Consider the following 243,793-nt stretch of genomic DNA (forward strand, 5'->3'; position numbering starts at 1 on the left):
GGTGTAGGCCAGCGACTACAGCTCCGATTAGACCCCTAGCCTGGGAACCTCCGTATGCCACCGGAGTGACCCTAGAAAAGGCAAAAAAAAAAAAAAAAAAAAGCTTGAGGAGTTCCCTTGTGGTGCAGCAAGTTAAAGATCCGGCATTTTCAATGCGCTGGATCGGATTGCTGCAGTGGCATGGGTTCGATCCCTGGCCCAGGAACTTCCACATGCCATGAGTGCAGCCAAAAAGAGAGAGAGAGAAATAAATAGATAGATAACAAATCAGCAGTGTGAGTGCTGGCATGCAGTGGAATTGAACATCTTCGGAAGGTACTTTCAGGGCCTCTGGCTTGGGCCAGTGCAGGAGGGGAGCAGAGGTGGAGCAACAAGAGCCAGATACCTTAACCTCTCGTAGTCTCTTCCTTTCACAGGGCATAAGGGAGTCCCCGGAAGCTGAATTTTCCTCTTCTATGGTTCTTATTATTTCATTAACTTATTTGATTAGAGGGTGGCTTCCCCCTCAAAACAGAGCTACACATCCAAACTACCTGTGACTTTCTTTACAGACAGTTCAAGAGCAATAGCACTCATTGAGCACTATTTCTGGTAAACCTCATGTAAAAAGTCTACCCAGGAGTTCCCAGTGCGGCACAAAAGCAACAGGATCAGCAGCATCTTGGGAGCTCTGGGACTCAAGTTCAACCCCCAGCCCGGCACAGTGGGTTAAAGATCCGGCCTTGCCACAGCTGCAGCTTAGGTTGCATCTGCAGCTCAGATCTGATCCCTAGCCTGGAAAGTCCATGTGCCGCAGGGCGGCCAAAAAAAAGTATAATCATTGCTTAATAAGCTGGTAAAATGTGGCCCCACAGAGGGCTGAGAGAATGTTAATCTGGAGCTCTGAAAAGTACAAAAAAAGAAAAAAAAAAAAAAAAAAAGTCTACCCATTCCCCCAGCAACTGAATTCAAGGTTCAGATATTGTGTTTGGCAAAAAGCAAGGGAAAATTTTTCTAGAGATGACCTTTCCCTTGACTTTTAGCCTGTTCTAAATTGGGCTTTTGAGACAAATGTGACCATTCTTTCAAAAACATGGAACAGATTGAACTTGGTAGACATTTCTATCTGGACCTTAGACGTAGGTGTGTATCTCGTGATCAAAGTCCTAACTTCACAGAGGTCTTACTTAGCAATGTCAATTCAATTCACTTGTGTTTTCTCAGCACTGTTCAGTCCTCTTCTCTTCCCTGCCTGCAGAATGCCAGGCTAACTCCTGTTCATTGGAGGGTCTTGGCTTTCTGGCCATTTCCTCCAGGATTTCCTTGACCTCCCCAGGTAAAGGGAGGGTACCTCTGCTTGAGTTCTCTTGTTCTCCATCACATCTCTATAATCCTGTTTTGTCACTGCTTCTCTGTCTGTCTCCCATACTAGACTCTTAAATCCTCTGAAAACGGGGCCTAGGCTGTGGGACTTCAAGGCTTCTCTGAGGAGATAAAACTCAAAAAGCTTCCGTCTAAGATAAGAATTGCAAGACCCTTATCAGCCCACCTGTCTCACTGTAATTGTTACAATGTTTCTAAGGATCCCCCACCCCAGCAACTTGGCCTGCTCCTCCCTGCCCCCTACTAGGAAAGATATGTGGCCCACTCCTTACCCCACCCTGATAGGGGCAACATATGGCCCCCAACCAACCAGCAAGTGTATCCAAAGACTCCATCCTTCCCCAACCAACCAGTAAGTGCATCAGAAGTCCCCATTCTTCCCCAAACAAGCAACAGGTCAACAGGTGTATGGTAAGACCACTCCTTGCATTCCTTTGTCTTTGGGCTATAAAAGCAGACACTGACTAGGCACCCAGAGTCAGCTCTCCCTGATCATCAGGAGATTGGCCCACTGTGTTAACAATGTCTCTTGCCTCAATAAACTTGTCTTTTCCACACCTTGATTTAAATCCGGAAAATTCGGAGCTCCTGTTGTGGTACAGGGGAAATGAATCCAACTAGAAATCATGAGTTTGAGGGTTCAATCCCTGGCCTCACTCAGTGGGTTAAGGATCTGGTGTTGCTGTGAGCTGTGGTGTAGTGTAGGTCGCAGATGCAGCTCGGATCTGGTGTTGCTAGGGCTGGCCGATTCAACCCCTTGTCTAGGAACCTGCATATGCCACGGGGCAGCCCCAAAAAGCAAAAAAATAAATAAATAAATAAATAAATCTGGAAAATTCTTTTTCCACCCACATGCGAGACCACAACAGAGGCTATTATTATACTCATTTTGAATCCTCAGTGCCTAACTAGTGCTTCAGACCAAGTAGATGCTAGTCAGGAATTCAGGACACAGAGATGGGAGGAACACACACACACAGGTGTAGATTTGAAAGAGCGCCTGGAAGCATGAGTGTGTTTTGGCTAAAGCTTGAATGGGACCAAGCTTAAGTTAAGTAAGTATGTACATATGTATGAGGTGGTTATGAGTATTGCGGATGTTAGTTTAAGGAGTGGTCATCAGAAGTTGAAATAATTACAAATGATGACATTTCTGGTGCAGTGTATATCAGATAAGTGCTTTGTGTATGTTTTTACCAACAACATGGAGTCACAGATGTAGCCTATTTTACTTTTGGAAAATACCATTTAATTGGCAAAACCAGTTTACATGGCCAAATCAGGTAGTTAAATAGACACTTTCTATGAGAGGATGTTTAGCTTTATTTCATTTATTTATTTATTTATTTATTTATTTTTGTTTGGTTGTTGTTGTTGTTGTTGTTGTTGTTGTTGCTGCTATTTCTTGGGCCGCTCCCGCGGCATATGGAGATTCCCAGGCTAGGGGTTGAATCAGAGCTGTAGCCACCGGCCTACGCCAGAGCCACAGCAACGCGGGATCCGAGCCGCATCTGCAACCTACACCACAGCTCACGGCAACGCCGGATCATTAACCCACTGAGCAAGGGCAGGGACCGAACCCGCCACCTCATGGTTCCTAGTCGGATTCGTTAACCACTGCGCCACGACGGGAACTCCATTTATTTATTTATTTATTTATTTATTTATTTATTATTATTATTTTTTTAATGGACGTACCCCCAGCATATAGAAGTTCCTGGGCCAGGGATTGAATCTGAGCCATGGCCTCAACCTATGCCTCAGCTGTGGCAATACCAGATTCTTAACCCACTGCACCACAGCAGGAACTCCTTTAACTCCATTTTAAAATTAAAACCACGGAATTTCCATTGTGACTCAGTGGGTTATGAACCCAACTACTATTCATGAGGATGCAGGTTCGACCCCGGGTCTCACTCAGTGGGTTAAGGATCCAGTGATGCCGAGAGCTGTGGTGTAGGTCACAGACATGGCTTGGATCCAGAGTTGCTGTGGCTGTGGTGTAGGCCAGCAGCTGCAGCTCTGATTGACCCCTAGCCTGGGGACTTCCATATGCTGCACCTTCAGCCCTAAAAAAGCAAATAAAAATTAAGTTAAATTAAAACCACTATATTACTTCAAGTTCTCCCGCCACCTCACTAGTGACTTCTCTTTTTTTGTTTGTTTCTTTGTTTTTTGGGTTAGGGCCGCTTCCCACAGCATATGGAGTTTCCCAGGCTAGGGGTCTAATCAGAGCTGTAGGCACCGGCCTACGCCACAGCCACAGCAACACAAGATCCGAGCCGAATCTGCGACCTCCACCACAGCTCACGGCAATGATGGATCCTTAACCCACTGAAGAAGGCCAGGGATCAAACCCGCAACCTCATGGTTCCTAGTCAGATTCCTTACCACTGCACCATGACAGGAACTCCTCACTAGTGACTTCTAATTCTAAGACAGCCACTGTCCAAGGCACAGACGTTTACCAGGAATTTGTTCAGGGGATGAAATAAGGTGCTGCCCCGTCAGTGTTTCTTCCCTGGCTCTCAAGATAGTCTCCTTAGGCATAAAGCATTCTCAGATCATCCCTTTGTTGGGAAATAGTGCAGTTCAGGATGGCCAAGGAGTGCTTTTGTGTTATGAAGGGTCAGAGCAATTGGGAAGGGAGGCTGAAAAGAGATACCGCCTCAATTTCAGCCATTCTCAAGGCAGATCACTTTCAAGAGAGGGCACATTTGGTAGTTCGGAATCTAGAAACTGAGCCCCTTGATACTGTCTGTGCTATGTACTCTCAAGGTATGCAGATCTCAGTTTGAAGACTATTGCTTTAAAAAAAAACCCTGAGGAGTTCCCTTCGTGGCGCAGTGGTTAACGAATCCGACTAGGAACCATGAGGTGGCGGGTTCGATCCCTGCCCTTGCTCAGTGGGTTAAGGATCTGGCGTTGCCGTGAGCTGTGGTGTAGGTCACAGACGCGGCTCGGATCCCACGTTGCCGTGGCTCTGGCGTAAGCTGGCGGCTACAGCTCCAATTCGACCCCTAGCCTGGGAACCTCCATATGCCGCGGGAGCGGCCCAAGAAATAGCAAAAAAGACCAAAAAAAAAAAAAAAAAAAAAAAAAAAACCCTGAATTTTCTGATGAGGAAACATGAGGTTGCAGTTTCAATCCCTGGCCTCCATCACTGGGTTAGGGATCTGGTGTTGCCATGAGCTGTGGTATAGGTTGTAGATGCAGCTTAAACTGGCCTTGCTGTGGCTGTAGCTCTGATTCCAACCCCTCACCTGGGAACTTCCATATGCCACTAGATGCCGCCCTAAAAAGCCACCACAACAATGAAAAACATGGATTTCATCCTATAGAACAGTGGTCTTCTGAGTGAAGTATGTAAGAGGTACAGAAAGGAAATATTACAAATTCTATTTATATGTTTTAAATGTCATCCTCTTAAACTTTCTGTATTAGGAAATGTTTTTAATATATATGAAAATGTAAGTACAGGAGTTCCCTGGTGGCTCAGGTGGGTTAAGGATCTAGTGTTATCAGTACACTGACTTTGGATACAGCTGTGCCACAGATTCAATCCCTGGCCCAGGAAGAGCAAAAAAAAAAAAGTATATGAGTAATTAAAAAATAAATTATGTATGTATGTCTGTGTATGTATTAGAGGTTATGCAAACAGTAAGCATTAGTTTACTGATAATGCAATTTTTAAAAATCTGAGGGAAATTCCCTTCGTGGCTCAGTGGTTAACGAACTAGACTAGTATCTCTGAGGATGAGGGTTCGATCCCTGGCTTTGCTTGGTGGGTCAGGGATCTGGCATCGCCGTGAGCTGTGGTGTAGTTCGAAGATGCAGTTCAGATCGCCCATTGCTGTGGCTCACAGCCATAGCTCTGATTCAACCCCTATCCCAGGAACTTCCACATACCATGGGTATGGCCCTAAAAAGAAAAAGAAAAGAAAAGAAAGAGAAATTAAAACATTCCCAGATAAACAAATTTGAGTTTGTTGTTAGTAGACCTGCTCTACAAGATAATGCAAAGGGAGTCCTTCAGGTTGAAGGGAAAAGACATCAGATGGCAATTCAAATTCACAGGAGGAAGTGAAGAGCCCTGGAAATCTGGTGTTCCCTTGTGGTGCAGCAGGTTAAGGATCCACTGTTGTCACTATGGCAGCTTGGGTCACTATGTAGTGTGGGTTCAATCCCTGGCCCAGGAATTTTTATATATATATATACATATATATATAATTTATTTTTATATATAAATATATACACATATAGAGAGTTATGTAGTGTTTACTCACATAACTTCTCTAAATAAGATATGAATTATAGAAAACAATAATTATAACACTATTAATGGGGTATAACATATACATATGAGATATATATATAACAATAATTGACAATATATTATTATGTAATATAACAAATAATATTCTTTTTTTTTTTTTTTTTTTGCTTTTTTTTTAGGGCCATACCCACAGCATATGGAAATTCCCAGGCTAGGGTCAAATCAGAGCTACAGCTGCCAGCCTACACTATAGCCACAGCAACAGAGGATCCAAGCCGCATCTTTTTTTTTTTTTTTTTTTTTTTTTTTTTTGTCTTTTTGCTATTTCTTTGGGCCGCTACCGCGGCATATGGAGGTTCCCAGGCTAGGGGTTGAATCGGAGCTGTAGCCACTGGCCTACTACGCCAGAGCCACGGCAACGTGGGATCCGAGCCGCGTCTGCAACCTACACCACAGCTCACGGCAACGCCGGATCCTTAACCCACTGAGCAAGGCTAGGGACGGAACCCGCAACTTCATGGTTCCTAGTCGGATTCATTAACCACTGCGCCATGCCGGGAACTCCCCAAGCCGCATCTTTGAACAACACCACAGCACGTAACAATGCTGGATCCCCAACCAGAGAGCGAGGCCAGGGATTGAACTCAAATCCTGATGGATACTAGTCAGATTCATTTCTGCTGTGCCACAACAAGAATGCCCTGTAACAAAAAATATTAATTATTAATGTGAGGATATATTCGCACAAAGGAAGGGGTGAAAGAGTTATATTGGAGCACAATATAAAGAGTTATAGCACAAAGGAAGGGGTGAAAGAGTTATATTGGAGCAAATTTTTTTATATTTTACTGAAATTAAGTTAGTAGTTATTTTCAATAGGTAGTAATGAATTAAGACATATATTATAATCCCTAGAGCAACCATTAAGAAAATAATTTTAGGAGTTCCCATTGTGTCTCAGCAGGTTAAGAATCCAAATAGTATCCATGAGGATGCAGGTTCGATCCCTGGCCTCCCTCAGTGGGTTAAAGGATCCAGCATTGCTGTGAGCTGTGGTGCAGCTCACAAATATGGCTTGAATCTGGTGCTGCAGCTGTGGTATAGGCCAGCTCTGATTCAACCCCTAGCACAGGAACTTCCACATGCTGCAGATGAAGGCATAAAATAATAATAATTATTAGGAGTTCCTGCTGTGGTGTACCCTTGCTACAGCAGTAACCAGAGCAGTTACAGCATTGACAACACCAGATCCTTACCCCACTGAGCTACCAAGGAACTTCTCAATATTTTTAAAAGAATTCAATTTGTATGAACTATGTTCTCTGACTACAGTGTAGTTAAAATAGGAACCAACCACAGGGAGTTCCCATTGTGGCTCAATTTGAGACCTTTCTTCTTTTCTGACATAGAAGTCTCCCTCAAAGTACTTCTTAGCTGCCATCTATAAATTTTGATATGTTGTATTTTCATTTTCATTTAGTTCAAAATATTTTAAAATTTCCCTGGTGATATCTTCTTTGACCCATAGATTGTGTAGAGGTCTGTTTCATTTCCAAATACTTTGGGATTTTCCAGATTTCTTTCTGTTGTAGGTCTCTTTTCTTTTTTTTTTTTTAGGGCCATATCTGTGACATATGGAAGTTCCCAGGCTAGGGGTTGAATCAGAGCTATAGCTGATGGTCTACTTCCATAGCCACAGCAACCCCAGATCCAAGCCACATTTGTGATCTACACTGAGGCTCGTGCCTTTGCCTGATCCTTAACCCTCTGTGTGAGGCCAGGGATTGAACCTACATCCTCATAGATACTAGTCAGGTTCTTAACCCACTGAGCCAAAACGGAAACTCGAAAACTTATATAGGAAACTTGTAGCGGAGTTCCCATCGTGGCGCAGTGGTTAACGAATCTGATTAGGAACCATGAGGTTGCGGGTTCGGTCCCTGCCCTTGCTCAGTGGGTTAATGATCCGGCGTTGCCGTGAGCTGTGGTGTAGGTTGCAGATGCGGCTCGGATCCCGCGTTGCTGTGGCTCTGGCGTAGGCTGGTGGCTACAGCTCCGATTCAGCCCCTAGCCTGGGAATCTCCATATGCCGCGGGAGCGGCCCAACAACAACAACAAAAGACAAAAAGACACACACACACACAAAAAAAAGAAAAAAAGAAAACCTGTAGCAATGCAAAAAGTTCTTGTCTGAGAGAAATACAAATGATTTCTTTTCTATGGAAAAGATAACCTCACAGGTTATGACTTTTTTTTTCCTCATAGGACATTAAACAGTTTTGTTTCTACCTAGCAATATTATTTTGGGGTTTTTTTTGTTTGTTGGTTGGTTGGTTTTTTGTTGTTGTTTTTTTTTTTTTTTTTTTTTTTTTTTTGGCTACACTTGCAGCACCTGGAAGTTCCTGGTCCAGGGGTTGAACCTGACTCTAACCACTGCAGTGAAAACACCGGATCCTTAACCTGCTGCGCCAAAAGGGAACTCCATTGTTCTAATGTTCTAGTATATGTTTATTTTTTTTTTGTCTTTTTGCTTTTTCTAAAGCTACACCCACAGCATATGGAGGTTCCCAGGCTAGGGGTCTAATTGGAGCTGTAGCCGCCAGCCTACACCAGAGCCACAGCAACATGGGATCTGAGCCGCGTCTGTGACCCAAACCACAGCTCACCACAACGCTGGATCCTTAACCCTTTGAGCAAGGCCAGGGATTGAACCCACAACCTCATGGTTCCTAGTCGAATTTGTTAACCACTGAGCCACGACAGGAACTCCTGTTCTAATATTTTTAAAGTACCTTTCCTGAGGAAATATATCAACTCCTGTTCCTCAAATGTTCTTTGTACCAGCTTTGTACCAGTTCTTTTTACTGGTTCCTTAGTCAATAAATCTTGAACATATATTTATTCTATATTTATATGTCATGGTTTTAACTTTTTTTTTTTTTGCCTTTTTAGGGCCACACCTGCAGCATATGGAGGTTCCCAGGCTAGGGGTGGAATCAGAACTACAGCTGCCGGCCTATGCCACAGCCACAGCAATGTCAGATCCAAACTGCATCTGTGACCTACACCACAGCTCATGGCAATGCTGGATCCTTAACCTACTGAGCAAGGCCAGAGATCGAACCTGCATCCTCATGGATACTAGTTGGGTTTGCTAACCCTTGAGCCATGATGGGAACTTCAATTTTGACTGTGTCTGTGGCATGCAGAAGTTCCAGAGACAGGGATTGAACCTGTGCCACAGCCGTACAACACCAGGTCCTTAACACACTCAGCCACCAGGGAACTCCAATTTTAACTTTTTGAAAATTATTTTTTAGCAAGGAAGGCATAGTAGTGGGAGCTTTTGAATAATCTCTTCTGATTGCTTCTGTTTTCTCAGTGAATAAAGATGCAAAATATGAGTGAGAATGGGAGGAAATTTGGAAGATTTGAGGGTTATGAAGAGGATATTAAAAAGCATTTAGGAGAGTGGGAAAGTGAAAAGATTAAGGAAACTCTGTAATCAATTCTGGGCAGTGGAAGGCCACTGAAGATTAGTGATCATAAACTTTAAATAGATCTGTCAGCATGTCACAGCCATGCCTGCAGGTAAGGGGTATGTAGGGTTAGATTTAATCAAGTTTGAGGTTTTGCTAAGTGAGCACAACCAAAAAATGGAACTAGGGAGTTGCAGATATAAGCAAAAGCATAATTAAAGTGATGGACTGTGGAAGGAGAGACATAAGGACATAAGGAAGTAAGGACAGTGAAAGGGTAGAATCCACCACTTGTCAGTGTCATTAAGCAGAAGAGTTGTTGGGATCGGTTTTCTCTTGCTGGAAAGGTGGAGGTGGTGATAGGATAATGGGATGCATAAAATTGAAAAATTGAAGCTTTTGATGGGGCCAGTGGGTGAGAATACTTAGAGCTATGAAGTAAATGGGAGGATGGAAAGGAAAACCACAAGTGTGAATAAAAGGGAAGAGATGTAGGGTGGTAACTCAAGTGGGAAATGACACTATGGTGGTTTAGGCATAATTCGTGTAAACAAAGAGAATTAAGGGTCAAGAGAAGGGGTTAATTAATAAAGCAAATTCTCAGAGGCTGTGAGCAGGAATAAAGAGAGTTAAGGGTCAAGAAAAGGGGTTAATTAATAAAGTTCTCAGAGAGCTCCCTGGTGGCTCAGTGGGTCCCTTATCCAGTTGTCATTGTTCTGGCTCCCTGCTGTGGCTTGGTTTCAATCCCTGGCCCAGGAACTTTTGCTGTGCAGGTGCAGCCCTGCCAAAAAGAAAAGAAAGAGAGAAAGAAAGAGAAAGAGCTCTCAGAGGCTGTGAGCAGGAATAAAAACTAGGGCACAAGTGGATAGGATTAGTATTAATAAAATTGGAGGGGACTCTAATGAGATAAGAGGGAGGATAATATCAGGAACAAGAAAGAGACAGAGACATTTTGTTGAGGATAGGAGGAAGTTCAAGGTTAAATCCTTTAATCCTATCACTAAATTAGGAATCTAGGTTATCTGCTAGGAGTGAACAGCTAAATGTAGATTAGGAGCTTGAAGAATATAGAAGCGATTGGGAGCAGCTGTTATTCCTTGAGAAAGGAGTAAGAGAAGATGGGTCAAAGAATCATACAGCAGGAGTTCCCATTGTGGCACAGCGGAAACAAATCTGACCAGGAACCATGAGGTTGCAGGTTCCATCCCTGGCCTCTCTCAATGGGTTAAGGATCTGCCATTGCCATGCGCTGTGGTGTAGGTCGCAGACATGGCTCGGATCCTGCGTTGCTATGGCTGCGGTGCAGGCCAGCAGCTGTAGCTTTGATTTGACCCCTAGCCTGGGAACCTCCATATGCCATGGGTGCGGCCCTAAAAAAATTCGGATTGTGAGAAACTCAAGTCTTTGAGGAAGATGGTAGATATTAGCTTAACCTCCTCTGTCTCTCTATAAATGTGGAAAGCACAATGAGCTACTTTTTTAGGGGTTAATTTATGTAATTTACATAGGTTCCAAGATTGATCACATAGGAATTTTGCTCATGTTTGCTGTGATAAGCACCACAACAATGGTGCTTTAAATCCTTTTTGAGCCCCAGATCCTCTTACTAGATCTACTTGTGTTTGTTTGTTTGTTTGTTTTTCTTAAGGACTGCACCCATGGCATATAGTTCCAGGCTAGGGGCCTAATCACAGCTACAACTGCTGGCCTATGCCACACCCACAGCAATGCCAGATCCCAGCCACATCTGCGACCCACACTGCACCTTGCGGCAATGCTGGATCCTTAACCCACTGAGTGAGGCCAGGGATCAAACCCACATCCTCATGGATACTAGTTGGGTTCTTAACGCACTGAGCCACAATGGGAACTCCAACAAGTCTAATTATGTCATGACATTTCTTAGAACCATTTCAATCTCTTTCGGAGAAAAAGCAAGTTCCCTATGGTGCCCTCTTAGGACCCTCACAGTCTGGACCCCTCTCTCTCTCTGACTTTATCTTCTATCGCTTTCTTCTTCATTCACACTCCAGCCATTCCCTCTGCTTGGAATGTTCTGCCCGCAGACACCCACAAGGCTCAGTTCTTCCTTCAAATCAGAGACCTTCTTAGCCATGTTAGGTAAAACTACTCTCATTACTCTCTAGCCTTCTCACTTGGCTTTATTTTTCTTCCTACATCGTGTTTCTTACCTAAATGCAGTATGAATTCCTCAAGAGGCTTTATCTTGTCCTTGGTTCCTAAGCCAGTGCCTAGTACACGCTAGGGACCAGATAAATATTTTGTTGAATAAAACCAAGATTAGTATAATTTTGCGTTTCTAGAAAATCTTTACATATTCAGGGCACTACATAAAATGACTAAGTTATATAAGGAACTTTAGAGGCCATACTCTATTTTACAAGTGATGAAACTAAGATCCACTCAGTCAGTTGTGCCTGAACTAGAATCCAGATCTCCCAAACAGCAATTCAGGGATCTATTTACAAAGCTGTTTTAGAGCAGGCATTATCCTCACACTGCAGATGGGGAAACTCAGAAGCAATGCAGTGAGAAACTTGTCAAAAGTCCTGTTATCTAATCACACTAGAAACCAGAGTTGCCCGTTCCTGGTGGTTCTGTGGCTGTGAGAGTTGTGTGGCTCTTGTTACTAAGGAGTCAATAAAGTGGTTACTTCGATAATATTTTGTTACTCTAATCATTGCTTCCCCTACCCACCAGCGTCTTTTCCTTTCTGTTTTATTCTGTCCTTGTCTCTAGAGGTCAGAATGATTCTGTTGCTTGCTAAGTAAGTAACCACTACTTTCTCTAATACCTGGGCTTTGTCCTCTTCGACTTCCATAGCAATGTGCTTAGAGTTAGGCCGTGTCTTCGTTCAGGCTGCTATAACAAAATCCCATGAACAAGGTGGCTTATTTACAACAGAAATTTCTCACAGCTCTGGAGGCTGGAAGTCCAAGTTCGGGGTGCCAGTATGGTCAAGTTCCAGTGAGGACCCTCTTCTGGGTTGCAGGCTGCCATTTGACTGCTGTATCCTCAAATGGCAGGAGAACTCTGGGGTCCCTTTTATGAGGGCACTAATTCCATTTATGGGAGCTCTATCTCACGACCTAATATATCCCCCCAAAGCTCCACTTCCAGATACCATCACAGTGAACTTTAGGATTTCAACGTATGAATTTGGGAGGATACGTTCAGTCCATTGCAGGCTCCCTGGGCCCTGACCAGAGGCCATGAAACTCCTCAATTCCTTCAAACATACCAGCATCAAGGAAACAGGTTTTATATGTTGTTTGGTGGTCTACATTCCAGGGTTTTTACTTTTGTTTTTTTACCCTTCGAAACAACTTTGGTTTGCTATCAGTCTTTCTAGGCACAATAAAGGGGAAGAGCAGTCTGGATGTAAAATTTGTTTCTTTGTTTGAACGCAAACAATTTCCTCCTTCTCTTTTTCCCACAGTATGTGAACCAGGCTCTGTCCCTTGGGTTCCATACAAATAAACGGAGCTGCTGAGGGAAAAGGTTAAGCAAGCTGATTTTTGTAGTTACAGACTGTTCCACGTAATCTATTTACAAGGTCAGCAGGGACCACAGCTTACCAAAACAAAGAAGTATGTAATTTTAAATGAGGAACTCTTGATCGATCACAAACAAGCAAAGACCTCCCAAGGTTTCTAAATGGTTTATATTCCTGGCTGTATTGGATCAAAATATGCTGGAGGGTAAGAAAAAAAGAACAACAGACTAGAGGATCAAAATATTAAAGCGCTATGAAAACAGATTTCTCTGAGTACAGCCCCTATATTCAGAGCTTGTTCCTTCACTGTGTCTTATAACTGAAAGGGATCATTCCAGGTTTGGATGATTTGGGTAAATAAACATGTAATTAAATTTGTAGTTGTGTGTTTTCATATTTAGAAAAGTGGTTTTCATGTTTTTGGAGAGAAGATAGTGGTTCAAAAATAAAAGCCAGATTATGAACCTGACTAGTGTCCATGAGGATTCAAGTTCGATCCCTGGCCTTGCTCAATGGGTTAAGGATCTGGTGTTGCCGTGAGCTGTGGTACAGATCAAAAACAAAGCTCAGATCCTGTGTTGCTGTGGCTGTGGCATAGGCCAGCGGCTACAGCTCTGATTCGACCCCTATCTTGGGAACTTCTGTATGCTTCGGGTGTGGCCCAAAAGAGACAAAAATAAAATAGGAGTTCCCACCATGATTTGGTGGAAACAAATCTGACTAGCATCCATGAGGATGCAGGTTGGATCCCTGGCCTTGCTCAGTGAGTTAAGGATCCAGTGTTGCCATGAGATATGGTGTAGCTGCAGATGTGGCTCAGATCTGACATTGCTGTGGCTGTAGCATAGGCCAATGGCTACAGCTCTGATTCAACCCCTAGCTGGGAACCTCCATACGCCACAGGTGCAGCCCTGAAAAGACTAAATAAATAAATAAACTAAAAAAATAAAGGAGTTCCCGTCATGGTGCAGTAGTTAGCGAACTTGACTGGGAACCATGAGGTTGCAAGTTCGATCCTTGGCCTCACTCAGTAGGTTAAGGATCCAGCATTGCTGTGAGCTGTGGTGTAGGTCACAGACAGGCTTGGATCCTGCGTTGCTGTGGCTGTGGTGTAGGCCGGCCACTACAGTTCTGATTAGACCCCTAGCCTGGGAACCTCCATATGACTCGGGTGTGGCCCTAGAAAAGACAATAAATAAATTAATTAATTAATTAAATGTCCTAATTGTGTATAATTCATGCAGTCATATTCCCTAGTATTGAGCTATTATTGGGCTAAGTAGGTAGGACAAAACAAATACTTAGTGTAGTTGAAAATGGCTGGTTCTGTGTCCTGGGGAAAGAAGGAGGGGCAGGTAAAGAGATACCAAGAAAAGTGGGGTTCCCGTCATGGCACAGCAGAAATGAATCCGACTAAGAACCGTGAGGTTTTGGGTTCCATCCCTGGCCTTGCTTAGTGGGTTAAGGATCCAGCATTGCTGTGGCTGTGGTGTAGGCTGGCAGCAACAGCACCGATTAGACCCCTATCCTGGGAACCTCCGTGTGCCACAGATGTGGCCCTCAAAAGACAAAAAAAAAAAAAAAAAAAAAAAAAGAGAGAGAGAGAGAGATAACAAGAACAGTGAAATGCAAAGATTATCTTGAGATTCATGGTCTCTAACTATACCTCCCTCCCCCCAATCTCAGCTGCTGGCAAGAAACTATAGTCACAGGGAAAGAAGAATCTCAGGGACCCTTCCACTTTGGGCTGGATGAGTGCTTTTTGGGTACATGAGTAAATAAAATTATTAAATAAACATTGCTATAAATAGAAAAGATTTCTGGACTCCAGGATATGGCCACCATGGAGTTCCCGTCGTGGTGCAGTGGTTAACGAATCCGACTGGGAACCATGAGGTTGCAGGTTCGGTCCCTGCCCTTGCTCAGTGGGTTGACGATCTGGTGTTGCCGTGAGCTGTGGTGTAGGTTGCAGACGCGGCTCGGATCCCACGTTGCTGTGGCTCTGGTATAGGCCGGACGCTACAGCTCCAATTCAACCCCTAGCCTGGGAACCTCCATATGCCGCAGGAGCGGCCCTAGAAATGGCAAAAAGATAAAAAAAAAAAAGAAAGAAAAGAAAAAAGAAAAGAAAAAAAAGAAAAGGATATGGCCACCTTACTAGAATAATACTGTGGATGATGAATGTGAGTGGTTCTTTTTTTAACTTTCTGCAAGAGACATTTACATGTTTATCCTAAGGGAGGGTAATCAAAGAAATGGTTATTCATTACAGGAAATTTTAGAAAGAGTTTAGGATAAGAAAGATTGGCTGTGGAACACTGAGTGGTAATTCAGGGGAAACACAACCTACTTCATTGCTTCATTTGGCCAATATGAGGAAATGATTCCAAAATATTGTATTTTTGGAGTTCCTATCATGGCTCAGTGGTTAATGAATCCAACTAGGAACCATGAGTTTGTGGGTTCGATCCCTGGCCTTGCTCAGTGGGTTAAAGATCCGGCATTGCAGTGAGCTGTGGTGCAGATTGCAGATGCAGCTCGGATCCTGCGTTGCTGTGGCTCTGGCATAGGCTGGCGGCTACAGCTCTGATTCGACCCCTAGCCTGGGAACTTCTGTATGCCACGAGAGCAGCCCAAGAAATGGCAAAAAGTCCAAAAAAAAAATTGTATTTTTAGGGACTATAAGGCAGATTAGAACAAGCCAAGTGACATCTCAGTGGAAATAAAATGTGAAACTTCAGAGATGAAAGGTGATCTTCCCTGGTAATCTCCCAGAATGGAACTCACGTTTCACATAAAGTCCTCATGACAGAGAAGTTGTTCAAACCACTGCTCTGGGAGTTCCCATTGTAGTTCCGTGGGTTAAGAACCTGACTAGTATCCCTGAGGATGCAGGTTCAGTCCCTTTTCTCAATCAGTGAGTTAAGGATCCAGCATTGCTGCAAGTTTCAGCATAGGTTGCAGATTCGGCTCAGACCTAGCATTGCTGTGGCTGTGATGTAGGCCACAGCTGCAGCTTGCATCCAACCCCTAGCCTGGGAACTTCCATATGCCACAGGTACAACCCTAAAAAAAAAAAAAAAAAAAAAGACAAATCTGCTCTAATCATGGTGGAGAGAAGAGAACATTTTCAAAGAGTGTATAAGTTGGAGTTCCTGTTGTGGCACAGTGGAAATGAATCTGATTATTATCTATGAGGATGCAGGTTCGACCCCTGACCTCGCTCAGTGGGTTGGGGATCTGGCATTACTGTGGGCTGTGGTGTAGGTCGAAGACGCTCAGATCCCACATTGCCATTGCTGTGGCGAAGGCTGGTGGCTATAGCCCTGATTCAACCCCTAACCTGGGAACTTCCATATGCCACAGATATAGCCCTAAAAAAAAAAAAAAAAAAAAAAGAGTTGGTGTTTAGTGGCCCCAGGACTGGTTCTGGTGGTCCTCCTCTCCTGTTTTAATTTGTTGAGTGTTCTGCAGAACTCAAAGATATTATGTACATTCCTTGAGAAGGAACCAGTACCCTGCCCAAAGGCTGCACTGTGGTTTCTTATCGGTTCCTCCCTTGTCTCTGCATCCCATTCCTTCCCTGATTAGCAACTGTTTCACCCTGGAACTGAGGGAAGGTCATGGAGGCTGAAGCTTATTCCCTAAAATCAAGAAATGAGGGACACAGAAGGGCTTGTGCCCTGGAGACCCACAGGGCCCTGCTCAATTTCAAACACAACATATGCCCTGGGACACATGGAGTTCCCTGGCCAGGGATCAGATATGAGCTGCAGAGAGCTGCAGACCTCTGTGGCAATACTGGATTCTTTAACCCACTGTGCCAGGCAGGCATCTAAACAGCACTGCAGAGAAGCCATAGCGGAAACTCCAGGATCTTAAAAAAAAAAAGGGTAGTCAGGTTATGTCGGTCGATACTATGTTTTGAAACCAACATTGGCTCCCCTTGTCAGGGTAAAAGCAATAGGACTTTGCAATGATTTACATGAAGCTATAAGATCTAACTCCTATTTTCTCTCCAACCCTCACCTCCTACTTTTCATCTTTTCCAGCCAAGCTGGCCTCCCTGCTCTTCCTCCTAGAAACACTAAAGTCTCACAGTTGTCTAAGGGCCTTTGCTCCAGCTGCTTGGTGTTCTGGGACCACTCTTCACTCAGGTAGCCGCTTTAGCCCTTGGGACCTTCAGATCTGTTCATATCTCACTTATCACACTTATCATTAAGCTAACCTTGACCATCTGGCTTATATTGCAGCCTCCCCCCCACTCCCCCCACCGCCTGCCATTTCTCCCCTCCCAGCACTCTCATTCCACTTTATTTTGCTGTTTTCCTATAGCACTCCTCCCCTTTGTTTTGTTTGTTTGTTTTTGTTTTTGTTTTCTTTTTAATTTTTGCCATTCCTTGGGCCCCTCCCACTGCACACGAAGGTTCCCAGGCTTGGGGTCCAATTGGAGCTGTAGCTGCCGGCCTACACCAGAGCCACAGCAATCTGGGATCCAAGCTGCATCTGCCACCTACACCACAGGTCACGGCAACGCCAGATCCTTAACCCACTGAACAAGACCAGGGATCGAACCCGCAACCTCATGGTTCTAGTCGGATTTGTTAACCACTGAGCCACAACAGGAACTCCCCCCTTCTAGCTAATTGTATGGTTTATGTTCATTATTTGTCTTTCTTCCCTATCCCCCTCTAGAACATCCATTCCATGAGGCAAAGATCTGTTAGGTTTGTTCACATACTTATTTCCAAGCACCTAGAAACTGTGCTAAATATGTACGTGTGTAATGAGTAAAAAAGACTAAGTAATTGAGGCTATTTAGTAATTAAAACTAAAATATTTAGCAACAGACTAAGATGCTAGTTATTCCAAATTTCAAAATATCCTGCCACCCAATCAATGCACAATAAGCATTTGACGAATGAAGGAACTATGTACCATAATTTGAAAAGGATCTCTGCACATATTTCCACAGCATCCACTTTGTGTGTATGAGTTGAAGAGTATCTTGTATTCTGCCCGTTTTGGCTTTTTCTGCTTCAGGAAAAAGCCCTGTAACTTATATTCTTCTTCTATTCAGTCACTTTTGTCCTCAGTATTCCCATAAACTCTTATCACCCAGAGATGGCTGAGGAAGTTAAAAGCAAGGATTGCATGACCAAGCTGCAGAGAAAGAAAAACAAATGAAATAAAGAATGCTTCTGGGAGTTCCCGTCATGGCTCAGTGATTAATGAATCCGACTAGGAACTATGAGGTTGCGGGTTCGATCCCTGGCCTAAGGATCCAGCATTGCTGTGGTGTAGGCTGGAGGCTACAGCTCAAATTCGACCCATAGCCTGGGACCCTCCACATGCTGCAAATGTGGCCCTAAAAGCTAAAAAAAAAAAAAAAAAATGCTTCTGAGGAATAAACTAGTGCAGGGATGGCCAGAGTGAAACTGAGCGGGAAACTGCAGGGCCCTCCACCTTCACAGACCCCTCATCAGCCCCTGTTTCTTGTTTGTAGCGGGGAAAAAAGCCTCCCAGGCCTTCCCTGAGTTCCAAAGAGCAGGTTCAAGCAGTTAAAGATCAGGACAAGAGTCACAGGACACCTAGTTACTCCTGAAGGGATAAAGATAACACTCTGATGCATATCTCTGAGTTGTTCTACAGAAACTGAGACCCACACCCCAGGTGGAGGATGGTGACTCCAGGCCCACCACAAGCACAAAGACCCCAGACTGGCTGGAACTGGAAGGCTGAGATTCTGGCCTTAAATTAACTGGGGAGTTCTGGTCTTTTGAGAACCAGCCACCTATTCTTGCTTGACTCTTGGAATAAAACTTTTTCTGCTCCAAACCCCCATGTTCTGATTTGATTTGGCCTCAATGTGCCTCAGACACAGGAACTTGGGTTCCATAGCAAGAGTGCCATATTTAGGATGAGGCAATACAAGGTAGTGAGGAATTAAGGACAGCTTCACCACCCCCGCCATGTGACCTTCAACTAGCCCTTCTGAGCCCAAGTTTCTTCATCTGTAAAATAGGGATAACTATGTTTGTCAAAGGGGTGAAATTGATTAATATAATCTTAAAACCAAACAACTCTGCATAGTAAGCAAGCAAAAAATGAAAGATACTATAATGAACTGAAAAATCCGCTTTTGCACCAACTGGAAGGAGATTGTGCCAGGAACCTAAAGGTTCATTTAAAACGAGGCAGGAAAAAAACGCAACAAAAAAAAAGGTGAGACTAAGACTTCAGGCCGGTTCGTGGTAATTAAGACGTGGGATGGGGAATCAGTTCTTCTCTCTTGGAAGACCTTCAAGCTGCGAGTGTAGTTTAGGGTCCAAGTACGCGGGACACCAGAGGGAGCTGTGCTGGGGCCCGGGGGCGAAGCAGGCAGCCGGAGGGACTACGCTCCTGGGGCTCCGGCGGGGTTCCCTTTACCTGGCTCCTTTCCTCCCTTAGGCCTTGCCCACCTGACGCCCCCGCACCCACTCGAGACTGTGCAGCCGCTTCGCCTCCGTTCTTCCCGTCGCCACGTCCATCCTCCTCCCCACCCCACCGGCCCATTCGCCGGCCCCAGAATGTCCTCTTCTCTTCCTGGTTCTTCAAGCTTCTTCCGAAAAGTTTGGTTTGAACTTTTGAACCCACCAATCAGCGTCGGGCGCCCCTCCTCGCTCCGCCCGCAGGGTAAAACCTGGCGTCGGGCCAGGGCCCTAGGGGCTCGGAGGCGGGGCAGCAGAGAAGGGGGCGGGGTCCTGTGCCCGCCCTCCCGACACGTGGCCTGGGTTGGGGTATATAGGATCTCTCGACTCCGCTGCTGCTCTCAATACTTCTCCCCCAGACTCCTTGGTAGTCTGTCAGTGGGAGGTCTTCGTAGCAGTCCCTTTGCTTCCTCCAGCCTCGCGGAACCCTACAGGTTTCAGTCATGGTGAGTAAGGGGTTCCCTGGCGGTGGCATGGGGATGGAGTGCGGAGTCCGAAGGGGCGTCAGGAACCCAGTGCATGTCGCCCAAGTCCCGGATGCCTCCAGGCACACTGGCTTCTGGTGGCCAGGCTGGGAGAGCCGACTTCATCCGGCAGGCCTTTCTGGCTCGAAGCCGCAGCCTGGTGGAAGTGAAAAGTCCATTTGGAGCTAGAAAGGGCATCCACCGCCCTACTCCCCCAGGGCGCGTTACCGTGTCATACTGGCCCTCAAGGACTTGTGGAAACTAAAAATCCCTCCCATTTCCCCAAATGACCTCACCTTTCCCATTGCCTTACCCACCAGACTCCTGAAACATCTCGTGTGCTTCCGCAGGGCAGGTGCAAACATTTCCAGGACCCCACCCCACCCCCCCCAGCGCCCTGCGACTCGGTGCTGAGTCATCTGTGGCCAAGAGGCGAGATTCCAATTGCACCATCCTCACCTGTGGCCGGGCTCTGGGGAGAGTTTCCTTTCACACCAACCTTCACCTGTGGCCGGGGGGTGGGGGGGTGGCGAGCGCTTCCCAGTTGCACCAGTCCACCTGAATGGTGTAAGGCAGGCTCCTCCTTTGAAGGGAATTTCTGTCAGGTTGTTTAATCGTGCATTTCTAGCAGAGTGTTTGTAGTGAAACTTTCTACTTACAGGTTTTAGAAAACAAGCCCATAAAAGGATGTTTTTCTTATAAAATCGGAGTAAACTAGTACTGACAATGTATTTTTAGTTTTAAAGAAACATGAAATTATGTACAACTTGAGTATCTTCTATATAGCATCCAGAGGTATTGAAAACAAGTATCTCAGGGAACATATGTTGGAGGTCTACCTAAAGTAGGGCATATTTAAACAAGTATTTGTGTATCAAATGTTTCAAAATAATATCTTTTTTGCAAAAAGGACTATCAAAATTATCAAAAGTATTGTCAGACTGTAACAATTTCTTTGCCTGCGTTTCACAGGAGCAAGATCAAAAAGATACTGATAAAAGTTTGATTCACAAAGTAGTGGGGCTGTTTCAAGGGCAGAACAGCAGCAGTAGGTAGCATCAGACCTATTTAGGCAAACTGATTAGATTAACAGAGTTTTACAAGAGGCAGGGGCTGCTTTCCCAGTTAAGACTAGACTCGTGCTTCCCCCACCAGTGTCACTTCATCTCCCAAGGGGCCAGGAGAGAACGGAAGGCAAGTAGTGGCCACAGTCAAAATTAGAGGACAATGAAAGAAAGTTTTCGAATTCAAAAGGCTTCAGTAGAAGTGCTTCCTTAGAATGAGAGGATCTCCTTGAGGCCCCATGCTGTCACAGACAGCTTTCTGGTTCTCTCCTGCTTTCTAGGGCTGTGGGATGTCCAAAGTCCAGATAAAGTTAAACATGATGTAGTGGTGAGTAGTCATGGGTTCATTGTAACAACTCCCCTTTCTCCCACCGCCCTAGAGCTGGGCAAGTAGATGCAGGTCAGAGTGAGCTGGCTGATGAGGTCAGTCACCCATGATTGTTTTATGGGGAGTATAGGTGAGAAGGGACCATGAGTCAAAGGTTGTGAGTGATTAGAGGTCTTATCTTGGGTTATGAAACTAGGCCTTTAAACTAGTTTCCTAAGCAGCTTTTAAAAACTTGAAACCCTCTTATTCAGGGAAAATGTAATGGAAGATGGTTGGCATCCATATTTGAAAGTTCTTTTCAAAGTAGCTAATCTAACTTATGGTGAAAAAAAATCTGTAGCTGAAAATTCTGCCTCTGTACACCTGTACCAATTAAGTCTCAGAGACAGGTTTTTTTGTTTTTTGGGGGGTTTTTTTTTGGTCTTTTCTAGAGCTGAACCTGCAGCAATATGGAGGTTCCCAGGCTAGGAGTCTAATCAGAGCTATAGCCCAGGCCTATGCCAGAGCCACAGCAACCTGGGGTGGGATCCGAGCCTCATCTTCAACCTACACCACAGTTCATGGCAATGCCAGATCCTTAACCTACTGAGCGAGGCCAGGGATCGAATCCAAAATCTCCTCGTTCCTAGTCGGGTTCATTAACACTGCACCACAACGGGAACTCCCAAGGATTTTGAGGAAACGAAAGAACAGCTTTATTGCTTTGCCAGGCAGAGGAGGACCCAGCAGGCTAATGCCTCAAAACTATGTCCTGTCCTGAGAGGGGATAGTAAGGGGTTTTATAGGTTTAGTTCAGAAGACAGGGTTATATATATAGATTGAGGTATCTGTATTATTATTATTATTGTTATTATTATATTTTTGTCTTTTTGCCTTTTCTAGGGCCGCTCCCGTGGCATATGGAGGTTCCCAGGCTAGGGGTCGAATCAGAGCTGTAGGCACCAGCCTACACCAGAGCCACGCCAACGCGGGATCCGAGCCATGCCTGCGACCTACACCACAGCTCACAGAACACCGGATCCTTAACCTGCTGAGCAAGGCCAGGGATCGAACCCGCAAATTCATGGTTCCTAGTCGGATTCGTTAACCACTAAGCTACAACAGGAACTCCTCTGTATTATTTTTTTTTATCCATAGATCATTTCAGAGTTGTCAAGGCTGGTGTCAGTGGGTCTGGTGATGGTTTCTGGTTGTCTTCAGTGTTATTATTCCTTGAACTTCCCCAGAATGAAGATTATTTATGGGGAAGGAGTGTTAGGGAGTGTTTCAATTACGAAAGAAAACACTAGACAGAACACTGTAAACCAACTATAATGGAAAAAAATAAAAGTCATTTAAAATAAAAAAGAAACAATAAAAAACACAGGAGTTCCTTTGTGGCTCAGCGGTTGACGAACCCAACTAGGATCCATAAGGATGCAGGTTCATCTCTGGCCTTGCTCAGTGGGTTAAGGATCCGGCATTGCTGTAAACTACGGTGTAGGCCAGCAGCTGCATCTCCAATTAGACCCCTAGCCTGGGAACCTCCATATGCCTTGGGTGCTGCCCTAAAAAGCAGAAGAAACAAGCAAACAAAAAGAACAAAACCCACAAAAGAAAGCACTAGGGACAATATAACTTTAACTAAAAAGTAACCTTTAGTAAAAGAAAGCGATTAAGTAAGGAAGATATGATTTGTGAAAAGCCAGACCCTAGGTGTAATATACCTCTAACTAGAAAGTAAATATTAGTAATAATTTCGTGGGCCAAGGCAAGTCATAGCATAATGGAAACTGTCTTAACTAGTTTTTAGCTATAACTCTTTCCTAATCATTAACACTTGAATCAGCCTTTTGAGACTGAAGGAGGCCTGGGAGGCTAAAGGAAAGGCATTTTACTTCACAAAGATTTAGGGTCTGGTACATGGTTTCAAATTCTTTTTTTTGTCTTTTAAGTCTGTGAGTCTAAGAGTTCCCTTGTGGTCAGTGGGTTAAAGATTCGATGTTGTCACTGCAGTGGCTCTGGTTACTGCAGTGGTGCAGGTTTGATCCCTGTTGGTGCAGCCAAAAAAAAAAAAAATTCTTTGGGTATAGATTTTGTGTTCTGCCTTATTTTACTAAGCAGGAATGAGTTTAGTAACTTTTTTTTTTTTTTTTCTTTTTAAGGGCCATTCCTGGGGCATATGGAGGTTCCCAGGCTAGGGCTCAAATTGGAGCTACAGCTGCTGGCTTACCCCACAGCCACAGCAACGCGGGATCGAAGCTGCATCTGCGATCTACACCACAGCTCACAGCCATGCTGGATCCTTAACCAGCTGTGCAAGGCCATGAATCTGCAACCTCATGGTTCCTAGTTGGATTTGTTTCCACTGGACCACTACGGGAACTCCAAGCTTAAATCAGACCTTTTTCCCCACATTGCCAGAAATATATGTATGTTTCACTAGGAAACAGCTAATTTCTGAAACTATTAGTAAAGTCTTCTAGCTTTTATTACCTTGTTTCCCTGTCCCACTCACCCCACCCTTTACCCCCAAGATGTGTGGATAGTGCAAGAAAATGTTTTTCCTTAAGATTAAATTCTGGGAATTCCCATCATGCCTCTAGATGCAAATGAACCTGATGAGTATCTGTGAGGATACAGGTTTGATCCCTGGCCTTGCTCAGTGGGTTCAGGATCCAGCATTGCTATGAGCTGTGGTGTAGGCCGATTGTAGCTCCAATTCCACCCCTAGCCTGGGAACTTCCATACGCCGTGGGTGTGGCCCTTTAAAAAAAAAAGACAAACCAAACCAACAACAAAAAAAAACAGCTAACTGCTGTTTATTTGGTGTTTTCTCCATGAGTCATATGGCTGTAGCTTGCTGGTTTAAGCTGGTTTTAAAGGGAGAGGTAGAAGCTCTTATCTTTAAAGAGTAGGATTAAAGAGGAACCAGAAGAGTTCTAGTTAAACAATACCACTGAGTGAATCAGAGCTGGAAGGAGGAATTTTGCATTCCTATAAAGACTCAGCAGGCTTATTTCCCAGGAGTTGGGGAAAATCTATTGCCATTGAACCCCTTCTGTCATTTCTGAAGGTGACCAAATTTGGAAGCTGGTAAACATAATACTTTATTTAAAGTGGGATGAGCGTTTTTTCTCTTAAACAGTGTGAAGGCACCTACCAGCTCTTCTTACCTGAACAAGAGCTCATGTGAGTATATCTAATGTGGATACAAAGGAGCTCTCTGGTCTTGCCTAGCAGTTCATTAATATATCAATGTTTTTCCCAAGCATTTCTCTGAATTAGACTATTGCTTGTGAAATAGACCCTGGGGCAGGAGTGGCCTCCAGAAAGGTGCTGATCTGTCCAGAAGGTTAATAACCATTTACATATGAATCATTCCTAAGTGCCCCATCTGGTGTTTTCGTATTCTGGTATTTCCTTTCTTCTTTCTCCCACAGCGTGAGTGCATCTCCATCCACGTTGGCCAAGCTGGTGTCCAGATCGGCAATGCCTGCTGGGAGCTCTACTGCCTGGAACACGGCATCCAGCCCGATGGCCAGATGCCGAGTGACAAGACCATTGGGGGAGGAGATGACTCCTTCAACACCTTCTTCAGTGAGACAGGCGCTGGCAAGCATGTGCCCAGGGCAGTGTTTGTAGACCTGGAACCCACAGTCATTGGTGAGTTGACCTCAGGCACCCGAGTGAGATCCCGGAGCAGGGGAGTCTAGGTCAGGAGGTGTGTCTTGGGGGCTCCACGGCAGCCCTGGGGTGGAGCAGGCTTGTGCAGGTTGTAAGTGAGGGGTGGCTGCTTTGTTTTCCTTTTCCAGATGAAGTTCGCACTGGCACCTACCGCCAGCTCTTCCACCCTGAGCAGCTCATCACAGGCAAGGAAGATGCTGCCAATAACTATGCCCGAGGTCACTACACCATTGGCAAGGAGATCATTGACCTCGTCTTGGACCGAATTCGGAAACTGGTAAACATTCTTTATTTATTTAAAGTGGGGTGAGAGTTTTCTTTTACAGTTTTGAGACACCAAATTACAAGTATTATTCTTTGCACACTAAAATGAGCTTTCTACTGCCCTCTAAATAACTGGACTCCTAAACCAGACAGTTCTGGGTTATATAGGACTACTATTTGGAGCAGGGGAAAATGCTTTTGCCTCCTTCTGTCTTACAAGGCAGATTTGGGCAATTGCTCATTCAGTGAGGGCAGTTTACCTGAAGGCAAGGTGAGTACCAGGAAGCCTTCACAGTTTTACTGACATTTAAGATCTTTAAACATCCTCCTTCGTATTAATCAGGCAGCTTCCCAGCTTCAAGCTCAGACATTCCTTTTTAGGTCATCTTAGTCACAGTGAGTAGGTGGCTGACTGACATAACTAATTGATCAAACTCAAGAACTGGACTGGTGCCTTAGGTTATTACAAAACATTCATAGCAAAAGAAGCCATTGTAATACTGACTAGAAATAGTTGACATTGGAAATTTCCAGCAACACTGAAGGTGGAGTCAAGGGACCTCCCTTATTACAGAAGCAAGTAGAAATCTTTGGAACTTTGAAAGTATTAAGATATAATCACAAAGGGCCGTACTCTCGCCTTTTTCTTGGCACTCAAGGCAGGGTGGACTGGCCCTGTGGAAGAAAAATCTTTAATTAAGAGTCTAGCAATCAGATGACTCTACTCCTTGTGGGCATGTGGGCAGCTTGTAAGTAATTAACCAAAAATCAAGAATGAAGGCCTGGGTCAAATAGCTTGTCCAGAAAATCACATTATGCTAAGCCCAGCAACAACTGGTCTGTTCTAAAAAGCATAGCCTTACATCATTCATGGCTTCATACTTCTGCAGATGTTTATCGTAGTCTTCCCAGCAAAATCGGGCTAATGGGTTCCTATGTTTGCAAATCAAGGTTCGGCAACTTAGAAATCAGGACCTGCCTTTAGGGACAAATAAACCTATTAAAAACCACTGAGGATTCTGGAGTGACATTCATTAACTACCAGAACGATTACATTTGTCCTTGGTGGTAACTGTGTCCACAGGAGGCTTAATGGATGAAATTGGTAGACGAGGGTCTGCCCCTTGCATTGATCTTATTCAGAGTGCGGACCCACAGGAGAAGAACTAAGGGCACAGGGGAGGATGTGCACAAATCTCTGAGCACCTTGAGAAGTGAAGATTGTCAACAGAATATTTTGTTTAGGTCAAAGTCATCCTTTCATGGAACAGCAGTTTGCTAGCCAGAAGAACTCAGTTAAGAGTGGAAAGCCTGCTGACGTAGGACAGGGAATTCTGACAGTAAATCACCTTTCCTGGAATAGATAGGCTTTCTGGTAACTAGTGCTTAATTGTGCCAAGCACTGTTGCAAATTCTCGTTATAATTCTCATTGAATAAATGAGAAAACCAAGGCTGAGAAATAATTGTGGTCAAAAGTCACACAGCAAGGAACTGGCAGAGCTGGATCCAGAGCCAACCTTTCTCCAGCACCAGGGCCTTAGAACTTGGCTGTTCTGTTCCAGCTCAGAAGGCAGCTGCCAGAATCTTTGTAAGACATCTATTGTACAAGGCAGGTGGTCCCAAGCCTGCCATTGGTAGCTCTCCAACTGAGAAGAGTTGCCTTTGTTCTGTGGTCACGGCAGGGGCACCAGAGGTTGCCCTCCCAGTCACCAAAACTTGGGCCCTGCCTCCATTCCAGAACTCATATGATTCCTGTGCCTGGAGAAATGAAAATAGTTCATTTTTAAAAGCCTTTTAACAGATTTCCCACTTCCATCCCTCAAGAGGTGATTGTGAATATTTTCTCTGAATCACTTAGTGCTTAGAAGCCCTTTATGGGAGTTCCCATCGTGGCGCAGTGGTTAACGAATCCGACTAGGAACCATGAGGTTGCGGGTTCGGTCCCTGCCCTTGCAGTGGGTTAACGATCTGGCGTTGCCGTGAGCTGTGGTGTAGGTTGCAGACGCGGCTCGGATCCCGCGTTGCTGTGGCTCTGGTGTAGGCCGGTGGCTACAGCTCCGATTCAACCCCTAGCCTGGGAACCTCCATATGCTGCGGGAGCGGCCCAAGAAATAGCAACAACAACAAAAGACAAAAAGACAAAAGACCAAAAAAAAAAAAAAAAAAAAAATTATAAATTAAAAAAAAAAAAAAAAAAAGAAGCCCTTTATGCTTTCCTAGCAAATACTGTTCAGAAGATTTTTTTAAGATCTCAATCAGTGTAGTTATGAATTCAAAGGTCATTGCAGCTTTCACCAAGGCTAAAATTAAAACTTTTCTCTTGCAGGCTGACCAGTGCACAGGTCTTCAGGGCTTCTTGGTTTTCCACAGCTTTGGCGGGGGAACGGGTTCTGGGTTCACCTCCCTGCTGATGGAACGTCTCTCTGTCGATTATGGCAAGAAGTCCAAGCTGGAGTTCTCCATTTACCCAGCCCCCCAGGTTTCCACAGCTGTAGTTGAGCCCTACAACTCCATCCTCACCACCCACACCACCCTGGAGCACTCTGATTGTGCCTTCATGGTAGACAATGAGGCCATCTACGACATCTGTCGTAGAAACCTTGATATTGAACGCCCAACCTACACTAATCTGAACCGCCTCATGAGCCAAATTGTGTCCTCCATCACTGCTTCCCTGAGGTTTGATGGGGCCCTGAATGTTGATCTGACAGAATTCCAGACCAACCTGGTGCCCTACCCCCGCATCCATTTCCCTCTGGCCACATACGCCCCCGTCATCTCTGCTGAGAAAGCCTACCATGAACAGCTTACTGTAGCAGAGATCACTAATGCTTGCTTTGAGCCAGCCAACCAGATGGTGAAATGTGACCCTCGCCATGGTAAATACATGGCCTGCTGCCTGTTGTACCGTGGTGACGTGGTTCCCAAAGACGTCAATGCCGCCATCGCCACCATCAAGACCAAGCGCAGCATCCAGTTTGTGGACTGGTGCCCCACTGGCTTCAAGGTTGGCATTAATTACCAGCCCCCCACTGTGGTCCCTGGTGGAGACCTGGCCAAAGTACAGCGGGCAGTGTGCATGCTGAGCAACACCACAGCCATCGCTGAGGCCTGGGCTCGCCTGGACCACAAGTTTGACCTGATGTATGCCAAGCGTGCCTTTGTTCACTGGTACGTGGGTGAGGGCATGGAGGAAGGAGAGTTTTCTGAGGCCCGTGAGGACATGGCTGCCCTTGAGAAGGATTACGAGGAGGTTGGGGCAGACAGTGCTGAGGGAGAAGATGAGGGTGAAGAGTATTAACCCGTCTGCTGCAGTTTTGCACTCTTGTGACTGTCTTATTTGTGTTCTGTGGAGCTACCCATTGTGTCCCTATCTTGTCAATAAAACTGTTATCACAGTAAACACTTGGCCCACTTAGTCAAGGCCAGTTTGGGATGGTGGAGGATGGCAGTCTCCACCCAATCATTTGATAAGTTTAAGTGGCTTGTGTGCTGTGCTAAGTGGTTTGTCTATTTCACTTAGACCTCAGATCATAAGAGAGGCAACAGGCTCAGGCTGGCCAGTGCTTTTCACATTTCACTGTGGATATGAATCTCCTGTAGATATTAAAATGCAGGTCTGGATCTGCTAGTAAACAGTGCAGCTGAAATTCAAGTCACTAGCCAGACTAGCAGAACATTTGTAGTCATTTATTAAATACTAAATACTAAGTTTTATGGGAAGGGCTTGGAATTGGGCTGATTTATTTCATACTTAGTCAAAACCTGCAATGGCAAATAAGTTTGTGCTCTTAAGTTACTGCTTGGCGAAAGTGGAGCAGGCTGAGACACGATTACAGTAGTGTCAGTTATGGTATTAGTCCTTGACCCGTGTAAGTCATGGGGGATATCTGAAGTAGGGAAATGAGGAAAATTGAAGGAATGTGTGTATAAGAAAGATTGAGAGGAGAATTCCCTAATTTGGACCATCTTCCAGTCATCTGTTGAAAGTATGGTTCTTGAGGGCCAAAGGCAACTGAGAAAAAGTGGAGGAAGAATGCCCACAAATGCATGCGCAGCTAGAGAGCTTGTGATCGCTGTCAGGTATCAGTGGTGTGACTTAGAAGGCCAAACAGCATTGGAAAAGATGATCAGAGGGCCAGACCATGCAGAAGGGAGGGGCCAGTTGTGCTTGGGTGCCGCCTTTGAGGGAAGGCCAAACAAGTGGCAGGAGATGAGCGAGGGTGCAGAGCTGCAGACCTGTTCACCTTTTGCTCCATGGCTGAGCTTATTCTGATGGTGCTCAGTTACCATTTCTTTTCCCCACTGGTGTTTTCACCCCTCACCCATGGCTCACCTCCACTCCCTTACTCTCATAGAGTATATTAAAAGCATGCAGTCCTGGGGGAGTTCTCATTGTGGCTCAGCAGGTTAAGAACCCAACTAGTATTCATGAGGATGCAGGTTCCATCCCTGGCCTTGCTCCGTGGGTTAAGGATCTGGCATTGCTGTGGCTGCGGTGTAGGCCAGCAGCGGCACCTCCAATTTGACCCCATAACTTGGGATCTTCCATATGCCGTAGGTGCAGCCCTTAAAAAAAGCACATTCTATTTGTTTTTTGTTTTTTTTTGTCTTTTGTTGTTGTTGCTATTTCTTGGGCCGCTCCCACGGCATATGGATGTTCCCAGGCTAGGGGTTGAATCGGAGCTGTAGCCACCGGCCTACGCCAGAGCCACAGCAACGCAGGATCCAAGCCACGTCTGCAACCTACACCACAGCTCACGGCAACGCCAGATCCTTAACCCACTGAGCAAGGGCAGGGACCAAACCCGCAACCTCATGGTTCCTAGTCGGATTCGTTAACCACTGCGCCACGACGGGAACTCCAGCACATTCTATTTGTGCTTGGATGGGTCTTGCAGCATTCATCATGAGAGCAACCATGTTCTTATGCCCTGCAGGGCAAGGCCCAGCCCAGCCCAATCCTTGACTACAAACAGCTGTTGGTACTCAAAATGATGGGCCACATTCCTTCTGCAGCCTGAGCATGGGAGTTCTGGGGTGAAAATGTACCTTGGAGAGGCTGGCCAACCCAGCTGTACTCAAAAGACCTTCCCGGAGTTCCCGCTGTGGCTCAGTGGTTAATGAATCCAACTAGGAACCGTGAGGTTGTGGGTTTGATCCTTGGCATTGCTCAGTGGGTTAAGAATTTGGTGTTGCCATGAGCTGTGGTATAGGTTGCAGATACGGCTCGGATCCCACATTGCTGGTGTAGGCTGGCGGCTACAGCTCCGACTGGACCCCTAGCCTGGGAACCTCCATATGCTGTGGGAGCGCCCCTTGAAAAGGCAAAAAGACAAAAAGAGACCTTCCCATCTTGGAGTGTCTGCTGATTGCCACAGTGTAAGTACCGGAGGGAGTAGGACATTTGGGTGTGAAAAAGAGCAGGTCTAGCTTCAGCTGAGCGTGGTACCCCGAGATACCTGAAATGCCCATTCTCTGAGCCACGGTAGTCCTAGCCAGGTGCCTTGAAAATAGGATCAGGGCTTGATTATAACTCCTCAGCCTTCAGAACAGCCTGGTGGAACTTGGAAAGCCTGAAGCCTCTGGGCCAGTCACCCCTGGCCAGGAGCAGTTCCCTCCAATTAACTCAGTAAGACTTACAGGTGCATTATCCTCTATGTGTGCCAAGATACAAAGAGGGTTGGAAACCTTTAAGCAGCCGGTGTGGGAGTGAAAGAAAGTGAGAGAAGAGTTTAGCTAAGAAAAAATGTTCCAGTACAAGAGAGCCTGGGGAATTGAAAGAGCAAAGTGCCAGAGGCTGGGGAGGGATCTGTCCTGGCAGGGATGATCTCCCCCTCCTGTGCTGTCCAGAGAGTGAATAGAAGTTAGCCTGCAGCAAGAACAAATATACCCCAAGGTCTAGGTCACTGCTTTGTGGCTGACAATCATCTGATCTGCCCTTGAGCGCAAATGGAAAGTCTGGACTCAGAACTGCAGCCATTGCTGATGCTGCTGAGGCTTGATGGGGATAAATGGAGAAAGCCTAACAGGGTGCAGCTGCAAGGTCGGCTGGGGCCCCAGATTCTGGCCGTGCAGCTTATAGGCTGCCCTCACCTGACCTGACTGGTGGAGCAATCTGTTTCCAGCCCATGGAGGCTGCCGGCCTGGGGAGAGTCCAATGGGCATCCAGCAGAGGAGCTTCCCAGCAGAGGAGCAGCTCCAGCTGGGGTGAGGAGGAGAGAATGGCTACCCCATCTACCTGTCATTCTAAGTGTTTGGAAAACAGCTGACCGATGCCTCTGCTCCAATGAGAAACAGCCCATTGTCACGCCAGAGGTGGCCAGGGGTTGAGCTTAGAAAGAACCTGTCTTCAGGCCTCTGACTTCTGGAAGGTGAGTGGCAGCCCTGCCTGGGGTGGTGGGAGGGACACTTTCACGTCTCAGGTGTTTCATGATCTTCACAACACCTGTGAGGTGACATCATCATAACCATTTCCACAGCCAAGGAAATCGAAGCTTGGAGAGATTAAGCCTCCAGCTTAAGACCACAGCACGAGTGGAACTGAACTGAAATTTGACCCCAGAACTCTGACTCCACTGTGCTGTGCCTGGTGGAGCAGCCCCAGGGGATGTCAGCACTGTGCTTGGTGGCCTTTCTAGTTCTCAGAATGACCACAGAGGCCAGCCCTTGTGTGGAGCACTGGGTGGGGCCACCATCGGAGAAAGAGCTATTGTCAGATGGCCTCCCAGGACCAGGGAGCAGCACATGGATCCAGAGGGGAGAAGTCCCCCCCCACCTCCTCCAGGCGGGAGCTTCCCTACTGAGAGGACTTTTGTGTTCAGGCCTCCTTCTGAACTCAGTGAATCAGTTCTGTCAGTGGTGTCTGTCCTTGGAATGTAGCTGCCACCATCTGCCCGGGCTCCTGCTGATAGGACACCTGCCACCAGGCAGACAGGACAGCTCTCACCAGGAGCACTGCTCCCCTAAGCACTGGGGCCAGGATGGTCAGCTCCTGTCAGCCAAGGCCACAAGGTGGCTGGAGCCCACTGCCAGAGTTATCTGTCCAGGAGGCACAGAGCAGCAGGAGGTGAAGGGAAAATAAACCCAGTGTGTAGGTGGGGAAGGTTCCCTCCCATCTTCAGCCCTGTGGAGAAAGTCCCCTTTGCTGACATCTCATTAGTCTGTCACTGCCCCATTCATTCCAAGAGCCTGGTGTCCCTGAGTTTGTCAGCTTTGAGCAGGTTCTGGGAAAACAGTTGTTTCCTCCTCTAACGTTTCCCCTGATTCTGCAGCAGGAGACAGCTATACAGCGGATGAGCCTTAGGAAACTAGAGACATGTCTTCTTTAGTCATAATTCAGAAAGTGCTTTTAAACACTGGTCTCACCACCAGAAGACTACTTTTTCACTTTCTTTTAAAAATAAGAGTAAGGAGTTCCCATCATGGCTCAGTGGTTAGCAAACCCAACTAGTAACCATGAGGACTTGGGTTCGATCCCTGGCCTCACTCAGTGGGTTAAGGCTCCACCTTGCTGTGGGCTATGGTATAGGTCACAGATGAGGCTTGGATCACACACTGCTGTGGCTGTGGCATGGGCTGACAGCTGCAGCTCTGATTCCACCCCTAGCCCAGGCACTTCCATATGCCTCAGGTGCGGCCCTAAAAAGACAGACAGACAGACAGACAGAGAAAGAAAGAAAGAAAGAAAACAGAACAGAACATAGGGAGTTCCCGTCGTGGCTCAGTGGTTCACGAATCCGACTAGGAACCATGAGGACTTGCGTTCAACCCCTGGCCTTGCTCAGTGGGTTAAGGATCTGGCGTTGCCCTAAGCTGTGGTGTAGGTTGCAGACGTGGCTCGGATCCTGAGTTGCTGTGGCTGTGGCATAGGCCGGCGGCTACAGCTCCAATTTGACCCCCAGCCTGGGAATCCCCATATGCCGCAGGAAGCGGCCCAAGATATGGCAAAAAGAAAACAAAACAAAATGAAAAAAACAGAGAAAGAATTACTTCCTTTGTTTCTTTCCCCTTTTTTGGCCACTCCCATAGTATATGGTAGTTCCCAGGCCAGGAATTGAACCCATGCCACTACTGCAGTGACAACCCAGATCCTTAACCAACTGAGCCACAAGGGAACTCCAAGATTTTCTCTTTTAAACTTTTATTTATTTATTTATTTATTTTTTGTCTTTTTAGGGCTACACCTACAGCACATGTAGGTTCCCAGCCTAGGGGTTGAATCAGAGCTGTACCTGCCAGCCTACACCAGAGCCACAGCAATCTGGGATCCAAGCCGCATCTGCAACCTACACCACAGCTCACAGCAACGCTGGATCCTAACCCACTGAGTGAGGCCAGGAATTGAACCAGTGTCCTCATGGATACTAGTAGGATTCATTAACCACTGAGCCACAATGGGAACTCTTCTCTTTTGAACATTTGACATTATTTTATGAGCACGTGATACTTGAAGTTGCTGCAGTTGTCATATGACCAGAAGGGGACAGATATGAGGACAAAAGCTAACACTCCGAGAACAGAACACTCCAACTTACAGAACAGAAAGATGCAAAGAACCTGGGACCTTGATAGGATGTTGAGCCCCTCTGTTTATTAGACCTGAAACTTCTCAGCCTATGCATTTTTCATCATGTGAGATCATAATTCTTTTCTTGTTTTTGAGTTATGTCTTCCATGGTTTCCTGCCAGAAGTGTTCTAATACAAAAGCTTTATGCAATGGTTCATAGAAACTTTTAGTGAAATAATAATGAAAATATTAACACCTTTTTAAAATTGCATGATCCCCTTCCCAGTGCAAACGCTGCCCTAGGAGAGTAAAGATTCTGTGTTTCCCTTTCTCTGGTTCTTGGCCTTCCTCTGCCTGTGGTGCCTGGTCAACCAAACTCATCTGCTGCTTCCTTTCAGTCTCTTTCAGAAGCCTTGGCTGAATTTAAACCATAAATTGAAAACACAGAACATCCGTAGACCCGAAAAATATACCTTCTTCCCTTTTACATGTAACCGTGAGTGGAGACATAGTCTGACCTATGGGTCAAAAGATACAGATACCTTCAGATAGAGAACAGCAAAGAGGCCCACTTGGCAAGAACTCCTGCCAGAGAGCTCAGCCAGAAGGAGCCCGACCCCAGGGCAGTCCCAAGGCTTCCAGAGCCTAAGGAGCTTTGCAGGGCCCTGTAGACAAGAGGGGGGTGACAGAGGACTCACTCTTGGGATAAGAACCAGACCAGGTTCTGGGCTCCAGGGTATGAATAGGGGGTCACTTGACTAGTTGTGCCCTCATGTAGGGGTCCTTGCGGGAGAAAAGTGCTTTCTCTCTCTCTTTTTTGCTTTTTAAGGCCACACCACAGCAGCAACTTGGGATCTGAGCCGAATCTTCCGACCTACACCACAGCTCACGGCAATGCCAGATCCTTAACCCACTGAGTGAGGCCAGGGATTGACTGCATCCTCATGGTTCCTAGTCAGATTTGTTTCACGTATCACAATGGGAACTCAAAAAAAAAAAAAAGCTCTTTTTCTCCTTCTCTGGTCCATTTCATTTCTTCTGCTCTTCCCGCCCCTGCCTCCTCTCTCTACCCAGCCTCCTATTCTCCCTCCACCTCCATTTCTCCCTTCCCCCCTCTCAGTGTCTCCCCTTCCCCATCTTCATTTCCTCCATCACCTCCTGTCCTTCCGGCCAGGTGCCAGCACAGCAGTGTGCTGCAGAGGATGAGACAACGTCTAACAGATGCTGGCAGTTGGCCCTGGAGGACTGGGAGATCCACAGACTCTGAAACCTCAAGCCCAGCCAGAAACCAGCCATCAGAGGAGTGCCTGTGTGGGCTGCAGGCAGAGGGCAGGCAGGTCAGTTTGTAGGGCATCAGACTCTTTGAACTTGTCTGTTCAGCTGCCACCTGGTCCTTCCCTGCAGGAGGTGGGGAAACATGGATGGCACAGTATCATGATTGCAGAGAAGAGTCTCCTGGTAGCTGGCCGGAGGGGCAGGAGCCCTGTCCTGTCTCGTCTCGGACACGTGGGAGGGGTTGACCAGGGCTGCTCCTGCAGGTACCATGAGCAGGGCCCTATGTCTTCACAGCCCACAGGCTTGCAAGTACTGCCTCCTATCTCAGCATTTTCATCAGGAAAATTTGAGGTCAGCCAGAGGAGGTGGGAGAGGGTGGGGGGTGGTGCCTGGTTGATCCCAGAGTTTCTTACGTGGTCCAACCTTCTGGGGTTCCATGCTGAGGGGCTCACAGAAATTGTGTGGATGGAGGGAGTCTACCACGTGGGTGAGCATAAAGTCTGCACCTTTTCTTGGATAAATTCAGTAAAAAGAAGTGTGGAGGTGGGGTAAGAATCACAGCCCTCCTTGGAGTCTGACCATTGTTCTACCTGAAAAAGGCCCTTTCAGCTGGGGATGAGATCAGAGGTATGTTCCTTCTCCGGCACCATCCCCAGATAGGTGGGCCCTGCTTCCCCCACCCCTCCCCCTCTCTGAACAGGGACTGCTGCTCAGCCCCACCCAGAGAATCATGGGGCATCACCCTGTGAAGGGAGAGCTTAAAGCTCCTGGGGGCAGTGTCCTGAGACCCACTATGATCTTTATTTTTTATTTTTTTCTTTTCTTTTTTTTTCTTCTTAGGGCCATACCACAGTGTGTGGAAGTTCCTGGGCTAGGGGTCGAATCAGAGCTGCAGCTGCTGGCCTATACCACAGCCACAGCAGTGCCAGATCTGAGCCGCATCTGCAACCTATGCCCAAGCTTGCAGCAACACTGGATCCTTAACCCACTGAGTAAGGCCAGGGATGGAACCTGCATCCTCAGGCAGGTTCTTAACCCACTGAGCCACAGTGGGAACTCCCCATGATCTCTAATAGATACTTCCTTTTCATTACCTGAGTCCCCTCCTCAACAGCCGATATGCCTGGAAAGAACATCAGAGGAGTTCCCGTCGTGGCTCAATGGTTAGCGAATCCGACTAGGAACCATGAGGTTGCGGGTTTGCTCCCTGCCCTTGCTCAGTGGGTTAACAATCCGGTGTTGCCGTGAGCTGTGGTGTAGGTTGCAGACGCGGCTCGGATCCAGCATTGCTGTGGCTCTGGCGTAGGCCGGTGGCTGCAGCTCCAATTCAACCCCTAGCCTGGGACTCTCCATATGCCTCGGGAGTGGCCCAAGAAATAAAAAAAAAAAAAAAAAAAAAAAAAAAAGAACATCAGAGATCATTTCACCCACCCCTTTGCTTTACCAGTGAGGAAAGCAAGGCCCCGTGACTGGCCCAAACCTCAGACCAAACTCTTGGTTTGTAGTTAGGTGCTCTTTCCTTACCACATCTCCTGTGTAACCCCCCTCTCCTGGCTTGCCCACCCTCCTCCATACACCAGCCCCACCTACTTGATATTCCCATAGCTCCCTGCAAGGCTCTTTGGCCCTAGTCAAGCTGTTCTCACTAAGGCTCCATTGCACCCCCTGGAGTTCAGCCACCCAAACTCCAGCCATCCCTCAAGGCCTTAGAACCAACCCAGTACAGAATGCTCCTAGGAACTGCAGCCTTGGACCAGAGGCGGGACTTGATCAAGACTATAGGGCTCTGGAGTTCCCGTCGTGGCTCAGTGGTTAACGAATCCAACAAGGAACCATGAGGTTGTGGGTTCGGTCCCTGACCTTGCTCAGTGGGTTAAGGATCCAGCGTTGCTGCGAGCTGCGGTGTAGGTCGCAGATAGGCTCGGATCCCGAGTTGCTGTGGCTGTGGTGTAGGCTGGCGGCTACAACTCCGATTAGACCCCTAGCCTGGGAACCTCCATATGCTGCAGGAGCAGCCCCAGAAAAGGCAAAAAGGCAAAAATAAAAATAAATAAAATAAAGAAAAAATAAAAGAGGAGTTCCTGTCATGCTTAAGGGTAACGAACCTGACTAGTATCCATGAGGATGCAGGTTCTACCCCTGGCCCCACTCAGTGGGTCGGGGATCCAGCACTGCTGAGAGCTGTGGTATAGGTTGCAGCCACAGCTTGGATCCTGAATTGCTGTGGCTGTGGTGTAGGCCGGCAGCTGCAGCTCCAACTTGAGCCCTAACCTGGGAACTTTCATATGCCCTGGGTACAGGCTTAAAAAGCAAACAAAACATAACAACTAACTAAATAACATAAAAACAAAGAAGGTTGTAGACACTTCACCCCTAAATGCTGCTTCAGGCACCTCCTAAGAATAAGAACATTCTCTTACACAACCACCTTCCTGTCTTTACAACTGAAAACAAGAATAATCATTCCATAGCATGTAATAAACAAATTTTCCCAGTAGCCTTTTTCTTCTTCAAATCCAATTTAAGTTTGAACATTGAGTTTAGTTATTATAGCACTTAGTCTCGTGTCTAGAACAATCTCCCAGTGTAGTGGGTTGAATGGTAGCCCACAAAGGATATGTCCACATCCTGGAACCAGTGAATGTGACCTTATATGGTAAAAGGGTCTTTGCCAGATGTAGTTAAGGACCTTGAGATTGTCTTGGGTTACCTGGATCCCCAAGTCCAAGGACAAGTCTTTATAGGAAGGAAAGATAAGACATGGACAAAGACGGGAGTTCCCATTGTGGCTCAGCGGAAACGAGTTTGGCTAGTATCCATGAGGATGCGGTTTGGCCCCTGGCCCTGATCAGTGGGTTAAGGATCCAGTATTGAGTTGCCTGACCTATGGTGTAGGTCACAGATGCGGCTCGAATGGTAGCTTGGAACCCGCGTTTCTTTGGCTCTGGTGTAGGCGGGCAACTGAGTTCCAGTTCAACCCATAGCCTGGAACTTCCATGTGCTGAAGTTGTGGTCCTAAAAATAAAAAAATAAAAAGGGTGTCATAGTAAATAGTTTTGGAGCATTCCCCAAACTCTATTGTTCCTGAGCCTGGAGCCTCAATAAACGTGGATGGATTCAAACTGCAGACATGTCATTCTAGAATCTGGACAGAAGGTGGCAGCAACACACCTCTTTATTTTTCCAGATTCCACAATCCCGGGAAAGATTTTCTTCAGGTGCTTCTGGGTTCCCTTCAGTTTAACCAACAGTTATTTGACTTAGGATCTGTGCTAAACACCACAGACACAAAGGTGACTAAGAAATGGTCTCAGCCCTCAAATATATTGTCACAGAGCAGGAGAGCCAGACATAAACAGATGGCAGTTTGCTAGAGGTGCGACCTTGGGTAAGTTGCTTAACCCCTCCATGCCTCAGTTTCTTCAACTGTAAAATGGGAATAATACTTCAGGCATATGGTTATTGTGAGGATTCGAAGTGATAACACATGTAAAATGCTTCGCATAGCGCTTGACACATAGGAAATGTTAGCTATTATACGATGCAGTGAGAGAAATGATGAAATGGAAAAGATAGGCAGGGTGCTCACTAACTGGGAGGAGCGGTGCCCCAAAACAGAGATAGGGGAAAGGATTCCGCTCTGCTGGGCCCACCTGTCACTGGGGACCTCGCAGGCAGACCAGCCCACCTTGAGGGAGCTGGACTCCTTCTGGCTGGGACTCATCTTGGCTCCTGAAGACCCAGAACACAGAGCACCAGCAGGGCCTGATCAACCAGGATGTGTCTTCCAGGAGAGGGAACTGTCACTCACTCACGGTGCAGCCTCAGACATGCAACTTTGTCCCTCTGAGCCTCAGTTCTTACCTAAGTAATGGGAAAGGGGATCATGGGAACCAGGAGACGGTGCCAAGTTCCCAACTGGGACACTGGAGAGTCAGCAGTAAAGCCAGTCAATTTAGGGACAGCAGGGACGTGGAGCTAGGGATATCAGGAAGAAGGAGGAAGCGGCAGGAAGGCAAAGATTTTTTTATGTGTTTGTTTTGTTTGTTTGTTTGTTTGTTGGCTTTTAGAGCCAAATCCATGGCATATGGAAATTCTCAGGCTAGGGGTCAAATCCAATCTACAGCCATTGGCCTATACCACAGCCACAGCAACCCCAGATTCGAGCCACGTCTGTGACCTACACCACAGCTCACAGCAGTGCCAGATCCTTTAACCCACTGAGTGAGGCCAGGGATTAAACCCACATCCTCATGGATACTAGTCTGGTTTGTTTCCACTGAGCCACAACGGGAACTCCCAAAGTTATTATTTTTTTGGCTGCACCCCTGGCACATGGAAGTTCCCAGGCGAGGAGATGAACTTGCACCACAGCAGCAACCTGAGCTACTGCAGTGACAAGATCAGATCTTTAACCCACTGTGCCACAAGGGAACTCCAGGCAAAGAGATCTTGGGGAGGACATTGGACTTTCCCCAGTATTCGGAATCCTAGATCTTAAAGGGCAGGGAGATCCCAGCTGATGCTTAGGTACAAGTAATTAGGGTTATGTCATTGCTTCCTGTATGTCTGCTTCCTCTGTCACACGGGAGGGGAAGAAGGCAATCAACAGTGTTGTGCACCTACTTTGAGCCTCAAAACATGCTAATTGCTTTATGCACGATACCCCATTTAGATCTCATGACACCTCTGGGAGGAAGGTGTCACAGTCACTATTTTTTTTTTTATTTTGTCTTTTTAGGGCCGCACCCGAGGTGTTCGGAGGTTCCCAGGCTAGGGGTTAAATTGGAGCTGCAGCAGACGGCTGACACCATAGCCACAGCACAGCAACACCAGATCCAAGCCATGTCTGCGACCTACACCACAGCTCATGGCAATGCCACATCCTTAACCCACTGAAGGAGGCCAAGGATCAAACCTGTATCCTCATGGATACTACTCAGGTTCATTACTGCTGAGCCACAAGGGGAACTCCCATAGTCACTATTTTATAGATGAAGAAACTGAAGCTCAGAGAGGATAAGTAACATGTCCAGGGTCACGCAACTAGTAAGTGCCCAGTTTAGTGGCCTAATCTCTTCTCTCATGAACTTTCCCTTCATTCCACCTTAACCTCAGCTGCCCACTCCCTTTTAAATATGCTGGGAATCTGATCCATAAATACCCCAGCTCCAGAATCATGAATTCGTGCACCCTGCTCTCTGAAAACAGCTTCCTACCCTCTCAGTGCCTCTTTTGATTCCTTTGCACCGTGACTGTTCTTTGGCCTTGCCCAAAAGTCCAGCTATAAACCTCTTTACTCTCCCAACATCCCACCCTCTCTTGCCTACACACCCCTCCTCATCCAACTTTGAGTCCATGACCTGTCATTTAGCAGCTCTCTTGCCAGTAACCTAAACTTCATTGCTTAACCTGTATTGCAAACCTCTGAATGCATCCAACTGTCATTTCTCTCTGAGCCTTCACCAGAGCAGCCAAGGACAGCAGACGAGGAAAGGTAATAATAACACTGGTTCCTACTTATACAGCACATATTTTGGGCCAAGCACTAAGTGCTTCACATACTGGAACCCATTTACTCCTCCCGCACTATGAGGGTAGGTACTATTCTTATAATCCCCACTGATGGATAAAGAGGATGGGGTGAATAGAGGTGAAATCACTCAGCTAAACTCAACACATACAGCTAATTAAGTTGGGGCGCCATGATCGACCCCAGGTAGACTGGAGTCCATGTCTTTTTTTCTTTTTTTCTTTTTTGGCCACCCCGTGGCGTATGGAATTCCCAGGCCAAATCCTTTAACCCACTGCACTGCCCCAGGGATGGAACCTACATCTTAGAGCTGCAGAGACACCAACCATCCTGTCAGGCCACAGCAGGAATTCCTGGAGTTCAAGCCTTAATCAGTAGACTATCTACCTAGTGCACTGAGGAAGATGAAGCCACCCTCCCCTCCCTCCAACAGCCAGGAAGTACTGGGCTCCTGCCACCCCAGTCCAGCACTGCTCTTAGTGGGTCAACCTGAAGGAAGTCCAGATCCTCACTGCACTTAGGGGCTGACCATATCACTCTAGAGATTTTATTTTATTTTTTCTGTCTTTTGTCTTTTGAGGGCCACCGCCACGGCATATGGAGATTTGCAGGCTAGGGGTCTAATTGGAGCTGTAACCGCTGGCCTACTCCACAGCCACAGCAATGCCAGATGCAAGCCATGTCTGCAACCTACACCACAGCTCATGGCAACGCCAGATCCTTAATTCACTGAGTGAGGCCAGGGGTCGAACCTGCAATCTAATGGTTCCTAGTTGGATACGTTTCTGACGGAACTCCCCAACTCTAGAGAGTTCTAACAGTAGTAGTTGTTGTAGTAGCAGCAGTAATAAAATTAGCTGAAATTTCCAGTCTTTATGATATGAGTTCTAAATGCTTTACAAGTTTTATTTTATTTTATTTTATTTTATTTTTTATTGGCCTTACCCTTGGCACGAAGAAGTTCCCGGGCCAGAGATCAAACCTGTGGCATAGCAGTAACCACAGCCACAGTAGTGACAACACCAGATCCTTAATCCACTGAGCCACCAGGGAACTCCTACATGTTATTTATTTAATCCTCCCAGTTATGAGGTGGGAGCTACACTTATCCTCCCTTTGCTGGGGCCATGGGAGGACATAGCAATGAGCATAAATTGGTATAACAGCATGTTGGAATAGATGGGAAGCTTGGCAGCTGGATGCCAGAGCTCTGGCTCTTAACCTTGACACTTTCCTACCTTTCTTCTGGCTCTAAGACCTCCCAGGCCTTCTTCTTTCTGAGTAAGGGGGAGGAGTCTCCTCTGTGTTGTCAGCAGGCCTGGTTCCCAAACCCAGGCCAGGCTCCGGCTGGATTGGCTACACAGCCCCCAGAGTCCTGCCAAGGTGGCCCTGGTTCCCTCTACTCTGAGGCTTCTGGGTAGTAAGCTGGAAGGTGAAGCAGGGGAGGGGATGGGAACCCTACTGGTAAATCCCGGGCCAGCCCTAGGGGCCTCTACTCTGAAAGGCTTGGTCTATCAGGATCTCCCTGGAAAAATAAAGCCTGAGCTGGTCTTCCCCAAGCCTTACCTGCCCCTCTGTTTGAAGTGCCAGCTCCGACTTCCAGTTTGCTTCCTAAGGACAGCTGGCAGGGGCAGGGGCAGGGCAGGACCTAGGCTGCAGTAGGTGGGGCTGCAACGGCAGCTGGGGCTCAGAGCCCAGGGCTGCATCAGAAAGCACCAAGGCTTCCCTAGTCCCCCCTCACACCCATCAAGCCCCCCTCTCCCAACCCAGGCAGGACCCTACCCTCCCACTTCCAAGAGTTGGTAGGGACAGGCCTGTTTTATCCATCCCATCCCCTCTCTCCCATCCTCCCTCTTCCCATTCCCCTGGCAACCAAACCAGACTCATCAAGGAGAAGGACCTGGCAGCTGTGCAGGGAGAGACTAATAGCCCGGAAGGAAGGAGGGGCCCGGAGAGGAGACAGAGGCGAGGCAGTAGGGATGTGATCGAGAGGGCGTTGGCCCATCTCAGAGGACTCACAAAGAGGGGGAGGCTCCGCTGCCCTGCAATGCTGAGGAGATGGCTGGCCAGGGAGCTGCCCTCCCCACCCCCTCAGCCAGAGATCCAGGCGGGAGTCCCAAACCTGTTTCCTCAGATGCCCAGCTCTCATCCTCAGGACCAATCTGTGGCGGACCTGTCCTCACTGGAAAGCCCTGGAGTCCCCAGCAGTGGTGCAGCAGCAGCCCCCTAGCTCCCGACAACACAGCCCTCGGCACCGTGGCGCCGGCAGACCATCCACAACGGGCATTCCTGGGCAGGCTGGGCCTGCGTCTCTGGAAGCTGTTTGACATGCAAAGGCCAGACATCAGCCTCTCTGCTAACTCTGGGGTGGGGGAGGGTATAAAGGGCTGTGTGGTTGTGCATGTCTGTGTGTGCACACAGGTGTACGGTGCTATCACAATATGCATCTGATTGTGTGCACAGGCTTGTGGCTCTGTCCTGGGCCTTCTCTCTCCTCTTTTGGTCCCTGAACTGATAGGGATGGGCGCCTTCTCTTTCGCCTTCTCTTCCCATCTAGCCCCGCCCAGTGCTGGGTACCTGCAACTCCTCAGTACTGGAAACTGGTTCCTGCCAGTGTGTCCACATCTCAGCCTTGGCAGCAGCTGCCGCCCCTCAGCCCCCTCCCCTTCCTACCTCAGGAATCGCCGCTGTGGTTCCCGAAAGGCCCGTGACTGAGCAGCAGTTGACTGGGGGAAGGGAGAATCCAGTGAAGCCAGACAGCACACACTACCTCCCTGGGCTCAGCCTCTGGCAGGGCACAGACCCTCCCCAGTGAGACCCAGAGCTGCCCAGTCACCCTCAGCCCCTCTGATGAGCCCACCTTGTTGGGGCCTGGGGTAGATTTGGGATCTGTGTCTTTAAGGCTGAGACATCAGCAGGCAACCCCCTGGCCAAGTGTCCAAGGGAGGGGGAGGGGAAGAGGCCAGTCCATTAGCGGCAGAGCTGGCGCCAGGCAGCAACTCTTCACAGAGCCCCGGGGATTACAAGAGATCAGCCCCTCCTCACCCACCTCAGCTGCCTCTGCCCTCCTGTTTTCCCAAAACTCCTGGCTTGGTGACAGAGGGGGCAGCTGACAGCAGGTGAAACAGAGCCTAGCCTTCAGGGGAACATGTGGAAGCACAGCCTCTGTGGCCTGATCCAGGCCCATTCTCTCTCCACCTGGGCCACCTCCTCCCTACTCATGTCCAGAAGCCCGCCCCTTAACTTCCAGTCCTCCTATCCCCCAATTTTTACCAGCTTTTTCAGGCAGGGACCCCAGTTCGAGTCAGGCCCTCCCACCCTAGGCTCCAGCTCTGGATGCTTGCTGGAAGGTGCCGACCCCAACCCCCCACCTGCCTGTGGCCTATGGTGGCCATTCCTGCTCCCTCCGCAAGCAACAGGGGGAATCAAGTAGGCAAAGCGCCAGCAACCGGGAGGGAGGGCGCGGCGCTCCTGCTGCTCCGCAGGGGTGGGGCGTCCCCCTCCCCACATAGCCCCACTGTCAGGCCAGTGGGAGGAGCAGCCCATGCCCCCCCTGAGCCCGCAGGGCTATAAAGCTGCCTCGCTGCGGTCTGCGGCTCCCTCCTAGTGCCCGGACCAGCTCTGCCAGCGGTAACTGCCCATCCTCGGCCGCCATGAGCCACCCGTCGGGCCTCCGGTCCAGCGTCAGTTCCACCTCCTACCGCCGCACCTTCGGGCCACCGCCCTCACTGTCCCCTGGGGCTTTCTCCTACTCGTCCAGCTCCCGCTTCTCGAGCAGCCGCCTGCTGGGCTCGGCGTCCCCCGGCTCCTCCGTGCGCCTGGGCAGCTTCCGCGGTCCGCGGGCGGGCGCGGGCTCCCTCCTGCGCCTGCCCTCGGAGCGCCTCGACTTCTCCATGGCCGAGGCCCTCAACCAGGAGTTCCTGGCCACGCGCAGCAACGAGAAGCAGGAGCTGCAGGAGCTCAACGACCGCTTCGCCAACTTCATCGAGAAGGTGCGCTTCCTGGAGCAGCAGAACGCGGCCTTGCGCGGGGAGCTGAGCCAGGCCCGGGGCCAGGAGCCGGCGCGCGCGGACCAGCTGTGCCAGCAGGAGCTGCGCGAACTGCGGAGGGAGCTGGAGCTGCTGGGCCGTGAGCGCGACCGGGTGCAGGTGGAGCGCGACGGGCTGGCGGAGGACCTGGCGGCGCTCAAGCAGAGGTCAGGGGTCAGGGCCTGGGTTGGGCGGCGGCCGTCTAGGCGGCCGCAGGAGGGAGTGGCTCCCCTTGTCCACCTGGTCCACTTGGGCGTGTGCAGGCGGCATCGTCTCCCAGGGCTCCACCCCTCCGCCCCCTTCACTGCCCCCACCCCCGTCAACTTTGCTCAGTCTCTGGGGAGGTGAGGGAGGGGCAGTTACTATGTCTCCCTCGTGTATGAAGGGGCCCCATCTCAGCTCTCAGCAGGTTAAAGAGAAAATGGAGCAAGTCCATGAGGCAGCCTGAAGACCCCTCCCAGAGTCCTGGGTAGTGGCAGTCTCTAATCGGGATCCCGGGGGTCGAGGTCTAAAGGCTGGGCGGCGACCCCGCAGCTCAGCTCCTGCTCACTCTTCCCACCAGGCTGGAGGAGGAGACGCGCAAGCGGGAGGACGCGGAGCACAACCTCGTGCTCTTCCGCAAGGTGAGTTCGGTTTCCCCACCCTTGCCCCGGCCCCGTGTATCCAGGGAGGCGACCAAAGCCTCCAGAGGCAGACAGGGAGGGCCAGGCTCTTCCTCGGCCTAAGTAGCCCCTCCCTGCTCTCGAACCCCCACTGCCACCCCATGAAGGACGTGGACGACGCCACCCTGTCCCGCCTGGAGCTAGAGCGCAAGATTGAGTCTTTGATGGATGAGATTGAGTTCCTCAAGAAGCTGCACGAGGAGGTGGGTGGACCTGGGTGTGAGGGGAGGCTTCAGAGGTCGGGCTGGTCTCTTTGGAGCTGGAAGACAAGTCATGGAAGAGACTGGCGAGTGGAGAAGAGGAAGAGAAGTAAGATTCGCTGCGTAGATGCAGCTCCTCAACTCGGTCTACAGGTGGTTTGACTCACACCCCTGCGCCACCTGGTGGCGATCAGCGGATCTGCACCCCGTAACCTAGCCCCGGGGCTTAGTGCCTTCGGAGCGCAGGCCACGCAGTCTTAAGTGCGCAGCACTCCCTGGCGCCCCCTTCAGTTCATTCGACTATTTCTTTCTTTTTTTGTTTCTGTGGGCCAACTGCGCTGCCCGCGTGGGATGTGCGCGGTGAACTCGACGTCTTCCCTGGGCGGCAGGAGCTGAGAGACCTGCAGATGAGCGTGGAGAGCCAGCAGGTGCAGCAGTTTGAGGTGGAGGCGACCGTGAAGCCCGAACTGACGGCGGCGCTGAGGGACATCCGCGCCCAGTACGAGAGCATTGCGGCGAAGAACCTTCAGGAGGCAGAAGAGTGGTACAAGTCCAAGGTGCGAAAGGACTGGAGGATTTGGAAGGGCCTGGAAGGGTGGGGCACTGGGAGAAGGGCGCTTCTGCTCGGCTCACGGCCGGGTTGCCCCCCTCGCCGCAGTATGCGGACCTGTCTGATGCCGCCAACCGGAACCACGAGGCCTTGCGCCAGGCCAAGCAGGAGATGAACGAGTCCCGACGCCAGATCCAGAGCCTGACGTGCGAGGTAGACGGGCTTCGTGGCACGGTGAGTACCAGACTACGCGTCCTGGCCCTGGGGGTGGAGGATGAAGGCTGCTCCCCCATTGATTCCCCTCTCCCCCGCCCCCCCAGAACGAGGCACTGCTCAGACAGCTGCGGGAGCTGGAGGAGCAGTTTGCCCTGGAGGCAGGAGGGTACCAGGCGGGCGCCGCGAAACTGGAGGAGGAGCTGCGGCAGCTAAAGGAAGAGATGGCGAGACACCTGCGAGAGTACCAGGAGCTCCTCAACGTCAAGATGGCCCTGGACATCGAGATCGCCACCTACCGGAAGCTGCTGGAGGGCGAGGAGAGCCGGTGAGGGGCGGGACGGGTAGGGCGTGGCCAGGACTGGGAGGAGAAGGGGGGAGGCCAGGGCTGTGGCCGAGTAGCTGACCGCAGCATCACCCCCCAGGATCTCCGTGCCGGTCCATTCCTTTGCATCCTTAAGTATAAAGACGACTGGTGAGTCTTCCACCTCTGACTTCCAACCTGTCTGTTCCCTTGTCCATTTCCACCCTGACTGGACTCTTGCTGCGGTTCTGCTCAGGGATCCGTTCTCTCCTGGAACTTCTGAGTCCTGGTCTACACTCGCCCCCGCTCCTCAGGCCCTGCCCCGCCCCTCCCCACCCCTCACCTCTCACACGAAGTGAGGGCTTGAAACCCCACGCTTCCTCCCTTCCACCTCTCCTGCTTTTTCCAGTGCCTGAGGTGGAGCCTCCCCAGGAGATCCACAGCCGCAAGATGGTTCTGATCAAGACTATTGAGACCCGGGATGGGGAGGTGAGAGGGGTCACTTAAGCCCAGGACGCCATCATTTCCCATAGCATTTCTGAGCCCCAGCCTGACTGCTGCTGATATTAGCGCACTGAGAATTAGTGGTTCTTTGGGTGGGAGGGAGACAGGGAGATGAAAGTAGATGGACAGACTGGAGCCTCAACTGGTTATGCCAGGGAAGGGGGTCACCATGCCACAAAGGAGCTGGAAGGAGGGTGGTGCTGAATGGTTTGTGCCCCTTACCTGCCTCACCCCCAGCAGGTGGTGACAGAGTCCCAGAAGGAGCAGCGCAGTGAGCTAGACAAGTCTTCTACTCACAGCTACTGAACTCATTGGTCCAGAGCTCCCTGCCCCTGCTCTGGGCCTCTAAGCCCAAACCCTAACACCAGCCCTGAGTTAGTCTTCTCCCCTCTGCATGCATCTAGGGGATGGTGCCAGTCTCCCCTTCCCTGGCCAGGGCCACACCCTACCCAGCACCATAGCTGGGCCTTTCCCTGCCTCCCCCTGCCCACATAGACATGACCCATGTATTCCCATTTCCTGTCCTAGCAAGAGGCCGACTAAGCCCAGGATGAGTCTACTCCCGCCATGTCCCTATGATTAGTGGGTGGACCAGGGTCTGAGTTTCACTTTTAAAGCAAATAAAACTATCACAAGAACCCTCTCCAGTGGTGATCATTTTGTAATGTATAACAATATGGAATCATTGGGAGTTCCCATGGTGGCTCAGCGGGTTACAAACCCAGCTAGTATCCATGAAGATGTGGGTTTGATCCCTAGTCTTGCTCAGTGGGTTAAGGATCCAGCATTGCCATGAGCTGTGGTATCAGGCGTAGCTTGGATCCCACGTTGCTGTGGCTGTGGCTGGCAGCTCTAGCTCTGATTCGACCCCTAGTCTGGAAACTTCCATATGCCGTGGGTGTGGCTCTAAAAAGAAAAAGAAAAAAAGGAAAAAAAAAAAAAGAAAAGAAAAGAAAGAAAGAGGAGTTCCCCTCATGGCTCAGTGGTTAACAAATCTGACTAGGAACCATGAGGTTGCGGGTTCAATCCCTGGACTTGCTCAGTGGGTTAAGGATCTGGCGTTGCTGTGAGCTGTGGTGTAGGTCACAGACAGGCTTGGATCCTGCGTTGCTGTGGCTGTGGTGTAGGCCGTCAGCTACAGCTCTGATTGGACCCCTAGCCTGGGAACCTCCATATTGCCACTAGCATGGCCCTAGAAAAGACAAAAAAAGAAAGGAAGAAAAGAAAAAAGAAAGAAAGAAAAAGAAAGTCAAGAAATAGCTCATGTAACAAGCACCAGAGGTAGGTGGGCTCTGAGGTTGGTTGATTCAGCAGTTTAAAATCACTGAGGACCCAGGCTCTGTCCATGGTCCTGCTCTGCCTTCCTTCTTGGAGGGGTTGGTCCTCATGCTAGTTCCCTTCATGGTCTAAAGATGGGTGACAGTAGCTATTGGGTGATGCTTCTGTCTTCACATCCAGTAGAGGAAAAAGAAAACCCTCTTCCCAGGTGTAAGCTGTAAGTCCTTTCCTTTAGGCTCTCTAGCAAATGTCACTGGTATGTCCACTCCTGGAGCAACAAGAGCGACCAGGGGAAAGCTACTTAGATTTGGGCCAAGTGTCTGGTTGTCTGGTATGGAATGGATGTTGGGGATCAGCCATAAGATCCATTGCAAATGCTCCTCCAGCTTCCTGCCACTGTCACCCTCCACGTGGGAACATGTACGCACATTCTTTACACCCTTGCTCTCCTCTCTCCCTTTCGTTCAGTGGCTTTTATGACCTCAGGGGAGAAATACCACTGCAGAAAAGCAGACAAGAGCTTTGATGTTTGAAATTTTATTTTTTTAAATTTATTTATTTATATATTTTTTGTCTTTTTGCCATTTCTTGGGCTGCTCCCATGGCATATGGAGGTTCCCAGGCTAGGGGTCTAATCAGAGCTATAGCCACCGGCCTACGCCAGAGCCACAGCAATGCGTGATCCGAGCCGCGTCTGCAACCTACACCACAGCTCACGGCAACGCCGGAACCTTGACCCACTGAGCAAGGGCAGGGATCGAACCCGCAACCTCATGGTTCCTAGTCGGATTCGTTAACCACTGCCGCCACGACGGGAACTCCTGATGTTTGAAATTTTAGGTTTTCAAGTGAGCAAAATTTCCAGTTTGGAAGCTTTCACCACAGAGTCTATGGCCCATGATTTGTACTGAATAGAAGGAAGAGTTTGAGATGAGGAGAAGGGCCTGGGGCCTCTCAGATGTTCCACATGAAGAAAAATATGAAGCCACTCAAGAATGGTATATAAAGTGAGAAAAGAGAAGTGCCTTGGGGAGGCTCCTAGAGGAGCAGAGGAAGAGAACCTTGAGAATTAACCATCTGAGATTGGGAGGCTTCAAGAAGCCGTGACAAGAGAGAGCTTTCAGGAGGCAGTGGTTAGTCATGTCAGAGGATGCCAGGAGCCTAGGTTGCCAGGAGCCCAGGTTAGACAAGAAGCTGGAAAACGTGGGGTGTATCAGCAAGGAAGATGTTAGACCTCAGTGAGGGCAGCTTCAGGGCAGCGTAGGGTCAGAGACAAAACATGATCCACTGAAGACTGAACGAGAGATAAGGAAGTGGAGAGCAGACTCCTCTCAAGAGATTTTTGTTTCTCTTTTAGGCCCGCACCTGCGGCATATGGAGGTTCCCAGGCTAGGGGTCCAATTGGAGCTGCAGCTGCCGGCCTACACCGCAGCTCATGGCAACGCCAAATCCTTAACCCACTGAGCGAGGCCAGGGATCGAGCCCACGACCTCATGGTTCCTAGTGGGATTCGTTTCCGCAGCGCCACGACGGGAACTCCTGAAATGTTTGCTAAAAGAAAGAACAAGAACCCAGAAAGACTTGGATTTGAAAAGTGAAATTTTGAAGAAAGGAGAAACTAGATCAATAGTTTTCAAGCTGCAGGTCATGAAACATTGTAACATAAATTATTGGATAAAAACAAACATTTTATTTTATTTTTATTATTTATTTATTTTTTTTGCTTTTTAGGGCCACACCTGTGGCATATGGAAGTTCCCAGGCTAGGAGTCAAATGGAAGCTGCAGCTGCTGGCCTACACCACAGGCACAGCAATGCCGAATCCTTAACCCACTGAATGAGGTCAGGAATTGAACTCACATTCTCAAGGATATTAGTCAGGTTCGTAACCACTGAGCTACAATGGGAAGTCCAAGACAAACATTTTAAAATAAAAAGAATAGAAAAATTTAGGGTTCAGTGAAACTTCTTCTCAATGTATTTATAACTGTGGCTTCTGGGTTGTCAAGAGAAATGCATTTTTTTTTCTTGGATTGCTGGGGAAAGAACTGAAAAAGACCAGACTTGAATGAGTTTAAATGCTGGAGGAAATTAGAAAGAATTAATTTGTCATAGGTGGGCCCAGCCACCTATTGAAATGACACAACCTCAGACTTGTCTGTGATTGAAGAGTTTTAGGAAAACTCAAAATCCAATACTAATCAAGGGATCTAATGTTAACCTCGAGAAGATAGGGCTGGGATTTAATTGTAATTAAGTAAGCTTATGCCACATTGATTTTATTGTACTCTGCTTGTTGGAGGAAGCGAGGTAGTTTTGGTGTCATCTATAAGGTCACCTCAAAAGCAAAGATGTGGCCACATTTGCTTGCTTCCTAGAGGGAACTGTACTGCGGTGTGCACGTGTATCCTGGACCCTAGGGAGGTGTCCACGGTTGTAGTGGAAAAATTCCTCGGGGGCACCTCCGTGGGTGAAAAGCAGTTCAGTTTATCTGACTTGTGAAGAATAGAGACAGGCAAGGGGATTCATTGTGAGGTTTCACATGGAACTAAGAGGGACAAGCACTGCAGCTGCCTGGAGTGGAGTGGGAGTCACTTCACAGGAACCCAGAAACACTTGGGTGGCATAGGCTCTGCAGCCCCATCAAGCCTGACAGGTGACACGAAGCCCCCTTGGCGGCAGATGCACAAGGCTACTGCTTCCATTGCTTCTGTCACTACAGGCAAATGACCTCCCTTTCTACCCTGGCTCCTGCTGACTCATAGTTTCATCCTCTTTGTGGCTTCTGTTGTCCTGTGGCTTCCCTGGCCTGATAGCAATTGCATGCTGCCTCCTGGGGCTTTCCTCGTTCTGTTCTCACTTCCTGTCACAGAAGATGCCCACTTTACCAGCCTTGACATGGTCATCGACGACCTCTAGGACCCAGGAGGATACCCAAAGGCTAATGGGCTTCTCGCATCCCTTCCCACAATTAACAAATGTTGTTCAAGCATAGTAAATGTTGGCTGTATTTACTTGTTATAGAATCCCAGAGTTCAAGCAAGTATTTTTTAAACGAATGAAAGTGTATGACAGGAACAACTTTTATTTAACAGATGGCATAGTGGTTAAGAATCTGCATTTAAATCTTGGATCGAGTCCCTACTGTGGTGCAGCAGGTTCAGCGGCATCTTAGGAGTGCTGGGGTGCAGGTTCGATCCCCAGCCAGCACAGTGGGTTAAGGATCTGGCGTTGCCATAGCTGCAGCTTGGTTTGCAACTGCGGCTTGAATTTGATCCCTGGCCCAAGAATTCCATGTGCCATGGGGCGGCCAAAAAAGAAAAAAAAAAATGAATAAATCTCGGATCTTCTGCTTATTAGTTGCATGACTTTGAAAAAGATACTTCAGAGTTCCTGTTGTGGCACACCAGAAATGAATCTGACCAGGATCCATGAGGACGCAGGTTTGATCCCTGGCCTCGCTCAGTGGGTTGAGGATCCAGTGTTGCCGTGAGCTGTGGTGTAGGCCACAGACATGGCTCGGATCCCGAGTTGCGGTGGCTCTGGCGTAGGCGGGTGGTACAGCTCCGATTGGACCCCTAGCCTGGGAACCTCCTTATGCCACGTGTTCGGTCCTAAAAAGACAGAAAAAAAAAGGAAAAGAAAAGAAAGAAAAGGAAAGAAAAAATACTTGACCTCTCCTTCCCTGTTTCCTTGTCTGTAAAGTAGAGACAACACTACTAGCAACTTCCTCAGATTGTTGTGAAGATTAAATGAGACGATTCGTGCAGTTGAGTGGCCTTGGTGATCCTGTCAGCAGGAGAATGAGGTGACATGGCTGGGAATCTGGCCTCCTGCACTGCATCCCTCAGCAGGGGAGCGTGACCTGCCAGACATTGTTCACCAAGGCTCACAGTCCTAGTTATTCTTCAACAGCGGAAGTCCAAGTTTTGTTTGTCTGTTTTCTGTTTCATGAGGACAGCTTGTGGGAGCTCCCGTTGTGGCTCAGTGGTAACCAACCTGACTAGTAACCATGAGGACGTGTTGATCCCTGGCCTCGCTCAGTGTGTTAAGGATCCGGTGTTGCTATGAGCTGCGGTGTTGGTCCCAGGCTCAGATCTGGCGTTGATATGGCTGTGGGGTAGGCCCGCAGCTATAGCTCCGATTTGGCCCCTAGCCTGGGGGGATATTTTTCTCCATCTTTAGACTTGAGAAATGAGAAAACAAGTTATTATTCTTAAAATGCAGTGGTGAGGCAGGAATAGGATAAGGGTTATAGAGATTACCACTCAAAATAAGGAGAAAATGGAAAGAAAAAAGAAGTTTCTGAAGCAATTTCAAAATCCAGCTGGGAAAAGCAGTAGGTTTCAAGGCCTAGGAATATCCCTCTGTGGTTTCTTTTTTTTTTTTTTTTTTTTTGTCTTTTGTCTTTTGTTGTTGTTGCTATTTCTTGGGCCGCTCCCGCGGCATATGGAGGTTCCCAGGCTAGGGGTCTAATCGGAGCTGTAGCCACCGGCCTACGCCAGAGCCACAGCAACTCGGGATCCGAGCCGCGTCTGCAACCTACACCACAGCTCATGGCAACGCCGGATCGTTAGCCCACTGAGCAAGGGCAGGGACCGAACCCACCACCTCATGGTTCCTAGTCGGATTTGTTAACCACTGCGCCACGACGGGAACTCCCCCTCTGTGGTTTCTGATTCCACTTTCTGACCTCACAGCCCTGCCCCTGGAGTCATCCTTTCTTTTCCACGTGTTTTCAACTCTTTGTTTCCTGGCAGTACAATTTTGGATGACTGACAGCTGTCTTTCATCTTGCCCTCTCTCCGTCCCTTTCACTGCAAGCCAGCAGTTTATCTGCCTGTGTGACATCCTCAAGAACTGGGTGATTTTCCTGTGTTTGTCACTGGTTTCGACAAGAGTTGCCTCCACAAGTCTTTTTGGATAATCTCATTTCTTTTTTTTTCTTTTCTTTTCTTTTTATGGCCACACCTGCAGCATATGGAAGTTCCCAGGCCAGGGGTTGAATGAAAGCTGCAGTTGCAGGCCTATGCCAGCAAAGCCACGGCAACACCAGATCTGAGCCACATGTGTGACCTACACCACAGCTCATGGCAACGCCAGATCCTTAATCCACTGAGTGAGGCCAGGGATTGAACACGCATCTTCACAGACCATCTTAGGTCCTTCAGCCAACGAGCCACAAAGAGAACTCCAGTAATTCCGTTCTATGCGTGGTTGCTGCTTAGACACCTGAAGAGATCTGTGAGTCGCATGGCCAATCCCTCCAAGTGGTCCTTTGAGTGAATGAACTCTCTGACCTTGATCCTTCCTAGGCACTTGTCCAGGTACATCCTTGGATATCTCTTCAGAGCACACTTTCCTGACAGTGGATGGCCTAATTCCAGCACCTTTTGCAATATGCACAGGCTGAGAATGTCCCCAGAAGCAAGTTTGGATTCCTTTTTTTTTTTTTGTCTTTTTGCCTTTTTCTAGGGCCACTCCCGAGGCATATGGAGGTTCCCAGGCTAGGGGTCTAATCGGAGCTGTAGCTGCTGGTCTACGCCAGAGCCACAGCAACGCAGGATCCGAGCCTCGTCTCTTACCTACACCACAGCTCATGGCAATGCAGGATCCTTAACCCACTGAGCAAGACCAGGGATCAAACCCGCAACTTCATGGTTCCTAGTCAGATCTGTTACCCACTGAGCCACGACAGGAACTCTGAGAAATGCAATTTAAAATAAACATTAGAGGTGTAAACATTAGATAGTTGTATAATATGAAGTGTGGGAGAGGACAGAGGAATAAGAACTTTCAAGCAATATTGTTAAGAGAATAGCTACAGGCTTTCTGAAAAAATAATCTGAAAGTACTTAGTGAAATTAAGTTTGCAAAAACTTCATGACCCAGAAATTCCATTTCTGGATATATGTCCCAGATAAAATCTTTTTTTTTTTTTTTTTGGCTTTTTTGGGCTGCACCTGAGGCATGTGGAGTTTCCCAAGCTAGGGGTCCAGTTGGAGCTACAGCTGCTGGCCTACATGAGATCTAAGCAGCGTCTGCGACCTACACCACAGCTCACTGCAATGCTGGATCCTTAACCCACTGAGTGAGGCCAGGGATCGAAGCTGCATCCTTGTAGATACTAGTCAGGTTCATTAACCACTGAGCCACGAAGGGAATTCCCCCAGAGAAATTCTTGTATGGGTTTGCAGGGGGCAACATAAGAAGATAATTTTCTAGCAACATTTGTAGAAGTGGGGAATGGATATCCATGGATACCTGCCATGCCATTCTAGGCAGTTGTTAAAAGCAATGAACTAGATTATTTATAGCAGTAAGGAAGAGGATTTCCTGTTGTGGCTCAGTGGTTAAGAACCCAACTAGTACCCATGAGTATGCAGGTTTGATCCCTGGCCTCACTCAGTGGGTTAAGGATCCAGCTTTGCTTCAAGCTGTGGCGTAGGTGACAGATGTGGCTCAGATCTGATGTTGCTGTGGCTGTGGCTGTGGTGTAGGCTGGAAGCTACAGTTCTGATTTAACTGCTAGCCCAGAAGCTTCCATAGGATTTAGATTCAATCCCAGTGCCACAGGTGAGGCCCTACAAAGATTAAAAAAAAAAAAAAAAAAAAAAAAAAAAGCAATAAGGAAGGATCCTAGAAACAGAATTCACTAAAAAAAGCAAAAATAGAGAAAAAGAATGTATATATAGATATGACTGAGTCACTTCACTGTACAGCAGAAATTGACAGAACATTTAAATCAACTATACTTTAATTTAAAAAAATTAAGGATTTCTCATTGTGGCTCAATGGGTTAAGGACCGAACTAGCATCCATGAGGATTCAGGTTCAATCCCTAGCCTTGCTCAGTGGGTTAGGGATCCAGCGTTACCACAATCTGCTGCAAACTGCAGCATGGGTCACAGGTGCAGATCGGACTTGGTGTTACTGTGGCTGTAATGTAGGCTGGCAGCTGCAGCTCTGATTTGACCCCTAGCCTGGGAACTTCCATATGCTGTGGATGCGGCCCTAAAATGAAAAAAAAAATTAAATAAAAAAATAGTCATTAAACAAAAAAAAGTAAAAATAAAATATAGCAATGCCACTTACGTAAATTAAAAACACATACACTAAACAACCTGTAGTAGGTTGAAAAATGGCCCTCAAAGATGTCCACATCTGAATCCCCTGAATCTGTGAACGTTACCTTATATGGCAAAAGAGACTTTGCTGATGTGGTTAAGGACCTTGAGATGGGGAGATTTCCCTGGACTAGATGGGTAGGCCCAACGCAACCACAAGGGTCTTCATAAGAGAGGCAGGAGAGCACACCATTTAGCAGATGTGAGAACAGAAGCAAGAGGTTAGAGTGATGGCAGGAGGGGCCACAAGCTAAGGAATGTGGGCAGCCTCTAGAAGCTGGAAAAGGCAGGTAGACAGATTCTCCCCTGAAGTCTCCGGAAGGAATGGAGCCAGGCCAAACATTGATTTTTATTTATTCATTTTTTGTCTCTCTCTCTCTCTCTCTTTTTTAGGGGCACACCCAAGCATATGGAAGTTCCCAGGCTAGGGGTCGAATCAGAGCTGCAGCTGCTGGCCTATGCCACAGCCCAAGCCCTGTCTGCCATCTACACCACAGCTCACAGCAACACCAGATCCTTAACCCATTGAGTGGGGCCAGGGATCGAATCTGCATCCTCATGGGTACTAGTAGGGTTTGCTACTGCTGAGCCAGCACGAGAAATCCCAAACCTGGATTTTTAGACTTCTAACCCCCAGACGTGTAAGAGAATAAATTTGTATTTTTTTTACACCACTAAACTTGTGGCAGTTTGTTGTAGCAGCAAAAGCAAACAAATATACAATGATACATATTTTATAAGCACACATGCATAGTTGAGAACTTAAATCAATCACATTAGAGTGGTGTGTATGGGGAGAGAGAAGAGGGAATGAAGGGAGGTGACAGAATAAAACAAGAGAGGTGACTGGCCCCTCCCCATATTCAAGGTCCAGCAAAGACAAACAGAATCAGGTGACTCCCACTGCTGTGTAGAAAACAGCCCGGACATTGGAGTTCCCTGGTGGTCTAGTGGTTAGGACTTGGCACTTTCACCGCTGCCACTCAGGTTCAATCCTTGGTCTGGGACCTGAGATCCCACATCAAGCCACTGCACACAGAGGCCAAAAAACCCCAAAAAAGCCAACAGGTTGGACCCTATGACAGGTGTGGCAGATATTTGGAACATTGGTTCTTTTAAAGAATTTTATGAGGTTCCAAGCCACCCAAACCTGTTCACTTTCCAAAGAGCTAGCCATCATTCATTCAGTACCATTGTGTCCCAGCCTGTCTGCATTTGTTAGTGGCAATATTCCGTATGTGTAACAAAATTTTTACACCTGAACCACTGAAAAAAAAGACTTTTATGATATAAAATCAGTCCTCCTTGTATCTTGATTCTATGAAGGTGGTGCCCTGAGGAGAAGGTATAAATACTTTGATCACTCTTGGTAAATCCCTCAATTTCTCTTATGAATTCATGTGACTCTGAGATCTACTCTGGGTATCCTGACAAACTCAAGTTTCCAGGTTTGTGAACTTGGATCTGGACTGTGCTGACCATCTTAAATTCACATAAAGCCACTGTGCAGCCAAACTCCAGGCGCTTCCCCTTGCTTCAAACTTCAGCCTTATTCCTCTCTGTATCCCAATGTCTGTCAAAAGGCCTTATATACAGTAGGTGTACAGTGTTTGTTAGCAGCTCCTCCTGCTGATGTATTAGTTAGGATCTGGCACATTCACAGTAACTGTTTGGGGAATGAGCCGACCTTCCCCTTCCCTCAAGTCAGACTATCTTTCTAGTTTTATTTCCTACCATCCTACCTTCCATCTACCCCTAAGGACTTACCCTAAGGACTTACTATTCTCTAAACACTCGGTAAGGGAGTTCCCATCATGGCTCAGTGGTTAGCGAACCCTACTAGCATCATGAGGATGCGAGTTTGATCCCTGGCTTTGCTCAGTAGGTTAAGGATCCAGCGTTGCTGTGAGCTGTGGTGTAGGTGGCAGCCACCGCTCGGATCCCGCGTCGCTGTGGCTACGGCGTAGGCCAGTGGCTACAGCTCCAATTGAACCCCTAGCCTGGGAACCTCCATATGCCGCGAGTGCAGCCCTAAAAAGACCAAAATAAATAAATAAATAAATAAATACTCTGTAATCTTTCTTGTTTCTTTACTTGCAAGTACTGTTCCAAGTGACTAGAAAAGACTTCTCTTTATTTTATTTTATATTTTTTGGTCGCCCAGGGCATGTGGGGTTCCCAAGTCAGGGATCAGACCTGAGCCACAGTTGTGGCCTAGCTGTGGAAATGCCAGATCCTTTAACCCACTGTACCAGGCAGGGACTGGACTTGTGTCCTTGGTGCTGCAGAGATGAGTGCCAATCCCTTTGAGCTGCAGGGGAAACTCTGCCTTTTCTTTTAAAGAGGAAGTTCAAACATTACGTCTTCTCAGAGGTCTTCCTTATCCCTCTATGTATTCATCTGATCAATTATTCATTCATCCATTGACTCATTCAACAAATATTGAGCACCTTTAATCCAGGCACAACGCAAGGCATTGAAAATATATTGTAAGCCAAAAATAAAAGGTCACCACCTTCATGGAGGTCTAGCAGGAGATACCAAGTTTAATGCACACAGTATATTATGTTCACATTGATACAATTACAACTGAGATACATGCTCTGAAGAAACATTGTTCCTTGAGAACATGCAACTAAGGAATCTTTTTTTCAGAGGGTGGGCTGTGAGTAGAAGGGTTCAAGGAAGGCCTCTATAACAAAGTAACAGTGAACATCATTTTGGAAGCATGAATAGGCAAAGTGGAAGCAAAAATAGTATTCTAGACAGAGACTAGAAGGCACATGAGAAAGTTGAGGAATTGGGAGAGGCAATGGAGTAGGAAGGCAGAGAACCAGGGGGAATGTGGTGGAAGATGGGGAGCTTGAGTGGTAACATGACCAGATTGGCATTTTGGACAGCGTCCTCTAGCTGCTATAAGGTGAAAAGGATTAAGGTGGGGAGCAAGAGAGAATGGAGGGGTTTGCAATCCTCTAGGTGAGATTGAGGGGAGGTAATGGAGAGGAAGAAAGTAAATGAACTCCAAAGATAATTAAAAAGTAAAATTAATAAGAGTGAAGGAGAGACTGGAAGGGGAGGGGAAGAATTCAAGAATAACTTCTAGGCTCCCCGCTTGTGTGACGGGAACCACTGGTCAGAGTAAGAATCTACCAGAGTCCGGTGCACTCCTTCCCCATTTCTTATCTTCCATTGGAGGTTAACCCCTTCCATTCTAACCAGGGTGTTCTAGGTTCCCTCATTTTCACACCCCTACCTGCCAATAACAGGCAGGTGACACAGGGCTCCTCAGTCCCCAAGGCTTGTAGTGTTGAGTGAGTTCCATTGACACTGTTTTGAGCCTCGGGTCGTATCTGTGAAATGGAGACCACATCTCACAATTCGTAAAACTTGAGTGAAAAAACGGTCGTTTCTAAGTTCCTGTGTGGCTCAGCGTTAAGGAACCCGTCTAGTATTCATGAGAACATGGTTAGACCCCTGGCCCCGCTCAGTGGGTTATAGATCCGTCCTTTCCACGAGCTGCGGTGTAGGTTGCAGAAGTGGTTCGGATCTGGAGTTGTTGTGCCTGTGGCGTAGTATGGCAGATGCAGCTGTAGCTCCATTCAACCTCCAGCCTGAGAACTTCCATACGCCGTGGGTGCGGCCCTAAACCGCTCCCCCAAAAAGAATGTTTAATTTTTATTAGTTTGCTCTCTAGCCCTCTACGCCCATTTGGAAGCAGCTCCTTGCCCAGGCACAACGTTCAGCCATTTCCCCAAAGCCCAACACGGAACCCTGATGAGAGTAGGATTAGGGGCCTCGGCCAGTCCCCAACATCACTAAATCGCCACATTCAGGAGGCCAGCCCTTCCCACAATGCCACGAGACTGGCCCTCGCTGCACCAGTCCCGAAATCTCGCGATAGTACAACGGCGCCCGTTATCTTCCAAACTCGGAGCTCCACGCCTTCCCCGGCCTCAGAACTGTCTCCTCCTTCCTCTTTCCCCGCCTTCGGTCCCGCGCTCCGCTCTCAGATTGGCTGGTTAAGTCGGGTCAGTTTTTTTTCCTGGCCAGAAAGCGGCTCGACAACTAGTCCTTCTTTTGGCCCCGCCTCTGAAGCTTGGCGATTGGACAACTAAGACATGCGTCAAATGCCTCCGCGGGAGCACGGAGAAGCCAATCAGGAGCTTGGCGTATTTTACAAATTGGGGAAGTACCTGCTGCAAAAGCAGAGAGAGTCCGGGGAAAAAGCCGAGAAAGTGGGGGCGACCCTGAAAGGTTCCGAACGAGGTGCGGTACCGGGATCTTGGAAGAGATAAAAGCTTCGGGGAAACATAGAGAGGAGAGGCAGCTTGGGGTCGTAGAGCGAAAGAATAGGCTCAGAGTGTCAGGGGGTGACACCCAGAAAAGCGCCCTTGCAGGAGCCAGGTTTTCTGGGCGCATGGATTTGGGCGGAGGTGGGAATATCAGGGATGTCAGGTACTAACTCCTGAACTGGCTGACCTTCGATCCCCGGTCCTGCTTTCTTCTCCATCTTAGCTGTAGCCGTCATGACCACCCTCCAAGCCACTAAGGATCCTCTCCTCCGGGGTGTATCTCCCACCCCTAGTAAGATTCCTGTTCGCTCCCAGAGACGCCCGCCTCTCCCCACAGTCAAACCCTACGCCCTGGGCCAGGAAAACCAAGATCCAAGGGTAAGGGGACCGGGGGCGGGTGGGGGGGGGGTTGGCGGGTGAAGGCAGCAGCTACAACGAGGCAGCACACACCAGCAATGCACCCCAAAGCTGAGATCCAGCTTTTTCTCTTCCCCTCCCCCAGAGATTGGTGCAGAAGGTCAGTATTCAGCGTCCCCTCGTTGACTCAGCAGGCCCCAGGCCAAAAGCCACTCGTCAAACAGATCCATCAGAGAAACTGGTAGGGAGCACTCAGCTCCGGAACCCTTTGAAGGAGCTCAGGCCTAGCCCTGGGGGACAAAATGTGGACCCTAGGCCCCCAACCCAGACAGGTACTTGTTGGAGGCTTGAAAACAGTCTCCTTGACTGGGTGGGAGAATGGGTTGAGCGCGGTGTGGTTTGCGGGCTTTGCACCCCCCGGGTCTCCCGCTTACTCTAATTCCTAGTCCTTCCTCCTGGAAAGCTCTCTGCTCTTGGATGTCCTTTCCTTCCTTCAGCAAACTCTCATCTCTTCTAAAGCCTTTTCCAGCTCTCCCAGTCACAATCAATCAATTCCTCTGTGGTTCTAATGCTTTGCTGTACGTCTTTTATTTTTATTTATTTATTTATTTTTGTCTTTTCGTCTTTTCTAGGGCGGCACCCGTGGCATATGGAGGTTCCCAGGCTAGGGGTCGAATCGGAGCTGTAGCCACCAGCCTACGCCAGAGCCACAGCAACATGGGATACAAGCCAGGTCTGCGACCTGCACCACAGCTCACAGCAACGCTGGATCCTTAACCCACTGAGCAAGGCCAGGGAGCAAATCCGCAACCTCATGGTTCCTAGTCGGATTCGTTAACCACTGCGCCACAACGGAACTCCTGTGCTTCTTTTATAACCTGTCCGTACTTTGGCTTGGGTCTGTTACCTCTCTAGTTTGATGATGGCTTGTTGAGGATGGGGGTTTGTCTTCGTCATCTCTAGGCACTGGTGCCTGGAATAGTGTCTAACACAGAGTAAAGTTCTGTGAATATTTGCTGAGCTGAGCTCAATTATATGTGAGCCTCTCGGCTCACTCTGGCATCCCCAGGTGGCCATGCGGGGCTCCCTGCCCCCTCAGCCTTCCCTCTTCCTGTTCCTCCTCACCTTTCTCTCTCCTCTTCCCTTGCAGAGGCTTCAGGGACTGTAGAGTTTGTGGCTGACCCTGCAGCCTTGGCCACCATCCTATCAGGTGAGGGGGTGAAGAGCTGTCGTCTGGGGCGTCAGCCCAGTCTGGCTCAGAGAGTACTGGTTCGAGGGAGCCAGGGAGGCACCATCCGGAGGGGCCAGGTAAGGAGCCAGGGGGCTAGGAGGCAATGAGGCTGGGGTAGGCTGAGGAAGGAAGGAAGGAATCCTAAGCCTGTGCTGATAGCCTCTTTGGGGGCCTAGGATGCACGGGCCTCTGCATATTTGGCCCCCAGAACTCCAATCCACCGGCTGGACCCAGCCAGGGCTTCCTGCTTCTCAAGGTTGGAGGGACCAGGACCTCGTGGCCGGACCTTGTGTCCCCAGAGACTAGAGGCTCTGGTGAGTGCCCTCGAAGGGCTGATACTTAGTGCTTCTGGGAACTCCTTCCAGGACAAAGCTGGACCTTGGGAGGGAAGGTACCTTGCAACAAGCCAGAGGCGGTGTGTGGAGGCAGATGGGGTTGGTGGTGAGGCCGAAGGTTTGGGGTCTGCCTCTGGCTCTGCCTTTTCTCTTGCTCTTATGGCTCAGATCCCTCCTTCAGGACCTCCCTCTCACCTCTCCACTCGTCCCCGCTTCCAGGAGCTAAGAAGAGAGACAGGTGGCGGCCTCAGGTGAGAAGGAGAGGGTCATTTGGAAAAGAATGATCTGATGTCTGATGGAGGGGGAGTCCCTCAGAGTGGGGCCTTCCCCCCAACCCAGGGAGAAGGGGAGACACCTGTGACCGCCCAAGATGAGCCCTTGGAATAAGTTTCAGGCCTCCTTAGGCAGGCCTCTGTATGACATGAGTTTCTTTGGGTTATGGACGGAGGAAGGGGACAGAAATCAGAGGTGCTGTCTCTCTTGTTTAGTGGCCAGAGCATAGGCTGTGGCACTAAATGGGACTTGGGTTTGATTCCTGACTCCTAGCGCTTACAGACTGTGCAAGCTTGCCTTTAATCTGTCCAGTGAGGCTCATGTCTGTACCATCACTTGAGGTTTCATGAGAATTACATGAGGTGATGTTTGTGAAGCATTTAGCACAGTGCCCAGCTCCTAGTTGGTACTCAGTGACGGCTAGCTGCTGTCCTTATTGTCAGCAGGACTTCGGTGAGCCAGGCCTCAGGATTGCTTGCGAAGACCCCTGTCCAGCCTGGTGAGTGCACCCGGCGATGGGAGAGAACAGGGGCGGGCAGGCTGCTCATAGGGAGCAAAATGAGAAAAAGCTCGGCAGGCCGGGAGGAAGGCCAGATCGGGAGTCAAGAAGAAGGGACGTTCTTGATAGGCCTGAGGTTGACCCAGCTGCTCTTGTGTCAGAGGAGGTGGCCCCTAGTTCTGCCCTCTCTCCGCCACTTCCTGCAAGATGTACCTCCCACTCATTGTTCTGTCCCGGCCCCTAAGAGCCATCACGACACCCCTAGCCCACTCAGGGTGTTCAGGTTAATGAGTGATTGCTGACACAGTGCTGGGCTCCAAGGGGATGCTCGGTGGGTCCCCACCCCTCATGGTGCAGCGGGGGCTGTCCAACTAGGATATCCTCTTTGGAGGGTGCAAAGCCTTGTTCTAGAATCCGATGTGTTCCAAAAACTCCAGCCAATTTCCTGTCCCCTCCTAGCTTCCTCTCTCCCTGAAGGAGAACACGAAATTGTCACTCACTCAGATGAAGGAGGAGGGGGCCCCCTTGGTCTGGCCCAGCGAGTACCATTAAAAGAAACCCGAGTACCATTAAAAGAAACCCGAGAGATACCCCATACCAAGGTGAGAGGGGGACCCCCTGGGGTGGGGGGAGGGGGCAGAGGAGATGCACGGGGAAATCCCCCAGCTGCGGGGCGCTGAGGATTGTGGGTGGAGCCAGGCAGTCCCCGCCTGGGCCTCAGCATGTGCGCTGGGTCCTGCTTTGCCCCAGATGGACCCCAGTCCTCTCCATAGTGGGACTGGCCTCTGTTGACCAGATGTCTGGGGGGCCTGGGAGTGAGAGGTCACAGCAGTCTGCAGTGTATTTATATCAGCCTCGGATCAGTGCTGAGAAGGAGACGGATCTGATACTTGACAGTCAGAAGCGTTCACTCCTTCACCCCACAAGGGTTTACAGACCAACTAATGCATTCCAAGCAATGTTTTAGGTTCTGAATATACAGCAGGAAATAAATTCACATTCTATGTCGGTTGGTGATAAGTTATCTGTTTATTTATTTGCTTTTTCAGGGCTGCACCCACTGCATATGGAGGTTCCCAGGCTAAGGGTCTAATCGAAGCTACAGCTGCCGGCCTATACCACAGCCCCAGCAACACCAGATCCGGGCCACATCTGTGACCTACACCAAGGCTCACAACACTGGATCCTTAACCCACTGATCGAGGCCAGGGATTGAAGCCGCAACCTCATGATTCCTAGTCGGATTCATTTCCACTGTGCCACGACGGGAACTCCCAAGTTATCTGTTTTTTTTTTTTTTTTTTTTTTTTTAAAGTAAGGCACTGAAGGGGATGGAGAAGGGGGAGGCGGTGGTTGGTCCTGCTATTTCAGATGACTGGTCGGTGCACGCTCCCTGAGGACGGGCGGCTAAGTCAAGAGCAGAGAGGTTTGAGGGCGTAAGCCTTGCAGATATCGGGGGGAGAATGTTCCAAGCCCCGGAGAACTGCAGGTGCAGAGAGGGAATGGGCCTGGTGCATTTAAGGATCAGCCAACTAGTGAGGCTGAAGCCTAGTAGGAAGGACAGGAAGTGAAGCCAGAGGATCCGGTCAGAGCAATCGGGATCAGGTGGGGTAAGGATTTAAAGGCCAATGTAAGACCTCGGCTTTTGCGTGGAATGAGTGGAAAGCCATGGGATTGAACAGGGGAGTGCTATGATTTGATTAGCTCTTAAAGAAGTCACACTGGCTGCTGGAGTGAGAACAAGACAGCAATGCCAAGCAGGAGGAATCATTCTTTCACCTTGTTCTCCACAGGACGGCCGTGACTCCTGCCCGATGCCCTCCCCTGGCCGAGTGGTGCCACCTGCCGTCGCCCGGCCATCACCCTTTGGACGGGCTCAGCGTGTACCCTCCCCCGGCCCCTCCGTTCCAGTTTGTATCCACAGCTCCTGGGGGCTGGGCAGGGGCCGAGCACTCTGGCTGGGATCCCTGCTCAGCCACCCCCATCTCTCCCCAGACCTCATATTCAGTGTTGCGACGTCTCGCCTTCCGCCCCAAAACCCAGTTCACACCCCTCCCATCGGCCTCCAGAGTTCAGCAGGTGAGAGAGGGCAGGGGAGGTGGCTGCCACAGGCCAGGGCTGGGGGAGGAAGGGACCCGGGGCGGGGCGGGGGGGGGGTGGGTGCAGGGAGAGTCACAGCCTCTTCTGTCACAGGCCCGCTGGTTGAGTGGCCTCTCCCCTCAGCCTTGCCCCGAAGAGCCTGCAGTGCCCTGGGTAAGTATCAGGAACCCCCCCGGGCTGGGATTCCTCTGTCCTGTCGGCTGAGGCCCAGCAATTTTGAGGCAGGCGGGCTCCATTCTCCCTGCTTCTCTGCCACCCTCCTGATCCACGTCAAGGGCCTCTCAGTCAAGGACCCGATCTCTTCCTCAGGAGGGTGGGACTCAAACGAGCCTTCTTCCTACCCCAGCCGGGCTTCCTCACGTGGCCCCTCTCCTCCCATGTGGCAGGAGCAGATTGCAGTCCGCTTATTTGACCAGGAGAGTTGTATGAGGTTGCAGGAGGGGCCCGGGAAGCCACCCCCCGTGTCAACTCCTTGTGGACCCCACCCCAGCAGAACCCCCAGCCTCCAGGAGATAAAGATGCAGGTGAGCCAGCGTGGGTAACGGCTTTGATGCCTGATGGGCAGTGACGGGACTGAGCGTCAGACAAAGGGGTTGTGTGGGAATGGGACAAGTGTGGGTGCGAGACTTGCACCCACATCTTGACATCACACTGGGGTGCTCTCTCCTTCCCACAGCGCATCAGTATCCTGCAACAGCTTTTGCGACAGGAGGTAGAGGGGCTGGCGGGGGGCCAGTGTGCCCCCCTTAATGGAGGCTCCTCTCTGGATATGGCTGAACTTCAGCCCCTGCTGGCTGAGATTTCTAGAACTCTGAATGCCCCAGAGAGTAATAATTCTGGGGCTTTTCAGCCTCCCAGACCGTTGCATCCCTCTGCGATGCCAGAGCCCTGCCTCCTAGAGGCGTGTGGGGAGGAACCAGAGCCCTGCCCGGAAGCAGAGCCAGGGCCCCCAGAGTCATGCCCTAGGAGGGAACCTGGGATATCAGAACCCTCCACCCAGGAACAGCTCGAGGTGTTAGAGCCCTGCCCTCCCGGAGCACCTAGACCCCTTCAGGCCTGCCCCCTGGGGCAGACAAGGCCCGCAGAGCCCTCCCCTAAGGTAGAGACGGAGAGGGCTCCCCAAAGTCCAGAGTCCAGCCTGCAGCCCTCCTGCGGTCAGCGGGCTCCAGCGACCACCAGCTTGACCTTCTCCTCCCAACGCCCGCTTTGTGCCAGCCCCCCTATCCACTCGCTCCAGTCTCTGAAGCCCCCAACAGGCCAAGCAGGTAAGGGGTTGGTTGGAAGTGGGTGTGAACAGAGGAGGCCCTTGTCTTTCCTGGGAGCAGGGCCTGCCCTGCACTGGGTGGACCCCTGTTTCTTGCCCCAGCCGGGCTCTCCCACGGAGGGAGGGGGGAGCTGCACCTTCAGCCCTGGGCTCCTGAGGGGGCCTGGCTCTTGGTGGGGCGGTGGGTAAGGGCATTGTTGGGTGGGAGTCTAGGACTCCAGAGTCCGCCCTGAACTCTCCATGGCCCTTGGCCCTCAGACCCCCACAATCTGGCCCCTCGAACCCTGGCCCTGAGGCAGCGCCTCAGAGCATGTCTGAGCGCCATCCACTGCTTTCATGAGGCCCGCCTGGACGACGAGTGTGCCTTCTACACCAGCCGAGCGCCACCCTCAGGCCTCACCCGGGTCTGCCCCAACCCTGTGGCCACGCTGCTTGAATGGCAGGATGCCCTGGTGAGCCTCCAGTCCCGCAGCCAGCTAGGCCTGCACAGCAGCCCGGGGGAAGTAGGAAGTGGGGCTGGGGGCCAACCTCGGCGCCTTTACAGAGGTCAGTGGGGAGGAGGTGGCTACAGTTCGAGGATGGCCGGGCTGTGACAAGGTCTTCTCTCTCCCCAGAGTTTTATTCCAGTCAGTTCTGCTGCCCCACAGGACTCTCCATCCTGAGGCATCCTCTTCCACCCACTCCTGTCCTACCTGCTCCTTTCTTTTAACCCTTATTTATTTTCTACACAACGTTTTAGGATCCTTTTGTCACTCAATAAAGTTTCTAAAGTGTCTTAAGTGTTTCTTCTCCAGTCCCAGGTAGGCCAGCTCCTGCTGTTATTCTCCAGTTGCCCACACGGTGGCAGTGTCCTCCAGCTTCCAGGCCAGCCCTGGGTTTTAGGAACCCCCAGGCTCCCTTACCTATAGGAGCTGTCTGAGCCATCCCGCTCCTGCCCTCCGCACCTTTCCAGCCAGCTCTGTGAGTGTGTTGGGGGCAGGAGTGAATGTGGGCCTTTGGGGACCTGCTTTTCTCCTTGCTCTCTGAGATCAAGGCCACTTCCAGGAGCCGTGAGCAAATCACGCATTGCCTAGAGCTCCCCAATCCCTCCCCCTGCATCAGCAGAAAGCAGAAGTGCCAGACCCACATCTTCAGAATCCTCCCTTGTTCGTGTCACTCTGCTTGGTGTCTCCCTACAGGTGTAAGGCCTCAAAGCTCTCCCGAAGCAGACACCCTTCCCTGTAGCAGAGTAGAAACCTTGGGCTACTCCCCTCTGCTTCTACCCCAGAGACAGGCCTTGCCAGGAATAGCCAAAGCCTTGCCTCTGGCAGGAAGGGCTAGCAGGGTAGGGGTCCTAGAGGGGAGCGACACAAGGGTCAGCCTCTTTTCCCCACTCTATGCACCAAGTTAAGAGCCGCACACAGTCTCCAACTTCACTTTATTGGAAGAGGCAACAGCAGCTGTAACCCCAGGGCCTAACCTGGATGGGGGGGGGGTGAAATGGGGACTGCACAGGGTGAGCTGTAAATGCTAGGAGAGAATTCACTGGTTCCTCTAGTTCACAGAAGGCTGCCAAGGCTAGAGCCCGAAGCCTAACAATGGAGATGAGGGGATGACAGAGAAGTCGTCATGACAAAGGACCAGCGCCTACCCCGTCCCAGTGTCTCCTGGCCTCCTGCTTAGTTGAGCTCCTTCTGTTTCTGTTTTCTCCCTCCCCCAAAGCCAGGACTTCCCTTCTGTTTTCTGCTTTCTGAGCCTATGCCCCGTAGCTAGTGAAACTTTTCTTGGCTCCTGGTAGAAAAGAGGGTCCCAACCTGCGCCCCTCTCCTGTCCCCGCTTTCACAGGCATGCATACGGATGCTGGTGGTCCCTCACCAAGCCTCTCTGCTCCTCCGCAGGCTTCCCCAGCTCCCCAGACACTTATTCCCCAGAGCGCCAGGGGTCTTGCCTGTTAAGGCCACCTCTGGGAGCGGGAGGGTCCGCCCACCACCAGGCTCTCAAAGGACGGGGTGGTGCCTTGGGTGGGGCAGCTGAAGGGGGGTGAGGAGGGGCGTGGAGGTGAACGAAGAGCAGGGGTGCAGGGGGATGGGGCCTGGCTCAGTCCGGGTAGATGATGAAGCCAGAGAAAGTGCTGTATTTGTTGGTGTTACCGCCGTGCACCTTCCCTCCATCCAACTTGATGAAGACTTCATCTCCCACATCCAGGTGCAGGATGACGCTGTTGCTGGCATAGTCATAGTTCTGGTCCGCGTCCTGAGCAATAGCGCTGGCCCGGACCTGGCAAGGCAGAACAGAACGACCCACTCATGCTCTGTGCAGAGCTGCGGTGACCAGGGGGTCGGCCACAAAGGTGCAGCTGGGCCTGTAAAGGCGATGGGAGGGTAGCAGGCTGCAGGGGCTGGGAAGGACAAGGTGCCTTGCCCACAGCGCCATTCACTAGCTGCTGGGGCCAGGACAAGGTTCATGCCTTCTCTGGTCCTCGATTTGAGCTGTAAGATGGGAGGTAGTAATGGAGCCTACTTCATAAGATTTTTAGGATTAAAGGAGTTACCACATGTGAAGCGTATTAGGACAGCGCTTTGCACAGGGGAAACGCTACATAGGTTTTGCTACTATTATTATCATTATTTTAAAAATAAAATGAGCCTGTAGGATAATTTCTAAGATTCGGAACCCACTCCGACCTCCTAAACTTGTGTTCCCTTCCCCCAGTGATAGAGCACAGGCGTGTCTGTGCGAACGCAACGGTGCTGGCCTTGGGAAGGGGCCAGGAGGTATTCGCGCCCCTTCTAGATTCCGCTTCTTAGCGTCTGCTGCTGCCCCGACGTGGGGGTCGCCTTCCGCCCCAACAGGTAGCCCCTCCTCCCTTCTGGCCTCGCTGCTGCTGGTCGCCTCCCGTCGCCAGCCCCTTCCCCAGCCCCCCTCTTCCTGTCCCGCGGGGGCTGGTTATTAACTCATCAATTATTCATCATTATTCTAATCACTATTTACCGTCCCCAGGGCCGCAGCGCCCGCAGCGCGGAATACAAAGTGGGAGCAGCGCGGCCCCCGCCCCTTCGGGAGCCGACTCACTCCAGATACGCACTCACCCCCCTCCGCCCCCCCGCCCCCCACAGACACCCTGCATAGACCACACACACCTACTCAGCGCCGCATGCAGGTAGATGCAGCTCTACTCTCTCACATCTCACCCCCGCACCCACAGACACACTCACATCACGCACACACACTCTCACTGTCTTACACACATGCACTCTCTCCCTTCCCCTGGGTTCCTGGGGCGGCCCTGCTGGGAGGAGACCCCAATACAGTGACTGTGGGTCTTGGAGAAGCGGGAGGGTGCTGCGGGGGTGGCAAGACACCGGTTGGGACAACTGGGATGAGCAGGCCTGATGTGCCACAGTCAGACCACCCCATCTGTGGGGCATTCAGAGGTCACAGTTCAACCCTAACCTTACACCCTGTGGCCCAGGCACCTTTCCCCACCTCCACTCCCTGGGGCTTCTCAATTCCTCTACTGTGTCCCAGATCTTGAGCTGAGTCTTTGGGGCTTTTCTCTCAAGCTAAAGCAGCAGCGACCCCGACTCTGGCCACAGAGGCAGGAACCAGGCCCGGGTCCAAAGCTTCTGCTTTATCTGTGTGTTTCCTCTTTCCTTCTCCCAAATTCGTTCCCACAAGCCACCTGGGTGGCCCCTGAGCTGCCACATTTCCCATCTCTGCCCACTGACTCAGTCTTAGCTGAGGGTAAGGCCCACTCTAGAATTAGCCGCAGGCCCTGGGACTAGCAACAGAGTTGCCCGAAAAATGAGCGCGTGTTTCCTTCCTTTTTTACCTTATCCTCGAAAATCCAAGCTTAATCTCCCCACAAGGGAACAGCTACCAACGGCCCACTGCCTGAAACCCGGATTCCACGCTAATTCGAAGGAGCCAGAACCCAAAGGCCAGGAGGGTTGTCCAAGACAGCAAGAAAAAGAGGCTAATTGGCAGGATGAGATACCAAAGAGGTTTGGTGCATAGCTGCCTAAGGTGGAAGCGTGAGGTAGCAACTGCAGATACAGTAAGCTCTGAGTTTGAATTCTGACACCATTCCTAAAGTCCCACGAGCCTCTGGGCAGGTCATTTTCCTTTCTTCCGCCCCTAATTCTTTTTTGACTAAAGGAAGTGGTTTCTAAGTTCTTGGCCACCTGGCTTTCTTGCTGGTAGTGACGCTGATTAGGGGAGAGGCCCGGTAGTGTAAGGAACGCGGGGAGATTTAGAAAGCCACCCAGTCTGGGGCTGGGGAGAGGCATCTCACCTGTCCATTCTTCATCAGGTCGGCCCACATGCTGGTGCCGTCACCGCCACGCATGAGCACATGGTAAGCGAAGAAGTAGACACCCGGCATGGGGCAGGTGAACTTGCCACTGGCCGCCTCATAAGCGTTGCCCACGTTGGTCACTACGTCGTCGAATCGCAGCACCTCATAACCCTCGTGGGGTCGCCGAAGGCCCGCATAGAAGGCTATTCGAGGCACATAGCCCGCAGGGGGCGCCACCCCGCCGGGGCCTGGGCCGGGAGGGCCCGGGGGACCCGGCCTGCCCGGCTCTCCTGGAGGTCCTCTGGGACCTGGTGGTCCCGGGGGCCCTCGCAGACCTGCCTTCCCGCGCCGGCCCATCTCCCCCTTGGCGCCCGGAGGGAAGGGGGGCACGGAGGCGGGCGCGCCGTCGGGTCCTGGACCTCGCTGCCCATGCGGGTCGCACACCATGCGGCAGCGACCCAGCATCTCGTAGTGCGCTGGCCCGCGGGAGCTGTGCACTAGCAGCGGAATGGCCACCAGCAGCAGCAGCACCATGGCCACCCCGACGGCCGCGCCCGCCACCCGCTTGCGGCGGCTCAGCCGCGACGCGGCCAGGGCCAGCAGATCCTCCTCACTCTTGGGCGCAATGGCGGCGGAGGCCCGGGGCTCTCCGCGGGCCCCGGAGGCGGTGGCCGGGCTCGGGCCTGGATCGGGAGCCCCCCGACGGCTGCGCCCGGCCCCCCCGCCCCGGCGGGCTCCCGCTTCAGCGGTGCTGTTTCCCAAACCTTCCGTCAAGGCGGAGGTTCCCCCGTGGGTTGGGCCAGGGGCAGCTCGCGACGGTTCAGAGTCCGTGGTCCTCTGTTACCCTCTCGGTCTAATGGTCCTGGGCGCCTGCAATCCGCGGCTCCTCGGACGGCTGGTTTCTTACAGATCTGGGATGCCTGCTCTCCGGACAGCTGCTTTCTCAAGGATGGCGGCGCCTAGGTTCTCGGCTACCCAGACGGATCGCTCCCGGCCGGAGCTCGGACTACTCTCGGCTCTCTGGACGTCCCGGGCTCTGCGGTGCGGGTGGCGCTCACCGGACGCGACCTCCTCGTAGGTTGGCGCTCTGGCTCTCGGCGAGCCCTGACCCACCTTTCTACCCCAGCCGCGGCCCCAGCCCCTGCTGGAGCCCTGGCCCCGCGTCTCTCTCCGGTTAGCACTCTCCCTCTCCGCGTCCCTAACCTTCCTCCCCTCCCTCCCGGGGCGGCAGTGCGGGTGGTGTGAGCCGCCGCGCGGCGGGAGCCGCTATAAGCGGCCGGGGGGCGGAGCGACCCCTGGCGTCCAGAGCGGGAAGCGCGGAGGCGGGGCAGGCAGCGGCCTCCACCCGCGTCCCCCCAGCCTCTCGGTTCCTGCCCGGCTCTAAGCCAATTTTGCTCGGATTCACTGCGCCCACCCTATCTTTACTTTCACCCTCTACCCTGAGTTTCTCAGAGCCCGGAGGAGGCCAGAAAACAGCAATGGGATAAAAAGGGGTTGAGACACACACATACACGCACACAGCAGAGGTGGAGGCCAGAGTGAAAAAGCGCCCTCCCTACCCCATCCCCAAAAGAAAAAAAAAAAAATCCCACAAACAAAAAAGGCTAGGAAAAAACCCAGAAATTTGCCACCGCACGCCCCTCACTGCCCATGACTGAATAACATATGGTAAAGGGTTCAACGGGTTGGTGTCGGTCTGAACTGGAAAAGGAACATCTCCAGGGACCCCTATGCTCGGGCCCCCAATGTTGGGGGGCGGGGGGCGCGGAGCAATCGAGAGAGCGAGGGAACAGAGAGAACGAGAAAATAGACCAGCCTCGGGGAGCGAGCAGGAAACTGACAGGAGAGCAGAGAAGGAGCTACAGAGAAATCAAAGAGACAGAAAGCCACATAGAGACACAGAGACAGAGACAAAGCTTGGAAAAGAGACTAACTGACAGCCCCAGAGGGGGAGAGGGAGAGACAGAGATGGAGAGAGAGAGACGGGAGACAAGACAGGTTGACAGATCGAGAGAGAAATGTAAATGGCGCGCTGCAGAGAGACACCCAGGTCCGTGTTCGGACTCCAATGTGACATATCAACTGTGGGGAAGACGTGGAGGCGGGGCGCTTCTGGGAGCCGAGTGGCAGGCTCTGGGCCTGTGCATTGTGACAGTGTGCTGGCAAGTGTGGACGTGTCCATGGGACCTGGCCTTGTGTGTCCCTGGGTGAGTGGGATTGTGGATTGTGTGTTGTCTTTGTGTGTGTTCGTGTGAGGGCTGTTTTACATTTGTCTTCCTCTTTAGTCCTTACATATGGGGCCCCACGAGTGTCATCTCTCCTAGCCCAGGACTGAAGAGTAGAGAGTTTACTGGGGAGAAAGAGTCAGAAAGCAGCCCTGGTCCCAGCCCTTGTCCAGCCCCAGGATCTCTGCCCCTTCCCCCTTCCTCAAAAGTCTGTAGTCAGATGGAAACCCAGAGAAGTTGGACCCCACATAGTAAATATTTGGGGGGGGGATTTAAAATTGGTTATGCAAAGGACTGTAACTAAAAGGCGGGATTCGGGGCTCGGCATCCTCCTGTGAGAGGTGACTGCCTCTGTCATTCCGGTGACCAGGAGGAACCTGAGCTTAGACACATCCTTCCTCAGGGTCTCACCCCTCTGGGGGACATTTCTTGCTCCCAGGCACCCTAGGACCAGGGGCTTGGAGAAAGGGTTCAAGAACTGGCAAAAGTGGGGTATTAGGAGACCTGGAGGTGGATAGCTGCAAAGGACTAGAATAAGCCAGTATGGTTAATATACAAGAGTGCATTTGTAAAACGGAGGGCACAGGGCACATCAGGGCATAATTATTGGGTGCAAGGTCATTTCCGCATCTCTTGTTTCCTGTACCCCTTCCCTGCACCTCCCGGCCCATAATGGTGCCGGAAGAAAGAGGTTGCTGAGGCTGGGCCTGTATGGAGGGAGGGCCCTACATGCTTGAAAGGGTTGGGAGAGAAAGGATTGGCAGTCAGTGGGGGAGGGGCCTCCTCCAACCATAAATACAAATTTTATTCAAGGTCTTTGTCGCCATTTGTCTTCCTCGGGGGGCTGAGGGCCATGTCGGCCCCGTGCATGTCTAATTCTGAATCTGCTCCCCCAGGCTGGATGATGGATGGATCAGAGAGGAGAGAGCAGGCCAGGGCTCACGCCGGCTTCCCCTGCCCGATCCTCAAGCCCCATCCACTCCAGGTCCTGCCACCCCTCTCCCTCCCACTCCTCCCGCCACCCCACTCACTAAAGACCCTCTCTGCTCAGCCCGGCTCCTCACCCCTCTCTCCTACTCACCAAGGCCCTCTTTTTGAGCCCTTCAGCTCAGCCCCCTTCAGGTCCCAGCCCTCTTCTCTCGGGAGCGTCCCTTCTCTCACGCCCAGCCCAGGCTGTGAGCTTTGGTGACCAGCAGGGCTGCAGGCGGCAGCGGGTGTGTGTGGTGGGGGAAGCAGGCTTGGCTTGCAGGGAGCCGAGGGGCCAGCTCCATGAATTTATTCATGTTCTGTTGCTCTTTCCCCATGCTCTGGAATGAAGCTGCCAGCTCACCAGGTCCTTATTGCTTCCCCTGCAGCTGTCACAGTCTGCCGAGGAGGGACCTGGGTAGGGTCAAGGCCAGCTAGTCCTCCAGGGGCCAGAAGCCAAGTGTCTGGGCTCAAGAGGAAATGCTGGGGCCCAGGCTGGGGTCTGGGACAATTTACCCAGAGCTCCTTGGAGAGCCAAACAGGGAGATCCCAGGGAGGTAGGGTGGTTGGGAATGGGAAGGAGGACATAGTGGTGCAGGAGGTAGAATGGGCAGTGGAGGTGTGGACAAGGCTGATGGGGAGGAGAGGAGGGGAGAGGAGAGGAACTTTGAGTCCCCCAGTCTCCCCTTTTTAAAAAAGCACAACCCAGTCTGAATCCTGCTTATCTTCCGCCCTTGACTCTGCGCTAACCCCAACTCTAATCCCAAAGTAAACACTCGACTCCTCTCCAATCCTAAAATGAATCCTAACTTCATAACCTTTTACTCTAAATGGAACCTATCCCCACCTATCCTGTCCTGGAACTGAGGGGTCTCCCAAGAATTTCCCCCCCAGCACTTACAACCAGGCCAGGTGTGTGTCAGTGTTCTAAGGTCCAGACTTTAGATTAGCATGTGATTAGCATATTATTTGCATGTCATGTGTGCCTTCTACTCTGAGGAAGTTTGCTTGTTAAAATTTTATGAAGCCTAGCGGAAAGGTCTTGGCTCCTTGAAGTTTTTCTCTTTTTGTTCCTTCTTCCACCCTCCTGACCCAGACCACTTCAAGAGAAGAAAGGGGGTGAGGAAGTGAGTGATAGAGGACTCATGGGAACAAAGATCCTGGCAGTGGGATCTGCCCCTGTTGCTTGCAGCATAACCTCCTCGAGCCTCAGTTTCTTCGTCCAAAAGAGGAAACAGCTGGCTGACGTTAACCTTAAGATCTAAGGAAACACCTTTCCCTCCCCGCCCCCTGCACTGTCTCCTTTCTCCCCTTTCAGGTCTCTCCACCTTAGGATTCTCATTCACCGCCCTGGCTTCCGCCCGCCCCCTCCACCCCTGCACACACTCTGGCTTTCAGCTCCCTCTTGTAAGACCTCACAGAACTGGAAGCAACCTAGGTTGCCTGGTACCAGACCCCTGGTATGAAGAGAAAGGAAAATTGCCCACCTGAAAGGACAGGGAATAACATGGAAAGGGAAATGCCAGTATTGAATGCTCACAGTGTTTTAGAGATTGTACCTGCAGGTTCGCATCGCATCCTCGCTGCACCCCTGAGAGGTCACTATATGGTCTGCATTTTACAGATGAGGGAACTGAGGTCCAGAAAGGAGAAATGGCTTGTCCTGTGTCACCAAGTAAGTGACAACCCTAAAACAAGTGTTCTGATATCCTGGGTTGTTTCTCACTGCCCTGGAGAAGAGAGAGAAATGCCACCCGAGGCAGTGGAAGGATGAGAGAGGGAGGACAGGGATGGGGAGAGAGATTTGAACGCGTCTCAGGGGAGCCCTGAGTGTGTGAGGCCAACAGGGCAGGGCCTGGGCTCCCCCATCCCTCACCCGCAGCGCTGAAACCCAACAGGTGCTCAGTTGTTAGCTAGTGGTGGTCGCTGAAGTCAGCTGCGGAAGAGAGCAGCTCAGTCAGAAGAGGAGAGGAAAGGGAAGAGAAGGGGGTGGGGGAGAGAAGGAAACGAAGCCAGCGGGGCGGGGTGTGGGGGGAGCGTCAAAAGGGGCTTGAAAGGCAGGAAAGCTGAGTTGTGAGGACGGCTCTCCTCCCACCACCGGTGGGAAAACAGTTGCGGCCCAAGAGCCCGCCTGCCCTTTGCCCTCTGTCGCAAAAAGGGTCGACAGGCCTCCTCGAGGGGCGAGAGGGCAAGGACGCCGCGGAGCCCAGGGCCTCCTCCCCTCATCCGCCGCACGGATCCCCTGGCACTGCGGCTCCGTGCCTTCTGAGGTTCAAAGGGCCGCCGCCAGAGCCGGCGAGGCTAACAGGCTCCAGGCTCCCCAGAGAAGGGGTAGAGACTGCTCCCAAGGAATCTGTCAGGCCAGATCGCGCCGACTTACTTCCGCAGCCCTTGACCCCTGGCCAGGTGTGGCTCCTCGCCCTGGCCTCTCTCTCCACCTCCTTTTGCCCTCCCCTCGTCCCCACCTTCCACCTGCTCCAGCCTCAGTTAGTGAAATGTGGCGAGCGACCGCACAGACAGCTGTCAGACCCCTCATTTCTCCGCCGGGATATTGGATCTCGCGCTGGGAGACCGACAGGTGAGCAGAGGAGGGGTGGCGCGGGGACCCGAGGGCGGGGCTCTGGCTGCCGTGAGCCAGGCGCTCAGGAGGCAGGGCCAAGCTGGAATCTTCGAAGGCTCATCTGATTGAACGAGGTCGGCCCTAGGATGCTTTCTGCCCAGGGCCCCAGGCCCTTTCCTCTTCTCCAAAGAGCCGGAGATTTCACAAACTCCACATCCTCTGCGCCCTGACCCAGGTCGACCTGGGACTCCTGGTCCCTCACCCCAGGAGAATCTGGCTCCCATGTGCGCTGCGCGTAGCGGCTCTGAGCCGGCGGCCGTGGCCCGGTGCTTCCTCCCGCCTCCTTCCATCCCTTCCTTCTTTCTCCCCCTCCTTCCCGCGCTCCCTCCCCGGCGGCCGCGGCCTTTATTAGGGATTCCGCGGCTGTCGGTCCCGCCATCCATCCTGTCCGCCGGCAATTAGGCGGCCAGACAAAGAGCAGCTTCGGATGGATGAGGGTCCCGGCGGATCGGAAATGTGAAGGGTCAGCGCTGCCGCCCGCGGCGCACCCCGCTCCCCCTCCGCATAATCACCGGCCGCCCGTCACTCAGCCGGCCGCGGGGGAGCTCGGGGCGGGGGCGGGGGAGGGCGGAGGTGGGACTGCAGCCTAGGCGCTTAGGGCAGGGCAAGCTGACCTGCACCAGGGGCGCCTCCTGCGGGAGAATGGAGGACTGCGGGAGGCCGGAGGCACCCGGAGGAGAGGGCGGGACATGGCTCCCGGCGATTCCTGAATGCGGACTTGGGGACGACTGCCTGGGGGCTTCCAGTGCGGAAGCGGGGACTCTAGCTGCAGGGGAGAGGAGGATGGTGGCCTACGCGCCCCCTGCTGGGAGGCTGCGGGAAGAAGCCCCAGGACCTCGGGTCTGCAGAAGAGCAACCGAGCCCCAGGACGAGCCCCCTTTGGGGTCTGTAGCCTGGTGCGCCTCCTTTTGGAATCAAATGATACTGCGCTTCTATTTCCGGATCTCCTAAGTGAAATCCAACCCAAGCACATCAAATCCAGAAAAGCTCCAAGACTAGGCGAGCCCAAAAGGAGTTCAAGGAGTCCAGGTTTTACTGCGGATTCTTTGGCGCTAGCTCCCATTTGACAAATCAACATCTCAATCTGACAATTAGTAGTGGAGGTGGGGGGAGAGGGGCTCTCGCCGCCTGGACCGCTTAGCCCTCCCGGCGGGCTGCAGAGAGGTGGGCGGTACTGGCAGTGATGAACGACTCCGGGGGGGCCCGGGGCCCGGAGCGCGCATTCATTACTCGACTGACAGGCGGGCGGCGGGCCGCCCGGGCCTCGAGTGGACGTGCCGGGAAAGAGGCAGGAGAGAGAATAAGGGAGGCATGTAACAACCCCACTGCCTGGTCAGCTCCCAGTTCTTCGCCTCAACCCTGGTACTTGACAAACTTGAGCTCAGCCTTTTAGCTGTCCAGGCTGGCCCTGGCTACAGAATTTGGGGAGCAGGGACGGGGACCTAAGCCCTCTGCCCAGGTTAGGTGATTGAAAGTCTAAGATGTCAAGAAATGGTATAGACAGGCCTGAAGACTAGGCCCTTCGCCCCGACCTGGGAGGAATTGTCTATACACACAGAGGTGGTGTGTGACAGGGATTGATGGATGTGGGTCTCGTGTAGGGATCAGTTACTGTGTGTGTCAATGTAAGGGATGTGTTGGCCTGACTTTGACAGTGGAGGTGTGTGCCGCGTGTATCTGAGGATGAGCTGCCACCTTTCCCTGCGTATCTGTGCAACCCCCCCTGCTGTCATCTGTCTCCAATTCTGTAGGAAACAGGAGTGTGCATGGTGACAGCTGAGGTGTGCGACTGGGGTGGGGGCGATAGATATTAACTGCAAGGATGCTGGTTTGGACAACCGCTCCCTTCCACCACCTCCATCTCAAACATCATCCCTTTCCCAAGCTTCCTGAAAGTAGCAGTTGCTTTTTCCAAAGTCCAGAGACCCAGTTGCTAGGTCCTGAGGAAGGATGTGTTTATTTACCAGAGTTTTCCATAGTTCACATATATACACACACATACACCCAGCCTCCCTTACATATAGTCTCTAATATAAGATGCAATCTCTAACCCATCTGGCTTCCTCCAGCTAGTGGTGGACAGAGAGGATGAGGGAGATTTCAGGAAGGGAAGGGGCCGACCATCAGACCTCCAAGAGAGACCACCACTTTGGGGCCTGGGCTAGTGGCTTCAAGGACTCTTACCTTTTGGATTTCAAGTTCAGTTTCTGGTTGACACCTTGGAAGGACAATGTGAATTATATTCTAAGTCCTCTCCTCTCTTTTCACCTGGCTTTGTCTCCACCCCCCTTCCCCACTCTCAAAATACACCAAAAGGTTGACCTTCCCAGTCCTGAATCTCCTGAGTCTACAGGGCAGAGAGTAGAGATGATTCTGGGTCTCTGGTCCCCTATTTTGTTCAATGTGTCTTTGAGCCACTTTCCCTTTGCCTTGCGCTTCTTTAAACATAGAGTATCTCTTGGAACCGCTATAGTTTTGTCGCCACACCCCTCCTTCTGTCTGTAGGTCTCCACATTTAGGAATCTCTTCCAAATTTGTCTGCCTACAATTAGGGGTCTCTTTGTTCCTCTGGGGCTTCTCCCTCTGGGAATACCTTGGTGCAACAGTGAGGCCCATTGGGATGGGGAGAGGGAGAAAGGCTTCCTTCCCGTCCCCATCCAGAGGCGACTGCGACCTAAGGATGGCCAGGTAATGTCAGGATCCGGCCACGGCCAGGTCGCTTCTCATTCAGGGCACAGGCACCTGGTCGATGCCCCACTGTCCGCCCCCCCCACCCCCAAGCAGTCCTCCTCCAAGCCCCCGCCCCCTCCGCCCCCTCCACCCCCTCCACCCGCCTGGAAAAGGCAAATTTGACATTTTTAAATCCCGAGCCTTACAGGGATCGATGCGGCCCGGGGGCCCCGCCCGGGGTCGATATTCCTGATTGGGAAGCGGCCGCTGCGCGGAGCCGGCGTGTAAATCACCCGGACTGGGGGAGGGGGCGCAGGAGCCAACTGCTTCCCCGGCGCGCGCAGCCAGGCGGGGTCCCCGCCCGGGCCCAACCCAAGGGCGAAGGAATGAGGAGACAGACAGGCCTTAGAGACCCGGAGAGAAGCCCGCCCATGGGCTCCCCCTCCCCCGCCCAGCTCTGCTAACTCTGCGGCCCGACTCCTGTCTCGCTTCAGCGGCCTCCACCCTCCGTTGCCCCTGGAGCCGCCGGGGAGGCCGGTGTCGGAGCCAGCCATGCGGCGGCTCCTCTCCGGCCGCTCCCGCGGGGCCTGGGCTTCGGCGGCGGCGGCTGTCACGAAGCCGACAGGCCGGGCCGGCCGGGAAGGGGAGGGTGGCGGGGGAAGAGATGGGGGTGGGGGGGGAGGCTGGCGCGGATCTGGCTCACAGTGGGCGCGCAACAGATGTTTGCGGAATTGAGGGACAGCAAGGTGGCGTGGGCACCGAGCGGCGAGCAGCCCCTGACCGAGGCGCGGGCGAGGCAGGGGGCGGCCCAGACCTGTCGGGGGTGGGAGTTGGGGGCCATCCAGCGGGGGTGAGGAGGCCCCCGGGGGGGCAATCTGGGGAGGCTGAGCTGGATAGACCCCTCTCTGTGCGACCAGGGTAGCAGAGAACAAAAGAGAATCGAGTGAGAAGGCAAGTTCTGGCTCCTTTTACAGCCGCTCCTGCCCTCCAAGCCTCTTAGTTCTCTCTTGGGGAAATCGAGGCAGCCGAGGCTGAGAACGGCCAGGAAGGTTAAAAGCGCTATCAGCAACGAGGCTGGGGCAGCAACCAGAATTCTCCCGTGGGTCTCTGGATTCACCTGCCCGCCCCCGGTCCGCTAGCGGGTAATAATACTCGACCACGACCCCCACGGCAGCTCAGACCCTCCCCTCCCGCTTCAGCTTGTCAGATCCCCCACTCCCCACCCGGCGCCAGTTTATAGAACAACAATTTGGGGAAAACAATCCGGGCCGAGTGACGGCCCCGTAATTGTGACAAAGTGAGTGCGGGCGGCTGGAGAGAGCGCTAGGGCGGGAGCGCGGCGGGGCGAGGCGCAGGCAGGGGCGCCTCCCGCTCGCCCCGCCGCCCTCGCGTTCACATTCCGGTCATCTCCCATCCCTCTCCTTGACTCTTCTCCAATTCTTCTTCTCCCGGCTCTTCGCGCCTCCCTTCTCTTGTTCCTCCATCGCTCTTCCCTTTCCTCTCGGTAACGGCTCTTCTCCCGCCCCTGCCCCGCCGCAGCCCCCTCCCCGGGGCGCCTTTTCCTCTCTCACTTCTCCCTCTCTCCTCCGCCCCCCACTTGTTTCTCCATCTTTTTCTCGTGCTCAATCGCCCTTGGGGCCCTGGCTCGCACCTCACAACGCGCTTCTCTACCACCCGTGTCCAGGCTTCCTGAGATCGAGCCCTTAGCCCCCTTCCCGGCCCCCACTCGCTGGGAGGCCGGAGCAGCCCAGCACCCAGGGGTTCCTCCCTCCCGGCTGCTAGTGGCTCGCGGCAGCCCCGGGGCCCAGGCGGCCTGCCCTCTTCCCTCCCCCTGCCGCCGCTGCCTCTCCAACCCCTCTCCCTGCGCCCAGAGCTAGTTTGTTTGTCCAGCGGCGGCTGCTGCCGCGCGAGCTGTTTGCCGAGCTTAGCGCGCCGCCGCGCACTGGCGGCCCAATTAAGTCTCATTCATTATTCAACGCCCCCTTCGGCCCCCGCCCCCCAGCTGGCGGCTCCGGCGTCGTTCCGGGGTCCCTCACAGCCCTGGCCCCTCAGTGAGCCCTAGGGGGCAATATGCGAAGCCGCATTCCCTCCCCAGGCCGGGATAAAGACTGAGGGGGCTGGGAATGTGGAGGGAACAGAAACTGTCGACTGCAGGGAGGCCTTCCAAACCCACTCTACCCCCAGGTCAAATCTGGGGGACCTGGGAGATCCCCGCGTTTCCCAGAGGAGGAAACAGGCCCAACAAATGGCAAGACTTGGCCAAGGTCACCTAGCAGGACTGGAGACCACGACACTGAAATGAAGGCACTTGCGTCCCCCTTCCATCTCAGCATCGAGGCAGGAGGACGCAGGCTGTTCTTGTGGGGAGACCGTCATTCCCACCCCTTTTTCTCCCGGAACTCCCTTTCGCCAAAGTCAGGGAAATACAGCGGATTTGGTGTTCCTGAGGGATGGGGAGGCTCCTCGGGTCTCAGGTTCAGATCTAAATGTAGCGCCCCCGAGGCAGGGCAGGGAGGCTAATTCCACCGGACAGTCGTCTCTACAGACAGCCTTAGAGGAATTGGAAGTGGAGCCATCCAAGGCACCGGGGCGATGGAGTAGGGAGAAGGGAGTGTAGCCTGAGGTGAGGGAGGAGTCACAGACCCATTGGTGGGAGTGAATGAGAGCGATCAAGCGCTGGTCTGTGCGTTTATAATGGCCCAACCGGGGCTTCCTTGCTGGGGCAGTTGGGCCAAGGTGAGCCTGGAGACCCGCCCGTCACGGTCAGCGCGCAAGCGGCAGCGCCACCTGGTGGTTGTGGTGTCGCGGTGCAGGTGCACTCGGCCTGGAGTGGGCGCTGTGCAAGCCAGGTTGAGCTTGGGGAGGCTGAATACGCAGCGGAAAACCTTAGAGGAGCCCTACCTTGAAAGGTGATCCCTACCCGGGCCGGGAGGGCCTTGGGGAGGGGCCTGGCCAGGACGGCCCGACTTCCGTGACACGGCAAACACAGAAAGACAAAGTCCATTTGGATGGAATCGGAGCGGAGAGAGAGGGGCCATTTTGACTCTGGGGTCAAAGGGAATGACCGATCTACTGGGGTCCGGGAGCGGAGGCACCCAGGTATGGCTGCTCACCCTGGGACCAGCAGGTGGTGGCTCGTGGGCGTGCCCCCATTCTGTGTAGAGGAGAGACACTGGCAGGCACACTTTGGCATCTGGTTTGATATTCTGGGGGTTCGTCTTGTCGCTGCGGCTTCCGAGAGACTCAGGTCTGTTCTGGAAGGAGGTGGACGAATTGTAGGGTGCCAGGGTCAAAATGTAGTTTTCCAGAGCTGGAGGGAATTCAGAACCTCTTGCAACTTTGGCTTGTGGGAAGATTTCCTCTTCTGGAGAGATGGGAGACTGGAGAGGGGCTAAAACCTCTGCCAACTGAAGGCAGCCCTCTCAAGAGTGGAGAAGCCTGCGGTGAAGGGTGTGTAGCAGGGGACTTTAAAAATGTGTAGGAACTGAAGATCAGTGGGTTAAAGGATCGGTCTGTGGTGTAGGTTGGCAGCTGTAGCCCTTTTTTTTTTTTGGTCTTTTTAGGGCCGCACCTGTGGCATATGGAGGTTCCATGGCAGCTGTAGCTCTGATTTGACCCCTAGCCTGGGAACTTGCATATGCTGAGGTGTGGCCCTAAAAATAAAATGTGTAGGAACTTTCGAAGGACATTGTATTCACTCCTATTCACTCCGCCCCCCAACCCATGTGTCTTTCCAGGAGGTCAGTGGTCTGAGGGGAGGTCTGAAAGTTAAACTTCTGCTTTTTTTGTCCATGTGCTGAGTTCTTGGTTACTCAGCTGAAAGCATTTAAAACATTCCTCCCCCTTAAATTTGGAGTCACTGTGGTTGTGAAAAGCAGAGATGAGGTTCTAGACGGAGGGTATGGGAGAACCACAATTTCAGGGACATTCAGGAAGATTAGTATTGGAAGGAAAAATGGTTACTCTGTTGGGACCTGGATATAATCTTATGACCGCTTTTTTCCATGACTTAAGGTCCAAGGATAACTTTGGGGCCATGACTGCCATGATTCTCACAGTGGATCCCGGATTTCTGCATTCCAAGCAATGGCAGGTGCCACTGGACTTGTTCTGAGAACTTTTTCCTAAAGGATGGCCAAGGGGCTCCTGATGACCTATGCCCTTTGGGCTGTAGGGGGCCCTGCTGGGCTCCACCACCTGTACCTGGGGCGGGACAGCCATGCACTGCTCTGGATGCTTACCCTGGGAGGGGGTGGGCTAGGCTGGCTCTGGGAATTCTGGAAGCTCCCAAGCTTTGTAGCGCAGGCCAACAGAGCCCAGGGGCAGAGGCAGAGCTCAGGAAGGGGGACACCCCCTCTGAGCCCCATTCGCTTTGCAGCTCAGATGATAGTGGGCATCTATTTTGGCCTTGTGGCTCTCATTAGCCTTTCCTTCATGGCCAGCTTCTATATTGTGGGCCTCCCACTGGCAGTTGGCTTAGGAGTCTTGCTGGTAGCTGCTGTTGGCAACCAGACCTCAGACTTTAAGCACACCCTAGGGGTGGCCTTTCTTATTTCCCCTATCTTCTATGGCCGCCCCATAGCCATCCTGCCCATCAGCTTGGCTGCCAGCATCACAGCCCAGAAGCATCGCCGCTACAAAACTTCAACTGGGTCAGAGACGCTCAGTGTGCGGCTCTACCGCCTGGGCTTGGCTTATCTGGCTTTCACAGGCCCGCTAGCATACAGCGCCCTCTGCAACACAGCCACCACCCTCAGCTATGTGGCAGAGACCCTTGGTTCCTTCTTGAGTTGGTTCAGTTTCTTCCCCCTCCTTGGCCACCTGATGGAGTCTGTCCTCCTTCTGCCTTACCGAGTCTGGAGTCTGCTGGTGGGAGATTATGGCTTCAGCAGCGGCTACTTCCAGGAGTGGGAGAAGCTATATGAGTTTGTTCAGAGTTTTCAGGATGAGAAGCGTCAGCTGGCATACCAGGTAAGCTTTTCTCCCCTCTCATTCCTGTCTGGGATGGCTCCGGGAGTTCAGCTAAGCCTCATTGGAGCTGGGGCCCCTTATATGGAAGTACTCTTTTCACATCTGCTGGCTCAGGGCCCAGAAGGGTGTCCTGGCTTCTTTGGGCTTCTGTGTGCCATGGATGAAGGTGCAGAGGCTCTGAAAGGGAGTGGGAAAAGATACATTTGTATTATTTACTTTTTATTGAGGTATGACATAAAGTACACTCATTTTATGTATATGCCTGTGTAACTACCACTCAGACAAAGGCATGGGATATTTCTAGTGCTACGAAGATTTCAGAGTTCCTGTCATGGCTCAGGGGAAACGAATCTGACTAGGAACCATGATGTTGCGGGTTCGATTCCCTGGCCTCACTCAGTGGGTTGAGGATCTGGCGTTGCCGTGAACTGTGGTGTAGGTTGCAGACATGGCTCGAATCCTGTATTGCTGTGGCTGTGGTGTAGGCCAGCAGCTGTAGTTCTGATTTGACCCCTAGCCTGGGAACCTCCATATGCTGCTGGTGTGGCCCTAAAAAAACACAAAAGACCAAAAAAAAAAAAAAAAAAAAAAAAAAAAAAAAAAAAAAAAGCTGAAATTCCAATCTGAGGCTCTGTGCCTTTCCCACCAGCAAGTGGAAGCCAATTCCAGCCTGATTTGGGAAGGAAGCAGGGAGAGGCCCAGGAGCCCTGACAACCTATGAGGTTCTGACTTGTTAGCTTCTGGTTCCCTAAGGTTTTGGGTCTTGCCGAGGGGGCAACAAATGAAGAAATACATCACAGATACCGGGAGCTGGTGAAGATCTGGCACCCTGACCACAATCGGCACCAGCCGGAGGAAGCTCAGCGGCACTTCCTGGAGATCCAGGCTGCCTATGAAGTCCTGAGTCAGCCCAGGAAGCCCAGGGGGTCCTGGAGGTGAGAAGAAATGTCCTGGCAAAACTGGGTAGCTTGTCTCAGCCTGGCTTTGCCCACGTGGGGCATCCCAATGGTATTAAAGAAACTGCTACTTGCCATGGAGGTGAGAAAACCTTAAGGGGTGAGAAAGCTTTTGTGGTGGAAGAATGTATTTATGTTTTAAATTTCTGAATTCTCGGCTACTATATTCCTGACCAATTTTTCTTAAAAGCCAGATGGTGAGGAAGTTTTCATGTGGCTCACTGAATTAAGGACCTGGTGTCACTGCAATGGCTCTGGTCGCTTGCTGTGGCATGGCTTCAATCCCTGACTAGGAAACTTCCTTGTGCTGCAGGTGCAGCCAAACAAAACAACCAGATAGTGAAGTGAAAGATGTATTATAAAACCAATAAAATATCTCTTAGAGACTATACCACCTTATTTCACCCCAGTACATTGGTGAATGATGAAGGACATTTATGCAACAATTTTTTTTTTTTTTTTTGGCTGCGCCTGGGGCATGTGGAATTTCCCAGGCCAGAGATGGAAACCTCACTACAAGAGTTCCCATTGTGGCACAGGGGAAACGAATTTGACTAGGAACCATGAGGTTGTGTGTTGGATCCCTGGCCTCACTCAGTGGGTTAAGGATGTGGCATGGCTATGAGCTGTGGTGTAAACCGGCAGCTGTAGCTCTGATTCAACCCCTAGCCTGGGAACCTCCATATGCTGCAGGTGCTGCCCTAAAAAGCAAAAAAAAAAAAAAAAAAAGATAAAGAAAACTTACTGCAGCTGACTCCTTAACCCACTGAGCCACCAGGGAACTCCATAATGTTTTTCACTGAGTTAGGTGACTGAAGAAAAATATAAGGGGTCTAATATTTCACAAGGTGTCTTGTGACAAGAAGATTTGATCTATTCTGTGGACTACCAAGGCGTAAGACTGGGGTTAAGTTTCAAAGTTGCAGAAAAATATTTTAATTCCACTTATAGGAGAACTTTCTAGGAGTTACACTTTTCCCAAGAAGGAACAAGCTGCCGAAGGGTAGGGGTAATTCTCCCATCACAGACTCTTCTGCCTGGAGGATGTGGAGAGCCCTCGAACCACACACAGGGGGGCGGGCTGGTTGAATTTTGTCAGGTCCTCCTGAAACTTGGCATTTAATTCCGAGTTACACACTCTGCTCCCTAGTTGCTAACCGTCCTGTGCGGGGGGTGGGGGTAGAAACACAGGCACACTGATATCAAAGTTCACTTTGTTTAGTGTTTTTTTGTTTGTTTGTTTTGCTTTTTACTTTTTAGAGCTGCATATGGAAGTTCCCAGGCTAGGGGTTGAATTGGAGCTGCAGCTGCCGGCCTACACCATGGCCACAGCAATGTGGCCAGATCTGAGCCATGTCTGTGACCACACCACAGCTCATGACAATGCCAAACACTTAACCCACTGGGCAGGGCCAGGGATGGAACATGCATATGCTCATGGATACCAGTCAGATTTGTTATTGATAAGCCCGAATGGGATCTCCTTTTTTTTTGTCTTTTTGCCATTTCTTGGGCCGCTCCCATGGCATATGGAGGTTCCCAGGCTGGGGGTCTAATCGGAGCTGTAGCCACTGGCCTACGCCAGAGCCACAGCAACTTGGGATCCGAGCCACGTCTGCAACCTACACCACAGCTCAGGGCAACGCCGGATCCTTAACCCACTGAGCAAGGGCAGGGACCGAATCCACAACCTCATGGTTCTTAGTTGGATTCGTTAACCACTGCACCACGACGGGAACTCCCCGAATGGGATCTCCTTGTTCAGTGTTTTGAACTATGTCCTAAGAGGTATAAATAAAATGCACTGGAAAATTGCAGAAGGGGAATTCTCATTGTGGCTCAGTGGGTTTAAAACCTGATATAGTCTCTGTGAGGATGCAGGTTTGATCCCTGGCCTCGGTCAGTAGGTTAAGGATCCAGGCAAGCTGTGGTGTAGGTCTCAGATACAGCTCGGATCCTGCATTGCTATGGCTATGGCATAGGCTGGCAGCTGTAGCTCCAATTCGATCCCTAACCTGAGAATATCCATATGCCATGGGTGTGACCATAAAAAGAAAGAAAAAAAAAATTGCAGGAGCAGGTGACGTTTTATGGGGACTTGGGAGAATTCATGATTTTATATCTCATGTGCTTTTTTTTTTTTTTTGTCTTTTTGCTATTTCTTGGGCCGCTCCTGCAGCATATGGAGGTTCCCAGGCTAGGGGTCGAATCGGAGCTGTAGCTGCCAGCCTATGCCAGAGCTACAACAACGCAGGATCCAAGTAGCGTCTGCAACCTACACCACAGCTCACGGCAACGCCGGATCTTTAACCCACTGCGCAAGGCCAGGAATTGAACCCGCAACCTCATGGTTCCTAGTCGGATTTGTTAACCACTGAGCCACGATGGGAACTCCTATCTCATGTGCTTTTATGCGGACTTTGGAAAACCCTAGGGAACCAACAGCTTGAGCATCTCAAGGGGGCCTTATTTAATTCCCAAGTGTGGAAGAAACAGCCCAGGATGCCTCAGTTTGCAGAGGAAGACTGGAGACCAGCAAGGTTAATATTATGTACCTTTCTCCAGCTTTCTTGCTCTTTTTTCTTTTCTTTTTTTTTTTTTTGGTATGTGCATATTTCACACTTTTCTTTTTTCTGGAAGTTAACTCTGAGTGGTATATGGTGTATTTTTCTTTTTCTTTTCTTTTTTTTTGTCTTTTTAGGGCCGCACCTGCAGCATTTGGAAGTTCCCAGGCTAGAGGTCAAATAAGAGTTGTAGCTTCCCGCCTACGACACAGCCACAGCAATGTGGGATCTTAGCCAAGTCTGTGACCTACACCACCGCTCACGGCAATGCTGGATCTTAACCCCCTGAGCGAGGCCAGCAATTGAACCCCTGTCCTCATGGATACTAGTCAGGTTCATTACTGCTGAGCCATGATGGGAACTCCTGTATTCTTTAAAAGTAATAGAATTATTTTGGCTAGTACTCCCTACTGATTAAAAAATAGTCCGATCAGGAGTTCCCATTGTGGCATAGCGGAAACAAATCTGACTAGGAATCATGAGGTTGTGGGTTCAATCCCTGGCCTCACTCAGTGGGTTAAGGATCTGGCGTGGCCGTGGGCTGTAGGGTAGGTGGCAGATGCGGCTCGGTTCCTGCATTGCTGTGGCTGTAGCATAGGCCAGCAGCTATAGCTCTGATTGTATACACTGATATACATTTCCTTTGAAAAACACAATTTGTCTAAGTAGCACATGGAATTTGAATGAGGCATTTTCATAGGCTATTAGTAACTTACTAACATGATATGTAGTACTATATCTATAAAATGTAAATATATGAAAAATAGTCCTGGGAATTCCCATCATGGTACAGCGGAAATGAATTTGTCTAGTATCCATGAGGATTCCGGCTCGATCCTTGGTCTCACTCAGTAGGTCAGTGATCCCGGCGTTGCCATGAGCTGTGGTGTAAGTCGCAGATGTGGCTCAGATCCTGTGTTGCTGTGGCTGTGGTGTAGGCCAGCAGCTGCAGTTCCAATTCGACCCTAGCCTGGGAATTTCCATATGCTGTGGGTGCTGCCCTAAAAGGCAAAAAAGAAAAAAAAAGAGTCTGTGAGAAAAAAGAGACAAAAGAGGCTTTACTTGATTTGGACAATTATTTTACAGTTCCCAAATTTTCTTATGAGTTTTTGTTATAAAAATATGGCATATTTTATTCAAATGAGAACTATTGGTGAGCAGTTTGTATTTTTCCAACATGAGCAATACTAGAATAGATATCTTTATTCTATTCTTTATTCTTATTCCGAGGCACATATTTTGTTTTCTTGAGGCTAGATTCCAATAAGTGGTAATGTAGGGTCAAAGAGAGTGTATGCTTTATTTATTTATTTATTTATTTTATTTATTTTTTCTTGTCTTTTTGCTATTCCTTGGGCCGCTCCCTCAGCATATGGAGGTTCCCAGGCTAGGGGTCGAATTGGAGCTGTAGCCTCCGGCCTACACCAGAGCCATAGCAACTCTGAGAGTGTATGCTTTAAATTTTGATTGATATTGTATCAGGTGACTTTTGGAAAAGATTGTAACAATCTACACTTCCACCAACAGTACAAGTAGCTTTTTCTTTGTCATGGGTATGGACTGCTACCACTCTTTTAAATTTTGGCCAAATTGGATTTCCCATCGTGGCTAGTGGTTAATGAATCCGACTAGGAACCGCGAGGTTGTGGGTTTGATCCCTGGCCTTGCTCAGTGGGTTAAAGATCTGGCGATGCCGTGAGCTGTGGTGTAGGTCACAGACGTGGCTCGAATCCCATGTTGCTTGGCTCTGGCGTAGGCCGGCAGCTACAGCTCCCATTAGACCCCTAAACTGGGAACCTCCATATGCCGCGGGAGTGGCCCTAGAAAAGGCAAAAAAAAAAAAATTTTTTTTTGGCAAGATGATCGGTGGGAAATAGTTTCTGATGACTTCAATTTGCATTTCCCTGACTCTTAGTGAAGTTTGGCATATTTTCAAATTTTATTGGGCACTTGCATTTCCTGTTCAGTGACCTGCCTGATCATATCATCTATGTATTTTTTTTTTTAATTGTGTTCCTATTTTTCTCTGTGGAGTCTATTTTCTTGATATCTTTGCTTGATTGAAACCTTAGTCCTTTATTACATGTGCTGTAGATATTTTCCGCCCAATATATGGTTGGTCTTTTGACTTTATTTTTGTATTTTTATTTATTTTTTGCTTTTTAGGGCCACACCTGAGGCATATGGAGGTTCCCAGGCTAGGGATCTAATTGGATCTGTAGCCACTGGCCTACGCCACAGCCAAGCAACTCGGGATCTGAGCGGCATCTGCCATCTACACCACAGCTCACGGCAACACTGGATCCTTAACCCACTGAGCAAGGCCAGGATTTAACCTGTCACCTCATGGTTCCTAGTCAGATTCATTTCCGCTGTGCCACGACAGGAACGCCAACGGTGTAACATTTAAATAATAGCATATACTTTTAAGAGATTGCTGCGATAAAGAAGCTAGCATATGCAGAGTGAGCAAATATAGCTAGAATTCCCTTTCCTCTTTTCAGCCTATATAAGGAACTATGGCTTGAGTGTCTAGTGAGTTACTGGTATAGAATGAAATTTCTACAGGTAAGGCTGAATTTTCCTAGAGTGTATTAGTGTATTTTGTATTTAAAAACAAATTCCTTGGCGTTCTCACTGTGATGCAATGGGATCAGCAGCGTCTCTGGAGCTCTGGGATGCAGGTTTGATCCCTGGCCCTGTGCACTGGGTTAAGGATCCGGCATTGCCACAGCTGCAGTGTAGGTTGCAGCTCTAGCTGGGATCTGATCCCTGGCTGGGGAACTCCATATGCCATGGGGTGGCCAAAAAGGGAAAAAATTCCTTTTGGTCTCCTATAAATCCCTGTATGAATGCTTTCATATAATGGTTAGAAAGAATGGAGTTCCCGTCGCGGCGCAGTGGTTAACGAATCCGACTAGGAACCATGAGGTTGTGGGTTCGGTCCCTGCCCTTGCTCAGTGGGTCAAGGTTCCGGCGTTGCCGTGAGCTGTGGTGTAGGTCGCAGACGCGGCTCGGATCCCGCGTTGCTGTGGCTCTGGCGTAGGCTGGCAGCTACAGCTCCGATTCGACCCCTAGCCGGGGAACCTCCATATGCCATGGGAGCGGCCCAAGAAATAGCAAAAAGACAAAAAAAAGAAAAAAAAAAAAAGAAAGAATAAGAATGATGGATTGTGTTGTGTGTTGTGATGATAGGGTTACAAGTGGTCCTCTCCCCTTCTTTTTTTAATGGCTGCACCCCTGGCATAAGGAAGTTTCTAGGCCAGGGATTAAATCCTAGCCGCAGCTGCAGCAATGCCAGACCTTTTAACCCACTGTGCTGGACAGGAAGCAGATCCTTGCCTCTGCAGTGACCAGAGCTGCTGCAATTGGATTCTTAAAGCACTGTGCCACAACCAGAATGCTGAGACGCTCTTGTTTTATAGTTAAGAAAATGCCAGGAGTTCCCTTTGTGGCACAGTGGAAACAAATCCGACTAATATCCATGAGGATGCAGGTTCAATTCCTGGCCTCGCTCAGTGGGTCAAGGATCCAGTGTTGCTGTGAGCTATGGTGTAGGTCGCAGATGCAGCTTGGATCCCACATTGCTGTGGCTGTGGCATAGGCTGGAAGCTGCAGCTCTGATTCAACCCCTAGCCTGGGAACTTCCATATGCCGTGGGTGCAGCAAGAAAGACAGACAGACAGACAGAAAGAGGAGATTCCAGCCTTTCTTAGCTGTTTATGGGGAACCAGGAAAGTGGGGTTGGGTTTGGTCATTTGTGGATGACTGTTTTAAAATGGGACAGAGCTCCTCTGGGCCAGTAGTGACAGCAGAATTCCTTCGAATGAGAACACCTCTGCAGGTAAGATGAACGTCATGGGAAGGAGATGGGGAACTGCTTGTAAGGTGGCCCTTTTCACCTGCAGATTCTTTTTGCCTTTTCTAAGACCGCTCCCGAGGCATATGGAGGTTTCCAGGCTGGGGGTCTAATCAGAGCTATAGCCATCAGCCTACGCCAGAGCCACAGCAACATGGGATCCGAGCCAGGTCTGCGACCTGCACCACAGCTCATGGCCAGGGGTCGAACCTGCCGTGGTTCCATGATGCGTTAACCACTGTGCCACGACGGGAACTCCTCTCACCTGCAGATTCTCCTTGTGGAACTCTATTGGCATCCTTGGCAGATTCATTTCGATTAGGGAAGCTGTCCCCTGACAGCTAGAGTCTCAGTCCTTCTATGCAGAAGAGTTTCAAGTTTATGAAGCATGGGTGGTCTGCCATCCAACTCTTACCCCACTGGTCACTTTAGTGTGGATTGGTGTTAAGATTCCCACAGGAGAGAGGTTTGCGGGTGTGGGCTGCAGCACTAGGTGAAAAATGAGAAAGTTAGAGAATGTTTACCTCTTAGCAGGAAAGACTATTTGATTAAACTATCTTTGGATTTTATCTTCCCTCTTGTCCTGGCCCGTGTGCAGGTACTGAAATCGAGTGTTTTTCAGGATTAAGCTACCTTCCTACCTTCTAGATGTCCTACCTCTGAGGACATCTAGATATTCATGTATCTAATGCTGTAGCCTAGCCATGTTTTTGAAAAAAAAGAAATGGAGGCGTTTCCATCATGGCTCAGTGGTTAATGAATCTGACTAGGAACCATGAGGTTGCGTGTTCGATCCCTGGCCTAGCTCAGTGGGTTAAGGATCCAGCGTTGCTTGTAAGCTGTTGGTGTAGGTCGAAGACACGGCTCAGATCCCATGCTGCTGTGGCTCTGGCATAGGCTGCTGGCTACAGTTCAGATTAGACCCCTAGCCTGGGGACCTCTATATGCCATGGGTACAGCCCTAGAAAAGACCAAAAGAAAAAAGAAAAAAGAAAAAAAGAAAAAAAGAAACGGAGCGAATCATGTGAATTTAGAATGTCTAGAAGGAAATTCTGCTTTGTCACCAGAGCTGTGACATTATAATCACTAAGACTTTTCTGGGACTGTGCTTCCCCAAGGACCTGATAGAGTGAAAATCAGCTGAAAGTAGAAATTCACTATAAAATAATTGTTTTTAAAAAAATGCAACCAAGGAGTTCCCGTCGTGGCGCAGTGGTTAACGAATCCGACTAGGAACCATGAGGTTGCGGGTTCGGTCCCTGCCCTTGCTCAGTGGGTTAACGATCTGGCGTTGCCGTGAGCTGTGGTGTAGGTTGCAGACGCGGCTCGGATCCCGCGTTGCTGTGGCTCTGGCGTAGGCCGGTGGCCACAGCTCCGATTCAACCCCTAACCTGGGAACCTCCATATGCCGCAGGAGCGGCCCAAGAAATAGCAACAACAACAACAAAAAGACAAAAAGACAAAAAAAAAAAAAAAAAAAAAAAAGTGGAAAAAAAAAATGCAACCAAGATATTAGCAAGTGAATGGTCTTCCTTATTCTCTACCTGAGTTGATGTAATGAAATCCAATGCTTTTATAGTCTTCTGCTCCTACAAATAAAAATGTAGAGACCTGGAGTTCCCCTCGTGCCTCAGCGGTAACAAACCCAGCTGGTATCCATGAGGATGCAGGCTCCATCCCCAGCCTTATCAGTGGGTTAAAGATCTGGTGTTGCTGTAAGCTGCCATGTAGGTCGCAGACGAGGCTTGGATCTGGCATTGGCTGTGGTGTAGTGTAGGCCAGCAGCAGCTCTGATTTGATGCCTTGCCTGGGAACTTGTATATGCCGAGGGTGTGGCCCTAAAAAGCAAAAAAAAAAAAAAAGCACAGACCCATTAAAGAGTTAGAAGGGAACTGAGAAGGCCCCTACCCCAAGTATGCATCTGGTGCAGCATCTTGAGAATAGTTTGCCTCACAGATGACCATACTGGCTTGCTTTCTTTCTTTCTTTTTTCTTTTCTTTTTTTTTTTTTTTTTTTGGTCTTTTTAGGGCCACACCCATAGCATATGGTAGTTTCCAGGCTAGGGGTCAAATCGGAGCTGCAGCTGCTGGCCTACACCACAGCCACAGCAACTAGGGATCCTAGCCGCATCTCACAGCAATATCAGACCCTTAACCCACTGAGCAAGGCCAGGGATCAAACCCATATCCTCATGGATACTAGTCAGGTTCGTTAAGTGCTGAGCCATGATGGGAACTCCTGAACATTCTTAATTGTTATTTTATTTATTTATTTTTTTTGGTCTTTTTGCCTTTTTCTAGGGCCGCTTCCCTTGGCATATGGAGGTTCCCCGGCTAGGGGTCGAATCGGAGCTGTAGCCACCGGCCTACGCCAGAGCCACAGCAACTCGGGATCCGAGCTGCGTCTGTGACCCACACCACAGCTCACGGCAAAGCCAGATCCTTAACCCACTGTGCAAGGCCAGGGATCAAACCCGAAACCTCGAGGTTCCTAGTCAGATTCATTAGCCACTGCGCCACGGTGGGAACTCCAATTGTTGTTCTTTTATTAGACTGAAATTTGCTTCCCTGAAATTTCTTTCTAGATCTGCCCTCTCTTGGTACAAAGAACAAAAACTGACCAAAAAAAAAAAAAAAAAAAAAAAAAAAACCTTTCTTGGGAAGAACCTGCCTTTTACCTCATATCCTTCCAAATCTTCCCTTTTCCAGATTAAACACCGCCTTGTTTAAGGAAGCGCTGTAGTTCAGTAGAGAGAAGACGGATGGAGAAGGAGATGGATTCTCCTTCTGCCACTGGCATGACCAGGATGAGCCACTTTACCATCGGGTCCCAGTTTTTTCCCTGTAAGGTGAAGAAGTTGGACTTTGTTAAGATCGCTTTTCTCACTGGATTCTGGGTTTTTAACTGTTCATCTGGGGCTTGTGTTAAATCGTTTGGTTTGTCATCTTCTCTGCCCTCTTGTGGACACTGTCTTGGGAAGAAAATAAAATATTTAATTGCTCAAAAACAATATAAGGGCCATTTCCCTCCATAAAATATTTCACCTGTATCAAACTCTTTTAGTTTATTCATCTTCCCTTCTCGTTCCCATCCATAGACGTATGTAATTGAATCATATCAGGGATACAATTTTATAGTTTTTCCCCCTCACTGAATCATAAGCCTTTATATATATATTACTATGAAGACTTCATACATATATATTTTTTATAGAAATATAATTCACATACCATAAATTTACCCTTTTAAAGTACACAGTTTAGGAGTTCGTGTTGTGGCTCAGCAGAAATGAACCTTACCAGCATCCATGAAGATGCAGATTTGATCCCTGGCCTCACTCAGTGGGTTAAGAATTCAGTGTTGCTATGAGCTGTGGTGTACGTAGCAGATGAGGCTTGGATCTGACGCTGCTGTGACTATGGTGTAGGCTGGCAGCTACAGCTCCAATTTGACCCCTAGCTTGGGAACCTCCATATGCTGCAAGTGCAGCCCTAAAAAGACAAAAATAAATAAATAAATAATATACAGTTTGGTAGTTTTTTTAGTGGTATATTGATGAGGTTGTAACCACAAACACTAATTCCAGAACATTTTTACCCTCCCCAAAAGAAACCCCATACCTATGAGCCATCACTCTCCATTCTCTCCTCCCCCAGCCCCTGGCAACTACTAATTTACTTTCTGTCTCTATGGATTTGCCTATTCTGGACATTTTAAACAAATGGAATCATATAATGTCTACTTTTGTATCTGACTTCTTTCACTTAGCATAATATTTTCAAGATTTGTCCATTTGTAGCATGCATTATTATTATGCATTTTAAGTTTTTTTTTTCAAATAGCATAACTATATTTTAATGCTATATAACATTCCCTTCTTGGGAGACATTTTATCTATCTATCTATAAAGAATGCTGCATTGATATTTTCATGCTTCTAATTCATCTATTTTCTTGAATTATTTCAGAATAAACTCCCTTGGGTGGGATTACTGGGTCAAAGGGTATGAACATTTTTATGACTCTTGTCAATATTGCTCTTAAATTGTGCTGCCCAGAACTAAATGCAATTCTCAGATGTGTTCAGACAGAACAGGGTACTGTGGAGCTATTAAGTTCTCAAGGTCTGGACAATATATCATCCTTTAAATCAAGTAGCCTACGAATTTATTAGCTTTTTTTGTTGTTGTTGCTCATTGAGCTTATAGCCAACTAAAGCCCTGATGTCTTTTTCTAGGGAATATGTGTTCAGGCTGTGTTAGCGTCTACTCTGGGACCTAGGAGGCTTCTGAGATCTCTCTGGTTGGAATTTAGTATTTCTTTTTTGCGCGGAAGTCTCGCCTGTGGCCTGTGGAAGTTCCTAGGGAGTGAACCAGTGCCACAGCAGTGACCTGAGCTGCAACAGTGACAATGCCTGATCTTTAACCTGCTGAGCCACATGCATGGAACTTAGTATTTCTTTTTCTTTTTTCTTTAATAGTAGGTGAGCCTAACAAGCTAACAGAAATCCGGGTTATTGCAGTCCCAGCTGAGAACTGAAGATGGCGCCTTAAGGCTGTCACAAGGGTAAAATATGGCCCTTGACTTTTTTTTTGTCTTTTTTATGGCCACACCCGGGGCTTATGGAAATTCCCAGGCTAGGGGTCAGATCACAGCTGCAGCTGCCGGCCTATGCCAAAGCCACAGCAACTCCGGATCTTTAACCCAATTATCGAGGCCAGAGATTGAACCCGAGTTGTTAATGTATACTTAGTTGGGTGCGTTACTGCTGAGCCACAAGGGGAACTCCTGTCCCTTCACTGTTTTTTTAGGATCTGGTAGTGGCACCTCCTTGGTGGGTTCATTTCAAGAGTTCAATCCCCTCCTTTTCTTGGGAAGGTGAGAGCAACTGTGAAGTTGTCTTTGGGTGTTATTGAGGGCAAACTGCAAATGAAGTTTTATGGACGTCCTTTGATCTCCTCAGAACCTCTGCAGCAATCTTGGAGTTCCCGTCGTGGTGCAGTGGTTAACAAATCTGATTAGGAACCATGAGGTTGCGGGTTCGATCCCTCCCCTTGCTCAGTGGGTTGACGATCCGGCGTTGCCCTGAGCTGTGGTGTAGATTGCAGACGCGGCTCGGATCCTGCGTTGCTGTGGCTCTGGCGTAGGCCGGTGGCTACAGCTCCGATTGGACCCCTAGCCTGGGAACCTCCATATGCCGCAGGAGTGGCCCAAGAAAAGGCAAAAAGACAAAAAAACCCAAAAAAACAAAAAACCTCTGCAGCAATCTTATCTCCTGTTAGAGCTTTGCTTAAACACAAATTTCATGCCATTGCCTTGGTTTTTGGAGTTCACATGGTGAGAAGCTGATTGTTTTGGTTTCTCTTCATGTTGCTGGCCATCTCTTTCTCTTAGTCACTGCTAGGCATTGAAACTTGTTCAAGTAACTGGTTTTGTTTGTTTTGCTAAGGATGGTTTTGAACAAAAAATGCAGAAAATTTACATAGAGTTCCAGCTAAATGAGGAATTATTTCATTTCTATAATTTGTGGCTTTCTTCATTTTCCTTTTCATTTTCTTCCCAACTCTCTTCTTTTTCCCCACCTCTCATCCATCTGCTTACTTGCAAACTATTACATCCTTCAGCAAGACTTTGGATTTTCTGGATTTAAACCTCATTGATAAGTTTATTATATAAAAAAAAAATTTTTTTTTTTTTGCCTTTGACAAAATCCAACATCCATTTCTGATAAAAACCCTTCAGAAAGTGGGCATAACGGGAACCTACCTCAACATGATAAAGGCCATATACGACAAACCCACAGCGAACATCATTCTCAATGGGGAAAAGCTGAAAGAATTACCGATGAGATCAGGAGCAAGACAAGGATGTCTGCTCTCACCATTATTCTTCATTGATAAATTTAATAGAGCAGTGCCCTGCATGGAAAAGTTGGAAGGGAATAATTTTTTTTTTTTTTTTTTTTTGCTTTTCTAGGGCTGCACCCATGGCATATGGAGGTTCCCAGGCTAGGGGTCTAATCAGAGCTGTAGCTGCCAGCCTACGCCAGAACCACCAGAATGCCAGATACGAGCTAAGTCTGTGACTTACACCACAGCTCACGGCAATGCCGGATCCTTAACCCACTGAGCAAGGCCAGGGATCGAACCCGCCACCTCATGATTCCTAGTCAGATTCGTTAATCACTGAGCCACAATGGGAACTCTGGAAGGGAATAATTTCAACCCATTCTGTGCCAGACCTTAATTTCATCTCTGGGTTAAGAAAGATTTGGGGGAACATTCTTTGCTGGACAGTGACTGAGTCAGCATGAGAACCTGGCTTTGCAAGCATCACTTACAGTGGTATTTTCCCTACCATCAATAGGTCAGGCACACTTCAGATGAACTATTATCAGAAAAGAAATGGGAAGGGTATAGGGGAAGTAGAAATGTCTTTTATTCATATATTTCCCAGTCATGGATCTAAAGGCCAGTGAGGCTCATGTTACTCCCCCACCTCCCCTTCCTACCCATAACTACCAGTTTGGACTTGGCTGTGCCCAAAGCATGCAGAAGTTCCCAGGCCAGGAATCAAACCAAGCCATAGCAGTTACCTGAGCCATAGCAGTGACAACACCTAGTCCTTAACTGCTAGGCCACCAGGGAATTCCATCTTGCTACTTTTGCTTTTTCATTCCTAGGGTTCACAACAGAGGGTGCAAATTTACTGCCTTTCTGTGTAATTTGGGTTGGAAAGCACTTGTTCATTTTATATCCCGTGACTGGGAACTTTGCCTCTTAGCAGTTAACTTTTCTTGTACAGCCAAGAGACTGATCATTTCAGGCCCATCTCCCTTCAAAATTGAATTATTTTTTTTTTTTTTCTTTTCGGCTGCACCCTCAGCATGTGGAAGTTCCCGAGCCAGGGACTGAACCTGAGCCTCGGCAGCAACCAGAACCACAGCAGTGACAATGCCAGATCCTTAACCTGCTGAGCTACAAGGGAACTCCTCTCTTTTTCTTTTTTTTTTTATTACTCAAATGAATTTATCAAGTCTGTAGTTGTATAATGCTCATAACAATCTGATTTCACAGGATTTCCATCCCACAGCCCAAGTACATCCCCCAACCCCCCCAAACTGTCTCTTCCAAGACCATAAGTTTTTCAATGTCTGTGAATCAGCATCTGTTCTGCAAAGAAGTTCATTCTGTCCTTTTTTCAGATTCCACATGTCAGTGAAAGCATTTGATGTTGGTGTCTCATTGTATGGCTGACTTCACTTAGCATGATAGTTTCTAGGTCCATCCATGTTGCTAAGAATGCCGGTATTTCATTATTTTTAATGGCTGAGTAATATTCCATTGTGTATATGTACCACATCTTCTTGATCCACTCCTCTGTCGATGGACATTTAGGTTGTTTCCATGTCTTGGCTACTATAAATAGTGCTGAAATGAACATCAGAGTACATGCGTCTTTGGGAATCATGGTTTTCTCTGGATAGATGCCCAGGAGTGGGATTGCTGGATCAAATGGTAGTTCTATGTTTAGTTTTCTGAGGAATCTCCATACTGCTTTCCACAGTGGTTGCACCAATTCACAATCCCACCAACTAGGGTTGGGTTCCTTTTTCTCCACACCCTCTCCAGCACTTCTTGTTTGTAGACTTTTGGATGATGGCCATTCTGGCTGGTGTAAGGTGGGATGTCAGAGTGGTTTTGATTTGCATTTCTCTAATAATGAGTGATGTTGAACATCTTTTCATGCGTTTCTTGGCCATCTGTATGTCTTCTTTGGAGAACTGTCTGTTTAGATCTTCTGCTCATTTTTTTTGATAGGCTTGTTTTTTTGGTATGGAGCTGCAGAAGGTGTTTATAAATTTTGGAGATTAATCCCTTGTCAGTCAATTCACTTGCAAAGATTTTCTCCCATTGTGTGGGTTGTCTTTTTGTGTTGTTTAGGGTTTCCTTTGCTGTGCCGAAACTTTGAAGTTTGAGTAGGTCCCATTTGTTTATTTTTACCATCATCATTGCTGTAAGAGGTGGATCTGAGAAGATGTTGCTGTCGTTTATGTCAGAGAGTGTTTGGCATATGTTTTCCTCTGAGAGTTTTATAGTGTCTGGTCTTATATCTAGGTCTTTAATCCATTTGGAGTTTATTTTTGTGTATAGTGTTAGGGAGTGTTCTAATTTCATTCTTTTCCATGTGGCTGTCCAGTTTTCCCAGTACCACTTATTGAACAAACTGTCCTTTTTCCATTGTATATCCTTGCCTCCTTTATCATAGATTAGTTGGCTGTAGGCGCATGGGTTTAATTCTGGGCTTTCTATCCTGTTCCACTGATCTATATTTCTGTCTTTGTGCCAGTACCATATGGTTTTGATGATTGTTGCTTTGTAGTATAGTCTGAAGTCAGGGAGCCTGATTCCTCCAGCTCCATTTTTCTTTTTCAGGATGTCTTTGGCTATTCTGGGTCTGTTGTGCTTCCAAACTTTAAAATATTTTGTTCGAGTTCTATGAAAAGTGTCCTTGGTAATTTGATAGGGATTGCTCCTCTCTTTTTCATCATGCTTTTTTTTTTTTTTTTTTTTTTTTTTGCTTTCTAGGGCCACACCTGTGGCACATGGAGATTCCCAGGCTAGGGGTCGAATTGGAGCCATAGCTGCTGGCCTGTGCCACAGCCACAGCATTGCAGGATCCGAGCCGCGTCTGTGACCTACACCACAGCTCATGGCAATGCCAGATTCTGAACCCACCGAGGGAGGCCAGGGATCAAACCTGCAACCTCATGGTTCCTAGTCAGATTCTGCTCTGCTGTGCCATGACGGGAACTCCTGTTTCTTGTTCTCATGTTCATTTCTTTGCTGATGTCACTCTTCTATAATATTTTTTCCTCTCTGCTCATTTAAACCTTTACACTTCTTTTATGATCCAGCTTAAGTTTTATCACTAAGTGACACCTTCACGGATTAACTCCATCTTCAGTACTCTTACCTCCTGGAATTCCTTCAGCATTCTTGTCTAGTCTGTACCACTCATTCATTTTTTTTTCTTTGTCTTTTTGCCATTTCTTGGGCAGTTCCTGCAACATATGGAGGTTCCCAGGTTGGGGGTCAAATCGGAGCTGCAGCCACCAGCCTATGCCAGAGCTGCAGCAATGCAGGATCCGAGCCGTGTCTGCGACCTACACCACAGCTCACGGCAACGCTGGATCCTAACCCACTGAGCAAGGGCAGGGTTCGAACCCGCAACCTCATGGTTCCTAGTCGGATTTGTTAACCACTGCGCCACGACGGGAACTCTGGTACCATTCATTCTATCAAGCATTTTCTTACATGTTGCAATATAGTCATTCTCTATGTGTTTGTTAAGTCTTATCTCCTTGACTGTATCAAAGCCCTCTGACAGTAGGACTATCTTCTGGTGCAGATAACGAGACATTGACTAAAAATGTTATATTGCTATTTAACAATTTAGAGCCCCACTTTCCTTATTTGTTAAATGAGGATAATGATGCTTGCATCACGGGGATGTTGGGACATTCAAATGAGATAATGTGTTGAGAGCACTTTATAAACCATAAAATATTTTACACAGGGTGGCGTTGTCACTTTTTAAAAAATGGTAACAGACTGTCTAAAGGAAAGAGCACACTGGGGAGTTCCCTTTGTGGCTCAGTGATTAATGAACTGACTAGCATCTATGAAGATGAGAGTTCAATCCCTGGCCTTGTTCATTGGGTTAAGGATCCAGTGTTTCCATGAGCTGTGGTGTAGGTCCCAGACGCAGCTCAGATCTGGCGTTGCTGTGGCTGTGGTGTAGGCCAGCAATTGTAGCTCCGATTCAATCCTTAGCTTGGGAACTTCCACATGCTGCAGGTTTGGCCCTAGAAAAACAGAAAAAAAGACAAAACAACAACAAAAACAAAAACAATTCAAACTTTGATAATTTAAAGCCTCCAGCTTAAACATCTGATACACAACTTCAGATATGCTACTCATGTCTCTGATCCTCTCTTTTGTTATCTGTGAAATGGGAAATGCCAACCTAGTCAACCACCTTTAATAGAAGTTTATAGAGTGGATATTCAAAGAAATATTATTCCATAGTTCCCACTGTGGCACAGTGGAAACAAATCTGACTAGGAACCATGAGATTGCGGGGTCGATCCCTGGCCTCGCCCAGTGGGTTAAGGATCTGGCATTGCCATGAGCTGTGGTGTGGGTTGCAGACGCAGCTCGGATCTGGCCATTGCTGTGGCTGTGGCGTAGGCCAGAAGCTACAGCTCCGATTCAACCCCTAGCCTGGGAACCTCCATATGCCGCAGGTGCAGCCCTAAAAGGACAAAAAGACCAAAAAAAAAAAAAATTAAAAAAATAAAAAGAAATATTAATCCTGCACAGAAGTCTCTTGGGAGAAAAAAGTTTCCTGGGTGGGTGGGGGAGCCGTATACTACATAGTGCATTGCCTTCAATATTAACAAAGCACATGACCCTATCAAATGCTCTGGGAAGTAAACCAATCTACCTTGATTTTACCCGGTATTTCACAAACTTATTTGGACCTAGGATAGTTTTTTCAGCTAACATCTATTCAGCATTCCATGAAACTAAATTTCTAGGACACAGTGTGGACTGTCAGGATGAGCATTCTTAGATATCAGAGGTAGTCCCAGCAAAGGGAAAAGTACACCCTTATGAGATGTTCTCAGTTGGTCTTCCTGCCTGTTATGGTTTATAGCTTCAGCTTTAGTCAACAGACTTTAACTGTGTCTTTTTTTCCCCCTAATAAAAGCATGGGATCTGACAGTCACTTCAGATATAAAATATCAACTCGAACGAAAACATGAGAAAAGTTCTGATCTCAGAGATCTATTTGAAAATATATTAAATTGAGTCATGTTATAGACTGAGAGTGTGGGGTTAATAGATGCAAACTATTGCATTTGGAGTGGATAAGCAATGAGATCCTGCCATATAGCACAGGGAACTATATCTCATCACTTGTGATGGAACACGATGGAGGATAAGGTGAAAAAAAGGATGTGTATATATATATGTATGTATAACTAGGTCACTTTGCTGTACAGCAGAAATTGACCGAACATTGTAAATCAAGTATAATAAATTTTTTTTTAAATAAGAAAAAAATAAATTGGGTCATGCTAATTTCCGCAGAATATATCTGCCAGGGTGACAATTACTCTGTGATTTATCTTTAGTTCTAATTTTGCCTCAGTCATTAGGTAAGATGGGATAAATCCAGTCTCTTAAGGCTGACCCAAGATATACGGATTAAAATTTTTTAAATGTTTATATCCATTCTTTTTTAGGTTCTTTCCCCATATAGGCTGTCACAGATTATTGAACTGATTTTTCCCAAGCTATATAGTAAGTCTTTGTTACCTATCAGTTTTGTATATAGTAGTGTGTATATTGCCAATCCCAACCTCCCAATCCATCCCTCCCTCCAGTATTTTCCCTTTGGTAACCATATGTTTGGTTTTGAAATCTTTGAGTCTCTTTCATGAATAAGTTTGTTTGCATCATCTTAAAAATTATGTTTCATATATTAGTGATCTCATATATTTGTCTGTCTGACTTCACTTAGTATGATAATATCTAGGTCCATCCATGTTGCTACAAATGTCACTATTTTGTTCTTTTTTGTGGCCAAGTAATATTCCATTGTATATATGTACCACATCTTCTTTATCCATTCTCTGTCAGTGGACATTTAGGTTGCTTCCATGCCTTGGCTATTGTAAATAATGCTGTAGTGAATATTGAGGTTCATGTATCCCTTTCGAATTATGGTTTTGAGTATATGCCCAGGAGTAGGATTGCTGGAGCATATAGTAATTCTATATTTCGTTTTTTCAGGAAGCTCCACACTGCTCTCCACAGTGGTTGCACAAACCTACATTCCCACTAGCAGTGTAGCAGGGTTCCCTTTTCTCCACATCCTCTTTAGCGTTTATTGTTTGTAGACTTTTTTTTTTGTCTTTTTGCCATTTCTTGGGCCGCTCCTGTGGCATATGGAGGTTCCCGGGCTAGGGGTCAAATCGGAGCTGTAGCTGCCAGCCTACGCCAGAGCCACAGCAACGCGGGATCCGAGCCGCGTCTGCGACCTACACCACAGCTCACGGCAAGGCCGGAACCTTGACCCACTGAGCAAGGGCAGGGATCGAACCCGCAACCTTATGGTTCCTAGTCGGATTCGTTAACCACTGCGCCACGACGGGAACTCCTGTTTGTAGACTTTTTGATGATAGCCTTTCTTTTTCTTTTTTTTTTTTTTGTCTTATTAGGGCTGCACCTGCGGCATATGGAGGTTCCCAGGCTAGGGTCTAATCAGAGCTGTAGCTGCTGGCCTACACCACAGCCACAGCAACACCAGATCCAAGCCGTGTCTGTGACCTACACCACAGCTCACAGCAACACTGGATCCTTAACCCACTGAGTGAGACCAGGGATTGAACCTGAAACCTCATGGTTCCTAGTCGGATTCGTTTCCACTGCACACAACGGGAACTCCCAATAGCCATTCTGACGGATGTGAGATGATATCTCATTGTAGTTTTGATTTGCATTTCTCTAATAATTAATGGTGTTGAGCTCTCTCCATGGGTTTTTTGTATGAACCAAGATATATGGATGTTATTTCTAAATAGTCTTCTGTTGTTGTCCTTAGCACTTACTGTAATCATTTCAGAAATTTGGTTGTTTTTGTGGCTTCTTCAGAGGAGGTTGCAGCATTGTATGTTGGATTTATCACAGTATTTCTTTTCCTCCAGTATAATTTACAGACATTTTAAACAATTTGCCACTATTTTAAAGCAGGAAATGATCACTTTGTTTTAATGTGAAGTATGGCACTTAAAATGGAAAATGTTTATGTAAAGAAAAATGATAAAATTAATCTTTATAACCCAGGTCCGAAACGTATTTTTGAAACATTTGTTCAATGTCCTTTTAGAGAGGTTGAGTGCTGCATGATAAATGGTCGGCCGTAAGTTGCAGTAGCCCTCTTGAAAATCTCACTCAACAAAACATTTGAAGTCTTGTGACCCAACCTCCTTGAAGAGCCATTATTTTTTGACTAAAATCCTTGTGAAGAGTCTACCTCTACCATAACCTGAGGGACTTAGCCAACAGTTCCTCTCAACCACACTCAGAGCTCTTGCTTAGAGGAGATATGATTCCATTTTCCTTTGATCTGCCAGTGATGTTTTGACAGCTCTCATAGATGGGGCTTAGGCATTTTCCTTAATCTACCTCCCTTCTCTTTGAATGAAAATATCCACATATTAAAACTCTTTCCCGGGGTTCCCTTTGTGGCGTGGCAGAAAAGAATCCGACTAGAATCCATGGGGATTCAGGTTCAATCGCTGGCCTCACTCAGTGGGTCAGGGATCCTGCGTTGCTGTGAGCTGTGGTGTAGGTTGCAGATGTGGCTCGGATCCCATAGTTGCTGTGGCTGTGGCGTAGGCCATCGGCTGCAGCTCTGAGTTGACTCCTAGCCTGGGAACTTCCATACGCCATGGGTGCGGCCCTAAAAAGCAAAAAAGTAAAACTCTCTCCCATTAGACCAAAGGCTGTCATTGGGAAGGCGTCATGTCTTCCCTAATAGACTGCAAGATCTCCAAAAGTAGGGATTTAATTTTCCTCCCAAAGAAGAAACTATATTGGTTTTGCAACAGCATCAGGCCCCATAATGGTGGTTTCCAAGTGACCTCTGGTAGGTGAAATCAGTCATTATGGAATAAGATCTTGGATCCTACTGGTTCAGGTCTCATTTTTCAGTATGAAGTTTCCTATTAACCAGGGTCATATCATCCCATTCATTCCTACACTTTATGGAAAGGAAGGGGAATTGTGGAAGAATTAGTCACTCATTCTCTTTGTTCCTACACCACTCTGCACTTTTCTGTTTCAGCACTTATCACATGATATAGTTAATTATTTAATAGCTTTATCCTCCATTACAACTGGATACCCTCCTTGAGGATAATGATCTAGTTTTATTCTGTTAAGTGACCCACATCTAGAACAATGCCCACTGCTCATTGGGTGATCAATTTATCTAATGAAAAGAGAACAGTTTTACTTCTATTTGAGTCTTTGAAAGATTCAGTAGTAAGCAGCACATGGTATACTGCCCTAACTAGTGGGATGACCTACCTAGTCCTTTTTCTTTAGATCTGTAAATGATATGGGTGGATTAGGTTAGGCATTATTTAACTAGGGGCCAGTGGGCTCCAGAGGATTTTTGATCCTTCACTCCTTGCAAAGTTAAAAACCAAAGGACCTGATGACTTGGCAGAGATTACACTATTCCATTACTTGTCCTGAAACTGTAATAACAAATCTGTGAAAACCAAAACTACACTGTTTCTGTGGTGCCTATATACGCTCATATACACTCTGGCTTGTCATTGGTGCCTGTCCAGAGCCCCTTTTGCTTTGGTCTCAAAAGTTAAGAACACGGGGACAGATTCTTAATCACATTTTCAAGGTTGATTGCCTAAATACCCGACCTTTAAGCCACTCCTAATCATCAACCCCTTTGGCAATGCGGTGAGTGCTTCACACGTGAACACTGTCTAGAAAGGTGCACAATTAGAAATGGTTCTGGCCTTGGGGTGCTTGGGAAACTAACCACGAAGACAGAAGAATATTTAACATAAAGATTCGACCGTCAGTGTAACTGACCACAGCCGCCTAAAGGGATGCAGACAACTCAGTAGACTAGAAATCCAACGAGGAAATGGACTTGGGCAGTTGTGTCCGGGGTCATGGCAGAGGTCCCTCAGTTTGCTCCCGAAGTTATCCTCTGCCCAGCTGGGGAGGTGCACTGCTCCCCACCAACTCCTTACCAGCCTGTATGGATTCCCAGGAGGCTGAGTGGCTACGGAATCAGGACATTTCCCGTAGTCAGTGGTTCTGAAATGGCCTTTTGGAGTAAATCTTGGGTCGGGACAGAGGCAAAAGTGAAAGTGGTGTTAAGCTGTTGGGGCAGAGTCGTGGCACGGGAAGCGGGAGAAGCCTGGGAGACCAAGTCCCCGCCTGGACCTAGAGAGAAAAGCCCCTCTCGAGGTTCCCTTCGAGGCGGCCGCCTTCGGCAACCTCCGGGGAGTTTCGGCTCTTTCCGGCAGTTCCAGCTCAGGCCCTCTACTACCAGCACGCGCTGTGCCCCCCACCCCACTCCGCCCGGCTCTTTCGGGGCACGGGCCATTCTGCACGAGGGCACGATCTCTTGCCCCACCCGTCCTCACGTCCATCTACTTTGTTCCCTACCTATTCCTCCTATCCCTTCCCTTCCTCGTTCTTCCCAATCCCCGGACATCCGAGCTCCCTCAACTCGGGTGCCCGGCCCGGCGGGCAGTGCGAAGCGCGAGGGACCGGTCCACGAGAGGAGCGGTAACCCGACGGACTGGAGGCGCCTCTCTCCGCGAGCTTCCCCGCGCGCAGCTCCTCGGCTGGCCGGCCGCCTCACGCCTCCCTCGCGCACCGGTTGGCTGCAACGGCCTCGAGCTCGGCGCGCCGAGTTCGCGCCGGCGCGAGCACGCGCCCTGTGCGCTGGCTGGCCGGCGCGCACGCGCCCGAGCGGGCTGCGGGGCGGGGCGAAGAGCTCGAGCCCCGGCGAGGTCGGTGTAGATCCGCTGGCACTTCGGCCCCCAGCCGCCGCTGCGATTCCCAGCCCGCCACCCGGCTGAGGAGGGTAGCGAGGAAAGGGGCGGAGGGGCGGGGCGGCGCCCGGCTCCGAGAGAGCTGGGGGAGGAGCGCGGCGGCGACGGAGGTGGCTCTAGAAGAGCCGGAGGAGGCGGCGGAGGAGCTCCTTTCCTCTTCTCAGACCCCGGAGCGTCCCGGACGCAGAGCCGGAACTGGGGGGACGCGGAGACTGCGGAGGCCCGGGGTAGGTGAGGCTGAGGGTGCTGGGCGGAGGGTTGGTGGGGGATGAAGAGGGGCACAGAGGTGTAAAGAGCGGGCTTGAGGGAGGGCACGGGGGAGGGGGCAGTAGTTGGGGGTTGGGGTACCGAGAGGAGGGGGATGTGAGTCCTTGGGACCTGGAGTGCCCAGATGGTGAAAGGTTTCTGGGGTCAGTGGGGCGGGCGGAAGACACCGGGTCCGAATTGGGGGGTTTCCAGAAGCATAGGCCGGGGAAACAATGGAGTGAGGGGGGGACTCTTGGTGTGAGCTTGTGTGGGGCACTGGATTTTAAGAGACGAGAGATCGAAAGGCATGAAAGAATGGATCGTTTGGTATGAGAAGTACAATGAATTGAGAATTCATCGGGGATGCGTAAGGTCAGCTGTGTGGCTATCGGAGGTTCTTAGGATTTGGAGGCAAAGTAGGATTTAAAAATAAGAGATAGAAGGGCATTCTTGGAATTGAGGAGGGGCGGGAAACGGAACGGAAAATAAAGCAAAGAGGGGCAGAGAAAGAAAATAAATGCGGTTTGGATTTGAATTAAAGCGGAAGGGTAAATCCAGTTAGAGAGTATAGGGTAGGTGGACTGGAGTGGCATTTTTCTCCTAATTCATCCAGGATGACTGGCTTCTTTTAGAAGATGGATCTTTCTCTGGCATGTCCCTCTGCCAAGGAGTACAAGACACTCTTAATAATATGGTTATCCTGTGTAGTCCATTTATTTCATTGATAAAACATGCTTGTAATATTTCTTTCCCCTCTGTATAATTTACCTGTGGTTAATGAAGCAAGAGAGGACAGACCACTAAAAATAGGAATTGTGCTTTGAGTTTAGTTATTGATAATGCAGAGTTTAGGATGTTTGGGAGAGAACCACAAGTTTGTTTTTATTTAGCCTTGATAAAATCTAAGTTACTTGTACTTTGTTAGAATTACAGTTTCTCGATGAGAAATGGTCACGTACCACCTGCCACTGGTTTTATGCTTGTGAGAGCATTTGGGTTCTGCCTCAAGAAATTCTTGATGCCGATTTCAAATTATCAGGCTACCTTGTACCTTCCAGTTTGAATTAAGGTGATTTGAAAATATTGTGGGGAAGTATTTCTGGGGTTATGATCTGTACATTTCCTTGATATGTGGATTTCCAGACCAGATTTTGAATGGTACTAGATATGACTCCTGATTTTGAAATTGTAGTTACCATTATGTGTTCATAAATAGTCCACATAAAGCTTTTTATTTGTTGGGCATTAAGTTTTGCTGACTCATCTAAGATTTCTGGGAATTTTTTGGTTTATATTTCTCAGCTAGGTCTTGCATAGTAGCATTAGACTATAAAGGTCCAAAAATATCTAAATTGTCACTTTTATGTTATAAAAACTGAATAAAGCGAAGAGTGCAGCTTCCTCATTAGTGATAATGAGGCTCTTGATTGACCTCTTAATGAGGCTAGGCAAGGTGGTAAGATTGTTTTGCATCATTATCTCATTTAATTTAATTCTCACAGTTATTTCCTATTTTATAAATTAAGAGATTAAATACTTTACTAGGTCACAGAGCTAGTAAATAAAGCTGAATTCGGACCCAGCTCCTTAAATCTTCCCTGCCTGGTTTTTCTTCCTGGTTTTTTCTCCTGATCTTGGTTGTAGCACGTATTGGTGGAAACTTGGGTCTCATATAGTGATTTAGACAAAGATTGGGTTGGTGGGATCTATCTGCAAAGTTTGTTGAAGGTTTATGGCTTCTGTGATTTAACAGATCTTCTGGGGTCTGGATAATAGGCAAAAACATCTTGCCAAGGGTTTGTCCTGTGAGCACACTTAATTTTCTGTTTAGTCTAGTATACTGCTGAAGTACTGTGCATACGTGGCAGTCTTCCTTGTAGAAGTCAAGACAGCCGGTTGTGAAGCCCAAACCAATTAACTCCGGGAAATAATCAAAAACTGCTGAGTGCTCAAGTGCCCTCCAAGCACCTGTTGAGTCTATAGTTGGTACTGGGCATTATCTCTAAATATAGACAGGATCCTCTTAGAAACCAGGAGTAAAACAACTAGAACTGAGAGAAACAGCTGGGGCCTGAGGGAGGAGCCAGAGGTTACCCACGAAACATCAGCATAGCTCCTGGAGGCTGATCCAGGAGCAGCAAAAGCTCCAGTGAGTGGCAGGAGGGGAGGGAATTTTTATTTGTTGAGCATTTAGGTAGTCTAGGGACTGGACTCAGTGTGTTTTATATATTTTACTTTTTTAGATCTTCAAACAACCCTTGTAAGGTAGCTGCGAGCATTATCCCCACGTTTCAGATGTTGCTCGGAAAGGTTAAGTAACTTAAAAATGGTAGTGAAAGAATTTTATATTTTCATTTTTATTATTATTATTTTGCTGCCTGCAGTTTCGATTTTAGAGCCACCATATTAAAACTGGGAACTTGCAGTCACTCTAGGATCCACTTTGTTAGAAATAAAACTGATTATTTCAGTCGTGTGCTTACATTGGAGACTGGGAGGTAAAGCTTATATTTTTCTGATTTAATTGTTGGGAAGGAGAGCCCATTCAATTAGCAAATGACTTCCTGTAGAATATAATTCACCTTTTTTTTTTTCTTGTCTTTTTAGGACTGCACCTGTGGCATATGGAGGTTCCCAGGCTAGGGGTCTAATTGGAGCTGTTGCTGGCCTGTGCCACAGCCACAGCAACGCCAGATCTGAGTTGTGTCTGCGACCTACACCACAGCTCATGGCAATGCCAGATCCTTAACCCACTGAGCAAGGCCAGGGTTCGAACCTGCAAACCTCATGGTTCCTAGTGGGATTTATTTCTGCTGTGGCAAGACAGGAACTCCTAATTCACCTTCTAATATAAATTCTCATTATATACCAATGATGGGATATTGATATATATCTGTAGGTCTGTAGGTACATGAAACTGGCATGTCCATCCCTCCTTTTCTGAGTTCTTGACTTGCTGGCAAGTCACCTGGGCTCTGGAGGATTATAGTGAAGCATGCCTCTTGCAGACTTTTAAAACTTCTCTTGATCTGTTTTTGGCACAAAAATTTGACCACCTTTTTTTTTTTTGCTGTGTCTGCAACATACAGAGGTTCCTGGGTCGGGGATCGAACACCTATGTCACAGCTTCGACCCAAGCCACAGCAGTGACAACACCAGATCCTTAACCCTGTGAGCTGCCATTCTAGCTTGGTTACTTAAAATGTACATAACATAAAATTTACCCTTGAAACCATTTAAAAAAAATTTCTTTTTGTCATTTTAGGGCCGCACCTGCAGCATATGGAGGTTCCCAGGCTAGGGATTGAATTGGAGCTGCAGCTGCTGACCTAGACCACAGCCACAGCAAGGCGGGATCCAAGCCTGCTTTTGCAGCCTACACCACAGCCCATGGCAACGCCAGAGCCTTAACCCACTGATCGAGGCCAGGGATGGAACTTGCATCCTCATGGATACTAGTCAGATTCGTTTCTGCTGAGCCATGATGGGAACTCCTAAACCATTTTTTTTAAGTATACAGTTAAGTGTCATTAAGTACATTCATAATACTGTGCAACCATCATCACCATCCAGCTGCAGAAATTTTTATCTTTCCATACTGAAACTCCATACCTATTAAAAAATAACTCCCCATTCCTCTCTTCCCCCAGCCACTTGCAACCACCATTCCACTTTCTGTCTCTAGGAATATAGTTGTTCTAGGTGCCTTGTATAAATGGAATCATGTAGTATGTCCATTTGTGTCTGGCTTATTTCACTTTGCACAGTGTCTTCAAGGTTTATCAGTATTGGAATTCCCATTGTGGCTCAGTGGTAACAAACCCAACTAGTATCCATGAGGATGCAGGTTTGATCCCTGGCCTCACTCCATGGGTTAAATATCTGGCATTGGAGTGAGCTGTGGTGTAAGTCACAGACGTCGCTCAGATCCTGTGTTGCTGTGGCTGTGGTTTAGGCCAGCAGCTGCAGCTCCGATTCAGCCCTTAGCCTGGGAACTTCCATATGCCACAAGTGTGGCCTTAAAAAGCAAAAAAAAAACAAAAAAAAAAGCGAAGATTGATCAGTGTTTTAGCATGTGTTAGAACTTCATTCCTTTTTAGGACTGAATAGTATTCCTTTGTATGCATGTACCACATTTTGTTTACCCATTCCTCTGTTGATGGATACAGGTTGTTTCGACCTTTTGGCTATTGTGAATAATGCTGCTGTGAACACTGGTGTACAAATACCTCTTCTAGTCCTTGTTTTCAGTTTTTGGGATATAAATCCAGAAGTGGAGTTTCTGGATCATATGGTAATCCTATGTTTAATTTTTTGTGAAAGCTTGGTTACTTTATGTATTTATTTTTTAGTCTTTTTCTAGGACTGCATCTGAGGCATATGGAGGTTCCCAGGCTTAGGGGTCTAATCAGAGCTACAGCTGCCGGCCTACACCAGAGCCACAGCAACGCCAGATCCGAGCTGCGTCTGCAACCTAGACCACAGCTCATGGCAACACTGGATCCTTAACCCACTGAGCAAGGCCAGGGATTGAACCCGAAACCTCATGGTTCCTAGTTGGGTTTGTTAACCACTGAGCCGCAACGGGAACTCCAAACTTGGTTACTTTAAATGGTGGTTTTATTGTGTAGTCATCTGAAGGTAGCACTTGGTCTTATCTTCTCGGGCTGCTGTTTCCTCTCTGTTTCTGTCCTCTGTTTGCAGGACATTTGCACTGGAAGTGATTCAAAAGGAAATGAATTATCCAGTTTTCATGGTTCTCTCTTAGCTTCTGTCTACTTATATATCAAGACATCTCTACATTAAAATACATTTCAGCTTAGCAATAAAAGTACTTTTTGAAAATCTTGCAGATTTTCAGTTGATGAAGAAAATGGGAGTTGCTGTTCAAAAGTATGAAATGTATCCAATGCGGAAGGAACCCTTTGTTATACAGGGATCTTTCCAGTCATACCGATAAATGTGGATGATCATGTTACCTGGATGTATATTTGGAAAATGTGTCAATAGTGTAGAGCCTCTTCAGTTCACTTTGCTGCCTTTGATTGAAAGGGTACTTTTTGCTTTTTAGGGCCACACCTGCGGCATTTGGAATTTCCCAGGCTAGGGGTCAAATTGGAGCTATAACTGCTAGCCTACACCACAGCCACAGTACCACCGGGATCTGGGCCAAGTCTGTGAGCTATACCACAGCTCATGGCAATGCCAGATCCCCAACCTGCTAAGCGAGGCCAGGGATCAAACCTGCATCCTCATGGATACTAGTTGGATTCGTTTCTGCTGAGCCACAACGGGAACCCCTATGTTACTTTTTTTCATTTAAAAATGTCGTGCCGGAGTTCCTGTTGTGGCGCAGTGGTTAATGAATCCGACTAGGAACCATGAGGTTGTGGGTTCGATCCCTGGCCTTGCTCAGTGGGTTAAGGATCTGGCGTTGCCATGAGCTGTGGTGTAGGTCGAAGATGCAGCTCGGATCCCGAGTTGCTGCGTGGCGTAGGCTGGCGGCTACCGCTCCAATTCGACCCCTAGCCTGGGAACCTCCATATGCCGCGGAAGTGGCCCCAGAAAAGGCAAAAGACAAAAAAAAAAAAAAAAAATGTCGTGCATGAGGAGTTCCCACTGTGGTGCAGTGGGTTAATGATCTGACTTGTCCTGTGGCATCACCAGTTCCATCCCCAGCCTGGCACAGTGGGTTAAGGATCCACCGTTGATCCATCTGCAGCCACCTGTGGCTTAGGTCACAGATGCAGCTCAGATTTGATCCCTGGCCTGGGAACTTCCATATGCAGTGCGTATGGCCAAAAAAGGAGAAAAAAGTTTTACATGTGTGAGCTGCTGGTTATTGCTTACCTTCTGTATCACATCTTTATTTCTTGAAAAAAGTTTGAGTGCCTGATGTATGCTTTAAATATTTCAAGAAGGTAGCTGTAGTACAGGAAGTATTGTTTGAGTCCATTCTTCTTCCTCTCTGTATACATTTGAGAGAAGGAGTTGCTACATAATACCATATATAATAGATTGAAATGGCTGCAGACTGACAGTGAGCTGTCTCTTAGGATGGGTCTAACTCCAATTTCCTTTTTTCTAAATGTCACAAGGGGGTTAATTATGACTACATTTTGCTTCTTGAGATTATTGGGTTACAGAGGGACTTCGGGCTCACATACCATTTTCTGGGAGCCTCTTACGAGACTTAGTGAGGTCATCCTTACCTTAGAGGTGGTCTCTTGGTCTGTAAATCATATTTCATTTAAAGTTCGTAAACACTTTATTTTTAAGTTGCTGGATATTAAAGATTGGCCAGAGGGCAGCATTTACTCCCCATGTTCAAACCCACCGTGGCAGCTGGTTGTGGTGGGTTCCTGAGTTATTCATCCATCTTCTACACCGATTCTGCAGCAGCCCTAGGCCTCTAAAACATTCTGCAGGGTCTGAGAATAGCCATCAGCTTAAAGGCAACTTCTGCGGTCATTGTCCTATGACTAATTTGTGGTTAGGAGTTACACAGGGATTCTTACTCGTTCATACCCTAAATGACAACCTTAGATTGTTGGTAAGGATTTTTATATTACTTAATTAGCAGAATGACATGATTACTAGTTGTGGAATGTGTGTTGTGTGTGTTCTTCTTTAGAGTTGGCTAAAGGGTGTTGACATTGAGAAGGAGGTTTGTGATGAGGCCTTTATATAATTATAGATGGGTCATGTTGGATAAGTGAAGATATCTTTTGTACTTGAAGATGCTGTCAGTGATATTACTTCCTCCTGACGTGTATAGAACTGAAAAGCCCAATTTGTAAAACCTACAGTCTTTCCTCTGTGCATGTGATCCGTCCCGTCAATGATTTGCTGCTGTTTTAAGGACCATCAGTAGTAGAGCAGTACTTCCTTTGAATTCTCTACTTGGTGTCTGATTATGTATCAGTGTGGTCCTCCCCCTTCTGGCTCTTCCTGGCTATCTTCTGCTGTTAGGTTGATTCAAAATGTGTCCTAGTGCGGTGGGAGTGACCCTTCTGCTTACTTTGGTTAATTTTTTGTATCTTTATAGTAAACTGCCGTCAGAGTCTGCCTGCATATCCTGCAAGAGCCTTCAGGACAAGGATCTCCTCATTAGACGCTCCCTCACATTTGAGAACAGTGAAACTTATTTATAACTAAGATGGAATGACAGAAAATTAAGGTGTTATAGGACCTGAATAGTAGGTGGTACAGAACCACCGCAGACTAAGTCAGCCAGTTAGCTTAGATGCAGACTTGATGTTTCGTTATATCTTGCTGATCAGTATACACTAGATTTCTTTTTTCCTTTTTTTGGCCGAGCCAGCAGCCTGAGGAAGTTCCCCGACCAGGGATCAAACCTGAACCATAGCTGTAACTAGAGCCACAGCAGGATTCAGGTTTGTTATCTGGCCTGGCTCGATGGTTAAAGATTGCTGTCGAAGACATGGCTTGGATTTGGTGTTGCTTTAGCTGTGGCGTAGGCCGGCAGCTGCAGCTCCAATTGGACCCCTAGCCTGGGGTAAGTATAAGATTAAGTAGAATTGTATTCTATTTTACATGATGATTACTTTGTTTTGTTTTTATGGCCGTATCTGCAGCATATGGAAGTTTCTGGCTAGGAGTTGAATCAGAGCTGCAGCTGCCGGCCTACACCACAGCCATAGCCACTCGGGATCCAAGCTACATCTGTGACCAACGTTGCAGCTTGAGGCAAAGCCAAATCCTTAACCCACTGATACAGGCTTGGAACCTGTATCTTTACAGAGACAATGTCAGGTCAATAACCTGCTGAGTCACAAGAGAAACTGGATTTCTTTCTTTCTTTTTTTTTTTCCCCCCCCCCGAAGGATTTTTTTTTTTTTTTTCTTTTTAGAGCCGCATTTGCGGCACATGGAAGTTCCCAGGCTAGGGGTTGAGCTACAGCTGCCGGCTTGTGCCACAGCCACAGCAATGCAGGAACCAAGCCTTGTCTGTGACCTACACCACAGCTCATGGCAACTCCAGATACTTAACCCACTGAGTGAGGCCAGGGATCGAACCTGCAACCTTGTGGTTCCTAGTCGGATTTGTTTTGGTTGTGCCACAACAGGAACTCCTTTTTTTTTTGAGGTGAAATTCACGTAATATAAAATTAACCCTTTTAGGAGTTCCTGTTGTGGCTCAACAGGTTAAGAACTCAACATAGTGTTTGTGAGGATAGGGGTTTGATCTCACTCAGTGGATTAAGTATCCTGCGTTTGCCCTAAACTGCCGGTAGGTTGCAGGTGTGGCAGCTACAGCTCCGATTAGACCCCTAACCTGGGATTTCATATGCCACAGGTGTGCCCCCCAAAAATTAACCCTTTTAAAATACACAGTTCAGTGGTATTTAGTACATTCACAATGTTGTACAATCGTCACTCTGTCTAGTTCCAGAACTGTTACCTCAATCCTAAAGGAGGCTGCCTGCCCATTAAGCAGTCTGTCTTCATTTTCCCTCTCCCTATCTCAGGCAACCTCCTCTTTACAAATTTATCTGTTCTGGGTATTTCAAGTAAATGGAATCGTTAATACGTGACCTTTTGTGTCTGCCTTCTTTCACTTAGCATAATGTTTTTAAGGTTCATCCATGTTGTAGCATGCATTAATACTTGATTCCTTTTTTATAGTCAAATACTATCCCAGTGTATGGATATATCATATCTTGTTTATCCACTTAATCTGTCCCATGGGCAGTGTTCTCATTTCTACCTTTTGGTTGTTGTGAATCATGCTGCTTTGAACATTCATGTACCAGTATTTGTTTGAATACCCGTTTTCAATTCTTTTGGGTCTACACCAGAGAATGGAATTGCTGGATTATGTAGTATTTCTAGGCATTTTGAGGAACTGCTATGCTGCTGTCCACAGTGGCTGTACCATTTTACATTTCCACCAGAAATGTGCAAGGGTTCCAATTTCTCCACATCTTTGCCAACACTTGTTATTTTCCTCCTTTTTTTTTTTTTTTGTGCTATTTCTTGGGCCGCTCCCTCGGCATATGGAGGTTCCCAGGCTAGGGGTCAAATCGGAGCTGTAGCCACTGGCCTACGCCAGAGCCACAGCAACGCTGGATCTGAGCTGCGGCTGCAATCTACACCACAGCTCACGGCAACGCCGGATCATTAACCCACTGAGCAAGGGCAGGGACCAAACACGCAACCTCATGGTTCCTAGTCGGATTCATTAACCACTGCGCCACGACGGGAACTCCTATTTTCCTCTTTTGATTGTAGCCATCTTAGAAGGTGTGAAGTGGTATTCTAATTTGATTTGCATTTCCTTATTAGTGGCTGGTGATGTTGAACATCTTTTCATGTACTTAATGGTCATTTGCATATCTTCTTTAGAGAAATGTCTGTTTAAGTCCTTTGCCCATTTTAAAATTAGATCATCTTTTTGTTGAGTTATGACCATTTATTTATTTATTTATGGACATGCCCAAGCCATGCAGAAGTTACTGGGCCAGGGATGAAATCTAAGTCACAGCAGTGACAATACTTGGTCCTTAACTGCTGGGTCACCCGGAAACTCCTCAGTGGTTAAAAAATACTTAGATCAGGAGTTCCTGTTGTGGCTCAGTGGTTTACGAATCTGACTAGGAACCATGAGCTTTCGGGTTCGATCCCTGGCCTTGCTCAGTGGGTTAAGGATCTGGCGTTGCCATGAGCTCTGCTGTAAGTTGCAGACTCGGCTCAGATCCTGAGTTGCTGTGGCTGTGGTGTAGGCCGGCGACTACAGCTCCGATTCGACCCCTAGCCTGGGAACCTCCATATGCCACAGGAGCGGCCCTAGAAAAGGCAAAAAGACAAAAAAAAAAACAAAACACAACAAAAAAACCCAACAACTTAGATCAGTGAGTATACATAGTATGCACTCAATTAATATTAGTTATAATTATTTTTACTATACGTGGCCTGAGTTGGAAGGAAACTTTGCATAGGTTTTTGAAAGAGGAGTGGAGAGGCAATAAAACTTATCATTTGTTGTCAATACAGATTCGACTAGGTTAGTGTTGATAATTTGCTTTCGATTGATGCCCCCCAAATCAAGAAGTTAGAAACACATTTTGCATGAAATCAGTTTATCTTTGGAAGAAATCAGTATCATCCATGTTTAGTTTATTCCTAAGAACCATAAAGCAGTAGTGCCATCTAGTTACGGCTGAGATTTAGATCATCTTTCTTCATTCTACCCTATTAGGAGACATTTGTTATAAATGGCACAATCAAAATTTTTTCAGAACTGGGTCAGGGAAGTCTACTTGTTATATTTAATGGCATGTAGGTGATGTTTTTATGATCATCATTGTTCCTATGCTTATTGGAATTTGGCTTTATGGGTTGGTCAAAAGAAGAAGATAGGTGAGGATAGGAGATGAAAAAATTTTTAATTTAGAATCCTACCCTTTAGTCAGGATTGTACCATCTTGAATTGGTGAATATATTCTGCGGGTTTATGGGCAAACATACTCATTTCACCGTGTCATGATTTGGAGTAGCTTTAGGCGGAACATACAGAATATGCTGTGTGCAAGGCTAAATTTGATTATTTTCTTGAAAAAGGCAGCAAAAGGGAGTATGTGCTTTCAGGAGCTGGTGATTATTCAAATCCCTCCTGAAGGCCCTCTCCTCCTCTACTTTCAAGCTTTATTCTTTTCACCTCACCTCTGAACCCTCCTACTTTAGTGGTGCCTTTGTGCGTTTCGTGCACTCTGTCTGGAGTGCCTTCTGAGTCCATCGGGAATTCTCCCCTTCCTGAAGGCTCTCAAACAGACCGCATGCTCTTCCTTGGGGCTTTTAAATCTATAGCATATTTTCATAGTAGTACTTTATCACAGTGTACTTTAAAAAATGCACGTTAAATTTTTTAAAATCAGTGAGAGCATGCAGTAAAGAAAATTGAAGAATTTGGTGAAAATAGTTTTCTCCTGTTCTCTTCCCCAAAGGCAGCCGCTGTAGTAATTTCTGGAAATATATCCTTCCAGGGTGATTCTTTGCTGATAGCAGAATTTTTACAGTTTACGAAATGCCTATTTTTTCCTTATTTTTTATTGCAAGGTAATTTATAAATAAATAAATTCAAGCATTATAGAAATTTATAGAATGAAAAGTGAAAGTTTCCCTTTCCCTTGTTCCTTAACTCTTATCCTTCCCAAGAATACCTCTCTTGCCCAGTAACATTCCTCTTCAGACGTAATCCTGTCATAACCCTACTGTGTACCCTTTCAGGTTGTCCCACTTTACATACTTACATAAAAATATTTCTGTATGGTTCTTATGATAGTTTATACATTGGTATGTAACTTCCTCTTAATAGGTTTTGGAGATTTAGTTTAGTTTTGTTTTGTTTGCTTTTTAGGGCGGTACCCGTGGCATATAGAAGTTCCCTTGCCAGGGATCAAATTGGAGCTACAGCTGCTGGCCTACGCCAAAGCCACAGCCATACAGGACCTATACCACAGCTCATGGCAATGCCGGATCCTTAACCACCGAGTGAGGCCGGGGATCGAACCTGCAACCTAATGGTTCCTAGTTGGATTCGGATTCGTTTCCACTGCACCACGATGGGAACTCCTGTTTTGGATTTTTTTCACATCAGTATGTATAGCTCCATTTTGCTCTTTTATTTTATTTTACTTTTTGGTTTTTTTTAGGGCCACACCTGCAGCATATGGAAGTTGCCAGGCTAGAGGTTGAATCGGAGCTGCAGCTGCCAGCCTACACCACAGCCACAGCAACTCGGGATCCTTAACCCACTGAGCCAGGCTAGGAATCAAACCTGCATCCTCATGGATATCCTTGGGTTCTTACCACTGAGCCACAGCAAGAGCTCCCATTTTGTTCTTTTAACCCCTGTGTGGTGTTTGTTCCATAATATGCATGTACCATTTTGCAATAAATGGAGGTATATCTTTACCTATATCAATATCCATATATCTATTTTATTTTATTTTATTTTATTTTGCTTTTTAGGGCCATACCCACAGCTTATGGAGATTCCCATGTTAGGGTCGAAACAGAGCTACAGCAGCTGGCCTATGCCACAGCCACAGCAACTCAGGATCCGAGTGTCATGTGCAGCCTACACCACAGCTCACAGCACGGGTCCTTAACCCACTAAGCAAGGCCAGAGATTGAACCTGCAACCTCATGGTTCCTAGTCAGATTTGTTTCTGCTGTGCCATAACGGGAACTCCTGTCTATCCGTTTTAGTTTCTAACAGTGCTTTAATTAATATTTTTCAATTTTAAAGACTTCTTTTTGGGAGTTCCTGTTGTGGCACAGTGGAAAAGGATCCATGAGGATGCAGGTTCAATCCCTGACCTCACTCAGTGAGTTAAAGATCCGGTGTTGCTGCGAGCTGTGGTGTAGGTAGCAGATGATGCTTGGATCCCAAGTTGCTGTGGCTGTGGTGTAGGCCGGCAGTTGTAGCTCTTGATTCAACCCCTAGCCTGGAGACTTCCATATGCCTCTGGTGTGGCCCTAAAAAGCAAAAAAACAAACAAACAAAAAAACCCAAACCTTCTTTTTGGACATATTTGAGTGTTTCCCTAGTTTGCCAGAAGTGAACTGATGGGTAAAAGGTGTATTAATTCTAAAAATGTTGATGAGTCTTGCTAAATTGATTTTTTCAAACCAACTGCTTATTTTGAAATAATTTTAGATGTGCAGAAGAGTAAAGACAGTACAGAGAGTTCCCATCTACCCTCTCATTATTGTCCCCCACTGTTAACGTCTTCTATAACTGTAGCGTATTTATCAAAACTCAGAAATTCACATTGGTACAATAGAATTAAACTACAGACTTCATTTGGATTTCCGGTTTTTCCATTAGGTCCTAAAAAGTTCTGGGATCCAGGTCAGGATTCCACATTGCAGCTAGCCATCATGTCTCTGGTATCCTCCAGTCTGTGACAGTTTCTCGGTTTTTGCCTTGCTTTTTTTACCCTCTCTTGAGACTTTGGAAGAGCATTGGTCAGGTGTAGGTTTGTCTGATGTTTTCTTGTGATCAGACAGAGCTTGTGGGGTTTTGGGGGCAAATACCGCAGAGGTGATGTGTCCTCATTGCATTCTGTCGGGGTAGATAATGTCAGCGTGTCTTAGTCGTGGTGTTATTACTGTGATTACTTGATAAAGTGATGTCTGCCAGCTTTCCTCACTGTAACATTTCTTTCTGCTCTTCTCTTTCTCTGCTCTAGAAAGGCAGTCACTACGTTCAGTCACTAAGGCAGTCAGTAAGTCCAGCCCACACTCACAGGGAGGAGAATTAAGTTCCACTGCTTGGAGAGAGGTCTCAGAATTTGGACACATGTTTTGTTTTTTGTTTTTGTCTTTTCAGGGCTGCACCTGTGGCATATGGAAGACCCCAGGCTAGGGGTTGAATTGGAGCTGCAGCTGCCTGCCTACGCCACACCCACCATAATGCCAAATCTGAGCTGCATCTGTGACCTACCCTGCAGCTTGTGGCAACACGGGATCCTTAATCCACTCAGCAGTACCAGGGAGCCAGCTCACATCTTCAGGGATACTAGTCAGGTCCCTAACCCAATGAGCTACGATGGGAACTCCTATATGTTTCTTTTCTTTTCTTTCTTTCTTTTGCTATTTCTTGGGCCGCTTCCACGGCATATGGAGGTTTCCAGGCTAGGGGTCTAATCGGAGCTATAGCTGCCAGCCTACGCCAGAGCCACAGCAACGCTGGATCCAAGCTGCGTCTGCAACCTACACCACAGCTCATGGCAATGCCGGATCGTTAACCCACTGAGCAAGGGCAGGGACTGAACCCGAAACCTCATGGGTCCTAGTCAGATTCGTTAACCACTGCACCACGACGGGAACTCCGTCTTTTTGTCTTTTCTAGGACCATACCTATGGCATATGGAGGTTCCCAAGCTAGAGGTCCAATCCGAGCTGTAGCCACCAGCCTATACCACAGCCACAGCAGCGTGGGATCCAAGCTGCATCTGTGACCTACACCACAGCTCACAGCAATGCCAGATCCTTAACCCAGTGAGTGAGGCCAGGGATTGAAGTTGCAACCTGATGCTAGTCAGGTTCGTTAACTGCTGAGCCACGACGGGAACTCCTATTTACTGACTCTATTTCTTTGTAAATTGTCTTTTTATATTCTTTGCCCATTTTTAATTGGCTTTTTTCTTTGTTTTATAGAATTTTTATACTCTGAATGTTAATCTTCTGTTAAATGTAATTTTTTTTTCCTTTTGGAAGAAAAATAAGCTTATAAGAGTAACATGCTTATTATAAAAATGTATAAAGTGAAAAGTGAAAGTCTCTTCCCCCTCTCTTCAGTCTCGTTCCCCACATGTAGTACTGTTCTCACCCACAGGCTAACAGTTTGGTATTTTTCCTTCCAGAACTTTTCTGTATAAGTGCAGAAACATATATGTATATGTTGTGGGTATGTGCAAGGGTGTGCGTGTGTGTGTCTGTGTGTGTGTGTGTGCGCGCGCGCGTGTGTGTGTACGCGTGTGTGTATTTTTAAAATTTTATGGCCGCGTTCATGGCATATGGAAGTTCCCCTGCTAGGAATCGAACCTGAACCTCTGCAGTTGGGTTTATAACCTACTCACCAGAGTGGGAAATCCAAGGTATTCTTTTTTCTGTAAATAATACCACTATCCAACCATTTGCTCATATCAAACAGTTCATTTCTTTAACAGAGTTTCCTTGAGAGCTCATTATCTTCTGATATGTATGAGTGAATTAAGCATAAAAATCCTTGCGCAGGAGTTCCCGCTGTGGCTAGGTGGAAATAAATCTGACTAGTCTCCATGAGGATGCAGGTTTGAACCCTGGCCTTGCTCAGTGGGTTAAGGATCTGGCGTTGCCATGAGCTGTGGTGTAGGTCGCAGACATGGTTTGGATTCCATGTGGCTGTGGCTGTGGCTGTGGCTGGCAGCTATGGCTCTGATTCAGTCCCTAGCTTGGGATCCTCCATGTGCCAAAGGTAAGGCCCTAAAAAGACCCTCCCCCCAAAAAAAAAAATCCTTGCCTGCATGCAGTTTATACTCTAGTAGGGGAAAGCAGACATTAAGCAAAGGAATAAGATATTTAGTATTTCAATTGGTGATAACTGGTATTGAAAAACATCAAAAACAAAAAACAGGAAAGGAGCCAGGGACAGTGTGTGATCATGTGACTGTGTGTGTGTGTGAGAGATAGAGAGAGAGAGAGGGGAACTGAAGTAAGGTTCTAACTGAGAAAATATTTTATCAAAGACTTAAACATTGTCATTGATTCCTTTCTCTTCCTCATATTCACATCAAATCCATCTCCAATTCTTGCTGATTTCATCTTCAGAATATATCTCAAACCCACCATTAAGTAGGGGCATTGCTTTGGCCGAAGCAGCTTGTGAAAATGTTCTCCTTTTCTCCTGTTGTTTTAACATTCTCAGTAAGGAATCAAAGTGCTCAGCTGAGAGTGGGGCTCTGGATGAGGTGCCACAGGTTTGTGGAGGGAGGAGGAAGTGTAAATTTGACATAGTGACAGTGGCTGCAGCGGAACTATTGTCTGACTGCCAGGTGGCATTAAGGGCCCCTGGAGGTTTGTGGTCATGAATTTAAAGTGAGATGAGTCAATATGTTTGTTTGTTTTTTTCCCCCCTCCAGCCATATTCAGCTGTAGGGGGTGTATGTTTGGAGTGGATTTAATGAGAGGGAGGTTTTACCCAGATAGTAGAGGGTTGGGGCAATGAGAATATATTTAAGAGAGTGTTTGTACTGATATGCCAAGGAATTTAAGTTAGATCTGGAGGGAAGGGAGGACTTGAAGTGCCTAAGAGACGTGAAAAGATGGTAGAATCAGTAAAATTGAAGGTTGTGGTGGGATCAAAAGATGTTGGAATCTGAGTATGTGAGATAAAGAGCTATAAAATAGTAAGTCATGGTCAGAGGGTGGGATACAAAAATTGAGATTGTGGAGGCATTATTGTTGGCTGTGTGGTAAAGGACAAGATCATTGGAACCAAGGAATTCAGAGAAATGAGATAGGAATTCAGAGAGATGGGTGTTAGATTATCCAAGTGAAATCACTGCGACTTAAGATGGGAACAGTGTTGTAGAGAGTGGCAATGTTAGTGTTTTCCAGAGGAAAAGAATCAAGAGGATATATCTGTATATCTCTATCTATCTAGAATGAGATTTATTATAAGAATTGGCTTGGAGTTCCTGTTGTGGTGCAGTGGAAATGAATCTGACTAGGAACCATGAGGTTGCGGGTTAGACCCCTGGCCTCGCTCAGTGGGTTAAGGATCCGGTGTTGCTGTGAACTGTGGTGTAGATTGCAGACGCGACTCGGATCTGATGTTGCTGTGGCTGTGGTGTAGGCCAGCAGCTGTAGCTCTGATTGTACCCCTAGCCTGGAAACCTCCATATGCCGCAAGTGCGGCCCTAAAAAGCAAAAAAAACAAAAAACAAAAAAAAAAAAACCAACAAAAAAAAAATTGGTTCATGCCGTTATGGGAGCTGAGAATCTAGGCCTGCAAGCTGGAGACCTGGGGAGGCCAGTAGGGTAAATTCCAGTCGAGGTCTGAAGGTCTCGGAACCAGGAACACTGATGGTGTGGGTCCAAGTGGAAAGGCAGAAGACTGGTAATTCAGCTCAAGCAGGGGGAGAGAGAGAGAGAATTTGAATTCTCCCTTCCTCTGTCTTTTTCTTTTTATTCTATTTAGGACCTTAATGGATTGGATGATCACCTGCTTTACTCAGTCTGCTGATTCAAATGCTAATCTCATTCAAAAACACCCTCATAAGGGAGTTCCCCTTGTGGCTCAGTGGGTTAAAACCCCACATAGTGTCAGACGATGCAGGTTCAATCCCTGGCCACACAATGTTGGGCACAGTGTAGGGTTTCAAAATTTGGAGAGAGGTGTGTGACAGATGGGGACAGAGCAGGGAAGGTGCAGTCAGGACCCTGTGGGGATTAGAACATGGGAGATGAGAAGTCTGGAAGTCTGGGGCTTCTTTTTTTTTTTTGATGGCCACACCATCGGCATAGGGAAATACCCAGGCCAGGGAATGAATATGAGCCGCCACAGCTGTGGCAACGCCAGATCTTTTAACCCACCACACCAGGCTGGGGATCAAACTCAGGCCTCCTCAGCAACCTGAACTGCAGTCAGTTTCTTAATCCACTGTGCCACAGTGGGAACTCCCATCGGAGGCTTCTTTTTATGGACAGCATAAACAGAGATAGGGAGTTCTCCTGTGGTGCAGCTGTGACTTGTCACTGCTGTGACGTGGGTCCCTGCTGTGGTGGGGGTTCCATCCCTGGCCTGGGAACTTCCATATGCCATGGGCATGGCCAAAAGAGCCAAAAAAACCGAACCCAAACTCCCACAGCGATAAAGGACATGAAGAGATTAGGCCTAGTAGACTGCAGGCAGATAGCTATTGGAGGTGAGGGTTCGAGCAGTGGGAAGGAGGAAAGGGCAAGGAGTCCTGCATCCTGGGGAAGAGCATTCTTTTTTTTTTTTTTTTTTTGTCTTTTTGCCTTTTCTAGGGCCGCTCCCGTGGCATGTGGAGGTTCCCAAGCTAGGGGTTGAATCGGAGCTGTAGCCACCAGCCTACGCCACAGCCACAGCAACTTGGGATCTGAGCCGCATCTGCAACCCACACCACAACTCATGGCTGGATCATTAACTCACTGAGAGAGGCCAGGGATCGAACCCGAAACCTCACGGTTCCTAGTTGGCTTCGTTAACCACTGTGCCACGATGGGAACTCCTGGGAAGAGCATTCTTTTAAATTTTTTTTTTTTTTTTTTTTTTTTTTTGTCTTTTTGTCCTTTTGTCTTTTTGTTGTTGTTGTTGTTGCTATTTCTTGGGCCGCTCCCGCGGCATATGGAGGTTCCCAGGCTAGGGGTTGAATCGGAGCTGTAGCCACCGGCCTACGCCAGAGCCACAGCAACGCAGGATCCGAGCCGCGTCTGCAACCTACACCACAGCTCACGGCAACGCCGGATCGTTAACCCACTGAGCAAGGGCAGGGATCGAACCCGCCACCTCATGGTTCCTAGTCGGATTCGTTAACCACTGCGCCACGACGGGAACTCCTCTTTTAAATTTTTAATTAGTTTTTAAAGTAAAAATTGTGTATTTAAGATTTACAGCTTGATGTTTTGATACGTGCATGTCACAGTGGAGTGGTTACTACAGTCAAGCTGATTCGCACATGGCTACTATTCGTATTTTGTGATGCTAATAGTTGAAATCTACTCCCTTACCAAATGTCCAGTATCCAGTACCTAATATTGACTGTACTCATTATGCTGTACGTTAGATCTCTAGACTTATTCATCCTACGTAACTACAGCTTCTTACCCTTTTGCCAGCATCCCTCTGTTCCCCCCACTTCTCTGCCCAAATATGTTGGATCATGCAGTTTTTTTCTTTCTGTGCCTGGCTTTTTTCACTTAGCATAATGTCCTCTAGGTTCATCCATGTTGTAAATGGCAGGATCTCAGGAAGGTCGTTTTCTTCCAGGTACTTGGGGCCTCTTAACTATCTGTGGTGGGGAGGGGTGTCTCAGTCCAGGAGGAAGGGGCTCTTTCTTGATGGCTGCGTATTAATGATTTTTCTTTGTCTTATTGTCTAGTATTAATATTAATTAATGAATAATATTAAGGTATTAAGGTTTCTTTTGGCTACTATTTGTATAGCAAATCTTTTTTTTTATTTTTATTTTTTTGGCTGAGCCTGCAACATGTGGAAGTTGTCAGGCCAGAGATCAAACCTGGGTCATAGCAGTGACAATGCCAAATCCTTAACTTACCGAGTCACCAGTAAACTCACAAATCTTTTAATTTTACTTTAAATTTTCTGCCTTTCTAGATTACTTTGCTTTAAATGTATCTTGGTAATCTGTGAGTAGTTGGATTAAAAAAAAACTACTATCAGATTATTATCAGTCTATCAAAAGACTATCCCATAGTCTCTTTTGATAAGTTTAATCTTTTCATATTTAATGTGATTGCTGATACTTTTAGACTTATTTCTGCCACTTAATTAATTAATTAATTAATTAATTATGTCTCTTTTTTTTTTTTTTTTTTTTTTGTCTTTTTGCTTTTTCTAGGACCGTACCCGAGGCATGTGGAGGTTCCCAGGCTAGGGGTCTAATCGGAGCTGTAGCTGCTGGCCTACACCAGAGCCACAGCACCTCGGAATCTGAGCCGAGTCTGCAACCTACACCATAGCTCATGGCAATGCCGGATCCTTAACCCACTGAGCAAGGCCAGGGATCAAACCTGCCACTTCGTGGTTCCTAGTCGGATTAATTTCCGCTGTGCCACAATGGGAACTCCTCTTTCTTTCTATTTTTTTTTTTTTTTTTTGCCACAGCTTGATGTGGGATCTCAGTTCCCAGACTAGGGATTGAACCTGGGCCACATCAATGAAAGCACTAAGTCCTAACCACTAGACCACCAGGGAACTCCCTGTACAGCTTTTCATTTTCTTCTGTCATGGTCCTATTTTCTTTCTTTCTTTTCTTTTCCTTTTTTTTTTTCGGCTATACCTATGGCATGTGGAAATTCCTGGGCCAGGAATTGCACCTGCACCATGGCAGCAATCCGAGCAGCTGCAGTGACAACACTGGATCCTCAACCCACTGCATCACAAGGGAATTCCTCCTTGTATTTATTTACTTATTTTTTGCTTTTTTTTTTTTTTTTTTTTTTTTTTTAGGGCCTTACCTGTAGCATATGGAAGTTCCCAGGCTAGGGGCCAAATCAAAGCTGCAGCTCCTGGCCTTCATCACAGCCACAGCTACTTGGTATCTGAGCCATGTCTGCGACCTACACCACAGCTCACAGCAATGCCAGAACCTTAACCCACTGAGTGAGGCCGGGGATCAAACTCGCATCCTCATGGGTACTAGTCGGGTTCATTACTACAGAGCCACAGTAGGAACTCCTGGGACTTCCTTATTTCATTCTTTAGTTCTAAACCTTATTTATGATGAAGTCTCAGCTTGGGGTTCTTGTACCACACATGTAATATGAATTTAGCCTCCATGTCTGTGGATGATGCAGGTGTGGGGTCCATTTTCTACCAGGTAACCTTTTCCATTTCTAGGTACAGGTGCACTGCTTGCTCTTGTCTCAGTGAGCTAAGTGTTTCTATTTCCTGTTTCATAGTTGAAGTCATCCTTTGCGTTTCTTGAATTTATACCCATTCCAACTTGTGAGCTTGGCATAGGGACTGTAGCCTAGACTCCTTTGCAGCTCCTTGGCATTAAGGTATCTCTCTGGTTTATATATTTCTGTGTATCATTTAGCTCCAGCTCTTTTTATTTTTATTTTTATTGGCCACACTTGAGGCCTGCAGAAATTCCCAGGCCAGGGAATCAAACTTGAGCCACCGCAGTGACAGTGCTGAATCCTTAACTGCTAGCTATAATAGTCTTTTTTTTGTTTTCCCAAAGTTTCTTTCCTTCTTTGAAGTTGATTTCTTTTCTTTTCTTTTCTTTTTTGGCTGCCCTGTGGCATATGGAGTTGAGGATCCTTAACCCACAGTGGGCTGGGGATGGAGCCTGCATCCCATCGCTCTGGAGATGCCACTGATCCTGTTGTACCACAGCAGGAACCCGTGCTGTAATAGCCTTTACTTTGCTTTTTTGCTTTTTAGGGCTGCACCTGCAGCATATGGAAGTTCCCAGGCTAGGGGTCAAATTGGAGCTACAACTGCTGTCCTACACCACAGCCACAGCAATTCAGGATCCGAGCCATGGCTGCAACCTACACCACAGCTCACAGCAACTCCAGATCCTTAACCCACTGAGCAAGGCCAAGGAATGAACCCGCATTCTCATGGATCCTAGTCGGGTTTGCTACCACTGAGCCACAACAGGAACTCCGACTAATAGCCTTTTAAATGGGCTCCCTAAATTCTGCTCTTATACTCCTGATAATCCATTCCCAACACAGTGATCTTTTTTTTTTTTTTTTTAATCACACTGATCATTTATTTGATTAAAATTTTAGTGCCTATGTTGTCGGCTTCCTCTGACACAGTTCCTACTCTCTGGATATTCTGGCTTCTTATTTCCCCTAATGCCCTGGTCTCCCCTCACCTCAGGGCTCTGTAGAAAGGCCTTTCCCTCTGCCTGGAATGCTCTTTACCACCACCCTTCTTTCCCTTGTCATTGCCTCTTCATCTTTGAGGTCTTATCTCAGGTAGCACCTCTTTTTTTTTTTTTTTTTTTTTTTCCTTTTTAGGGCTGCACTCAAGGCATGTGGAAGTTCCCAGGCCAGGGGTTGAATCAGACAGAGCTGTAGCTGCTGGCCTACACCACAGCCACAGCAACACCAGATCCGAGCCTTGTTTGCAACCTACCTCATAGCTCAGGGCAACACCACATCCCCGACCCGCTGAGCGAGCCCAGGGATTGAACCTGTATCTTCATGGATACTAGTCGGATTTGCTTCCACTCTGCCGCAACGGGAACTCCTCAGATGTCACTTCTTGAGAGAAGCTTTTCCTGACCCCTCAGGTTGGCTCAGGTGTCCTTGTTCCTATGTATCTCGTGGCATGCAAAGCTTTATTTTCATGGCACTTATCACAGTTTCTCTTAGATATAAACTTTTTGAGGGTAGGGACTTTGTCTTGTTCATTACTGTGTTTTCAGCGCTGACAAGGCTGCTTGTACAGGTATATATGCAAAAAAATTTGTTAAGTGGATGAAACATACTGAATAATTTCCATCAGACTGGGAGCTTTGAGAGGGTAGGACATTTTATTTTGTTCAGTAGAGTATTTTCTAGTGTCCAGTACTGAATCTGGTATATTATAGGTGCTCAATAAATATTTGGTGACTGACTGACTGAATGAGTAAATGAGTGAGAAAAGTAGTTTAAATAAGGTTGGAGGCCAGACTAGGGTCATTTAATATAATAAAGAATTTTATTTGCAATGCTGAGAATCTTAAAGTCTAGATTCCTTGGGGGGTTTTAAGTAGGAGAGTGACAAAAGCAGGCATGCATTTGTTCTTGAAGGATCCCTTCAGCAATTATGTGGAGGATATTTGAAACATTATAAAACTATTGCTGAGGGAGTTCCCATCGTGGCTCAGTGGTTAACGAACCTGACTAGCGTCCACAAGGATGCAAGGATGTGGGTTCGAGCCTTGGCCTTGCTCAGTGGGTTAAGGATCTGGCGTTGCCGTGAGCTGTGGTGTAGGTTGCAGACGTGGCTCAGATCCCAAGTTGTTGTGGCTCTGGCGTAGGCCAGTGGCTACCGCTCCAATTAGATCTCTAGCCTGGGAACCTATATACACCGTGGGTGTGGCCCTAAAAAAAATAATAATAATAAATAAAAATAAAAAAATAAAACTATTGCTGTAATACAGGAAAGAGATTAAGCCCTGTTATAAGATAGTTGGAATGGAGAAGATAAATTCAAGGGAATTTTTATATCAGATTAAGATAGTGACTGAATTTAGGCAGGGGACAAGGGAAGGAATTTAGCATCACTTCCTGAATTTCTTATCTGAGAGACTGAGTAACAGTCTCTTCTGGAGTAGGCACTCCAAGAAGAAGGGCAGGGATTGGATGAATTTAATTGAGAGATGTTAATTTTTTTAACATAGGAAATCTGGATAATTTTATTGATTTTGGTGGATTTAGCTGGATTGTGGATTTTTTTCCCCCCTCACACATACTTAATCCTTTATATGTGAATATACAAAATCTTCCCACCCTTTGTCTTTTTAGAAAATGATTTAAGTAGTTCTTTTACTAGGGACATGTTCAGTTTGAGTTTGCTGTGTGATATCCAGGTAGAGATGTACATTTTTCTTTTTTTTTTTGTCTTTTTGCTATTTCTTTGGGCCGCTCCCGCGGCATATGGAGATTCCCAGGCTAGGGGTCGAATCAGAGCTGTAGCCACCGGCCTACACCAGAGCCACAGCAACGTGAGATCCGAGCTGCCTCTGCGACCTACACCACAGCTCACCGCAACGCTGGATCGTTAACCCACTGAGCAAGGGCAGGGACCGAACCCGCAACCTCATGGTTCCTAGTCGGATTCGTTAACCACTGCGCCACGACGGGAACTCCGAGATGTACATATGTAATACGGAGCTCATTGAGAAGGTCTGTTTCTGTATGTACTGTTCCCTACAATTTCAGTTAAAACAACCTGACAGTTTTGACTTTTTCTGTCTTAGGCAGTTTCAGCATGCCTTGTCTCCTGTCCTTGCAAAGCTGTTCTAGGAGTTCTGTCATGGCTCTGCAGTTAATGATCCTGACTAGCATCTGTGAGGACTTGGGTTCAATCCCTGGCCTCATTCACTGGGTTAAAGATCCAGCGTTGCTGTGGTGTAGGTCGCAGACGAGGCTTGGATCCCACATTACTGTGGCTCTGGTGTAGGCTGGCAGCTGCAGCTCCAATTAGACGCCTAGTCTGGGAACCTCTATATGCTGTGGGTGCGGCCCTGAAAAAGACAAAAAAAAAAAAAGCCGTTCTAGATTTTTCTTCCCTTCGTTTTTGTCCTTCCTCTTTATTCTGCCCTTGCCAGATAGACTCAAGGGATCCCTGCCTCTGACCCCTGCATTTTCCTCATGTCCACATGCATTTTCCTTTCTCCTCTGTTTTTCTCAAAGATCATTTAATTCTTTTATTTAGGTTTTAGGGTTCTTTTTTTTTTTTAATCTTTTTGCCATTTCTAGGGTCGCTCCATAGCATATGGAGGTTCCCAGGCTAGGGGTCTAATTGGAGCTCTAGCTGCCAGCCTACACCACAGCCACAGCAACATGGGATCCAAGCCGCATCTGCGACCTATACCACAGCTCATGGCAATGCTGGATCCTTAACCCACGGAGCAAGGCCAGGATTGAACCCACAACCTCATGGTTCCTAGTCAGGTTCGTTAACTACTGAGCCATGATGGGAACTCCCATTAGGGTTCATTTTTATTAAAGTTATATGAATACAGAGTTTGTATCAAAAAGTTCTGTGGAGTTTGGTAAGAAACAAAGCACCTTTCCCTCTTTATTCCCCTTTCTTCAGAGGTACTTTTAGCTTTTTTAGTTAATACTTTTTGGTATTTATCTCCATTTCTCTCAATAATATGCTTGTATAGCTATTTTGGTACCATCAATTTTAAGTACAATTAAAAAAAGCAACTAGGCCCAAGTTGGGTAAGCTGTGAGGCCCTGCCTAAAGCTGGGAAGCTTCATGAGAATGTAAATGAGATGCCCACCATGCAGAAAGGGACAGCAAGGCAGCTTGCGTGTCCCAACCCTGGCGTTGTGTAGGAGGTGTAAAAACTTTCTTTGGAATTTGAACTGGTTTTCAGTTTGAATTCACACTACTGTGTGGTACCCAAAACTCAAGCAGAGATTTTAATTAAAGATTGTTTCAGGCTGCTGGTGTCGTAGGCGCTTGGAAGAAACAAATAACAATTGTAAGGTATCATCAATTGTGTCTGGATTTCGGAGACATTAAAATATAGGAAAAAAAGACATAGTTGGTGAAATATGGTTCCATGTGCCATATACTGTTCTTTCTTCTTCTAGGAGTTTTATTGTCATGGAGAGCAGAGAAACGAATACATAGTTGGAAGGGAAACTGGCGTTGTCTATTTAAAAAAAACACAGTTTTTATAAAATTAAAGTATAGTTGATTTACAATGTTGGGCCAGTTCCTGCTGTACAGCAAAGTGACTCAGTTATATGTATATATATTCTTTTTTTTTTTTTTTTTCTTTTTAGGGCCGCACTGGCGGCATATGGAAGTTCCCAGGCTAGGGGTCGAATCAGCGCCATAGCCGCCGACCTACACCAGAGCCATAACAGCACCCAGATCTGAGCCATGTCTTCGACCTATACCATCGTTCACGGCAATGCCAGATCCTTAACCCACTGAGCAAGGCCAGGGATCCAACCTGTGTCCTCATGGATACTAGTCAGATTCGTTTCCGCTGAGCTACGAAGGGAACTCTGGTGTACATTCTTTTTTATACTCTTTTCCATCATAGTCTATTCCAGGAGATTGGATATAATTCTCTGTGCTAAACGGTAGGAATTTGTTGTTTATCCTTTCAAGACTTGTCTTTTAAAAAGGAAGAAATAACGGAGTTCCCTTGTGGTTTAGCGGAAATGAATCTGACTAGCATCCATGAGGATGCAGGTTCATTCTCTGGCCTCGTTCAGTGGGTTAAGGATCCGGCGTTGCTGTGAGCTGTGGTGTAGATTGCAGGTGCAGCTCAGATCCCGAGTTGCTGTGGATGTGGTGTAGGCCGGTGGCTACAGCTCCAATTCAACCCCTAGCCACCTCCAAATGCCATGGGTGTGGCCCTCAAAAGACAAAAAAAATAGTGAATAAATAAAATAAATAAATAATAAAAATTATTTATTTATTTATCTATTTTTTGCTTTTTTAGGGCTGCATGTGTGGCATATGGAAGTTCCCAGGCTAGGGGTCTAATCGGAGCTGCAGTGAATAAATAAAAATAGTGAATAAATAGGGAGAAATAACTGTTTGCCTGAAACTAATGAAGTGTTGTTATTTGTCAGTTATACCTCAATAGAAAACTAAAAATAAAATGGGAGAAGTAAGACTGTATTAATGCAATGCCAGTAGAGAGGGAAAGAGTGCTGATGTAGAAGTGAGAGGGGGAATGGCTGGGCAGGAGGGCTTGAGGTCTGGTATTCAAGTGGAGGTACTGGCTTTAGATAGCAGCAGTCAGTTGATCTCAGTGACTAACAGGTGGGAAGACATGCCACATGGGAACCAGTGCTGATAGTGGTGGAGATTGCTTCTTAGTTTACCAAGAAAATGGAAGGAAGGGCAGCAGCTGGGGGTGAAGATGGAGAGGTGTTGATGGCTTGAGGAAGGGAATGACAAGAAAATGGACCTATAGGGGTACGTGGGAGAATGGATGGATGAGGCAAAAGTTACAGGACTGTCATGCTGAGCTATGAGACCATTTGAAGTTAGTGATTGTGAATTTTATTTTTATTTTAAATTTTAAAAAATTATTTATTTATTTATTTATTTATTTTTTGCTTTTTTAGGGCTGCATGTGTGGCATATGGAAGTTCCCAGGCTAGGGGTCTAATCGGAGCTGCAGCTGCCAGCCTATGCCACAGCCACAGCAACAAAGGATCCAGACCTCATCTGTGACCTACATCACAGCTCACAGCAACGGTGGATCCTTAATCCACTGAGTGAGGCCGGAGATCAAACCTGAATCCTCATGTATACTAGTAGGGTTCATTACCCTGAGTCACAGTGGGGACTCCCCAGTGGTTGTGAATTTTAAGTTGAGACTGTTTAATATAAAGGTATATTTGTTTTTATTTTCTTCTTTTCAAAGCCATATTTAGTTGCATGGTGCAGCCATAAAGTAGAGAAGCAGCTGTATTTTTAAAATCATTTTAATAAGGTAAATTTTAAATATACAAAAGAAATAGAACGCTCATGTTCTCATCACACAGCTTCAACAAATACTAACTCATGGTAGTCTTACCTACTTTACCTACTTCTACCCTTCATATTATTTTGAAGGATTCACAGACATCATGTTTTATGCATAAATATTTCATATTGTATCTCTAAAAGATATGGACACTTACAAAAGTACCACTACCATACCCAAAAATTTAACAGCTTCTTAATATCAAATATCCTATCACTTTTCAAATTTCTAATTGTCTCTCTCTTTTTCTTTTCTATTTTTTTTTTGGCTTTTTATTTTTTTATTACTCAAGGCTTCATTTTAAAAATTTAGTGTTTTGACTCTGTGTTTGTGCCTTTATACTCTCGGAATGATGTTCTGCTTCTCAGCTGGAAAAGCACATTCGGTCCTGTCATGGACACCTTTAGCACACCTGGGGCCGCGTAGCCCTGCTGACATGTTTTAGGTTTCCGCACAGGAAACTTTAGGTCTCACAGCGTAAACTCCCTGGAGTCGGTCTAGGCACTTGCCACATGTTGATTTTGGTGCTTTCCGAACCTTCTTGGTTTGAAGGCAAACAATTCTGCTATCGAGGATTTGGGACAGCCTGGTTTTGGTAGAGGCTGTATTGTAAGATAGCCTATGACAGGGTGTCTCACGTTGGATCATTCTGAATACTTCTAGATACTCTCTGTCCCTGGAAGAGGAAAGAGAAAGCTCTTCAGAGGTCAGCTATGACGGCAGTTGTCTCTTGAATGCCGTAAAGTGTTTAGCTGTTTGACAGGGAGTTGTAGTTAACAAGGGTCTGTGTTTTGCCGGGCAGGCCTGGTAGAGTGAGGGAGGTTAAAGAATCTGGAGGCGCGTGGAAGGGAGTTGTTGTAATGGTGGACCTCGAGCTCTAAGGGAAACGAGGCCTTGAGAGAGGAGTGGGATCAATGGCTTGTAAATTCTGTGGAAGTCGAAGTATTGTTGGAGTTGGGGTGCTAGAGGGAGAGGGGGTGACCTGAAGAGATAGGAAGGGATGATTGGAGAGGGGGATGCAGGTGAAGTGGAGGTCCTGAGGGACTGTCGTCACCCTATGGACGCGTTCCAGGATGCTGACCAAGGGGGCCTGTGGCTGAAGTAGGGGAGAGGACAAGATCCTTGTGGCTGAGGAGGCGAAGGAGCTGAGGGGTCAGGGCATCAACATCAGTCATCTAGGTGAACGTTTGAAGTCACCAGGAATTACCACAGGCCAGTGAGGGAGGCACTAAAAGCTCTGAGGCTGGAGAAGTGTCAACCAGCTGATCCAGATGAATGTTGTAACAGGTGGGGAGGTTGGACGTATGGTCTGACTAGGGGGTTTTTTTAGGAAGGATGAAAGGGGAATAATCCGGAAGCAGAAACAGAGTACAAGGTGAGTATCCTTCTTCTGCCCCTAGACCCAGTAGTCGAAGCAGTGTGGGAGAGAGAACCCCAGACCGACCGGCCTTGGAGAGAGAGCAGTGCCTCAGCAATTAGATTTCGGTTAGAGCGAAAAGGTGAAGGGATCATTCGACAAGGGGTTGGAGATACAGGTGATGTTGCTGATGAGTTCCAGAGGATGTGCTGAGAAGATTTCAGGAATTGAGGGAGGAGAGGGGCAGGGGGTTGGTTCATGAAAAGGGATGCACTTAACCATAGGGGGATGAGAGCTGGAGGGTTTGGAATGAGTCCAGGGTCCTGGGATTCTTGTATTGAGTGATATGAGGAGGGCTAGAGATCGTAATGAGATGAGTCTTGATGTTTCAAGGCAAATTGTAGTATAAGCAGATGCAGGATCGAGGCATGGGAAGAAGCTGCAGAGTGAAGATCCTTTTCTACTGGTGCTGGTGTAGAGCCTGGGGGAGGGCGGAGAGCTGGAGCCCTGTGGCTCGCCTAGCTTTCTACTCCTGGGGCCCAAGTGAGCTGCAGTCCAAAACCGTTAATGCTGCTCTTCAAAAACTAGAATTCCTAGTTCTATTTCCTGTTTACCTTCCCTGCATCTGTTTTCTCCCTTTTCTTACTGAAAAGTAGGAAATTTGGATGTTTTCAGTACCCTATTCTTAAATATCCTGGAAACTGGTAAATGATGTTGTTGCTAGCTTGCTGGGGAAATGACAGCGTGATTACAGAAAGGAAGTGGGGGAGGGGCTCGGCTTTGGCGTTGGAAAGGGAAGGGAGGGAAGAGGTTTAATGCAGAATTAGCTTTCAGTTCCTTAAATCTGGCCAAGGAAACAGGAGTTAGAAGACGGAAAGAGTTTGGCCTATGCCCTGTGAGGGAAGAGGAAAGTCCTGTTTGGAGGAGAGAAGCTTCCCGAAGATCTATGTCCTGACAGCTTCCTGAAAGAGCTGTGGCTGGAGTCATTCATTTCAGTGGATGCTTCCCAGAACCTTCTGTGTGCCAGGTGCAGGACTAGATGCTTGGGAGAGCAAGTGGACAGGTTCCTGCTTTCCTGGATTTCTAATCCAGCAGGAAAGACAAAGGAGAGCGCAGTTTAACTCGAGCTCTCTGATAGAAGTAGTGAGGGCCTTTGGGAGCCTGTGGGAAAGGTCTTGGATTGGTCTCTGATGGGGGTAGGGAGGGGAAGAGGGCAGGTTCTGGAGTCTGGGACAGTCAGAGACCCGAAAGATAAGCAGGAATTAGCCAAGCAAAGAGACGAGGGAGGAAAGCTGCAGGTCCAGTCACGTTTGCCTCTCCAACTTGCAAATCTTATCTTACCCAGGGGAACAGGGCACAGAATCATCTATTCTGATCCATGTCCTAATCCCCAGTATTCCTGTATACCAGCGGTTGGTGAACTCCTGCCCATAGGTCTGGTCTGCTGCCTGTTCTTGGAAGGCAGCTATGCTCACCAGTACAGCTGCACTGCTGCCTTTTTTTTTTTTTTTTTTTTTTTTTGTCTTTTGTCTTTGTAGGGCTGTAACCGAGGCAAATGGAGGTTCCCAGGCTAGGGGTCGAATCAAAGCTGTTGCTACCAACCTACACCACAGCCACAGCAATGCCAGATCCAAGCGCATCTGTGGCCTACACCACAGCTCACAGCAACATCAGGTCACTGAGCAAGGCCAGGGGTCGAACCCGCAACCTCATGGTTCCTAGTTGGGTTCATTTACGCTGCGCCAAGACGGGAACTTCTGCTCCCTGTCTTTGAGTGGTCAGCAAGCTAAGCATAGTTAGCAGCTCAGACTGCAAGCCAAGAATGGTGGCAAAATTCAAACCCAGATGTGTTAATCCCAAATTTGTTTTCATTCCACTGATCACATTGTATTATAATTAGTTGTTTATATTTTCACCTCTTAAATTAGGGCTTGCTGCTTCTTGTATCTATCATTTCCAGCACAGGGTGAATCCCAAGTGAATGTTTATTAAATGATGTTCATGTTTGTAATTTCATTTGCTCCCTTGTGACAAATCCTGTGAAAATAATATATACATAAAAATTTCAAGTAGTTGATATTTATTCTTTTACATAACATTCCTCCCATTTTTATTAGAAATATTTTTAGGAGTTCCCATTGTGGCACAGCGGAAACGGATCCGACTAATAACTATGAGGTTACGGGTTTGATCCCTGTCTTCACTCAGTGGGTTAAGGATCCGGCGTTGCCATGAGCTGTGGTGTAGGTCGCAGATCTGGCTCGGATCCCTCGTTGCTGTGGTTGTGGCGTAGGCCAGCAGCCACATCTCCTATTAGACCCCTAGCCTGGGAACGTCCATATGCTGCAGGTACAGCCCTAAAAAGCAAAAAAAGAAAAAATTTTTAAATGTCATTTAAAATTAATTACATTTAATATAACTAAAGGTAATTAGCAATATTTTGTGTTATTACAAATGCCTTGAGGAATTACTGACATATATGTATGGCTGCTTGTTCTTATAGTAAATGTAGTTGACCCTCCGTTTCTGCGGGTTCTACCAACTGTAGATTGAAAATATTTTTTAGGAAATTCCAAGAAGTTCAGTGGTGGCTCAGTGGGTTAAGGGTCCAGCATTGCCACAGCTGTGGCACAGGTCACAACTGCAGCGTGCGTTCTATCCCTGGTCAGGGAATGTCCACAAAAAGAAAAAAATTCCAATGACAACAAGATCCTACTCTATAGCACAGAGAACTCTATTCAGTGTCCTATGATAAAGCATAGTGGAAAAGAATATGGAAAAAAGAGAGATTCAGTTATAACTGGATCACTTTGCTGTACAGCAGAAACTAACATTAACATCATGAATCAGCTGTACTTCTCAACAGTCATTCGGAGTGGTCCCCTAAAAAGTCAGTCAAGGTAGGTTGTCATTCCTTTGCTTAAAAGCTTCCAGGGGCTTTCCATCTCAGAGTAAAAGACCAAGTTCTGACAGTGGCCGTAAAAGATTGCACAGAGCCTGGCCTTAGTTTACCTCTCTGGCGTAATTTTCTGACTCCTCTGCTCATGTCCCTCTAGGCACAGTGACATCCTTGCTGTTTTTCTGAGACGCCAGATTCTTCCTTCTTCCAAGCCTTTATACTTGCTATTACATCTCCCTGAAACAGTTTTCCTATGGAGGTAGCATGACTTTTCCTCTTTCTTTCTTTAGGTGCCAGGCTCAAATATCCTGTTAGTCAAGCCCTGGGTCTCCTTATCCTCTTGATCCTACTTTATTTTTCTCCATAGCACTTAATCAGCATCTAATAGACTGTGTGTATGGATGTGTATTTTAATTTAAAAAGTTTAACTTTAGGAGTTCCCACTGTGGCGCAGCAGAAATGAATCTGCCTAGTAACCATGAGATTTCGAGTTCAATCCCTGGCCTTGCTCAGTGGGTTAAGGATCTGGCATTGCCGTGAGCTGTGTTGCAGGTTGCAAACGTGGCTTGGATCCTGCATTGCTGTGGCTGTGGTGTAGGCTGGCAGCTGCAGCTCCAATTAGACCCCTAGCGTGGGAATCTCCATGTGCTGCGGGTGTGGCCCTAAAAAACAATAAAATAAAATAATTAAAAAAATAAAAAATTTTGGAGTTTCCATTGTGGCTCAGTGGTTAACAAATCCGACTAGGAACCATGAGGTTGCAGGTTTGATTCCTGGCCTTACTCAGTGAGTTAAGGATCCGGCATTGCCATGAGCTGTGCTGTAGGTTGCAGCCGAGGCTCAGATCCCGAGTTGCTGTGGCTGTGGTGTAGGCAGGCAGCTACAGCTCCGATGCAGCCCCTAGCCTGGGAACTTCCATATGCTGTGGGAGCGGCCCAAGAAATGCAAAAAGACAAAATAAATAAATAAATAAAATAAAATAGAAAATTTAATTTTATTCCTAAAAATTTGCCTTGCTGCTCTCTCCCTGTAGACATAGAGCAGGGATTGGTGAGGCAAAAATCTCCTGCTATCTGTCTTTGTAAGTAAAGCTTAATTAGAACATAACCTGGAGTTCCTGTGGTGGCTCATTGGAAATGCACCCAACTAGCATCCATCAGGATGCGGGTTCAATCCCTGGCCTCGCTCAGTGGGTTAATATTTGGTGTTGCCGTGAGCTGTGGTGTAGGCTGCAGACTCGGCTTGGATCTGGCATTGCTGTGGCTGTGGCATTGGCCAGCAGCTGTAGCTCCAATTCAACCCCTAGCCTGGGAACCTCCATATGTTGCTAGGAGGTGAGTGAATGAACATAAGTGCTCATTAGCAGGGTAAAGACTACGAATTGCTAGTGAGTGTATGGATTAACATTTCAAAAGTTGTTATTAGACTTTAAAAATTAGGGGAGTTCCCGTCGTGGCGCAGTGGTTAAGGAATCCAACTAGGAACCATGAGGTGGCGGGTTCGGTCCCTGCCCTTGCTCAGTGGTTTAACAATCTGGCGTTGCCGTGAGCTGTGGTGTAGGTTGCAGATGCAGCTCGGATCTCGAGTTGCTATGGCTCTGGCCTGGGCCGGTGGCTACAGCTCCGATTAGACCCCTAGCCTGGGAACCTCCATATGCCGTGGGAGCTGCCCAAGAAATAGCAAAAAAAAAGACAAAAAAAAAAAAAAAATTAGGATAAGTTGGGAATATGTCAGCCATAATAATTTGTTCCAGCTGAAGTTCTTTTTTTTTTATTTTTAAATTTTGTTGGAGTATAGTTGACTTACAGTGTTGTATTAGTTTCAGGTGTATAGCAAAGTAAATCCATATATATGCATGTATCCATTTTTTTTCCCATGTAGGTTATTATAGACTATCGAGTAGATTTCCTTGTGCTATACAGTAGGTCCTTTTTAACTATTTTATTTTTTAATTTTTAATTTAATTTTATTTAGTTTTTGTCTTTTTGGGGCTGCACCCATGGCATGTGGAGGTTCCCAGGCTAAGGGTCTAATTGGAGCTGTAGCTGCTGGCCTGTGCCATTGCCACAGCAACTCCAGATCCAAGCCGTGTCTGACCTACACCACAGCTCATGGCAACGCCAGATCCTTAACCCACTGAGAGAGGCCAGGAATTGAACCCGAAACCTCATGGTTCCTGGTCAGATTCTTTTCCGTTGTGCCACGACAGGAACTTCTTAACTGTCTATTTTATATACAGTAGTGTGTGTATGTTATTCTCATCCTCCTAATTTATCCCCTCCATGGTTTCCCCTGGGGTTAACCATAAGTTTGATTTTGAAATCTGTGAGTTAGTTTCTGTTTTATAAATAAGTTCTTTTGTATCATTTTAAAATTAGATTCCACATATAAGTGATATCCTATGATATTTGTCTTTCTCTGCTTGACTTATTTCACTCAGTATGATAGTCTAGGTTCATCCATGTTACTACAAATGGTATATTTCATTCTTTTTATGGCTAAGTAATATTTCATTGTATATATGTACCACATTTTCTTTATTCCTTTGTAGATGGACATTTAGGATGCTTCCATGTCTTGGCTATTGTAAATAGTGCTGCAACGAACTTTGGGGGTATGTGTATCTTTTTGAATTATATTTTGTCCAGATATATGCCCAGGAGGTGGATTGCTGGGTCATATGGTAGTTCTATATTTAGTTTTTTAAGGAATCTCCTTACTTTTCTCCCTAATGACTGCATTAATTTATGTACCCACCAACAGTGTAGGAGGGTTCCCTTTTCTCCATACCCTCTCCAGCATTTATTGTTTGTAGACTTTTTGATGATGGCCATTCTGACGGGTATGAGGTGATACCTCATTGTAGTTTTGATTTGCATTTCTGTAGTAATTGATGATGTTAAGCATCTTTTTGTGTGCTTTTTGGCCACCTGTATATTGTCGTTTTATTCTTCCTTTTTTTTTTTTTGGCTGCACTTGAAGCATGTGGATGTTCCTCCCAGGCCAGGGATTGAACCTGTGCCACAGTTGCAACCTGCACCATAGCTGTGACAATGCTGGATCCTTAACTTGCTGCACCACAAGGGAACTTCCCTTTATGTCTTCTTTGGAGAAATGCTTGTTTATATCTTCTGTCCATTTTTATTGATTTGTTTAGTTTTTTGGATATAAAGCTGCATGAGATGTTTGTATATTTTGGAGATTAATCCCTTGTTGGTTGCTTCATCTGCAAAGATTTTCTCTCATTCTGTGGGTTGTCTTCTCCTTTTGTTTATGGTTTCCTTTGCTGTGCAAAAGCTTTTAAGTTTAATTAGGTCCCATTTATTTATATCTATTTTTATTATCATTCCTCTAGCAGGTGGATCAACCAGGATATTGCTATGATTTATGTCAAAGAGTGTTCTGCCTATGTTTTCTTCCAGGAGTCTTATAGTATCCAGCCTTGTGTTTAGGTCTTTAATGCATTTTGAGTTTATTTTTGTGTTTGTATTAGAGAATATTCTAATATCATTCTTTTACATATAGCTGGCTAGTTTTCCCAGCACTGCTTGTTGAAGAGACTGTCTTTCCTCCATTGTATATTCTTGCTTCCTTTGTCATAGATTAGTTGCCATAGGTGCATGAGTTTATTTCTGGGCTTTCTATGCTGTTTTACTGAAACGTATTTCTGTTTTTGTGCTAGTCCCATACTGTTTTGATGACTGTAGCTTTGCAGTATAGTCTGAAGTTAGGGAGCCTGATTCCTCCAGGTCCGTTTTTCTTTTTCTAGATTGCTTGGGCTGTTTGGTGTGTTTGTGTTTCCACACAAGTTAAAATTTGTTTTTTTGTTCTAGTTCTGTGAAGAATGCTGTTGGTGATTTGATAGGGAGTGCACTGAATCTGTAGACTGCCTTGGGTAGTATAGTCATTTTGACAATATGAATTCTTCCAACCCAAGAACATGGTATATCTTTCCATCTGTTTGAAGTTCTTGAATTTTTTACAGTCATTACTATCTGATAGCAGAGATGCACCAGCATTCTGAAGGCTACACTTATTTTGGAGTAATAGTGTTCCAAAGACATAAGATCCTTTTAAATGTTACCTTTTATAATAGTGCTTCAGAAAGGAAGCACTCTAAATAGGTGGTAGTTGTTGGTTGTATGCTGTGAAAAACATAAGCCTAAATAAATGGATATATTTCGGAATTATTTATGCTAAAGGATGAGCGTGTGGATAGATGATAATAATAACACATGTGTATTTGATTTTGGAAGACTTGTTTTGTTTTGTTTTTGTCTTTTTAGGGCCACACCTGTGGCATATGTAAGTTCTCAGGCTAGGGGTCGAATCAGAGCCACAGCTGCCGACTTACACCACAGCTGCAGCAATGTGGAATCTGAGCCATGCCTTAGACCTACACCACATCTCGAAGCAACGCTGGATCTTTAACCCACTGAACGAGGCAAGGGATTGAACCTGCATCCTCATGGATTCTAGTCAGGTTTGTTACCACTGAGCCACATTGGGAACTCCCTGGAATATATTTTTGGATTACAAATGGATTAACCTGGTTATTTCAGGTACTTCTAATAGTGTTTTAAGTAGCATAGTGAAGTCAAACTTGAAAAAAGCCAGCTCAGAGGAATCTGGAAAACTGTATTGCTTCTGGCATCATTTGTCCGAATCTTACCTTTTTAAAAGCTTCATCTGAGAGATAATAGTATCAGTCATGCAAAAGCACCTGTGTAGCGTGGTGGAGATTTTAAAAGTGTTTTAGTTTAGGTTTTTTTTTTGGGGGGGGGGTGGCATACTTATGGCATGTGGAATTCCCCGACCTGGGATTGAACCCAAGCCATAGCAGTGGCAAATGCCGAATTATTAACCACTCGGCCACCAGGGAACTACCTGAAATGTTTTAGTTTTAAAAGGCCTTTACTGGTAACTGAACTCAGTGCAGAGGAAGAATCTTAAGTCTGCTGCTTATTGGACTGAAATACTGTATACTTAGAAAACTAACTTAAAAATGATAAAGGATTATGGAATCAGGCCTGGAAGAAATCGTGTCCAGTAAATATTTGAACGCACCGTAGCCACTGTATTAGACCCTGGGATACAGAGGTGAGTAAGACAGAGTCATTGCCCTCAGGAGAGTTACTGTCTAATCCGCATCCCCAGTCCCTCCTCACCTCATTTTACGTTGTTTAAGGGAAACTAAAGCTTGAGAGCTCCAGTACCTTGCCCAAGGTTATGGAGCCCGTTAGGGATAGAATGGAGCTAGAATGCCTCTTTCTTGTATGGGGAATACAAGCAAAATACTCCTTTATGCAGAGTTTTGAATGTTCAGTAGTGTGCTAGTCCCTGTACTAGGTGCTGGTATAATGGCCCCATCTCTCTGGTGTAGAGCTTCTGGGGGGGGAACCAGAATTTTTTCCGCTATATTGCCTTATACTGTTTACAATCTTATATCTCATGGAAAAGTTAGGGGCTCTCAAATATTCATTCTTTAATGTGACTTAGTTCTTGACTTTAGTGTTTTTCTGACACCTGAAGTCGGTTTTATTGAGGGACTTTTGAATGAGGAAGGAAGAATTAGGTCGTTGTGGACTTGGTGTGGGAAGAGTGACCTTTATTTGTTTCAGAATTTGTATAAGCCCTAAAATTCTGCCTGATGTGCAAGAGAGAGTCTTTCTTCTCCCTTTGTATGAGATGACTCGGCTCTCAGGACCCAGAACCTCAGGCATATTGTGGGTTAAATAGTCAGTTTTGCATACTGACCTTCTCCACCCTCTTTTCTCTCCTGCTGATTACCCGAACTTGGTGTATGTAATGTATTAACTGGGTGTGTATATACATTACATATATATGGGGGTCTGTGTATTTCTCAGTGTTTAGAGACTCATATCCAAAGCAGAACATGTGTTTTATTCTTTAAAATTTCTTCTCGAACTGATGATTATGTTTGATTTTTTTCTTCTCAATGCTTGCTTGCTAAAAAAATTCAAACATGTGACAGTCTAGGGAAGAGAGAAAAAAGGTTAATTAAACTGCTAAATAATTTAGGATGTTTTAGTTACTTGGTTTCATAGAAGATGAAGGCTTTTTTCCTTAACTTGTCTGGTTGGAAGTGCTTATACAATGGAGAAGTAATTATATTTTCAGAGTAAGTTACTTTGGCTTCAGGCCTCTTTACTCTTCCTCTTTCACAGTACCTTCTGCCGCTCTACTGGGGCCAATTAGTTCTTGGCTCAGCTGTTTTCGTTTCTCTACAGAAGTTGAGCTTAACCATGTTTTTAATCTGTGACCATCAAATTCCTTTTTTTCTTCTAAGAGCTAGAGCATTAAATTCCCTGCCAGTGATCTAAAACATATTGAATTGTATATCTTCAAATGCAAAAGATTTATTTTCGCTGAACTTAGATCATGGCATCTAACAATGAAGAGACCTTAGAAAGAGTGGTTATTGTATATTAAAGGTGATGATTTTAGATCTGCTGCAGGTATAACTATTTTATTTTATTTATTTTTTATTTATTATTATTATTTTTTTGTCTTTTTGCCTTTTCTAGGGCCGCTCCCAAGGCCTGTGGAGGTTCCCAGGCTAGGGGTCTAATTGGAGCTATAGCCACCAGCCTACTCCAGAGCCACTGCAACGTGGGATCCAAACCGCATCTGCAACCTACACTACAGCTTACTGCAACGCCGGATCCTTAACCCACTGAGCAAGGCCAGGGATCGAACCTGCAACCTCATGGTTCCTAGTTGGATTCATTAACCACTGAGCCACGATGGGAACTCCAGGTATAGCTATTTTAAAACACTGCAAATTAGTGTTATGTTGCAGAGGAGGTAGTATGACTACCAGTCTCAAATTATTTAATCATTTAAAAAAAGACTTGTAAAGTAAGTGAAATAATATGCTGGTAAGCAGCAAACTGTTGCCTGTATGTGTGTAAACGTAGGTGATTTCACTTAAAGTTAGACCGACATACAATTCAAAACATGGTACTTGTCACATTGTAATTACATACATTTAGCTCAGTCATACATATTTTCTACCATGGTCAAATCAAATATTTCAGCAAGGGGAAGAAGAAGAAGGAGCTGGGTGAGCATAAAGATATTGTTTGATGTTTGATGTTATTTGGTTGATAGCATAGAAGAAAGACAGACTAAGTTTGACCTTCCAACATTTCGTGCTAGGATCTCCAGGCATGTGACAGTTATCTGTCAGTTTTGCTAAGGAATAAAACCACTCGAAACTTGACATAAAATTCTTCGTGGTTCTGGAGTTCCTGTCATGGTGCAGTGGTTTATGACTAGGAACCATGAGGTTGCGGGTTCGATCCCTGGCCTCACTCAGTGGGTTAAGGATCCGCCGTTGCCATGAGCTGTGGTGTAGATTGCAGATGCGGTTTGGATCCTGCGTTGCTGTGGCTCTGGCGTAGGCCAGTGGCTACAGCTCCGATTCGACCCCTAGCCTGGGAACCTCCATATGCGGCGGGATCGGCCCTAGAAAAGGCAAAAAGACAAAAAAAAAAAAAAAATTCTTGTGGTTCTGGATGTTGACTGGGCTCAGCTAATTAATTCTTGTGTGAGATCTGTCATGCAGTTGTAGTTAGATGGGCCTGGAGTTACCTCCAAAGCTTCCTTGCAGACTCACATGTCTGGTGCTGGAGCAGGGAAGTCCACTTAGGTAGAAGCTAGAATAGTTGCGGCTACATGAACATCTCTGTCTTGCTCTATTTCTGTGTAGTCTTTTCAGCATAGGAGCTTCATGATAGCCAGACTTCTTACATGGAGGCTTGGGGCTCCAAGAGCACTTGTTCTGAGTAAAAGGGCCAGAAGGGAACTCTGTTGTCTTTTATGACCTAAATTCAGAATCAGTGTCACTTCTACTGCATTTTATTCATTTCAAGCAAGTCTCTAAGGCCAACCCATACTCAAAGGGAAGGGATTTAGACTCCAGTTCTTGCGGGGAGGAATATCAAGAATATTGGGAGTTCCCGTCGTGGCGCAGTGGTTAACGAATCCAACTAGGAACCATGAGGTTGCGGGTTTGGTCCCTGCCCTTGCTTAGTGGGTTAACGATCCGGCGTTGCCGTGAGCTGTGGTGTAGGTTGCAGACGCGGCTCGGATCCTGCGTTGCTGTGGCTCTGGCGTAGGCCAGTGGCTACAGCTCCGATTCAACCCCTAACCTGGGAACCTCCATATGCCGCGGGAGCGGCCCAAGAAATAGCAAAAAGACCAAAAAAAAAAAAAAAAAAAGAATATTGCAGACCTATTTCAAAGCCACTTTAGTTTCCCCTCTGGCCACAAAGTAGTTTACCTTTTGCCTACACCCAAAACATGAACTCTACTTCTCAAGGCCTCCAAAGTTTTTTTTTTTTGTCTTTTTGCTATTTCTCTGGGCCGCACCCGTGGCATATGGAGGTTCCTAGGCTAGGGGTTGAATCGGAGCTGTAGCCACTGGCCTACGCCAGAGCCACAGCAACTCGGCATCCGAGTTGTGTCTGCAACCTACACCACAGCTCAGGGCAACGCCAGATCCTTAACCCACTGAGCAAGGGCAGGGACCGAACCCGCCACCTCATGGTTCCTAGTCGGATTCGTTAACCACTGCGCCACGACCGGAACTCTGGTCCACATCAATTCTGAAATCCAGCCAGGCACATACCGCTAGTTTGGCAATTAAGATTCAGCCCCTGTTGCCTAGGAACCATCCTCTATAGCTCTTGGTTTTGCCCTTTGGATTATCCTTCCTTTTGCATAAAATGTATCTTGTGTTTGCAGGTAAGTAATGTTCTCAGCCTGTTTCCTGTCCACAGAGTTTCCGGTGATGTGGGGTTGGGGGTCCCAGGAGCCTTTTTTCATTTTGTACCGTCTCTGTCCTTTTTTAGTCCAAGATGGCAGTGTTTTTGAACATGACATTCTCTGTGAATCTTATTGAGGGTTTGCTGTATTAGACAGAAGTCACACTTACACAAGGATATACGCCCTTCTCCACTTTAGGTTTTGTAGTGGAGGAAAAGCTTTCCTCGACCCTCATAGGGTCCCTGGCTGGGTTTGAAAATTGAACTGAGACTGATTAAGAGAAATGTGTATACATTTAAGTTTTATATGAAACGGGAGCTGTAAATGAAGACTCAAAAAGAAATGTTTAAACCTGTGTATTTTTATGCTGGGTTCTTTGAAGAGTGGACAGTGTGGAGAAACGTGGTAGATCAAAGAGCATGGAGTAAGTGTAGTAAACTGGGGGCAGTTTAGCAAGACCTGTTTGTTAGGATTCCTCTCGGTGTCCTTTTGTCTTTGGAGATGCCCTTCTCCTTTCTTCCAGGAAGGGTGGGGGAAAGGGCCAGAGTGACCTTCTTTCGGCTGTTTTCTCCAGATTCTTCAGCTTAAAATATTCAGTATGCCAGGGTATGGTACTTTGGGGTAGTATGGCCTTGAACCCTGTCAGCTTCCTTTAAGCCTTTTGTGGGAATCTTTAAGAATCTTTAAGGCCTTTTGTTGGAAAGAATCTGTGAGGCTCCACCTTAAATCCCTTCAGTCTCAACGGGGTAGGCAAACTGTGGCCAGTGAGTGAAGATAAGTTTTTACATTTGTAAAGAGTTGTTAAAAAAGGATAAGAAGAATGTTCAACAGAGACTGTGTATGACCCTCATGGCCTGAAATATTTATCTGGCCTTTTGTATGAAAAGTTTGGTAGCCCTTGGTCTAAACAAAAGTTTAATCTTTAGGCTATATTTTCCTGACACTGCCTGAGATTTGATCTTTGCCTAGAGGCATTCCTTTTTTCTTTTTCTTTCTTTCTGCTGCAGCATATGAAAGTTCTGGGGCCGGGGATGGAACCCACGGCAGTGACAATGCTGGATCCTTAACCTACTGCGCCACAAGGAAACTCCCAGAGGCATTTCTTAATTTGAGAAATGTTTGCTATATGAGAAGACTGGGAATAAGAAATATTTGTTTTCAGATCTGCAAGTCCTGACTCCTTTATGTTTCCTCTATATTCTGCTTGGAAATTATATAATTCCTTCTTTTCCTCATTGCTCTCTATCTGTCCTTTGTGGCACACAGCTAAAAAAAAAGCAGTTGACACTTTAGACATTCTGCCTGGAAATCTCCTTACTCAGATGTATCAGTTCATTAGTTATATTTTCTGTTCTTCACATTATTGCAGGTGACAGCTTTGCTAAACTTTCCACCATTATCTAACACGATTCTTCTTTCCTGTAGCTTCCAATAACAGTTTCGTTACTTTCTTTTAAGCCAAGGATTAGCAACTTTTTTTCTGTCAAGGGCCAGGTAATAAATGTTTTAGGCTTTTTGGGCCATATGATCTCTGGTGTGCCTACTCAGTTCTGCTGTTGTAGTCAGAAAGCAGCCAAAGATGTGGACAGTATGTAAACAAATGAGTATCGGTGTGGTCCAATAAAACTTCATTTAGAAAAAAGGGCAGAACATTGAATTTTGCAATAAATTGTAGTTTGCTGATCCCTGTGTTTAAGTTCTTGGGGTTTGTTTTTGTTTTTTGTTTTTTTGTCTTTTTAGGGCCACACGTGCAGCATATGGAAGTTTCCAGGCTAGGGGTCAAATTGGAGCTGCAGCTGCTGGCCTACACCACAGCCACTGCAATACCAGATCCGAGCTGCCTCTTCGACCTATACCACAGCACTTGGCAACACCAGATCCTTAACCCACTGAGCAAGGTCAGGAATTGACCCTGAATCCTCATTGATGCTAGTTGGGTTTGTTACTGCTGAGCCACAACAGGAACTCCCTGTGTTAAGTCTTTATTGACAGCTTCCTGCTACCTAGTTCCTAAAGCCAAAAATTTAAACTTTTTGTGATGGAGGCAATCAACTCCATACACCAAAAGCTGTTTTGGTTATCTATTGCTGTGTGACACACCATGCTGAACTGAGTGGTGTAAAACAGCACTCCTTTTATCTTTCATGATTCTGATGTTTGCCCTCAGCTAGGCAGTTCTTTCTCAATGTTTCTCATGAGGATTTAATCAGATGATAGCTGAGTCTGGAATCCTTTAAAAGGCTTCCTTACCAAAGTCTCTTATGTGGTTGGAGGAAGATGGTAGCTGAGCCTGGAGTCATCTCCAAGGATCCGTCATCCATAACCTGGTGGCTGAGCTGGGAAGACTTGAATAGCTGGCACTCCTCGGTCTCTCTAACCCTCTGAGCCTCATCCCATAGTGTCTTCAGCATCAGGGCTCTAGGGTGGCTGGATATGTTACACAGTAATTCAGGACTCCAAACTTGCCTGAACTGCAAGGGTGACAGGCAAAAGTTTTATCACCTTTTATGACCTAACTTCTTAGTGTCACTTCCACTTCAGTCTCTTTATGGGGAAGAGAATTAGACTTTACCTTTTGCTGGAAGTGAGCTCAGAGAATTTGCAAAGGTACTTTAAAACACACAACATCCCACATACACTTATTTGAAAATTGGGAGCTAGAATATAGTGGGTCTGCTTTGTTAGGGTGGAATTTCTCTTCCCTGTTCACAGAGGTGGTGGAGGTAGGATTCATTTAGTGTCCAAGAATGGATTTGTCAAAGGAGAACAGACTTAATGGTTGCCAGAGGAGAGGGGGTGGGGGGTGGAGTGGGAGGTCGGGGTTAGTAGATGTAACTGATTATGCGTGAGGGGATAAACAACAGGTCCTACTGGGTAGCTCAGAGAACTATAGTCAATGTGCTATGATAAACCATAATGGAAAATAATGCATTTCTTAAAAAGTGTACATATGGTATAACTGAATCACTTTGCTGTACACAAAAGAAATGAACCCAGCATTCTAAATCATCTGTATCTCAATTAAAAAAAAAAAGAATGGATTTGTCAAGAGCCGCAGAAGGAGACTTTGCAGTAACATAGGCATCCCTCTTCTTCAGTAGAGACAGGACCTGGGAGCTTTGGACTTAGCATCCTTTTTCCTCTCTCTCTTGTCTTCTGTATGCGAGTAGGTACCAATGGTGCTTCCATCCTCTAAGAGAAAACACAAGGAACAAAGACAAACCCTCCCAAATTATTAAAAATTCTACCATTTATAGGAGTTGTTGTCGTGGCTCAGCAGAAGGGAATCTGACTAGCATCCGTGAGGACAGATCTGGCAGCTCAGATGTGGCGTTGCTGTGGCTGTGGGGTTGACCAGCAGCTGCAGCTCAGATTCGACCCCTAGCCTGGGAACCTCCATATACTGTGGGTGGGTCCCTAAAAAGACAAAAACAAACAAACAAATGAACGAACCAAAAACTACATTTAGAGATTTGTTTGACTCAATAAGTGACATTTTTCCAAGGTTTAAAGAGTAGGTGCACCTGTTTGTTGCTTACACTTTCAGTTGAATTTGTTTATCTGTTTTCCTAATTGCCTGCAGGGATACCTTTAAGGGAAATTTGGAAAAGGGGCAGATGATAGAAGTAATTTGAAATCTGGGGACTCTAGAGCAGATGGTAAAGCAGGTTACAAGAAACTTGGGATCGAATTAGGGAATGGTCTCTAGAACCAGTCCCCCACCTGACCCCATCTGGAAAGACTTCATTCACCTTATAGTGATCTGGCTGTGGAGGTAAAATATTTGGAAATGTTGGGTACTTCATGATAGATGTTTTTAGACGCTATGTTATTTTTTTTCCCTTTTCTCTCTAGATGAAAAGAAGGTGGCAGTGAATATATTTTGCTTTGTTTGTGGTCAGACAGACAATGTTAATAGTGCTTTTTTGTGTTCTTCCCATTTTGTTTTCTTTTTCTTTCAGCATTGCTTCTTTCTTTACCTTTCTCTCTGGATTTGTACATCATAAGAGATTTACCCCAATTCTCTGATGACCTGAAGAAAAGAAAATAGTTTAGTGAATAGGAAGTCGTTAAAGAAATTGCTACCTGACATATTGCTCTTCCCACTCTGGGAAGAAGAAATGCCTATATTTAATCATTTACCTCTTTTATTTTTCTTGATATCCAGAGCTATGCTTTTTTTTTTTTTTTGGTCTTTTTCCAGGGCCACACCCACAGCATATGGAGGTTCCCAGGCTAGGGGTCTAATTGGAGCTGTAGCCTCTGGCCTATGCCACAGCCACAACAAGGCAGGATCCGAGCTGCGTCTGCAACCTACACCATAGCTCACGGCAACGCCAGATCATTAACCCACTGAGCAAGGCCAGGGATCGAACCTGCAACATCATGGTTCCTAGTCGGATTCGTTAACCACTGCGCCACGACAGGAACTCCTGGCTTTTACTTCTTGAAGCTGTTTTTATATATTTGAATCAAATTAGTTAAAAAAGATTTAATTACTCTATCCTTTTGGTGACACACACCAATGGAAGACAACTGTTATTTTTGAAAAAAAAAAGTTTAATATTTTTATGATTGTACAGGTGTTGACTGGCAAAAAAAATCGTTTGTCAGATGTAAATTTTTAGTTCCATATGAAGATCTATTTCTTTTTTTAGTGACATCTTTTTTTTTTTTGGTGACTATAATTAACAGAAGTACTTCAGATAAGATTCTGAGCATTTCTAAAATGATGAAGCTTCTATTCTTGAGACTGTGCTTTATTTACACCATGTGTTAAGGGAAAAAAGCAGCTAGAAATAGCATTTCAAAGAATTCTTTTGTGAATTATGGGCTCTTTCAAGAATGACCAGCCTCAACAGTGACTGTGCTTCTCAGAGTCTTAAAATTTCAGAACTGGAAAGAGAGAGACAAGGCTTAACTTTTGTCTGGCCTTCCATGTATATATACATGGGTGGAAAAGGTTATTTCCTTCTCTTGACTTGAGCTCTTGCATTAAAATTTTTCATTTTCCATATGTCATGGGTGAGGCCCTAAAAAATAAAAAGTTATTAGAGGAAGCTTTCTTTGATTATAGTAAAAGTCTTCTTAATCCAATACCATCCAGTCTTATATTGTTTACTCTTAAGTGGGAAAGTTGGTTAAAGCAGGAAATAAAAATGATATACATCATCATAAACATTTTGTTTTAGCTTAAAACAAATAAATGTGCTACATTGTTCAGCAACCTTTTTTGTTTGTGTATTTTTTGCTTTTTAGGGCTGGAAGTTCCCAGGCTAGGTAGGGGTCTAATTGGAGCTGCAGCTGCCGGCCACAGCCACAACCACACCAGATCCGAGCCACATCTGCAATCTATACCATAGCTCACGGCCATGCCGGATCTTTAACCCTCTGAGTGAGGCCAGGGACCAAACCCACATCCTCACAGATACTAGTTGGGTTTGTTACTGCTGAGCCACACCAGGAACTCCCTATTTAGCAACCTTTTGATGTATTAAGTATGAGTCTGCTGATTAGAGTTCTTCATCTATTTGGCATTAATTACACCATGTGATGCATTGCTTACAACTTCCAATTGCAGTTTTTCTAAGTGGAGTGAGAACTCTTAAAGACTTAAAGCAATGAATATAGACTCCTTCTCGATTTCTAGTTTTTCCTTAAGCTTATGTATGTGTCTCACCCGTACTTAAATTGAAATTTAAGTGTCTCAGCCACACTTAAATTGAGGACAGTTTTTCAGATGATTTATATTCAGTCTTCCAGAGCCTTCAACTTAGTTTTCAAAGAAATAACAACTTTCCTTGCATTTGTAGATCATTAATATATTTAGTATTCCATTGTAATCATGTAATTGTAATTTTGGGCACAACTGGCATTAAGTAGGTGTGAGAACAGATACATCAGACTCAATTTAGGATGGTGGGAGCAGAAGTGTCCCAGTGTCACCAGTCAACACCCACTGGCTGCCGGGGTTCAGCCATGGGTATTGGTCAGTGCGTAGTAAAGGGAATGCAGAGTATCTGTTACTGTTCCATTAAGAGGTAAAAAGATGCCTTTAGTTTATTTTTGTTTTTGTTAAACTTTTATATGTAATATACATAAAATGTAAACTCCTTAAAGGGTACATACAGTGTGATGAATTTTTGCACAGCAGACACACCCATATAATAAATACTCAGATCATGTTAGTGGAAGCCTCCCTTGTACCCTGACCCAGTTTCTCTCCCACCATCGTTCTGACTTCTATCACTATCGGTTAGTTTGGCTTGTTTATGAATTTCATATAAATGGAGCCCCACAGCATATACTCTTTTGCATCTGACATTTTTCGCTTAGCTTTTGTTTTGAAATTGATCCATGGTATGGCAGTGGTGTGTTCTTTTTCATTGCCAAAAATAGCATTCTACTTTGTGAATTTATCACAGTTTATCCGTTCTGTCATTGATCGATGTTTAGGTTTGTTTCTAGTTTTGGATTCTTACAAATAATGCTGCTGTAAACCTCGTACTTATCTCTGGTGCACACACACATGTGTTTTGTTAAGCATATGCTTAGGAGTGGGATATCTGGTTTATAGGATATGCTTATGTTCAGCCTTAGTAGATTTTAATAAATAGATTTTTACACTCCCACTAGCAATATGTGAGAATCATTTATCCGCATTCCCCCAATGGCCTTTAAAAAAAAAAAAAGCTTTATTATGTATTTATTTATATCATTGTGTTTGCTGTGTTTGTTTTTTAAACATTTCACAAATTTATTTTTAAAATTAATATGTTGTGTATTTGGTTTTTAAAAATATCATATGGTAGGAGTTCCCGTCATGGTGCAGCAGAAATGAATCTGACTAGGAGCCATGAGGTTGCTGGTTCGATATCTGGCCTCACTCAGCGGGTTAAAGATCGGATGTTGCCGTGAGCTGTGGTGTAGGTCGCAGACACAGCTTGGATCTGGCATTGCTGTGGCTGTGGCGTAGGCTGGTGGCTGTAGCTCCGATTAGACCCCTAGCCTGGGAACCTCCACATGCCACGGGTGCGGCCCCAAAAAGATGAAAAGCAAAAAAATAAATAAATAAATAAAAATCATATAGTATACTCATGAGCTCACCATTTAACCCAAGAAGTTTAATATTGAATATTGACTATCCTGCATGTGCTTCTTTCTTTTTTTTTTCTTTTTTGGCCTCCTCATGACATATGGCATTCCCTGGGCCAGGGATCAGGTCTTAGACATACTTGCAACGTATACAGTAGCTGCTGTACGACCAGATCCTTTAACCCACTGTGCTGTGTGTGGCCAGGGATCAAACGTGTGTCCCAGTGCTGCAGAGATATCACTGATCCTATTGCACCACAGCAGGAACTCTACATGTTTTCCTTTCTGTTGTCCTCTTGCCTTTCCAGGTAATTGCAATTCTAAAAAATTCTGTTTTTTTTTTTTTTGTCTTTTTGCCTTTTCTAGGGCTGCTTCCCGCGGTATATGGAGGTTCCCAGGCTAGGTGTCTAATCGGAGCTGTAGCTGCCGGCCCATGCCAGAGCCACAGCAACACAGGATCCAAGCTGTGTCTGCGACCTACACCACAGCTCAAGGTAATGCTGGATCCTTAACCCACTGAGCAGGGCCAGGGATTGAACCTGCAAACTCATGGTTCCTAGTCAGATTCGTTAACCACTGTGCCATTACAGGAAGTCCCAAAATTCTTGTACTCTTACCATTGCCTTTTCAAAAAAACAGTTTTATTGTGGAGTTCGTGTTGTGGCTCAGTGGGTTGAGAACTCAGCATAGTGTCTAAGAGGACCTGGATTCTATCCCTGGTCACAATCATTGGGTTAAGGATCGGGTGTTGCCGCAAGCTGGGGCACAAGTCTCAGATTTGGCTTGGATCTGGAGTGCTGTGGCTGTGGTGTAGGCCAGCAGCTCTGGCTCCAATTTGAGCCCTAGCCTGGGAACCTCCATATGCCGCGGGTGTGGCCCTAAAAAGACAAAAAAAAAAGTTTTGTCAGATGTGTATGGTGTATGCATGTCCAAATAATGTATTGTCTAGTGTTAATTGTGTTTAATTAAAAAAATCATGTGTATGCAATCTGGGAGTTGATTATTGTGGCAAAGAGTTGTAGCTGACTCATTTTCTCTGCCATGTAATACTTAATGAATACATCACAATTTATTCCTTTCCTGTTGATGACATTTGGATTGTTTCCATTTCTTACTGTTATGAATTCTGCATGTTTCCTGCTGTACTATGAGCAAGAATTTCTCTTGGTACCTAGGAATGTGATTTCTGGGTCATAGGATTGATAAATGTTGTCTTACACAATAGTGCCTGTCTTCCCAAGTTTGGAAGACAGTACCAGTTCGTATTCCTACCAGCATTGGGATCAGAGATGAGATCTTTTTCATTATGAGATCATTTAATTTTTATTTTTTTTGTCTTTTTCCCTTTTCTAGGGCTGCTCCCACAGCATATGGAGATTCCCAGGCTAGGGGTCAAATCAGAGCTATGGCCGCCAGCCTACGCCACACCAACGTAGAATCCGAGCCGCGTCTGTGACCTACACCACAGCTCATGGCAATGCCAGATCCTTAACCCACTGAGCAAGGCCAGGGACCGAACATGAAACCTCATGGTTCCTAGTCGGAGTCATTAACCACTGAACCACGACAGGAACTCCCAGTGCCAGATCTTTAACCCATAAGGATGTGAGCGAGACCAAGGATCAAACTCACATCCTTATGGACACTCTCTTGGGTTCTTAACCCACGGAGCTACATTGGGAACTCCTGTCTTGTATTTTTAATGTCTGTAAGATCTGTACTTAAAAAAAAATTCCTTATATTGATATTTTTGCTTTTTTCTTCTTTTAGGGGATTTCTTCCTGTGTCAAGAAATCAGTTTTTCTTTCAAAATTTTCATAATGAAAAATTCATAATTTTTTCTTATTGCATTAAAATTTTTGAAAAATGATAAAATACATATAACATAAAATTGACCATTTTAACCATTTAAAAGTGTATATAGTTCAGTGAAAATAAGTATATTCACATTGTTGTGCGTTTACCACCATTCATTTCCAGAACTTTTTCATCTCCCCGAATTGAAGCTCTGTACGCATTAAACACTAACTCCCCATTCTCCTTTCCCCATACCCTGGCAACTTTGTCTTTTGACTTTGACTAATCTAAATACCTCATAAAAGTAGAATCATACAGTATTTGCCTTTTTGTGACTGGTTTATTTCAGTGTCCTTCAGATTTATCTGTTTTAGGACGTGTCAAATATTGGCATATAGTAATTCATCTTAAATACTTATTAATTGATCACTTACTTTTTTTAAAGTTAGCAGGCGTATTCGAAATCACTTTTTTGGAGTTCCCGTTGTGGCTCAGTGGTTAACAAATCCGACTAGGAACTACGAAGTTGCAGGTTCGATCCCTGGCCTTTCTCAGTGGGTTGAAGAGAACAGTGAGCTGTGGTGTAGGTCCCAGACGTGGCTCTGATCCTGAGTTGCTGTGGCTGTGGCATAGGCTGGCAGCTACAGCTCTGATTAGACCCCTAGCCTAGAACCTCCACATGCCATGGGTGGGGCCCTAGAAAAAGGCAAAAAGACCAAAAAAAAAAAAAAAGAAGAAATCACGTTTTCTATATGCTCGGGGTTTCCCTTTATGGATTAAGATCAGTGAATAAAGTTACTCTTAATTGCCTTGTTTTGTTTTTGCCTAATTATTGCCTGCATTTCCTTGTGCTGTGTGTGCATCTGTGCCCTGGGAAGATGGGAGGGCTGGAGTTGATATGTGTGGAGCGGGCGGGCGGGGATGAAATGATCAGTACTGTTGAAATCGCTTTCTGAAGAATTTATATAGCTGAGGATAATCCGGCTTGACTGGGCTTGGGTTACTGGCACCTGCGTGAGGAGGAGGATAGCGACAACTCTAACTACCCAGCTAGCCGTGAAATAAGAAGAGACAAACCATATATGTAATCCTGCTCTGCCCCTTTTGAGCCCTCTCTGCTCCCACACTTACAGCTGCCACTGATGACTAAAGTCAAGCAATTTGGAGGGTCCTATGTCTTTTGTGTGTGTGTGTTTTGTTTGTTTGTCTTTTTTAGGGCCGAACCCTGGGCATATGGAAGATTCCCAGGCTAGGGAGCTGCAGCTGTCAGCCTATGCCACAGCCACAGCAGCACAGCATCCGAGCCTCATCTGTGACCTACACAACAGCTCATGGCAACGCCAGATCCTTCAACCCACTGAGCGAGGCCAGGGATCAGACTCTCATCCTCATGGATACTAGTCAGGTTCGTTATTGCTGAGCCATGACAGGAACTCCGAGTGGAATCTTTAATCCATTCATATTTAATGTAATTTTTACATAGTTAAATTTCTCTCTGCCATTTTGGTATTTGTCTTTTCTGTTTTCTTGTTCCTCATTTATTACCTTATTTTGTGTTAAATAGTTTTTTTTAGTGTATAATTTTAATTATTTTGTTTTGCTGTTGTCTTTTGTTTAGCAACTTTTTAAAAATTTTTGAAAATAGTAATTTTTAAAGTTTTTTTCTTTTTCTTATTTAATCAGATGCGCTTTATGTCTTCAAACTTTAAGTACATTAAGAGTGAAACACTGCTCTGGATATCATCACTTTATGGGCCTCTTTTTTCTTCTCCCCAAAATAGGAACAATTACCACTCTTAACAATAGCTGGAGAAAAACTCAATAGAAACTCAACACTGTTTTTCAGTAAGAAACACCTGATGTCATATATTTTGTTTAATAAAGACTGAGTTGGTTGTACACTACACCAATTTAATTTTTTTTTTTTGGTCTTTTTTTAGGGCCGCATCTGCAGCATATGGAAGTTCCCAGGCTAGGGGTTGAATTGGAGCTGTAGCTGCCCAGCCTGTGCCACAGCAACACCAGATCCCAGCCTCTTCTGCCACACACCACAGCTCACAGCAATGCTGGATCCTTAACCTACTGAGCAAGGCCAGGGATCAAATCTTCGTCCTCATGGATCCTGGTCGGGTTCGTTACTATTGAGCCACAAGGGGAACTCCCCACTGAGCCAATTTAAGAATGGGTCTGTAACATGCAGTCTTACCTGTTATTTTCTTAGTGTTTGCTCTGGTTATTCTAAAATGCATCTTAGCACAGTCTACTTTTGTACTAGTTTAATTCTGTAAAATAGCTTTTCTTTCCTTTGTGCAATTATTGTCATATATATCTATATTTGTTATAAACCCAATGATATGCAGTGTTGTTGCTTTATACAATCTTGTCTTTTAATTGAAGGGGATAAAATTTTAAAAATGCATTCTTTTTTTTTTTTGTCTTTTGTCTTTTGTCGTTGTTGCTATTTCTTGGGCCGCTCCTGCGGCATATCCCAGGCTAGGGGTTGAATCGGAGCTGTAGCCACCGGCCTACGCCAGAGCCACAGCAACTCGGGATCCGAGCTGCGTCTGCAACCTACACCACAGCTCACGGCAACGCTGGATCGTTAACCCACTGAGCAAGGGCAGGGACCGAACCCGCAACCTCATGGTTCCTAGTCGGATTCGTTAACCACTGCGCCACGACGGGAACTCCAAAAATGCATTCTTTTATATTTAACCATACATTTACTTTTTCCTGTGCTCTTCATTTCTGTTTTTTTTTTTTTTTTTGGTTTTGTTTTTTTTTTTTTGTCTTTTTGCCATTTCTTGGGCCGCTCCTGTGGCATATGGAGGTTCCCAGGCTAGGGGTCGAATCGGAGCTGTAGCCACCGGCCTACGCCAGAGCCATAGCAACACGGGATCCGAGCCGTGTCTACAACCTACACCACAGCTCATGGCAACGTCGGATCGTCAACCCACTGAGCAAGGGCAGGGATCAAACCCGCAACCTCATGGTTCCTAGTCAGATTCATTAACCACTACGCTATGACGGAAACTCCATGTGCTCTTCATTTCTTTGTGTAGATTCGAATTACTATCTGGTGTCAATGGATTCTCACAGTCATTGGGGATGTCTTTATTTCACCTTCATTTTTGAAAGTTTAGCTGCCTGGATATTGAATTTTTTTTTTTTAATTTACTTTTATGCCCACACTTATGTCATATTGGAAGCTCCTGGTCCAGGGACTGAATCCGAGCTGCAGCTGAGACCTATGCATACAGAATTCTTGCTTGAAAATATTTTCTTTCAGCGTTTTGAACATGTCATTTCATTGCCTTCCAGACTTCTTTATTTCTGATGAGCGGTTAGCCACTAGTTGTTCCTTTGCTTCCTGTAAATGATGAATTGTTTTTTCCTTCTACACCCAAGATTTTGTTTTGGGCTTTCATCAGTTTTACTGTATGTCTAGGTGTGGACCCCTGCATTTATTGCAGTTGTGGTTCCTTGAGCTTCTTAATTCGTAGGTTAATTTTTTTTTATAGTTGATTTACAATGTTGTGTTAGTTTCTGCTATACAGCAAAATGATTCAGTTTTACACATATATACACACGCACACATTCTTTTAAAATATATTCTTTTCCATTATTGTTTATCATACGACACTGAATATAGTTCTCTGTGATATACAGTAGGATCTTGTTATTTATCCCCTCCATGTATAATAGCTTACATCTGCTAACCCCAATTTCCCACTCCATGCCTCACCCAACCCTCTTCCCCTTGGCAACCAAAATTCTGCTCTCTTTGTCCGTGAATCTGTTTCTGTTTCAAGATAGGTTCGTTTGTGTCATATTTTAGATTCCCATATATAAGTGATATCATAAGGTCTTTCTGACTTGTTTCACTTTGTATGATAATCTTATGTTGCTGCAAATGGCATTATTTCATTATTTTTTATGGCTGAGTAGTATTCCTTTGTGTGTGTGTGTGTGTGTGTGTGTGTGTGTGTGTGTGTGTGTATCTATCTATCTATCTATCTATCTATCTATATATATGTTTATATACCACATCTTTATCCATTTACCTGTTGGTGGATGTTTGTTTCCATGTTTTGGCTATTGTGACTAGTGCTGCTATGAACATAGGGGTGCATTATCTTTTTGAATGAAAGTTTTGTCAGGATATATGCCCAGGAGTGGGATTGCTGGATCATATAATAACTCTATCCTTAGTATTCCGAGGTACCTCCATACTGTTTTCCATAGTGGTTGTACCAATTTATGTTCCCTCAGCAGTGTAGAAAGGTTCCCTTTTTTTCACATCCTCTCCAACATGTGTTATTTGTAGACTGTTTATTTATTTATTTATTTTTAGAGCTGCACTCACAGCATATGGAGATTCCCAGGTTAGGGGTTGAATTGGAGCTGTAGCTGCTGGCTTGCACCACAGCCACAGCAACATGGGATCTGAGCTGCGTCTGTGACCTACACCACAGCTCATGGCAACACTGGATCCTTAACCCACGGAGCAAGGCTAAGGATCATGGATGCTAGTCAGATTTGTTAACCGCTGAGCCATGACGAGAACTCCTGTAGACTGTTTAAAGATGGTTCTTCTGACCAGTTGTAGGTTAATTTTTTTTTTAATTTTAAAATTTTTTTTCTATTTTTTATTTAAAAATTTTTTAAATTTCTTTTTTCTTTTTTATTTATTTTTTCTTTTCTTTTTTATTTTTATTTTTAAAATTTTTTTAATTTTTAAGTTTAATTAATTTTATTTTATTTATTTTTCTATTTTTTCTTTTTTCTTTTTTTTATTTTTTCCTGCTGTTAATGTTTTTAAAAATCAGTTTGTATTGGGTTTAGTCACTGTTTCTGTCCTTTCTGTCCACTTCTGCTGAAACTCCTGGTTGATGTATGTTGGTACACTTGACGTTGTTCTGCAGGTCTCTGAGGCTGTTTTTCTTTATTCTTTTGTCTCTCTTCAGATTAAATAATTTCTATTACTCTTTTTTCAGGTTTATTTTTTCCCTTTTGCTCTAGTATTCAACTCTAGAGTTCTCTTTGGCTCTTTTTTATTATTTCTGTCTTTTTGTTGAGATTTTCTATTTGTTTGAGGCATTGGTCTTATGATTTTCTTTAGTCTTTTAAAGCACTTTGGGAATTCCCGTTGTGGCTCAGCAGTTAACAAATCCGACTAGGAACCATGAAGTTGTGGGTTTGCTCCTTGGCCTCGCTCAGTGGGTTAAGGATCCGGCGTTGCCGTGAGCTGTGGTGTAGGTTGCAGACACAACTCAGATGCCGAGTTGCTGTGGCTCTGGCGTAGGCCAGTGGCTACAGCTCCGATTGGACCCCTAGTCTGGGAACCTCCATATGCCGTGGGAGTGGCCCAAGAAATAGGCAAAAAGACAAAAAAAAAAAGCACTGTGTTTTCTAAGTCTCACATTGGTCCTACTGGGGAATGTTTTTAATCACGTGGGGTCTTTTTTCCCTTCTGAGTATGGGTCACACTTTCTTTTCTTTTCTTTTTTTTTTTTTTCAGTCTTTTTCGAGCTGTCCCTGGGGCATATGGGAGTTCCCAGGCTAGGGGTCATATTGGAGGTGTAGCTGCCTGCCTATGCCACAGTCACAGCAACACAGGATCTGAGCCACATCTGCAACCTACACCACAGCTCATGGCAATGCCAGAACCTTAACCCCACTGAGCGAGGCCAGAAATTGAACTTGAGTCTTCATGAACACTAGTAGGGTTCGTTACTGCTGAGCCCCAACAGGAACTCCTTTTGCATCTTTATGTCTCATAAATTTAAAATTGTGGACGTTTTATATAATATATTGTAGCAATTTTGTATTGTCCCCCCCCCCCACCTTTGAGGGTTGTTTTGCTTTGTTATTGTTTAAGTAACTCGCCTGGACTAAATCTGTGGACTCTTTCTCCTTGATGTGTAGCTGCTGCTATCTGCTCAGTTTTCGTTTTTGTTTTTGTTTTAATTTCTGTTTAAACTTTTGAGTCTGGCTTCCTGGAGTGATACCTGGATCTGCATTGCTTAGTGGTCCGTTAATGACAGGTCACAAAGATTGTGCTGAACCCTTTGAGCCAGTAAAGCTTCTACTCCCTGCTGATCTGTGTGTGTTGGGGAAGCTCCTCCAAAGTTGAGTTGGTTTAAAAGTCTGCCCTAACTTTTGCTTCCATTAGGCCCTCTTGTGTCTTTTCTGCCTGTGTATGCATTTATAACAAGGTCCATAGTTTCATTTCCAGGTTTCTTCTTAAAATTTTGGTCTAGTCTGCTGGTCCATTGCCTGCATTAACTATGACAGCAACCTCAGGCCAGCTGAGCCCTTTGTCTTGCTTGTGTGTTTGCCGCCAAGAATGTAAACTCCTACTGACAATGCAGACCGGCATGGGGTTTTTCTGTGCTTTCCCTTAAGTCACTGTCAGCCCTCTCTGTCAGTGAAGCTGCTGGTTTTCATGACTTTTCCCAACTCAGTAGAACTGCCATTCTCACTGATCTGGGGGTAATGAGAGTAGCTTTAGGCAGTGCCACAGTCTCTCTCTGTTCTTACCCCAAGGAGTTTCTCGTGAATAACCACAGATAAAGTAACATTTGAGGAAAATACCTGAAGAAGGTGAGGAAGTTTCCCTGTAGATATCTGCGGGGAGAACACTCCTGGCAGAGGCAACACCTTAAGGGCCTTAAGGGGAGAACATAGCTAGGTTATAAAAGGGAGAGTAAAGAGGCCAGTGTGGCTGGCGTGGGGTACCTGAGGGGAGGAGCAGCAGGAAGTGAGGTCAGAGAGATAAAGGGAGGATAGGGACAGAATGTTAGAGCAGATACGCCCTTTTAGGCCACTCACTGTAAGGGCTCTGGTTTTTACTTTGAACAGAATGAGGAGCTGCCGGAGAACTTTGAACAGCAGAATTGGGACATAATCAGTTTTACAGTTTTAAAAGCAGCCATATGAAATAGAAGCCAGAGGGAGTTCCCATTGGGGCGGAGCAGAAAGGAATCCGACTAGGAACCATGGGGTTGCGGGTTCGATCCCTGGCCACACTCAGTGAGTTGAGGATCCGGCATTGCTGTGAGCTGTGGTGTAGGCCGGCGGCTGTGGCTCCAATTGGACCCCTAGCCTGAGAACCTCCAGGTGCTGCAGGTGCAGCCCTAAAAAAAAGACAAAAGACAAAAAAAAAAAAAAAAAAAGAAAAAAGAAAGAAAGAAAAGAGAGTGGCTAAATAGAAGACACAGGATGCCAGTTAGGCTATTACAATCTTGATTACAGCAGTGCAGGTAAGAAATGATCGTGGCTTAGACAAGGGAGGCAAGAAGTGGTCTAGTTCTAGTGTATGTAACAGGTGAAACAGGTAGGATTTCTTCTGATGGATTGGAGGTAGGGAATGAATAGATACCGATCCCTTATTTCAAGAGAATTTTTCCGTATATTTGTGAATTTTTTTCTGTTCTCTTTATTGGGTCTATTTTTTAGAGTCTATTATATTGATTGTAATTATCCTTATATTGGATCATTTTTATGTTCTATTAATATCTTCTAATTGCTTTACTCTTTTTTTAATTCTGAAAGCTTTTCTCCATTCCATTTGTTCTATTTTCATCTGTATCCTGTTTATCCTGTTTCTTGCTGTTCTGACATCTTTTTGAATCTACAATGATAATGTTTTGTTTCTCAGTTTTTCTTTAGCTTTACAATCATCTTTCTTTTCATTCTGTTTATTCTTATTCATTCTATCATTTATTTCCTAGCTCTTATTTTATTGATCTGAATTCTTATTTGGGGAGTTCATGTTGTGGCTCAGAGGGTTAAGAGCCTAACTAGTATCTATGAGGATGAGGGTTGGGTCCCTGGCCTCTCTGGGTGGGTTAAGGATCCAGCATTGTCTCAAGCTGCAGTGTAGGTCACAGATGTGCCTTGGATCTGGCATCACTGTGGCTGTAGCGTAGGCTGGCAGCTGCACCTCTGATTCTACCCCTGGCCTGGGAACTTACATATGTTTCAGGCGAGGCCCTTCAAAAAAAAAAATTTGTATTTGAAGTATTCAAATAAGTATTCAAGGGAGAATCTGCTTTTGGTTTTGGGGGGATTATATTGTTTCCCAGGTTGGAATCTTCATCTGCTTCATGGTAATTTCTTCTTTCTCACTCTCTCTTTTATTATTGGAGATTTCATAGTTGTTGTGACTTTCTTAATTAATCTTTATGTTCTGTGTGGACAGTTCTGTTTACACCTTTTGTTTGACAGAGTAAAGAGTAAAAATGAAATATCCTTGATATGTTTCCTAACTAATTTGGTACCTCCCCCTACCCAGTTCTGCTCATCAGCTGTGGTTAGTTGTTGATTGTTGACTTTCATCCTCTTTTCAAGCTGAGGACATGAAGGTAGAGAAGAGCTTGCTATTGAAGAGTTTAATCATTTTTGATGATTTGAATTCTCTTCTTTTTTCTAAAATCTCACAAAATGTTTTTTATCAGGCCTACTCTCTACAGTGGTAAATTCCCTGTATTTCCATAGGCTTTGGCTGATTCTCCCAATATGGTTCAATACTTTGGAAGATGTTGAGCCCCAGAGGTTCAGCCTGCTTTTCCTGAGGTCCCATAGTGGTTTCTAGAGGCTCTTACTCTGGAAACTCACCCAATACTATTTACTCATCCTTTTCATTTTCCTCCTTCCACGTTGGAAAGTATTTCTTTTAAGGTTACTCTCATTTCTTTCCTGGGTTGCATTTTATGAAATGTTTTTCCTATCTTGTGTCCAGGTATAAGAGTTCTGTGGTCCTCCTCTTGTTTTTCTTTACCCAGAAATCTTGGACATGAATTCTTAAAATGTTTAGTAATATGGAAAAATATTATGCATCTTTGCAATTTATAGAAGCTTCCTGAAGTATTGACTAACCCATATTTTGATGTTTCAAATTTTGTTACTGTTTCCTTAATGCTTTCCCCTCCCAAATCATCACCCCTCAAGTTTCTTTCAACTATATTTGAGCTGGGAAACCTGAGAAGAAGTTATTTAGATAAAGGAAATTCTAGAAGGGAAAAGACCCTTAATTTAAACAGGAAGAGCAGTAGTAAGAGATCTTAGGGAATGATAAGAGGTAATTATCTTAGTTTGTGAAGCACAAATGGGGGTAAGATTTTTGAGATAGATACAAGATAAGAATAAGAAAACATGCTTTCTGAACTAAGAAGATGATTTGATTCTAAAACTGAAGTTTCTTAGGAAGCAAAATACTGCTTTTCATAACTACAGTCTTTCCAGAGTACTTTCCACGTTTCATTTAGAAAAACTATAAAATAAAGCCTGTGGATACCTCTTAGAAATTTCGTACCAGCAGCTGTTATTATAATAGTGAATGTGTATGTGTGTTTTCCTTCCAGAATCTTCCTGGAAAGAGACATGAATGTCTGCAACGATATTTCCTGACAAGAAGTTGATAGCCAGAGAAGGCAAGGGGATCAACAACTAGGGCACAGGATTTTGAATTACCAGGATTTTGTATCGCCTCCGACTACAGACTTGTGTTACGTCAGAACTACAGTCAGAACGAAGACAAGGCAAACGGATACTTTTCTTCTGTATTTTTTGATATTAAAAAAACCCTGAAATGTCTAGGAAACAAAACCAGAAGGGTAAGATCACATGTGGGCATAAATTGTTAAAAGCATGGTTGTGGAGTAATGGTCACCATTTCTATCTATATGTAGTTTTATTTTTTTTAATTTTTTTAATTTTTTTTTTTATATGTAGTTTTAAAAGACGTTCTCTTAATGTGTTTTGAGTGGAACCCTTCCCTCGCCCAGTGTAGTACTATGGATAGTTGTAACTTATCTTTTTCTCATGACTGCAGTTCATTTTAGAAGAGTACGGAATATTCGCAGTTTTATTTGTTGTCCCTTTAATTACATAGCTGTTTGTGGATATTAGATAATAGCTTTTTGTGTTCCTAGTTTGGGTATTAATTCATACAACAATTGCTTTTCTACTCTTAGAAACTTATTAAGTTGTAATATACTTTCCGGAAAGCCAAATACATCTTAAAAGCGCACTTTTCGGAGAGTGAACATAGTGTTACGGGGGTGGTAGGAGATAACTTACTACCGGATATTCTATATCCTGTGAGTTGATGTTTCTTTGGAGACAGGAAATGAAGCAAGAGTAAATGCTTCCAGTTGTCAATTCTTTCTTTAGCTTTCCTTCCGGGATTATGCCTCTAGCTTTTTGTATAAAGTAAACTGTAAGGTGCAAAGAGTCAAGAAGTGTCAGGAATAGTTATAAGGAGGAAAGGACAACAAAGATGTGAAATCATTTTTTCAACTTTCCAAGAACAGCTGCAAAAATTTAAAGGGATAGGAGTTCCTGTCGTGGCTCAGAGGTTAATGAATCCAACTAGGAACCATGGGGTTGTGGGTTTGTTCCTTGGCTTTGCTCAGTGGGTTAAGGATCCCGTGTTGCTGTTGCTGTGACTGTGACTGTGGCGTAGGCCGGTGGCTACAGCTCCAATTCGACCCCCTAGCCTGGGAACCTCCATATGCCACAGGAGCGGCCCTAGAAAAGGCAAGAAGACCAAAAAAAAAAAAAAAAAAAAAAAAAAATTAAAGGGATTAATAGCACTAGAACTATTATACGTAACTGGGGATTTTTTTTCCCCCCTCATTCAATTTAATTTGCAACTTTCAGTTACTGTTCTTTAATTCAAAACAAAATTATATATCCAGGTCTCACATGTTAAATATGAAGGAAATGCTTTTAAATTTAATTGTGACTTGGCAAATCAAAAACTTTGAAATAAGAACACAGTATACCAGAGCTGCTTATGGTTTTAAAAGCTGTAGTTTCATTGTATTGTAAATCCGTGTAAAGAAAATCTTAGCTCTGAGGAATGGTTAGATTACTGAAGAAGTTGAATTCTTGTGTGGATTGAGATTTATCAACTAAGAAGTTTTAAATCTCACTTAAGAACTTTAGCATTTTTTCCTAAAAAAGTTAACTTCAGCAGATTGCTTTGGCCTTTTAAAAACTGAAGTCTGTTTATTTCATGCCTGTGTTTTGCCTGAGCTACAAAAAATATCATTACTTTCTCTAATTGGTTAAATAGTTACTATAAAATGAATATAAAATTTTAGATCACATTGTAGGGATTCAGTGCTAACAAATTTCTATTGAACATATCCTGGATTTACACTTAGTTGGAAACAAGTATGTCATTAGAACTTTCTCTGAAACAAATATATATGTATAAAATATGTGTTATTTGAGCCAAAAGAGATACAAAATACTTATAAAATGCTACTTCATTCATTCATTTATATATTTAAAATTTCATTGTTTTGGGCTTTATTAGTTCAAATAATTATACTGCTTTATCAACTTAGTTATAATACATTAAGAAGATCAATACTCCGGTAGTTTTCATTGTTCTATAGTGAAAACTCATTTACTGAGTGTCATTTTGTAATGAGTTTTGTTTTTATTCCACAGAAGACCATGTTTCCATATTTTCCTATGTTAGTAAAACTTGTAAATTTCTTGTGTAATGAAATATTTAGTGGGGTTAAACTTGTATAGCTTGGATTAAATCAGGGTCCGTTTCAGTTACAACTATTGATTGCTCCAAGCCTTTGAGCCCATACCTAGCAGAAGTCAGATCAGTGCTTCTCAAAGTGTGACCTCTGAACCAGAGAACTATTTAGAAATGGAGAGTGTTTAGAAACTCTTTTATAGTGATTTGACAGTGCTATAGCATCCAAGCCCTTTTCAAAACAGTTCTATTAATTTTAAAAAAAGAAAGGGAATGCAAAAAATTTTATTGAGGTATGATTTAAATCCTATGAAATGCATTCATTGTAAATGTACAATTTACTATTTTTAGTAAATTCATGCAGTTGTGTAACCGTCACCACAACCCTATTTTAAAACACCTCCCTTACCTCAAAAAGTTTACTCTTAACTGTTTACAATCAGTTCCTGCTTTCAGCTCTCAGGAAAACAGTGATCTACTTTCTGTCTCTTTCATATTACCTTTTCTAGAGATTTCGCATTAGCAGATTAATAGTTTTGTGGCTGGCTTCTTTCACTTGGTGCAGTGCTTTTGAGGTTCATTGGTGTTTTTTGAATGTATCAGTAGCTTGCCCCTTTTTACTGCTGAGTAACTTTAAGGTTATGAAAAGGAAATACGCTGTTTCTTTTACACCCTACTGCTCATAACACTTCTGTGACCAGAAGTGTGGGTGTTTTTCACACACCAGCCAATTCTCCGATACTAGCTGGGTGTCCTACGATTCAGTTCAATTCTGACACTATCTCCCTGGAGTTAGTGTTAAATCCCACAGGTTAAGGGCTCAGTCCCCTAAGACTGCTCCCACTTCAGACACCAGTTACAGGTAGAGGATTCCCAGGCCATCCATCCTGTCCAAAGTGGCTACAACCCTCTGTTTCCCTCTCCTCAGGTTCAGTAATTTGCTATAATGCTCACAGGACTCAGGGAAACAGCCGCTTTTACTGTTTTATGTACATAGTAGAGGATGTAATAAAGAATACAGATGAGCGGAGTTCCCATTCGTGGTGCGGTGGAAAGGAATCCAACTAGGAACCGTAAAGTTGCAGGTTCAATCCCTGGCCTCTCTCTGTGGGTTAAGGATCCGGCGTTGCCGTGAGCTGTGGTGTAGGTTATAGACGAGGTTGGGATCTGGCGTTCTGGTGGCTCTGGAGTAGGCCAGCAGCTACAGCTCCGATTTGAGCCCTAGCCTGGGAACCTCCATATGCCGTAGATGCAGCCCTAAAAGGACAAAAAAAAAAAAAAAAAAGAATACAGCTGAGGGCGTTCCCATTGTGGCTCAGCAGTAATGAACCTGACTAGAATCCACGAAGATGTTGATTTGATCCCTGGCCTTGTTCAGTGGGATAAGGATACGGCGTTGCGGTGAACTGTGGTGTTGGTCGCAGTCTCATCTGGGATCCTGCGTTGCTGTGGCTGTGGGGATTCGACCCTTAGCCTGGGAACACGTACGTGTGCTGTGGGTGTGGCTCTAAAAAGCGCACACAGGAGTTCCCACCATCGCTCAGCAGTTAATGAACTAGAGACTAGCATCCATGAGGACTCGGGTTTGATCTCTGGCCTCGCTCAGTGGGTTAAGGATCTGGCGATGCCGTGAGCTGTGGTGTAAGTCACAGACTCGGCTCGGATCTGGTGTGGCTGTGGCTGTGGCTGTGGCTGGCAGCTGTAGCTCTGATTCGACCCCTAGCCTGGGAACTTCCATATGCCATGGGTACGGCCCTAAAAAGACAAAAAAAAAAAAAAAAAAAAAGTGCACACACACGCAAAGAATCCAGGTGAACAGTCAGATGAAGAGATATATAGGGTGAGATCTGGAAGGGTCTCCAGTGCAGGAGCTTCTGTCTCCATGAAGTTGAGGTGTATTACCCTCCCAGCACATGAGTGGGTTCACTAACCTGGAAGCTCTTTGAATCACATACTTTAGGGATTTCTTTCAAGGTTTTATTACATAGACGTGAGATTAACTTTTATCTCTAACTCCTGTCCTTTCCCTTACTCCTCAGATAGGAGGATGGGCTTGAAAGTTCCAGGCCTCTGATCCTGGCTTGATGGTGACCAGTCCCCATCCTGAAGCTATCTCAGAGTCCACCAAGTGGCTTCTTATGATTTCTTTGTTAATTTTATTCCTGATTTATTCTTTTTGATGCTGTTGTGAATGGGACATTTTATTTATTTATTTATTTCTATTAAAGTGTAGTTGATTTACAATGTTATGCCAGTTTCTGCTTTACTGCAAAGTGACCTAGTCTTTCATATGTATTTGTGTATATATACACACATTTCCTTTCCTTTATTATCTTTCATCATGGTCTATCCTAAGAGACTGGATCTAGTTCCCTGTGCTGCATATAGTAGGACCTCATTGCTTATCCATTCTAAATGCAGTAGTTTGCATCTACTAACGCCAAACTCCCTGTCCATCCCACTTCTTCCCCTCTCCCCCTTAACCGCAAGACATTTGATTTTCGTTGTTGTTAAACTCACTTAGTAGTTCAAGTAGTTTTTTGGTAGATACCTTAGATGTTCAATATACAGTGTCACATCCTCTGTGAATGAAGTTGGTTTTCCTCCTCTTTTCCATTCTAGATGATTATAATTTCTTTTTTCTTGCCTTTTGTATGGGCTTGAACTTCCAGTACATTGTTGCAAAGAAGTGAGAGAGCACACATCTTTGCCTTGTTCTCATTCTTGGGGAGAAGCATTTAGTCTTTTACCATTAAGTATGATGTTAGCTGTAGGTTTTCCCTGGATGCCCTTTCTCAGTTTGAAGAAGTTCCTCTCTTTTCTTATCTTGCTGAGTTTTTACGTGAATAAGTATTGGGATTTTGTCAGATGTATTTTTTGCAGCTATTTCAGTGATTCTCAAGCAGGCATGGTTTTGTCCCCAGGGGATATTTGGCAGAGTCTGGAGATATTTTTAGTAGTCAAAGCTTGGGGCCAGGGTGCCATTGGTATCTGATGGGTTTAGGTCCAGGATGCTGTAAACATCCTACAGTGCCCAGGATAGCCTTCCACAACAAAGATTTGCTTGGCTTAACATGTCAAACCTGCCGAGGTTGAGAAACTCTGACCTATTGATATGATCATATGTTTTTGTCCTTTATTAATATAGTGTGTTACATTAACTAATTTTCACATGTTAAACCAATTCTGCATTCCTGGTATAAATCCCACTTGGTCATAGATTATATCTTTTTATTTTTTTCTTTTTAGGCCCACACCCGTGGCACATGGAAGTTTCCAAGCTAGGGGTTAAATTGGAGCTGCAGCTGCTGGCCTGCACCACAGCCATAACAATGCCAGATCCGAGCCAAGTCTGTGACCTACACTGAAGCTCACGGTAACGCCGGATCCTTAACCCACTGAGGGGGCCAGGGATCAAACCCGAGTCCACATGGATACTAGTTGGGTTTGTTACCCCAGAGCCATAATGGGAGCTCCTAAACATACTTTTTTTTTTTTTTAATGGTTTTTATTTTTTCCATCATAGCTGGTTTACAGTGTTCTGTCAATTTTCTACTATACAGCAAGGTGACCCAGTCACACATACATATATACATTCTTTTAGCTCCTAAACATACTTTTTAATGTGTTTCAGTTCCTATGGGTTTTTTTGTTTTGTTTTGTTTTGTTTTTTTTTTTTGGTCGAGCCGGCGGCCTGTAGAAGTTCTTGAGCCAGGGATCAACCTGTCACCACAGCAGTGCACCTGACCCACTGCATTAATTCTTCTGATTTTTTAAAGCTGTTTTGAAAATAGTTATTTTATTAGTGATTGCCCTAGGATTGCAGTGTACACCTTTAACAAGCAACTTCAGGCTAATACTGACTTAATTTTGGTAAAATATAGTAACTTTGTTCCAGTTATTATTTTCTCTCCTCCTGTTTTTTGTTTTTGTTTATTTTTTTAATTTTATTGGAGCATAATTGCTTTACAATGTTGTGTTAGTTTCAGAGGTTAGTGTACAGCAAAGGGATTCAGTTATACATATACACATATTCATTCTTTTTCAGATTCTTTCCCCATGTAGGTTACCACAGAATATTGAGTAGAGTTCCCTGTGTTATGCAAGAGGTCTTTGTTGCTTACCTTTTTTTTTTCTTTTGACCACACCGGTGGCATACAGAAGTCCCCGGACCAGGGATCCAACCCATGCCACAGCAGTGGTAATAACGGATCCTTAACCCACTGGGCCACCAGAGAACTCCCACATATCTATTTTTTATATACTAGTGTGTATATGTTAATCCCCAACTCCAAATATATCCCTCCCCCCTCTCCTCCTGTTTTGTCCTATTATTTTCACACACATTATAATCTATATATAACTATATGTGATAATTATAACAATATCATGTTATAATTATAACAATATCATGTCATAATTATTGCTTTAAACAATTTTATGCTTTTTGGACAAATGTGGAGAAGATAGGAGGAAAAAATATGTATACATAGTCTTATAGTCTTTTGTGTTTACCCAGGTATTTTCCATTTTGAGTACCCTGAATTCCTTCCTCTGGATTTGAGATACTGTCTAGTTTTATTTCCTTTCTTCCCAAAGGGTTTTCCTTTAGGTTTTTTTTTTTTTTTTTTTTTTTTTTTTGGTCTTTCGTTTTTTTTAGGGCCGCACCCATGGCAGTGGAGGTTCCAGGCTAGGGGTCTAATTGGAGCTGTAGCCGCCGGCCTTCGCCGGAGCCATAGCAACTCGGGATCCTCGTCTACGACCTACACCAACACCCAGATCCTTAACCCACTGAGCGAGGCCAGGGATCGAACCCACATCCTTGTCTTTAACAGTTTGACGTAGTGCAGCTTAGTACGACTGTCTTGGGAATTTCATGAAATGTTGGCTGTTATTTCACTGAAAAAATTTTTCCTGCTCCTTTCTCTCTCCTCTCCTGCTGGGAATCCTATTATATGTTTATTGATAAGCTTGATGTTGTCCTATAGGTAACTGAGACTCTGTTTGTTTGTTTTTTTTTCAATTTTTCTTTCTACTTTTCAGACTATTTGATTTCTTTCATTATGTGTTTAAATTTTTTTTGGCCACAGCATCCAGCAGCTTGAAGTAAGGTCTCAGGCCCAAACCAGGGATTGAACTGGGGCTGCAGTGGTGAAAGCACCAAGTTCTAAGCACTAGACCACCAGGGAGATCACTGTTGATTTCTTTAAAAAAATTTTTTTTTAAAATTATAGTTGGTTTACAATGTTCTGTCAATTTCTGCTGTAAAGCAAAGTGATGCAGTTATATATACATATACATTCTTTTTCCCACATTACCCTCCATCATGTTCCATCACAAGTGATCAGATGTAGTTCCCTGTGCTATACAGTAGGATGTCATTGCTTATCCACTGCAAATGCAATAGTTTGCATCTACTATCCCCAAACTCCCAGTCCATCCCATCCTTCCCCTTCCTTTTTGGCAACCGCAAGTCTGTTCTCCATGTCCATGAGTTTGTTTCTTTTCTGTAGATAGGTTCATTTGTGCCATGTATTCCAAATGTAAGTGATTCCAGATATAAGTGATATCATATGGTATTTATCTTTCTCTTTTTGACTGACTTTACTTAGTATGAGTCTCTAGTTCCATCCATGTTGCTGCAAATGGCATTACTTCATTCTTTTTTATGGCTGAGTAGTATTCCATTGTGTATATGTACCACATCTTCTTTTCTAAAATTTTTATTATAGTTGATGTATAATGGTCTGTCAATTTCTACTCTACAGCAAAGTGACCCAGTTTTAAATATATATATATTTCACATATATATACGTATATATATACATCACAAGTGATTAGATATAGTTCCCTGAGCTATACAGCATAATCTCATTGTTTATCCATTTCAAATGCAGTAGTTTACATCTACTAACCCCAAACTCCCAGTCCCTTCCACTCCCTCCCTGTCCTTCTTGGCAACCACAAGTCTGTTCTCCATGTTCATGAGTATGTTTCTTTTCTGTAGAAAGGCTCATTTGTGCTGTATATTAGATTCCAGATATAAGTAATATCATATGTCTTTCTCCTTCTGACTTACTTCACTTAGTATGAGAGTCTCTAGTTCCATTCGTGATGCTGCAAATGGCATTATTTTATTCTCCTTATGGCTGAGTAGTAATCCATTGTGAAGCTACCACATCTTTTTAATCCACTCATCTGTGGTTAGACATTTTGGTTGTTTCCATGTCTTGGCTATTGTGAATAGTGCTACAGTGAACTTAGCGGTGCATCTGTCTTTTTGAATGAAAGCTTTGTCTGGATATATGCCCAGGAGTGGGATTTCTGGATCATATGGCAGTTCTATATTTAGTTTTCTGAGGTGCCTCTGTCCTGTTTTCCATAGTGGTTGTACCAACTTACACTCCCACCAGCAGTGTAGAAGGTTCCCTTTTCTCCACACCCTCTCCAGTATTTGTTATTTGTAGACTTACTAATGATGGCCATTCTGAACTGGTGGTAGGTGGTACCTCATTGTAGTTTTGATTTGCATTTCTCTAATAATGAGTGATGTTGAGCATTTTTCCATGTGCCTGTTGGCCAGCTCTATTTCTTCTTTGGAGAAGTGACTATTCAGGTCTTCTGCCCATTTTTCATTTGGACTGTTTGTTTTTTTTTCTGTTGAGTTGTATGGGTTGTTTGTATGTTTTGGAGATTAAGCCTTTGTCAGTTACATTGTTTGAAATCATTTTCTCCCATTTCATATGTTGTCTTTTCTTTTTTTTTTTTTTATGGTTTCCTTTGCTGTGCAAAAGCTTGTTAAGTTTGATTAGGTCCCATTGGTTTATTTTTGTTTTTGTTTCTATTGCTTTGGGAGACCGACCTAAGAAAACATTTGTACAGTTGATGTCAGAGAATGTTTGCTTGTGTTCTCTTCTAGGAATCTTATGGTGTCTTGTGTCATGCTTAAGTCTTTAAGCTATTTTGAGTTTATTTTTGTGCATGGTGTGAGGGTGTGTTCTAGTTTCATTGATTTACATGCCAGTTTTCCTAGTACCACTTGCTGAAGAGACTTCTCTTTTTATATTCTGGCCTCCTTTGTCAAAGATTAATTGACCATAGGTATCTGGGTTTATTTCTGAGTTCTCTGTTCTGTTCCATTGGTCTGTATGTCTGTTTTTGTACCAGGCTGTTGATTTCTTTTATAATTCACTGAGTCTTTCTTCTGCCATCTCAGATCTGCTATTAGGTCTATCTAGTAAATTTTTCATTTGGGTATTATTAGACTTTCTTTTTAGCTCCTTTTCATAGTTTCTGGTTTTTTATTTAGATTCTCTATTTGCTGAGTCAGTGTGACCATATTTTCCTTTAATTCTTCTAATGTATTTCTTTCTGTTTTTTTTTTTTTTTGTCTTTTTGCTATTTCTTGGGCCGCTCCCGCGGTATATGGAGGTTCCCAGGCCAGGGGTCTAATCGGAGCTGTAGCCACCAGCCTATGCCAGAGCCATAGCAACGCGGGATCCGAGCTACATCTGCAACCTACTCCACAGCTCACAGCAACGCCAGATCCTTAACCCACTGAGCAAGGCCAGGGATCTAACCTTCAACCTCATGGTTCCTAGTCGGATTCATTAACCACTGCGCCACGACGGGAACTCCTCTTCTAATGTATTTCTGTGAACTATTTTGAAGTCTTTGTTAAGTCCACCAACTGAGCCCTCTCAGAATAAGTTTTTCTTGACTGGCATTTGTTTTTTTTTTTTTTTTTCCTTTGTATGAGTGAATCCTTTATTTAAGATTTTTAAAAAGGTGGATAGTTTAAATAATATATTGTATTATTATGGAATCTTATTAATTTTATGAGGGTATTAAAAAAAATTAGTCTGGGAGTTCACACTGTGGCTCAACAGGATTGGCCACATCTTGGGAGTGCTGGGTTGCAGGTTCATTCCCCAGCCAAGCATAGCAGGTTAAGGATGCAGTGTTGCTGCAGCCGTGGCTTTGGTCACAACTGAGGCTTGGGTCTGATCCCTGGCCCAGGAACTCCATGTGCCTCAGAGTGGCCAAAATGAAAAAAAAAAAAAAAAATTAGTCTGGACTAATATATATGTACATTTTTAAATTCTAATTTTTATTTTTTAGCTTTGCTTTTTAAGGGTTGTCCCTATGTCTGCAATGTTTAGTGGTCAGCTATTGATTTTGACCAAGGTTTTTCTCAAAGATCTCAAACGTATTGATCTTCCAGTTGATCTGTATGCGTTGAGGAGCGCATTCAAAGTTCAGACAGATCTCAAGTTTGCTTAGATTTTACTTTCCACTGGCCTCTTGGGTCTCCCCTGTGCATGTGCATAGTTCTCATTTAGTTAGGTTGTGTAGAGTTTACCTAGCTCTTCTATGACTCTTTCATTTTCAGGATTCCCCTGTTAAATTTCCTATTTGTTTACCGCTCAATCAGCCAAGACTTCAGTTTCAGGCTAGCAAAGCAGCAAGTTTTTCCATTCATTTCCTCCTGAGTTCTGCACTTTAACTGACAGAGCTGTGAGGTTTTGGCCCTCCTCCCCAGATCATGTTAGCTTTCTTTGGCAGTAAAGCTGCTGATTTTTATGGCTAGCCCTGCCCTGATAAGCTGTTTTTCCCTAGGAAGCTGGAAATAGGGGATTGGAAGCAGTGCTAGGCAAAAACGGTACAGACTCCACTGTTCTGACGTGAGGCTCTAAAAGACTCAGTAATTTGTTATGTGTCTTTGGTTGATTCCTATAGCCCTGAAATAGTTGTTTCTGGAAATTATGTTCAGTTTAAAACTTGAGGGGTTTTTTTTTTTTTTTGGCCATACCTGCAGCATGCAAAAGTTCCTGGGCCAGGAATTGAACTTGCACCATAGCAGTGACCCAAGCTGCTGCAGTGACAATGCTGGATCCTTAAACCACTAAGACACAGGAACTCAATATTTTCTTTTTCTTTTTTTGGGGCCACACCTGCAGCATATGGAAGTACTCAGGCTAGGGTTGAATCAGAGCTGCAGTTGCTGGCGTAAATAGCCACAGCAACACCAGATCCGAGCTGCGTCTGTGACCTCCACCACAACTCACAGCAATGAGGGATTCTTAACCCACTGAGCACAGCCAGGGATCAAACCCCCATCCTCATGGATACTAGTTGGGTTCGTTACTGCTGAGCTACAACGGGAATTCTCAATACTTGAGTTTTAAGGAGAGGACTTGCCAACCTCTTTATGCCATCCTAGCTCTCAAGCCTGTTGTATTTTATAACAGTATTGGTCTTGAAAGGATTACAAATTGAAACAAAAAACAACTAGTTCTTTATTTATCATAGATTGTTTGAACAGCACTGAGTTACACAGTGGCAACTGTCAGTTGCTCTTTTTTTTTTTTTTTTTTGCTTTTTAGAGCCACACCTGCAGCCTGTGGAGGTTCCTAGGCTAGAGGTCGAATCGGAGCTATAGCTGCCAGCCTACACCACAACCACAGCAAGGCAGGATCCCCACCATGTTTGTGACCTACACCACAGCTCACAGCAGCGCCAGATCCTTAACCCACTGAGCGAGGGCAGGGATCTAACCCGCAACCTCATGGTTCCTATTCAGATTCTTTTCCACTGGGCCACAATGGGAACTCCATCAGTTGCTTTTGAGACCTTAAGTGGCCTACTGGTTCAAGTGGCTTACTAGGAAAAAATGTTTCTATCAGAAATTTCCTGTGGGCCTTATACCCTTGGTTTATGTGTACTGTTTATAGGGCATCAAAGGTTGAAGATCATGAAAACAAAAGAACCTGTGAGTAGAACCCAAGGCAGATATTTGAGAACCTTAGGTTTCCAGTGTGAATTCATAGCAGGATAGATATACATAACTTTTTTACCTTTTCCTGACTGATCTCTGAATCCAGCACTGGCTGATAGAAAGCCTCTAGGGTTGGAAACCCACAGTTGGGAATGTAGGCTTAGTTATGATTCCCACAGATTATTAATGCATCTTATATTATTCCTAATTCTCTCCCTAAAAAGCCTTTAGAGACTAGAGAGGGATGAGACCAAACATTGTAAATTTTTTTATATTTTAGGAGTCCTGATTTTGTCAGGTAATTTTTTTCTCCCAAACTTAACTGTGTGTCAGAATCATCCTGGAACTTTAAAAAGAAAAATTGAATCACTCTCTGGGGGTGGTACACTTGACTCTTTTTAACAGTCAGGTTTGCTAATATTGTTCTAGACATAAAAACTGTGTTTGCCTCTCAGTGTCTAACTATATTTATCATGTTACAGTGATAAAAGCAAATTCATAAGTAGCGTACTTTTTTGGTTGACTTCATCGTGCATTTAAATTTAGTTCTCTCTCTTCCTCTTTTCCCCTTGTAAGACTGTTCAGCTATAAGACAGCTCCACATTTGATATTTAAACCTCTGAAGCACTTAAAATAGCTGACTTGAATTTCATAGTTGATCATGCATGACCATTTGTTTGTCCTGTGGTACCGTGCTATCATGGTACTTTTTATCTTATATAGAGCCACCTATATGCTTCTTTTGGTACTTTTTTTTTTTTGGTCTTTTTTGCAGTTTCTTGGGCCACTTCTGCAGCATATGGAGGTTCCCAGGCTAGGGGTTGAATTGGAGCTGTAGCCGCTGGCCTATGTCACAGCCCCAGCAACGTGGGATCCGAGCCATATCTGCAACCTACATCACAACTCACGGCAACACGGGATCCTTAACCCACTGAGCAAGGCCAGGGATCGAACCTGCACCCTCATGGTTCCTAGTCAGATTCGTTAACCACTGCACCACGATGGGAACTCCATCCTTTGGTACTTTTTATCTTATATAGAGCTACCTATATGTTTCTTTCTTTCCCCTCCTCCCCTCAACTCTTTTCATCTTGTAAAACTGAAATTCTGTATCCAGGAGTTCCCATCGAGGCTTAGCCATTAATGAACCTGACTAGCATCCATGAGGACACATATATGTGTGCGCACGCGCGCACACACACACACACACACACACACACGTATATACCACATTTTATCTATTCATCCATGGATGGGCACTTGGATTGTTTTCACCTTTTGACTGTTGTAAATAATCCACTAATGAACACAGATGTACAAGTATCTGTTGAAATCCCTGTTTTCAGTTTTTTGGGATATAAACTTAGAAGTGGAATTGCTGCATTATATGGACATTCTGTTTAATTTTTTGAGGAACTGTCGTTTTATTTTCTGTGGCAGCTGCACCATTTTTATATTCCTACAGACTGTACAAGAGTTGAAACTTATCCCTGTTCTCACCAACACTTGTTATTTTGTGTTTGTGGTTTTTTGTTTTGGGGAGGTTTTTTTTGGCCGTGCCATGTGGGAGTTCCAGGCCAGGGATCGAACCCATGCCACAGCAGCAACGTAAGCTGCTGCAATGACAACACCGGATCCTTAACCTGCTATGCAACTAGAGAACACTTGTTTGTTTTTTATAATAACTACCCTAATGGATATGAGGGATTCTTTTTTTTTTTTTTTTGAGGATTTCTTTTTAAAGACTAGATCTATAAGCAATTTTTTTTTTCTTTTTAGGGCCACACCGGCAGCATATGGAAATTCCCAGGCTAGGGGTTAAATCAGAGCTTCAGCTACACCACAGCCACAGCAACGTGGGATCAGATCCACACATGCTATCTACGCCACAGCTTGTAGCGACGCAGGGTCCTTAACCCACTGACTGAGGCCAGGGATCTAACCCACATCATCATGGATACGAGTCAGGTTCTTAACCTGCTGAGCCACAGTAGGAACGCCTATAAGTACTTTTTTTTTTTTTTTTTTTTGTCTTTTTAGGGCCACACCCACAGCATCTGGAAGTTCCAGGCCAGGGGTCAAATTGGAGCTGTAGCTGCCAGCCTACATCACAGCCACAGCAACACCAAATCCAAGCCACGTCTGTGACCTACACTGTAGCTCACGGCAACACTGGATCCTTAACCCACTGAGCGAGGCTAGGGATCGAACCTGTGTCCTTATGGATTCTAGTCAACTTCATTACTGCTGAGCCATGATGGGAACTCCTAGCCATATAATTTTTAAACTTGAAGAAACCTTAATAACTCTCAGAACTGTCCTCTGTATTCTTTGTGCCTCCTGCATCATCTGCTGCAGATATCAGTGATAATACCTGTAACTATTCACTGTATGCTTCTCTTCTCCTTTTAGACTCTGAGCCTTTTAGGATAGTAACTGATTTTATTCTTGTTTGTCTTCCCAGCACCTGGTTCAGGACCTTGGTGCACTGTAGACTGTCTAGAAGTGAATTAGTATTTTAATTCATAATTTTTATTAACTCCAGAGCCAGGAACCTATGGCAGGCTGAATAATGCCTCCCAGATATCCAATCCTAATCCCTGGAACCTGTGAGTGTTAACTTGTTTAGCAAAGACCTTGCAGATGTGATTAAGGATCTTGAGATGGGGAGATTATCCTGGATCATCCAGATGAGCCCTAAATGCAATCATAAGTATCCTTGTATGAGGGAGGCAGGAGATTTCAGATAGAAGAAGGGAAGGCATTATGCCTATGAGGGCAGAGATTGGAGTGATAGACCACAAGCCAAGGAATGCCCACACCCACCAGGAGCTGGAAGATGCCAGGACAGAGTCTCCTCAAGAGCCTCCAGAGGGATTATGGTCTTGGCAGTACCTCAGTGTGAAGCTGATTTTGAACTTTTGGGCTTCAGAACTGTGAGAGAATAAATTTTCATTGTTTTTTGTGGGTTTTTTGTGTTTTTTTTTTTTTTTTGCTTTTTACATTTTCTAGGACCACTCCCTTGGCATATGGAGGGTCCCAGGTTAGGGGTCTAATCAGAGTTGCAGCCACCACCCTACACCAGAGCCACAGCAACTCGGGATCTGAGCCTCGTCTGCGACCCACACCACAGCCCACAGCAACGCTGGATCTTTAACCCACTGAGCGAGGCCAGGGATCGAGTGAGGCCAGGGATCGAACCTGCAACCTCATGGTTCCTAGTCGGATTCATCAACCACTGAGCCACGATGGGAACTCCTCATTGTTTGAAGCTACAAAATTTGTGGCAATTTGTTATAGCAGCCTTAGAAAACTGATACAGAACTAGAGCAAGTCTTTGGGCTTTTCAATCCATTGTTCACTGCCACAATTCTTTTTGTTGAAAAGTCATTTACCTACTCTTAATACCAAGATAATGCCCTTATCCCTTAGAAATTCAATTAAGAGGAAAATTTATTTTAGGCTATATCTGAATATTCCACCAAAGATATCTGGAAATAAGTGGCCACATATTTCTCTCTTTTTGCATTCCTTTTAATAAAATATCTAATATAATAGTGAGGAAATAAATGTGGTATAGATTTCCAGCATGGGTAATTTAAAAAATAGATTATGGAGTTCCCGTTGTGGCTCAGTAGGTAGCAAATCCAGCTAGTATCCATGAGGATGCAGGTCCGATCCCTGGCTCTGCTCGGTGGATTAAGGATTTGGTGTTGCCGTGAGCTGTGGTATAGGTTGCAGATGCAGCCTGGATCTGACATTGCTGTGGCTGTGGTGTAGGCCAGCCGCTGCAGCTCCTGTTTGACCCCTGGCCAGGAACTTCCACATGCTATGGATGTGGCCCTTAAAAAAAAAAAATTTGTTTTTAGAACCAAGTTTTTTCACATAATGCTCATTTATGTACTTACCTCAAAAAAATTTCCCCTCAAGTTTTTCTAGTATATTATTTTCAAAGTTAGTTCAGAAGGATTTGCTTGATGTATGTAAGAATCCACTCGGCCAAAGACAGGAGGGGAAACATTGTGAAGGGAGAATAACGTAGATTGGCAGTCACCTGGGTGAAACAAAGAGGATTTAGCAGCAGAGAAGTCGAATGCTAACAAATCCTGGAACCAAGAGGACAGCGACTGATTGATGTGGAAGGCCGACCGAGCTGTGAGGGAGTCCTTGTGGTCCTCTCTTGCTCTGGGATAGGACCCCAGGAGGCCAAATCCTGGTTGTAAAGATGAGTGGAAATAGACTGGCCTTTGGAGGAATTGCAGCTTAACTTCAAATTTTGATACCTGCACCTGATTTGCAGTTTTGTAGGTGCCCTGGTACAAGTGGACAAACCGCTCTGGAAGAAGGTAACCGCGCAAATTACTTTCACCTTAGATTTTTAAAATAGAGTATTGGAGTTCCCGTCGTGGCGCAGTGGTTAACGAATCCGACTAGGAACCATGAGGTTGCGGGTTCGGTCCCTGCCCTTGCTCAGCAGGTTAACAATCCGGTGTTGCCATGAGCTGTGGTGTAGGTTGCAGATGCGGCTCGGATCCCGCGTTGCTGTGGCTCTGGCGTAGGCCGGTGGCTACAGCTCTGATTCGACCCCTAGCCTGGGAACCTCCATATGCCGAGGGAGCGGCCCAAAGAAATAGCAAAAACCAAAAAATAAAAATAGAGTATTTAGTACATTAAAAAATAATTAGAAACAAGAGGCAATGAAACTATAACAATGTGGATGAGAAACAATAGAAATAGAAATGGTACACAGGAGACCCAAATATTGGCCTTATCAGAAACAAACTTAAAGTAACTATTCTTAAAAGGTTTAAGGACGTGAAGACAACTTGGAGAAATTTAACAGAAAACTGGAAAAAAAATTTCCTTGTTTGTTTTGGCCACACCTGTGGCCTGCAGAAGTTCCATGGCCAGGGATCAAACCCCAGCCACAGCAGTGATGACACCAGACCCGTAACCCACTTAGCCACTAGGGAACTCCAGGAAAACTACTTTCTTTTTTTTTTTTTTGGTCTTTTTGCTATTTCTTGGGCCGCTCCCACGGCATATGGAGGTTCCCAGGCTAGGGGTTGAATCGGAGCTGTAGCCACCGGCCTACGCCAGAGCCACAGCAACGCGGGATCCGAGCCGCATCTGCAACCTACACCACAGCTCACAGCAACGCCGGATCGTTAACCCACTGAGCAAGGGCAGGGACCGAACCCGCAACCTCATGGCTCCTAGTTGGATTCGTTAACCACTGCGCCACGACAGGAACTCCGAAAACTACTTTTTATTGCTTTTTATTGCTTTTTTTAGAGCTGAAAAATACAGTAATTGAAACTAAGAACTCATTGTATGCTTTTAAAACCAGAGTCATAACATCTGAAAAGAGTTCAGATGAACTGCAGTCTAAGTTAGAAGAAACTAGAATGATGCATGGAAATTCAGAAGATGAGGGAAGTACTGAAGAGGAGGTTAAAAGACAGAGTCTACAGAGGTAGCTCTGTCCTGTACATAATGGGAGCCCTAGGAGAAAGAGAACAAGGAAGAATGAGGAGAAGACGTTGCTAACTTTCTCAATTTGATGAAAACCATCAAGCTGCAGATTCAAGAGGTGCTACAAATCACAAGCAGAGTAAATATAAGGAAATTTAACCTTAGGAACATCATAGTAAAATTTCTAGGAAGTTAAAACAGAAAATCTTAAAAACAGCCAGAAGGGGGGAAATAAAATCTTGAAAGGACCACTTGAGGAAACTTCTCAACAGAAACAATAGAAGCCAGAAGACAGTGGAATGATATCTTTAAAAGACTGAATAAAAATAGCTGCCAGTCTGCACATTCAGTACACGTCATTTACAGTGAAATACGCTTTTGGAATAAAGAGGAAACAAATGGTTTAAACAACAAAACCCCAAAAATAAACCATAACAAAAACCATCACCATCAGAGGTATTCTAAATACAGAAGAAACATGACCCAGTTGGAAGGCTGGAGGTGCCAGACAGCATGAACAGCAATGAAATCCACAAGTTTTGGGCAAAATCTGAATGAGTATTGATTGTATAAAATAATATATATTTTAAAAAATTTTAAATATATAAAGACTAATATACATAGCATCAGTGGCCTGTAAGTCTGGAGGGGTATAAGCTTTCTTGCTTTGTCAAGGAAGGGGGTAAAGCTGCCAATTAATAGTAGAATTTTGCAGATCAAGAATAGATGTTATAGGGAGTTCCTGTTGTGGTTCAGTATGTTGCCAACTAGTATCTGTGAAGATGCAGGTTCGATGCCTGGCCTTGCTCAGTGGGTTAAGGATCCGCTGTTGCCATGAGCTACAGTATAGGTCGCAGACATGGCTTGGATCTCTCGTTGCTGTGGCTGTGGCTGTGGTGTAGGCCAGCAGTTGCAACTCTGATTCAGCCCCTAGCCTAGGAACTTCCATATGTCACAGGCAAGGCCCTAAATAGCAAAAAAAAAAAAAAAAAAAAAAAAAAAAAGTATAATCTTCAAGGACACTATTAAATTAAAAGTATAATTAGTACATGCTGCAGCATGTATGTACCTTGAAGATATTACGCTAAGTGAAATAAGCCTGTCCCCTCTATGAGGTATCTTGGAAACCGTCTTCTCATTGATAATCAGATTGAATTCACTTCAGTATTTTCAAAGAGCCTTACTGTGTCTTCATAACATTAGCTCTGCTAATAAACCTTTTTGGGTAGGAGGCTAAGTAGTAGAGCTTTAAGAATCTACAACACATAATAGTGTTGTGGGTGTCTAGTATATGTATTTAGCACTGTGCAATTTAATAAGCTAATGTATAGTTGTTATCATTATATAGATAATTAATTTTTATTGGTCTCTTGTACTAGGCTGTAAAACACAGAGCAGGATCCATAGAGGTCTTGTTAACCAGTGTATCTTCAATGCCTAGCTTGGCTCATGGTATGTGCTTCCCAAATATTTATTGTAGGAATTAATTTGGAATCTTAGTAAGGGATCCTTACATTTAAAATTTTTCATTAGAAAAAAAAGCTATTTTCCCTTCATTAACATTCTTTATAATTAGAACTTGAAAATTTTTTTAATCGTGGTAAAATTTACACACCTAAAATTTACCTTTTTAACCTTTCTTTTGGCTGCACCTGTGGCATGCGGAAGTTCCCAGGCCAGGGATCGAACCCGTACCACATTTGTGGCCTGTGCCACAGCTGCAGCAACGCTGGATCTTTAAGTTGCTGCATCACATGGGAACTTACCATTTTAACTTTTTTTTTTTTCTTTTTTAGGGCTGCACCCTCCGCATATGGAAGTTCCCAGACCAGGGGTTGAATCGGAGCTACAGCTGCTGGCCTACACCACAGCCACAGCAACGCAGGATCCGAGCTGCATCTGCGACCTACACCACAGTTCATGGCAACACCGGATCCCTAACCTACTGAGTGAGGCCAGGGATCAAACCCACAACCTCAGAATTACTAGTTGGATTCATTTCTGCTGTGCCACAACAGGAACTCCCCATTTTAACTTTTTTTTTTTTTTTTTTGCTATTTCTTGGGCCGCTCTCGCGTCATATGGAGGTTCCCAGGCTAGGGGTCCAATCAGAGCTGTACCCACCGGCCTACGCCAGAGCCACAGCAATGCAGAATCCGAGCCGTGTCTGTGACCTACACCACAGCTCACGGCAACGCCAGATCGTCAACCCACTGAGCAAGGGCAGGGACTGAACCCGCAACCTCATGGTTCCAGTTGGATTCGTTAACCACTGCACCATGAAAGGAACTCCATTTTAACTATTTTTAAGTGTATAGTTCAGTGGCATATTTTCACATTGCTGTGCAGCCATCACCACTATCCATCTGCACAGGTTTTTCAGCTTGCAAAACTGAAACTATGTCTATTAATAACTTGCTTTCCCTTTTCTCCCCCCTGCCCCAGCCCATGGCAACCACCATTCTACCTTTTTTTTTTTTTTTTTTGGTCAAACCCTTGGCATATGGAAGTTCCTGGGCCAGGGGTCAAATGTGAGCTGCAGCTGCAATGGCTATAGCAACACTGGATCCTTAACCCACTGTGTCACAATGGCAACTCCTACTTTCTTTCTTTTTCTTTTTGTTTTTTCCCCTTTGTAGGGCCACACCTGCGGCATATGGAAGTTCCCATCCTAGGGGTGGAATCGGAGCTGCAGCTGCTGGCCTATACCACAGCCACAGCAACACAGGATCCCAGCAGCATCTGTGATCTATACTGAAGCTTGTGGCAATGGTGGGATCCTTATCCCTCTGAGTGAGGCCAGGGATTGAACCCACATCCTCATGGATACTAGTTGGGTTCTTAACCCACTGAGCCACAACAGGAACTCCCTACCTTCTTGGTCTACTCTGGGTACCTTGTGTCAATGGAATCATATAGTATTAGTCCTTTTGTAACTGGCTTAATTCACTTAGCATGGTATCTTCAAGGTTCATCTGTGTTGGAGCTTGAGTCAGAATTTCCTTCCTTTTTATTTTATTTGTTTTTAATTTTTTTATTTTTGTCTTTTTGCCTTTTCTAGGGCCACCTCCCGTGGCCTATGAAGGTTCCCAGGCTAGGGGTCGCACCGGAGCTGTAGCCGCCGGCCTATGCCAGAGGCACAGCAACACGGGATCCAAGTCGTGTCTGCAACCTACACCACAGCTCATGGCCACGCTGGATCCTTAACCCACTGAGCAAGGCCAGGGATCGAACCTGCAACCTCATGGTTCCCAGTTGGATTCGTTAACCACTGCGCCACAACGGGAACTCCCCCTTTTTATTTTTAAAAATTTTTATTTATTCTTCCTTTTTAATGCTGAGTAATATTCCATTGTGTGTATATATACACCACACTTTCTTTATCCATTCATCTATAATGGACTTTTTGTTTCTTTCACCTTTTGTCTCTTGTGAGTAATGCTGGTGTGAACATGGGTATACAGATATCTGTTGGAGTTGCTGCTTTCAGTTCTTTTATGTGTATACCCAGCCATGGAATTGCTGTATCATATGATAGTTCTATGTTTAATAATTGAAGGAACCGCCGTGTAGCTTTCCACAGCCGCTGTCTGCCGTTTTACATTCCCACCAGCAGTGTGTGAGGGCTCCGATTTCTTCACATCCTCACCAATCCTTGTTTTCTGTCTTTCTTTTTTTATAATGACCATCCTGAGAGTTGTGACTGTAACCAAAACTTTTGGCCAACTAAATTATGATCTTTAGGTTAAATTATAAATTAAAAACAGAAGTAGACTATGTTTCACAGTTTGTTGAGATATGTGTTCAGTTACAATGAAGACATAGCAGACAGATGCCCAGCAGGCATGTGAGATGTCGTTTCACATCCCTAAAATCATCAGCAAAGTGCAAATCAAAACCATCACATAGTATCGCCTCATACCTGTTAGAATAGTTATTATCAAAAAGACAAGCAATAACAAGTGTTGGCCAGGATGTGGAGAAGAGGGAACCCTGTGTATTGGTGGGAATGTAAATTGGTGCAGCCACCACGGAAAACAATATGGAGATTCTTCAAAATATTAAAAATAGGAGTTATGTGGTGGCTCAGTGGGTTAGAAATCCAGCACTGTCACTGCTGTGGCACGGATCTGATCCCTGGCCTGGGAACTTCTGCATGCTGTAGGTGCAGGGCCCCCCCCCCAATTAAATATAGAACTACTGTATGATCCAGCAATTCCACTTTTGGATATTTATCTGAAGAAAGCAAAAACATCACCTTGAAAAGATAAATACACCCTCATGTTCATTGCAGCATGATTTACAGTGGCCAAGATATGAAAACAACCTGCCTATCAATGGAAGAATGGATAAAGAAACTGTGGTGTGTGTATACAATGGAATAGTATTCAACCATAAAAAGGAAATCTTGCTGTTTGTGATAACATGGATGGACCTTGATGACATTATGCTAAGTGAAAGAAGTCAGAGAAAGACAAACCATGTGATTGCGTTTATATGCGGGAATTTAAAAAGAGAGAGAGAGCGCTTATAAATACAGAGGACAGATTGGTGGTTACCAGAGGCAGGGGATGCGGGGAGGGCCAAATCGGTAAAGGGGATCAAGTGGTATAAACTTCCAGTTATAAAATAGGTCCTGGGAATGTGATGTATAGCATGGTGACTGCCATGAATGATACTGCACTGCGTATTTGAAAGTTGCTAAGAGAGTAGATCTTTAAAAGTTCTTATCACAAGAAAAAATTTTTCGAACTGTACAGTGATGGATGTTAACTAGATTTATTGTGATCATTTCACAACATATCAAATCATTATGTTGTACACCTGAAACTACATGTTATATGTGTGTGTGTCAGTTATACTTCAATGAAAAAAATTGTTCAGGTTGAGTTTGATACATGCGATCATCAGACTCAGATATTTTTGTGTCACCCTCATTGACTAAAAAAGAAAACTTTTGCCTGATTTTTAAAGCCAGGGAAAACAATAACAAAGCCTGCAGTGTTTACAAGTATGTCAGTGATACTGTAAATAACATACTTTTCCCAAAATGTTCCTAAATGTGTGCTGTTTGAAATAATTCCAAGAAATTATCAGATAGTTCCTGATAAAGTAAATGATAATAAGAAGGCTCAATTTCAAGGGTTCCTCATAGCCTTTATGAATCTTGCCTGAGAATTGTATTTAACTTCTTTTTTTTTCTTTAATATTTTATTTTTGTTGGAGTGCACATGCTCTTCTATCGTATGGTAGATATAAAGGATGAGATCCTGCTTTATTTCCTGCCAGTGAATTAAGTAAATCTAAGGCTTTCTTTGCATGAAAAAAAATAAGAGAATTGTTAAATCACTAAATATTGTTGGCCAGAATTAAAAATGACTTTCCCTATAGTGTTGAGAGGCACTTGAGCTCCACTTCATTGAAGGAGAGTTTTGAATCTGCATGAGTTGCTGGGGTTTTTATTCCTTTTTTGGCTGCCCTGTGGCATATGGAGTTCCCTGGGCCAGGGATCAGATCCAAGCTGCAGTTGCGACCTAAGCCCAAGCTGCAGCAACTCCAGATCCTTAACCCCCTGTTCCAAGCCAGGGATCAAGTCTTTATCCCAGCGCTCCCAAGACACCACCGATCCTTTTGCACCACAACGGGAACTCCCAGGTTGTTGGTTTAAATAAAAACAGGTAATATTAGCTGATGAATGGACAAATGAAGATGTTAAATTATTGCTTTCCCTTTTTGGTGAACTTGTGATTTAAAATATAAATACAGAAGGGACATTTGTGTCCTGGGAGGCTGACCTATAAGGACGACCTCATGGCTCTCTCGCCTTCAGGCTTCTGGTTGGGTTTGGCTACTGGACAGCATAGGCAGAAGACCAGAGGCAGGAGGAGAGTTGGGTGGAGTATCTGTTCCCACAGTCTTTCCCTGAGGACTCACTGTGGGCTTACTGTGTCCTATGACTAAAGGACTGTTGTCCTGTGGTTGTCTCCACACCGGATGAAACAAAGATGAAAGAGCCCTCTGTCTCTGGGTTCCAGTAATTGCTCCCTCTTTTCCCTTCTTAAAAACCTCTGCTAGAATATACGTTGCTATTATTAACCAAGGAGTACTGTGCTCTGTCTTGTGGTTTCCCTGCTCCCGCTAGCACCTTTGAAAATAGTCTCTTTATGAAACTCCCTTCAGAGTTCCCAGTCTAAGCGTGCCATTGGTTTCCTGCTGAGATCCTGACTGAAATAGCTGCTTTATGTATTTTTAATCATTATCCCATCTGGTATGCCAAATAAAGCCTAATGACACTTATGCTAATTTGGGGGGAGCAATAACTGAAGGTGTTTGCAGAAGTACCCTTTGTTTTCCTTGCACTTCATTTCATCAAGTGTGTTTTTATTTTTTTTAATTTAATTTTTTTTTTTTTTTTTTTTTTTTTTGGTCTTTTTGCTATTTCTTGGGCCGCTCCCATGGCATATGGAGGTTCCCAGGCTAGGGGTCAAATCGGAGCTGTAGCTGCCAGCCTACGACGGAGCCACAGCAACACGGGATCCGAGCCATGTCTGCAACCTACACCACAGCTCATGGCAATGCCGGATCCTTAACCCACCGAGCAAGAGCAGGGACCGAACCCACAACCTCATGGTTCCTAGTCGGATTCATTAACCACTGCCGCCACGACGGGAACTCCCAAGTGTGTTTTTAAAGGAAAAAAAATGAGGGGTTCCTGTCATGACTTAGTGGTTAATGAATCCAACTAAGAACTATGAGGTTGCGGGTTCGATCCCTGGCCTTGCTCAGTGGGTTGGGGATCCGGCATTGCCGTGAGCTGTGGTATAGGTTGCAGATGCGGCTCGGATCCCAAGTTGCTCTGGCTCTGGTGTAGGCTGGCAGCTACAGCTCCGATTCGTCCCCTAGCCTGGGAACCTCCATAGGCTGCGAGAGCGGCCCTAGAAAAGACAAAAAGACCGAAAAAAAAAAAAAAAGAAAGAAAAAGAAAAGAAATGTATTTGGTGTTTTAAGAAGCTAGTAGTACCAATAGTTCATTTAAATATAGACCCCAAATGCTGTATTACTTTAAGTAGCCCCTCTTTTCCCTCAAAGGGATTGGTGGTTTGACTCTTTAATGGATGACATGTCCTTTGTAGCATCTCACTGTTCATTAATGTCATTGGAAGAGAGTACAGTTGACCCTTGAACAGCACGGGGTTAGGGGTGCTGACCCCTGTGTGCAGTGGAAAATCCTTATAATTGGGCCTCTGTATCCACAGTCCACCCAGGTATTCAGGCAGTTGCAGATTATATAGTATGGTAGTATTTACTATTGAAAAAAATCCATGTGTGAGTGGACCCAGGTGGTTCAAAGCCATATTGTTCAAGGGTCAACTGTACTTTTTTTCTTAGCTTTTTTTCATTAAAAAAAAAATTAAGGAGTTCTTGTCGTGGTGCAGCGGAAATGAATCTGACTAGGAACCATGAGGTTTCGGGTTAGATCCCTGGTCTCGCTCTCTGGGTTAAAGGATTTGGTGTTGCCATGAGCTGTGGTGTGGGTCGCAGATGGAGCTCGGATCCCGTGTTGCTGTGGCTGTGGTGTAGGCCAGTAGCTGTAGCTCTGATTCCACTCCTAGCCTGGGAACCTCCATTTGCTACAGTGTGGCCCTCAAAAGCAAAAGACAAAAAAAAAAAAAAAAAAAAAAAATTAAGTATAGTTGATTCACAATGTGCCAGTTTCTGCTGTACACCATTGACTCAGTCATACACACACACACACACGTTCTTTTAATTTTTATGGCCACACCCACAGCATATGGAAGTTCCCAGGTCAGGGATCAAACCTGCGCCTCCACATCGACCTGAGCCACTGCAGTTACAGCTACCATCTGCAGCCACAGCCACAGCAATGCCAGATCCGAGCCATGTCTGCAGCCTACACAGCTCAAGTCAACGCCGGATTCTTTAACCCACTGAGTGAGGTCAGGGATAGAACCTGCATTCTCATGAATACTAGTCGGGTTCGTAACCACTGAGCCACAAGGGGAACTCCCCCCCTTTTTTTTTAATTCTTTTTTTTTTTTTTTTTTTCTTTTATTGGGCCACCCTGCAGCATATGGAGTTCCTAGACCAGGGATCAGACCCCAGCTACAGTTGCAGCCTATGCTGCATGTGCAGCAATGGCAGATCCTTAACCCACTGTGCCAGGCTGGGGATCAAACCTGTGTCCTAGTGATGTGGAGATGCTGCCAGTCTCATTGTGCCACAGCAGCAACACCCCCATATATATATATATATGTAAAATTTTTATGTATATATAATTTTTTTCCATTATGATCTTTTCCAGGAGATTGGATATAGTTCCCTGTGCTATACAGTAGGACTTTATTTTCTACCCATTATAAATGTAATAAGCTGCATCCATTAACCCCAAACTCCCAGTCCATCCCACTCCCTCTCCTCTCCCTGTTGGCAATCACAAGTCTGGTTTTTTGTTTCTTTGTTTGTTTTTTCTTTTTTCCTTCTTTTTACAGCTACACCTGTGGCATATGGAAGTTCCCAGGCTAGGGGTTGAATCAGAGCTGCAGCTGCCAGCCTACGCCACATCCACAGCAAAGCCAGATCTGAGCTATGTCTGCAGCCTATAACACAGCCACACCAACACCAGATCCTAGGCGCATTTGTACACTGCAAATTGTGGCAATGCCAGATCCTTAATCCGCTGAGCAAGGCCAGGGATTGAACCCACATCCTCATGGACACTGTTAAGTTCTTTACCTGCTGTGCCACAATGGGAACTCCCACAAATTTGTTTTCCTTGTCCATGAGTCTGTTTCTATTTTGTAAATAGGTTCCTTTGTGTCATATTTTAGATTCCACATATAAGTGATATCATACAGTATTTGTTCTCTTTATGGCTTACTTCACTTAGCATGAGAATCTCTAGTTGCATCCACATTGCTGCAAATGGGAGCATTCCGTTCCTTTTTTATGGCTGAGTAGTATTCCATTGTGTATATATACCAAATCTTGTTAATCTGTTCATCTGCTGATGGACGTTAAGGTTGTTTCCATGTCTTGGCTGCTGTGAATAGTGCTGCAATGAACATATGGGTGCTTGTATTTTTTTGAATTATAATTTTGCCTGGATATATGCCCAGGAGTGGGATTGCTGGATCATATGGTAGTTCCATATTTAGTTTTCTGAGGTACCTCCATACTGTTTTCCATAGTAGTTGTACCAACTTAACATTCCTACAAGCAGTGTAGAAGGTTCCCTTTTCTCCACACCCTCTCCAGTATTTGTTATTTGTAGACTTACTAATGATAGCCATTAATGATAGCATTATAAATAGTACCTCATTGTAGTTTTGATTTGCATTTTTCTGATAATTAGTGATATTGAGCATCGTTTCATGTGCCTACTGGCCATCCATATGTCTTCTCTGGAGAAATGTCTATTTAGACCTTTTGCTCATTTTTTGATTGGGTGGTTTGCTTTTTGCTATTGTTTATATATTTTGGAGATTAGGCCCTTGTTGGTCACATCATTTGCAACTATTTTTTCCCCATTCCGTAGGTTGTCTTTTTGGTTTTTTTTAATGGTTTCCTTTGCTGTGGAAAATGCTTGTAAGTTCGATTAAGTCCCATTTGCTGATTTTCGTTATTTTTCTTGCCTTGGGAGACTGACCTAAGAAAATATTTGTATGGTTTATGTCAGAGAATGTTTTGCCTGTGTTCTCTTCTAGGAGTTTTATGGTGTCATATCTCTTGTTTAAGTCTTTAAGCTATTCTGAGTTTATTTTTGTGTGTGGGGTAAGGGTGTGTTTTAGTTTCATTGATTTGCATGCAGCTGTCCAGTTTTGCCAGCATCAGTTACTGAAGAGACTTTTTCCCATTTTCCATTCTTGCTTCCTTTGTGGAAGATTAGTTGACCATAAACATCTGGGTTTATTTCTGGGCTCTCTGTTCTGTTCCATTGATCCATATGTCTGTTTTTGTACCAATACCACATTGTTTTGATTACTGTAGCTTTGTAATACTGTCTGAAGTCTGGGAGAGTTATGTCTCCTGCTTTGTTTTTTCCCCTCAGGATTGCTTTAGAATAATTTGATAGGGATCTCATTAAATCTGTAGATTGCTTTGGGTCATATGTTTTTTGTTTTTGTTTTTTGTCTTTTTGCCTTCTCTAAGGCCGCTCCTGCGGCATATGGAGGTTCCCAGGCTAGGGGTCACATCGGAGCTGTAGCCTCCGGCCTATGCCAGAGCCACAGCAACATAGGATCCGAGCCGCATCTGCGACCTACACCACAGCTCACGGCAACGCCGGATCCTTAACTCACTGAGGGAGGCCAGGGATCGAACCCGCAACCTCATGGTTCCTAGTCAGATTCGTTAACCAGAGCCATGACGTGAACTCCCATATATTTTTTTATATTAAGGGACAACTATACTTTTAATAGTCACGTTATATCACCAGGATAACCTAAAGCAGTTCTGAGAAAGTTGCTGGATAGCATTTTCTGTAGGATTTTTGTCTGTATGTACTGTGCCTCTTCCCAATTAATAAAGATAATTGGGAATTAACCATATTATGTAGTCATCCAAAAAACTCAGGCTTTAAACACTGAGTTTGTGTAAATGCAACCTGATTTTTCATTTGGGTAGCAATCTCAAAACTGCCAGTATTACAGAGGTCAAATCGAAGTGAATTCATGGTTCAGTGGTAATTGGCAAGCGCAGTTTCTCTTAGAATGACATAGGCTCTGTTCACATCCTCTTTTCCACTGTAGCGCCAAAATATTGTTCCCATTCTAATCGCAAATTATCACTCTTCCACAGCAGCTACGAGGTATTTGAAAACAGGATAAAGACTGAGCTGTAAAAAAGGCTTTAGTTAAAACACATCTGTAATAATAGTAAAATATCTGGAAAGTGTACTAGAATATTACTTATTTTTCATACCCCTATCTTATTCTGTTCAGGGTGCCATAACAAAATACCACAGCCTAGGCAGCTTATAAACAAGAAAAATTTACTTCTTACAGTTCTGAAGGCTGGAAATCTGAGATCAGAGTGCCACCCTGGTCTGGTGAGGGCCTCTTCCAGGTTGCCAGCTTCTCATTGTGTCCTCACCTGGTGGCAGGGACTAGAGAAGGGCTCTGTGGAGCCTTTTTTTATTTTATTTTAGTTTAGTTTAGTTTAGTTTTATTGGAGTATAGTTGATTTACAATGTTGTGATAATTTCTGCTGCACAGGTGCACACATCCATTCTTTTTCAGATTCTTTTCCCACACAGACCATCACAGGACATTGGGTAAAGTTCCCCGTGCTATACAGCAGGTCCCCGTTGGCCAGTCATTCCATATGCCACAGTGTGAATATGCCAATCCCAACCCCCCAGCCCATTTCCCCCCCCCCCCCCCGCCGACATGTCCCCTTTGGTCACCATAAGTTTGTCCTCAAGACAAACTTACAAGACAGACAAGAGTCTGTTTCTGTTCTGCAAACAAGCCCATTTATATCCTTATTCTAGATTTGTAGAATCTTTTTTATAAGAGCACTGATCCCATTCCTGAGGACTCACTCTCCCAAAGGCCCCACCTACTTATATTATCACTTTAGGTTTCAAAATATGAATTTGAAGGGGGGGAGGGGACACAAACATTCAGACCACAGCAACCCCTTTTCTCAAAATTTCCCCTTTTACTTGCTTTGTTGAAACTCCAACCCCTAAGCCACTCCGAAGTATGGTGCATTGGATCTGCACTGTTGATACCACTTGGGAGTAAAAATCTCAGGCTACTGAATCAGAACCTACATTTTAACCTGCGATTCCCCAGATGATAAGTATAGACATCAGCATTTGAGGAGCACTCTAAACATTTTCCAGGATTGTGTCTTGTTAGACTAAGACAAAATTGTCAAGTATTAAAGCTGAAGTAGTTTGCTGATCACATAGTCACAGATAAAGAAACTGATTAAATTTGCAGAGAGCCTTTCTTTGTAAGAGCAGGGAAGCCAGACTCTGTTCTCTCATTACTGACACTGAACTGCGTTTTCCCATTTTGTGCTGGTAAGGTAAACTCAGGGACATTGCTTCATCAGGCGTTATATCAGGAACATAAACGCGAGTGTATTCAAGGAGTCCTTAGTCTAAGAACTTGATGTGTATGGCGTGGTCTAGAAGATGGAAAGTGTATGAGCTGTTGTTATTAATGTTACAGAAGCTCTCATTCTCACGTTTTCAGGTTTGTTAGTGTTCAATTTTACTTTGAGCCGTTTATTTGCAACATTTTTAGAGGACCTCTTAAATTAATTAGTGGGTTAAGGATCCGGCAGTTGCCATGAGCTGTGGCGTAAGTTGCAGATGTGGTTCAGATCCCTCATTGCTGTGGCTGTGCTGTAGGCCAGCAGCTACAGCTCCAATTTGACCTCTAGCCTGGGAACCTCTGTAAGCCATGGGTGTGGCCCTAAAAAGCAAAAAAAAAGATAGTTAACAGAGATATTAACGGTTACTGGACAGTCTAATATAGTTGATGTATTTAGTGTTTTTCTCAAGCTGTGACAGTTTCTATTAAAATGTAATTTTACAGGAGTTCCCTTTGTGGCGCAGTGGTTAACGAATCCAACTAGGAACCATGAGGTTGCAGGTTCGATCCCTGGCCTTGCTCAGTGGGTTAAAGATCCGGTGTTGCCGTGAGCTGTGGTGTAGGTTTCAGACGTGGCTCGGATCTCACGTTCCTGTGGCCTTGGCGTAACCCAGTGGCTACAGCTTCGATTTGACCCCTAGCCTGGGAAACTCCATATGCCACGGGAACAGCTCAAGAAAAGGCAAAAAGACAAAAAAAAAAAAAAAAATTGTTGTCTGTGTGATAGAATTTGCTAAAGAGCAACTAAGTTCTTATTAACTGCTTATGGAAGAAAAGAAGCTAGTATTGGCCCTTGCATTTGGGGGAATGGATTACCTGTTAGTTTTGGACCATATCAAATATATTTTTTCCTTTTCATTCTTTCAGATTCATCAGGATTCATTTTTGATTTGCAGTCCAATACTGTACTGGCCCAGGGAGGAACTTTTGAGAACATGAAAGAGAAGGTATGACTAGTTACTGTGGATAGGGAACTTGAATGTCTTGTTACAATATTTAGGCACTAATAAAATTAGCAGCTACACAAACTCATTAAGAAAGTAAAAAATTTAGGAGCAAAACTGTATGAATGCCACTGGACATCAGAGAGTAGCTACCATGAAGTTTTTGAGGAATCAGAGCCTATGAAGTACAAACACAATTTTTTTTGCATATATCCACATACATTATTTGTTCTAAATTCTCTGGAAGACATCTTAATATTTATATGATAATATTTTTATGGCTAAGTGTATAGCTCATTAAGGAACAATCTGAGTAGGATCTTCCTTTTCATTTGAAGATTTTTTTTTTTTTATTCTTAGGGCCACATCTGCAGCATAGGGAAGTTCCCAGACTAGGGGTCGAATTGAAGCTGCAGCTACACCACAGCACAGCAACACAGGATCTGAGCCCAGTCTGCAACCTACACCACAGCTCATGGCAACGGTGGATCCTTAACCCACTGAGCAAGGTAATGAACTCGACTAGTATCCATGAGGTTGCGAGTTCCTGGCCTTGGATTGAACTCGCAACCTCATGGATACTAGTCGAGTTCATTACCACTGAGCTACAATGGGAACTCCCTGAAGAAGATTTTTAAGTTCAGGAGACTTTGGAGCAAGAGGAGAAATAGATTTTCTAAGTAACATACCTTTGGAAGAAAACCAGATTGTTTTTAGTAATATAACCCTTAATGAGATATTTTGAGAAAAACATTAAAAGCTTTCTGTGTGTTCTCTGTCTTATTTTTGAAAGTATATTGTGGGTTATGGGGTTGTAGGTATTTACTGGTTTAATAATATAAATACTTTCACATTTTATCTTATTTGTTTTTTTAAGGCCGCACCTGTGGCATGTGAAAGTTCCTGGACTAGGGATCGAATTGGCGCTACAGCTGAGACCTTTGCCACAGCCACAGCAACACTGGATCTGAGCTGCATCTGCAACCTATGGCACAACTTGCAGCAATGTTGGATCCTTAATCCACTGAGCGAGGCCAGGGATCGAACTTGCATCCTCATGGACACTCTGTTATTAACCCACTGAACCACAATGGGAATTCCTACTTTCATAGTTTAAGTGACCAGAATCTTACCTTTAACATTGTGATCTGGAAGTTTTGCCTTAAGCCCATTTCCTTTTTTTTTTTTTGCTCATCTCAAAAATGTATATTACAAATTAGTCCTCTTTGGATTATAGATTATATATCTTCCCGCATGTATTGTTTTAAACTATCATTGATCAGTTAAGCCTGAAACGTAAAAAGCACAAAATGATATGAAAGCAAGTATACTAAAAAAGATAGGTTCTAATACGGACTCTGCTTATTACTAGAATAAGATACTTCTCTTCATTTATAAAAGGGCTTCATTTCCAAGCAGTATGGGTGACTAGATACCCTGAAGACATTCCTAATATAAAATGCCCAGAAATACAGAATGAAAAATAACATGTATCATTTTATATACACAGCTGAACCCAAGAAGTAAGGAAAATCCCTAGGGGCCAAAAATACAGAAGGAACTAAAAACCAGGTTAAGCCTGAGCTAGGTTGCTCTCATGTGTTTTGCCAGTCTCAGTAACAAATGAGTTTTACTACACAAGGCCCTACATCTACCTGTCCTGGGTTAGGTATTGGAACTGAGATCTTATATAAAGTTGAGATCCTAAAAATATTTCACCTTTAGGGAAAAGTAAATTAGAATAAATCTTCCCACTGACTTTTGAACACAGTATTAATTTTTTTTTTTTTTTTTTTTTTTTTTTTTTGGTTTGTTTGCTTTTTGGGGCTGTACCCATGGCATATGGTAGTTTCCAGGTTAGGGGTTGAATTGGAGCTATAGCTGCCAGCCTACATCACAGCCATAGCAATGCAGGATCCGAGCCAAGTCTGCGATCTATACCATGGCTCATGGCAACGCCAGATCCCGCAGCCACTGAGCGAGGCCAGGGATTGAACCCACATCCTCGTGGATACAGTCGAATTCATTTCTGCTGCTCCACAACAGAAACTCCCGAACACAATATTCTCTCTCTTTTTTTTTTTTTGTCTTTTCGCCTTTTCTAGGGCTGCTCCCATGGCATATGGAGGTTCCCAGGCTAGGGGTTGCATCGGAGCTGTAGCCACCGGCCTACGCCAGAGCCACAGCAACCCGGGATCTGAGCCGTGTCTACAACCTACACCACAGGTCACGGCAACACCGGATCCTTAACCCACTGAGCAAGGCCAAGGACTGAACCCGCAACCTCATGGTTCCTAGTCAGATTCGTTAACCATTGCGCCACAACGGGAACTCCCCGAACACAGTATTCTTATTGTACATGTTTAGAGGGATATATTTAAGAATTAAAAATAAATCAAATTTTATTCATTAGTAGTAATATTATATTGTTTTGTTAGTAATATTATGAATATTACAGAATAAAATAAGTCAATAAATAAGTTAATGTTTTTAGGAACTAAAACTTTTTTTTTTTTTAAGCAAGCAAAGTTTTTATTAAAGGAAAGCAGATAGCTCCCAAGGTTACTGGGAGGGGAGAGAAGAGCCCCCCCTTTCTCTGTTGTCCTATAGGGGTTTTTATTCCTTGAAGTTGCTGGGGGTACCACCGTGGGGTCCAGAGAGACGTGGTCTTCTCCCATTGGTTTTGCTTAGTTACCTCTATCAGTCCTTGTCCAGTAGGTTCCTAGGGGTGGAAATGTCCTGTAAGTCTCATAGTTTCTTTGTCCTTTTCGTCCCATAAACTGAGTCACAGGGGATTAGAGATTAATGTCCATCTGGGCGTAGGTGCACTCCCTATAGTAAACAAAGCCTGTGGGGCTGTTACTCCCTGGAGCCCTTAAGCCGCAAGTGTTAATCAATGGCCATATCAAAGAATGCACTGAAGCCCGTGCTCCTACACTGACTACCTGAGTTAATATTCTGCCTCAATCCCCTCTCTAGAGTTGGAGAGTCTAACTACGGGGGTGGGGGGGTGACAACCGCCCTGACTGCTTCCTGCTGAAAAGGGGCGTTGTTAGGAGAAAGCAGTTAGGTCTCCACTCGTGGGACGGTCGAGTAGGCTTCGATATATTACTTCGATATATTACATTGGGTACTCCTTCCATCACCATTTGAAGATTGATAGCTTTTAATTGGGATGCAATGAAATGAGAAATACAATTAATTATACAGGGTTTGAATTAAAGGATCAAGATCATGATGATGGCTGTGGTGATGAAATATTTTCACCAGGAGGAGGAGGTCATCCAGTTCCAGAGGGCAGCTGCAAAAACTGGAGCTGGATATGGCATCCCATGAATCTGCTGCTGGAGATCTTGTGAGCGCAGATGTATTGGATGGGATCCCGGACGAGCCCCCGAAAAGATGCTGCCAGAAAATACCAGAATCCGGGGAACTAAAAGTTTTAGGGAAAAGAGATACATACTTAAAACCACTTAAGAAAAAGCCTTTAAATATTATATTTGAACTGATGATGTCAGTATGCACTTATGTTATAAAAAGCAAAATTTCCTAGCTCTAGCCACTGAAAGGACTTAGAAAGAATGACACTCCAGTAGCAATAAACATACCTAGCTCTTAGATCTTAGTTTCTAACTAATCTGGTCTTCTTGAAGAAATAACCGATTTCACATTGTGCATTCAATAAGATGAGAAATGAAAATTTTAAGGATTGGAAATGAAAAAAAAATACTGCAGTTATTTGTAAGTAATGCAATTATCTACATCGAATAACCAAGAAAGGAACAAATTATAATGAAGTCATGAAAATAACTGGATATAAAATTGATATATAAAAATGAAAATAGAATATGCAATTATTGTAAAGTATATATTTTTAATCTCAAAAGACATAAAATAGGAGTTCCCGTTGTAGCACAGCGGAAACGAATCTGACTAGGAACCATGAGGTTGTGGGTTCTATCCCTGGTCTCGCTCAGTGGGTTAAGGATCCGGCGTTGCCCTGAACTGTGGTGTAGGTTGCAGACTCTGCTTGCATCCTGACTTGCTGTGGCTGTGACGTAGACTGGCAGCTACAGCTCTGATTTGACCCCTAGCCTGGGAACCTCCAAATGCTGCGGGTGTGGCCCTAAAAAGTAAAAAGAAAAAAGAACAAAAGAAAAAGATATACCTTAGGAATAAGAGACAGAATTGATATATCTGTCCTAAAGGGCAGTTTGGCACTTCTCTTTCTTTTTTTTTTTTTTTTTTTGCTTTTTAGGGCCACACTGCAGCATATGGAGGTTCCCAGGCTAGGGGTCTAATCAGAGTTGTAGCTGCTGACTTACTCCACAGCTCATGGCAACACCGGATCCTTAACTCACTGAGTGAGGCCAGGGATCAAACCTGCAACCTCATGGTTCCTAATTGTTTCTGCTGTGTCATCAAGGGAACGCTCCAGTTTGGCATTTCTAATGAATTTATAGATGCCCTACTATTTAGGAATTCTGTAGTGTTTATATACAATAGAGACAGCCTTTCTCTGTTCACAGAAGGCCCAATTTTTTTTTTCACAATTTCCTAAGCATTGTTACAGGCACTGAATGTTCAGCACTAGGAAGCATAGGAATGTTTATTTTGGCATTTCTCATAATAGCCAAATATTGGAAAGAATAATAAGTGTTCATGTCAACAGGAGAATAAGTTGGTTATATTCATTCATGAGAATAAGTTGGCTATATTCATTCATTGGAAATGCCATGTAGCAGTTAAAATAAATGAGTAAGATGAATTTATCAACATGAAAAAAAATTAAAAAAAATAATGTTACAAGAAAAAAGCAAATTGAATATAGACATGTAGGATATGAAAATATTTATGTAATACAAAGTAGTAGGTGTTACCTCTGGCCACATACATCATAAAAGTACAAAAACGTGTATCGAAATAGCACCAAGTTCAGGTAGGAGATCTATGTGGAGAGGAGGGAAATGGGACTTAGGAGAGACTTCAGGAGCACTTCAGTTGCCCGTATTTTATTTTATTAAACTTGCTGTCACGTAGTGATTGTTCACCGTGTTTTATATGCCTGAAATCATTTGTAATAATTTACATTATCTTTATAGCATTATTATGCAATTAAATGATATGAAGTAAATGTTTCGAAAAATGCCAGTCAAAAATCTTAAGTTGTTGGCGGTGGTTCATTAAACTTTACCTCTTTCTACGGTTTGCTAAAAATGAGAAATTGTTGATGCTAAACTAATACCTGATACCTAAATGAAACCACCCTTTCTTGAAATAAAATCTAGCAGAAATCTTCTGTTTATAGAAATGTTCTGCTTTTCTAAGTTTTGAAATTAATTTTTCTTGTGCCGTTATCACTCATCTGTTAGTCATTCCAAGGGAGATGGTTGTATATACCCTCACTGACACTAAAGACTGATACATATACAACTTCAGATGTGATAAATTCATTTGAGTAATAAAAAAATAAATATACAAACAGCTCATGCTGCTCTACATAACAAAAATCACCTCAATTAAAAAATGGGTAGGGAGTTCCCGTCGTGGCGCAGTGGTTAACGAATCCGACTAGGAACCATGAGGTTGCGGGTTCGGTCCCTGCCCTTGCTCAGTGGGTTAACGATCCGGCGTTGCCGTGAGCTGTGGTGTAGGTTGCAGATGCGGCTTGGATCCCGAGTTGCTGTGTCTCTGGCGTAGGCTGGTGGCTACAGCTCCGATTCGACCCCTAGCCTGGGAACCTCCATAGGCCATGGGAGGTGGCCCTAGAAACGGCAAAAAGACCAAATAAATAAATAGAAATGAAAATTAAAATAAATAAATAAATAAATAAAATAAAATAAATGGGTAGATATAAATAGATGTTTCTTAAAAAATACAATCAAAAAGCACATGAATAGATGCTCAACATCACTAATTATTAGAGAAATGAAAATCAAAACTACTATAAGGTCAGAATGACCAACATCAAAAATAATAAAAACGGTGAATGCGGGAGAGGGTAGAGAAAAGGGAAGCCTCCCACACTGTTGGAGGGCATATACATTGGTACAACCACTGTGGAAAACAGTAAAAACAGAGCTACCATTTGATCCAGCAGTCACACTCCTGGGCATGCCGGTGGAGAAAACAGTAATTGGAGATACATGCACCCCGATGTTCATTGCAGGACATTTACAGTAGATAAGACAAATAAGCTAAATGTCCATTGACAGAGGAAGGGATAAGAAGATGTGGTGCACATGTACAATGGAATAGTACTTAGCCATTAAAAGAATGAAATAATACCATTTGAAGCAATATGGATGGAACTAGAGATTATCATACTAAGTCAAGTTAGAGAAAGATATCAGATATCGTTTATATGTGGAATCTAAAAAAATGATAAAAATAAATTTATTTACAAAACAGAAATTGACTCACAGCCTTCAAAAACAAATTTAGGGTTACTATAGGAGACAGGTGTGAAGGAGGGATGGAGAGTGTGGGACTGGCATACGCACACTGTTGTATGGCTGGTCAATGGGAAGCTGCTGTATAACACAGGGAACTCTAACCTATATTTTGTAATAACCTATATGGGAAAAGAATCTGAAAATAATGGACATGTGTATATATATAACTGAATCACTTTGTTGCACAGCAGAATTTACCACATTTTAAATCAAATGTAATTAAATAAAACTTTTAAAAATTAAAAAAAGACTGATATAGCTTGTTAAAAATGAAACATTACTCTGTTAGTGTCTGTAATAGACCTCAGTTTCCAACTGACCTACTGATATTAGAATTAAATGACCTTGTCTTCTTTTTCAGATTAATGCAGTGCGTGCAATAGTTCCCAATAAGAGCAACAATGAAATTATCCTGGTTTTGCAGCACTTTGATAATTGTGTGGATAAAACCGTACAAGCATTCATGGAAGGTAATCCTGGTTCAGTTTTTTTTAATGAGTTCATATTTGTTCCAATAGAAGTTGCTTCAGACTTCCACAGCCCTCATTCAGCAATCTGTTGTTTCATAGATGATATAATAGGCCCCATGATAACATAGCATGTCACGCCATTTTTAAAAGGTACCTCTTAAAGCTTCCTTTTTCAGCCTTAGAAATAATTCATTTATAAGCTATATGATATCTAGAATAAGAGATAAGCTAAGACACCATCCTTTTACTTAGAATGTTCTCTAACAGTAGTTAAGAAGAAATTAGGTGGCTAATAGTATAAGGGACTTGATCGGAGTTGAGATGAATAAGAATTTAAGAAACAATGACAGGAGTGGGTTAAGAATCCGATTGAGGAGTTCCTGTCGTGGCGCAGTGGTTAACGAATCCAACTAGGAGCCATGAGGTTGCAGGTTCGGTCCCTGCCCTTGCTCAGTGGGCGATCCGGCGTTGCCGTGAGCTGTGGTGTAGGTTGCAGACGCGGCTCGGATCCCGAGTTGCTGTGGCTCTGGCGTAGGCCGGTGGCTACAGCTCCGATTCAACCCCTAGCCTGGGAACCTCCATATGCCGCGGTAGCGGCCCAAAGAAATAGCAAAAAGACAAAAAAACAAACAAACAAAAAAAAGAATCTGATTGAAGTGGGTCGGGTTGCTGTAGTGGGTTTAAGGATCCGGCATTGCCACAGCTATGGCTCGGATTCATTGCCTGGCCTGGGAACTTCTATATGCTGCAAGTGTGGCCATTAAATCAAAAAAATAAAAAAAAGAAGAAATAATGACAAAGCAGCAGTCCAGTGGCTTAGCCACAGATGGCAGATTTAGGGACTCAACGTTCTTTTACCATTTAGGGACTCAACGTTCAATACCATTTAGTTTGGCTCTGGCAAGTGATTCAAATGTATAGGTTTGCATTTCCTTATCTAACATAACAGAAGAATGGCAGGCGAAGCCACGCCTTCTGATTTCTAGGGTTGAGGAGTGTTTTACAAAGTTCTTTGAACATAATTTGTTTGGGAAGAACTTTGCCTAAAGCTATTGCATCATTGAACACTAACAGCAGCCTCAGAATAGGTCTCCCTGTTTCTTTTTTTCTGAATTTGCCAGTATAAACAGGACTAAATACTGTAAGTTTTTTTCATCATCATCTGTTTTCTTATGATGTTAGAATTTGGGTCTAGGCTACTGTGCACTTTTCTCTAAAACAATGTAGCTGAGGTGGTGTGCAGTCTTCTGGAGGAGAGAGGATGCCTGCCGTGGGCCGAAACCAGTCATCTTTATATTTGGTTGAAGCTGTGTAAACAAAAGAATCTTCAAAATGGTCAGGCTACATTCATCTCTTCTTGGAAGAATTTACTGAGGAAATTAAATAGACAAGGGAAAGAGTTCCTGTCGTGGCTCAGTGGTAACGAATCCGACTAGAATCCATGAGGATGTGGGTTTGAACCCTGGCCTTGCTCAGCGGGTTAAGGATCCAGCATTGCCGTGAGCTGTGGTGTAGGTCTCAGGCTTGGCTCAGATCCCATGTTGTTGTGGCTGTGGTGGAGGCTGGCAGCTGCAGCTCTGATTCGACCCCTAGCCTAGGAACTTCCATAAGTGCAGGTGCGGCCCTGAAAAGCAAAAGAAAAAAAATGGAGAAGGGGACTCTAAATGGGCAGATAGTCAAAAAGCTGAGAATGATATGATTATCTCATTCTGTTCGCTCAGAGACTTGATCCTTAACTTTTTTTTTTTTTCTTTTAAATAGCCACACCTTAGTCATATGGAAGTTCCTGGACCAGGGATTGAATCTGAGCTGCAGCTGCAAGCTGTGCCACAGCTTCACCTGGCCACAGCTTTTAATCCACTGTGCCAGGCCAGGAAATCAAACCCATGCCTCCACAGCGACTCAAGCCACTGAAGTCAGATTCTTAACCCACCTCGCCACAGTGTTAACTCTGAGCCTTAATTTCTCCTGTTAGGAACTTTGGAGATTCTCCAGAAATAACAAAATGCAGGGACACTTAGTTTCCGCTTGAGTATGCATCTGGTAGGAGAAAAAAATCTGTAATTCATTTTTCTTACAGGTAGTGCCAGTGAAGTACTCAAAGAATGGACAGTAACAGGCAAGAAAAAGGTAAAAATAACTACATTTAGAAGCATTATGTTAATATTTGTATTATTTAAAAAATTTAGGTTCTTCAAAATTTTTGAAAGATTTACATGTGCATTTTCAATTTACCTGGTTAAGAAAAGTTTTCTTGTGTGACACTGAAACACAGCTCTGTACACCGAGTCCCACATCATCTCCTCCATGTGATTTTAGATGGGAGCGGTACGACTGCCTTGGTGCAGTTGCTGAGGGCGTATTAACATCAGGCAGGAATAAAACAAGAGCGCATGTCAAGGACAGCAGAGCTTCTCTAGTCTAGTCTAGTGGTTTTCAACATCATTCATGTCACAGATCCGGTAAAATAGATTTTTATGTCACACCACTTGTGTTGTAGTAACTGATACTAATGAACTTTGGCTTAAAGCCTAAAGGGGGCTTTGCTGCTACTCGCTATGCCACGCGGTCTGATGGCCCCGTTCAGGGAGGTGGAAGGTACTTGGGCTCTGGAGTCAGTCAAAACTGGACTTATATCCCGTTCCACTACTTACTGGCTTTGTTTCCTGGGAATATTGTTTGCTTATCTCTAAATTAGGAGAATAATATGAACAAGTACATGTACTTAATACAATGTCTAACTGTTAGTGCTCTTATCTATGTAAAACTTAAACGCTCTCCCCAAAGGATTCTGGGTGGTCTTAAAATGCTTCCCATAGCTCTTTGCTGTATATCTACTTCCTTTAGTAAAGGATTTACTAAAAATACTAAAAGTATGAATTTATTCAGATATCTCTATGAAATCTCTTTGGGGTCTATATTAGGTTAGTGTTGGAGTTCTGGAGTGCTTTCTTGATGACTCTAAATCGCTTCACTAGGAGTTCTGTTAAGTTTTGATTAAACCGGGCTTGGCCCCAATAATGCTTGAGAATTTTTCGTAAGAACTTAATACTACTACAGATTCCCCTGAACCTCTCCATGCTTGTAGCTTTGAATATTTGCTTGACTTCTTCCCATTGCTTTCATCCAACATAAGTAGCTGTGTTAATAAACTGGAGAACACCAGTTTATTAAGTTATTAGACTAAGATAATAAGTTATTAGTGATGTAAGGTATGCATAAAGCTGGAAAAGTATGTGTTGGAAACACATTAGTTTCTTTAAATTTGGAGAAAGAAAATTGGCTTCAGATGGCAGTCTCAAATACCCAAATCCAATCTGATTAACTGTTAGGATTAGTTTAAAGGATGTGACCATGAACAGTTACTGGGATGAGTATTAGATATTATACACATAGGACGGGAATATGAAAACCTTGCCAGTTCATGTGGTAGAAAGTACTTAAGAGAAAGAAAGATGAGAGCTGTGGAGAGGAAAAGATTATGTCTGGAGGTCCAGTAGTCTTCCTGTTAGGGTTACAAAAAGAGTTTGGGGAAAATTGATTCAGTCCTGTCAGTCTAGGCTTAGAAATAGAATTAAGTATTGCTAGCAGCGTTGTGGGCTGACAAAATAAAAGGTAAAGGATTTTTTTGTTTTAATTTTACTATTTGCATAGGTAATATATTCATGTGACTCAAAATGCAAAGCTATAAAAGTTAATACACTCAGACATCTTTATCCCATCCCTATGCCCCAGCTGTTTGGTTCCGCACCCCAGAAGCGAACTATATTATCAATTTCTTATGTATCTTCCAGGATATTTTATGCATGTATAAACAAATATGAATATATATTCTCCTCTTTGCTTGCTCTTTTTCATGTAATATATCTTGGAACTTATTCTTTGTTGTTATATAAAGAGCTTTCCTTTTTATTTATTTATTTATTTATTTATTTTGCTTTTTTAGGGCCACATCACAGCATATGGAAGTTCCCAGGCTAGGGGTCTAATCGGAGCTACAGCTGCCAGCCTATACCACAGCCACAGCAACTCGGGATCCGAGCCATGTCTGTGATCTACGCCACAGCTCATAGCAGCGCCAGATCCTTAACCCACTGAGCGAGGCCAGGGATTGAACCCACAACCTCATGGTTCCTAGTCGGATTTGTTTCCACTGCACCATGACGGGAACAATCCTGTTGTTTTTTTTTTTAACGGCTGTGTAGTCATCCTACTGTTTAGACGTACCGTAACTTACTTAGCCATTCTTTTATTGGTCAACATTTGGGTTGTTGACAGTCCTTTGCTATTATTACCAATACTTTAGTGAATAACCTTGTACATATATCATTTTGCATGTGTTAGTATCACCCAAGATAAATTCATAGAAATGGAATTGCTGGGTTCAAGTGTATATGTATTTGTAATTTTGGTAAGTATTACCAGATTGCCATAGAGAGTACCACTTTGTACTTCCACAATTGATGTATGAGAATGCATTTCTTTGCTTTCTTCTTTTTCACTAAGGGCCGCACCCACAGCATATGTTAGTTCCCAGGCTAGGGGTCCAATTAGAGCTGCAGCTGTTGACCTAAGCCACAGCCTCAGCAACGCCAGATCCAAGCCATGTCTGTGACCTACACCACAGCTCACAGCAATGCCGGATCCTTAACCCACTGAGCAGCACGTCCTCATGGATTCTTAGTTGGGTTCATTACCACTGAGCTACAACGGGAACTCTGAGAATACCTTTTTACACTTTCAACCGTATCAGTCCGAACAGTGTTATCAGACATTTTGAACTTTACTAATCCAATAGCTGGAAAATGATGTTGTAGTGCAGCTTTTTTTCCAAATGTTTTTTACTGTGGTCAAACATATATAAAATTTACCATCTTAAAACATTACAGAACTCTTTTTTGGGGGGATGGGGTGGGGAAGTTCATCCTAAGTCAACATCTGGACTAATTTGCCCATGAAAGGTTTATATTTTACTTCTTTTTTTTTTTTTAAATGAGGTATAATTGACAAACATTAGTTTGAGGTGTACAACATAATGATTCAATATTTGTGCGTATTGTGATGTGTGTATGTGTGAAATGATCACCACAGTAAGTCTAGTTGACATTCCTCATCATACATGGTATCAAAACAATTTTTTTTCTTATGATGAGAAATCTTAAGATCTACTCTCTTAGCATCTTTCAAATATGCATCTCCAGAACTCCTTTCATCTTATAAAATTGAAACTCTTTGCTTATTAAAAAGTAATTCTCATTCCCCCCTCCCTTCAGCCCCTGGCAACCACCATTCTCCTTTCTGTCTCTAAGATTTTGACTACTCTAAGTACCTCATGTAAGTGAAATAATACAGTAATTGTCTTTTTGTGACTAGCTTGTTTCAGTTAGTATAATTTCTCAAGTTTCATCCATGTTGTGACATATTACAGAATTTCTTTTAAGGCTGAATAATATTCCGTTTTATGTACACACTGCATTTTGCTTATCCACTCATCCATTGATGGACACTTGGGTTGCCTCCACATTTTAGCTGTTATCAATAAATGGACATACAAAAATGTCTTTGAGACCCTGTTTTCAGTTCCTTTGGGTATGTATCCAGAAGTGGCATTGCTGGGTCGATATGATGTTTCTTTCTTTTTTTTTTTTTTTGGTCTTTTTGCCATTTCTTGGGCCGCTCCCGTGGCATATGGAGGTTCCCAGGCTAGGGGTCTAATCAGAGCTGTAGCCACCGGCCTACGCCAGAGCCACAGCAATGCGGGATCCGAGCCGCGTCTGCAACCTACACCACAGCTCACAACAACGCCGGATCGTTAACCCACTGAGCAAGGCCAGGGACCAAACCCGCAACCTCATGGTTCCTAGTTGGATTCTTTAACCACTGCGCCACGATGGGAACTTCTCTACTGTTTTTTTAGGAACTATCATATTATTTTCCACAGCAGCTGTACCATTATGTATACCTACCAGTAGTGCACAAATGTTCCAGTTTATCAACATTCTCTCCAGCACTTGTTTCTGTTTTTTTTTTTCTTTCTTTCTTTTTTGCCTTTTTAGGGACACACCCATGGCATATGGAGGTTCCCAGGCTGGGGTCAAATTGGAGCTGTAGTTGCCAACCTACACACTACGCGGATCTGAGCCGAGTCTGCAGCCTACACCACAGCTCTCTGCAATGCCACATCCAAAACCCACTGAGCAAGACCAGGCTTTGAACCTACATCTTCATGGATCCTAGTTGGGTTTGGGAGCCACGGTGGGAACTCCCATTTTTCTCTTTTATTCTGATAGCAGCTGTCCTCATGAGTATGAAGTGATGTTTCATTGTAGTTTTGATTTGCATTTCCTCATAATTAGTGATGTTGAACATTTTCATGTGTTTGTTGACCATTTGTGTTATCTTCTTCAGAGAAATGCCTATTCAAGTCCTTTGCCCATTTTTTAATCAGGTGGTTTATTTGTTGTTGTTGAGTTTTAAGAGTTCTCTATTTATTCTGGATATTTGTCTCTTACCAGGTATATGATTTGCAAATATTTTCCCACATTTTGTGGGTTGTCTTTTTGTCGTTAAGTCCAATTTGTATTTTTTTCTGTGCCTTTGATATCATATCCAATAAATCATTACCAAATTCAGTGTTGTAAAGCTTTTGTCCTATATTTTCTTCCAACAGTTTTATTGTTTTAGGACTTACACTTAGGTGTTTGATCCATTTTGAGTGAGTTTTTGTATAATGTGTTAGGTAAGGGTCCAGCTTTATTCTTTTGTATGTACATATATTCCAGTTTTCCCCACACAATTTTTTGAAAAGACTGTTCTTTCCCCATTGAATGGTCTTTGGTATCCCTGTCAAAAATCATTTAGCTGGGGAGTTCCCACTGTGGCACAGCAAGTTAAGTATCTGGTGTTGTCTCTGAGTGGCATGGGTTCAATCCCTGGCTTGAAACAGTGGTTTAAGGATCCATTGTTGCCACAGCTGTGGCATAGGTCACAGTAGCACCTTGGATTCAATCCTCAGCCTGGGAACTTCCATATGCCAGGAGTATGGCAAAAAAAAAAAAAAAAAAAAAAAAAATCATTTAGCTGTACATGTGAGAGTTTATTTCTGGGCTGTCTTATTCTATTCCATTGGTCAATATGTCTGTCTTTATGCCAGTACCCACTGTTTTAATTACTGTGGCTTTGTAGTAAGTTTTAAAAGGTATGTAAATCTTCCAGTTTTGTTTCTCTTTTTAAAGATTGTTTTGGTCCCTGAGGTTCCATGTGAATTTTAGGATGGGTTTTGCTATTTCTGCAAAAAATATCATTGGGATTTTGAAATGGATTGCATTGAATCTGTAGATCACTTTGGGTAGTATTGACTTTTTAATAATAAGTCTTCCAACACATGACATGAAATGTGTTTCTATTTATCTATCTCTTCTTTAATTCTATCAGCAGTGTTTTATAGTTTTCATTGTACAAGTCTTTCACCTCCTTGGTTAATTCCTAAGTATTTTATTTATGATGATGCTATTTTAAATTGAATTGTCTTCTAATTTTCTTTTCAGATTGTTTGTTCATGTCTAGAAGTACAACTGATTTTTGACTATTGATTTTGTGTCCTGCTACTTTTCTGATTATTAGTTCTAACAGTTTTGTGTGTGTGCCATCTTTGGAGTTTTCTACATATAAGATCATAGCATCTATAAACAGATATTTTGCTTTTTCCTTTTCAGCTTAGATGCCTGTTTATTTCATTTTTCTTTCCTCGTTGCCCTGTCCAGAACTTTCAGTACTATGTTGAATAAGTAGCAAAAGTGAGCATCCTTACCTTGTTCCTGATCTTTGAGGGAAAGCTCTATTCTTTAACCATTTGTACACTATGGGTTTTTCTTTTCCTTCTTTCTGTCTTTCTTTGTTTCTTTTGTTTTTGTTTTCTTGACATTTTAGGGCCATATCTTCAGCATATGGAAATTCCAAAGCTAGAGGTTGAATCAGAGCTGCAGCTGCTGGCTTTGCCACAGCCACAGCCACAGCCACGCAGGATCCAAACAACGTCTGCGACCCACACCACAGCTCACGGCAGCGCTGGATCCTGAACCCTTATAGATACTAGTCGGGTTCATTTCTGCTGAACCACAACAGGAACTCCTATATAATCCTTTTAATGTGCTGCTGAATTTAGTTTAGTGCTTTTTTTTTTTTTTTTTTTTTTTTTGGTCTGTCGCCTTTTTAGGGCCGCACCCTTGGCATATGGAGGTTCCCAGGCTAGGGGTCTAATCAGAGCTGTTGCTGGCAGCCTGCCCCAGAGCCACGGCAGTGTCAGATCTGAACCATATCTGTGACCTACACCACAGCTCATGGCAACGCCAGATCCTTAACCCACTGAGCAAGGCCAGGGATCGAACCTGCAACCTCATGATTCCTAGTTGGATTCGTTTCCACTTTGCCAAGATGGGAACTCTAGTTTGGTGCCATCTTGTTGAGAATTTCTCATCAATATTCATAAGGGATATTGTTTTGTATTTTTCATGTAGCATCTTTGACTGCCTAAGTATCAGGGTAATGCTGATTTCATAGAATGAGTTAGATAATGTCCCCTTCTCTTCATTTTGTTTTTTTTCTTCTGAGAATTGGTATTAATTTTCTGTGAGTGTTTGGTAGAATTCAGTAGTGAAGCCATTGGGTCCAGGGCTTTTCTTTGTCTGAAAGATTTTTGATTACTGACTCAGTCTCCTTATTACTTAGATTTTGTATTTCTTCATGATTTAGTCTTGGTAAGTTTTGTATTTCTAGGAATTTTAACATTTCATTTAGGTCATTCATTTTGTTGGTGTACAATTGTTCATAGTACTCTCTTATCCTTTTTTATCTAAGTAGAATTGGTAGTAATGTCCCCACTTTTCTTTGTTATTTTAATAAGTTGAGTCTTCTCTCTTTTCTTAGTCCATCTAGCTAAGTTTGTCAATTTTGTTGATCTTTTTGAAGAACCAGCTTTTGATTTCATTGATTTTTCTCTGTTGCCTTTCTATTCTGTATTTCATTTATCTCTGCTCTAATCTTTATTATTTTCTTCCTTCTGACAGGATTGAATTTAGTTTGTTCTTAAGCTGTAAAGTTAAACTGCTAACTTGGTATCTTTTTTTAAACGTAATGTAAATTTCTTCCTTAGCACTGCTTTTAAGTTTTGGTATATTGTATTTTCATTTTCATTTATCTCTAAGTATTTCTTTCTTTTTTTTTCTTTTCTTTTTTCTTTCTTTTTTTTTTTTTTTGTCCTTTTGTCTTTTTGCCATTTCTTGGGCCACTCCCGTGGCATATGGAGGTTCCCAGGCTAGGGGTCGAATAGGAGCTGTAGCCACCGGCCTACGCCAGGGCCACAGCAACGCGGGATCCGAGCCACGTCTGCGACCTACTCCACAGCTCACAGCAATGCCGGATCCTTAACCCACTGAGCAAGGGCAGGGATCGAACCCGCAACCTCATTATTTACAAATGTGTTGTTTAATTTTCCCAGTATCATAGATTTTCCAGTTTTCCTTCTGCTATTGTTTCCTAACTTTATCTCATTGTATTACACTTTGTATGGTACCTATCTATTGAGACTTCGTTTGTGGCCTAACATGTTGTCTATCCTGGAAAATGTCCCACGTGCACTTGAGAGGAACATATATTCTTTGTTGTTACATAGAGTGTTCTATATATGTTTATTGGTCTATCGTATTTTTTGTTGTTTTGTTTTGTTTTGTTAGGGCCACACCCGCATTTTATGAAGGTTCCCAGGCTAGGCGTCAAATCATACCTGTAGCTGCTGGCTTACGCCACAGCAATGTGGGATCTGAGCCACGTCTGAGACCTACACCACAGCTCGAGGCAACACCAGATCATTAACCCACTGAGTGAGGCCAGGGATCGAACCTGCATCCTCATGGATACTGGTCCAGTTCATTAACCGCTGAGCCATGACAGGAACTCCTATTTTATTGTTTAAATCCTTGATTTCTTTACTTATCTTCTAGTTGTTCTGTCCATTATTGTGAGTGGGGTGTTGACATCTCCAGGTATCATTGTGGAATTGTCTGTCTCTTCCTTCAAATCTGTCAGTTTTTGCTCCATGGTTTTTTTTTTTTTTTTTGGCTATACCTGTGGCATGTGGAAGTTCCCAGGCCAGGGATCAAACCCATGCCACAGCAGTTGCAGTGACAACACCAGATCTTTAACCCAATGTGCCACATGGGAATTCCATTTGTTCCATATATATATATATATATAACCACCATATATATATATATATATATATATATATATATATATATATATATATATATATTTTTTTTTTTTTTTTTTTTTTTTTGTCCTTTGTAGGGCTGCATCCATGGCATGTGGAGGTGCCCAGGCTAGGGGTCTAATCAGAGCTGTTGCTGCCGGCCTATGTCAGAGCCACAGCAACACCAGATCCAAGCTGCATCTGCAACCTACACAGCTCACAGCAATGCTGGACCCTTAACCCGCTGAGCAAGGTCAGGGATTGAACTTGCAACCTCACGGTTCCTAGTCGGATTCATTTCCACTGTGCCACAACAGGAACTCCATGCTCCATATATTTTGATGGGCTGTCGTTAGATGCATAAATGTTTCTAATTGTTAAATCTTCTTTCAGTATTTAACCTTTTATTAATGTATGCTGTCCTTCTTGGTCTCTTATAAGCTTTTAAAATTTAAGTGTATTTTTGTCTGATATTAGTGCAACCATCCCTGCTTTCTTTTAGTTGCTATTTGCATGGAATATATTTTTCCATTCTTTCACTTTCAGTCTATTTGTGAATCTCTTGTAGATAGCATATAGTTGGATCATGTATATTTATCCATTCTAAAATCTAGGTCTTTTGATTGTAGAATTTAATCCATTTACATTTAAAGTAATGACCGATAAGGAAGGATTGGCCATGCTGTTTGTTTTCAATATTTTTAGATTTTTTTAATCCCTTATTTCTTATGTTCCTGTAATTTTTTGTGTTAAATCAATTTTTGTAGTGAAATGTTTAAATTCCTTTCTCATTTCCTTTTGTGTATATGGTGTAGCTATTTTCTTTATGGTTACCATGGGGATTCCATTTAAGATCAGAAGTTATAATACTAATTGAAATTTGACCAGCTTAACTTCAGTAACTTACAAAAATTCTGCTCCTTGATAGCTCCATCCCCACCCTTTTCAGTTGTTGATGTCACAAAATTGCATCTTTATGTATTGTGTGCCGCAAAGTATAAGCTAATAATTCTTTTAAATGCATTAGTCTCTTAAATTATGTAGAAAACAACATCTGGAGATACAAACCAAAGTTGCAGTAATACTAGCTTTTAGGCTATTAGTTGTTGGGTTGTCGTTGTCGTCGTTGTTGTTTTGATGTATTAGTCTTTTAAATCCTGTAGAAAACAAAACATATATTTACAAACCATTGTTATAATACCAGCATTTGTAATTGCTCATGTATTTACCTTTATTAAGTTCTTTATTTCTCCATATGCCTTCAGATTAACACCTACTGTTCTTTCATTTCACGTTGCAGGATTCCCTTGAATATTTCTTACAGGGCAGGTCTGGTGGTTAGGAACTCCCTCAGCTTTTGTTTACCTGGGAATGTCTTAAATTCTCCCTCAATTTTGAAAGACAGTTGTACCAGATAGAGGATTCTTGGTTGACAGTTTTTTCTTTTAGTGCTTTGAATATATGTGCCTACTGCCTTCTGGCCTCCACAGTTTCTGATGAGAAATCTACTAAAAATCTCATTGATGATCTCTTGTGTGTGCTGAGTAGATTCTCTCTTGCTGCTTTCAAGATTCTCTTTGGGAGTTCCTGCTGTGGTTCAGTGGGTTAAGAGTCTGACTGCAGCAGCATGGGTCACTGCAGAGGCACAGGATCTATCCTGGCCTAGTACAGTGGGTTAAAGGATCTGGTGTAGGTAAAGCTTCAGCGTAGGTAATAGCTGTGGCTCAGATTCAGTCCCCATATGACCCAGGAACTTCCATATGCCTGGGGTGCAATCATTTAAAGAAAAAAAAAAGATTCTTTGTCAATCATTCTTTGATTATAAGGTGTCTCACTGTTTCTTGGAGTTCGTTATGCTTCCTGGGTGTTTATATTCATGCCTTTCATCAAATTTGGGAAGTTTTCAGCTGTTATTTCTTCAAACATTCTTTATTGCCCCTTTCCCTCTTCTCCTTCCCCAACTTAACACGATGCATATGTTGGTTTGCTTGATGGAGACACGCAGACCCCTTAGGCTCTGTTCACTTTTCTTCAGTCTTTTTTCTTTCTCTTCCTCAGCCTCATAATTTCCATTGTCATATCTTCAGATTCACTGATTCTTTAAAATTTAAGTTATTGTACTTTTCAGCTCCAGCATTTCTTTTTTAATTTCTTTTTAGGTTTTCTATCTCTTTATTCTTATTTCCATTTAGTTAATACTTTGATTTTTCAGGTTTCATTATATCTCCCTTTAGGTCTTTGAGCATCTTTTTTTTTTTTTTTTCTTTTTCTTTCTTTCTTCCCCCTTTTCTTTCTTTTTTTCATTTTTGGCCACCCACACAGCATATATAAGTTTCTAAACCAGGGATCAGATCCACGCCAGGGCTGCAACCTACACCACGGCTGCAGCAACTCTGGCTAGCAATCAAACTGGCACCTCCACAGAGATGAGTCAGATCATTAACCCACTGCACCACAGTGGGAACTCCTCTTTGAGCATATTTGTTTTAAAGTTTTTAGTATATCTCTCAACAGGTCTTTTTCAGGGACAGTTTCTGTTGGTTTATTTTTTTCCTTTGAATTGGCCATACTTTCTTGCTTCTTTATATTTTGATTTTTTGTTAAAAATGAGACATTTGAGGAGTTCCCACTGTGGTGCAGTGGGATCCACAGTGTCTTGGGAGTGCTGGGATCCAGGTTCAATCCCTGGCCCGGCACAGTGGGTTAAGGATCTGGCATTGCCACAGTTGCAGCTTAGGTCGCAACTGTGGCTCACATCTGATCCCTGGCCTGGGAATTCCATATGCTGTGGGAAGGCCAAAAAATAATAATAATAATAATAAAAGAAGACTAGACATCTTATTCTAACAATGTGATAATTCTAGAAATCAGATTCTTCCCCTTTCTCCAGGTTTACTGTTTTTTGTTATTATTATATTTTAAAATTGTTGTCAGCTATCTCTGTACCAAAGGTCAGCCTAAGGTATAAACTTAAGGTCTTCTCAGGTTTTTTCTAAACTTTTCCCTGGGTGTGCATGGCTATTTTCAGAATTTTCCCATATGTGCATTTGTTTTTGAATGACCTACCTAGTCTTTGATGTCTGGCTCCCAAAAGAGATGAATAAGGCAAAATGAAAGAGGAGGAAGGGCACTACCCCTTTAATTCCCCTGAAAGTCACTTCAGCCAGAGGGGGAGGGGCTTACAACAATGAGAAGAGGTGCAACAGTAGTGGCTGCCTGTCTCTTTGTCTGTACTTTTGTAATCAAAAGCAGCAGTCGGTGATCACAGCACAGATTCCACATATTTGGAGGATAGAGTCCTTTTTGCTTACCCTGGTTCCAGCAAGCTGTGTGCCAGCTGCACCAAGAACAGGTGCACAGCTGCCTGTTCCCTACTGGAGGTAGGGGGTGGGTAGCTGCTTCTGTGCTCAGAACTGAAGTTGACTAAAATTAACCATAATTTACCATCCAAGTCTTCTCTTTGAAATTACAAGCCTTGAGTAGACTCCAGGGTTCCAAAATAGTTAGACAGATTCTGCCAGTGTAATTGTTGTCTAGGTGGAGAGACAGATTTCTGATGCAGAATTCTTTGTGGTACAGATTTAATTTATGTCTTTATTAGACTGAAGTTTCACTTCATTCCATATGTTTATATCCTACACTGGTTTTTCTATTGGGGTATTGTTTTATTTTTTGTTAGCTCTCTCTCTGTATATTTAGTTCTTTGTGTATATTACCCATATTTGTTTCACATTTTGTAGTTTATGTGTTAATCTTTCTTATGGTGGGTTTTGCCATGCATTAATATTTTATATTTATGTGTTTGAGTTTATCCATAGTATTTTACACAGTTATTTCAGTCAGTGGTTCAACATACACAAAAATGTGTTAAGTTTCTATAAGAGCAAATGAGAAATTGGTAACATTGGTTGCCTTTGGGTGGCTCCAGTTACCTCTATGGTTGTGGGGGTCTTCTTCTTCTCTTTTTTTTTTTCAAATCTTTACTAATATTAGAACAAAAAGAAGAAAAGCAAACCAAAACCTGCAGCACAACCAAGTAACAGTATCCCAGATTCCAATAAATCGGTTCCCACTCAAGAGGAGCAGTCTGCACCATCCTCAGAGAAAGGTGGTATTAATGGTTACCACGTCAACGGTGCCATCAATGACACTGAGTCAGTGGACTCACTCAGTGAAGGTATGGAGACACTTTCAGTAGATGCCAGAGAATTGGAGGATCCTGAGTCTGCCACACCTGATGTGCTGACTAGAACAGGTGAGTATATTTATTAACAGGTCTTTGAAAAGTTGCGTTCTATTGAAAAATACTGAGGCTTCCTGGTTGAGAAAGCAATCAATAAATGAAATCTGGATTAGTCTTTTACTTTTTGGTTTTCGTTACCTCTTGTGAAAGAGTCACATTTTGTAATTGTCAAAGGCTAAAAATATATAATTTTTATTCCATTGTCTCATATTTTAATTTTAGTGCAAATCAGCCTTGTGAAAATCTGACTGAAAATCTCAACACAGTGAGGAATATATATTCATAACTGTAATCTCAGAGCTTTCATTGAAAGTAGACTGTTTTTATAGTCCCACATTTGGTTTCTACTAAAGAATTAAGATTAGTGTTAATTGTAAATTCAGATTATCTTGTACATTTTGTTTGTTTCATTAACCATTTTGATGAGTGCTGGGAAGATATTAGAAGTATCTTTTTAAAAATAGGCTTCTTCAGTACTTGTTTATTAATCTATTTCCCTTTGTTGCTGCTGGCTTTGTAAATGTAATACCAATTTTAAAATTATGCTGTACTCTTGGAGTTCCTGTTGTGGCTCAGTGGGTTAAGAACCCAACGTTGTCTCTGTAAGGATGTGGGTTCAATCCCTGGCCCCAGCGGGTTAAGGAACCAGCATTGCCGAAAGCTGCATTATAGGTTGCAGATATGGCTTGGTATAGATTGCAGACATGGCTTGGATCTAGTGTTGCTGTGGCTGTGGTATAAGCCAACAGCTGCAGCTCTGATTCGATGCCTAGCACTTCCATATGCTGCAGATGTGGCTGTAAAAAGAAAAAAATTCTGAAAAGAATTATGCTGTACTCTTCAAATCATGCTGTATTCCTCAGATGTTCTCTTATTGATTAGTATGCACATACAAAGAGAAAAATATGGCACCTACATTGATCTCAGACAAACCAAAGATAGTCAATGGCTTCCATTTCCTTCTGAGCTTGTTCTCCTCTCGTTTCCTAACTCTTGCCCCCCCCCTTTTTTTTCCCTTAAAACTTTAAAAACTCTTCTTTCCCTTGGACAGTGTAAAAGTCTTTTCCTCAGCATAGCTTACAGATGCTGTCCAAAGTGATACTGACTCTGTTCACTTCCTTGGGCCCAGAACTGCAAAGAAGTTTCCAAGGTTCAGCTAGCCTGTCTGGAAATGGGTTAACACAGAATCCTCCTCCTCTTCTTCAGTTAGGACATGGCTTAGAGCTAAGCCATCCACTATTCAAAGCCTCACCGATTCTGCTCTTTGATCTAGTCGGTCAGTTGATTTTGTTCACAACCTTTTAAGAGGTATCTTTTTGCTGCAAACATTTTTACCCTTTTTTTTTTTTTTTTTTTTGGTATGTACTTAAGATTGCTTGGTTGATTTACCCCTAAGTTGTGCTATAAAATACTGGCCTCTTTCTTTGACAGGATCCATGCTGGAGAATGGTGTCTCTGATTTTGAGTCCAAGTCTTTGACTATGCACTCCACTCAGAATTCTCAACAAAATAGGAATGCTGCTAAATCTCTCTCAAGATCTACCTTAGGACCTCCGTTTTCAAATCTAGGCTTGGAAGATGTTCCACTCTCTTCCACCAACAAAAAGCTAGGTAAGTCAGGGGGCAAATTATCACCTTGTTCTCATAGATGAGGTGTCACAAGGGCAGCAGGTAATACTTTTTCTGTTTTCTAGACAATGACTACCCAGGCTTTCCCTAATTTTGCGCACACAGTTGGAGTTGGAAAGTAGTTTAGATGCTGTATAGTCTTATTATAATAATAGGGATCCTTTTTGTGAATGAAAATCAGATTCTACTGCGAGGATGACTTTTCTGTAAACATTAGCCTGTTTCTTCTTTTCTTTCCTTTGGCCGCACTGTGGCATGTGGAAGTTCCCGGGCCAGAGATGGAACCCATGCCACAGCATCAACCAGAGCTGCTGCTTTGACAATGCCATATCCTGAACCCGCTGCAGCACAGGAGAACTCCATAAGCTGTTCCTTTTATTTGCTTTACTGCAATATTTCTGTGCTGTTACCTTCATTTTTATCTCCTGGTTGACGTAACGGTAAAAAGCTTTACATCTCTGACTTGACATTTTAAAGAAATATTTTAAACAAAGTCATTTTCTCTTAAGTGCTTAGCATTGACCATTGGTAGCCATTTGCTTTAAAAAGACAAAAAACAGAAAAACTATAATATTCATTTAAATAATCAGCCAAGAATTTAATAGATAGAGATAATAGCCCTTCTGATGATCATACATCTAAGCATGGCAGTCCACTCCACTGAACAAGTGAAACAGAGAAATGTAAAAGACACTTGTAACCCGTAGCTCTTTATTGAATTATTTATGCCACATGAGCTAAATTTAATTAGTGATGATCTCCTTTTTCATCTTTTAACATGGTGCTTTACTTGGTGCAGAAAGACAAGTCTGACACTATTTAGTCCAGCAAGAATAAAGGCACAGGACTTGAAAACTTTTAGGTAGATTTTTAAAGGAATCAAGTTGAGATGAGGAAGACTTTAAAAAATTGAAAATCTGTATCTTGGCAGATTATAAATTTGTTAGATCAGTTTTTCCAACTACCAGTTGTAATAACTTTGGCATTGGTAAATATTAGAAGAACTGTTAGAAACTGGTAAAAATGTGTTGGTTAGGTAAATGTATTTCATCTTTTTTCTACAAAGTTGGCTTACCCACATGTAGTGCTTTAGACTGTACTACTGTGAGAGAACTTTTTATCAATTTCACAATGTCTACATAGTGAATTATATTCTACTAAATCCTGTCATTTAGAGAGTTTTTAAAATTTGGTACCTACTCAAATAGTTGTTTGTTTGTTTGTTTTTAAGCCTTTTTCTCTCTCTGTTTCATTTCATTTTGGGTAGTTTCTAAAATTGCTATCTTCAAGTTTATTAATCTTTTTTTTAAAACAGTTTTTAATCCGTTGTCAATCTCATCCAGGGTATTTTTCATCTCAGACATTGTTCGTTCTTTTGGTTGTCTTTTGTTTTTTGTTTTTTTAAGCTCTAGAGGTTCTGTTGGAGTCTTTTTAAATACCTTCCCTGACTCTCCTTAACATGCGTATGCTTTCCTCTACCTTCTGAACATATGGTATCTGATTATATTGGCTGTTTAAATGTCCTTACCAAGTGATTCTACATCTGTGTCATTTCTGCACCTGTTTCTGTTAATTGATTTTTCTCTTCATTATGAGTCAGTCATATTTTTCTGCTTCTTTATACACCTACTAATTTTTTTAGTAGGTGCCAGGACGTGAATTTTGCTTCTGTATTTTCTTAAATATTCTTGTGATTTATTCTGGGATTATTATTTGGAAACAGTCTGAAGGCTGCTTTTTTTTTAAGCTTTGTTAGGTGGAACTAGAGCACCCTTTAGTCTAAAACTGAGGCAATACCCTTCATAAGTTCTCAACTTGGTACCCCGTTCTGGCTGGGTGAGCCCTGAGGATCATTCCACTTGCTCCTTTCCAGGGGTCTTTTCCCTGTTTCAGGTAGTTTCTGCACACCTATGCACTCACAATCCCCTGTAAATCTTTGTATTTCTTTTTTTTTTTTCATTTTTGTATAGTTTTCTTCTTTCCAGTATTCTACCCTGAGAATTCCAGCCACCTTGGCCTCCCTGAATTCTCAACTCTCTTCCCTCAATTCAGGGAGACTTCCAGGCCCAGTTTAGGATTTCTTCTCCTTGCATTGCAGCCTGGAAACTCTCTTATGGTGGTAAATTGGGATAATCATAGGCCTCACTCTTTTGTTTCTGTTTTCTTGGGCGGGTGAGGGGACAGTAGGAAGTACTACCTGTTTTTTATCATCTCAAAACCATTGTTTCATATACTTTGTATGTTAAGTTTTTAAGATAGGACAGTAACTCTGCTTCCTCTTACTCCATCTTTTTTTTTTTTTTAATTTTAATTTTTTATTTTTTTGCTTTTTAGGGCAACACCCGGGGCATATGAAAGTTCTCAGCCTAGGGGTCGAATCAGAGCTGCAGCTGCCAGTCTACACCACAGCCACAGCAACTGAGGGATCCCAGCTGCGTTTGTGACCCACACCACAGCTCACGGCAACGCCAGATCCCTGACCCACTGAGCGAGGCCAGGGATCGAACCCTCATCCTCATGGATACTAGTCGGATTCGTTTCTGCTGTGCCACAATGGGAACTCCAACTCCATCTTATTATTTTTTTTAATCTATGGAAATATCCATTTTTTTGCTGAGGTGTGTGGTTGTTTAGGGAGCATTCTTAGTTCACATAACATTTGTTACATTATATGCTCAGGTGTTCAGATCCAACTTTCAAGTTACCTGTGCTCCTTTTTTTATTGTTGGGGTTTTTTGTTTTTCTTGTGGTTTTTTCCCCCTAAGGCTCCAATATTGAAAAATCTGTGAAAGACCTCCAGCGCTGCACAGTGTCTCTTGCACGATATCGAGTTGTAGTTAAAGAAGAAATGGATGCTTCCATTAAGAAAATGAAACAAGCTTTTGCCGAACTGCAGAGCTGGTAAGTTAAATTACATTTGGTATCAGTAGCATAAAAACGATCATTTGTAAAAGTTGTTTAGCCATGCACCAAGTTCTTTAATTCCTGACTCTTAACTACTACTCTACTTATTGGAGAAAGACCTAAAAATCCTATGCTCTCTTTCATCCTCCTTTCATCCTTTTAATGCTCCCCACCCTGGTGGTTCTTTTCTATGTCCTGTTATTAATCACTCATTTATTTTAATTTTGTGGGGTTTTGGGGTGGGTTGGTTGTTTGTTTTTGCTTTTTAGGGCTGCACCTGCAGCGTATGGAGATTCACAGGCTAGGGGTCAAATCGGAGCTACAGATGCCAACCTACACCACAGCCACAGTAACAGCAGATCTAGGCCATGTCTGCAACCTACACCACAGCTCACAGCAACACCCAATCCTTAACCCACTGATTGAGGCCAGGAATCAAACCCGTGACTTCATGGCTCCTAGTTGGATTCGTTTCTCCTGGGCCATGACGGGAACTCTAATTTTGTGTTTTTTTAAACTATGTTCTAAAAATAATCATATCTTAAAGTATATTTATATGTGTTCTGTAGGAGAAATATATTTAATAGTTAAAGAGTTTTGAAAATACTTAAAATTTTCTAACTACTGAACATTTTACTGTCTTTTCAATGCTAATGTGCCTTGTGAATTTATAAGAGGGGTCTATACTATGCTATTTCTCAAATGTATTTGATTATAGACTCTTTGGGAGGAGAAATATGTTCTGATTTTTTTCTAGAACACTGAAGCTATTTTAACTATTAGATATTAAAGTGGTAACTAATTTTTAAACCATAACTCCTTTCTGGAATTTACTTGCATTTTATAAGGGACTTTTTTGAAAATGAAAAAGACCTAAAGACCAAATTAAATAAAAAGATGGGAAGACAAGCATCTGGGTTGATCTTTGGGGTTTTAAGACTGTCCGTTCTGCTTATTTATGAGACTTACAGGATCTGAAATGTGAGAGGAAGTTTTCGTGAGTGGAGAGAACCTACACCACTCTTCCTCCCAACCATCCATCTGTTTTCTTGCTTGTCTGTGGCTGTGCCCTCAGGTCATGTTCCTCTGTTCACACACTTCATCTGGTCACTTCGTGCCACGGGAGACAGAGGGAGAGGGAGTATGGGCAGCCTCCGCCCTTCTGTTCCATGGAATTGAAGAGGGAGTGAATTAACGCAGATGTAGAGTAACGCTTCCCCCCAAATCACTGACCCCTGCTTTTATCATTTGCAAAGTACTTTTAGGATCGATAATTCATGTACTAATCTACCCATGCTTTGTCCTGAGGCCCAAGTTTCCCCTTCAGGTTTTGGAGCTAGAATATAATGCCATTTCTTCTGTTTTTCTTATACATTTTTGCTCCAGCCAAATTCCTCATCTCAAAACTTAATGTTCACATTTTCTCTTCCATATGCTAGTTAATGCCATTTTTCCAGCCTGTATATGCTCTCTTGTATTTTTGTATTTATCTAAATCCAGCCGATTCTCCCAGACTCACCTTAAATACGTTCTGACTTCCTGTGGAAATTTATCTAGGTAACCGATTTCTTTCTGACCCTCTGGGAGGAAGCACAGTGCCCTTTGCCTGGATTATTGTCATATCCAATATTACTGGTTGAAGAAAAGAACAAAGAGCTAAGAGCAGGACACCACAACTTTGCCTTGAGAAGCCTCTGGTCTCCATGGTTGTTTAGCTGACTGAGTACTTAGCCACAGGCTCCGATTCCGTTCAGAACCAGCCTGAACCAGGAAACAGTTCCGGGAGAGAGATTTGTGAGTTTTGTTGACTTGGAACCCAGCCAGGGGGAGCCTCCTTTAATAAATGACAAATGGAATGGTTTCCTGCCTAGAAACTGTGTATTTAGGATTGATCAGTAGGCGTAGCAACCAGGTCAATTTAACTTCAGGAAAGAGAGATTACCTGCCTTTTCCTGCTGGGGTAAAGCCCTTCTCTCTGGCTGATTGGGTTTTTAAACTGCCTTATTTCAATGCCCCTTGTAGTTGCTACTTTAGGTCATAATTGGCAGGTAAGCTAACTCTGTTTGGCACTAAACCAGAGCTTGGAGTTAATGTCACTTAGGAAGCCATTTTTTGTGTTGGTTATAGTATAAAAGAAAATGAAAGGATTCTAACAAATTTGCAACAGTAAGGTTACATTACACCTGACAGGTGCACTAGGGAGATTATATATGGATAACTGCTCTCACGTTGAGGCCAAATGAAAACTGAACTGGAAAGGTGAAAATCAGGCTTTCCGGGAGGTAAAATGTAAAATCTGTTCGTATTGCTGATCCAGCAATAATCATCTCTAGACCCAAGTTTATTTTTCTTGTTAATTAATAAAATTTGTCTGGCACACCGTTGGAGCTCCTAGTTGACTTAAGTTTAAGGGTGTTAAGGAACAGGATCTGAAGTGAAACATGAGCTGGAGCACATAAACTATTTTGGACGTCTGTCGTTTGTCTTTATACATGTCGGAGAAAAATGCCCACAAGATACACAGTTAGCCTGCCTTTTTTTTTTTTTTTTTTTTTTGTCTTTTTAGGGCCACACCCGTGGCATATGTAGGCCTACACCACAGCTACAGCCACAAGGGAATCCAAGCCATGTCTGTGACCTACATCACAGCTCATGGCCACACTGGATCCTTAACCCACTGAGCAAGCTCAGGAGTGAAACCCCAATTCTCATGGATGCTAGTCGGGTTCGCTGACTACTGAGTCATGATGAGAACTCCTCAGCCTAAACTTTTTTTTTTTTTGCTCTTTTAGAGCCACACGGCATATGTAGGTTCCCAGGCCAGGGGTCAAATTGGAGCTACAGCTGCTGGCGTACGCCACAGCCACAGCCATGCAGAATCCAAGCCGTGTCTGAGACCTGCACCACAGCTCAGACCTACACCACAGCTCACGGCAGCAGTGGATACTTAACCCACTGAGAGAGACCAGGGATCGAACCCACAGCCTCATGGTTCCTAGTTGGGTTTGTTTCTATTGTGCCACTATGGAAACTCCTCAGCCTGCATTTTAAATAAAATTTCTGTTTTACTGAAAATCAAAAGGTAATTATTAAAAGGAGAAAATGGGTAAGAAATTTGAGATTCTACAATATATAATGTCAATGTAAGTCTGTGCTTAAGACTAAAATTTTTACTGGTGATGCCTTATTCACCTTCAAAAAGTTACTTCCTTTTGAGCTTCTCTTTTGTTCGTCTGTTAAACTACCACTAGTCTTAGCAAAGGGATCTTTGTTAAGATCCCTTTAATATAAAGTCCATCTATAAAGATGCTAAAAATTTAGAAATCATTTCATGAACAAAAACAATTTCAAAAATACCTAAAACACGGAGTTCCCATCGTGGCGCAGTGGTTAACGAATCTGACTAGGAGCCATGAGGTTGCGGGTTCGGTCCCTGCCCTTGCTCAGTGGGTTAATGATCCGGCGTTGCTGTGGCTCTGGTGTAGGCTGGCGGCTACAGCTCCGATTTGACCCCTAGCCTGGGAACCTCCATATGCCGCAGGAGCGGCCCAAAGAAATAGCAAAAAGACCAATAAATAAATAAATAAATAAATAAATAAAATAAAAAGATGATGTTGAAAAAAAATACCTAAAACACATAGAAATGAAGGAATGGGCTACTGCAATGATGTGTTATCCAAAAGGGTACATTGCACTCAGGAGTTTTAAAATTATTCTTCCTTTTTTGCATAGTACATTGATAGCATATTTCTACTAGTACTTGCCTCCATGATTCTTGATGTTCTTGATTTAGAATTCTAATTCTTTAACCATTTGTGAAAATAACTAATTACCAAGATTACTTTACAGTACCAAACATGTTCAACCATATTGTCTGGCTTATGCATCTGGATCTCCGTCCTGTGAAGTAGAAATTTTTAATTTTGCTTTACTGTTAAAGTGAATTTGAGTCTTAGGCTAATTAAGCCATTTGCCTAACCTGATATCATAAGTTGCAGACTCAATATCTGAGTCTACGTATTCTGACTCCCAGTAAACTGTGATCTTCATCAAACCCATCATAGATGGCTCACTTCCCCACTAAGCGTTGAGAAGAAGGATGGAGACTCTTGATACATATCAATACATTGTTTCCTCCTCAGCATAAGGGCGGTGTACAGAGAAACCCCTCTATAGGAGAATTTAGGGACTAAGGAATTCAGATGTTATGGAATAGAGTTAGTATGGGGATCACCAGGATTTTGATTGAGCCTATGAAAACCTTTAAAAGTATTTTAGTTCAATAAGATAGAACTATAAGAAGGAATATTCGGGAGTTCCCGTCATGGTTCAGGGGAAACGAATCCGACTAAGAAACATGAGGTTGTGCCGCAGGTGCTGCCCTAAAAAGACAAAAGGTAAATAAATAAATAAATAAATAAATAAAGGAACATTCCATCCAGATATTCAGTGTTCTTTTTATTTTGTAATTCAGAAGGGCCTGAATCATTCTTTTTTTCTTTTCTTTTCTATTTTTTTGTGTTTTGTCCTTTTTAGGGCCACATCTGTGGCATATGGAGGTTCCCAGGCTAGGGGTCTAATCGGAGCTGTTGCTGCCACCCTACGCCAGAGCCACAACACAGGATCCAAGCCACGTCTGCAACCTCCAACACAGCTCATGGCAATGCCAGATCCTTAAGCCCCTGCGTGAGGCCAGGGATCAACCTGAAACCTCATGGTTCCTAGTCAGATTCATCTCCACTGCACCACCATGGGAACTCCTAAATCATTCTTTTTAAGTCACAATTTGGAGTGATGTGTCAGTCAGATATTCTTCAGGTCAGTTCTATCTATTTAACTGAAGTATAGTGATTTACAGTGTTGTATTAGTTTCTGGTGTACAGCAAAGGGATTTAGTTATGTATATATATATTCTTTTCAGATTATTTTCCATATGTTTGTTATAGGATATTGAATATAGTTCCCTGTGCTTATAGAGTAGGACATTGTAGGACATTGTTGTTGATCTATTTTATATATAGTAGTTTGAATCTGCTAATCTCAAACTCCTAATTTATTCCTCCCCTACCCTCTTTCCCCTTTGATAACCAAAAGTTTGTTTTCTATGTCTGTGAGTCTGTTTCTGTTTTGTAAATAAATTCATTTGTATGATATTTTAGATTTCCACATAAAAGTGATGACATATTTGTTTCTCTCTATCTCACTTCACTCAGTATGATAATCTCTGAGTCCATTCATGTTGCTGCAAATGGCGTTATTTCATTCTTTTTTATGGATGAGTAATATTCCATTGTATATATGCACCATATCTTCTTTTTCCATTCATCTATTGATGGACATTTAGGTTGCTTCCATGTCTTGGCTATTGTAAATAATGCTGCTTTGAACATTGCAGTGCATGTATCTTTTTGAAACAGATTTTTCTCCAGATATATGCCAGGAGTGGGATTGCTAGATCATATCACAACTCTAATTTTAGTTTTTTAAGGCACCACCATACTCTTTTTCCGTAGTGGCTGCACCAGTTTACATTCCCATTCAGGTCAGATCTTTGTTGTGAAGATTAAGAGGAATGTTACTGTGGAAGGGATCAATTAGAAAAGACTTCTTGGGAGTTCCCATCGTGGCACAGCGGAAACAAATCCGACTAGTATCCAGGAGGCTGCAGGTTCGATCCCTAGCCTCACTCAGTAGGTTAAGGATCTGGTGTTGCCGTGAGCTGTGGTGTAGTTGCAGACTCGGCTTGGATCCTGTGTTGCTGTGGCCCTGGCATAGGCTGGTGGCTACAGCTCCGATTAGACCCCTAGCCTGGGAACCTCCATATGCCGCGGGAGCAGCCCAAGAAATGCCAAAAAGACAAAAAAAAAAAAAAAAAAAAGAATGTCTAGACAGTGGATCTGAAATGTATAATGATTTACCAGAGTAATGTGAGGCTGTTTTATTTGTTGTACTAAATAAGCATTCAGCTGAGACTGAGAAATCAAGATGAGGACAGAAATGAAAATAATTGCTGCTTCTGTTTAATGAGATATTATTGTATGTCAGAAGCTTTTGTGTACAATATCTCTAATTTATATAGTAATATCATTTATGATATTTATTTTTTTGTCTTTTGTCTTTTTAGGGCCATACCCATGACACACGGAGGTTCCCAGGCTAGGGGTCAAATTGGAGCTGCAGCTGCCGGCCTTCACCACAGCCACAGCAATGTGGGATCTGAGCCACATCTGTGACCTACACCACAGCTCACAGCAATGCCGGAGCCTTAACCCACTGAGCGAGGCCAGAGATTGAACCCACAATCTCATGGTTACTAGTCGAGTTCATTTCCACTGCGCCACAACAGGAACTCCTAGTACTCATTTTAGATGAGAAAAGATGGGCACTGAAAAAGATAATTTGACTAACGTCATAGTTGGCATTAAGTGACGCTTTTCCACTATACCATGCTTCCTTTTTTATGTCTTATCAGTTATCTCTGCCTTTATTTTTTAATCTTCACCTTCCTAGTCCACACATGACTCCCTTTAGACATTGCTGTAGAAGGCCCAGGCTTAATAAGACCTGATGTCTTTCTAAACAGAGTCCCAGCAATATTTAGCAGAATTTTATTAGCAGTTTCAGAAGCCAGTGTATCAGATACTCGTCATGGTGTATTTCCATTCAGGAAAGCTGTGACTGAACAGTCGCAGGCTTATTTAGTGCCCTCGGGTACTGGAGCCGGCAAGTGGCACTCTGAATGAGCCTCTCAGCACTCTCTGAGGGGACTCACTGCTTGTAGTTATGGATCTAACAACTATTACCTCACACCACAGGTACTTTTGAAATGCTTGGCCACAGATCCATACCAGGACTACTGTATAGCTTAGAAACCAATGGAAAACTTTAGCTTAAGTTTCTTCATTGTCAGAAAGTTGTATTATAGTAAATTACTACTTTCGATTTTAAAAAATGTTTCTGCCATTTATCTTATGCTTAGCTTGCTTTCCACTTTTGAACTCTTCTCAGCTTCTCTATTTTGTGATGCACATATGTCTGCAACTTGTTATTATGAAAACTTTCAAAATACACAGAGGAATAGTGCAGTGATCATAGTACAGGGATCATTGTATTTGCTGTGTGTGTGTTGCTGGAACCATTTGGAAGTTTCCACATCAGGACACGTCATCCCTAAATGCTTGAGCATTACTTATCTAAAATACAGTCATTCTTCTACACATTGTACATACATTATGAGATGTACTTTCAGTAAGAAAGTTCTGTTGTTTTGTGTTGATCTCAGCCTGTCTTGAATGATGCTGTCAGCTAGGAATGCCTGGGAGCACTCACCTGGGTCCTGCGCTCCTTGTGGCAAGCCCCCCATCTCCCAAGAGCCAGTGTTGTGGCTGGACTGGCCCTTGTTCTTATGATTGCTAAATGTACCTCAGCAACAACCAACAGGAAACTGGGAAAAAAATTATTACTTGCAAGTCTTGGAGGATACCTGGCAGGCCTGGAACCACACAGCAAAGGGTGCTTAAGGAGAACACAGACCTGAGGTCATGCCTTTATTGGGGTAGAGGGTGGTGTGCCTGAGGTTTTGTGGGTTCATTCTTTGTTAGTGAATTTAAAACGTAGGAGCGGCGAGTTCCTGCTGTGGCACAGTGGGCTAAGGATCCACCGTTGTCTCTGAGACAGCGTGGGTTCAGTCCCAGGCCTAGTGCAGTGGCTTAAAGATCCAGCATTGCCACAGCTATGACGTAAGTCACAGCTGTGATTTGGATTCCATCCCTGGTCCAGGAACTTCCATGTGCCCCAAGTGTGGCCGAAAAAGAAAAAAAAAAATAGTCTCTTGGGATAGACCATGATGGAAGATAATATAAGAAAGGGAATGTATACATACATATATACATACATATATATATATATGACTGGGTCACTTTGCTGTACAGCAGAAATTGGCACGGCATTGTAAATCAACTATAATTTAAAAAGAAAAAATTGAAAGATCTGGGCGTTGGAGTTCCTGTCCTGGCTCAGTGGTTAACGAATCCAACTATGAACCATGAGGTTGCGGGTTTGATCCCTGGCCTTGCTTGGTGGGTTAAGGATCCAGTGTTGCCATGAGCTGTGGTGTGGGTCACACATGTGGCTCAGATCCTGCGTTGCTGTGCGGCTACAGCTCCGATGAGACCCCTAGCCTGGGAACCTCCGTATGCCACGGGAGAAGCCCTAAAAAAGGCAAAAAGATGAAAAAAAAAAAAAAAAAAAGACCTGGGTGTGGATCTCAGCTCTGCCTCATGGAAGCTGTGGTTTAGGGCATGTCCCTTGCCACCTAAGCCTCGGTGCCCTTATTTGTAAAGTGGAACATGATAATATTGACTTGAAGTTTACATTAAAAATTACGTGTAGGAGTTCCCACCGTGGTGCAACAGGATCGGCAGTGTCTTGGGAAGACTGGGACGCAGGTTTGATCCCTAGCCTGGCACAGTGGGTTAAGGATCTGGTGTCGCCACAGCTGTGGCTTAGGGTTGCCTCCATGGCTTGGATCTGATAACTGGCCTGGGAACTCCATATGCTCTGGGGCAGCCAAAAAGGGAACAAATAAATAATTTTTTTTAAATGGCATGTAAAATCCTAAAAAATTTTTTTTAAAATTTTAAAAACATAAGAGCAAAAATTAACATGTAAGAAGGAAAAGCAGGGTCACTCAAGTGGTCAGTTATCTAGGTTGCCCAGGACTTTCTAAAAAAGGAACTTAACACGTGGGGTGGCCTGGCTGTTTAACTAGTTGTGTAGCTGGTGTCTATTTATTTGAGATTAATACCTTTGAAATGCATGGTGGCAACCAAAAGGTAATTGTCAGGTACTTACACTACATATATTTCAACATTTATTCATTTTCGTATTTTAAAGACTTGTAAAAAATTTAATGAAAAATTACAAAACTTCATCAGGCTTTTCTCTGAGAAACTATCCCAACAGTTAGCCAATAGATTCCTCTGTTTAATGCTCAGCTGACATCACAGGATCTCTCAGTAGATGTTATCGATAGATGGTAACATGACAAACAACAAAAAGAAGTAGAGGTGCTGACTGCTTTTCAGTGTTTTTGGCATGAAAATATAAACTAGTTTTTAATTGGAGTGCCCATATGGTTGTCCACACACTGTCTATGAATTGCTTATCATCACCAGTGAGTTATTCAAGAGACAAGATTTATGTAAATGAGTGCTAGTCCTTCTTACAGGGGAAAAGTGCCATCACAAGGTACTAGCTCCAACTGCTGCAAGGAAGTCTGTGATGGTGCAGGACTTTGTTTCCTTGTTGTAAGTGTCATGTGACATTCTGCATTTTCATACAGTCTTTTCAAAGACTGTAAGCAGCAAAAAGCTTTCTTGTTTGCTTGAAGTCTTTTAATAAATATTTTACAAGCTTTGTCAGAGACAGATTTGTCATCTATCTGGTGGACAGTGTCTGCATCTTAAGGTGATTCAGCGGCAGAAGAGAGGTAATGCTGAACTCGAGGCCTGGCAGCTCCTGTCTCAGATGTGCTTTTGTTTTGCCTTTTAGGTATTCCAAATGCTGCTAGAGTTCTTGGAGCAAAATATTGGCCAAGGTTTGGGAAATGCTTTCTTAGCGAAGTATTGCTACCCCACAATAGTTATATCTTCTCTCTAATCTGGTGCTTTGGAATTAATATGCCAACCAAATTTGTTTCGTTACGAGTCTGTGTATTAACACCATGCATAACGATTATCAAAACTATGTTCTCCAGCACTTCACTATAAAGGATTTTGCTCCTTGAGGAAATGTCCCTGCCTCTTATGTATATCTCACCCCGTAGTCTCCACATTAACTACTTTGTGCTAACGTAACTAGATATTGAGTTAAATTGAATTACGTGTGTGTGTGTGTGCGTGTGTCTGTATATATGATTAGTTTTACAACCAGAAACAAGAGTAGAACTTTTATTAACCCTGTAGTTATATTCCCATTCAAAAGGAGAAAGCAGAATGAGTTCAGATTTGAAGAGAGTTACATTTCATGTTTGTACAGGTATTAAAATTTTAGTGTGGGTGTTTGGGGGGGGCTGCACTTTGCCACCAGTAAGCAAAACTGATAGGGGAAGGAAAATTATTGACATCCAAAGGTTGAATACAGGGCAACCTGTTATCTCTTTTATGTTCATTGAAGGTGGTGGGCTCTTTTTTAAGGACGTAGAAAAGCTTTCTTTCCCATGCTTATAAATCATTTACATTTGCAGTGGAGAAAATTCTAACCGCCCATTTAGTGTTCTTTTTCTATGAAAAGCTTTCCAGAAACCTTTGTTTCCATCTTTTCTGGATTACTATTAAACGTTTACCCAAAACCAGCACAGTATATATATGTCTTAACTACTCTGCATTCTCACGTGCCATTGAACTTAGTATAACTGTGGTAAAATGTTGAAGATCTGCAAATCCTAGTTGTGGATAAATTGATCATGCCCCGGAATGGGTATTGCCTGGTAAAAATTCATTAGAAGCAAAGCTATCTGATTTTATAGACCAAAACTCAAAATAAATATGTGAGCACATATGTAGAAATACATAATTTCCACAGGAACTTCTGCTTTAGCGCCACTCCCCAAGAAAGGTTTTGTAGCTTGTTACTGCCACCTACTGGTTCTAAGCTCTTAGATGTCTCGCTACTGGTTTACTGTGATATGTAGAAATGAAAAGGAATTAGGTTTCTTTACTGGAATCTTTTAAAATAGTCTTTGCTGAGGGTGAGAGAGAATTTTCTTGTGGTGTATACAGTGTTTATTTTGTATCCTTTTAGTGAACAGACTTATAAGTCCTTGTCCACTATTAACAATGTGCCATTTTTCTGTTTGAGTTTCTGATCAAAGCTTTTTTCCCTTTGTCATCTCTTCCTAGTTTAATGGATCGAGAAGTAGCATTGCTGGCCGAAATGGACAAAGTGAAAGCTGAAGCAAGTAAGACTGATCTTTATTAAAGCTATTACCAGTAAATAAGTACCTGCCTCTCAACCCCCATAGCAGAAGCTCAATATAAATGCCACAATAATAGTTTATATATTGGAGATCCCATTGTGGCTCAGCGGAAATGAATCCCACTAGAATCCATGAGGACACAGGTTCGATCCCTGGCCTCGCTCAGTGGGTTAAGGATCTGGTGTTGCCGTGAGCTGTGGTATATAGGTCACAGAGGAGCTCAGATCTGGCATTGTTGTGGCTGTGGCATAGCTCCTATCCCCCTAGCCTAGGAACCTCCATATGCCACAGGTGTGGCCCTAAAGGGACCAAAAAAAAAAAAGAAAGGAAAAAGAAAGAGTTTATAAATTCAAACAATCTTGAGCAGTTGTACTGTACTGGCATATGAATCCTTTCAGGTGAAACAACAAGAGCCTGTTTTTCAATATTTCCAAATTTTTATATTTTGAATATAACTTTATAAGAGCCTATTTTTCAGTATTTCCAAATTTTAATATTTTGAATATAGAATCAGTGTTTAAGAGACTACATCATGGCATCTTCCACCAACATAGGGAAGTAAAGTATCTTGCAGGTGCCTGGGTTTTATTTTGTTTTTTCCTCCAGTAATGGAACAATTTCATTGGGTCTTTTTCTACTTGGGGGAAAAAAACCTTTGGCATAATCAGAGGAGATTTCACCAGATTGCCTACAATTAGTATATACATTCCTGTCGTTACCTCTCTTGGAACTGTGTTTTCTCGGTTTGCAGAAACTTCATTCAGTATCTGTTATTGGGTAGGGAGAAAGTCAATTAACTGAGGATTCAGGAGACCCATGACTAGGGTTCTTTGAAAGCATACTAAAATAGATTCTGGGGGAATAGTCTAACTGAGATCATTTGTGGTGTTTTATACGGAAGAATCAAGGATCGGTTTTTTTGGTCGTTTCAGCTAAAAGGGTTAGGTTAAAGATAGACACCTATATGAAAGAAGGAAATGTCAACTGTACCTCGTGCAATGGCATTGATTTGAGGCTTTTCAACAGTTTTTACTTTCATGCATTGAATGCCAGATTCGTAAGGAGGGAAATTGTTTCTTTTAACCTGCTCTCGAGCTGGTGAGAATGTAAATAGGTTGAGACGATGACTTACAATTAAATCATTTGTGTCTGTGGTCACGGGCCAGAGGAGGCAGCTTTGAAGCTGAGTTCAGTTTTGATCCATTTTAATTAATTATTGAATACATAGCAAAGGTGCTAACCACTGTTTTTCAGAGGTGAGATTTCATTTAAATTGAAATTTCTTTCTTTTTTTTCCTGAAATTTCTTTTGTTCTTTTTTTTTTTTTTTTTTTTTTTTTTTTGGCCACAGTGTCCAGTGGCTTGATGTGGAATCTCAGTTCCCAGACCAGGGATTGAACCCTGGGCTGCAGCGATGAAAGCACTGAATCCCAACCACTAGGCCACCAGGAACTCCCCTATCCTGAAATTTCTAGTGAGCGCTTCAGTCCATTCTTATACCTATGTGTTCTCTCTCTCCTTCTCCCCTTTTTCTTTTTTATGGCTACACATGTGGCATATGGAAGTTCCCTGGTCCAGGGATTGAATATTAGCCGCAGCTGCAACGTGCTCAGTGGCTGTGGCAACGCCGGATCCTTTAACCCACTGCGCCAGGCGAGGGATCAAACCTGCACCTCCTCAGAGAGCCAAGGCACTGCACTCAGATTCTTAAGCGACCATGCCATGGCAGGAATTCTGTGTTCTCTTTTTGAAGGTGAAGTTTCAGAGAAAAATAAAATCAGTAAGAAGATAGACTCCTTAATAGTGAGAAAAAGGTGCTTTTTAAAATACTTCTCTTATGGAAAATTTTGAACACAGCCCAAATAGAGAGGCTAATATAATTAGCCCCCAGCATCCAGCTTCAAACAATTACCAATTCTAACCTTAATCAAATTCAGAGCTACGGAGTTTTACTTACATTCATCAATTTTATATCAGTATCTCCTTTCTCCCATGCTAAATATCCTAGCTCTCAATCACATTAATGCAATTACTCGTTTATCAACTGTATCAAGAAAGTGTTTCTTTTTTACGCATTCTGTCTTTACTAATTATATGTTCATAGCACTTCAGAGTTTAGAGTTTTTCACCCTCTTTCATACACGATCTTAACATCAATCTTATGGGAGTTAGGTTTTCCGATTTTATTATTTTCATTTCATAAAGGAAGAAACTAGTGCCTTGGGAAAATGTGGTTTGTCCAGAGTCATATAAGGTCCTCAGAGTTACCAGATATGTATAGAAATCTTTACTCAATGCATTTTCTCTAACTTGAGATTATAATTTTATTTTAGAATCCTAGAATGCTGGAGCTGAGAGAAAGTGACTTTGATACAAAGAGCATATAGGTTTAATCTTGGGAGTCAGACCAGCAGATCATTTGTATTTGTTGGGCCTTTGTGTAGGGAAACTTTATGTGTCTGTTCCTAACTTACTGGGAAAGTGCACCCTTATCAATGAACCTGCCTTGGGTACGGGCAGCCCATGGTAGCATATATGTGGCAGTGAGGCCGAGTGAACTTGCCAGGCATTCAGCTCTCTGAAACACTTGATGTAGCTCTTTGAAAAATCTGGGGTTTTTTTCTAACATAATTTTGGCTAATTCCTCGGTAGGTTACAGGATTCTATATGTAAGAGTTAGGAATTGAGTTTGCATGCAACAGAATGGCCTAAATAAATGAGTTTCTTTTTCTTTTTCTTTTTTTCTTTTGTCTTTTGTCTCTTTTGGGGCCGCACCCTTGGCATATGTAGAGTCCCACTTTAGGGGTCGAATTGGAGCTGTAGCTGCCGGCCTTCGCCACAGCCACAGTGACGTAAGTTCCGAGCCACATCTGTAACCTTCACCACAGCTCACAGCATTGCTAGATCCTTCAACCCACTGAGCAAGGCCAGGGACCGGATCTGTATCCCCATGAATGCTAGTCGGGTTTGTTAACCACCGCTGAGCCACGACGGGAACCCCATGAGTTTCTTTTTCGCTCATGAAGTGAAAGGTCCAGAGGTCAGCAGTCCAGGGCTGCAGGGCATCCCCATAACGGTCTGAGGCGCCCAGGCTTCTCTAGCCTCCTCCCAGCCATCCTTACTGTGTGCTTACGGTCAAAAGGCCTGTCCTACGGCTCCAGTCAAGGAGGGGCAAAATGTTACATGCGGCTGAGACTCCTTTAGAGAGCTTTCTAGTAAGCTTCACTCTGTGAGTTCTGCTTAGATCGCACCCGACAGACTATAGCACGACTCTCTTAGATGTAGCAAAACCCGGAGATGTAGGTTTTTTAACCTAAGAACATTGATACCCAACAACATCAGACTTCTGACAGAGGAGAATGTTTATTCAGTCACTAACGGTCTTTGCTACAGTCCACCCCTCAGCTACCCCGCAGTCGGTTTTCTCCCTAAATGAGAACATCTTCGCCTGCTCCTCAGTGGCAACACCTCCACAGTCTCCTCTAGTCTGGATATTCAGCTAAGACTTCTGGGTAATTTCAGGTCTTCTAACAGGTCTGGCTGTGGTGTCCTGTGGTCTGGGGTCCCATGAACTGAAAGAAAATTAGACACCACCCCCCCCACTCCTCCAGTATTACATAGGTAGATAAAGGAGAGGATAATTACAGTAAAAATTCCCATTTGGAAAAGCAGAGATCAAATCTTATTGGGCAGGAAGAGTAGAGTCCCTGCCCCAGAGGTAGAGAAAACTCCTTGGTTTCATCTGGCAGCCCCTAGCTCTGCTTGCTGGGAGGATGTCTTTTGCCCATTGTCCCCTGTAGCCCCTGGCTCTCTACTCTAAGAGATTCTTTTATTGTCTGGTATCTGTGGCCAAATTAGAGTTACGCATCTGAGGGCAGAGCCAAAGAAGATGCTTCTCAAAAGGCTGTAAACGGTCTAAACATCCATCATTTGGGAACTCGGTTAAACAGTTGTGGTGTATCTGCATAGGAGGATACTAGGTGGCTCTTCAACAGTGAGGGGCATCTAATGTAGTGATAAGGAATGAACTTCACGATATATTAGGTTAAAATAGCGAAGGTAAAGGAAGGACCGTTTGTGAGGAGGGGAGAGAGAGAGAGAGATGTATATGTAGAGAATATGCTGGGAAGTCTACATAAGAAGTTGTTAACAGTGGCTTCCTCTGCAGAGGGGACCACAAAGGCAGAAGTAGGAGAGACAGTTTTTTTCATTTGATACCCATTTATTCTAGATGAATTGTTTACCTTGCGCTTATTTTTTATGTATGTGCTTCTTGATAAAAAATTTTTAACTGGGAAGAGGAAGAAGAGACATGACAAATGACTTGTGAGTCTTTATGACTCATAAAAAGTGTTTACCATCTAAGTGCCTTCGGAGTCCCTCAAGAGGGTGGAAGCGGGACCTTTGGTATTTTCACTCTCGGGATGGGTGGGCAGCCAAGCCTTTGGCTGTCCAGTTGCTTACTGCGAGGCCTACACTGCCAGTTCTTCTTTGTCCTATTTAGCAGAACCTAAAAGTCATATTCCCCTTTCCTCTACAGTGGAAATTTTGCTCAGCCGTCAAAAGAAGGCCGAGCTTCTGAAGAAGATGACCGATGTGGCTGTGCGCATGTCAGAGGAGCAGTTGGTTGAGCTCAGAGCCGATATCAAGGTAAAACTTCCTTCTCTTTTCTGCCTTTCTTCTTGCCCTCGGGGACTACAGGAGCAAACCTCCATAATTCATGGCCAGGTCTGATAGATTGAACTCATGATCCTCTCTCCCCAGACCTGGCCCTTTTCCGGGCTCCCTTTCTCTGTGGGTGGTCCTGTCATCTCTCCAGTGCCCCAGCTGGAAACCTCAGGAAGTTTCTCCTTTGCCCACAGTTACATCTTTCCGCAGACCCTGTCCACGTGACCTTCTTCGAAAGCTCAGATCTGACCTTTTCTCTTTCTCTCCACCACCACCGGCGTGATCAAGCTCCTGTGATCTCCTGCTTGGACTCCTGAAATAGCCTCCTAACCCATCCCACTCCTGCACTTCGCCGCCGCCCTGCCCGCCTCACCCCTTCCTATTGTTCCCTGCAGGACCTGCTTCACACTTCCCATTGCTCTGAGGACAGCCTGTAGGGCTCTGCCTGGTCTCGCTCGGCTGCCCTCCTTCCTCCCCCTCAGTCCCTGTGTTCCAGCCAGACTAGCTCTGCTTCCCGCAAACATACCCTGTCCCCTCCTGTTAGGGCTGCTGCTCCGCACACTTTTCCATTTGTCTGAAACGTTCTTTTTTTCCCTCCCCTGCCCCAGCACACACCTTGCTCCTCACCTCCTCGTCCTTCCTGACTTGCCTGACATCTCTGTTCTGTGCCTTCCTAGCACATGTATAATTTTTTTCGATAGGCAGGAAATAGATTTATTAAGACAGGATGTTTGTAAGAGATGCACGCGGGCAGGGAAGGAGGCTCTGCCAACACACGGCTGATTTTATGTGCATTTGCTTACCCTTTCTTCCCGACTAGGTAGGGAACTTTATAGTGATGGGAACGGCTGTACCTCCCGTGCCCTAGCCCAGGGCCTTAGCACATCGAGGTGTTTGGTAGATATTTAAATAGTTGGTCACTTCCGGTTTTATAAGAGAAAAAAGAGCAGTTTGAGATCTTGATTATATTGTAATCTATAAAGATGACTTGGGCTCCACATTCAGACATTTGGGACAGTGTTTCTGGAATTCTCTGGTGGTTCAGTGGCTTAAGGATCCAGCATTGTCACTACTGTGGCAAGGGTTCGACTCCTGGCCTAGGAACTTTTGTACGCCATGGGCACAGCCAAAAAAACCAAAACCAAACAAACAAAAAAGTGTTTCTGAGCATAGGAAACCAAGAGAAGTTGGGTTGTTTTCACGGGTAATGCGGACACTATCATTCTAACGAATTGTTTCTCAACCATGAGCTTAGAACCAGAGGAGTTGGCCTTCTGTCCTCCTGAGTCCTAACTCTGCTCTTCCTGAACATGTGAGACGATTGTCATATTTAAGAGGAGTACGTACTGCTGGGGAGGCTGCATAACAACCTTTGCAAAATAAAAGCAGAGAGGGAAGTTCATCTGAGACCCTCCAGTTACCGATTACCAGCCTGAGCCTGTCCGGCACACAAACCTTTGCTGCGTCACCCCACCACCCCTTCCCCTAGGCTCTACTGGGGAGAAATAGTGAAACAAACAACCACGTTTAAAATGACCATTTTCTGATTAACCAAAGACTGTTGCTCAATGTTATAGAAAGTCTTCCTCTCGTTGATGCCAGTCAGTCTCATTCAGTGATCCGGGAGAAGCCGGAAACCCCTTTGGAATTAGATAAGAATCCTGGCTCTCAGAGGCTTCATCTGTTCCCTGCCCACGTGGTTGAAGAGCTGCTAGAAATATTTCTGCAGGCTGACTAAGGATCTGGTTCTCTCCACGTTTTCAGTGTACTGAAGTGGGTGCTGTGCAATTTAAATGTCTTATTTCCAGATCATCTTATTTCCGTCATTCCTATTATGTCTTTGGCTCAGCAAACCCTAGAATTTGTTTCAGAATTAATCTCAGACTGATATTACACGTCTGAAGGCTTTGTTACAGAGGTTCCTAAACCACAATATACTCTGAAGCTTTAGGGCTTCAAGGCCTAGAGGTGATTTTTATTTCTCCTCTCCCATTTGTTGCTTCTAGATGTATTGCAAGGATTCTGATGCTTTTGATTCTACCCCTTGAACATCTAAAGTGGAATTAGGCCACCCCCAGTCCTCTAGGACTGCTCTGGGGAGTTCAGTTCTTCTAAATTATATCTAGGCCTTTAACTTTTCTTTTTCACTCTCCTTTTCATCTGAACAAATGATTTCAGGCTACCTTAGAAATGGTTTATTGACGTAGACCCCCAGAAGCACTTTATTCCTGACATGTTTCTGGTCCCACTATTTCTATAATACAGTTAGTTTTGACCCAAGGGGTTGGTTACTTCTCAGCTCAGTCTGCTTAAAAGGATTAAATTCCTTGCAGCACAAACTCTTCTCATTTGCAAAGTTGACTTTTCACATGAATGATTTTCCATCTCAAGAAATTGCTCCTATTTCAAAGACCAACAAATCCTACTTTATAAAGAGATGAATTGGGTTTCCTAAGGAAGTTCCTATTAAAGAACATCAAACCATCTATTTAAATGGAATCATTGTTGTAACTTCCGAGCACTTTTGCTGCCTCCGCCTCTGTATAAAATGGAACAAGGTGAAGAGTAGCCAGCAGTAGGGAGACGGATGGCCTCCACCAGGAACTCCTTCTCCTTTCCCCACAGTGTCTCTTGATTTACCTTGTAACTGTCGTGTGGCATTTCATGAAGCTCCCTAATGGATTTATCTTTGGGCTCTTAAAGAAAATGACTGAGGAGTTTCTGCTGTGGCTCGGGTTAGGAACCTGACATAGTGTCTGTGAGGTTCCAAGTTCACTCCCTGACCTTGCTCAGTGGGTAAGGATCCAACGTTGCCACAAGCTGTGGTGTAGGCCTGCAGCTGTAGCTCCAAGTCAACCCCTAGCCTGGGAACTTCTATATGCTGCAGGTGTGACCGTAAAAAGGAAAAAAAAAAAAAAAAGAAAGAAAATGGCTGGATTTTGTCATTCACCCAGCAGTGATAATATGATGGCCATTTAGTGACCTGTGAATGCAAAAAAAAAAGACAGTAAGGTAATTCTTTTACCTCTGTCTACAGCAAGCTATAGGTCCATGTCTGCTGTTTGTTTCACCCGGAGGCTTTTCTTTGTCGTTTCTCCAGCACTTTGTTAGTGAACGCAAATATGACGAGGATCTGGGACGAGTGGCCCGATTCACCTGTGATGTAGAGACCCTAAAGAAGAACATTGATTCATTTGGACAAGGTGAGATGGTGAGGGATGCCGGGCACCAGAGACAGTGATGAGACGACCACCCTCCACTCACTAGCGGCTGAAAATGGGCTTCTCCACTGATTCTGCCTAGTGCCTCTTGGGTTTGGGTTGGTTTGTTTGCTTGTTTTTATGAGAAGGAACTCTGAGATACTTAACAAGTCAGGGGACACAGACGCTTTGCGCTCTGAGGGTGGGTATTTTCCAGCTCCCTAAATTTGCGGTCATGTTTTTTCATCGTTTTCTGCTTAGCTGAGAGGTGTTGGGCACCTCTATACATAGCATAAAGAGCTTGTGGCCCTGGAGTCCGACCAGGTTGGAATCTTTGCCTCTGCACTCCCCTCTTGGCCCCTCATTTTATTCCTCTCCACAATGGGATAGCAGTGCCTGCTTTTCCTGGCACTTAATAGACCAGGGGGTGGCGGTGGCGGGGGGGAGTCCCTCTAAAGTGTGAGCTTGTAGTGACACACCTTTCAAAACCAAGCCCGGAGCTCAGCTTCTCTGTTCTTCCTGCCTCGGTGCCAAAGTGAAATGTTGGACGTAAGGCAGGGATTGTGAACTCAGCATTAGCCCGGGCTGAAAGCCAAGGAAAAAAAAATCTAGCGAGTAGTTTTAAACGATTGAATTCTGACAAAATTTGAACTGAAAATATTAATATATTTGAATTTGGAGTTATTTTTGCAGCAAGAGCCTTGGGAAGATACATATTTGTGTAGAGACTAGATCTGTTCATATTTAACTCATCTTGCATCATACAATTTTTTTTAAAAGGATTTAGCGTTTTATTTAGTTTTTTCTTTCCTTGCAAAGTCTGTACTTTGGAATGTTCCTCGCATAGGAAACCGAACATATGGCCCATACTATTGTTCCTGGGCTTAGTCAGCCACCGGAGCCATAGCCAGGAGTTTAGGTGGTAGGAAACGCCAAGAAGTCATTAGTGGGTGGGGGGATGAACCACTGCGGTCTCACACTGTCCTCCTGTTTCTCCGCGTTCCTCGACGAAGCAGTGGGGATTGGGCAGGAGTGGAGGAAGAGGGCAGAAGGGAGATCCTCCTAACTGTTACCGTTTTATAAGCTTAGCTTTACAAATACTCAAGTAGACACCTATTTTTTGGTTTGTGGGTTTTTGGTTTTTGGTTTTCTTTTTAGGGCTACACCTGCTGCATATGGAAGTTCCCAGGCTAGGGGTTAAATCAGAGCTGCAGCTGCAAGCCTACACCAGAGCTACAGCAATACCTGATCCTTAACCACCTGAATGAGGCCAGGGATCAAACCCACATCCTCATGGATACTACTAGTTGGGTCCTTAACCTGCTGAGCCACAACAGGGAGGCTTGTGTGTTTTGGCTGCACCCAAAACGTGAAAGTTCCCGGGCCCAGGGGTCAAACCCATGCCACAGCAGTTATCTGAGCCACTGCAATGACAACACAGGATCCTTAACCTGCTGCGCCACAAGAGAACTCAAGTAGACAGTTCTTTAACTTTAATTGCTCATTATCAAATGGAGAAAGAGGGAAAAGGCTCATACTCTTCCATCACGTGACCACATTTCTCATATTTCTGCCTCAGTGTCCCATCCAAAGAACAGCTATTCAACCAGATCTCGATGTAGCTCAGTTGCCTCCGTGTCTTTGAGTAACCCATGTGATGCCTCTGCTGCTTCCTCTTCCACCTGTGCCTCTGCTCCCAGCCTTACAAGTGCTAACAAGAAAAGCTCAGCACCGGGAGAGACTCCCGCAGCCACCGCAGACTCCAGTGGCCGGCCCTACCAGCCTCATCGAGAGGTAAGAAAAGCTCTTAGGAAGAAAAGCTGCTAGCTTGTCCCAGTTTAAAGGGCGACAGCTCAGGACACTGCCTTCCTCTCTTTAAGCCCAGTCCACACCTCTTTTGTGTCCCTCCAGCCTCAGTTGGTTCCAGAGAAAGCACTGGGTGTGTATGTTCCAAACCACCAGCCAGTTTAGATTTCCCGTTGCCAAGACGCTGACTTTCTGATGCTGGCAGTGATCCTGGCTGCTGTAGGTAGCATTGCCTGGTAATTGGTCACACAGGGAGCCAGACACCCATCTCGAGGTAGACAACACCGAAGGGGCAGGTTCACCAGCGTGGATCTGAGGCAGCAGCTCCCGAGAAGCACAGCATGGAACCAGAAAGTGGACGCACAGCCCGTTGTTTCTTTTCTCCTTGGTTCGAGGGAGAGGCAGAGAGCCAGCCAAGGCAGTGCTGTCGGTAAATCTTCCGACGGGTATCATACTGGGATTGGAGGACAAAAGTAAAATCCTGTGCCCTGAGCTTTCTGAGTTGTCATGTGAAAGGTGGGTTAAATGTCACAGCAGCGTGATGTAGTCTCTGGTTCGGGATCTGTAGCCGAGTAGATCATTGTGACGTTTATTTTATGATTCCAGATGTCCCTTTTTTTTACAAATGACTCATGAGCTGCAAAATTCAGACATGGCATAAGATCCTTGTCCAGTTGAGGTCACGTAACAACCCCAGAGAATGCTCTTTCTTCCTGCTGGCTTTCTTCCTCTGCCCAGCTAAGGAAAAGTGAACTCTGCTTCAGTGGCAAGGGGCCGAGGCAGGGCGGAAGGCAGTGGGAGATGGCTTAACTCTGAGGTAGTGTCCAGGTTGGACTCGCAGACCACATTCCCTAGGTCTTAAGAGAGAACCGAGTCCCTAGCATGGGGTGGCACTATTAGGCTTTCAGAAGACTCCTGTAAACTGAACTGGAACAAACTGGGTGCCCGAAGGCCACAGAGCCCTGAACACTGTCTCCTTTCATCCTTAGGTATTGCCGGGGAACCGACGAGGAGGACAAGGCTACAGGCCACAAGGCCCAAAGTCCAGTGACCCCACGAACCAAGGGCGCCATGACAGCGCAGGTCGTTATAGAAATAGCTCCTGGTATTCATCTGGTTCCAGGTACCAGAGTGTTCCATCCCAGGCACCAGGCAACATTAGTGAACGGGGCCAGGCTCACCCCGCAGGGACCAATGGAACTGGAGCCAGCACGGAGCCCGGCCCACCCAAGCCCTCGTTCAAAAAGGGGCTGCCCCAGCGCAAACCCAGGACCTCGCAGCCCGAAACCGTGAACTCTTGAGGGAAATTCCGCCTGGGCTCTCTCCTCCATCCCACACAATTCAACTTGGTAACTGGACTCTAGGAACTTATAGTTAGATTTAATAACAAAAAGAAGTTTACGCATATCACTTTTTACGCCATTCTAAACATTTTGGTTTCTTCTCTCGTTTTCTTTTGGAAGGGAAGCTGTTTTTGCCCTTGACCTTTCCCAGTGATAGGGATTGATTCTGATTGGTCATTTCCACCAGGGATCACAGGCAACTGTTGCCAGGTTTCCCAAGGGTCAGCGGGGTTCCCCCCAGAGCCCCAGGCCTTTCCAGTGCCTGAGGAGGCCTTCCTCTGCCACCCCTGCTGCTCAGGCTTCAGGAGGTGGCTCGGAGTTGGTCTTGCTGCCTTTCCAGTCTAAGCAGAAGCCAGACATACCTGCCTGGTTCCCTGGAAATAGCAGGGTAACCAGGAGAGGCAGTGAGGGGATTGAGTCCTGCCCTAAATTAGCCAGAGAAGGGGAATTGGTTGGTGGAAAGGAAAGAACACTAGGAAACACTTGAGAATCTGCCTCTGCTCCCAGAACACGCCTCAGATGGACACTCAGAGTGGGGTTTCAGTCTCTTGCTTGGCGCCGTGGCTTAACCTGCATTTTTTTCCAAACGCCCAAGCCTTGTTTCCTAGAACTGAGACTCCAAACCAGTCTAGGGAAGTCTGTGGGAAAGTAGCATTTTATTAAAGGGAAAAAAAGTCTTTCTCTGTTTTAGTGTTTGAAACTTTTTGTTGTTGTTCTCCCTCCTTCCTGATTCCTGTTCGGACCCTGAACCAAATTTATAGCAATATTAGTGTTAATCTAAGGTGTTACCCATCAAAAAATCGCCACAATCTTTAGAGTTGAATAAATAAAAGCAACTGCATAAATGTACCCACGTTGGTTTCACAGCAAGGAGTGACTTCATTTCATTATCCGTTTTCCTTTGGGCCTCGTGGGGTAGAAGTCACTCAGCTTGTTTGGAGCTTAAATGAGGGTGTTCAATTCCGAAGCCACTTGTCCCCCACTTCGTTTCAGAACCAAATGAAATGTGAAAGCCATGGTGAGCAGATGCATCTGTTCCTCCCAAGAAAAGGCCCGTAGGAGAGGGAACGGGGACTTTCCAAAGGAGAGCCTCTCGCAGCTGCCCACAGCTCCTCCAGACAACCAGAGGTTCTGTCCACACCCTGTCCCCCACTGCCTGTC

The 243,793-nt window shown here is 44.9% G+C and overlaps 7 protein-coding genes across 32 annotated transcripts; 6 read left to right on the forward strand and 1 right to left on the reverse strand.

Annotated features, from left to right (window-relative positions):
* The first annotated feature begins 19,447 nt into the window (after positions 1-19,447).
* LOC100127131 (tubulin alpha-1C chain) lies at positions 19,448-28,294 on the forward strand. 3 transcript variants are annotated; one of them, XM_084955547.1, is made up of 4 exons: positions 19,448-21,516; positions 23,583-24,605; positions 24,755-24,903; positions 27,218-28,294. In XM_084955547.1, exons 2-4 carry the CDS (start codon positions 24,485-24,487, stop codon positions 28,190-28,192), a joined length of 1,245 nt encoding a protein of 414 aa, XP_084811673.1. In that variant the 5' UTR covers positions 19,448-21,516; positions 23,583-24,484; the 3' UTR covers positions 28,193-28,294. The 3 variants fall into 3 exon arrangements, with proteins under 3 accessions (XP_084811673.1, XP_003355423.1, XP_084811674.1); XM_003355375.5 differs by having other exon boundaries at positions 19,448-19,550; positions 24,383-24,605; XM_084955548.1 differs by lacking the exon at positions 19,448-21,516 and having other exon boundaries at positions 24,510-24,605; positions 24,755-26,758; positions 27,091-28,294.
* Positions 28,295-43,809: 15,515 nt separating this feature from the next.
* Positions 43,810-47,313, forward strand: PRPH (peripherin). Of its 3 annotated transcripts, none has more exons than XM_021091600.2 (9): positions 43,810-44,404; positions 44,800-44,860; positions 45,007-45,102; positions 45,489-45,656; positions 45,758-45,883; positions 45,970-46,190; positions 46,288-46,337; positions 46,576-46,655; positions 46,908-47,313. In XM_021091600.2, the coding sequence occupies exons 1-9, from the start codon at positions 43,863-43,865 to the stop codon at positions 46,974-46,976; spliced, it is 1,413 nt and encodes a 470-aa protein (XP_020947259.1). In that variant the 5' UTR covers positions 43,810-43,862; the 3' UTR covers positions 46,977-47,313. The 3 variants fall into 3 exon arrangements, with proteins under 3 accessions (XP_020947259.1, XP_003126153.1, XP_084811672.1); XM_003126105.5 differs by having other exon boundaries at positions 46,911-47,313; XM_084955546.1 differs by lacking the exon at positions 43,810-44,404 and adding an exon at positions 44,581-44,706.
* Positions 47,314-59,244: 11,931 nt separating this feature from the next.
* Positions 59,245-66,201, forward strand: TROAP (trophinin associated protein). Of its 17 annotated transcripts, none has more exons than XM_084955560.1 (15): positions 59,245-59,341; positions 59,591-59,745; positions 59,870-60,056; positions 60,875-61,032; positions 61,132-61,269; positions 61,459-61,541; positions 62,010-62,062; positions 62,522-62,664; positions 63,856-63,972; positions 64,058-64,141; positions 64,256-64,315; positions 64,549-64,686; positions 64,839-65,427; positions 65,685-65,878; positions 66,041-66,201. In XM_084955560.1, exons 2-15 carry the CDS (start codon positions 59,602-59,604, stop codon positions 66,086-66,088), a joined length of 2,136 nt encoding a protein of 711 aa, XP_084811686.1. In that variant the 5' UTR covers positions 59,245-59,341; positions 59,591-59,601; the 3' UTR covers positions 66,089-66,201. The 17 variants fall into 17 exon arrangements, with proteins under 17 accessions (XP_084811686.1, XP_084811690.1, XP_084811689.1 ...); XM_084955564.1 differs by having other exon boundaries at positions 61,472-61,541; positions 62,007-62,062; XM_084955563.1 differs by having other exon boundaries at positions 61,472-61,541.
* Positions 66,202-66,826: 625 nt separating this feature from the next.
* C1QL4 (complement C1q like 4) lies at positions 66,827-70,236 on the reverse strand. The gene is made up of 2 exons (XM_003126109.5): positions 69,700-70,236; positions 66,827-67,682 (listed from the first exon to the last, which is right to left on the reverse strand). The coding sequence occupies exons 1-2, from the start codon at positions 70,234-70,236 to the stop codon at positions 67,503-67,505; spliced, it is 717 nt and encodes a 238-aa protein (XP_003126157.1). The 3' UTR covers positions 66,827-67,502.
* On the forward strand, positions 69,898-75,471 carry LOC146403171 (uncharacterized). Of its 2 annotated transcripts, XM_084955566.1 has the most exons (4): positions 69,898-70,875; positions 72,824-72,912; positions 74,518-74,568; positions 75,375-75,471. In XM_084955566.1, exon 1 carries the CDS (start codon positions 70,211-70,213, stop codon positions 70,778-70,780), a length of 570 nt encoding a protein of 189 aa, XP_084811692.1. In that variant the 5' UTR covers positions 69,898-70,210; the 3' UTR covers positions 70,781-70,875; positions 72,824-72,912; positions 74,518-74,568; positions 75,375-75,471. The 2 variants fall into 2 exon arrangements, with proteins under 2 accessions (XP_084811692.1, XP_084811693.1); XM_084955567.1 differs by lacking the exon at positions 72,824-72,912.
* Positions 75,472-81,184: 5,713 nt separating this feature from the next.
* On the forward strand, positions 81,185-93,544 carry DNAJC22 (DnaJ heat shock protein family (Hsp40) member C22). 3 transcript variants are annotated; one of them, XM_005655559.4, is made up of 4 exons: positions 81,185-81,430; positions 82,198-83,154; positions 83,908-84,089; positions 93,243-93,544. In XM_005655559.4, exons 2-4 carry the CDS (start codon positions 82,315-82,317, stop codon positions 93,274-93,276), a joined length of 1,056 nt encoding a protein of 351 aa, XP_005655616.2. In that variant the 5' UTR covers positions 81,185-81,430; positions 82,198-82,314; the 3' UTR covers positions 93,277-93,544. The 3 variants fall into 3 exon arrangements, with proteins under 3 accessions (XP_005655616.2, XP_003355426.2, XP_020947260.2); XM_003355378.5 differs by having other exon boundaries at positions 81,185-81,282; XM_021091601.2 differs by lacking the exon at positions 93,243-93,544 and having other exon boundaries at positions 81,185-81,282; positions 83,908-84,509.
* A 12,614-nt stretch (positions 93,545-106,158) lies between these two features.
* On the forward strand, positions 106,159-243,481 carry SPATS2 (spermatogenesis associated serine rich 2). 3 transcript variants are annotated; one of them, XR_014803175.1, is made up of 14 exons: positions 106,159-106,433; positions 164,226-164,477; positions 194,615-194,694; positions 201,508-201,616; positions 203,697-203,746; positions 215,856-216,117; positions 217,537-217,716; positions 220,500-220,635; positions 230,191-230,236; positions 231,540-231,598; positions 236,156-236,265; positions 239,384-239,486; positions 241,063-241,277; positions 242,279-243,481. XR_014803175.1 is itself a non-coding variant. In XM_021091602.2 (13 exons), the coding sequence occupies exons 2-13, from the start codon at positions 164,453-164,455 to the stop codon at positions 242,588-242,590; spliced, it is 1,641 nt and encodes a 546-aa protein (XP_020947261.1). In that variant the 5' UTR covers positions 106,159-106,437; positions 164,226-164,452; the 3' UTR covers positions 242,591-243,481. The 3 variants fall into 3 exon arrangements, 2 of the variants coding, with proteins under 2 accessions (XP_020947261.1, XP_013843712.2); XM_021091602.2 differs by lacking the exon at positions 230,191-230,236 and having other exon boundaries at positions 106,159-106,437; XM_013988258.3 differs by lacking the exon at positions 230,191-230,236.
* Positions 243,482-243,793: the final 312 nt, after the last annotated feature.

Source organism: Sus scrofa, chromosome 5, assembly GCF_054392235.1.
Source record: "Sus scrofa isolate SSC_HxYL_T2T_F1_AM1 chromosome 5, Sscrofa_HxYL_maternal_Yorkshire_Landrace_v2.0, whole genome shotgun sequence".
Lineage (NCBI taxonomy): Eukaryota > Metazoa > Chordata > Mammalia > Artiodactyla > Suidae > Sus > Sus scrofa.

What these genes read in the sequence shown, in the direction of transcription:
- LOC146403171 (XM_084955566.1), top strand. Translation starts at nt 70,211, where the DNA reads ATGGCCACCAGCAGCAGCAGCACCATGGCCACCCCGACGGCCGCGCCC.
- LOC100127131 (XM_003355375.5), top strand. An exon ending in CCTGGAACCCACAGTCATTG is followed by an intron (nt 24,606 to 24,754) that starts GTGAGTTGACCT and finishes TTCCTTTTCCAG; the next exon opens with ATGAAGTTCGCACTGGCACC. An exon ending in TGGACCGAATTCGGAAACTG is followed by an intron (nt 24,904 to 27,217) that starts GTAAACATTCTT and finishes TTTCTCTTGCAG; the next exon opens with GCTGACCAGTGCACAGGTCT.
- C1QL4 (XM_003126109.5), bottom strand. Translation starts at nt 70,236, where the DNA reads ATGGTGCTGCTGCTGCTGGTGGCCATTCCGCTGCTAGTGCACAGCTCC. An exon ending in ACCTGATGAAGAATGGACAG is followed by an intron (nt 67,683 to 69,699) that starts GTGAGATGCCTC and finishes CTGCCTTGCCAG; the next exon opens with GTCCGGGCCAGCGCTATTGC.
- DNAJC22 (XM_005655559.4), top strand. Translation starts at nt 82,315, where the DNA reads ATGGCCAAGGGGCTCCTGATGACCTATGCCCTTTGGGCTGTAGGGGGC. An exon ending in AGCGTCAGCTGGCATACCAG is followed by an intron (nt 83,155 to 83,907) that starts GTAAGCTTTTCT and finishes TGGTTCCCTAAG; the next exon opens with GTTTTGGGTCTTGCCGAGGG. An exon ending in AAGCCCAGGGGGTCCTGGAG is followed by an intron (nt 84,090 to 93,242) that starts GTGAGAAGAAAT and finishes TCCCTTTTCCAG; the next exon opens with ATTAAACACCGCCTTGTTTA.
- TROAP (XM_084955551.1), top strand. Translation starts at nt 59,602, where the DNA reads ATGACCACCCTCCAAGCCACTAAGGATCCTCTCCTCCGGGGTGTATCT. An exon ending in GCCCCCAACAGGCCAAGCAG is followed by an intron (nt 65,428 to 65,684) that starts GTAAGGGGTTGG and finishes CTTGGCCCTCAG; the next exon opens with ACCCCCACAATCTGGCCCCT. An exon ending in TTGAATGGCAGGATGCCCTG is followed by an intron (nt 65,879 to 66,040) that starts GTGAGCCTCCAG and finishes CTCTCTCCCCAG; the next exon opens with AGTTTTATTCCAGTCAGTTC.
- PRPH (XM_021091600.2), top strand. Translation starts at nt 43,863, where the DNA reads ATGAGCCACCCGTCGGGCCTCCGGTCCAGCGTCAGTTCCACCTCCTAC. An exon ending in CTGGAGGGCGAGGAGAGCCG is followed by an intron (nt 46,191 to 46,287) that starts GTGAGGGGCGGG and finishes ATCACCCCCCAG; the next exon opens with GATCTCCGTGCCGGTCCATT. An exon ending in CTTAAGTATAAAGACGACTG is followed by an intron (nt 46,338 to 46,575) that starts GTGAGTCTTCCA and finishes TGCTTTTTCCAG; the next exon opens with TGCCTGAGGTGGAGCCTCCC.
- SPATS2 (XM_021091602.2), top strand. Translation starts at nt 164,453, where the DNA reads ATGTCTAGGAAACAAAACCAGAAGG. An exon ending in CAGTAACAGGCAAGAAAAAG is followed by an intron (nt 203,747 to 215,855) that starts GTAAAAATAACT and finishes TACTAATATTAG; the next exon opens with AACAAAAAGAAGAAAAGCAA. An exon ending in AGCTCAGAGCCGATATCAAG is followed by an intron (nt 236,266 to 239,383) that starts GTAAAACTTCCT and finishes TCGTTTCTCCAG; the next exon opens with CACTTTGTTAGTGAACGCAA.